The sequence below is a fragment of the Papio anubis genome, chromosome X (genome assembly GCF_008728515.1).
Source record: "Papio anubis isolate 15944 chromosome X, Panubis1.0, whole genome shotgun sequence".
Classification (NCBI taxonomy): domain Eukaryota; kingdom Metazoa; phylum Chordata; class Mammalia; order Primates; family Cercopithecidae; genus Papio; species Papio anubis.
The window spans coordinates 121,376,945-121,665,302 of NC_044996.1; the positions used below are offsets into that span (position 1 = coordinate 121,376,945).

Below are 288,358 nucleotides of genomic sequence, written 5' to 3' on the forward strand. Positions count from 1 at the left end.
TTTATTGGAAGTAGAAAAGTCATAGGAAATAAAATGCTTAGTAATTTAAAAAATGGTTAATTATTGGCACCACCCGAATAAGTATTAACTTTACTTCCCACAAAATCCAATGAGGTAGATATTGTTATTCCCATTTTACAGGTGAGAAAACAGTCCTAGAAAGTTTGAATAACATGCCCAAGATTCTACAGCTAGTAAGTAGCAGAGGTGGGATTCATAGTCAAGTATGAGTATACTCTTTTTCGTTTTTGTTTTTTTTTTTTAAAAAACAGCTTTATTTAGATTAAATTTACGTACTATAAAATTCACCAATTTCAGGCCAGGTGGAGTGACTCACGCCTGTAATCCCAACACTCTGGGATGCCGAGGTGAGCAGATCACTTAAGGTCAGGAGTTGGAGACCAGCCTGGACCAACATGGTGAAACCCCATCTCTACTAAAAATACAAAAATTATCCAGGCAAAGTGTCACGCGAGTGTAATCCCAGCTACTTGGGAGGCTGAGGCAGGAGAATCGCTTGAACCTGGGAGATGGAGGTTGTAGTGAGCTGAGATCGCCCCACTGCACTCTAGCCTGGGCAACAGAGTGAGACTGAGTCTCAGAAAATAAATAAAATAAAATTCACCAATTTTAAATACACAATTCCATGATTTTTAGTGAGTTTACAGAGTTGTGCAACCATCACAAAAATCCAGATTTGGAACATTACCATCACCCCAAAGAAATCCTTTGCATCTATGTTCATTCAATTCCTGTTCCCACCTCCAGTCCTAGGCAATTACTAATGGACTTTCTTCCTCTAAAGATTTGCCTTTTCTAGACATTTCGTTTAAATGGAATCATATAATATGTGGTCTTTTGTGTCTGACTTCTTTCATTTAGCATAATGATTTTGAGGTTCATCCATGTTGTAGCATGTATGAACATGATGTTGAATAAAATTTCATATCACATTTTATTGATGCATTCACCAGTTGAATAGATATTTGGATTGTTTTCAGTTTTTGGCTACTGTGAATAATTCTGCGAATGAACATTTGTGTGCAAGTTTTTATGACAACATATTGTCATTTTTCTTGGTAAATATCTAGTTGTACAATTGCTGAGTCCTGTGTTAAATCTAGGTTTAATAGTTTGAGAAACAGGCTGGGAGCAATGGTTCACCCGTGTAATCCCAACAGGCAGGTGGATCACCGGAGATCAGGAGTTCAAGACCAGCCTGGCCAACATGGTGAAACCCTGTCTCTACTAAAAATGCAAAAATTAGCCAGGTGTGGCGTTGGCCGTCTGTAGTCCCAGCTACTCTGGCGGCTGAGGCAGAAGAATTGCTTGAACCCTGGAAGCGGAGGTTGCAGTGAGCCAAGATCGCGCCATTATACTCCTGCCTAGGAGACAGAGTGAGACTCCATCTCAAAAAAAAAAAAAAAAAGTTTGAGAAACATTTCAATTGTTTTCCAAAATGGCTGTATCGTTTTACATTCCCACCAGCAGTATATGAAGAAGACTCAGTTTCTCCACATCCTCATTCACACTTGTTTTTTGTTTTGTTTTGTTTTTGAGACACAGCCTTGCTCTGTTGCCCAGGCTGCAGTGCAGTGGTGCAATCTCGGCATACTGCAACCTCGGCCTCCCAGGTTCAAGTGATTCTCCTGCCTCCCGAGTAGCTGAGATTACAGGTGTGCACCACCATGCCCTACTGTTTTGTTTTTTTTTTTTTTTTTAATATATATTTTTAGTACAGACGTTGTTTCACTATGTTGGCCGGGTTGGTCTTGAACTCCTGACTTCAGGTGATCCGCCTGCTTTGGCCTCCCAAAGTGTTGGGATTACAAGCATGAGTCACTGCGCCTGGCCCCTCACCAACATTTGTAATTGTCTCTTCGTTTACTATAGTCATTCTAGTGGCTTTTATTTTTTATTTTTTTTAATTTTTTTTTGAGACGGAGTCTTCACTCTGTCGCCCAGGCTGGAGTGCAGTGGCACGATCTCGGCTCACTGCAAGCTCCGCCTCCTGGGTTCACGCCATTCTCCTGCCTCAGCCTCCCAAGTAGCTTGGATTACAGGCACCCACCACCACACCTGGCAAATTTTTTGTATTTTTTAGTAGAGACGGGGTTTCACTGTGTTAGCCAGGATGGTCTCGATCTCCTGACCTCATGATCCACCCACCTCGGCCTCCCAAAGTGTTGGGATTACAGGCGTGAGCCACCACTGTGCCCGGCTTTTTTTCTTTTTTAAAGGAAAGATTTAAAGGGGTCTTGCGGTGTTGCCTCCGCTGATCTCAAAATCCTGGCCTCAAGCAATCCTCCTGCCTTGGCCTCCCACAGTGCTGAGATTACAGGCATGAGCCACCCTACCAGTTCAGTGTGGTTTCAATTTGCATTTCTTTAATGACTAATGCGTGTTCAGCATCTTTTCATGTACTCATTAAGCCATTCATATCTCTTCTTTGGTAAAATGGCTATTCAAACATTTCGCCTACTTTTATTTTTATTTGTTTATTTTTTTTAGAGAAAGGACCTTGCTCTGTCATCCAGGCTGGAATGCAGCAATCATAGTTCACGGCAGTCTTGAACTGTTGGGCTCAAATGATCCTCCTACTTCAGCCTCACAAGTAGCTGGGAGTTCTGTCATCCAGGCTGGAGTGCAGTGGTGCAATCATAGCTCACTGCAGCTTGAACTCCTGGGCTCAAATGATCCTCCCGCTTCAGCCTCACAAGTAGCTGGGAGTACAGAGGCATGCCACTATGCCCAGGCAATTTTTTGATTTTTTTGTAGAGATGGGATCTTGCCATATTGCCCAGGCTAGTGCCCTTTTCTTTTTCGTTTTCTGGAGACAGTCTGGCTCTGTCACCCAGGCTGGAGTGCAGTGGCATAATCACGGCTCACTGCAGCCTCAACCACCTAGGCTCAAGTGATCCTCCTACCTCAGCCTCTCAAGTAATTGGGATCACAGGTGTGTGCCGCAATGCCTGGCTAATTTTTAAGTTTTTTTGTAGAGACAAGGTCTCAGTATGTTGCCCAGGCTGGTCTCAAACTCCTGGGCTCAAGTGATCCACCTGCCTCAGCCTCCCAAAGTGCTGGGATTACAGGTGTGAGCTACTGCACCCAGCTGGGTGCCCTTTTTTTTTTGAAAAATTAAAAAAATTTTTTGAAATAGAATCAGGGTCTCACTATATTGCCCGGGCTGGTCCTGAACTCCAGAGCTCAAGCAATCCTCCCACTTCAGCCTCCCAAAGTGTTGAAATTATAGGCATGAGTCACCGCACCAAGCCCATTTTTAAATTGGGTTATTTACCTCCTTAATATTGGGTTGCAAGAGATTTGTTGTTGTTTTTTTTAATATTCTGGATACAAGTCCTTTATCAGATATTTGATTTGTAAATGTTTTCTCTGTCTGTAGTTTGTCTTTTCATTTTCTTACTGGTGTCTTTGAAGAGTAAAAGTTTTTAACTTTCATGAAGTCAATTTATATATTTATATTCTTTTTTATGGATCATGCTTTTGGTATCATATATAAGAACACTTTGGGCCAGGCGCGGTGGTTCACACCTGTAATCCCAGCACTTCAGGAGGCCGAGGAGGGCGGATCACGAAGTCAGGAGTTCGAGACCAGCCTGGCCATCATAGTGAAACCCAGTCTCTATTAAAAATACAGAAAATTAGCCAGGCATGGTGGCAGGCACCTGTAATCTGAGCTACTTGGGAGGCTGAGGCAGGAGAATCTCTTGAACCCGGGGGAGGAGGTTGCAGTGAGCTGAGATTTCGCCACTGCACTCTAGCCTGGACGACAATGTGAGACTCCATCTCAAAAAAAAAAAAGGAACACTTTGCCTAACCCAAGGTCACAAAGATTTATATTTATGTTTTCTTCTTAAAGGTTTGTAGTTTTAGCTCTTATATTTAGGTATGTGATCCATTTTGACTTAATTTTTGTGTATGGTTTGAGGTGAGGTTTTTTTTTTTCTTTTCTTTTCTTTTGAGACGGAGTCTGGCTCTGTTGCCCAGGCTGCAGTGCAGTGGCGCGACCTCAGCTCACTGTAACCTCCACCTCCCGGTTTCAAGTGATTCTCCTGCCTCAGCCTCCCGAGTAGCTGGGATTACAGACGTGCATCATCACGCCCAGCTAATTTTTGTATTTTTTTTTAGTAGAGACGAGGTTTCCCTATGTTGGTTAGGCTGATCTGGAACTCCCGACCTCAGGTGATCCGCCCACTTTGGCCTCCCAAAGTGCCTGGATTACAGGTGTGAGCCACTGCACCCGGCCAAGGTGAGGGTTTAAGTCCATCTCTCTTTTTGCCTGTGGATATCCAGTTGTCCCAGCACTATTTGTTGAAAAGACTACACTTTCTCTATTGAATTGCTTTGGCACCTTTGTCAAAAATAAATGGATCATTAAAAAAAGAGTTTATTTCTGGACTGTCAATTCTGTTCCATTGATCTATAAGTCTATCCTTATACCAGTATCACACTGTTTTGATTTTTGTAATTTTATATCACATTTTGAAATTGGGAAGTATAAGTCCTTTAACTATGTTCTTTTTCAAAATTATTTGGTTATTTTTGGGGCCTTTGCATTTCCATATCTATTTTAGGATCAGCTTGTGAATTTCTATAAAAAAGCCTGCTGGAGGCAGTTAGGACAAAACTATAGAGCCCAGGAGCAGTCCCTGAATGACCAGGCCAGTGTTGCCCCTGGTGTCACTGAGTGGTCCCCTGCTGGTTTGCTGGGAGTGAAGGGAATCTAGGCTGGCAGAGCTGGAGCCAGTTGGGGAGCAGGGTTCTGGGAGCTCTGCAAAATCAGCAGCAAGTGCTGGGAAAGGCGCATGCTGGAGACACTTAGAGTTCCCAAGACTTGCTTGAGGCTAGCCCAGTGAAGAAAAACCCAGAGACTCATGTTTCCAGAGGTCAGTCTGTCAGGCAGGAAGGACCCGGGGTTTGAACCCAGCTTCAGTCTGCAGGCTCTGAGGCTGCTCAGGCCGGGAAAGTTCAAGGAAGGGACCTGGTGGTGCTCCACTTCCAGTTCTTTAAAGAATGTTGCTTTTGGCCGGGCGCGGTGGCTCACGCCTGTAATCCCAGCACTTTGGGAGGCCGAGGCGGGTGGATCACAAGGTCAGGAGATCGAGACCACGGTGAAACCCCGTCTCTACTAAAAATACAAAAAATGAGCCGGGCGCAGTGGCGGGCGCCTGTAGTCCCAGCTACTCGGGAGGCTGAGGCAGGAGAATGGCGTGAACCCAGGAGGCGGAGCTTGCAGTGAGCCGAGATCGCGCCGCTGCTCTCCAGCTTGGGCGAGAGAGCAAGACTCCGTCTCAAAAAAAAAAAGAAAAAAGAAAAAAAAAAGAATGTTGCTTTTTATTCTCTTAACCTCTTCAAGTGGGTGCAGACTTCTTATAAGGAGCTGGAAGACATTCCTCCCACACTACCCTTCCTGGCCCAACAGAGCATCCAGAAGGCAGTAGGACCTGGTTTTTCAGGTACTGGGAACAAGGGGCTCACTGCTTGGACTCTGCTTAGAGTAGGGATGGTAAATATCCTGCTTGCATGGCTTTACCTTCCCTCTAATCCCAAAGCAGGTATGTTCTGGTTGTCACAGAGTTTCATTGAGCCCAGCTGCAGCCACGTGGCCATCTGGAGCTGGTGCTGTAGGTGACCATCTGGTACATTGAGGGGACCGGTTTTCCTCCTTCACTCTATAAGCTGTCATCTTGGGAGACAGGGAAGAGAAGGTGGTGGGCCAGTCCTGTGTCCTCCTCCACTTCCCATGCCCCTACATTACCCATCTGTGTCTCCTCTGCAAAAGGAGAGGAAGAGGCATTAAGGGATGAAGGGTGATTATGTATTACTTATCCATTTCTGAATAAACATTTGTTATTCCAAAAAAAAAAAAAGAAGAAGAAGAAAAAAGCCTGCTGGATTTTCTTTTATTGTGGTAAAAATTTACCATCGTAACCATTTTTAATTGTACAGTAGTGTTAGTTTTTGGGTTTTTTTGTTTTTTTTTTTTGATGGAGTCTAGCTCTGTCGTCCAGGCTGGAGTGCAGTGGCATGATCTCGGCTCACTGCAACTTCCGCTTCCCAGGTTCAAGCGATTCTCCTGCCTCAGCCTCCCAAGAAGCTGGAATTACAGGCATCTGGCACCATGCCCAACTAATTTTTGTATTTTTAGTAGAGACGGTTTCACTGTGTTGGCCAGGCTGGTGTCAAACTCCTGACCCTGTGATCCGCCTGCCTCGGCCTCCCAAAGTGCTGGGATATAAGCGTGAGCCATGGCACCCGGCCAGTAGTGTTAGTTACATGTGCATTGTTGTGCAATTGATCTCTAGAACCTTTTCATCTTGCAAAATTGAAACCCTGTAGCCATTTAATTTTTAAGACAGGGTAACGCTATATTCCCCCCAGGCTGGCCTTGAACTGGGGTTTAAGGGATCCTCCCGCCTTAGCCTTTTGAGTAGCTGGGACTACAGGCATGTGCCATCACACCCAATTAAGTTTTACCCTGCTCTCCTGCTGGAATTTTTTTTTTTTTTTTTTTTGAGACGGAGCCTCGCTCTGTCGCTCAGGCTGGAGTGCAGTGGCGCCATCTCGGCTCACTGCAAGCTCCGCCTCCCGGGTTCACGCCATTCTCCTGCCTCAGTCTCCCGAGTAGCTGGGACTACAGGCACCCGCCACCACACCCAGCTAATGTTTTGTATGTTTAGTAGAGTCTGGGTTTCACCGTGTTAGCCCGATGGTCTCGATCTCCTGACCTCGTGATTCGCCCGCCTCGGCCTCCCAAAGTGTTGGGATTACAGGCGTGAGCCACCATACCCGGCCATCCTGCTGGATTTTTAATGGGAATTGTTTTGAATCTGTAGATCAATTGGGAAGAACCATCACTTGACAATATTGACACCTCTGGCCAGGCGCGGTGGCTCACATCTGTAATCCGAGCACTTTGGGAGGCCCGAGGCGGGCGGATCACAAGGTCAGGAGATCGAGAGCATCCTGGCTAACACGGTGAAACTCTGTCTCTACTAAAAATACAAAAAAAAAAAAAAAAAAAAAAATCGGGGCGTAGTGGTGGGCGCCTGTAGTCCCAGCTACTCGGGAGGCTGAGGCAGGAGAATGGCGTGAACCCGGGAGGCGGAGCTTGCAGTGAGCCGAGATCGCACCACTGCACTCCAGCCTGGGCGACAGAGCAAGACTCTGTTTCAAACACAACAACAACAACAAAAAACCTCCAAACACAGACGGCTATCCTGCCTCACCTATGCTTAACATTCTCACCTCCCTCACCAAGACAGTGCTGCCTCTTCTCCCAAGTCCCTAAGACAGCATGAAATTCACCCCTCCTTTTGTCCAGGCCTGTGCCCAGACGTCTATGTGTGAAATCATACCCCTACTTTCTCTTCCACTACCCACACACAAAGCTGAGGAGGCCAGAATTGACTTACCTAAAGTCCCTCTCTGCCCTGTATCTAGAAAGAAATTCTGTCTTAGAGATAGTTTTGCAGTCACTAGGTTTTTATTTGTTTTTTTGTTTTGTTTTGTTTTTTGAGACAGAGTCTCACTCTGTCACCCAGGCTGGAGTACAGTGGTGCAATAACGGCTCACTGCAGCCTTGCCCTCCCGGGCTCAAGCAATCCTCCCACTTCAGCCTCCTGAGTAGCTGGAACCACAACTTCACAGCATCACGCTGGGCTAATTTTTTGTATTTCTTGTAGAGATGGAGTCTCCCTATGTTGCCAGGCTGGTCTCAAACTCCTGGGCTCAAGCCATTCGCCCCCCTCAGCCTCCCAAAGTACTAGGATTACAAGCGTGAGCCCCTGCACCCAGCCTCACTGTTTTTTAGTTTTTTAAATTTTAATTTAATTTTTTTTTTGAGACGGAATCTCCCTCTGTCGTCCAGGCTGGAGTGCAATGGTGTGATCTCAATTCACTGCAACCTCTGCTTCCTGGGTTCAAGCAATTCTCCTGCCTCAGCCTCCCGGGTAGCTGGGATTACAGGTGCCTGCCACCACGCCCAGCCAATTTTTTTGTAATTTTAGTAGAAACGGGATTTCACCATGTTTGCCAGGCTAGTCTTGAACTCCTGAACTCAAGTGATCCGTCCGCCTCTGCCTCCCAAAGTGCTGGGATTACAAGCATGAGCCACTGCGTTTTTGTTTTGTTTTGTTTTGTTTTTTAGATGGAGTCTCACTCTGTCGCCCAGGCTGGAGTGCAACGGCATGATCTCGGCTCACTGCAACCTCTGCCTCCCGGTTCAAACGATTCTCCTGCCCCAGCCTCTTGAGTAGCAGGGATTATAGGCGCTCGCCACAACGCCTGGCTAATTTTTGTATTTTTAGTAAAGACGAGGTTTCACCATGTTGGCCAGGCTGGTCTCGAACTGCTGACCTTGTGATCCGCCTGCTTCAGCCTTCCAAAATGCTGGGATTACAGGCGTGAGCCACCGTGCCCGGCCATCACTGCATTTTTAAAAGAACTTAGTTTTAGAATCAATAAATAACCTAAGAGCCTACATTCAATCTTGTCTGTATCCTTAACCGCAGTCCCCAAACCCTGAAGTTGTGCTGCCGGCAACAGTAATTACTGGAGTGAGTCCGTCCGTCCGTCCGTCCGTCCTTCCTTCCTTCCTCCCTCCCTCCCTCCCTCCCTTCCTCCCTTCCCTCCCTCCCTCCTTCCTTCTTTCTTTCTTTCTTTCTTTTTCTTTCTTTCCTTCCTTCCTTTTCTTTCTTTTCTTTCCCTCCCTCCCTCCCTCCCTTCCTTTCTTTCTTATTTTTCCACTTCTTTCATCATACAACACCATGTAGCAGCTCTTTATTCCTGCTACTCACCTCAACTCTGGCACTCACACTTAGAATGTGTGCGTGTTTGGGTACACATCTACTGAAGTGCAGTACTTAAGAACATTTAGCTTGGGCTGGGCATGGTGGCTCATGCCTGTAATCCCAACACTTTGGGAAGCTGAGGCAGGCAAATCACCTGAGGTCAGGAGTTCAAGACCAGCTTGGCCAATGTGGTGAAACCCCGTCTCTACTAAAAATACAAAAAATAAGCCGGGCATGGTGGCGGGTGCCTGTAATCCCAGCTACTTGGGAGGCCGAGGCAAGAGAATCACTTGAACCCAGGAGGCGGAGGTTGCAGTGAGCCAAGACTGCACCATTGCACTCCAGCCTGAGCAACAAGAGCGACACTCCATCTCATAAAAACAAACAAACAAACAAACAAAAAGAATATATGGCTCGTATCTTGAGGCTTCTAAACCATAGTGCTATTTTTCATTGGTTCATAACTTAAAAGTGATTAATTTTGCTGGGCACAGTGGCTCAAGCCTGTATTTTGAGCTACTCAGGAGACTGAGGCAGGAGGATCCCTTGAGCTCAGCAGTTCGAGGCTGCAGTGAGCTATGATCACTATGATCACACCATTGCACTCCAACCTGGGCTACAGAGGGATACCCCATCTCTTTAAAAAAAAAAAAAAAACTTTTTTAATGATTAATTTTGGGAAAGGGGGTATATTACTCCTTTTAACATTTTTATTTACTAAGAGGCATTGTCTACGTTGCATTTCAAAGTAAATAGATTTAGTTAAAATGGTGACATTCATTTCATCTTTCATTGATAGTGATAGTGGATGTTTAGCAATTACAGTATTTTTCTATCTGGCTTAGCATAGCACAGTCTTTGTCTTACTCTTACCTCACTGGCTACTCCTTCTCTGTCTCCTTGACAGTCCCCTATCTTGTCCCAGATGACTCCCTCACATTGCTGTGCCCCAAAGCCCAGTCCTCGCTGTACACTCAGCCCCTTGATAATCTCATAACTGAAGCTGAAGCATAATGTTATTTTTCATTGGTTCATAAGGAGCACAAAGATGATTACTTTCTTTTTAAGGTTTTCATTTACAAGGGGGCATTGTCTACACCATGTTTCAAGGTAAATATATTCCGTTAAAATGGCAATATTCATTGCATCTTTTATTGATAGTGGATGTTTAGCAACTTCCAGTAACTTTCTCTGTAGCTTGTAGCATTCCAAACTCTTGTCTGATCTCCTAGAACCAGTTCTCTCTGTTCTCCAGGATGGCTCCCTAGCCCAGGCACGCCTCTGGGCCCAGTCCTTGCAGCTTTTCCTTCCTCCCCACTCCCTTCAAAACTGATCCTCCTGAGGTCTTTGCGATGTCAGGAAATGACAATTTCATCCTTCCAGTTGCTCAGGACGGAAAACCTTGATGTTATCCGTGACTCCTCTCTTTCCCTTATCCCTACCTCCAGGAAATCCTGTTGACTCTTCCTCCAGAATATTTGCAAAGTCTAAGCACTTCTTACCATCTCCACTGTTGCCTCCATCCCATTCCATTCCATTATCGTAATAGTCTCCTAACCCATTTCCCTGCTTCTGCCCTAGTCCACCTAAATTCTGTTATTTACATAGCAGCCTGAGTGTCAAATTATATTGGTCCTCTTCACAAAACCTTCCAGTGGTTCTCAATTTCTCACAGGCCAAAGACCTTACAATTGCCTACCAGGCTTTATACACTCTGGTCCCTAATTTCATTCAAGTCGAGGCTCAAATGATACCTCCTACTTTGATCATCCCAGTTAAAATTGGAACACCCTTCCCAAGCTCTGTTATTTTCCATAGCATTTATCACATTCTGATTGGGGGAATAGATGCCACAGAATTAGTCCAGGCTGACCACCACACAAACAACAAATCTAAAAATAGCAAACCCCACCACCACCTGGATTGGGAGTGGGTTAATGAAGAGTCCAGAGTTGCTACAACATATTATCTAAAAGAAACAGGATGTACAAAGAAACAGCAAAGTGTGACCCATACTCAGGAAAATAAGGAGTCAACAGAAAACTGCCTCTGAGGGGTCAGTGTTATTGCGATCAGTGCAATTATTGTTTTTTTTTGTCCTGCATTTTCACATAAGATTATATTAGAAACAACTTCATAAGTCATTAAAACTTCTATGAAAATAATATATATATATATATATATATTTTTTTTTTTTTGAGGCAAAGTCTCCCTCTTTCGCCCAGTCTTCTGGGTTCAAGCACTTCTCCTGCTTCAGCCTCCTAAGTAGCTGGGATTACAGGCATGCGCCACCACGCCTGGCTAATTTCTTTGTATTTTTAGTAGAGATGGGGTTTCCCATGTTGGCCAGGCTGGTCTTGAACTCAAGTAATCCACCCACCTCAGCCTCTCAAAGTGCTGGGATTACAGACGTGAGCCACCGCACCCAGCCACATTTACCACATTCTAACAGGCCACATAATTTGCTTATTTATTTTGTTTATTGGCTGACACGTGTAATCCATACAAGGGCTGATTTTCATGTTTTAGTCACTGATGGATCCCCAGTGGGTAGAACAAGACTTGGCATGTACTAGGCACTCACAAATACTTATGGAATGAATAACTAAATAGTATAGTAGATTGCAAACCAACAGTTTATGGAATTAAGTAGGAATAAACATACAACGATGTGAAGATCATTTACTATGTTAATTAATATAATAACACGGTACAGTGGAAAGATCATGGGGTGACTGGGTGCGGTGGCTCACACCTGTAATCCCAGCAGTTTAGGAGGCTGAGGTGGATGGATTACTTGAGGTCAGGAGTTTGAGACCAGCCTGGCCAACATGGGAAAACCCATCTCCACTAAAGTGACAAAATTTAGCCGGGTGTGGTGGTGTGTGCCTGTAGTCCCAGCTACTTGGGAGGCTGAGGCAGGAGAATCACTTGAACCTGGGAGGCAGAGGTTGCAGTGAGCCGATCATGCCACTGCACTCCAGCCTGGGTGATAGAGGGAGACTCCGTCTCAAAATAAATAAATAAATAAATAAATAAATAAATAAATAAATAAATAATAAAAAAAAGTAAAAAGAAAAGCGATTACCAAGACAACTACCGCAGACTGGGAATTTCTGAAAAGCCTCAACTTTATTTATTTATTTATTTTGAGACAGCTTCTAGCTCCTTTGCCCAGGCTGGAGTGCAGTGGTGCTATCTCCACTCACCGCAACCTCTGCCTCCTGGGCTCAAACCATACTCCTACCTCAGCCTCCTGAGTAGCTGGGACCGCAGGTCCGCGCCACCACGCCAGCTAATTTTTGTATTTTTAATACAGATGGGGTTTCACTATGTTCGTCAGGCTGGTCTCCAATTCCTGACCTCTAATGACCCCCTGCTGCACCCTCCCTCCCCCCACCCCCCGCCCGCCTCGGCCTCCCAAAGTGCTGGAATTACAGGCGTGAGCCACCACGCCCGACCTGAATTTCTTAAAACACAAAAACAGGAGGGAGGAGGAGGGTATGCAGTATCCTAAATCCTCAGAACCCCTGGGGAGGAACCTTATTCCAACTCCACCAGCACTCCCAGGCCCAAGCCTCTAGCATACTTCCGACCTCGCTGGCTGCTAGATAGCTATTGAGGAATGTGTATTCTCAAATACTTAGGCTACAGGGGAAAGAAAAGACTGCTTCCATCTGCCTCAGTGGGACTCTACCAGTGTGAAAGGATACTCTCAAGGTATTTAACGACTCCCATTACAGTCCAGAAATTGGTGGGGAAAGTTAAAATATCTTTTCTTTTCTTTTTGAGACGGAGTTTTTGCTCTGTTGCCCGAGCTGGAGTGCAGTGGCTCACGCTTGTAATCCCCGCACTTTAGGAGGCCAAGGCGGGCGGATCGTGAGGTCAGGGGTTTGAGACCAGCCTGGCCAACACAGTGAAACCCCGTCTCTACCAAAAATACAAAAATTAGCTGGGCGTGGTGGGGGACGCCTGTAATCCCAGCTACTCGGGAGGCTGAGGCAGGAGAATTGCTTGAACCCGGGAGGTGGAGGTTGCAGTGAGCCAAGATGTGCCACTGCACCCCAGCCTGGGCAACAGAGTTAGACTCCATCTCAGAAACAAACAAACAAAAACAAAAACAAACAAACAAACAAAAAACAAGAAAAGTTAGCCGAGCATGGTGGGACGCGCCTGTGGTCCTAGCTATTCGGGAGGCTGAGGCGGATGGATCCCTTGGGCCCGGGAGGTCAAGGCTGCAGTGAGCTGTGATCATGCTTCTGCCCTCCAGCCTGGCCGAGAGTGAGACCGTCTCAAAAAATAATAATAACAACATGAAAATAAGAAATAAGAGTGAAAGAGGCATCATTGATTGAAGATAACTTTGGGGGGGGGTGTTATATAGTAAACGTATAGATTGACTGAAAGACACAGCAGTTTTAGAAACTACAATAACTATCCAAAAAAGCACATTTGAAATTCCCCATATGAGACCTTGCAATGTCAAAATAAGGAGGGGTGGGGGGCACGGTGATCACACAATGGCTATGACATCACTCACTACATTTATACCTGGTACACAGAGCGCAGAAACGTTTCAGCTCTTGCTTGAATGAAGAACAGAAGCCTCTCTTTAGACAGGTCAGTGCCAGATAGTAATGTATAGCTTAAAATGTCTGTTAGTTAATGTACAAAAATCCAAATTCAGCGTTTAGATGTTCGGGAGTACTGTATGAAAATTTAAATATTCAGAAGTGGAATGTATGCATTTTTAAAGTTTATGGTTTAATTTTTAAAATTTTGTTGTAATGTGATAAATTCTGGGGTAATTTGTCATATAGTCACAGATGCAAATACAGCAAGCAGGGATTTTAAAATAATGAACAGAAATATCTTAAAGGAGCTATTGGAAAAGATGGAAAGAAAGTGTGAACAACTTGGGAATTTCTGTGTCTTAGTTTTTTTTTAAGCTTGTAAGTTTAAATCGGAATAAGGAAGCTTTTTTCCAAAAGATTGAGGTGATTCTGTTATCTCTCCCACGAAGTAGTCTACTTCAGCAAAACAGTACACCGTGTGCTATTTTGGCCTCGGGAAAGATAGAATGTTCGAGTTTGCTAGAAAGAGATAATGATCGCTTTTAGCGACACCTCTCACGGAAAGTTCATCGGGATATTGGTCTAGAGAGAAAATGGCGGCGGGGGGTGGGGGTGGGGGAAGCCGAAATACCTCACTTTAGGATCTGCTATGGGCAATGGATGCCCTAATTTAAGATTAATTGTAGAATCACGGGCTTCCAACTGTGTATTTCCGTCATCTACACTTTTCCCACAAAGAGATGCCATAATACATTTACAAACCAGTCCTATAGTCTAGTTTTATATTCTTAAGTCAAGAAAAGGTAATATTTAAAAAGTACTAGCTAGAATTCTACAGCTGATGTGTTAAAAATGAACAACAAAAATCACTGCCCTCTGAATGTTCGTTCTTATTTTGACGCAAGTGGAGACAGAACAGCTTTTTTAAATCCGGCATTATCTCCGGGTGGTGCAGACATGCAATTTTTTATGAATTTTCCCACCCCTGGGAAATCGATTTCTGAAACGTGTAATTGTTGTGCAGCAAGCCAAGTGGACAGTGACGCAATAATCCACTGCAAGTTGCCTTACAAAAATGATGTCATTTGGCGCAGATCTAGTCACTTTTATAACAGGTAGCTATGGAAAAGCTCCCTCCACGTTGTCCCCGATTCCCCCACCCCTACCGTGGCCAAGATGCAAAAAGACGCCTTCCTGGCTTCCTAGCCCTCAACTTGTCGAGGGTGGGCGCACCTCAGTGGCTCGGGGCCCATCGCTCGTGCAGGCGGAGAGGGACCAAGGGGACGAGGGCAGCTGAGTGTCCTCAGCCCCGACGGCGGCGCCGCGGGGGAAGCTGCGTCGGGCCCAGTCTGGGGCCGCGACGCCCGGTCGCCTGTTTTCCTCGGTGGGAAACCGCTGGCGTGGCGGGCCGGCAGCCGGGACCCGGGGCGCCGCGGGCGCGGGACAGCCTTCCCCGCCAGCCCCCCACCCCCGTTCCCACACCCGCTCCCGCTCCCGTGGCGCCGGAAGTGACGCGCTTTAGGTTGAAAGATGGCGGCATTGGCGCTCGACCAGGGGGAAGGTAAACACCCGCCAGGCCACAGGCTGGCCCCCTCGGGGCGCCAGCAGGGGCCGAGGGGGGCCTCCCGGGCCAGCTCCCCGCCCCCAACGGCTTCCCACCCTCCGCCCTCTCTCCCAGCGTGGCGGGCTTCCGCGTCAAGACGACGGTGCACGGGGCCCCGTGCCGGCCAGCCCCGCCTCCCTGGGCGGGCCCCGGGCGGCTCCCGCGGCCCGCAGGGGGCGCGCGGCCCGGAGCGGCCCCCGGCTCGTGGCCCCGCACGCCCCGCCCCTTCCCCGCCCCTTTCCCGCCTTCCTCCACCCCCGGCGTGGGTGATCCCGAGGCTCGGCGCGCTTCGGGGCAGAAGCTCGGAGACGCCGTCCTCGACGCTACCTTCTCTGGTGCTTCTGTCTCTGCCTGCTGCCCCCCAGCCCTTTCCCCCGCCCGCGGCCCCAGTCGGCCCTCCCGCCGAGCCCCGCCGGGTGCTGCGAGGCCCCCGGCGTTGGCAAGGTCGGTCCGGGCCCCGACGCCGCGCCGCCTCGTGCGGAGCCCGACTGTCTGGTTTCGCGACTCAGCGCTGTCTTCTTTCCCAGGACTTATCCAGAGGGTGCTGCAGGCGAGCACGCTAGTGCCCCGCCGGAGCGACCCGGCTCGTGCCGGCAGCGGCCGCTCGTAGACGTCCGAGAAGCCTGCCGAGTGCCGTCCCGGCGCCCGACCGCCCACCCATCGGCCCGCCGGCCCGGTTCTTCCTGATGCAGACTGCCGTCCACTAGAGGCTGGACAGGACCCCCCGAGGTACGTAGCCGCCCCTGGCCGCCGGCCTGCGGAGCCCGGGCTTCGCCCGCGACCCCGAGCTAGGCACGAATTCGCCGGCCCTCTCTACGCGGACCCGAGTCAAACATTGGGTAGACGCCGGGACCTCATTTGTCTTTGAGTTTACTTAAATTGTTTGAAATGTAATTTTTTTTTTTTTTCCCAGAGAGAGCGAGAAAGAAAAAGGAAGAAGCATAATTCAGCCATTTTTTGCAGCACACAGCTGCAGGTACCATGATTATTTTTTCCCTAACCCGTTCCTTCCCTTTAACAATTCAATTTATGCCTGAAATAGAACTATGCGAAATGCGAGGCATAAAACTAGGAATCGGAAGGTCTGGGTTCGACTTGGGTGACTCTGAGAAAAAATCGCGTACCGAGCCTCGATTTCTTATCTATGAAATATAGTCGGTAGTACCAACATCGCAGGGTTGAGAGGACTATATGAGGTCATATATGTGAAAATAATCCTTAACTGTAGAGTATTGTAAGAATTCAAGGCCGTTTTTTAAAGTAACCTTTGCTAGAGTGGTTAATGTAGTGGCTAACTGTTGCTGCCTCTTTATTTCTATATTACAAATAAAAGCAAATAAGTACGGAATAATAGTAAAGCAGTGCTGTGAATCCATAGATCTATAATAGTCACGTTGCTTGGCCTTCCTCCTACGAAGTGCTAACTGCTTATTTAAATAACGGTATTCTTTAATTCAAATGTAACGTTACTGTAGGCGCTTTGCTTTTCATCGTTCTAGGCCGCTTTAGGCCCCTTTTCTTACTCTGAATATTTAGTTAACACCTTACATTTGTTTAGTCTTTTCTGTTTTCCGAATTTGTTTGCCTTTGTTGATCTGATTAAGTGGTAATTTAGAAAATGCCTTGCAGACATACATACCCTAATTTTAATGCCTGTTTTTCATATCTAGGGAGCAGGATGCTCTAATACTTCTACTAATTTGAAAATTGGTTAAGAGCTTATCAATGCATTCATGTTTCAGTAATCCTTAATAGATCTAGAAATGTATAGAACATTTCAACTTTTTAGCACTTAATGTAATTATATAATTTGATTCTCATTTTTAATCATCACATGTAGTAGGTGCTTACAGTCACAGTTTATCAGTGGTAGAGGATGTTAACTTGCACTCTTCATTGCTGATTAATTTGGGGAAAGAATAGGATAGTAAATATTTGTGGTTTGAAAATTGAATTTATTTTGCCAGAATTTATATGTGTAACAGATCAGTATGGATCATTTTTACTTGGCACATCAAAAACATAGTATGGTTTGGCTTAAATGGTCCACAAAAAGTGAAAAAGAAGCATTTTTGGGTACATTGTTATTTTTAGCTAACAAATGGTTTTGAGTAGTTAGGTGTTTTATTAAATTTATGATCGTCTAGTCCAATATCAGTTGTCTTTTCAGAGTATGCTTTTGTGTTTTGTAAAAAGGCAGAATAATAGAAGTTGGACAGGATTAACATAGTAAAAGGAAGAGCCTACTTCAAAGTGGTTGGTTTTATAGATTGGATTTATCACTTAACTTGAAGATAAAATTTTGACAAATCATTGCTTTATTGGGAATTTGAAGGTTTGACCTTCTCTCTACCTCGAGTCGGGTTATCTCAGAAACCTAACCTTGACCAGGGCAGGCTTGCCTTCATGGATGTTCAGAAGGGCCCCACACTTGGTTTAATAATCTGCATGTAAAACTGGGATTGTACAGTATAAGGGTGAATGGTAAAAGTCATGCTAATTTAAATTTTTAATTTTCCTTTACTCAGAACGACATTAAACATAAAATGTAAAAAACACCCATGAGAGCCGGGAGCGGTGGCTCACGCCTGTAATCCCAGCACTTTGGGAGGCCGGGAGTTTGAGACCAGCCTGACCGACGTGGAGAAACCCCGTCTCTACTAAAAATACAAAATTAGCCGGGCGTGGTGGCTCACGCCTGTAATCCCAGCTACTCTAGTTCCAGCTACTCTGGAGGCTGAGGCAGTAGTAGAATCTCCTGAACCCGGGAGGCGGAAGTTCTGGTGATCCAAGATGGCGGCATTGCACTCCAGCCTGGGCGACAAGAGCAAAACTCCGTCTCAAAAAAAACGCCGTGAAATAGTCGAGAGATACAGAAAAAAGGAAAAAGCTTTATATTTTACTGTTTTTGACGACTTTTTTTTTTTTCTTTTTTTTAAGACAGAGTCTTGCTCCGTCGCCCAGGCTGGAGTGGAGTGGCGCGATCCTCGCTCACTGGAATCTCCACCTCCTGGCCTCAAAGGATTCTTGGGCCTCAGCCTGCTGAGTAGCTGGGATTACAGGCGCATGCCACCACGCCCGGCTAATTTTTGTATTTTTGGTAGAGACGCGGTTTCACCATGTTGGCCAGGCTGGTCTCAAACTCCTGGACTCAAGTGATCCGCCCGCCTTGGCTTCCCAAAGTGCTGGAATTACAGGCGGGAGTCGCCGCACCCAGCTTTTTTTTTTTTTCTCTTTTGAGACAGCCTTGCTCTGTCTCCCAGGCTGGAGTGCAGTGGCGCGATCTCGGCTCACTGCAACCTCCGCCTCCTGGGTTCAAGCTATTCTCCTGCCTCCGCCTCTCTGGTAGTTGGAATTACAGATGCGCGTCACCATGCTCAGCTAATTTTTGTATTTTTAGTAGAGACGGGGTTTCACCACATTAGCCAGGCTGGCCTCGAACCACTGACCTCAAGTGATCCGCCCGTCTCGGCCTCCCAAAGTGCTGGGATTGCAGACGTGAGCCACCGCGCCCGGCCATCGCCCAGCCTTTTAACGCCATTTTTCCCTGATTTTGAACAAGAGTCCCCGCAAATGATGTAGGTGGCCTGTTGTCAAGCCTGGCCTTTCCCAGTGCAAATGTTTTGAGAGTGAATAATGTTAACTGTGAGGAGAATGAATCTTTAGCTTAGAGGAGGTGAATTACTTTATTAGCATCTATTTTCTCTGAATTGGAGTGCTATATCTCATGTGGTTTTTATGGAAGAGAAATGAAAGATGGAGCAATGGGTGAGGCATTGTAGAACAGTGTTTAATCAGGAAGGCTCTGAAGTCAGGCGGACCCCAACTTCACAACTTTCTAATAATTATATAGCCTTGGGCAAGTTACCTAACCTCTGAGCTTTGATGTTCTCATCTTTAAGTCAGGGATGGATACCAAACATGGAAGGTTGTGAGGATTAAATTTATCCGTCTTTCCAACAAGTATTTATTAAGCACTTATTATGTGCCAAGCACTGTTTTAGGTGCTGGAGATATAACAGTCAATGAAGCGAAACCGCCAAATTGAAGCAGAAAGGAAACTAAGTAAAATGGATAGCCTGTATTGCCATTTAGTATACTGCAGAGAAAAATAAAGTGGAGGAGCATGGGGATTGTCTGGTTGATGGGGCAGACGGAGTTTTGCAACATTAAAAGAGGGTGTTTGAGGAAGGCCTCACTGAAATGACACAAAAGACCCTAAGGGAACCATATATATCTGGGGATAGTGTGATCCTGGCGGAGGGAACAGGGTGTAGAGAGGCCTTAAGTTGGGAGTGTAGCTGGTTTTCAAGGAACAGCAGCACCAAGGGAGATAGTAATATAAGATTATTATTATTATTGCCATTTTAAGAATCATTGGAAAGGCTCTCATAGTTCATCTCTGCCAAGGGTATATGTTGTATTGCTGCTGGTCCAAAAGTGGAAGGCCTTTTCAGAATTTGAAATTTTAACTTTGGAAACAAGAAATTAGGAAAGGCAAAATATGTTGTCAGGTTTTCTGTTTTTAATGTAAGACCCTTAAAACCCATCAGGCTCAATCACTGAAGCATACAAGAATGGATAGAAAAAAATATTCTTTGCTCTGATAAGATCTTTGAATTTAGTTAATGATATATATCATAGACTTTAATGATTTGCAGGAAATCTATATCATAACAGCAAGACCTTCCAAAATATTTAGTTTGGTTGTATAATTCTTATGAGGAACTGAAAGGCTAACATTACAGTATTTGTGATTTCATATTAGAATAGAACTTAGATGATTTGGGGTTTTATTCCCCAGTAGAGGCTTTTCCTAGAATTCTCACTGGATCCAATCTCTAAAGGCTAAGGGAAGCTGTTTTCCATGACATCACTCTTGGACTACTACTAGTCACAGTGTGGAATAAGCAGAGAAGCATTAAATTAAAGTCTTCTGATGAAAAATAGCATTCATGCACGAGTGTTTTTTTCTTATAAGGGTTCTTGTATTATAGGATGACTAAATGCTAAACATACCTGAAAAGTGAAGTAATTTGGTGCCAGTCTGGAGGCTGGAGGACCCAGGGCCCTCCTAATAGCTTAGTTAAATGGTCATTTGCAGTTTGGTCCTGAGTTATAAAAATATTTTGATGACAAGCAAGAATTTCCAGTATTAAACACATTAAAGTTAACTTACACAACTGCTCCTCCCATATTAAAGTGAGTTTTCAATTTGAGTGGTGTATTGAGAGTAAAGTGACCGCTAATAGAGCTAAAAATTTAGTCTGTCTTTAAATTTGTCTTTTGTTTTAGATTGGTATGTTGAGTTGAGAAGTTGGCTGCTTTGAGATTGTCGAATTTACATTTTTTTGCTTTATAGGTTACAGAAGTGAGAAATGTTATGACTCAGAAATTAATTCTGTTTTTATCCGTAGTAAGCCTTTGCATTCTCTTTTCAGTATGCAACTGTGGCATTTTCTGCATAGGCATCAATTTTGGTAGGAGACCAGTTTGGGGATGAAGATAGTATGAAATTATTTAAATTTTTCATTGAAGATAAGTATATCAACCTCTGAGAATCTAGCTTTTGCATTGAATACGTTAAGCTTTTGTATGAATTTTCAAGCAGCTGTGGAAGGAATGTGAAAGCAATAAATTATTGCTTATGGCATAAACATAGAGGTTAATTTTGAAATGTCTTTTAATTAATTGCCTAGAATTTTGCCTTCACATCAGAATGGCAGCCTTATAACTGAAAAGGAAGCATTTAATTTATTTGCCTTTAATTTCCTGTCCAGTTGTACCCCCACCAAACTTCTTTTTTTACTGGTCACTAGAGAGTTTGAAGTGTTCAAAATTTCTGTGACATAAATAGCAGTAATAGTCTTCCAGGGCACAGGTAGGAGTAGGAAGAGGTTGAGGTTTGTGCGTGCATGTGTGTGGTCACTTATCTCTTATACTTTCAGTTCTCAAACCTGTGGTCTCAGGACTTCTTTTTACTCTTAAAAAATTAGTGGGGGCCAGGCTTGGTTTCTCATACCTGTAATCCCACCACTTTGAGAGGCCGAGGCAGGTGGATCACTTGAGGCCAGGAGTTCAAGACCAGCCTGGGCAACTTGGTGAAACCCGGTCTCTACTAAAAATACAAAAATGAGCCAGGCGTGGTGGTGGGCACCTGTGTCCCAGCTACTCAGGAGGCTGAGGCAGGAGAATCGCTTGAACCCCTGAGGCAGAGGTTGCAGAGATCATGCCACTGTACTCCAGCCTGGGTGCAGAGTGAGACTGTCTCAAAAAATAAACAAATACAAACCAAGATTAGGAAGTTAACAACATTTCTCTAGGTCACACAGTAAGTACTAGTAAGCACTCTGATTTCAGAGGTGTTGCTCTTTCCGACCACACTATTTTGTATTTTTTGGAAATAGAATCTTAATCTTTTTAGGTCTGTTACATGGTAACCTAAATAACTTTTTTTTTTTTTTTATGAAGAATAACTTTTCTAAAACAGTTAAGAACTTGGTGAAAAGATTAGCATTGTTTTAAATTTTTGCAAATCTCTTTAATGTCTGGCTTAATAAAAGCCAATGAGCTTCTCATCAGCTTCTGCATTCAGTCTGTTGCAATATCACATACCATGTGTAAACCTCTGGAAAACAGAATGAAAGTGAAAAAGACAAATAACTATTCTTTATTTGTGTATTTATTTTGAGAAGGAGTCTTGCTCTGTCGCCCAGGCTGGAGTGCGGTGGCACAATCTTCATTCACTGCAACCTCTGCCTCCCGGGTTCAAGCAATTCTCATGTCTCACCCTCCTGAGTAGCTGGGATTAGAGGCACATGCCACCACCCCTGGCTAAGTTTTGTATTTTTTAGTAGAGACAGGGTTTCACCATATTGACCAGGCTGGTTTCGAACTCCTGAGCTCAAGTGATCAGCTCACCTCTACCTCCCAAGGTGCTAAGATCGTGGATGTGAGCCACCGTGCCTGGCTGACCAATAACTTTAAAAAAATTATTTTGATAATAATTTTGACATTGGGAAGCCCCTTTAGTGGGGACTGGAATCTTTTAGGACAACTGGATTCACTTGTCCCCAGATCATGCTTTGAGAATCCCTATACTGTTCATTCTTAGGCACAAAAATGTGAGGCTTTCTTTTATTTAGTCAGTACCAAGTTTATGAAACAAGATACATTCTTCAGTATTTCTTTCCTGGTAGTATAAGTGTGCTTTGTCATTTGGTCTAATTTAGGTTGGTTCCCCTCTTGGGGAAAAAAAAACCCTACCATTTGAAATTCTGAAGGCCATGTATAAAATGTTGATAAACCTATATGTGAAAAGTAAGGATACAGAATTTTTGTACATTGAACATTTTGTCAGTAAATGTTTTTTTCTCAAAGCCTCTTAAATTTTTCCTCCAGCACTCACTGATTTAAAGAGTTCTTATTTAAGGTTTTTGTGTTTTACAATGATTCGTTTTCTTTTGGGAGAATGGGGCTACGCACTTCTTGTTGAGCATGCTGCTGCTGCCGCCGCTGTCTCTGCCATTGCAAAGTAGTTCTTATAATAGTTTTCTTCCTTAAATTGATGTAATTCTGTACTTACATTTCTTTTTAGAGACAGGGCCTTGTTCTGTCGCCCCGGCTGGAATGCAGTGGCTTCATCGTGGTTCACTGCAGCCTCGACATCTTCAGCTCTAGAGATTTTCCTGCCTCAGCCTCCCAAGTAGCTGGGGCCACAGGAGCATGCCACCAAGCTCTGCTATTTTTTAAAAAATTTTTTTGTAGAGAAGAGGTCCAGCCACGTTGCCCAGGCTGGTCTTGAACTCCTGTATCAAGTGATCCTCATGCCTTGTCTCCCAAAATGTTGGGATTACAGGCATGAGGCTGCTGCACCCAGTTAAAGAGTTACGTACACAGTTTTTTTGTTTTTTTTTTTTTTTTTTTTTTGAGACATGGTCTCACTCTGTTGCCCAGGCTGAAGTTCACTGGTGGATTATAGCTCAATGCAACTTTGGCCTCCCGGGCTCAGTTTATCCTCTGACCTCAGCCTCCTGAGTAGCTGGGACTACAGTCACACACCACCACATCTGACTAATTTTTGTGTTTTTAGTAGAGATGGTGTTTCGCCACATTGCCCAGGCTGGCCTCGAACTCCTGGGCTCAAGTAATATGCCCATCTTGGCTTCCCAAAGTGGTGGGATTACAGACGTGAGCCACCACACCTGACCCAGATCTGTTATCAATCTGCATTATGATAAACCTTAGGGAGGCATGGGATTGGTAGAGAGGAGATTGAGGGTTCTCACTTAACGTTAATTCATTTATTCACCACCCTAACTTGATAATAAGATGACGATGATGATTATTAGTAATGTATGGATGGAAACCAAGATTAGGAAGTTAACAACATTTCTCTAGGTCACACAGTAAGTACTAGTAAGCACTCTGATTTCAGAGGTTTTGCTCTTTCCGACCACACTATTTTGTATTTTTTGCAAATAGAATCTAATCTTTTTTTTTTTTTTGAGACAGGCTCTTACTCTGTTGCCCAGGCTGGAGTGCAATGGCACCATCTCAGCTCACTGCAACCTCTGCCTCCTGGGCTCAGGCAATTTTCCTGCCTCAGCCTCCCAAGTAGCTGAGACTACAGGCACACACTGCCACGCCCAGATAATTTTTGTAGAGACAGGGTTTTGATATGTTGCCTACGCTAGAATCTAGTCTTAACTTTATTTCTAACTACTAGTTCTATGACCTTGAATAAAAAGTCAGTTCACCCGTGGACATTACAGTCTTTATCTGTGGAGTTAGAGTTGACCTGGGTCCTGAGTCCTGAGAAACTATACTCAAAAGGTGGGCTGGGGAGTTTCTTCAGAGTTAACTAGATCAGGCCTACTATTTTGGCTCTAGTAGCACAACATGAAGGGGCATGATAATAAGCCTTAATGTTACAGTGTACTTAAGGTCCATGCACCGTTCTGAGTGCTTTACATCCTTTAATTCATTTAATCCTCACAGCAACCTGTAAGGTAGGTTCTATTAATATTAGTACCCCAATTTTTTTTTTTTTTTTTTTGAGACAGGGTCTCACTCTGTTGCCCAGGCTGGAGTGCAGTGGTGCGATCTCTGCTCACCGCAACCTCCACCTCGTGGGTTCAAGCAGTTCTCCCACCTCAACCTCCCGAGTAGCTGGGATTACAGGCGTGAGCCACCGCACCTGTCCAAGTACCCCAATTTTTTTTTTTTGAGACAGTCTCACTCTGTCACCCAGGCTGGAGTGCAGTGGCGCCATCTCGGCTCACTGCAAGTTCCGTCTCCCGGGTTCACGCCATTCTCCTGCCTCAGCCTCCCGAGTAGCTGGGACTACAGGCACCCGCCACCATGTCAGGCTAATTTTTTTGTATTTTTAGTAGAGACGGGGGTTTCATCATGTTAGCCAGGATGGTCTCGATCTCCTGACCTTGTGATCCACCTGCCTTGGCCTCCCAAAGTGCTGGGATTACAAGTGTGAGCCACTGCGCCTGGCCTGAAGTACCCCAATTTTAAAGTTTTCAATTTTATACTTTTTAAATTAATTGATCAATTTGAGATGGAGTTTTACTCTTGTTGCCCAGGTTAGAATGCAATGAACTGATCTCGGCTCACTGCAACCTCCGCCTCCCAGGTTCAAGCGATTCTCCTGCCTCAGCCTCCCAAGTAGCTGGGATTACAGGTGCCAGCCACCACACCTGGCTAATTTTTGTATTTGTAGTAGAGACAGGGTTTCACCACATTGGCCAGGCTGGTCTAGAACTCCTGACCTCAGGTGATCTGCCCACCTCGGCCTCCCAAAGTGCTGGGATTACGGGCGTGAGCCACCGCATCTGGTCCAGATTTTACATTTTAGAGCACAGAGAGGCTGAGTAGCTTGCCCCAATGTCACAGAGCTAATAAGAGGTAAAACCGTGCTTCAAACCTAGGCATCTGACTCCAGACCTATACCCTTACTTACTACTTCCGTCTAGAGACTATCATGTTAGTCACTTAATCACTGAGTATTTCACTGTTTTCTACTTAATACACGGTTACCATAAAAGTAAAATACTGCTGCTGCTCTAAAGTTGTTAGTCTTATCAATAAATGCACTGAGCTTTTTAGGTAGAAAATAAGTTACTGCATATGTCTCGGCTATCGCAGATTAGTTTTAGAAGTCTGTTTAGATCAGGTAAACTTCACAAATGCATTGCTGATACTTTAAAAGTAACTATAGTTTATTTAACTGGCATGCGTATTTAGTGCATTGCATATTTACAAAATCATATGAAAAGAATGAGAATTTTAGGACTAAAAATATTTTAGAGATTATGTCTAGTGCTCTTGTTTTTACAGATGCAGAGAGAAGGCCAAGAAAGTTTGAGTAACATAGTATTTCTGTTCTAAAACTATTAGTTAGGACCCTTGGTTATAAGTAGGAAAAATCAACCTAAGGTAGTAAAGAGGAAGAATTTATTCTAAGAATGTAAGGCTCTCTCAGAACCCAAGGGCAGACATAGAACTGGGTCTAGCGACTGGGAGAATGAGGTGTTCAGGAACGCTCCCTGTCCTCCTTTTGGCTTTATTCTTTCTCAGTTGACTGCCTTTCTCTGATCTTCAGCCCACATGGCAGACAGAAGTGGGTGCCCACAGCTGCTCTTTGACATGTTCCAGTTCCCGTCATACACAGTCAATACACGTCTCTCTCTTTTTCTCTGTTTCTCTCTTCTCTCCCCTCGCCTTTGCTAAGTTTCTGTTCATCTTGATTCATATTTCCCACTCCTGTATGACCATGAGTGACCGTGGCCAGGATCACAGAGTGGGAGGCTGCCTGCTAGGAATCCCTCTCGGCAGGCTGGGTGCCCAGAGGAGAGTGCTGTGTACTCAGGCAGGAGCTGTCTTTACATATGTTTTTGGGGTCTTTTGACTCACAGTTTACCAATCCTCTTCGTCCTCCTCCTGTTTTTTCCCCCGCTGCTTCTCTGCCTTATAATATTTCCACCATAGTAAGTATCTGGAACCTTGATTGTTGGTTTTTTGTTTTTTGTTTTTTTGAGAAAGCATAGTTTCTCCTTTTATAAATTTAGATGGAGTATTTTTCAGAAATGTGAATATTAACTGTTTTAGACCTTTTCAGGTAGTGATTAACTGTTGAACAGAGAGGGTGACTTTGACATGAAGTATGGTATTTTTAGGCATTGTCAAAATAACAGATTAATGAAACACAAAGTAGTTTACTCTCAAGTATATGAACACTAATATTCCAGCCTTCTATTATTAAATCTTCATTAAATGTGACCAATAAATCTTTATTTTTTCTTTTAGATTTGGGTCTTGTTCTACTGCCCAGGCTGGAAAGCAGTGGCATGATCATGGCTCACTGTAGCCTGAAATTCCTGCCTCAGCCTCCCGAGTAGCTGAGACTGTAGGTGCATGCCACCATGCCCATTTGATTTTTTTTTTATTTTTATTTTTATTTTTATTTTATTTTATTTATTTTTTATTTTTTATTTTTTTGAGACGGAGTCTCGCTCTGTCGCCCAGGCTGGAGTGCAGTGGCGCCATCTCGGCTCACTGCAAGCTCTGCCTCCCGGGTTCACGCCATTCTCTTGCCTGAGCCTCCCGAGTAGCTGGGACTACAGCCACCCACCACCACACCCAGCTAATTTTTTGTATTTTTAGTGGAGACGGGGTTTCACCGTGTTAACCAGGATGGTCTCGATCTCCTGACCTTGTGATCTGCCTGCCTCGGCCTCCCAAAGTGCTGGGATTACAGGTGTGAGCCACTGTGCCCGGCAGATTTTTTTTTTTTTTTTTTTTTTTTTTAAATTTTGTTAGAGATAGGATCTTTGTTTCTCAGGCTGTTCTTTCAAGTGATCCTCCCGCCTCAGCCTCCTGAGTTGCTTGGATTACAGGCACAAGCCACCACTCCCTGCAGACCAATACAGCATGACAAGGCAGAGTGATCGTTGGTGACCATAATGATCCTGAAAAAAAAATGTAATGTCAAATTTTTCATCCGGTTTAATTTGTTGTTTTTAATTCTATTTTTTTTTTTTTTCTATTACTACTTTTTTTAGAGATGGGAACTCACTATGTTGCTTAGGCTTGTCTAAAACTCCGCTCAAGCAATCCTCCCGCCTTGGCGTCCCAAAGTGTGGGATTACAGGTGTGAGCCCCACACCCAGCCTTATTCTAATTATTTGGAAAACTGGTAATTAGTGTGATGTTGATAGCCCTCTTAGACTGGTTATTCAAACACCACACTGTATGAGATTCCTTTTGTTCCCAGTATGCATTTGTGTATGTAGGAAAATTCTAAGCTCATAAATTTTACGTTTAAAAATAATTCAAGCCTGGGCGTGGTGGCTTATGCCTGTAATCCCAGCATTTTGGGAGGCCCAGGCAGGCAGATCTCTTGAGGTCAGGAGTTCGAGACCAGCTGGCCAACGAGATGAAACCCTTTCTCTACTCAAAATAAAATAAAAAAAAAATTAGCTGAGCCTAGTGGCACGTATCTCTAACCCCAGCTACTTGGGAGGCTGAGGTAGGAGAATCGCTTGAACCCAGAAGCTGGAGGTTGCAGTGAGTGGAGATCGCACCACTGCACTCCAGCCTGGGCAACACAGTGAGACTCCATCTCAAAAAAAAAAAAAAAAAAAGTTTTAAGCTGGATGCAGTGGCGTGCCTACTCAGGAGACTGATGTAGGAGGATCGCTTGAGCCCAGCAGTTCAAGACTGTTGTGTACTGTGATCATGCCTGTGAATAGCTACTGCACTCCAGCCTGGGGAACATAGCAAGACTCTGTCTCTAAAAACGAAATCAGTAGTTCAGATAAACAAGACCAAACTTGTAGCTTACTTTGATCTTAAATGTATTAGTAAAGGTGTTTTGCCAAGCATTGATTATAGTTTCCAGAATTTATTTTTTCCCACATTATAGATAGCCCTCTTGTGTTCTACTTTTCCAAATGAAATGATACAGCTTTCAATTAATGGAGTACTAATAAAAATTTGTTATTAATTTCATCTTTTACATACTTTGCGGTCTTAGATAAGTGAACCTTTAATGTGGTAGAATCAGTAGGACTTAAAGGTAGGTTAGGGGAGAGAAGGGAGGAAAGAGGGAACCTCAAATACCTCTTGAGAAGATGGGGAATACTGAAAAATCTGATGTGGGGGCAGAATAGAATTATGATTGTTTAGACATGTTGCTTTTGAGATGTCAAAATGGGATCATCCCAAAATGGAGCACCCAGAAGTGTCTGCTAGGCAGTTGATTCCACATATATATGGACTGGAGTAAGGATGGAGATCTGGACAGAGATTATCAAGGTATTGGTGAAAGAGCATATAAGTAGAAACCATGGATTTAGGTGAGCTCATTTAGGGAGACATAGTATTTAGATGAGAAAAGAGGCAAGAACAGAATCCTGGGGAATGTTTAAAGGGTAGCTCAAGAAAAGTGAGCTCATCATGAAGGAGATTGAGAAATGAGCAGCCCAGGACTAGGAAGAGAATCAGGAACACAGTATCATGGAGCTGAGAGTGTGATGAGCTGAGCATAATTTATGCTACAGAAAGATCCAGGGAAATGGGGACTAGAATGTAACCTCTGAATTGGACCAATTAGGGTCTTTTAAAGAGATTTTTATGAACTTTTTAAAAAGCAATAATACACTTTTATTGGAAATAGATTAGAAAACACAGATTAGCAAATAGGAAGGGATAAAAGTAAAACTACCTGTTTTATTTATCTATTTTTATTTACCTATTTTTATTTATCTGCCATTTTTTTATTTTTTATTTTTTTGAGACAGGGTCTTGCTCTGTCATCCAGGCTGGAGTGCAGTGGTACAATCTCAGCTCACTGCAAGCTCCACTTCCCAGGTTCAAGCGATTCCCCTGCCTCAGCCTCCCCCCACCCAAGTAACTGTGATTGCAGTCACCTGCCACCACACCCAGCTAATTTTTGTATTTTTAGTAGAGACAGGGTTTCGCCATGTTGGCCAGGCTGGTCTCAAACTCCTGACCTCAAGCAATCCGCCCACCTTGGTCTCCCAAAATGCTAGAATTACAGGCGTGAGCCACCGCACTTGGCCTGCTCTACCGTTTTAATGTTTTTGGCATTTTATCCTTTTATACTCTTTTTCTTTTTTCTTTTTTTGAGACAGGGTCTCACTATGTCATCCAGGCTGAAATGCAGTGGCATAATCATGGCTCACTGCAGCCTCAACTTCCTGGACTCAGGTGATTCTCTCACCTCAGCCTCCCGAGTAGCCGGGACTACAGATGTGAGCCACCGTGCCCAGATTTTTTTCTTTTTTTTTTGAGACGAAGTCTTGCTCTGTTGCCCAGGCTAGAGTGCAGTAGCACAATCTTGACTCACTGCAACCTCCACCTCCCAGGTTCAAACAGTTCTCGTGCCTCAGCCTCCCAAGTAGTTGTGGTTACAGGCATGTGCCACCACGCCTGGCTAATTTTTGTATTTTTAGTAGAGATGGGGTTTCACCATGTTGGCCAGGCTGGCCTGGAACTCCTGACTTTGTGATCTGCCTGCCTCCATCTCCCAAAGTGCTGGGATTACAGGCATGAGCCACAGTGCCTGGCCCCCCGCCCCCCCGCTTTTTTTTTTTATTTTAAAGAGACTGTCTCACTATGTTGCCGAGGCTGGTCCTGAACTTCTGGCCTCAAGCAATCCTCCTACCTCAGCCTCCCAAAGTGCTGAGATTATAGGCATGAGCCACCATGCCTGCCTTTTCTTATTTATTAGAAAGGGTTTTTTGTTTTGTTTTGTTTTGAGATGACTTTGGGCTGGGATAACTATTGAATAAATGAGTTAATCTGTCAGGAAGTTGAATAAAGGGTATCATGGACAACATATTGATAAAACAAAGTAGTAAATCTAGTGATAGTTTATTCATGAGAGTGGAGAAGTGGCATCGTTTTAGTGCGTACATAGATGCCACCTTTTCCTTCTCGGCAACTGAGGGCTCAGCCAAACCCAGAGTACAGAGGGATTCCCAAATGGCACTTACCTCCATACCTAACACAGTACCTGGCACACAGAAGGGCTCTTCCTTTTAGTAAATGAAATGGGAGGGCACTGACAGAGTGGTAACACTGGCAGTGACAGCCTCCCTGAAAAAGGAGGTAGAACAAGTGACAGCAGTTGACTGCAGTGCCAGCTGCTTCTCTGGACGGCTCGGGATCCATCCAAACACCTAACCAGGGGAAGGACAGAACTTGGGAGATTAGGTCCTGCAGTGTCACTGGTGGAAATTCAGAGCCGTAGATGTTGGCTGCCACATCCTTAGTGCTCTTTTAGGCTGGTGTGGTTTATAGATCGTGTTCTAGCAAATACCTCCAACATATGATCCCAAGTCATGAGGTATTCTAGAAGGTGCTTAAAAAATGGCTGCAGTATCCCAGAGATTTGTCCATATCTGTTGTTCTTAGTTTGGGAACATCTTTCATAGTGCATCAGTGTTATATCAGCAGGGAATGCCTCACAACTATTCGGTGGATGAAACTGCCCAGAGGCACTGAAGATTGGCCCAAGATCAAAGGGTCAGTCAGCATAGTTTTTGTTTAGCAGGGCAGGGATGGAGGACAGGCAAAGAGTTAAGGGATGAAGGCCCTAGTTAGAAAGTGGTTGCTCTGGGCCGGGCGCGGTGGCTCAAGCCTGTAATCCCAGCACTTTGGGAGGCCGAGACGGGTGGATCACCAGGTCAGGAGTTTGAGACCAGCCTGGCTAACACGGTGAAACCCCGTCTCTACTAAAAAATACAAAAAACTAGCCGGGCGAGGTGGTGGGCGCCTGTAGTCCCAGCTACTTGGGAGGCTGAGGCAGGAGAATGGCGTGAACCCGGGAGGCGGAGCTTGCAGTGAGCTGAGATCCGGCCACTGCACTCCAGCCTGGGCGACAGAGCGAGACTCCGTCTCAAAAAAAAAAAAAAAAAAAGAAAGTGGTTGCTCTGATATGGGAAGGTCTAAACTGGAGAAGGACAGAGGGTAAAGTTAGATGATAGACCAAGTGAAAGGAGAGTAGGAGGGTTAAGTGAGAAGTTGACAGTTAAGATTTCAGATGTAGACCAGTTCTGGATCAGGGACAGGTCCAAGTGGGGTGGGAGTAGGGTTTGCAGTGGAATAAGTGGGGAGGTTGTACAGTTGAGATGGTCAGGTAGTTTTGACTTACAGTTTTTGGATGGGTGATCTTATGTGAACATTGAAGAGGTGTGAAAGATGACTTAGCCAGGTGTTGAAGTCTTTTTTTTTTTGTGATGGAGTCTTGCTCTGTCTCCCAGGCTGGAGTGCAGTGGCGTGATCTTGGCTCACTGCACCCTCCGCCTCCCGGGTTCCAGCGATTCTCCTGCCTCAGCTTCCCAAGTAGCTGGGATTACAGGTGCCAGCCACCACGCGTGGCTAATTTTTGTATTTTTAGTGGAGACGAGGTTTTGCCATGTTGACCAGGCTGGTCTTGAACTCCTGACCTCAGGCGATCCGCCCTCCTAGGCCTCCCAAAGTGCTGGGGTTACGGGCATGAGCCACTGCACCTGCCCCCGCCTTTTTTTTTTTTTTTTTTTTTGAAATGGAGTCTAGCTCTGTTGCCCAGGCTGGAGTGCAGTGGTGCAGTCTTGGCTCACTGTGACCTCTACCTCCTGAGTTCAGGAGATTTCTCCTGTCTCAGCCTCCAGAGTAGCTAGGACTACAGGCACCCACTACCATGTGCAGCTAATTTTTGTATTTGTTTTTTATTTTATTTATTTTGAGACGGAGTTTCACTCTTGTCGCCCAGGTTGGAGTGCAGTGGCGCAATCTTGGCTCACTGCAACCTCTGCCTCCTGGGTTCAAGCGATTCTCCTGCCTTAGTCTCCTGAGTAGCTGGGATTACAGGGGCCGGTCACCACGCCTGGTTAATTTTTATATTTTTAGTAGAGATGGGGTTTCACCATGTTGGCCAGGCTGGTCTCAAACTCCTGACCTCAGGTGATCCACCCACCTCGGCCTCCCAAAGTGTTGGGATTACAGACATGAGCCACCATGCCTGGCCTTTAATTTTTGTATTTTTAGTAGAGACAAGGTTTTACCATGTTGCCCAGGCTGGTCTTGAACTCTTGACCTCAAGTGATCCTCCTGCCTCAGCCTCCCAAAGTGCTGGGATTACAGATGTGAGCCACCGTGCCTGGCTCAGGTGTTGAAGTCTTCATCAAATGTTTGAGAGTGATTGATCAGAAGATGTGTATGGAAGTGATAAGGGGTGACAGAAGATGAATTTTTATCTGAACAAAAGGCCAGATTTTAGAAAAAGAACAATAGAAAGCTAAGAGAGAGAAAGCTTGGAAAGTAGGTCTGTAAGCTCTAACAGCTTTTTTTTTTTTTTCCTAACATGCGTGGGAGTAGGGATAGAGGTTGGAGGCAGGAGGCCTGGAAGCTGTGACTTTTAGGAAAACTATGTCTCATTTAAATAAAGTTGAGGAGGGAACTTTCTGTGACCAACCTGAGCATGTAGGGGAGTTTGTTTACATTGAAGTAAGGTTCCACGGGGCACAGTGGAAAGTTTTGGGAGGGAATTCAGGGATGGAGGATGGGTCATTGGGGAAGAAGCTGGGAGGTGTGTAAGGATGAGAATTAAGAAGATAGATGGCCTGGGAGGGGGTATGTAAAAAGGAGAAAATTAATTTGCTTCATAAATAGCCCAGTAGACTGAATTAGTGACTGGGCGCAGTGGCTCATGCCTGTAACCCCACCACTTTGGGAGGCCGAGCCAGATGGATCACCTGAGACCAGGAGTTTCAGACGAGCCTAGCCAACATGGCGAAACCCGTCTTTGCTAAAAATAGAAAAATTAGCTGGATGTGTGGCAGGTGCCTGTAGACCCAGCTACTTGGGAGGCTGAGGCATGAGAATCGCTTGAACCCAGGAGGCAGAGGTTGTAGTGAGCCGAGATTATGTCACTGCACTCCAGCCTGGACGACAGAGCTAGAGTCCGTCCCCAAAAAAACAAAAAAGTAGACTGAATTAGTTTATTCTGCTGTATTTAAGAGATCTAATTATAGTTCTCTGCTGTTTCACCTTCATTTCTCTGATACGGAAAGATTTGGTTTAATTTCCTTTAAAATTATATATTTGTATTTTTAAATATATATGCATCACATCATTATTGTTTTTCAAAGTAAGGGTAATGAGGTAAATGAAAAGAAAGCCTCTCCTGAAAACCCACTACCCAGGGACATTATTTTGGTACATATTTCTCCAGACTTTTTCTCAGCTAACAAATAATATGTGTGTTTAGTTTTTGAAGATGTACTCAGTATACTGCGGTCACTTGCTTTTTTTTCCATACAACATCTGGTAAATATTCTTTGTAAAAATAGTTAAACTGTTGGCATCATTTTAAATTGTTAAAGTAATTTATTGTAGGACCATATCATGTTTTAATAATTTGTTATTGGACTTTTGAATAGTTTCTAATTTTTTAATAATAAGCCTAGATAGAAAAACCTTATATGTACAACTTGGCTATTTATTTGAATATTTCCTTTAGGTAAATTTCTAGGAGTTTTCAGGTATACTTTTTAGTTTCATTTTTGTCTCTTTTCTCATAATTTAGTGTTTGGCTGTGAAATCCTTTTTATGTTGCTAATTTTGGAACATATTTAAAGTATATTTGATTAACAGTATGAAATCAATGGAATAGGCATATATTATTTGTAAGATAACAATTTACCATTGTTTGACATATATATGTGTGTGCGCGCATATATATTTTTATGTGTATATATATATTTATTTATTTTTATTTTTTATTTTTTTTTTTGGAGATGGAGTCTCGCTCTGTCTCCCAGGCTGGAGTGCAGTGGCGTGATCTCGGCTCACTGCAACCTCCACCTCCCGAGCTCAAGCGATTCTCCTGTCTTAGTCTCCTGAGTAGCTGGGACTACAGGTGCATGCCACCACACCTGGCTGCTTTTTGTATTTTTAGTAGAGTCGGGGTTTCACCATATTGGTCAGGCTGGTCTTGAACTCCTGACCTCAGGTGATCCACCCACCTCAGCCTCCCAAAGTGCTAGGATTACAGGTGTGAGCCACCGCGCTTGCCCGACATATGTACATATTTTTAAGAGATAGGGTGTTGCTCTGTTGCCCAGGCTGGAGTGCAGTGATGCTATGATAGCTCACTGTAGCCTCAAACTCGTGGGCTCAAGGGATTCTCCCACCTCAGCCTCTGAAGTAGCTGGGGCTGCTGGCAGTGTGCCACCATGCCCAGCTACTTTTTTTTTTTTTTTTTTTTGAGACGGAGTCTCGCTGTGTCGCCCAGGCTGGAGTGCAGTGGCGCGATCTCGGCTCACTGCAAGCTCCGCCCCCCGGGTTCACGCCATTCTCCCGCCTCAGCCTCCGAGTAGCTGGGACTACAGGCGCCCGCCACCACACCCGGCTAGTTTTTTGTATTTTTAGTAGAGACGGGGTTTCACCATGTTAGCCAGGATGGTCTCAATCTCCTGACCTCGTGATCCACCCGCCTCGGCCTCCCAAAGTGCTGGGATTACAGGCTTGAGCCACCGCGCCCGGCCGCCCAGCTACTTTTTATTACTATTATTATTATTTCGTAGAGACAGAGATTTGCCATCTTGCCCAGGCTGGTCTCCAACTGCTGGGCTCAAGCGATCTTCCTGCCTTGGCCTCCCCAAGTGCTGGGGTTACAGGCATGAACTATTGATGTATCTTTAATAGATTCTTTTCCTTAGGTAGGAAAGCCAAAAACATTAGTCTGCAAACCTTCAGTTTGTCTTCTCCCAAAGGACTTGTACATTTTGGACTTAGGTAGTGGAATTGAGATAATAGCAAAAATCGTTAAAACTCCAAGTTAATATTCTCTTCTGAATGCATGGAAGTGTTTAACATTGTTGTCTTTGATTACTTTTTTTCCAGGTGATTCATGGCAGGGGACGTGGAAGGATTCTGTTCCTCCATCCATGACACCAGTGTCTCTGCTGGGTTCAGAGCACTGTATGAGGAGGGATTGCTTCTTGATGTCACTCTGGTTATTGAAGATCATCAGTTCCAGGCCCATAAAGCACTCTTGGCCACCCAGAGTGACTACTTCAGAATTATGTTTACTGCAGACATGAGGGAACGAGATCAGGACAAAATTCATTTAAAAGGTCTAACAGCTACTGGTTTCAGCCACGTCCTGCAATTTATGTACTACGGTACTATAGAGCTGAGTATGAATACCGTTCATGAGATTCTTCAGGCAGCCATGTATGTTCAACTTATAGAAGTGGTGAAGTTCTGCTGCTCTTTTCTCTTAGCGAAGATCTGCCTAGAAAATTGTGCAGAAATTATGAGACTCTTAGATGATTTCGGCGTAAACATCGAGGGAGTCAGGGAGAAGTTGGACGCCTTTCTGCTAGACAACTTTGTGCCACTCATGTCTAGGCCTGACTTTCTGTCCTATCTGAGCTTTGAGAAGCTCATGTCTTATTTGGATAATGATCATCTGAGCAGGTTCCCAGAGATAGAGCTGTATGAGGCTGTGCAGTCTTGGCTGCGGCATGATAGAAGACGCTGGAGACATACCGATACCATCATTCAGAATATCCGGTTTTGCTTGATGACCCCAACCAGCGTTTTTGAGAAGGTTAGTGTGTTTGAAAGCAATAGACGGTACTCATCATTTAGTTAAGGCAGTGTATGTCTTTATAGATAAGATTCACAGACTTAGTTAGGAGCCAAGAATGAATAACTTATAAGAGTACTTTATGTGTAAGAAGCCTGATTTGTTGTGCATTTAGGTTTTCTAAAATACATTTTGTGGGTGAAAGATAAACCACGTAGGTAGTAGAATAGTTTTATTTTAAAAGTACTTTTAAAGTTGAAGCATAATTATTTTATGCAAAATATTACATGTTTGCTGTAGCTTTTCATTTCACAAATTAAATCAGAACCGAGTCAGACTAGATCTCTTTTTAAAAATAAATTTAAGTAATACATGCAGAAATTGGCATTGAGAAGAGTTCTGCATGGTATACATTAATAGAGTTTCTTATTCTTCTAAAATATAGCAAGGACATACAAAATAGCTCTTGAAAACCAGTAGGCCCTAATGGTGATTTTCTTCCCTACTCTTACTTTCTGGTTTTCCCTGTTCTACTGTGAATAGTAACTAAATTTGACAATGAAAACATGTTATGTGTCTAAAAACATCATTTTGGCATTTCTAAACAAGTAGACTATAAATCCTCTGTCTACATTGATCAACCATCCCTGGGCACATTTTACCATCTCTTAAAAATAGTCTTTCTCTGAAACAGCCTTGCCCTTTTTTTGCATGTAAGCATGTTCATTTTTATATCAGAGTTTCACTTGTGATCCTTTCTTGCCCAAAGGTCATAGAGCAGTTTTAGTAATTGCTTAATAACTTAATTGGTTTCTAATCACATGGTTACCTCTGGGGCTCTGTTTACTTCTTGCATCTTCTCTTTTTTCTAGAAAGCACACTGAAAACTTGGTCGGTCACCTTTCATGTTAAATAGTTCCTCAGCTTTAGTTATTAGACCTGGTTATAAAAATATCTGCAAAGGAGGGTTGTTTATGCCATTTGAAAAATAAACCCATTTGCGCCTTTGAATAACAGCAGCCTGACATTTTTTTTCCTCCAAAATGCTGTGAAACTGAGAATTCAGTTTTGTGGATTTTTATCTTTTATTCTCAGAATGTGTTGATATAGCAAAAATAATTGAAACTAAAGTATGTGTGTATATATATATATAATGTTTTTTAAAATTTGAGATGGAGTCTTGCTCTGTCTGTCGCCCAGGCTAGAGTGCGGTGGTGCGATCTCGGCTCACTGCAAACTCCGCCTCCCGGGTTCAAGCGATTCTCTTGCCTCAGCCTCCCGAGTAGCTGGGATTACACAGGTGCCCGCCACTGCGCCTGGCTAATTTTTGTGTTTTTTAGTAAAGACAGGGTTTAACCATCTTGGCCAGGCTGGTCTCGAACTCCTGACCTCATGATCCACCTGCCTCGGCCTCCCAAAGTGCTGGGATTACAGGCATGAGCCACCCCCCGCCCGGCCAAGAATATATTTCTTAATTATTTTTGGTTTAGTGATAATCAGCCCCACATCAATTATGTAAATCATTTGTCTCTGATGTTTTGATTTTTTTTTTCCTTTTGTTTTTATTGCTCTCTTTCCCTGGGGAATCCTGTTTTGTTTTGGGTTTTTTTTGGTTTTTGGTTTTTGGTTTTGAGATGGAATCTCACTCTCGCCCAGGCTGGAGTGCAGTGGTGTAATCTCGGCTCACTGCAGCCTCCACCTCCTGGGTTCCAGCGATTCTTCTGCCTCAGCCTCCCGAGTAGCTGGGATTACAGGTACCCACCACCACGCCTGGCTAATTTTTGTGTGTTTTTAGTAGAGACGGGGTTTCACCATCTTGGCCAGGCTCGTCTCAAACTCCTGGCCTCAAGTCATCCACCCGCCTCGGCCTCCCAAATTGCTGGGATTACAGGCATGAGACACTGTACCTGGCCCCTGTTTTGTCTTTATACATTAAATGCAAATTCTTTCCCACTACTAGAACAAAACCCCTCCAGCCTCAGTCTAGATGGAAGGTACTATGAAATAAAAGGTGAGATTTTCCCTCTTGTCAGACAATATGATAGATAATTGATAGCAGTAGATTTTCTTTTTTTGAGATGGAGTCTCGCTCTGTCACCCAGGCTGGAGTGCAGTGGCGCTATCTCGGCTCACCGCAACCTCTGTCTCCCAGGCTCAGTCGAATCTCATGCCTCAGCCTCCTGAGTAGCTGGGATTACAGGCGTGAGTTACAGCGTGAGTTACCGTGCCCGGCCATAGTAAATTATTTTAAGTGCTGAGCTTCAAAGCCTTCTTACAGTCCAGTGATCAGTTCAAGGCAAACAAAAGTGACAGTAGCTGAAAATTAACACTAGACTATCAGGTAATTTTGCAAATTGTAAAAAATGTCAGTTATAACTACTGGTGGATTCCTTTGGCATGTGCAGCATAGGAGGTGGTTATTACCCATTGGCCAGACATTGGGAGTTATCAGAATAAACATGTTGTTAAGGCTTCCTTCTGGAATTATTTTCTTAGGAAAATTTAGTAAGGACCTAGCCACAGAGAGATAATTGTTTTTTGTTTTTGTTTTTGTTTTTATTTTTGGAGACAGGGTCTCGCTCTGTCACCCAGGCTGGAGTGCAGTGGCACGATCATGGCTCACTACAGCCTCCCTCTCCTGGGTTCAGGTGATCCCCCCACGTCAGTCTCTGAGTAGGTGGGACTGCAGGTATGCATAACCATGCCTGGCTAATTAAAACAAAATTTTTTTTTTTTTTTTAAAGAAATAGGGTCTCACTATGTTGCCCAGGCTGTTCTCAAACTCCTGGCCTGAAGTGATTCTCCCAACCTGGCCTCCCAAAGTGTTGGGAGATATGAGCCACCATGCCTGGCCTATGTCTCTCTTAATCTATGAGGATGTTCAAACATACAAAAAGTCGAGTAAATAATATAATGACCACTTGTACAGCTATCACTTAGATTCAAGAACTGTTAACATTTGCTGTATTTGCTTCATATCGATTTTTTTCTGGGTCGAACATTTGAAAATAAGTTATAAATATCATGACACCTCCTCCTAAATACTTAACATGCTTCTCCTAAGCGTAAGAACTTTTTCCTACTTAAGTACAATACTAAAATACTATTCTACCTAGGAAAATTAGCAAGACCCTAATATGGTTATCTAATCTTTCTTCATCTAGAACAGTTCTTCGCTCTTTTTTTTTTTGAGACCAGACCACCAGTTGCCTCAGTGTGTCCTACATTCTGGATGTCTCTGATAACTTCCTTGTGTTGGTGTTAACTTAGTTCTTCTATTCCCTTTATTTCCTACTAACACATCTTTTTAGCACCATGTTTTTCAGGAACAGTTACAGGAAAATGTTGACTGCCAGAGAAAAACTTGGAAAACTACTCTAATCAAAGTAGCTAAGTAGTTTCTATGAACTTTGTATTATGAAGCGAAGTAGCCCAATTCTAGGACTAAAATCAAGAATTTTGTTCATACTATTCGGTATTAGGTTTCTTTTCGATTCCTAAAATCTCCTCCCTCTTTTTGATTTAGAACACTTCCATTTAATGTATTGGGATTAAAACTAGCTAAAGTGTCAGTGACTCTTGAACTGCATTGTTCAATATAGTCGTCACTTGTGGCTCTTGAACACTTGCAATGTGGCTACTCTGAATTGAGATTTCAAAGACTAAGATGATAAAATGAATGTAAATTACCTCAATAATTTTTACATTGATTACATGTTGAGATTATATTTTGGATATATTGAGTTCAACAACTATATTATTAAAATCAACTTCACCTTTAAAATGTGGCTACTAGAAAATGTAAAAATTGCATCTTTGACTCACATTTGTGGCTCAGATTCTATTTTTATCTCACAGCCCTGCTCTAGAAGTTAAGATGTGTTGTTCAATAGAAACTGTCTGAATGTGCATACGGTAAATAGCCTTTCTCACATACTTAACCCTTCTCCCAGATTTCTAGCCTTTAGAAACGTTATGTACAGTTAGTGTTAAATGAACTTTAACCTACCTGATGATTCTGTGGATTGGCTGGTGAAGATAACTGTTACTGAGTATAGCATCTTTTTGTCAGGATCCACCACGCACGGCTAATTTTGTATTTTTGTAGAGATGGGGTTTCTCCACGTTGGTCAGGCTAGTCTCAAACTCCTGACCTCAGGTGATCCGCCTACCTCAGCCTCGGAAAGTGCTGGGATTACAGGCATGAGCCACCGTATCTGGCTGGAGATTCTTAATTCTTCCTTTGTAGTAACAGATTTGAGCAGTGACTTAATAGTGTAGGGAAGGGGGCATTCTGCCTTTACCCAAGGAAAAGCCCCCATTCGTTCTAGGGACTCAAGTCATGTGCTCTAGCTGTGCTGAAATCTTTGGGTTTATCCTTCTGCGGTATCTATGTAGTGCTCTACTGGATTTTCTCCTTAGGTTAAGATAAGATTGTCTTAACTTTTTTTTTCTTTTTTTTAGTATACTTTTTTTCTTTTTTAATATTTAACATTTTTTTGTAGAGATAGAGTCTCACCTATGTTGTTCAGGCTGATCTTGAGCTGGCCTCAAGTGATCCTGCTGCCTCGGCCTCCCAAAGTGCTGGAATTATAGACGTGAGCCACCGTGCCTGGCCAGATTGTCTTAATTTTTGTACTAAGTATTCTGTGGAACCATCCCTGAAGAGGCCAAGGCTTCCAAATTTCCTGAGTTCCTTAGAGGCAGCAATACTCTTTATCTGAACACTATGTGCGCGCACGCACACACACATACATTTATGCTACGTCATGCACTGAGTGCTCTACTGTACATACAGGTAGCATCTACATGTTATCCCCATTTTGTAGATAAGGAAACAGGCACAGAAAGGTTAAGGATCTTATTCCAGACCAAGTGGCACTGTCTAGGCTGAAAGCCAGGGCAGCTTGCTTCCCAATCTGGGACTTCCTGTTACAGCTAATAGAATAGGGAGAAGACCCTAAAGTGCCAGAAGCATGCTGTTAACCTGTGGCCCAGCCTGGGTCATTCAGAAGTTGTTACAAAGCTATGAAAATTCTAAGCTGTTTACATTAACAAAACATAGCCTAAGGGGCAGGTGTATGTTACAGAGTTGTAAAAATTCTAAGTGTTTACATGAGCAAAACATAGCTGAAGGGCCAGGAAGGGTGGCTTATGCCTATAATTCCAGCACTTTGGGAATCCTAGGCAGGAGGATCCTTTGAGCCCAGGAGTTGGGGACCAGCCTAGGCAACATAGGCAAACCTGTCTCTACAAGAAATTTAAAAATTAGTTGGTTGTGGTGGTGCATGCCTGGAGTCCCAGCTACTGGGGAGTTTGAGGTGGGAGGATTGCTTGAGCCGGAGAGGTCGAGGTTGCAGTGAGCCATGGTTGTGCCACTGCATTCCAGCCTGGGTGATAAAGTGAGAACCTGTTCCTCCCTACCCCCCCCCCAAAAAAAAAGAAAACATAGCCTAGGAAATTTAATGGCACTGAAAAAATATATATAAAGTGTGGGAAAACTTCGATATGAAAGCACAAATCTTGGGTTTTCACTGAAATAATCAAATTGAAATTTTAAGGATCTTGTCCTTTTGACATAGTTATTTAAGGGTTTTTAATGACTCATTTGATCTATAGTGGATTCCTAGTTTTAAAACTAGACTACAGTTTCAGTTTTTACTTACGGAAATGTCTATGGCATGTATTTTTTACTAGCTCTGATGGTCTTTGCACATGTTAACAGATAAGGCCTGACATTTGTCATTCTGAATTTCAGTGATACGAAGATTTAAATAGTTGAAACTGCTTTCTTTGGTCTTTGGTTTTTAAAAAACAATTATTGTTTTATTGAAAACATTGTATGAAGTAAATGTATATTTGGCAAAATGCATATTATACCTGACTTTTATTTATTTATTTTTGTTTTTATTTATTTATTTTTTCTTTTGAGACCAAGTCTAGCTCTGTCACCCAGACTGGAGTGCAGTAGCGCGATCTCAGTTCACTGCAAGCTCCGCCTCTCGGGTTCACGCCATTCTCCTGCCTCAGCCTCCCGAGTAACTGGGACTACAGGTGCCCGCCACCACACCCTGCTAATTTTTTTGGAGATATATATTTTTTCCTTTTGTTTTGTTTTTTTTTTGAAACGGAGTCTCGCTCTGTCTCCCAGGCTGGAGTGCAGTGGGGCGATCTTGGCTCACTGCAACCTTCGCCTCCCAGGTTCAAGCGATTCTCCTGCCTCAGCCTCCCGAGTAGCTGGAATTGCAGGCATGTGCCATCACATCCTGCTAATTTTTGTGTTCTTAGTAGAGACGGGGTTTTGCCATGTTGGCCAGGCTGGTCTCAAACTCCTGACCTCAAGTGATCTGCCCACCTTGGCCCCCCAAAGTGCTGGGATTACAGGCGTGAGCCACTGCTCCCAGCCTATACGACTTTTTGTGCATAAAGTATTTTTTAAAGAAAATTGTTAAATTATTCATTAAAATACCCATATGTTGATTCTCTAGTACAGTGACATTTTAATATTTTTGAACCCAGGGTATCTTCAGTATCATAAATATGCATAAGGTAAGATTCATCATCCCAATGATCCCCTTAGACATTGTATTAATATGTAAAATACAGTGTCTTCATAATCATAAAATCTTTCAATCTCTCAAAGGGAAAGAAATCTATTTTAAATCCTATAAAGAGAAAAAACACATTAGTTCAGCTTTGTATTTAGGATTTTATAGTTCATTTTTCATTGGCTATTAAGGAAATAGATTGTATAGAAGTATTCTGCTTTAAATAAAGCCATCATGCTTATTCAAAATATTTTATTTTATAAACTGGCTCATGATAGACCCCCGAATGTACTTTTTTCCCCTGTCTGTTAAATGTAATTCAGTATATCCCCCCAAAATTGGATTTCTGTAACTTACAGAGAATTTATTATGAGAATATTCACAACTTTGAGATAATTTTGATAAGTGATAAAGATGACTTCACTATTTCGGAAAACCTAAGCATCTGTAAAAATTAATGCCTCAGGAAAGCTTTTTATTTATTTATTTATTTATATTTTTTTTTGAGATGGAGTCTTACTCTGTTGCCCAGGCTGGAGTGCAGTGGTGTGATCTCAGCTCACTGCAACCTCCGCCTCCCGGGTTCAAGCAAGTCTCTTGCCTAAGCATCCCTAGTAGCTGGGATTACAGGTGTGCACCACCACACCCAACTAATTTTTGTATTTTTAGTAGAGACGGGGTTTTACCCATGTTGGCCAGGCTGGTCTCGAACTCCTGACCTCGGATGATCCATCCACCTCGGCCTCCTAAAGTGCTGGGATTAACAGGTGTGACCCACCGTGCCTGGCCGGAAAAGCTTTTTAACATTAAAAAAAAATATATATACTCTCCTTCTCCGAGGTAGCAGTGGCTCAAGCCTATAGCAATCCCAGCACTGGGAGCTGAGGCGGAAGTGGGATCCACACAGGTGGAGGTCAGAGACCATCCTGGCTAACCGCAGTGAAACCCGTCTCTACTAAAATACAAAAAAAAAAAAAAAACTAGCCGGTGAGTGCGCCTGAGTACTTAGCTACTCGGAGGCCTAGCAGTGGGAGAATGTAAAACCGGGGAGGCGGAGCTTGCAGTGAGCTGAGATCCGGCCACTGCCTCCAGCCACAGAAGTAGAGAGCCAGACTCAGTCAAAAAAAAAAATATATATATATATATATATATATATATATATCTGAATAATTTAAGGAGCAGGGGAGTGGATTTTTGTTGTTGTTTTCTGGGGTGGAGTTCTTGCTCTGTCACCTGGGCTCAAGCGATCCTCCCACCTCAGCCTCCCAAGTAGAAAGCGGACCCTACAGAGTACACCTACGGCTCATACACCTAGCTAATTTTATAGACATAGAGTTTTTTGCCATATTTGCCCAAGCTGAATCTGTGGCTTTAAATGCTACATTTTAAAATGAGGATTAGGTGTCTTGGACTCACCTTGAAACTGAGCAACAGAATTAAAAAATGACAAATTAGGCATCCAAAGTACACATTACTTAGAATGCAGTAGCTCTCACAACTGGTCTTCACAAAACACTAATAATCTTCCACATATTTTCTCTATGAGCATAGTTGATCTATATACTATTAACAATAGCCTATGACACATAAGGACATATATTGTTCTTAATATAATCTCATGCTTAGGTGGTATGCTGTTCTGGTTAATTGAGGCACAACCCATTTGGTAAATGAAACTGCCTGGGCAAAGCCACATCTATGTAAAGTGTAGGTGCTGTATGCCCCTCCAGAATTCCTTCACTTAGGCATTGGAACATGTTTTGACTAATCCAGCACTTGACCAGTGCAAAATTTCTGTCCAGGAACCAAACTGTCACCTGCAGTGTTACCATAATTTAGCCAAAAACTCTTTGGAGAAAAACAGTTCATTTATATCTAATGACTTCAGCTAGAGCCAGATAAATCTAGAGAAGTAGAAATTTCCCTCTAACCCTCAGTTTTTAAGAAGTACATGAGAAATATAAGCTCTCAGTTTTAGAAGTACGTGAGAAATATAAGCAGTGCTGTGTTTGACAGTAACAAACTTTTTTAAATTATTTATTTATTTTGAGATGGAGTCTCACAGGCTGCAGTGCAGTGGTGCAATCTCGGCTCACCGCAACCTCCAACTCGCTGGTTCAAGCGATTCTCCTGCCTCAGCCTCCTGAGTAGTAGCTGGGGTTACAGGCGGGCACCACCATGCTCTGCTAATTTTTGTATTTTTAGTGGAGACAGGGTTTCACCATGTTGGCCAGGCTGGTCTCGATCTCCTGACCTCGTGATCCGCCCTCCTCAGCCTCCCAAAGTGCTGGGATTACAGGTGTGAGCCACCGCACCCAGCTGGGCCAACTTTTTTAAAGATAGTAACCTGTATTTCAAATGTGAAATTTGATTCGAATTTCTAATAAGCTTGAGTTGTTTTTGAAAAAGTTTCAAATCTCCTTCAGATATCAGATAATACACAGCTAGAACTTGAAATTGCTTAAATTAACAACTCACCTCTTGGAGTGAAAGCATAGAGATGAGCAGGTTTTCTGTTAGAAACTAGGTCAGTGGGTTAAGTGTACTTTCTCAGTTAACTTAATGTCTTTTTCTGCATCAGACTCCTTTTTGCCAACTCTTCCTCCCCAACCCCATGGACTTGGAAGACTGTAATTAATGCATGTTCAGTTCTTTAGAAATCACGCAAGGTGTTTTTCTTCTCTGAAGTTTTCTGCCTTTTGTGTGTAGATGTAGAGTGCTCTTATTTTCTGCCTTTGACTTGCATTCACTCCAGATTCACAGATTCCTGAAGAGTGCCTGTAATCTAGGTGTTGACTATATTAGTGTCCTAGGAAAGATAGGATCTTGGGGAGTGTATTAGACAAACAGGAACCTATAGAAAATCGGAGTGTAAAAATTCAGTCTTACTTGCTGATTCTCTTTTTAAATAAAAGATAGATGAAAACAAGCATAGGACAGTTGGAAATTAAAAAGGAAGGTGTGGAACAGGGACAGCTTTGTTGACATTTAAAAGAAGAAAACCGTGGCCAGGCGCGGTGGCTCAAGCCTGTAATCCCAGCACTTTGGGAGGCCGAGGTGGGCGGATCACCTGAGGTCAGGTGTTTGATACCAGCCTGGCTAGCATGGTGAAACCCCATCTCTACTAAAAATACAGAAAAATTAGCTGAGTGTGGTGGCAGACGCCTGTAATCCCAGCTACACGGGAGACTGAGGCAGGAGAAGTCGCTTGAACCCAGGAGGCGGAGGTTGCAGTGAGCCGAGACCTCGCCATTGCACTCCAGCCTGGACAAGAGTGAAACTCTGTCTCAAAAGAAAAAATTTTTTTTAAATGAGAAAACTCTTTTTAAGAAATTGGAAGGAAAAAGCAGATGATAAGCAGAAATTGAAGAGGATCAGAGAGTCTGGAAATGACTGGAGAAAAGGTTTGGAGCAGGAAAGGAAGAAGGGGGAAGTACTATGAGTTAAGTTTTATTTTCAAATTTATTATTCAGAAAATACTATTTGTGTAATAGGTAAGCATTGTTCATTGAAAAGTTAGTTTTAGGGATGGAGCCTTTGCTTGACTCTATGTTCTATCATGAAATGGGAAAAAGGATTCGCTATAGGTTGTGATTCTGGGGCAGTTATACTATCTAAATATTAGTATAACCAGAAATAAAAAGATGGTTCTAAGTCTTTTTAAAATCCTGGAGTGGGTGGCTCGCCTGTAATCCCAGCACTTTGGGAGGCCAGTAGTAGGATCATGAGTCAGGAGATGAGACCATCCTGGCTAACACGAGTGAAACCAACCCCATCTCTACTAAAAATACAAAAGGTGGCTGAAGTGTGGCTGAGGTGCCTGTAGTCCCAGCTACTCGGAAGGCCGGAGGCTGGAGAATGGCGTGAGACCCGGGGCCCGGGCTGCATTGACGAGAATTGCACCACTGCACTGCCTCCAGCCTGGGCGTATGAAACAGAACTCTATCCTCAGAGGCCACTTGATTGGCATGGCATGCCTGTAGTCAGCTGGGAGGCCAGGTGGTTAAAGGTCAAGAGTTCAGAGACCATTGCAGTGGCGTTGGGGCGGGAGCCAGGTCTTCTGCTAAAGTGCCAGGGGTTGAACAGTTGGGGATTTGGCGCCTTAGTCACGACAGGGACGGGGATGGGGCTCAGCAGACCTGGGAAGCCCGGAGGAGTTGCAGTGAGCTGAGGGTGTGCCACTGCACTCCAGTCTGGGTGACAGTGGGGACTCCCGATCTCAAAGACAAAAGAATAACAAAAATTATGTTCTACACATTTTGGGGGTTTTGTTAGGGTTTTGTTTTATTTTGTAGGGATGGAGTTTTGCCATATTAACAGCTAGTCTCAACTCCTGGCATCAAACTCCCATGCTCCATCTCAGCCTCCCAAAGTGCTGGGATTACAGGCATGAGCCATAGCATAGCTGAGGCTTGTTAGTTCTTTTTTCTAAAATTTAAAAAGGTTTTGGTTTGTTTTCTTAGAGCCAGAGTCTCACTCTGTTGCCCAGGCTGGAGTAGGAGATGGCACAATCTCAGGCTCCACTGCAGCCTCCATCCTCCCGGGTTCATGCCAGTTCTCCTGCCTCAGCCTCCCAGAAGTAGCTGGGACTACACAGGTGCCACCACCACGCCTGGGTAATTTTGCCTTATTTTGGATTGGCCAGGCTGGTCTTGGACTCCTGAGCTCAGGTGTTTGCCCACCTCCCAAAGTGCTGAGTCTATAGGCGTGAGCCACCCTGCCTGACCAGAGATTGTATTTTTTTAGAGATGAGGTCTTGGTTTGTCACCCAGGCTGCAGTGCAGTGGCACCATCATCGCTCACTGCTGCCTTGAATCCCTGGGCTCAAGTGGTCCTCCCACCTCGGCCTCCTGAGTAGCTGGGACTACAGGGGCACACCACTATGCCCAGCTTTTAAAGTTTCTAATAGTGTTATATTACTATTGCACTGAAATTGGAAGGAAATTAGATTTTGTAAGCACATTTATTTTTTAAATATTTTTTACTCTCTAGAAGGGTTGAAGGGATAGAGAACATTACCAAATTGTGCTGAAACTCTTAGAATCTTGCCCTGTGGGGGCGTCTCTCCCTCACCCCTATTTACCCTGGTCACTTTACTTCTGAAGTTCAGTTCACTTTTGACTTTGCCTGCTTGGAGAGAAGAGGGTGAGTAAATTCTTACTACAATTTGTCTTTATTTACCATTTGGTATTTGACTATAAATACAGTATTACTGAAAGGATTTGTGCTTAGCATGAACTGATTTTTCATAGCTTTATCCTTGGTCATTAACTCAGTTTTTCAGGACAAAGGGATTAATTAAAGGCATATTGCACCTAGCTTTTTTTGTGATGATTTTGTTTTACGTAAATCAATATAAGCTTTAGTTCTGAGCAAGATTTTACAAATAAAGACATCTTATACCAGGGTAGATAGTTTTGCAATATAGCAAACATCTAAACATGCAATGTAGGAACATCTAAAGACTGTTCCATGTTTTACTGAGAATCAAATTATATCAAATGTAGCTGACACAGGGGTTTTTGTTTGTTTGTTTGTTTTGTTTTGTTTTGTTTTGTTTTTTGAGATGGAGTCTCCCTCTGTTGCCCAGGCTGGAGTGCAGCGGTGCAATCTCGGCTCACTGTAACCTCTGCCTCCCGGGATTAAACAATTCTCCTACCTCAGCCTCCTGAGTAGCTGGGATTACAGGTGCCCCCACCACTCCCAGCTAATTTTTGTATTTTTAGCAGAGACAGGGTTTCGCCATGTTGGCCAGGCAGTCTCGAACTCCTGACCTCATGATACGCCCGCCTGGCCTCCCAAAGTGTTTGGATTACAAGCGTGAGCCACCGCACCCAACCTGATATGGTTTATTTCAGCATTAAAGCACCACGATAGTAACTACTTGGGAAGATTGCATCATGGTGGAGAGGAGATAAAACTGACAACCAAGACTCAGTCTTGATTACCTCTTTTACAGTGCCAGGCACCATCTTAAGTTCAGGAATTGCTCCCCAACTCCCATCTCTTCTGATAAACTAATAAAAGGTATTTTGTTTCTTTGACTTAATATATTGGATATTTTAAAAATTATTTTGTGGCCGGGCGTGGTGGCTCATGCCTGTAATCCCAGCATTTTGGGAGGCCGAGGCAGGCGGATCACCTGAGGTTAGGAGTTTGAGACCAGCCTGGCTAGAGTGGTGGAACCCCGTTTCTACTAAAAATACAAAAAATTAGCCGGGCATGGTGGCATGTGCCTGTAATCCCAGCTACTCAGGAGACTGAGGCAGGAGAATCCATTGAACCCAGGAGGTGGAGGTTGCAGTGAGCCAAGGTTGCACCATTGCACTCCAGCCTGGGCAACAAGTGAAATCTGCCTCAAAAAAAAAATTTTCTTTTTTTTTTTTTCCAAAAAGTGTATCTTAAATTGGCTGGCTAGGCCGGGCACGGTGGCTCACGCCTGTAATCCCAGCACTTCGGGAGGCTGAGGCAGGCAGATCATGATGTCAGGAGTTCAAGACCAGCCTGACCACATGGTATTCAAATTCTTAAGTTTTAAAGGTAATTTGTGTATACCTTCCTTAATTTTGAGAGAATTAAAATGTAACTTGCAATATAATTAAAATAGGGATTTCCACAGAGTTTACTATTTGATGAAAAAATCTGGAATTAAAAAAATATAGACTCTGGCTACAGTCTAGAATTATTTTAGGATTTTAGCCAGCCTTTTTTATTTTCTTTTTTTTTTTTGAGACAGAATCTCGCTCTGTTGTCCTGGCTGGAATGCAGTGGCGTGATCTTGGCTCACCACAACTTCCACCTTCCGGATTCAAGCGATTCTCCTGCCTCAGCCTCCCGAGTAGCTAGGGTTACAGGCGCACGCCAACATGCCTGGCTAATTTTTGTATTTTTAGTAGAGACGGGGTTTCACTATGATGTAACATTTTGACACTGAATGGAGAAACATGACATTTTTCCCCAGCAGTAATGGCTAGTTATTTCTTCAACTTTATGTGTGTGTGTGTGTGTGTGTGTGTGTGTGTGTGTGTGTGTGTGTATACCTATTTACAGGAACTGTATTCAATATTTCTCACACTTCATTGTCAACTATATGCATACGTGCATACACAATTAACATTAAAATAAAAGATGTTTAGATGAAATAGCCAATTTACATTTTCAGGCTGGGCATGGTGGCTCATGCGTGTAATCCCAGCACTTTGGGAGGCCGAGGTGGGAAGAACACTTGAGCTCAGGATCTTAAGACCAGCCTGGGTAGTATAGTGAGACCTAATCTCTATTTTATTAAATCATCAGTAAATTAAAAAAATTTTTTTCAGACCACTGAAATTATATGTATAATTATATAATATATTCAGAATAAGACAAAATGTTTTTCATTATACAATTTTTTAAAGTATCAAAGCAACAAAAGTGGTAACATTATTCTTTCCAAGCTTAAAAACATGTGACAGTTATTTAATCCTATGAAAGGCAAAGGAAAGTAATTCAGATCATGAAAGAAATGTCATTCTTTCCATACCTCTTTGAGAGTACCTGATATACAGATAGTTAAACTGTTATGTGAGAAATGAAGGATGGGAGAAGTGCCTTCTAAAGATGAGCCATGTACGAGCCACGTACTGTTCTACAGTTTTCTTTTTTTTTTTTTTTTTTTGAGACGGAGTCTCGCTCTGTCGCCCAGGCTGGAGTGCAGTGGCGCGATCTCGGCTCACTGCAAGCTCCACCTCCCGGGTTCACGCCATTCTCCCGCCTCAGCCTCCGACTAGCTGGGACTACAGGCGCCCGCCACCACGCCTGGCTAGTTTTTTGTATTTTTAGTAGAGACGGGGTTTCACCATGTTAGCCAGGATGGTCTCGATCTCCTGACCTCGTGATCCACCCGCCTCGGCCTCCCAAAGTGCTGGGATTACAGGCTTGAGTCACCGCGCCTGGCCAGTTTTCTCATTTAACATTTTGAATATCTGTGTTAGTGCATATGGATTAACCTCACTCTTTTTCACAGCTGCATATGGTATATTACCAGAGTATATCCAACCAATGTCTTATTGATAGGTGATTGGAGTTATTCCCAGGTTTTGTGCTGTTACAAACAATAATGCAATGAGTATCCATTCTCTTGACAGTTCTTACTACAGAACCTTTTCTTATGTTGGTGTAAAATCTTCCTCTTAATGGTCCTGAAGATAGTTGCCATCTTTCTGAGTCTTCTCTTGTGTTGAAACATTCCTCACCCATTTGACCATTCTCCCTTTGGATCCCTTCACTGTCTTCCAGATGTGGTCCCCTTTGTCAGTGTTTAATAGTATAGTGATATAACTTAGCACTGTCTTGGTTGTGGTTTTACCTGAATGGAGAGGGTGGGCTTGCCTATTTTCTTTTCTTTTTTTTTTTTTTTTTTTTTTTTGAGACAAGGTCTCACTCTGTTGCCCAGGCTGGAGTGCAGTGGCACTATCATGGCTCACTGCAACCTCACCCTGGGCTCAAGCTATTCAGTTCTCCTACTTCATCCTCCCGAGTAGTTGGGACCACAGGTGCATGCAGCCACCATGCCTAGCTATTTTTTGTATTATTATTATTATTTTTTTTTTTTTGTAGAGATGGGATTTCGCCATGTTGCCCAGGCTGGTGTCAAACTCCTGAGCTCAAGTGATTTGCCTGCCTCAGCCTCCCAAAGTGCTGAGATTACAGGTGTGAGCCACTGTGCCCAACCAGGATTGTCTATCCTTTTACTTTAGTTTACAGTTTTGTTAGTTCCTACAGATGCCATATCACTTTAGTTCATTTTGAGGATAGTCAGTTGAAGTTTTACATACGGAGTTCGTGGGTCCCTGGAGCACCTGATAAAAACTGTGGACTTCCAGTCACCTCACCCTACCCCCCAAATGGATTAACACACAATTATTGCTGCAATTTCAGGTGGTTCATGGATCCATGGTGTTTCTCTTTTCTTTATGATTAGACCTTGTTGATTACTGAAGTCATAGGTTCTCTCATTCTCTTCCAGTGCTGTTACATCATCAAAAATTAAACAGGAAACTGGGTCAGCCTTGGCATTACCCAGTGAGGTCATGCTGCCTCCAAGTGTAGGGTGCTTTTTTGTTTTGGAGGGCTATTTTTCAACAATACAGGATCTACCTCAGGCTAACCAGTTTGTAGTTCAGGAATCTGTCTGGCTTCTAGTCCTCTCCCATTCATCACAATTCCACACAGATTGCAAAAAGCAATTAAGCAGCCTTATCTACGAAGCCTCAGGATCCCAGGACATGATTTGTGAGATCCAGTGACTTGAACTTGCTGAGAATAACTAGCTAGTTTTTCTTTTTGTTCTCAACCATCTTGGATTTAAGTTTCTTCTTAGTAATTGTATTTAATCCTCAGATTAGAAAGAATAAGACATTATTAGCTGAGAATGGAAATAAAATAGGAGTAGGGTTGTTTCTCTTTGTTATTTGTTAATACATTAACCACCCCATGGGATGGGGGTGGGCTTCACTCTTCCTTTAACGTATAAAATGCCATTTATTCCATGTCTCTTACTTCGTCAAGTCACAGTTCATCCTGAGGCTTTAGCTTTATTCACTATATTCTTATAGCTCTATTTCACTCATTATAATACTTGTTTTATGTGCCCAATTTTTACCATCTGTTGTAAGTGGTTTTTTAACATCTGAATTCCAGAAAGCTCTCTGTGCAGCACATCAGATTTTTTAGATACATTCCCCTTTTCTTCCTCTTATCAGTGTATTTTGCAATTATGCAGTCAGCGTTATGCTTTTGAGAGCTTCCAAGCCTTCTTGAGCTTCCTAGCACAGTTTCTGATCTTGGAATTGATCCTAATTTTCCTTTGAAAAACTTGAAATCTGCCTATCCAATATGTGCAGCATTCTCCTTCCTTTGTTTCTTGATCTCCAAACAACATGGCTTCTTTCTGTAAAGCTTCCTCCCATTTGTACATTACCAGTCATGTTTCACCAGTGAGGATAGGTCCAAAGTAACTGTTTCTTTCATTTCTCCTCAATCTTCTGAAAGACTAAATTTTTACATAGACAAACGCATGTCATGAGAAGCACTGATTTAAGCTGAGTGACACTTTCACAAATGTCCCCTGGTCATTAGTAATAGCTAATAATAGCTGATACTTTTTGCACACTGCCACATGACAGGCACCATACTAAATCCTTTTCACGTACTCTCACTTATAGGGTTATGAATGTGTTATCCCAATAGTACAGTTGAGGATATAGGCTTAAAGATATTGAGCTCTGTGCCCAAGATTGCCACAGCTCATGAGTGCCAAAGTCAGAAATTTCCTAAATTGGATCCTTAATCACCAGACATGGTGCTTAATTACCATGCTGGACAGGATTCTATTACTTGAAAACCTGTGTAGCTCTCAGACCACTGGCTGTGCACAGTAGGCACTTAAATATTTAATTTGAGGTTTATGATTCTTGCTGATTTTCAGAGTATTTCGTTTTCAGCTTCTACAACTCAGTAAGAAAAAGATGAGAAAAATGGGCAAGGCACACTATTAGTCAATTTATAGAAGAAATGAATGGAAAATGCTCAGTTTTGTTTTTTGTTTGTTTTCGGGTTTTTGTTGTTTTTTTGAGATGGAGTCTTGCTATGTCACCCAGGCTGGAATGCAGTGGCATGATCTCAGTTCACTGCAACCTCCACCTCCCAGGTTCAAGCGATTGTACTGCCTCAGCCTCCCGGGTAGCTGGGATTACAGGCAGGCGCCACCACGCCCGGCTAATTTTTGTATTTTTAGTAGAGACAGGGTTTCACCATGTTGGCCAGGCTGTTCTCGAACTTCTGACCTTGTGATCCACCTGCCTCGGCCTCTCAAAGTGCTGGGATTACAGGCATGAGCCACCACACCCAGCCTGTTTTTTTGTTTTTGTTTTTTGGAGATAGAGTTTCGCTGTTGTTGCCCAGGCTGCAGTACAATGGCGCGATCTTGGCTTACTGCAACCTCCACCTCCTGGGTTCAAGCGATTCTCCTGCCTCAGCCTCTTGAGTAGCTGGAGTTACAGGTACCCGCCACCATGCCCAGCTAATTTTTGTATTTTTAGTAGAGACAGAGTTTCACCATGTTAGGCTGGTCTTGAACTCCTGACCTCAGGTGTTCTATCCACCTTGGCCTCCCAAAGTGCTGGGATTACAGGTGTGAGCCACCGTGCCTGGACTGTTTTTTGTTTTTTGTTTTGTTTTGTTTTTTGAGACAGAGTCCCGCTATGTCACCCAGGCTGGAGTATGGTGGCATGATCTCAGATCACTGCAGCCTCTGCCTCCTGGGCTCAGGTGCTCTTCCCACCTCACCCTCCCAAATAACTGGAACTACAGGCCTGCTCTACCACACCCAGCTAATTTTTGTATTTTTTGTAGAGACAGAGTTTTACAGTGTTGCCCGGGCTGGTCTCAACTCAAACTCCTGGGCTTTTAAAATCGTTTTGATAGAGAACCATTTTTGAATGGCAAGAACTCTTTCTGTTTATAAATATGATATATAAAAAAACAAAGAATGCAAAAATGTTGGTGTGAGCTGTGCCCAGCCCACTTTAACTTTTTATGTGTGAAGTAAAAGTAGTAAAATGGAAGATCTTAGGTTGTTCTCACCTTTTTTCCTTTATTATATTATTTGTTTTAGTGAAGTTACTTGTTTACTAGTATTCATCATTTGCTATGATTTTTCCAGAGTTACTGTTTTTGCTAGGAAGAATTGGGCTGGATGCCCAATCATTGTGATTCATATGACTTGATTTTTTTTTTTTTATTAAGAGCAATTCTACTGTCTTTTATTTGAGAAGGGTCATTAGGCTCATTCATTGAACATGTTGTTTTAATAAATGAGTATATATATAATGTAAAGATTTTTCTAAAGAATAATGGAAGCTGTGTTGTAACGTTCTGGAAATTACATGAACTTTGAAGTAAAATTGTCCTCATTCAAGGTTCAGATCACAACTCTACCAGTTGTAGTTACATAAACAATTTGGGCAAGTCACTTCACATTCTAAGCCTCAGTTTTCTTATCAGGAAAATGGGGATGGTTATTGCACTCTCACAGGAGGAATAATTGAATGTGAGATGTACATGTAAAGCACCCAGTGCAGTAACAATGTTAGTTTTTTGTTTTTTGGTTTTTTTCCTTCAGTTGGGACAGTCTCGCTCTGTCGCCCAGGCTGGAGTGAAGTGGTGCAATCTCAACTCACTACAACCTGCACCTCCCAGGTTCAAGCGATTCTCCTGCCTCAGCCTCCCGAGTTGCTGGGATTACAGGCGCACGCCACCACAGCCAGCTAAATTTTGTATTTTTAGTAGAGACGGGATTTCACCGTGTTGGCCAGGCTGGTCTTGAACTCCTGAGCTCAAGTAATCTGCCCGCCTTGGCCTCCCAAAGTGCTGGGATTACAGGCGTGAGCCACCGTGCCCGGCCAATGTTAGTTTTCTCTCTTACGTGATTGGACAAGGGGTTCTCAGCCTTTTTTTGTGCTGTTTACCCCTTTGCTGATCTTGTGAAGCCCATGAAAGGACCCCTTCTCAAAATAATGATTTTAATGATAAAATGCCTGATATTACAAAGGAAACCAGTTATATTGAATACAGTTATCAAAATACTTAAAACAAATTTGTGGTGCTTTTTGTTTGACCACTGTTTTGGACTAAGGTGAATAAATTAATGAATGGGCTAAAGAAAGGAAGGAGGAAAGGAAAGAGAGGAGAAGGAAGGGGAGGAAGCTCTTAAATATATACACCTGGTTTTGACTCCCTCCCAAGCTGTCGTCCCAGATTTCCAACAGGCTCTTAGACATTTCCACCTCAACATCCTACCAGGGAAGTTGAATACCTCTCTCAAACCAGCTCATCTTCCCTGCTTTCCCTATTGATATCACCACTCTCTCCATCACCTCAAGTCTAAATGCTCAAATCACATTTGAGTCCTCATTCTTTCACCCTATTTCAAATCAGTCATGGTTGTCTGTAGATTTTACCTCTACGCTAATTCCTGTTACCCAAATTTAAGACCCTCTTATCCTTGTCTTATGATGACACAGGATTTTTCTGCTTAGTCCCCTACTTCTTACATCTTCCACAAATTATCTCTTGAATGTCTTGGGCCAGTTTAATATAATCTTTATCTCTAATTCTGCCGCACTCACAGATGTGCTGTTTGGCTTCATACCTAATTGCCACCTGACTCATTTACCTATTGGTAAATTTGTATTTGTTTCCACTTTCCCAAATACATTCTAGGTTCTTTAAGGAAATGGATCACATCTTATACTTAATTTTGTTTCTCCCTGTAGCACTTAGCACAATACTTAAAAGTGCTTTATTTTAATTTTATTTTATTAGTTTTTGTAGAGATGAGTTCTTGCTTTGTTGCCCAGGCTGGTCTCAAGTGATCCTCCCACCTTGGCCTCCCAAAGTGCTCGAATGACAGGCATGAGCCACCGCACCTGGCCAAAAGTGCTTTATAAAATCTTGGTATTCATCATAATTAGGTAGCTCCAGCTCCAGAATCAAAAAGGAAAATGTTTGCCAGGCACAGTGGCTCACACCTGTCATCCCAGCAGCTCAGGAGACTGAGGCAGGAGGATCACTTGAGCCAGGAGTTCAAGACCAGCCTGGGCAACAGAGAGAGACCCCATCTCTAAAAATATCTAGTAATAATAATTTTAAAATAAAATTTTAAAAATTAAAACAAAAAAGTGGCAGGCCTTGGTGGCTCAAGCCTGTAATCCCAGCACTTTGCAGGAGGCCGAGGCAGAGGATCAGGAGTCAGGAGATCAAGACCATCCCTGCGCTGCCTGGTAAAACCAAATCTCCATCTAAAAGCACAAGCGGGCGGGGTGAAGAGCCTGTAGTCCCGGCTATAGGAGGCTGAGGGCAGGAGTGAGCAGGCCCAGGGGTCAGGCTTGCGGTAGTGAGATCCGGCCACTGCACTCCAGCCTGGGTGGCCAGGCCGAGACTCGTCTCAAAAAAAAAAAAAAAAAAATTGACAAAGTTTGACCTAATATCTGCAGATTCTTTTTGATAGTCTTGCTCTGTCACCCGGGCTGAAATCAATCGTCTCAGCTCTATCCCGCCCGGGTTCAACTCTGCCTCAGCCCTGAGTAGCTGGGATTACTGAATGCCATCATGCCAGCTAGTCTGGCCCGAAGGAGTTTCATAAATTCAGCCAGGATAGTCTCCCGTCTTTGTTCTAAAGTGATCCTTCCTTCCTCCCAAAAACTCAGGACAGCAAACAAACCTGGCCTGAATTCTTTTAGAAGTTGATATCAGACCAAGTCTTTATGTCAAAACCCCAAAATTTTACATGTATTTAAATTTTCACTAACTTAACTCCCCAAATGATTCAGTCACAGCTTTATGGTGTTACTTGTGGTTAAGAAAACTGTGAATGTGGTTTCCTCTACTGTGAAGCCCTGTACTTTTCCTCATATTCCTTCCTTGTAGCCCAGGGCTTGACATAATAGGTGCCTAATTGTTTGTTTACTCTTAAAAGCTTGGGAATGTGCATAGATCATAACAAATTAAGAAAATATAGGAGGCCGTATGTGGTGGCTCACGCCTGTAATCCCAGCACTTTGGGAGGCTGAGGCGGGTGGATCATGAGGGCAGGAGTTCAAGACCAGCCTGGTCAAGATGATGAAACCTGGTCTCTACTAAAAATAAAAAAATTAGCCGAGCGTGGTGGCAGGCACCTCGGGAGGCTGAGGCAGAGAAGTGCTTGAACCCGGGAGGCGGAGGTTGCAGTGAGCCGAGTTCGTGCCAGTGCACTCCAGCCTGGGTGACAGAGCTAAACTCCATCTCCAAAAAAAGCTTTGTAGAAAACAAAAGAAAGTAGGTGATCTTAGCAGGAAAAGCAGTTTTAGTAAAGTGAGCCTAAGATGATCGTGTTAGTCGGCTTTGATAATTTGTTTTTGTCGCTGATGCTTTTTCCTTTGGTTAAATTCTTTTTCTTGTGTTCTTAGGTTAAGACATCAGAATTTTATAGATACTCCCGACAGCTCCGTTACGAAGTTGACCAAGCATTGAATTACTTTCAGAATGTTCACCAGCAGCCTTTGTTGGATATGAAGTCAAGCCGCATTCGTTCTGCAAAACCACAAACTACAGTATTTCGAGGAATGATTGGACATAGCATGGTTAACAGTAAAATACTTCTCTTAAAGAAACCAAGAGTCTGGTGGGAACTAGAAGGCCCACAAGTACCTCTGCGACCTGACTGCCTTGCTATTGTCAATAATTTTGTGTTCCTGTTAGGTGGGGAAGAGCTGGGCCCGGATGGTGAATTCCATGCTTCTTCCAAAGTATTCAGGTATGACCCGAGACAAAACTCCTGGCTGCAGATGGCAGATATGTCTGTACCACGCTCTGAATTTGCTGTAGGTGTTATTGGGAAGTTTATTTACGCCGTAGCAGGCAGAACCAGAGATGAGACTTTCTATTCAACTGAGAGATATGACATCACCAATGATAAATGGGAATTTGTGGATCCATATCCAGTTAACAAATATGGACATGAGGGGACAGTGCTCAATAACAAGTTGTTTATCACCGGTGGAATCACCTCATCTTCCACCTCCAAGCAAGTGTGCGTGTTTGACCCCAGCAAAGAAGGGACCATAGAACAACGGACCAGGAGAACTCAAGTGGTTACCAACTGTTGGGAGAATAAGAGCAAGATGAATTACGCGAGATGCTTTCACAAGATGATTTCTTACAATGGCAAGCTTTATGTCTTCGGTGGCGTCTGTGTGATCTTGAGGGCCTCTTTCGAATCTCAGGGATGCCCTTCTACAGAAGTATACAACCCAGAGACTGATCAGTGGACCATCTTGGCATCCATGCCGATTGGTAGAAGTGGTCATGGTGTGACTGTGCTGGACAAACAAATAATGGTTCTTGGAGGCCTTTGTTATAATGGTCATTACAGCGATTCCATTCTCACTTTTGATCCGGATGAAAACAAGTGGAAGGAAGATGAATACCCTCGGATGCCCTGCAAGCTGGATGGTTTACAAGTATGCAACCTGCATTTTCCGGACTATGTACTGGATGAGGTCAGGCGTTGCAACTAATGACATCCTTCGCCCTAAAAGAGGCAAACAAAGTATTTGTTTGTGCAGAGTAGTTAATTAAAACATATAAAGAAAAACCTCACCAGTTTTACTATCAAAGCCATTGGTCTAACATCGTAAGAATTTTTCATTCTGTGCTAGCATCCTTTTTTTCTTTTCTTTTCAGTGGCCTCAAACTCATGCAATAAGTTAATTCTAAGTGCTAGCTCTTGAAACTACTTCCAGAAGCAGTTTAATAGAATGCTCCACTTATCTGGGAAATTGATTTTCTGCTTTAAACATTTCTTTCAGATGTTAGCGTAGGAGTCATGTGTCTTCTAAGAGAAGACCTGATAAGTGTCACTGGATGTGATTTCAGTCCCTGTCTCTATCTGAAACCTTTTTGAAGATTTATTTCAGTGTATTTCAATCTGTTATACTTTTTGGTTTTATTATTTAAAAGTTTAAAACTCTTGACCTTTTTGCATGGCTTTTTGCTGAAAATGCAAAAATATAAATTTTCTACAAAATTAACTTTTTATATTCAAAACACTATTTCTAAGCTGCCTTCTCTTATCCGCATTGTGTTAGTGAAAGCATATTCATACTCGCATACAACCTATAAATACACAAGGCACATCCCTTTTATGCGTGGTTAGGATTCTATATTTTTAAGCTAGTGCACTTGCACACACAGTTCGCCATACTTGTTGAGTTTTAGATGTAACGTCTTTTCACATATTAACATTTTTAGAAAGTTAAAATAACTGGAGTCCTCATTTGCTATCATAGTAGCCTATCTTCAGTCCATACTGATTCAGTAATATTTGAATTCCTTATATTTCTGAAACATGTATGGTTATGAAAACTAACATTTTATAGTTTATTTTCAAAAGTAAATGTTAGTGTTCTTTGTCGATGTATGTCTTTTCTTTTTGAAAATGTTTTTCTTTGCAGTCTGTTTAACGTTGCCCTGTTTTTAGTGAGAATCGGAGTGGTATATGACAAGTTCTGGCCCTGCAGCATGCAAGCACTTTTAAAGAGCATTTAGGTAATACCAGACTCCTAAATCAAGGCCCTTAAAAGTAAGTGCAACTCCCATTTTTTACATTCAGTAAGGCTGCTGCATTTGTTATTGAATGGAAGGTAGAAACTGTTAGAAAATTTGAGCTCAGTTTTGACTTAGAGGTAAGAAATAGAATTATAATGTTACTGGTTTTATCTACTTGTTTATTTTGTACAAAATACCCAGCGACACTAGGGATGTAAGCCCTCAGTTTTGTTTTATTTACTGAAAGCTGTTAGCATGAAGGATAGTAACCACAAAGTTCAGAATGGATCAAGAATAGCTGTTTAAAAGCATTTATAATAAGTGTTTTAGGATTAGCTGCACCTTTCAACTCTTTAAATGCAGAGGAAAAAACAGTTGACAAAGTTAAGCAAGAATAGCCTGGGAGTGGATCATTAAAATTGATGCCATTTTCACATGAGTAGTCTATATCTGATACAGACTAGATGTATACTGGCAAAGCTTGCCAGATCTTAGAATATTGGTGCAATATTGCAATGCCTTCTATATGGCTGCTGATGTATAAATTTTCTAGTTTCACTTTGTTCATTTGGTGTTTGTTTGTTTGTTTGTTTGTTTGTTTGCTGCTGCCACCATTGAACATAAAATGGAAGTGTGAAGTCGTGGAAATGTGAAGACTTTGGTTTTTGGGGGTTTTTTGGGCAGTTACTAGGCATACTATGAGATTAAACCTGATCTTCAAACTCCAAAATTGGAGGCATTTGGGTTTAAGAAAGTCAGGTACACAAGTAGCTTTTGAAAAAACCATTGGCATTGATTTCAGAAATCAATAATAATCTAATTTTGTATATGAAACTTAAATTTCCATGAACTAGTCCTATCATTTACTTAGAGTTTCCAAACATGAAATTTGGTATCTTGTTTCCCATGGTAATATGGGTAAAAAGTCTTTTTCTACATTTAAAAAAAACTATTATTTTATTTTTGAAAGCTAGGAATAAGTTAACCATTTAATTTTTTTTTTCTACTACATTAGTTTAGTGGCTTTGTATGTGTGCTGTTTTGCTTTAAAGAAAATAACGTCTTCATTATTTTCCTCATTGATGTCTTTTGCTAGAAAAGACCAAGAAAGAGCCATCAGGCCAGGTATCCCCATCAAAGGCTTTACACTATAGTGGTGGTTCTCTTTAATTGCTTAGATATGACTTTATGGCCCTAGTTAGGGTGACATTTGGGCGAACATTTGAGTATTCTTGGTCTTCAATTTTAAAGACAGAGGCCAAGATCAAAGTTCATGTTTTGTAAAATTCGTAAAATCTTAACTTGAACTAACTCTGGGTTCAGCTTCACGTAAGTCACGTCGGACCTGATGTTAGCTGTAATCAGTTTTGAGCTTTAAGAATAGTTGCTGTTGCTTGGGTTCTGAATGTATGAGAAAACTCCCTGTTTATATGTAGTTCTAATTTAGGTTATTTTAAATCCGTGATTAACTTACATTCCCTTTTAAAATTATGGTTTAATTGCTGCAAGAGATTTATTTTTGTTAAACTATGGAAAAGTTTTTCATAGCATTTTTTTCAAGTTTATTTTTTGTGTGCTTCATCTGGAATTTTTGTTTATATACTTTGCGCTCAAAAAAGTAGTTTTTCGAAAAATTCAGTAAGAGATTTGAATCTATACAGTTTAACTGTTACGACCTTTATGCGTGTTGTTTTCACTTTATATCTTAAATGCCAGAGTTCACAAAAATAGCTGATCTTCATTAATTACATCTTAATTAGAACTATTTGTTCTCTTTCGTGTCTTTGACCTTCTAAGTTTTGATTTTAAAGAAATTCCTTGCACTACAACCTTTTCTTAAAATGCAAGATTCTCACATTGAAGGTTTTGTGTTGGAAGAAATGCTACTGGTTTTTAAAAAGCAAAGCTTAACTAATAGAATTACTAGCTTTTCTTGAGACAGCTTTCTGTGTCCTCATTACTCTGCTCTGTGTGAGTGTTACTAGAATTTGTGAAATACTGACTGAGCCCTTCACTTATCTTTTCTAAAGCAGCACCTTTGGACACCTCATTCTGGGAAGCCTGCTCGAGTCATAGTAAAGGACACACGCTTTATGTGGGGAGAAGTGGTAAAAATGGAGTTTTGTCTTAATTACATGAAACTAAGCTTTAAAATATTTTATAACAGATTATTTGAGCTGCATAATCTAAACATGTCAAACGTTCAGTGGGACTATTTTTATATATGTATATGTGGGTGTAGGTCATAACATTTCAGTTTATAATATAAATTGTTATTTCAGTTTATAAGCTATCTCTCAAAGGAGACTAGCTCTTTTGAGAATTCATAATTTAAAGTTTTAGACTGAAGTAAAATACAACATAGATAATAGTGTAAATCAGATATAATTGAGGGCTATATGGCAGTAAAACTGCTAGTGCCAGTTTTCTTGTTTGCCTGTTATACATTTTTGATTTTTGTTTTGTATTCTGAACATTTTGAGAGATCATATGTTTGTTCAATTACATTTAGAGTTGGTTTGGGAATAAATATCTTCTAAAAAGAGATTTATCTTAAAAATGGAAGTCCTAAAAATTAGTTTATCCAGAGTTTATAAAGTCAAATATTCACTAGGCATAGACTGGAATAGATAAATTCATGGAAATCATATCCTTTCAGTACACCATATAACTTCAATATTACACAAGTAACATTGAGGAGAATGCCATCAGCTTTGTTCTCCCTTAAATTCTTAGGTTTTCTTTTTACATTTTGGGAACAACTACATTTAAAATGTTATTAATCAGTATATAGTAAGGATTAGGTGTTTGCTTTCTGAAGGAATGGTCCAGTGAGGTGATTGGGAGAGGTTATTTTCTACCTAACTTGTATATGCCCTGTACCTCTTGGGCATACTTTGTCTATAGAAAAATATTTTGACCTTTAGGTACATTTTGGGCCAGTAGTCAAATAATCCTAGGGCCGATATAAAAATCTTAGAATAATTTAAGGTTTGCCTTTTATACCTGTTTTGAAAGCCTTTACATTTTTGTCAGGTAATTTTTCCCAAGCCGTGGATATAATCTATTCAAACATGTTTATGCTATCCATTCTGTTTTTAAATTGAAAAAAATGTTAAAAGTGTTTATGAAGAAAAGTTTAAATAAAATATTTTTAATCTTTAAAATATACCTCTTTATCTCTGATTATTTGCTCTTTTTTTTTTTTTATATATAATCCATCACTTTCAAAGTCACTAATGACTTGATTAGCAGAATACATTTTGTTTTCCTTCAACATGCCAAGGAAGTGCCATGAAAATGTGATTTCTGCCAATGCTTTCAGCCGCAGATTCAAATGAGAGCATTAGAGTGAAATTATTTATACTCTTATATGCAATGGAAATTTTATAATGAAGCCAAGTAATTAAAGTTCTAACAGAGTTTTGCAGTCTTGCAAAAGGAAAATATAGAACTGAGAAAAAGCGTTTACAAGCCTCAAGCCTTAGTTTGGTGATTTTTAGATTTCCTTTAGCATTTTTGATTCATTGGTCTTCCAGGCATTTCTGAAATTCAGAACTTGGTGGAGGCCTTGGGTATACATCGGCACATGTGTGCCATCTTTCAAACGGACACCTAAGAAACCGCAACAGGATTCCCAAGCACCTAGATCCTGGCCTCAGGCAACCTTTCCAGCCTCTTTCTCTCCACCACTTCCTACACTCCATTCTGTTGTGATCTTTACGTGTGTTCCTTTCCAGCCTAAAATTACTTGCCTTTCTTTCCCCTGCCCTGCTTGTTAAAATCCACTTATTTTTGCAAAGTCCAACTCAAATGTTTCCCTCTCCTCCTGAAAGCTGCGTTAGCTCTTCTGTTGAATTAATTGCCTCTTCTACACTCAACACACTTACAGTTTCTATTTAACTTCATTTTGCATAATAATTGGGCATGATTCTTTCTCCACGACTAGATCATAGTCTCCTTGGGTGAAAGGATTTTTCATTCTTTGTACCCTCATATCTAGCATTTGTACACAGTAGGCACTGAGCTAAATGTTTATTGCAGCATATGACAAATGGTATAGGTATTCAGATGAGAGATTACAGTGCCCTGGGGTTTTTGTCTCTGCCTGCTTTTCAGTCTACACACTCTGTACTATCTCATCCATACCTATACCTGTGGCTTCATCTACAACTGTTACTCTTTTGTTTTTTTGAGACAGAGCCTTGCTCTGTCACCCAGGCTGGAGTGCAGTGGTGCAATCTCGGCTCATGGCAACCTCCACCTCCTGGGTTCAAGTGATTGTCCTGCTTCGGTGTCCCAAGTAACTGGGATTACAGGCATGCGCCACCATGCCCAGCTAATTTTGTATTTTTAGTAGAGACGGGGTTTCACTATGTTGGACAGGCCGGTCTCGAACTCCTGACCTCACATGATCCACCCGTTTGGCCTCCCAACGTGTTGGGATTACAGGTGTGAGCCACTGCACCCGGCCTACAACTTTTATTCTGATACCCATCATATCTGTATTTCTCAACGCAGAGTTCCAGCCATCTCCTGAACATCTCTCACGTGTTGTATTGGAATTTCAAACTGAACAGGTGCAAATCTGAATACATTATCTCCTCCCCCAAAACATGCCCTTTATCTTCTCTGTATTATCTGGCTTTACCATTGCCTATGATTGTTCATGTATAACCTTGGAATGCCTCTCCCACTTAACCCCAACATCTTAGTTCATCCAGTTCTAGCACTTTAAATTCCCAACTGCCCTCTCCTCTCCATTCATACTGTCCTAGTTCAGACCCTTGTCCATCTTGCTGGCCTTCTGGAGCTTTCTGATCATCTACCTCCATCATCCACTTTTTTTTTTTTTTTTTCTGAGACAGAGTCTCACTCTGTCCCCCAGGCTGGAGTGCAGTGGTGCAATCTCAGCTCACTGAAACCTCCACCTCCCAGGTTCAAGCGATTGTCCTGCCTCAGCCTCCCAAGTAGCTGGGATGACACTCCCGGCTAGTTTTTGTGTTTTTAGTAGAGACGGGGTTTCACCATGTTGGCCAGGCTGGTCTCAAACTCCTGACCTCAAGCGATCCACCCGCCTCGGGAACCTTTTACAGATCTCCCTTCACCCTGAGACTAAGATCCAAATTCCCTAGCGTGCGTGCCACACAAGGCCCTTTGTGCGTTGCTCTCTTTGTACCTGTTCAGTTTGTTTTACATGCTGTCCTCTAGCTATGCAAACTAATTGTAGTTCCTGAATAGACCGTGTTTTCTTAAGCCTCTCTGTCTTTGCACACATGCTTCCCCTCTTCCATTCCTGCCTAACCCTTTCTTGGCCTTCAAGAACCAGCCTGGGTATCATGCCCTCTGTCAGGTTTTGGTTTTTTTTTTTAACCCCTTGGGCCAGGTTAACATTGTCCCCTTGGTCTTACCATAACACTTGGGGATACCTAGACCCCATCTCCCCTAACACGTGATTAGAACTGTCTTCTCGGCCGGGCGCGGTGGCTCAAGCCTGTAATCCCAGCACTTTGGGAGGCCGAGACGGGCGGATCACGAGGTCAGGAGATCGAGACCATCCTGGCTAACACCGTGAAACCCCGTCTCTACTAAAAAAAAAAAAAATACAAAAAACTAGCCGGGCGAGGTGGCAGGCGCCTGTAGTCCCAGCTACTCGGGAGGCTGAGGCAGGAGAATGGCGTAAACCTGGGAGGCGGAGCTTGCAGTGAGCTGAGATCCGGCCACTGTCTTCTCCATCCCACCCTTAACCGTACTCCTTGAGAGCGAATACTGTGTTATTTTCCAAGAGTCTGACTTAATGTCTGGTACATGGTAAGTCCTCCTTAAAAACAGAACCCAGAAACTTGGAATGTTGCCAATGAAAAGTTCCGGGTGAGGGGGTACCTGTATTAGAGAGCTTGATTGTCTGCCAAAGTTGACCTCCCCGAGGAATTTCCCTCCATTTCCACTACCACCGCTTCTGTGTCTAGAAGGGTAATACATACAGCTCTCACAGCTGTCAACAAATACTTCTTCCCTGAATATCTCACTGTTTGTGATCTAGGCTGAAAATATCAAGACAGACCAAAGGGTGTTTTTGCAGAACATTAATCCCATGAAATGCTCTGTTGGGGGAAGAAGTGTTCAGTGGTCACAGTAATCTTGGGAAACACTATGCTTCTCTTCTTGGAGAATCTTAACCAACATTAGCATATTAAAGGCTCCCAGAAGTCCTGCTGTTAACTCATTTTGATTTTGTTTAGCTCAGTATAAACCAAACATTTGACTATTTGTAAACCAGTCCAAGAGCTCAGCTCTTTTTCATGGAATATGTGTGATCCCTGAATGCTCTTGAAAAAGCCTTGCTAAGGAATAACTGAAAGAAAACAACCCAGGTACTTGGGAGGCGGAGGCAGGATAGTTTGAGGCTGCAGTAAGCTATGATCACGCCACTGCACTCCAGCTCAGGTAACAGTGAGATCCCGTCTCTAAAAAGAGAGGATTTCACCATGTTGGCCAGGCTGGTCTTGAACTCCTGACCTCAAGTGATTCCCCCACCTCAGCCTCCCAGAGTGCTGAGATGACAGGCATGAGCCACTGCACCCGGCCAGTATAATTAATTTTTACAAATCGTATGGTTTGAGGAGCAGTGCTTCCAAGAAGGCCAAGTAAGGAGCTCAGCGAATCCTCTCCCTAAAAAGCAATGACAAAACTGAACAAACTTGTCAAAAAAAAAATTTTAAGACTGGACTGGAAGTTGACCAAAGGCATACAGCAAATTGAGGAGTGTTTATTCAAGAAAAGCTACTGAAGCCCCCTATAAGAACAGCGGGAGTCTGTGATGTTTTAACCTGGGGCTGCTCCCATCCCAACTCCCTTCTCCCCAGGCTCTGTCACAGAAGTTCTAGGGCTGCGGGAGGGGGCTGACTTTATTTGGAGTAGAGTGTGGAGAATCCCGTATCTCAGTGTGGCCAACATTGCAGCTAGCCTGAGGTCTCAAATAGTGATTTGGGTTAGCAATAGAGAGGCAGACAGCAGCGAGCAGTTTAACAGGGAGGTCTTGGGAATGTGACAGCAAAATAAGCTTGATAAGATCCTGCTTATCCCTAGTGGTCCAGAAGGCTATGCTCATCATGTGCAGGGCTGTGTGCACCCAAGAAGAGACCTAAAAGGGCCCTAGCAAGCTACTTGTCCCTGCCTGCGTGTGAAACCTTGCAAACAAAATCAAAACTGGAATAAATAGACTTGGAAACTGCTCTGACTTGAATGCATTCCCCAGGTCACACGCATTCATCAGCAGAAGGTGAGAGCTTTACTGGCTCAAGGTGTTTAAACACAACTTCTGACCAATCATTGGCTGACCTATGCCAACTAAGAAGTGATCCCTCGGAATCGAGTCTTAAAAACAAGAATTTCAAAAGCAGCAGAGACATCAGTGGCTGTACACTGAGGAGTGGGGAGAGTGAGTAGGGAATAGAAGCCACAGAATTAGTCCAGGCAGATCACTAAACAAACAACAAATCTAAAAATAGCAAACCCCACCACACCTGGATTGGGAGTGGGTTAATGAAGGGTCCAGAGTTGCTACAACATACTATCTAAAAGAAACAGCAAAGTGTGACCCATACTCAGGAAAATAAGGAGTCAACAGAAAACTGCCTCTGAGGGGTCAGTGTTATTGCGATCAGTGCAATTATAGTTTTTTATCCTGTATTTTCACATTATATTAGAAATAATTTCATAAGCCATTAAAATTTCAATGAAAATAACATATATATATTTTGAGACAGAGTCTTGCTCTGTTGCCCAGGCTGGAACGCAGTGGTGCAATCTCACCTCACTGCAACCTCCGCCTCCCAGGTTCAAGCGATTCCCCTGCCTCAGCCTCCGGAGTAGCTGGGACTACAGGCGTGTGCCACAACACCTGGCTCATTTTTGTATTTTTAGTAGAGACAAGGTTTCTCCATATTGGCCAGGCTGGTCTGAAACTCCTGACCTCAGGTGATCCACCCACCTCAGCCTCCCAGAGTGCTGGGATTACAGGCATGAACCACCATGTTCAGCCTGAAAATAGTATTTTTAGTGATTACTTAGTGTTCCCTAATATGGTTATACTGTCATTTATCTAACCATGCCCCCATTATGATAAATACTTTTTTAAAATTATTTTTATTTTTTTGAGATGGGCTCTCTCTCTCTGTTGCCCAGGCTGGAGCACAGTAGCACAATCTCGGCTCAGCGCAACCTCCACCTCCCAGACTCAAGCGATCCTCCTGTCTCAGCCTCCCGAGTAGCTGGGATTGCAGGCCTGTGCCACCACGCCCAGCTAATTTTTGTATTTTTGGTAGAGACAGGGTTGGTCTTGAACTTCTGAGTTCGAGTGATCCGCCTTCCTCCGCCTCCCAAAGTGCTGGGATTACAGGCGTGAACCACCACACCCGGCCAGAGTTGGTAGAATTCAGATTTAAGTGTTTGCACTTAGAAATACGGAGTCACAGTGTAGTGTCCTCGGGCTCCAAACAAGGGGAAGGTCGAAACATCCTGTTCTTGAGTTGCTAGCAGCCAAAAATGAAGAGGATTTGTGCCAGGGGAAATTGCATGGGTAAATGCAGAGTGGAAAAGCATATGGAATGCTTTGGGAATGATGAATTCCTCACTGACAGAGCTATGGGAGCAGATGTCAAGCAAAAACAAAATCATATTCATGAATATTCTGTGGATCTGCAGATTACTTTGTTAAAAGAGGATAAGAAAAAATAGGATCTTACAGCCCCCCATTGAAATGCCTCACAACTTTTCACTAAAATATCCCATGACCTTATAGGAAAAGAAAAAAAACCGATTAAAATAGAGATTGACAGAAACATCATATAAAATTGTGAGCTGCCTTGAAAATAATTTTAAGGCCAGCGGAGTTAGACTGAGAGAAGCAGATCCATAGTTCACCTTATGGAATATCCAGGCTTCCCTTCATGAGAGCAACTGGAGAAAGACTTTTTTTTTGGCCAGGCGCCGTGGCTCACGTCTGTAATCCCAGCACTTTGGGAGGCAGAGGTGGGCGGATCACGAGGTCAGGAGTTCGAGACTAGCCTGGCCAACATGGTGAAACCCTATCTCTACTAAAAATACAAAAAATTAGCTGGGCGTGGTGGCGTGCTTGTAGTCCCAGCTGCTCGGGAGGTTGAGGTGGGAAAAATCCCTTGAGCCCGGGAGATCGAGGCTGTGGTAAGCTGAGATGGTACCTTGGCACTCCTGCCTGGGTGACAGAGCAAGACTCTGTCTCAAAAAATCTTGGGGCAGCCAAGAGACTGAAAGAGAACCAGGGCATCTAGCTGAGGTAATTTTAAAGAGAACCAGGGCATCTGGTTGAGGTAAGGAATACAGAGAATGTGATGGAAGATGAGATGGGAGAGGAACTAAGGCCAGAACATCCAGGATCACATAAGGGGCCATGAGGAGTGTGTATTTTATTCTAAGGAGAGTGGGAAGTCATTGAAGGGTTCTAACTAATAGGTGACTGATGTAATTTATACTTTAATTTTATTTATTATTTATTTCATTTATTTTTTTGAGACGGAGTCTTGCTCTGTTGCCCAGACTGGGGTGCAATGGTGCTCCACTGCAACCTCTGCCTCCCGGGTTCAAGTGATTCTCTGTCTCAACCTCCCAAGTAGCTGGGATTACAGGCACACACCACCACACCCAGCTAATTTTTTGTATTTTTAGTAGAGACGGAGTTTTGCCATGTTGACCAGGCTGGTCTCGAACTCCTGATCTCAGGTGATCCACCCGCCTTGGCCTCCCAAAGTGCTGGGATTACAGGCGTGAGCCACCACACCTGGGTTTTTTTTGTTGTTTTTTGTTTGTTTGTTTTGTTTTTGTTTGTTTTTAGACTCTGTTACCCAGGCTGGAGTGCAGTGGTACGATCCTGCCTCACTACAGCCTCAACCTCCTTGGGCTCAGGTGATCTTCCCACCTCACCATCCTGAGTAGCTGGTACTACAGGTTTATACTACCATGACTGGCTAATTTTTTAATTTTTCTGTAGAGGTAGATTTTACCATGTTGCCCAGGCTGGTCTCGAACTCCTGGGCTCAAGTGATCCGCCCACCTCTGCCTCCCTAAGTGCTGAGATTACAGGTGGGCGCCACTAAGCCCAGCTGCAATTTACATTTTAAAAGGTCATCTGGTCCCTGAAGGGAGGTAAGGATAGAATTGGGAAGCTCATTGAGGGGGTCAGGGCAATGTGAAGCGTGATGATGCCTTGGACAATGATGGTGGCTGACACTGCAAAAAGAAGTGAATGGAGTTAGGACATGTTCTGGAGGTTAAGACTGGCAGAACGTGGGTGGATATCAGAGGTGCTGGAGAGGAGAGACCCAAAACAACTCCTGTATTTCCAGGTTGAGCACAGGGCGTGTGATGATGCTGTCAATTAAAATAGGAAAGATGGGGAGAAGAGCAATTTGGGAAGCAAATAGCAAGAGTATGGGTTTAGGTGTGATATGGTTTGGCTGTGTCCCCACCCAAATCTCATCTTGAATTCCCACATGTTGTGGGAAGGACCTGGTGGGAGATAATTGAATCATGGGGACAGGTATTTCCCATGGGAAATACCTTTCCCATGCTGTTCTTGTGATAGTAAGTCTCATGAGATCTGATGGTTATTATAAGAGGGAGTTTTTCTGCACAAGCTCGCTCTCTTTGCCTGCTGCCATCCATGTAAGACGTGACTTGGTCTTCCTTGCCTTCTGCCACGATTGTTAGGCTTCCCCAGCCACGTGGAACTGTAAGTCCAATTAAACCTATTTCTTTCGTAAATTGCCCAGTTTCCGGTGTGTCTTTATCAGCAGTGTGAAAACGGACTAATACAAGCTACATTAGGCCTCCAGTGCTTGTGAGGTGTACAAGAGTGAGGAGGTCGAAAAACTCCTAGATCTATAAATCTGGATGAAGCTCAGAAGAGAGGTCAGAACAGGAGAGACACATTGGACAGTCACCCACTATTACAGATAGTACTTCTTTATTTTGGTTTTATGTACTTTTTCCTTACGGAAATAGTCAAACACAAAAGTAAAATGATATAATGATTCTCCATACACCCATCATGGTACAAGTAATATTTTCCCATGAGAATTGTAAAGTCTCCTAAAGAGAAGGAGCCAACTCCCACTTATTACTCCAGCCTGAATTTCCTCATCTGCAAAAGGAATATTCCAATCTGGTGAGGATAAAGTGAGATTAGCCATGTCAATCATGTACAGTAACCAATGTCAGCCAGTAATATTTTGTTATTGTTGGGGGGTGCAATATTGATCCAATATGGGAGAAAGAAAATATATCAAGGTTTGTGGGCACAAACAAAATGAGTTAACTTTTTAAACTTGGAGGAAAGTATTCGAATCAGTGACTCTTACAGACAGAAGACTAAAACAGAAGCTGCTAACACAACTATGTCATGTCTCAGTATTCTCACAAGGGAGAGGCAAGCCAAAGTACCCAGTAACAGAGACCAAGTAGAATTAAGGTTTCAATGAACTCTGAATTGTGCATACGTGACTACTAGGTGCCCTGGCAACGAAGCCCTCACTTCATAGTAATAACATTAGAGTAAGGGAAAACATCACATAAAAACGAAGTAAGCGTCAAAGTGCCCTGGCAACAGACCTCTCACTTTTTGGTGATAACATTATATTGTTCTTAAGAATTTCTGAGTTTTGACTGGGCGCAGTGGCTCACGCCTGTAATCCCAGCACTTTGGGAGGCCGAGGCAGGTGGATCACGAGGTCAGGAGATCGAGACCATCCTGGCTAACACGGTGAAACCCCGTCTCTACTAAAAATACAAAAAAATTTAGCCGGATGTGGTGGCGCGCGCCTGTAGTCCCAGCTACTCCGAAGGCTGAGGCAGGAGAATGGCGTGAACCCAGGAGGCAGAGCTTGCGCTGAGCCAAGATCGCGCCACTGCACTCCAGCCTAGGCGACAGAGCGAGACTCCGTTTTAAATTAAATAAATAAATAAAAATAAAAACATTATATTGAGGGAAAATATCACATGAAAATGAAATAGGTATTAATAGTAAAGACGGTATTATGTGATCTGGTCTGGTGAGGAGCTGGGGGTTTTCACTGTAAAGAATGACTTCGAGAGGCTGGGTGCAGTGACTGACGCCTGTAATCTCAGCACTTTGGGAGGCCAAGGCAGGCAGATCACCTGAGGTCAGGAGTTCAAGGCCAGCCTGGCCAACATAGTAAAACCCCGTCTCTACTAAAAATACAAAAACTAGCCGGGCCATGGTGGCATGCACCTGTAATCCCAGCTACTCGGGAGGCTGAGGCAGGAGAATTGCTTGAACCTGGGAGGCGGAGGTTACAGTGAGCCGAGATCGCGCCACTGCACTCCAGTCTGGGTAACAGAGTGAGACTCCGTCTCAAAAAAAAAAAAAAAAAAGAAAAAGAAAAAGGTTAAACTGAGCCTGCACCCTGGAGCAGAGCTTCTGAAACTTTGATGTGCACACAAATCACCCACGGATGTGGTGGAAATGCTCGTTCTGGTTCAGGGGTCCAGGCCGGGGCCTGAGAGTCTGCGTTTCCAACAGGATCTCAGGTGCGGCCTTTGGAGCTGCTGGGCTGCACAGCAGGGGTCTCTGGCATCCTGCAGAGCTGTTGCGTTTCCCGCTGGCTTTGCAGAGAGTCTGTGTCACCAAGTCCTATACTGCACACACCTGCCAGCACCACTGCTAGAAAAACAATGGGGGACCGGGACGAGGCAGAAACCCATTCCCTCGGGTGACCCGTGGGAAGGGGCTGAGGCAGGTGGTGGCTTAAGATTCCTCCCCTGTCCCCTGGATGGCCCTTGGATGGAAGGTTGGGGTGGAACAAGGAGTCAACTGCTCTCATAATTAATACTTTCACCAAGGCCAAGCCCTGAGGAATTCCCACATTCGGAGGTGGAGGAGAGAGAAGATTATGAGAGAGATGACAGATATGGAGAACAGAGAATGCGGCACCAACACACAGATAGTTACCATTCCTGGCCAAGAGATGCAATCATGAAAGAGCTTTGGAAACAATTTTCCTAAACTTAAGAAAGATCAGTATCTGCAGACTGAAGGAATTTACCACATTTCAGGAGAATCAGCTATCTACACGTACATACATTTGGCAACAATTTTTTTTTACTTTTTAATTTTTGAGCAGAGTCTTTCTCTGTGGCCCAGGCTGGAGTGCATTGGCGCCATCTCGGCTCCCTGCAACCTCCGCCTCCCAGGTTCAAGCAATTCTCCTGCCTCAGCCTCCCAAGTAGCTGGGACTACAGGCACATGCCACCACGGCTGGCTAATTTTTGTAGTTTTAGTAAGAGACGGGGTTTCACCATATTGGCCAGTCTGGGTTCATACTCCTGGCCTCAAGTGATCCTCCTACCTTGGCCTCCCAAAGTGCTGGGATTACAGGCATGAGCCACTGCTCCTGGCCCGACAATTTAACTACAAGGAAAAAAACTCCTGCAATCATGATGACAGGAGGAAACAGATCGTCTTTTCTTGAGGACTTGCCTTGTGTCTGACACATACTTGGTGCTTTACACGAATTCTCTTATTTAAACCACACAGCATCCCAATAAAGGGGTGGCGCTGGCCCGGAAGTTGGCTGGATGCAGGAACTCAATCGATGTTGTCGGGGTCCCTCTGCTCTCCAGCTGCTCAGCTCCGGTTGGTTCTGTGTGGTAGCCTGAGCCTCTCCTACTGCAGACAGGCTTCCAGGTGAGGCCCGGGCAGCTCCAGGTTCACATAATCCTAGCTCAGGAACCGCAGAAGGGAGAAAGAGTCTCCCTCCTGGTTTGCCCATAGCAGGACTCCTGTTGTCTTCAGGGTACACGCTCAACACTTAGATCCAGCACAGTGGCCAACAGAGTTCAGTGAGATATTGGTCAGGGGGTGAAGCTACTATGATTGCAAATCCCACCTGAATCAAAAGGTGGGAGTGAAAAAAACCCAAACAACTAAAAGGGAGGAAGGATGGTTTGGCTAACAAATGCAAAGGGTCCACGAAAGGGAGGGTCTATGAGTGGCCCCACATTACAGGAGAGATCAACTTGTCCAAGGTCACACATCCAGTAAATGGGAAAGCCAGGACTCAAACCAAGGCAGTCCAACCCCAGACTCTTAACCACCCTGCTCTAAGGAAACAAAGCCTATTTGGTTTCAGAATTCTCTGCAACATTAGCTTTCAGAAGAAAATAGAGCAACAGCTGGACTTTATGGAGAAAAAGATTGTAACTGAAGATTCATACACTCTGCCAAATTGTCTTTCACAATGTCAGGATCGCTAAAAAGCATTAAACACACACCATGTGACAGGCACTGTTCTAAGTGCTTTATATGTATATTGAGCCATTCACTCCATGAACAACTCTATAATACAGGAATTATCCTCATTTTATAGATGAGAAAACCAAAACCCAGGGAAGGAGATAACTTACCTAAGAGTCAGGATTGAGCCTAGGCAGTCTAATCTTCTGAGCTATGCTGTGAATTGCTATGATGCTAGGATTAAAAAGCATATAATCGGCCAGGGGCAGTAGCTCACGCTTATAATCCCAGCACTTCGGGAGGTCAAGGCGGGCAGATCACGAGGTCAGGAGATTGAGACCATCCTGGCCAACATGGTGAAACCCTGTCTCTACCAAAAATACAAAAACAAAATTAGCCGGGCGTGGTGACGGGCACCTGTAGTCCCAGCTACTCAGGAGGCTGAGGCAGGAGAATGGCGTGAACCCGGGAGGCGGAACTTGCAGTGAGCTGAGATTGTGCCACTGCACTCCAGCCTGGCGACAGAACGAGACTGTCTCAAAAAATAAAAAATTAAAAAATTAAAAAATTTTAAAAAATAAAAAAATAAAAAAAATATATATATAAAATCAATGCCCACTTCTTGAAAAAAATCTAGTAAAAACATACACCACAATAAGAAGAAATCAAGAAAACTAAGCCGGGTATGGTGGTGTGCTCCTGTAATCCCAGCTACTCAGAGGGCTGTGGGCTGGAGAATCACTTGAGTCCAGCAGTTTGAGACCAGCCTGGGCAACATGGCAAGACCGTGTCTCTACAAAAAATACAAAAATTAGCTGGGTGTAGTGGTGTGCGCCTATAGTCCTAGCTACTCTGGAGGCTGAGATGGCAGTCTGGGCAATAGAAGGAGACCTTGACTCAAAGAAAAAGAAAAAAGAGAAACTTGTGCAAACTTCAAAGGCAATTTTAAAAGTCTAAAAATAATCTGTGTCTAAATCTAAGATTTTATTAACAAAGAATGAGGAAAGTAAAAAGTGAGCTCAACACAGCCAAATGAGGAGGAACTAAAAAGTTACCATTTCATTTTTAAAATTCTGACAATTTAAGAAATATAGGCCACAGAATGCTTTTTAAAAATTATTGTTGTTCTCATGGAACTGGAGATTATTATGTTAAGTGAAATAAGCCAGGCGCAGAAAGACAAATATTGTGTGTTCTCACTCACATGTGGGAACGAAGAAAGTGAATGTCATGGAGGTTGAGAGTAGAACGATAGACACTAGAGGATGGGAAGGGTAGTTGTCGGGGGATGAAGAGAGGTTGGTTATTGGGCACAACATACAATTAGATAAGAGGAATAAATTCTACTGATTGAGAGCAGATTAGGCTGACTATAGTTAAACAGTATATTGTATATTTCAAAATAGCTACAAGAGAGGACTTGAAATGTTCCCAACACACAGAATGATAAATGCTTCACATGATGGATACCCCAAATACCCTGAGTTGATTATAACATATTCTATATGCCTGTAACAAAAGATCACATCTACCCCAAAAATATGTGCAAATATGTCACAATAAAATTATTGTTTTTCTGCTTGAATATTTTATTCAGCAGTTTTCCAAATAGAGTTTGTGACATAAACTTATCTAAAGGAAACAATATGTTGTTTTACAAAAGGTAAACAATAAGTGTTTCTTTTCTGGTAATATTATGAACTCACAGACTCACACTTGCTTGATGTGATTCAATCGACTGCAATTATCTCTTTATTTATTTATTTATTTATTTATTTATTTATTTATTTATTTTTGAGCCAGAGTCTTACTCCGTTGCCCAGGCTGGAGTGCAGTGGTGCAATCTTGGCTAACTGCAACCTCCACCTCCTGGGTTCAAGTGATCCTCCCCCGGCCTCAGCCTCTGTAGTAGCTGGGGCTACAGGCACGGTGCCACCAAGCCCGGCTAAGTTTTGTATTTTTAGTAGAGACAGGGTTTTACCATGTTGGCCAGGCTGGTCTCAAACTCCTGACCTCAGGTGATCCGTCCGCCTTGGCCTCTCAAAGTGCTGGGATTACAGGCGTGAGCCACTGTGCCCAGGTCCCACTGCAATTATCTCTATTGATGCTCAAATTATTCCAACTGTGGTTAGTGGGAACTTGTTTAAGTTGGCTCTTGAGTCATTTTGCCATCGCCTAGTAGTCTTTGATAGCTTTCTTGCTCTCAAAACATCTCATATGTGTTCTTCCCCAGATTCACAGAACACTTAAAGTCATACTTGCTAGTCCTAAAAGGAATATATGTTCTCCGTAGTAATGAAGAAGATAAAAGCAACAAAAATACTCATAAGAGAAAAAAATTATAAAACAAAAGAAATGGCAAAGAAGCATTAAAAATACTATTAAAAAGATGAAACATAATAAACTAAATGTAGTAGTAATAATGATAAATATAAATGGAGCCTACTCCTGTATTTAAAAATAAACATTCCTAGATTGCATTTTAAAAAATCAATTATATGTTATTTAAAAGAATTGAACAGTGGCAAAAAAAAATCAATGTTAGAGAATGGGAAAAACACTATGTACAAAACAGATCCAAATTAAGGGAAACCGAAGACTAAAACACTTAAATTAGTACAATCTGAGATTTTAAAAACCCTGAATAAAATGGCATTGAAATGTATAAAGCGAAAACATGAAGGACAGAGACTCACTTAGTAGTACGATTAAAAAGGCTTACTTAATAGCTTCCTGGACAGAAGCATGTACAGCAGACAATATAACCTTTTTTATCTAGTGCCCTCGCGACAATTATAAAAATAGACTATATAGCTGCACTAACAGTGGCACTTAAAAACAGGGTTCAATTGCTAAAGAAGACTCACAGGACCCAAAATGAAGCTTACAAGTCTACGCTTTATTACAGGGAAAGGACCCACTATAGCAAGAGCATGAAAGTCAAGGTATACACCAAGCAGACGACTCCAAAAGGGGCCTGGAGAGGCCAGGTGAAGCCTCCCATTATCCTCTCCGTAGGGCCAGGCCAGATGTCTCCTGGATCCGGAACCACTAATGTATGCATAGAACACTTCAGAACCAGGGAGACTAAAATGATGTCTTTGCGGAGGTGGTTTGTATTTTGCAGGTCTGATGTATAACCAACAGAATCCTGGGGAGGAGAAGGAGGCTACGGGGGAGAGGTATCACATCAAGACCAGGTGCTACTCTTCCATCTCATTGTTATCAATAAACAATGCTGACAAGCTCGATCAAAGTGCCCTGAAAACTCTTCAGGCTCATGGCTACATAGAGACAATATTAATATGTTTTGGCCAGACACAGAGACTCACGCATGTAATCCCAGCACTTTGGGAGGCCGAGGAGGGCAGATCACAAGATCAGGAGTTCAAGACCAGCCTGGCCAATATGGTGAAACCTCGTTTCTACTAAAAATACAAAAATTAGCTGGGTATGGTGCTGGGAGCCTGTAGTCCCAACTACTTGGGAGGCTGAGGCAGGAGAATTGCTTGAACTTGGGAGGCAGAGGTTGCAGTGAGCGGATATCAGGTCACTGCACTCCAGCCTGGGTGACAGAGTGAGATTCCGTCTGAAAAAAGAAAAAAAAAATTCAATATGTTTAATGCTTTGACCAGGAGTCAGTGTCAATCAGGAGCTTTATCCAAATAGCTCAGGCTAATTACAGACCTGCTGTGATTAACCCTTACAGCACAAGAGCAAGACACTAACACTCTCAATAATTTCCAAAAAGCTGAAACTGTATAAACTCCATTTTTGGACTACAATTCAAAAACTGAATGACTATGATGAATAAAAAGTAATCAAAATTGCAAATTAAAACAAGGTACTTTTTTTAGAATCTAAGTCTGATTAAAATGAATGTTAATATCCAGTGTCAGCAAGGATCTAAGGGAAAATAGGCCCCTTTATTTACTGCTCTTGGAAACAAATTTGTAGACTTCTCAAGTACATCTCGGTAATCAGTATGAAAATCCTTAAAAAGGTACATTCTCTGCACAGAAATTACATATGTGGCATTTTATCCTGAGGAAATAATTGCAGATATAGGCTGACAAGGATGTTTATTGCAGCAAAGAGGATAACAGCAAATGTTGGAAACAAAACAATGTCCAGTTATATGGTTTGGCTGTGTCCCATCCAAATCTCATCTTGAACTGTAGCTCCCATAATTCCCATGTGTTGTGGGAAGGACCATGTGGGAGATAATTGAATTATGAGGGTGGTTTCCCCCATACTGTTCTCCTGGTAGTAAATAAGTCTCACGAGATCTGATGGTTCTTTTGCTTGGCTCTCATTCTCTCTTGTCTGCCACCATGTAAGACGTGCCTTTTGCCTTCCACCAGGATTGTGAGGCCTCCCCAGCCACATGGAATTTGTGAGTTCATTAAACCTCTTTTTCTTTATAAATTACATAGTTCAAAATGTCTATTTTTTTTTTTATTTATTTTTTTCCTGCCTTCTTTCCACCATCAGTAAGGAGACGAGTTCACCAGTTCCAGGTTCGAGGCAGTATGCCGGGATCCGCTCACTGCAAGCCCACTCGGGTTCACGCCATTCTCCCGGGCCCCAGCCTCCCAAGTAGCTGGGACTACAGGCTGGCCATCACCTCCTCGCTAGTTTTTGTATTTTTAGTAGAGACGGGTTTCACCATGTTAGCCAGGATAGCCCTGATTCCTGACTCCTAGGATCCACCCACCTCGGCCTCCCAAAGTGCTGGGATTACAGGCTTGAGCCACCGCGCCCGGCCTGGGAATGTCTTTAGCAGCAGCATGAGAACAGACTAATACAGTAAATTGGTACCAGTAGAGTGGGGCGCTGCTGTAAAGATACCTGTAAATGTGGAAGACACTTTGGAACCAGTTCCAAACAGGCAGAGGTTGGAGCAGTTTGAAGGGCTCAGAAGAAGACAGGAAAATGTGGGAAAGTTTGGACGTTTCTAGAGACTTGTTGAATGGCTTTGACCAAAATGCTGACAATGAAATTCAGGCTGAGGTGGTCTCAGATGGAGATGAGAAACTTGTTGGGAACTGGAGTAAAGGTAACTCTTGCTATGTTTCGGCAAAGAGACTGGCATCATTTTGCCCCTGCCCTAGAGATCTGTGGAACTTTGGACTTGAGGGAGATGATTTAGTGTATCTGGCAGAGGAAATGTCTAAGCAGCAAAGCATTGAAGAGGTGACGTGGGTGTTGTCAAAAGCATTCAGTTTTAAAGGGAAATGAAGCATAGAAGTTTGAAAATTTTGCAGCTTGAAGATGCGATAGAAAAGAAAAACTCATTTTGTGAGGAGAAATTGAAGCTGGCTGCAGAAATGTGCATAATTAACAAGGAGCCAAAAAGTCCCGAAAACAATGGGGAAAATGTCTCCAGGGCATGTCAGAGATCTTTATGGCAGCTTCTCCCATCATAGGCCCAGAGGCTTAGGAGGAAAAACATGGTTTCGTAGGCCGAGCCCAGGGTCCCCTGCTGTGTGCAGCCTAGAGACTTCGTGTCCTGCGTCCTAGCTGCTCCAGCCGTGGCTAAAATGGGCCAATGTGCAGCTTGGGCCATGACTTCAGGGTGCAAGCCCCAAGCCTTAGCAGCTTCCACGTGGTGTTGAGCCTGCAGGTACAGAAGTCAAGAACTGAGGTTTGGGAACCTCTGCCTAGACTTCAGAGGATGTATGGAAATGCCTGGATGTTCAGGCAGAAGTTTGCTGCAGGGGCAGGAGCCTCATGGAGAACCTCTGCTAGGGCAGTGTGGAAGGAAAATGAGGGGTTGGAGCCCCACACAGAGTCCCTACCGGGGCACTGCCCAGTGGAGCTGTGAGAAGAGGGCCACCATCCTCCAGACCCTAGAATGGCAGATCCACTGTCAGATTGCATCATGCACCTGGAAAAGCCACAGACACTCAACACCAGCCCGTGAAGGCAGCCAGGAGGGGGACTGTACCCTGCAAAGTCACAGGGGCTGGAGCTGCCCACGACCATGGGAACCCACCCCCTGCACCCAGTGTGACTTGAGCGTGAGAGCATGAATCAAAGGAGATCATTCGAGCTTTAAGATTTGACTGCAGGTCGGGCGCCAAGTGGCTCATGCCTCAGCAATCCCAACACTTTGGGAGGCCAAGGCATGGACTACAAGGCTTTGTGAGATGGAGACCATCTTTGGCCAACATGGTGAAACCCAGTCTCTACTAAAGACAAAAACCAGTCACGGTGGCACGTGCTGTAATCCCAGCTCTCTCTACTCCAGGCTGAGGCGGGGAATTGCTTTGAACCCGAAGTGAAGGCCGGGCTGCATTTACACGCCACTGCACTCCAGCCTGGTGACAGAGCAAGACTCTGTCTCAAAAAAAAAAAAAAAAAAAAAAGATTTGACTGCCAAAGTAGATTTTGGGTTCCTGTATGGGAGCTCTCTGTCGCCTTGTTTCTGGCCAACTTCTCCCCATTTGGAATGGCTGTGATACTCCAATGCCTGTACCCCATTGTATCCAGGAAGCAATTAACTTGCTTTTGATTTTACAGGCTCAGGGTGGAGGGACTTGCCTTTGTCTCAGATGAAACTTTGGGACTGTGCCCTCGAAGTTGGCCTGCCAGCCAGACTGTAGTGTGGTCTTTGAGTCCCTGGGGGACTCGTTGGAAAAGGCATGATGGGGTTTTGAAATGTGAAGACATGAGATTTGGGAGGCCAAAGGTGAATGGGATATGGTTTTGGCTATTTCCCACTCAAATCTCATCTTCAATTGTAGCTCCCATAATTCCCACGCAATGTGGGGAGGACCCTACAGATGGAGATAATTGAATCATGGGGCGGTTTCCCTCATACTGTTCTCGTGGTAGTGAGTAAGTCTCACAAGATCTGATAATTTGTTTGTTTGTTTTTGAGATGGAGTCTCACTGTGTCGCCAGCCTGGAGTGCAGTGGTGCAATCTCGGCTCGCTGCAACCTCCGCCTCCCGGGTTCAAGCAATTCTCCTGCCTCAGCCTCCTGTAGATCTGATGATTTTATAAGGGGTTTCCCCTTTCGCTTCTTATTCTCTCCCGTCTGGTAAGACGTGCCTTTTGCCTTCCACCATGATTGTGAGGCCTCCCCAGCCATGTAGAACTGTGAGTCCACTAAACCTCTTTTTCTTTATAAATTACCCAGTCTTGGATATGTCTCTATCAGCAGCATGAGAACACACTAATACATCCAGCAATATGGGGACTGTTTTAGTAACTTACATCTGTATTCAATTATTCAAAAAAATTTGGTAGAGGTCTATCTTATGGCAGACTCTGTTCGTTGCAGGTCTAAGATCCTTTCCTCTCTTCTATGCTAACAGCACCCAGATATTGCTCAGGGCAGCAATGTTCACTGCTCAAGGCACAAAATTAGGACAATCCTGATCCCACTTTCCCAGCTTCTCTTACAGCTAGGAGTGACCATGTGGTCCAGTTCTAGTATTGAGATGTATAGAGAGGTCTACTGGGGGCTTTTGAGAAGGATTTTTGCTTTCCTAATGACAGGGACAGATGTCGATGCCAACAATCATCTACTGCACACTTTATGTTAAATGAGAAAAATTAAGTATTTGTTAGGAAAGGGGGTCATTCGTATTCTCTGTTATTTGGAGCCAAAAGTGTCCCTAAGCATGGTGGGTTCTGTGATGTGCTGCCCAGGTCTCCTTTCAAGGCTGCCAGATACTTGGAGTGCTGTGGGCTGTTTCCTCTGGGAGCTACCTCTAGGAACTGCACTCAGCTGTAGCCCGCTGCCTTGCTCAATGTAACCCCGAATCCCTTCCCGGGAGCATCCCAGCAGGAGTATAAAGGCCCAGCCTTCTTTCTTCAATTCCAGACAGCTCTGCATCGCCCTCCCAGCTTCCCCTCTGCCTAATCCTACTTGATTCCCTTCCGCGGTAGGTGTCGACCTCAAAAGCACAACCTAATAAATTTTGTGCTCACAAATCTCTGTCTCAGAGTCTGTTTCCTGGGCAACCCCACCCACAACAGCAGTGACATATTTATTAATGTAAAAAGATGTTCAAAATATATTGCTAAAGGACACAATGATAGGTTATAAAGTAGTATGCATGGTGTTTTCTTAGTATACAGACTATATATCTGCATAGAAAAAGTTTCTGAAAAAGAATGCACTTTATATTTTAATAGCAGGACTTCTGTTCCCAACAACTTGTTGAAATGTTCAGAGAAACTCCTTCTGGTTCAGAACATTAAATACCAAAAAAAAAAAAAAAAAAAGGGTTTGGTTTGGTTTGGTTTTGTTTTTGAGACAGAGTCCCACTCTGTTGCCTAGGCTGGAGCACAGTGGCACAATCTTGGCTCACTGCAACCTCCAGTTCTGGGGTTCAAGTGATTCTCCGGCCTTACCCTCCCAAGTAGCTGGGATTACAGGCATGCACCATCATACCTGGCTAACTTTTATATTTTCAGTAGAGACGGGGTTTCACCATGTTGGCCAGGCTGGTCTCAAACTCCTGACCTCAAGTGATCCATCTGCCTCGGCCAACCAAAGTGCTGGGATTACAGACATGAGCCACTGTGCCCAGCCAGAAGAAGTTTTAATATTTTAATATGTAGGGTAGTGGCAAGAAAGTATGGACATTCCTGTGGGGCCAGAAATGAGAGGAGAGCACAAATCCATGAGAGGTGCAGACCATATTTACTCTGGAGCTATCTGCTGATTCCTATGGTTCTGGCCCCAGGTTTTAATGAGTCATTCCTGTGGGGGACAGGAGATAAAGCCTAGAGTCCAAGCACTGTACGAGGTCAGACTGGAGATCCTTGCAGGAAGGCAGGAGAGCCAAAGAGCAACATCCTCAAGAAGTTCAACTGGGGCCGGGCATGGTGGCTCACGCTTATAATCCCAGCACTTTGGGAGGGCAAGGCGGGCGGATCACTTGAGATCTGGAGCGTGAGACCAGCCAGGCTAACGTGATGAAACCTCGTCTCTACTAAAAATACAAAAATTAGGCCGGGCGTGGTGGCGTACACCTGTGGTCCCAGGTACTTGGGAGGCTGAGGCAAGAGAATGGCTTGAAGCTGGGAGGTGGAACTTGCCGTGAGTGGAGCTCATGCCACTACACTCCAGTCTGGGTGACAAATTGCGACTGTCTCAAAACAAAACAAAACAAAACAAAAACAGAGAAGTTCAACTGGAAAGAGCCCATGCTGCTGATGGAAGTGATGGAAGTAAACTCCCCGAGACTAGCCAAGCACAAACAAACTCACACCAGCATTGGACAGACCTAAACCTGAATTTCTGTGGCCCCAAATAAACACTATGCCAAAAACAGAGTTCAAAGTGGTCCTTGGTAGAGAAAACCACCAGAAAAACAAACAAACAAAAAAATTTTTTGGAGGAATGCACTTTACAGACTTAAAAGAATTGCTATAAAGTTACAAATTCAGGATTAAAAAAAAAATCACTAAACCCATGGGGAAATACCCCATCATTAGTGAGAATAAGCCGAAATATCAATTTCAGAAAAAGGCACACACAAAAACCTATAGTGAGACTTTCAGATATAGAGTATAAAATAACATTTATAGTGTGTAAAGAATTAAAGGGGCTGGGTGCAGTAACTCACATCTATAATCTCAGAACTTTGGGAGGCCAAAGCGGGCAGATCACAGGAGGCCAGGAGTTCGAGACCAGCTTGGCCAACATGGTAAAACCCTGTCTCTACTAAAAAGTACAAAAAACTTAGCCAGGCGTGGTGGCACACGCCTGTAATCCCAGCTACTCAGGAGGCTGAGGCAGGAGAATCGCTTGAGCCTGGGAGGCAGAGGTTGCAGTGAGCCAAGAGTACATCACTGCACTGCAGACTGGGTGACAGAGCAAGACTCTGTCCCCCACCCAAAAAAATTATTTAAATTAGAAATTCAAAAGATGTTATAAACAGCAGATAGAACTGAAGAGATAGCCGGGCGCGGTGGCTCAAGCCTGTAATCCCAGCACTTTGGGAGGCCGAGACGGGCGGATCACGAGGTCAGGAGATCGAGACCATCCTGGTTAACACGGTGAAACCCCGTCTCTACTAAAAAATACAAAAAACTAGCCGGGTGAGGTGGCGGGCGCCTGTAGTCCCAGCTACTCGGGAGGCTGAGGCAGGAGAATGGCGTGAACCCGGGAGGCGGAGCTTGCGAGCTGAGATCCGGCCACCGCACCCAGCCTGGGTGATAGATTGCACTGGCCTCAAAAAAAAAAAAAAAAAAAAAAAAAAAAAAAAAAAAAAAAAAAAAAAAGAACTGAAGAGAAAAGAGAATTAGAAGACAGACATAAATAAATTATCAATATAGGACAAAAAAGACAGAATTACAGAAAGTATTAATTAGGGGTTAAGAGAAATGGAGCATGGAGCATAGTGTGAGAAGGTCCAATATATGTACCAACTAGAGTTCCAGAAGGAAGGAAGAAAGATAATAGAGGGAAAGGTAATATTAAAGAGATAATGTTTCAGAAATTATGGGCCGGGCACAGTGGCTCACACTTGTAATCCCAGCACTTTGGGAGGCCAAGGCAGGAAGATGACTTGAGTCTAGGAGATCAAGACCAGCTGGGCAACATGGCAAAACCCTGTCTCTACAAAACTACAAAAATTAGCAGGGCATGGTGGCACCTGCCTGTAGTCCCAGCTACTCCAGAGGCTGATGGGAGGATCACCTGAGCCCAAGGAGGTTGAGGCTGCAGTGAGCTATGAATGTGCTACTGCACTCCAACCTGGGTGACAGACTGAGACCCAGTCTCAAAAAAAAAAAAAAAAAAAGAAAAGAAATTGTGAAAGACACCCATTTTCAGATGCAGAAACCCAAGAAATTCCAAGCAGGATAATTAAAAATAAATTTACGCTTAGACACGTAGTAATAAAATGTCAGAATATCAAGGACAAGCAAGAAGACATTCCAATAATGGTAGCTGGAAGACAATGAAATAGGTCCTTTGAAGTGGCAAGAGAAGTAACTGTCAACCTGGAATTTTACACCCAGCAAATAAACTTTTATGAATGAGGGTATAATAAAGATATTTTCAACCATAAACAGACATCATTAAAATAACTTTTGGCCGGGCACAGTGGCTCACGCCTGTAATCCCAGCACTTTGGGAGGCCGAGGTGGGCAGATCATGAGGTCAGGAGATCGAGACCATCCTGGCTAACACAGTGAAACCCCGTCCCTACTAAAAATACAAAAAATTAGCTGGGCATGGTGGCGGGCACCTGTGGCCCCAGCTACTTGGGAGGCTGAGGCAGGAAAATGGTGCGAACCCGGGAGGCGGAGCTTGCAGTGAGCAGAGATCGCGCCACTGCACTCCAGCCTGGGCGACAGAGCGAGACTCCATCTCAAAATAAATAAATAAATAAATAAAAATAACTTTTAAAGAATATATCCAGGCCGGGCATGGTGGCTCACACCTGTAATCCCAGCACTTTGGGAGGCCATGGTAGGTGGATCACCTGAGGTCAGGAGTTCGAGACCAGACTGGCCAACATGGCAAAACCCCGTCTCTACTAAAACTACAAAAAATTAGCCAGGCATGGTGGCACTCACTTGTAATCCCAGCTACCTGGGAGGCTGAGACAGGAGAATCGCCTGAACCTGGGAGGCAGAAGTTGCAGTGAGCCGAGATCGCACCATTGCACTCTAACCTGGGAAACAAGAGCAAAACTCTGTCTCAAAGAAAGAAAAAAAAAAAAAAAAAGGCCGGGTGTGGTGGCTCAAGCCCAGCACTTTGGGAGGCCGAGATGGGCGGATCACCTGAGGTTGGGAGTTCGAGACCAGCCTGACCTACATGGAGAAACCCCATCTCTACTAAAAATATATAATTAGCTGGGCGTGGTGGCGCATGCCTGTAATCCCAGCTACTCAGGAGGCTGAGGCAGGAGAATCACTTGAACCTGGGAGGCGGAGGTTGCGGTGCACTGAGATCACGCCATTGCACTCCAGCCTGGGCAACAAGAGCAAAACTCTGACTCAAAAAAAATAAAAACAAAAAAAGAATATATCCCAGAAGGATAAACACGATTCTAGGTGGAACCTCTGGGATGAAAGCACAGTGATCATTGCCGGGCATAGTGGCTCATGCCCGTAATCCCAAGACTTTGGGAGGCCGAGGCTGGCAGATCACCTGAGGTAAGGAGTTCAAGACCAGCCTGGCCAACATGGCAAAACCCCGTCTTTACTAAAAATACAAAAATTAGCCGGTTGTGGTGGCGGGTGCTTGTAATCCCAGCTACTCGGGAGGCTGAGGCAGGAGAATCACTTGAACCTGGGAGGCAGAGGTTGCAGTGAGCTGAGATCACGCCACTGAACTCCAGCCTGGGCGTCAGTGTGAGACTCTATCTCAAAAAAAAAAAAAAGTGATCAATATTCAACATTGTATCAGAAGTCCTGGTCAACAAAATAGACAAGAAAATGAAACAAAGGGTATACAAATCAGAAAAGAAGAAATAAAACCATTTCTATTAACAACCAGTCTATGTAGAAAAACCCAAAGAGTCTACAAAAAAAGCTACTCAAAGCAGTAAGTGGGCTAGTCAAGGTCACAGGATATAAGGCCAATATGCAAATCAATTGTATACAAAACTAGCAATAAACAATTAGAAATTGAAATTTTAAAACAGTGCCATTTACAGTAGCACCGGAAATATGAAATCTTTAGGTATAATTCCTATAAAATATGTGCAAGGTGTGTGCACTGAAAACTACAAAACATCAATGAAAAACTCAAAGAAGACCTAAATAAATGATACATTGTGCTCCTAAAGTGGAAGACTCACTGTTAAGATGTCTGTGGTAGGCAGCCTTTAAAATGGTCCCCAGTGATCCCTGCCTTCTGATACTCATGCCCTTGTGTAATCCTCTCCCCATAAGGGTGGGCTGGACCTAGTCATGCACTTGTAACAAACAGAATAGGCAAAAATGATGAAATGTCACTTCCTCGATTAGGTTGCAAAGAGTCTATGGCTTTTGCCTTGAGCACTCTTTCACTCTCTTGTTCTGAGGAAAGCTAGCTGCCATGTAGTGAGGTGCTTTACAGAGAGGCCCACAAGTCAAGCAACTGAGGGAGGCCTCCAGCCAACAGTCAGCAAAGAACTGAATCTTGCCAACAACCACACGAGTGAGTTTGGAAGCAGAACCTCCCCCAGTTGAGCCTTCAACTCAGCTTTGGCTGCCAACTTGATTGCTTGCAACCTTGTGAGAAACCTTGAGACAGAGGCACTGAGCTAAGCTGCACCCAGATTCCTGACGCACAGGATCTGTGAGATAATAAATATTTGATGTTGTAGGCTGCTAAAATTTGGGCTAATTGGTAATGCAGTAATAGATAATACAATGTCGATTCACCCCAAATTGATTAATAGATTCAATGCAACCCTAACCAAAATCCCAGAAAGATTTTTTGTAGAAATTGTCAAGCTGGCTTTAAAATTTACATGATAAAGCAAAGGAACTAGAATAGTCAAAACAATTTTGAGAAAGAAGAGCAAAGTTAGAGAACTCACAGTACCTGATTTCAAGAAGTACTACAAAACTAGAGTAATTAAGATAGTGTAGTATTGGCAAAAGGACAGACCCATAGATCTGGAACAGAGTCCAGACACAGACCCACACATATATGGCCAATTGATCTTTTGGCAAGAATGCAAAGGCATTTCTTTTTTTCTTTTGAGACTGAGTTTCTCTCTTGCTGCCCAGGCTGGAGTGCAATGGTGCAATCTTGGCTCACCGCAACCTCCGCCTCCCGGGTTCAAGTGAGTCTCCTGCCTCAGCTTCCCGAGTAGCTGGGACTATAGGCACATGCCACTACGCCTGGCTAATTTTTTTGTATTTTTAGTAGAGACGGGGTTTCACTGTGTTAGCCAGGATGGTCTCGATCTCCTGACCTCGTGATCCGCCCGCCTCGGCCTCCCAAAGTGCTGGGATTACAGGCGTGAGCCACCGTGCCTGGCGAACTGCTGCTTTTTGAAAGAACATTATTAAGAAAAGGAAGGAAAAAAAATAAACCATCTTGTGAGAAAAATATTTGCAAAACATATCTTGGATAAAGGAATTGTAAGCAGAATACATATAGAACTTTCAAAAGTCAATAATAACACAAACAACTCAGCCAAAAAAATATGCAAAATATTTAAAGACACTTCACCAAATAAAATATACAAATGGGAAATAAGCATATGAAAAGATGCTTAATATCCTTAGTCATTAAGGAAATGCATATTAAACCACAGTGAAATACTACTTCATATCTACTAGAACGGCTAAAATATAAAAGATTGACAATATCCAGAGAAATGAAAGTCTGCAACCACACAGACTGCTCGTAAATGCTCAAAATAGTTTTATTTGCAATAGTTAAAAACTGGAAATAACCCAACTGTTCATTGTCAGGTGAATGGATAAACAAATTGTGGTATATTGAAACAATGGAACGCAACCTAGATGAGCTTTCGATACATGCAAAGATATAGGTGGGTCTCAAAATAATTATATTGAGTGAAAGAAGCCAGCCCCCCCCGCCCCCCGCCAAGAAAAGCATATGCTAGTTGATTCCACTTATATAGAACTCTCGAAAATGCAAACTATACTGGCAGAAAGATGAGTGGTCACTTGGAAATGGGGGCTGGGAAAGACAGAAGGGAGGGACTAAAGAGGCATGAGAAAATGTATGGGGATCATTATCTTGATTGTGGTGATAGTTTCATATGTCAAAACTTATCAAATTGTCCTTGTGCAATATGCGTAATATACTGTATGTCAATTCTACCTTAATAAAGCAGTTAACTTTAAAAAATTATTTTATAATTTTCACATTGTATTGAGAATTTTTTCCTTGGCCCATTTTTACAAAGGAAGATGATATCCATAGTCATGCTTGACTAGGCACTCACCAATTATCAGAAACAGAAAAACAGGGATTAAAGGAGTAAATGATTTTTTTTCCTCTTTGAAAATTATGATTCTTTTTACTTGCAGAATTCAGCTTCTTCAATTAATACACTTCAACATTTGGCTGAAATGTGGAGCGTTTTAGTAAAGGCAGGAGGGAAATAAATGAAAGATAAGAAAACATTACATTTAAAATAACTACCATACTGTTTTGTTCATTATCATTGTTGATCTCTTATCTCAGTCTGACCAAAATACTATTAAATATTATTAATTTCGCTACTGTGGAACTTCAAGTCTGGAGCCAAATGATAGAAAAAACGGAGTTCTGTCAGAAAAGAAATGTGACTCTTATTCAGCTCCTGATCCAGCTTTTTTTTTTTTTTTTTGAGACCAAGTCTCACTCTGTCACCCAGGCTGGAGTGCAGTGGTGTGATCTTGGCTCACTACAACCTCCGCCCCTGGGTTCAAGCAATTCTCCTGCCTCAGCCTCCTGAGTAGCTGGGACTACAGGCGTGTGCCACCATGCCCGGCTAATTTTTTGTAGTTTTAGTAGAGACAGGGTTTCACCGTGTTAGCCAGGATGGTCTTGATCTCCTGACCTCGTGATCCACCCGCCTCGGCCTCCCAAAGTGTTGGGATTACAGGCGTGAGTCACCATACCCGGACTTTTTTTTTTTTTTTCTTTTCTTTTCTTTTTTTTTTTTGAGACCAAGGCTCACTCTGTTGCCCTAGGCTGGAATGCAGTGGCACCATCTCGGCTCACTGCAACCTCTGCCTCCCGGGTTCAAGCGATTCTCCTGTTTCAGCCTCCAGAGTAGCTGGGACTACAGGCTCCTGCCACCACAGCCGGTTAGTTTTTGTATTTTTAGTAGAGATGGGGTTTCATCATGTTGGCCAGGTTGGTCTCGAACTCCTGAGCTCAAGTGATCTGCCCGCCTCGGCCTCCCAAAGTGCTGGGATTACAGGCGTGAGCCACTGCGCCCTGCCCTGATCCAGCTATTTTTCATGTGTAAAGGCAGACATTTTCAGACATTTCAGGAGTCATGTCCCTCTCTAAAAAGATAATTGGAAGCAATAATATAATGCCATAGAAATATTAATCAGAATCAAGTAAGCTCTAGATATGAGAAACATTGGTAAGCAATGAATCCAACAAAAGCAATAAATATACATACCTTTTAATAATATGATTGTGATAAAAAGCAATTTTGGTAAAAAGGTAAGATAAAAAAATTAAAACTCGCCAGGTGCAGTGACTCACGCCTGTAATTCTAGCACTTTGGGAGGCCAAGGTGGGTGGATCACGAGGTCAGGAGATTGAGACCATCCTGGCTAACACGGTGAAACCCCGTCTCTACTAAAAAATACAAAAAATTAGCCAGGCGTGGTGGCGGGTGCCTGTAGACCCGGCTACTTGGGAGGCTGAGGCAGGAGAATGGCGTGAACCCGGGGGGCGGAGCTTGCAGTGAGCCGAGATTGCACCACTGCACTCCAGCCTGGGCGACAGAGCAAGACTCTGTTTCAAAAAAAAAAAAAAATTCAAACCCAGATATTTCAACAACATATTTGATATATGGGTAGGGTTAAAGTGTGTTAAATTTCTTGATGGGCATGGGGTGGGGTGGATGTAATCTTTACTTTTCATGATTAATTCAAATAGTAAATAGTTTCAAATATGGAATTAAAATTAGAAATTAAGGAAAATAACAGTAGAATAAAAATAATATACAAGTCTTGCCGGGCTGTGGTGGCTCAATGCCTGTAATCCCAGCATCTCTTGGGAGGCCGAGATCATGGATCACGAGGTCAGGAGATCGAGACCCCATCCTGGCTAACACGGTGAAACCCCCGCTCTACTAAAAAATACAAAACTAGCCGGGCATGGCGGGCTCTCTGTAGGTCCCAGCTACCGGGAGGCTGAGGCAGGAGAATGGCGGGAACCCGGGAGGCGGAGCTTACAGTGAGCTGAGATCCGGCCACTGCACTCCAGCCTGGGCCACAGAGCCAGACTCTGTCTCAAAAAAAAAAAAAAAAAAAAAAATATATATATATATATATACACACACACACACAAGTCTCACAAATCCTAGAGGAAAAAATAGAGATCAATGAAAACTGAATAACCCTAGCAAAAGTCAGAAAGGAAAAAAGTGAAACACCAAGAACACAGGGGCCAGGTGCAGTGGCTCAATCCTGTAATCCCAGCACTTTGGGAGGCCAAGGCAGGAGGATAGCTTGAGCTCAGGAGTTCAAGATCAGCCTGGGCAATATAGCAAGACCTTGGCTTTACAAAAAATCAAAAAAATTAGCTGGGCATGGTGGTATTACTTTGGAGGCTGAGGTGGGAGTATCACTGGAGCCCAGGAGGTCTGGGCTTCAGTGAGCTGTGATTGTGCCACTGCACTCCAGCCTGGGCAACAGAACAAGACCCTGTCTCAAAAAGCAACCTCCGCCCATCGCCTGCAAAACAAAGAACACACAGGAAGCAGCAAGCATAAAATAATATAAATAAGACCAAAAGTAAGTTGTCACAATAAGCATGATAGGGTAAATTTCAAAAGACTTTCATATTGAGGAAACAAAGAAAAACACAGCTATATGCTGTTTATCAAAGACACAAATGACAAGCAAATGTTAAAAATAAAATTTGGGGCCGGGCATGGTGGCTCACACCTGTAATCCCAGCACTTTGAGAGGCCGAGACAAGTGGATTACCTGAGGTCAGGAGTTTGAGACCAGCCTGGCCAACATGGTGAAACCCCGTCTCTACTAAAAATACAAAAATTAGCCTGGTGTGGTGGCGGGCGCCTGTAATCCCAGCTACTTGGGAGGCTGAGGCAGGAGAATTGCTTGAACATTGGAGGCAGAGGTTGCAGTGAGCCGAGATCGCACCACTGCATTCCAGCCTGGGCGACAGAGTGAGACTTGGTCTAAAAAAAAAAAAAAAAAAATAGCCAAAGCTATACCAAACAAATTCTGATGAAAAAGAAAGAGTTGTGGAAATTTTAATAATAGGCAAAGCAGAATTCACAGCAGCAAACATTTGATGAGACAAAAATGGATATTTTATAATTATATAATATATAGTTGATGAACGTTTCTGTACTCCCAGTAGTGGCAAAATACAGACAGAAGAGCAGGTAGAAACACAAAGAACAGTAGAAAAGGCAGAAAAGGTTGTGCCCTGTGAGAGTATTTCCACCCCAATAGGCAGAACAAACTCTTCTCCTTTAAGCTTCAAGAATACTGTTTTATAATGATGTGTAATTCACATTTTAACTCACACTAACGTGCTTACTGTCCTAGGACATTATATTTTAAAGAACACCATTTCTAATTGTGAGTTAAATATATTTTTCTCTAATTAAAGAGCTTTTCCCACGTTAGTGAGCTGGGGAAAGGCTCACTGGGCAAGAATACAGTTTGTCCTGTCAGTACACCTGCTTCAGTCTTATTAGTGTGCCAAGTGAGGCGACATCAAAAAGGATAGCAAAGTACGTGGGCCAGGCCTCTTTTCCTCCCCATCCCACTCCCATTCCTTTGCAGGAATGATAATGAGGCACTGTGATGCGGTGAAAAAAACCAGTAGACTAGAAGTAACTATTCTAGCCCCAGGCAGGCCTTAATAGTTTTTATCGCCTTTGGGCACCTCTTATCAGTCTATATACTTTTATCACCTGCAAAGTGACAGCAGCCAAGAATCTAAAACCAATACCTATTGTGCCTTTTCCCTCTCCTGTTATGATCACATAAACTCAGAATTTTTAAAAAATTTACTTTGAGGCCAGGTGCGGTGGCTCACGCCTGTAATCCTAGTACTTTGGGAGGCCAAGGCAGGTGGATTGCCTGAGCTCAGGAGTTCGAGACCAGCCTGGGCAACATGGTGAAACCTCGTCTCTACTAAAATACAAAAAATTAGCCGGGTGTGGTGACGTGTGCCTGTAGTCGCAGCTACTCGGGAGGCTGAGGCAGGAGGATTGCTTGAACCTGGGAGGTGGAGGTTTCAGTGAGCCTAGATCATGCCATTGCACTCCAGCCTGGGAGAGACTCCGTCTCAAAAAAAAAAAAAAATTTACTTTGAAATAACTATAGACTTATAGGAAGTTGCAAAAATAGTACAAAGTGCCCCATGTGCCCTTCCCCGAGTTTTTCCCAGTGGTGAGATCTTATGAAGACATAGTATATCAAAACCAGGAAACTGATATTGGTAAATTACTGTTAACTATACTATAGACATTCAGTCTTCACCATTTCACCATTCTTAACCTTCTCATAATACAAGTTGGGAAATATTCCCTTCTCTTCAGTTTTCTGGAATAGTTTCTGTAGAATTGGTGCTAAAACTCATAGAATTTTAAAACTGAAAGACACCCTCGAAATCACCCAGTACTGACTGGAACATTGATTTGACTATAAAGACACCAGAGACCCCATTTTTTCTCTCCAGGTAGCCAAAATCAATGGTAGATTTCTATACCTTGGAGGATTAAAAAAGGAATAAAATGACTATTCTTAACACAGTGTACAAAGAAGACAGTCTGTTCAGAAATAGCTGAAAAGCCATTTCCTAACAAATTTGACATTTTCTGTCTTCACTGCACTATAAAAACAAGAAATGACAAATGAATTCAAATGTTGAGGAAAGAATGAACCAGAAACAGGGTCTTCTGGTTTTCCCCAGAAGCCTATCCTGAGGCAAGCATTCCAGTGCAAGTATAATAATTATTTAGAAGGTGCAAAACCAAAACAAACCAAAAAGAAACCACCACAGTAGAATGGGGAAGTTACTGGGGAAGTAAGAAAGGCAAGGCAGCCAATAAATGATGTATTACTAAGTCAGTTACCACTGTGGGTTCCTGGAACTTACTGGTCCTGGGGACATTCTGAGAACCAGTACAAAACACACACATACACCTCGGTTATTCCACCCAGGGCAGAAAGAGCTGAGATATTTATACACCAACTTCTCTCAGGCATTGAGTGAGAGCAACCAGAGGGGCATTCATTCCCTGGCACTTCTGGCCTGCTTGCATAAGCACCAGTGGCAGTGGGTTCCAGCAACGGAGAATGCCCTAAACAAAGAAGTCCTTGAGCTGGTAAGTTTGAAGTCAAGCTGTGTGCTCAGAAGTGGTAAAGGTGAGAGGATAAAGGTAGCCCACCTACACCTGCGTGTGTCACAGCAGGGTAGGAGACTTACCTTGTTAACACATGAGAGAAATTATCTTCCGAAGAAGGATTTGTATGATTTTAGGAGGAAAATGTGAATGTTGTGATTTATTTCAAGATTACTTAAATTATAGAATATTTCTGGGGGTTTATTTGTCAAAAATAACACTCCTTTGAGGTTGTGCCTTCAGAAATAATCTGTGAAGACAAAAAGAGACTGGCAAGGTACAGTCTTTGCATAGAGTATTTCTATTCACTTTAAATTAATGCAAACTTAAATATCATCATCTTATTCTCTTTACTTTAGCATGTTAAAAGAATTACATTAATTTATTTGTGCTAAATGAGAAGGTACCCTGAATGAGAAAAAAAGGTAATGGGTTGCATGCTGAGAATAACCTATGGATTAATATTTAAAGTTTCTTAAGAGATGATGTAATAATAAAGTCCCTGGGACAGAGAGTATAATGGCATTAGTCATAGATTTCTGGAAATGCTAATCCAACGTCTTTTAACACTGGAGGTTTTTTTATTCATAGAAATCTGTAATAATTATTGATCCAAAATATGCTTAGGTTGTATCTGATTCTTTCTTAATAGTCTATGATGGAATTGTATAATTTTTGGTATTTATTTTTTTCACTCTGGTCCATAGCCACCAAATCTTGATATTTTTCACTTTCAGAAGTTTCTCATAGCTCTGCAAATGTTGGAGAATTTTGAAGAATATAATTTGACAGGTTAATTTGAATGCTAAAGATTGTCATAATTTAATATTACCAGGGAGAAATGAATATTCACTTTTCCAAAAATACAGAAGGAAATGACTTACTCTTGGAGAACTTTAAAAAATAATATGCATGAATATTTTAAACTTAATGTGATTTCTATGAATCATAGCCAATATAATACTGTAAATTTATAGATTAGGGTTGAAAATTTTTGGACTTTGGACAATCTTCACTCTTTCACATCTTCCTGGCCCAGAAATCTGAGCAACTCACCTTACTTACAAAGATTTAATAGGAGAGGTGAAGTAAGTTTTCATGTTTCTAAAACTTCATTAATTGTATAAACAGTATACACATTCACCAGTACATTATGAAAATAAGCTACAAAACAATTGTAACTTAAGCCACACTTAAAATAATTTAGCCAAATACTGTTAATGAAAAGGAAGGCTTGCTGTTTGCTTTCAAGCAAATCAACATTTCTTCAAGTTGTCAATATTATTCTACAAATAATTAGCATTGGTTAGGGAGACTGTGTTATTGGTTCACTATAGGAAAAAGTGATAGAGAGCATCAGGTTATAGAATCTTATTATTCTGTGTCCTTTTCATTTTATTTATTTATTTATTTATTTATTTATTTATTTATTTTGTGAGAGAGTCTCACTCTTGTCACCCAGGCTGGAGTGCAGTGGCACAATCCTGGCTCACTGCAACCTCTGCTTCCTGGGTTCAACCAATTTTCCTGCCTCAGCCTCCCAAGTAGCTGGGATTAGAGGCACCCGCCACCATGCCTAGCTAATTTTTTTTTTTTTTTTTTGGTATTTTTAGTAGAGACGGGGTTTTACCATCTTGGCCAGGCTGGTCTCGAACCTGTGACCTCAGGTGATCTGTCCGCCTTGGCCCCCCAAAGTGTTGGCATTACAGGCGTGAGACACTGCACTCAGCCTTCTGTGTCCTTTTTAAACTTAAGGTTCTGATAATTTCTAATTATAGGTTCTAATAATAGAAATATGTAGTAAATTTATTCCTCTTCTTTTTAAAAATCCTTGATTGCTGAATTCCTGCAAATTGTTCCTACAAAATTTGTAATCATTGTCAGTGGTGCTTGGTCAATGTACCATTGTTAAAACCAGCCTTGAAAAATAGACAACTGTTTCTATACAAGTGGTCATGCAGTTAATAATTTCTTCAGAAAGGCACTGCTACACTATTTCTATGCTATTCTGAGGAGTTCCTTTGTCAGTTAATATGTATTTCACCCATAAGGCCTCACGTTCTTGGAGCTATCTCCTGAGCTGATGACCAGCCTAAGGGCACAGAGTAAACCACAACAATTTGTCCCCCAAGAAGATCCTGCCAAGTTGCCTAAAATGATAAACATCCTTAATAATTACTTCATATTTTTATCCTATTCAGGCATGTAGTAGATATTCAACATATATTTGCTGAATTCGTATTTTTATTGTTGTCACTGTTTTTAATAATAAAGAATTAGTCTCTTAAGGCCGGGAATGGTAGGTCACCCAATACCTTGGGAAGCTGAGGTGGCCCGATCGCTTGAGCTCAGGAGTTCAAGACCAGCCTGGGCAACATGGTGAAACCCTGCCTCTACAAAAAACACAAACATTAGCTGGGCGTGGTGGCACAGCCTGTAGTCCCAGCTACTTGGGGGGCTGAGGTGGGAGGATTGCTTGAGCCTGGGAGGTGGAGGTTGCAGTGAGCCGAGATCATGCCATTGCACTCCAGCCTGAGCCACAGAGTGAAAACTTGCCTCAAAAAAAAAAAAAGAAGAAGAAGGAAAAGAATGATTCTCTAGATTCAATTTACAGGAAATACAGAGGACAGACTTACGCGTTAGCTACACCAAGGAATTCAATCAGCAAAGTCTAGATCATGGGAAATGTTACAGAATGAATGATCCAGTTTCATTAACAAATTGTAAAGGGGGAGAACAAAAGAGGCAGATAGGGAACCTACAGATTAAAAAGAAATAAAAGCCATATAAAAAAAAGAGGCAAAATTAAACTACAGTGTGTATGGGTGTGTGCTTAGGTGAGGAAACTATAAAAGAATGAGGTGATTACCATAAAAGCCAGGAGAATGGTTACTCTTAAGAGACAGGGTGCAGGGCCGGGTAGAAGGTTTCTAGGGTGGTCAGGTATGATTCTTTCTTCTGACATGGATGGTAGTTACAAAGGTGTCTTGCCTTACAATAATGCATTCAACTGTAAAATCATTTTATATGATTTTCTACAGATGTGTTATACTTTTAAAAGTTTAAGAAATACACAACAAGAAATATACATATATGCAGAGAATCATTAGAATGATTCTCCTTAAATAATAATTAAAATAATTAGAAGTGATGCTTTTTGAGTAGTTTTACCTGTAATTTTAATATAGCTTACCTAAGTAAACTATACAATTGCAAGTTTATACAATTCAATTTTTTTTTTCTTTTTGAGACAGTGTCTGGCTCTGTTGCTCAAGCTGGAGTGCAGTGGTACGATCTCAGCTTACTGCAGCCTCTGCCTCCCAGACTCAAGCGATCCTCCCACTTCAGTCTCCCAAGTAGCTGGGACTACAGGAGTATGCCACCATGCTCAGCTAATTAAAAAACTTTTTTTGTAGAGATGGGGTTTTGCCATGTTGCCCAGGCTGGTCTCAAACTCCTGTGCTCAAGTGATCCACCTGTCTCAGCCTCCCAAAGCACTGGGATTACAGGCATGAGCCACTGTGCCTGACTACAATTTAATTTTTAATAATGGCTATACTTAACAACCAGCTCACAAAATTCCTGAAAATTTAACAATGAGTGTTAAAAATTTAACAACAGCAAGCTAAGTGTGAGCCACTTTAGCACACTCTTGTATTCATCCTAACAATTCCCCGACTTTCTTGTGCTTTTTAAATTTAGTTTTTAAAAGCAAATGCATACTTGCAGTTTTAAAAATCAAATAGTTCTCCATTTTCTGATCCTCAGAGGCAGCAGTTTCAAGTATTTTATCTGATTCTTTTGGTATTGACCTCCACCTCTCAAAATTACATACCTCTTGATTTTTCAGTTTTGGACATGGCTATAGACTGAATGATTGTGTTCCCACCTCCACTCCAATTCATATGTTGAAATTCTAACCTCCAGTGTGATGGTAGAGATGGGGCCTTTGGGAAGTGATATAGGTCACTAGGGTAGAGCTCTCATGAATGGGATTAGTGCCCTCATAAGAGACCCCAGAGAGCTTACTTGCCCGTTTCTGTCATGGGAAAAGACAGCCACCTACAAGCCAGGAAGCAAGTCCTCACCAGACTCTGAATCTGCCAGTGCCTTGATTTTGGACTTCTCAGCCTCCAGAACTGTGAGAAATTTCTGTTGTTTATAAACCGCCCTGTTTATGGTACTCTGTTATAGTAGCCTGAACAGACTAAGACAGACATCATTTATTGACTTTCCATTATGGGACGTAAGGATTAAATTCTCTCTCATTCCCTACCCAGCTACACACATACACATTTCCTATCCCTCCAGGTTTCACATATGGTTATATTCTAATTTTAGTTAGATCAGTAAAGGAAAATGTTATTTACTGCTCAGATGTGTAATATACTATGATTATTCTTCCTTTCCAACTTTTTGGTTTTTTCCTGAAGCTAATAACTGTTCTGGGTTTCTTTTTTTCTCATTTTTTCCCTTTTGTTTGGTTTCCTAAATCCATATCCTCAGACTTTCTCTCACTTGCATAAATCCTTCATATTCAAACATATTAAGTTTATGAGTTCATCTACCTAAAAAGTCTCTTCTGGAACCATGTGGTCTGCTCCAATCTGGATTTGTTTCTCTAAGTCTGCTCAATGTCTGCTATTTGGAGACTTTCTCATCAGGGATTCCCTTTACCTCTCTTACGCTGCATCCCCTGTTTCTTGTTTCTTGGATCCCATATTCACCTTCTTTCCTTGTTTATACTTTTGTATTTTTTTTTTTTTTTTTTTTGAGACGGAGTCTCGCTCTGTCGCCCAGGCTGGGGTGCAGTGGCCGGATCTCTGCTCACTGCAAGCTCCGCCTCCCGGGTTCACGCCATTCTCCTGCCTCAGCCTCCCGAGTAGCTGGGATTACAGGCGCCTGCCACCTCGCCCGGCTAGTTTTTTGTAATTTTTAGTAGAGACGGGGTTTCACCGTGTTAGCCAGGATGGTCTCGATCTCCTGACCTCGTGATCCACCCATCTCGGCCTCCCAAAGTGCTGGGATTACAGGCTTGAGCCACCGCGCCCGGCCTATACTTTTGTATTGGTGAAACAACATCCTCTAAAGTTTCTTGAGAAATGCATATGGGAGGTAAAAATTCCTGTACTCTTGCATGTCTGAAAATGTCCTTAATTCTGCCCTCAAACTCATTTAGAGTTTGCCTGATTTTAGAATTCTAGGTAGGAAATGATTTTCCTCAGAATTATAAAGACATTGATTGCTTCAGTGTTGCTGTTGAGAAGTCTGATCTTGATTCTATATGTAAAATCAGTTTCTCCTCTCTGGAAATTTATGGGACCATTTCTTTGTCCCCAGTATTTTAAAATTTTACAATGAAACCTTGTGGTTCTGATTTACTCCTGGAAGAGTTTGTTAACTTTATTTTATATATTTTTTTGAGATAGGGTCTTGCTCCTTTGCCCAGGCTGGAGTGAAGTGGGGCAATCTCAGCTCACTACAATCTCCGCCTCCTGAGCTCAAGCAATCCTCTCACCTCAGCTTCCTGAGTTGCTGGGACCACAGGTGTGTGCCACCACATCTGGCTAATTTTCATAATTAAAAATTAAATACAAAATTAAATTAAGGCCGGGCACGGTGGCTCAAGCCTGTAATCCCAGCACTTTGGGAGGCCGAGACGGGCGGATCACGAGGTCGGGAGATCGAGACCATCCTGGCTAACACGGTGAAACCCCGTCTCTACTAAAAAATACAAAAAACTAGCCAGGCGAGGTGGCGGGCGCCTGTAGTCCCAGCTACTCGGGAGGCTGAGGCAGGAGAATGGCGTGAACCCGGGAGGCGGAGCTTGCAGTGAGCTGAGATTCGGCCACTACACTCCAGCCTGGGCGACAGAGCGAGACTCCGTCTCAAAAAAAAAAAAAAAAAAATTAAATTAAACATGGTTTTGCCATATTGCCCAGGCTGGTCTCGAACCCAGGCTCAAGTGATCCACCTGCTTCGGCCTCCCAAAGTGCTGGGATGACGAGTGTGAGCCACTGTGCCTGGCCTTGACTTCCTTAACTTTAAATTCAAATCTTTGAGGCTTTAAAATCCAAAACGATTAGAATTTTCATACACACACATACATATAACCATGCTGTTCTTTTTTCTTTTCTTTTCTTTTCTTTTTTGAGGCAGAGTTTCACTGGTTGCCCAGGCTGGAATGTAATGGCGTGATTTCGGCTCACCGCAACCACTGCCTCCCAGGTTCAAGCGATTCTCTTGCCTCAGCCCCCGAGTAGCTGGGATTACAGGCATGCACCACCACGCCCAGCTAATTTTGTATTTTTAGTAGAGACAGGGTTTCTCCATGTTCGTCAGGCTGGTCTCGAACTCCCAACCTCAGGTGATCCACCCACCTTGGCCTCCCAAAGTGCTGGGATTACAAGTGTGAGCCACTGTGCCTAGCCAACCATGCTGTTCTTATTTCATGAAGGCAGTATCTTTTCTTGTCTCTTATTAGTGGTCTGTTTTTTTTTTTTTTTTTTTTGAGGTTTCTATATTTGGATCATTTATTTCCTTCAAGTTTTCTCCTCTGTTTGCTTCTCTGTCTTTCATGCCACAAGCTTTCCTCAGATGTCCAGTGATGGCTGGTTATCTGTGCTTATTTCCTTCTCCTTCTCCTTCTCCTTCTCCTTCTTCCTCTTCCTCTTCCTCTTCTTTTTTTGAGGCAGAGTCTGGCTCTGTCGCCCAGGCTGGAGTGCAGTGGCGGGATCTCAGCTCACTGCAAGCTCCGCCTGCCGGGTTTACGCCATTCTCCTGCCTCAGCCTCCTGTGTAGCTGGGACTACAGGCGCCCGCCACCTCGCCTGGCTAGTTTTTTGTATTTTTTAGTAGAGACGGGGTTTCACCTTGTTAGCCAGGATGGTCTTGATCTCCTGACCTAGTGATCCGCCCGTCTCAGCCTCCCAAAGTGCTGGGATTACAGGCTTGAGCCACCACGCCCGGCCTGTTTCTTATTATTTTATTTGTTTTTTGAGACGGAGTCTCACTCTGTCTCCCAGGCTGAAGTGCAGTGACGTGATCTCAGCTCACTGCAACCTCTATCTTCTGGGTTCAAGTGATTCTCGTGCCTCAGCCTCCCGAGTAGCTGGGACTACAGGCGCATGCCACCACACCCAGCTAATTTTTTGAATTTTTAGTAGAGACAGGGTTTTGCCATGTTGGCCAGGCTGGTCTTGAACTCCTGACCTCAGGTGATCCACCCACCTCAGCCTCCCAAAGCGCTGGGATTACTGGTGTGAGCCACCGCGCCCAGCCATCTGTGCTTATTTATAAGTGGGGAGCCAAAAAAACAAGATTGGAGGCTCTGTGTAGTTGGCTACACGGAAGCTATAAGCTTCCCTGCCTAGTTGGGCCATGAGTTGTAAGACTCCCTTCATACCAGTATTTTGAAGTCTTTTCCCTTGTTGGCCAGACTCTCCAGAGAAGTCTCTTCTAAATTTCATGGAGGGTGTAACCCTAACGGCCAGCATTTTGAGTGCCTGGTGGGAGAAGAAGGCAGGAGTCTCAACATTCAATATGTCAACTTTTGCTTAACTGCTGTCCTCAGGACAGTACCTTGGCCCCTAGCTGTCCCTTATGTTTTCCAGTTCAGAGAACTTTTGCTTTGCTCTCTCTAGACAAAAAAGTGTCCGGTTTTGTGCCCAAGTGAAGGAGAAGCAGTTGCCTGACTGCAAGGTGGTTATATTAGTCTCCTAGGTATTTGCAGTAACAAAATACTCCAAAGTGGATGACTTAACACAACAGAAATTCATTGTCTCACAGTTCTGGAGGCTAGAAGTCTATGATCAAGGTGTCTGCAGGGCCATGTTCCCCCTGAAACCTGCAGAGGAGACTCTTTCCCTGCCTCTGTGTAGTTTGTGGTGGTTTGCTGGCAATCTTTGACATCCCTTGGCTTGAAAGTGCATAACTCCAGTCTCTTTATCATTACGTGGTGTTCTCCCCATGGGTCTTTGTTTTTACATGGCTGTCTTCTTATAAGGACAACAGTCATATTGGATTAGGGGCCCAACGTACTCTGTATGACCTCATCTTAATGAATTACATCTGCAACAACCCTATCTCCAAATAAGGTCACATTCTAAAGTACTGGGGGTTAGGACTTCAACATATTTTTTCAGAGGAGGGTTGGAGGGATGAGAGGTGGCGGGGTAGTCACAATTCAACCCCTAACAGTGGGGAAGGGATTTGGTGCTGTAACTGCTTGTTAAACAAATTTTCAACCAACTCCTTCTACTTCACCCCTCACTTCCAAAGGTTACCTGCTGTTGCCAATTCCTGAGTCTTCTAGGGGGTTCCCTCAGTGTAAACTGATTTGCTTCTTAGTTGTTTTTCAACACCAGTTTAAAACTCAGTTTTCTCAGATCTGCTATTCAACCAGCACTCATTTAAAAGCTTTCTGGCTGACAAGATGTTGCTACTGTTTTCTCTGATTTCTCTTCTTCATCAAGGTTTAGGCTCTAAAAAAATCTCCTTACTGTTATTGAAGTGGGGTTTGAAGGGGGAAAGAGACTTCGATGCTCAAGCCAGCATTTTTAGCCAGAAGTTCTCCTACATGCATCTTCCTTCTCTCCCTCTCAAATGGCACCTTTTTTCTTAATTCTCTCACATTTCAAACCACAACAAAACATTTAAGGAAAAAATGTTCTCTAATCTCTATATATGTAAATAATGGAGGGGTTGAGGGAGAGATGACGATAGGGAGAGAGAGAACCAAATCTGGCAGATTCAAAGCCCATACTCTATCATAGCACTCTGCCTCCATGAAGTATAAACAAACATCAATATCACACCACTCAAAGAGCAAACGGCTGAAAAGCAATATGACAATGCATATAAACAGCTATAAAAATGTTTAAAATCTCTGATGTAAGTAGTACCACTCTCAAGATTTTAGCCTAAGCCTATAATTAAACATAATGAAGTGACAACATGGACTCTGGCTTAGGAGAAATCAGTAGACCAAATATCCTGAAAAAAACCAACCCATTGTAAAAACCATAGAAATTCTAGATAAAATGCAAAAACATCTTTTAAAAGGCATAATTGAGCTTGTAAGAAGGAAAAGTCCTCAGGAGTGAAAAATAAAGAGAAAGCTACACACTAGCAAGGTAAATGACTGAAACCCTGGGCACTTGTGTCAACACCAGGGACCTAAAGTTTCGGGGTTTTTTTTTTTTTTTTTTTTAGATACAGTTTCTCTCCTATTGCCCAGGCTGGAGTGCAATAGCACAATCTCGGCTTACTGCAAATTCTGCCTCCTGGGTTCAAGCGATTCTCCTGCCTCAGCCTTCTGAGTAGCTGGGATTACAGGCCCCCACCACCACACCTGGCTAATTTTTGTATTTTAGTAGTGACAGGGTTTTGCCGTGTTGGTCAGGCTGGTCTTGAACTCCTTACCTCAGGTGATCCACCCGCCTCGGTCTCCCAAAGTGCTGGGATTACAGGCATGAGCCACCACTGTGCCCGGCCGAGTTTTGATTTTAATGATCTCAGGTGTGTAGAAGACAAGCTCTTGTGCTCAGGGAAAGTAGGGGGTTGACAATGAGACCTCTACATAAAGTCAGACCCTCAAAGGACAGTAAGGTAAAGAGAAATGTAAATAGAGAAAGAACATGGAAGAGATAGTCTTCTTCAGTGTAACTGAGAAACACAAAATATGAAGAGAACATCTTCAAAGTTGTCAGAGAAAAAAAAGAGATCATTTAAAAGGAATAACAATTAGACTGGAGGCAGCAGCCAGAAGACAGTGGAACAAGACTTCGCATTGCAGAGAGAAAACCACAGCCAATGTAGAATTTGACACCTACCTAAATTACATATTTAAGAATAGGGGCAAAATGAGGTCATTTTCAGAAAACCAAAAACTAAAAGAGTAATTATTACCAAAAGATGCTCCTTAAAGGAGCTTTTAAGAATACACATTAGGATAAAGAAAAATGATCTCAGAAGGAAAGTCTGAGATTAACAATAATAATATCTAAGCTGGAAGTTAAAAACAAGATAGTGCTAAAATATTAGATATAACAATAACCTGTAAGACAAAAGGATGGTGATTAGCATTCTTAGTTTGGGAGGAGAGTGGAGCTATTGATTAACTTTAGATTGTAAGTACACGTGCCAAAATTTACACATAATCACTAAGAATAAAAACAGAGTCGGCCAGGCGCGGTGGCTCATGCCTGTAATCCCACCACTTTGGGAGGCTGAGGCAGGAGGATCGCTTGAGGCCAGGAGTTTGAGACCAGCCTAGCCAACATGGTGAAACCCTGCCTCTACTAAAAATATTTTTGAAAATTAGCTGTGCATGGTGGCGCAAGCATGTGATCCCAGCTACTCGGGAGGCTAGGAAGGAGAATCGCTCGACCCCGGGAGGCGGAGGTTGCAGTGAGCTGAGATCGAGTCACTGCACTCCAGTCTGAGTGACAAAGCAAGACACCGTCTCAAAAACAACAACAACAAACCCAGAGTGTATAACTTCCAAAATAGTAGGGGGAAAAATGTAGAATTGAAATCTGAAAGAAAACAGGAACGGCAGGGGAAAGAAAAAGAAAATGCAGGAGAGATAGCACAAAATAAAATGGTAAAAATAATTCCAAATATGTTAGCAATTAATTAAAATTGCAATAAAGTATAAATGAATTAAACTCACCAGTTAAAGATGTCCTGGGATTGAATTAAAACAAAAACAATCTAGATATTTGCAGTATCCTAGAGAAAACCTAAAACACAAGGACAGTGTATTTGACATTATATCAGAATGATTGATGTTATCTGTTGTAGCAAATAACTCCTGAGATTATTGGGACTTAACACAACGAAGTTTATTTCTTGCTCACATTACAGTTCATCAAGTCAGGCTGCTGCTCTGGCTGTCTCTTCTTCAATCAGTCATAGGATTGAAGGAGAATAGGAATCTGGAATCCTTCAATCCTGCTTCTACCACCATGGAGTTCTTTGCCTCCAGCCACAGGAACGAGAGGAAGGGGAGAGGGGAATAGAAGACCACATTTATTTTAGGGGCCAAGGCTAGAAGTGATATACATCACTTCTGCTCACATTCCTCTAGCCAGAAGTCAGTTCACAGGGTCCCAACATAGCTGCAAAAAATGTTGGGAAATGTGTTCTCAGGAAGAGAAAATGAAGTCAGTGAGCATCTAGCCAGTTTCTGACACATGAAAAGGTTTAAAATTCAAAAAGATGGAAAGGGATATGCCAGGCAGATACTAACCAGAAGAACGCTAGAGTAGCTCTGTTCACATGAGACAAAATAGTCTTCCAGCCGGGCGTGGTGGTTCACGCCTGTAATCCCAGCACTCTGGGAGGCTGATGCATGTGGATCACCTGGGGTCAAGAGTTCAAGACCAGCCTGGCCAAAATGGTGAAACCCTGCCTCTACTAAAAATATTTTTTAAAATTAGCTGGGCATGGTGGTGCATGCCTGTGATCCCAGCTACTCGGGAGGCTAGCAAGGAGAATCACTCGAACCCAGGAGGTAGAGGTTGTGGTGAGCTATGATTGAACCACTGTACTCCAGCCTGGGCAACAGAGCAAGACTCCATCTCAAAACAAAAAAAAAACACCAAAAACCAAACAAACAAAAAAGTCTTCCAAGCAAAATGCATTATTAGGAATAAAGGGACCAGGAGTGGTGGCTCATGCCTATAATTCCAGTACTTTGGGAAGCTGAGGGAAGCTGAGGCGGGAGGATCACTTGAGCCACTGTGTCCGGCCGAATGCACATTTTTTCTTAAGAGTACAAGAAACATTTATGAAAATGGACAATGTGGCCGGGCGCGGTGGCTCAAGCCTGTAATCCCAGCACTTTGGGAGGCCGAGACGGGTGGATCACGAGGTCAGGAGATCGAGACCATCCTGGCTAACATGGTGAAACCCCGTCTCTACTAAAAATACAAAAAACTAGCCGGGCGCGGTGGCGGGCGCCTGTAGTCCCAGCTACTCGGAGGCTGAGGCAGGAGAATGGCGTGAACCTGGGAGGCGGAGCTTGCAGTGAGCCGAGATCGCGCCACTGCACTCCAGCCTGGGTGACACAGCGCGAGACTCTGTCTCAAAAAAAAAAAGAAAAAAAAAAAAAAGAAAATGGACAATGTACTTAGCTGTAAAGCAAGTCTCAACAAGCTTCCCAGAATCAGTATCATACAAATCATACTCTCCGATTATAGTGCAATTATGCTAAAAATAAATAACAAAAAAAAACAAAAGAAGACTGTGTATGAAAATGTTCATTCTAATGTTAATTACCTGTAGTAGTAAAAAAAATAGAAACAACTGAAATATCCAATGATATGAGTATGGCTAGATAAATTATGCTTTATCAATTCAATGGGCTATTGTATACCCATTAAATTATTTTTAAGTGGATTACGTTTAAGATATAAGTGAAAAGTGACCGGGCATGGTGGCTCACGCCTGCAATCCCAGCACTTTGGGAAGCCAAGGCGGGCGATCACCTGAGGTCAGGAGTTCAAGACCAGCCTGACCAACATGGAGAAACCCTGTCTCTACTAAAAATACAAAATTAGCCAGGCGGGTGGTGCATGCCTGTAATCCCAGCTGCTTAGGAGGCTGAGGCAGGAGAATTGCTTGAACCTGGTAGGCAGAGGTTGCAGTGAGCCAAGATCATGCCATTGCACTCCAGCCTGGGCAACAAGAGCATAGCTCCATCTCAAAAAAAAAAAAAAAAAAGGTATAAGTGAAAAGTTTAAATCTATATGTTAGCTATTATTACAACTATGTGAAAAATATGTGTGCATCTAGACAGATTAGAAAGGTATAAGCAAATTAAAACAGTTGTTATATTATGGTGATGGGATTATGTGTAATTCTACTTTCAAAAGGATTTTCTGTGATGTGGTTATATTGTTTAATGTGAGTTAAAAGAATTGATAGAAGGCATGATCTCTGGGAGCAGAAGCTAGTTGTGGCTTAATATCCACTACCATTTCTTTTATGACAACAGAATTTTAGTTGGGTACATACATTCCCCAAACAAAAATACATTTCCCAGCCTCTCCTGGAGCTAGATGTTGTGATGAGACAAAGTTATAGCTAATGAAATATGAGAAATGGGAATCCTGAAACATAAAGAGTATGTCCTTCCTTTGTCTTTTCCCTCCATCTTGCTACCTAAAATCTTCGTTTGTTATTACACACACTATAGATGGAGTCTGATATGCATTTGATCAGATGAGAGACTACATCCCAAATTAATGAATGAAAACATGTGTGACTCATGAGGACAAATAGCTGTTTTTCTATTCAACCAGTGTCCAGTACAAGCTCTGAAAACAAGGGGATTATCACTTCATTTGTGAACATCAAATGACAATGCATTAATATCAAAGAGAGAACATTTATGTTAAATATATTCCAGTGAGAATCATACACATTTACTCCAATATTCTTTGTCATGTAAGAGAATATTTTAGCAGAGAATGAGATCCTTTTTATAGGCTGCCGTGCCTGAATTAGATCAGCAATCAACCTACACGTTTTAGATGTTAAGTAAAATTAAAAATTGAATCTTTGAAGTTCAATAAATTATTGCACTTTAATTATCATAGCCTCTGTGTAAAGTTTGATATAATCCAACAGCCTGGATCACAAAAGAAATCAATAATTTATACTATATTAGGAATGACAATTTATCAATTAAAAATGAAATTGATAAATATTACTCCAAACAGACTTGATACTTGAAAAACATCCAAAGTAGATTAAAGCAGATGCAGCATTCTGTCTCAGGTGCTTCAATGCTCAATAATGATTAGTTATGCCATGTCACGCCTCCCGTAGCAATAAATCCATTATTACTTTTATTATAATTCAGAATAGGTCATTCACAAGCTGTTCTGTAAAAATGAATTTCAACTTAAAAAAATATACTAGAAGCTGACTCAAAAGGAGCCTTTCATTCTATGAATTCTAATATTTATGCTAAGCATGGCCTGTTCAGATATTTGTTTAAATGAAGGAAAATCAAAATCGAATAAAAGTCCCACGGACTGATCTCTTTAACAAAACTGTATACTGCTAGTTCAAGGGCGTCTAATAGAAATAATTTGTTTAGATTAAAATTCTGTCAGTAAAAGAATTTGTTCCTGGCCGGGCGCGGTGGCTCAAGCTTGTAATCCCAGCACTTTGGGAGGCCGAGACGGGTGGATCACGAGGTCAGGAGATGGAGACCACCCTGGCTAACCCGGTGAAACCCCGTCTGCACTAAAAAATACAAAAAAAACTAGCCGGGCGAGGCGGCGGACGCCTGTAGTCCCAGCTACTCGGGAGGCTGAGGCAGGAGAATGGCGTGAACCCGGGAGGCAGAGCTTGCAGTGAGCCGAGATTGCGCCACTGCACTCCAGCCTGGGCGACAGAGAGAGACTCTGTCTCAAAAAAAAAAAAAAACAAAAAAAAAAAACCAAAAAAAACCAAAAAGAATTTGTTCCTATGGCAATTCAAAAAGGCTTAAAATATGTCACACATTTAGTTAAGAGAGCATACTCAGGACTTATTCTATGTTATTTTCCTTTATTACTCATACTCATCATTTACAGACAGACAAGCAGATTGTTAAACAACTTTGGTTTTCTGTCAATTAACTGTGCATTATCATGATGGAGAATCACCAACTGCCAAGTTTTGATACCAGGAAAATGAGTCCTCTTTTTTCTTTTTCCAGCTGATGCTCTGACATAAATTCCTTAGTTTTCACAATGTCAAAAGATGGAGTGGAGATGACAGTTATCCTTTGTACCTGATGGGTCCGTTTTTGGTTCCTAGGCAGAATTATCAATAAAAGTAGGAAGTGTTATATATTTGGTTTTTACTACTTTATATTTTAACATTTGACTATATTTATCCTCATCTCAAAATATTTACAGCGATTTTTAAAATTACAAAGTAATACATGAATACATGTCTGTTGTAAATTCCTATGAGGTAAAGGTATACTGAGGCAGATTTTATATAGCATAGTTCTTAATAAATTTAGATAGAAATGACTTCCATTTTGAGAAAACCACCATCAGAGATGTGCTGAATCAACAGTGTGAACATACAGAGAAAATAATTTTTTTTGCCAACTCATGCTGATATGGAGTCAAAACAGCTGGTTTTTATCAGAATTGCTACCAATATTAAGAATTTTTAAAAAATATTACCAAGATGAAATTCGCTTTATACTACCCATGATAAATGTGTCAAATGTGTTTCAGCCTTGAACTTTAGATTAGGAAAATTTCATTTACGTAAGTACAGCTACTTTACAGACAGTTTGAATATTGTCCAAAACAATGAATTCAGTACAAGTTAAACTTACAGTCACCTCAGAAGTATTTTTTTCTTTTGCCAAATACACCTTTCTCATTTTTTCAACTTTCATTTGAGCTTGCTTGGACCGGCGACCTAGAAATTTAACTTGATTTTGCTGTTTGTAGGGCCGATACAGAGGTTGGACAGTTAAGGATGGACCCCTAGAAAATGTTTGTATTAAAAACAGAAAAATCACACAGAATAAAATTTAAATGCAAAGCAAGTTCCAAATTTTATTAAAGCTTTCTCTAGCAAATATATCATAAACCTCAGCAACATTGGAGCAGCATTTCATGTAAGCTTTTAGGTTAAAGTTATCATTTCTGCTTGAGTTTACATAGCATAGTTCTTTATCTGGCACTTATGAAGGTGTACAGATGATGATATTGACAGCAATGATTATAAAAATTATAAAACCTGTTATCAATTTAAAATTAGCTTTCCTAGAAAATACTGTGTAGTAGCCATTTGAATCTTATTTTTTTACACCATATACTAACACAAAAAAGTATTACATTTCGGCCAGGCGTGGTGGCTCATGCCTGTAATCCCAGCACTTTGGGAGGCTGAGGCAAGCAGATCACCTGACGTCAGGAGTTCGAGACCAGCCTGGCCAACATGGTGAAACCCTGTCTCTACTAAAAAAAAAAAAATACAAAAATTAGCTGGGTGTGGTGGCGGGTGCCTTTAATCCCAGCTACTTGGGAGGCCGAGGCGGGTGGATCACGAGGTCAGGAGAGCGAGACCATCCTGGCTAACACGGTGAAACCCCGTCTCTACCGAAAATACAAAAAATTAGCCAGGTGTGGAGGCGGGCGCCTGTAGTCCCAGCTACTTGGGAGGCTGAGGCAGGAGAATGGCGTGAACCCGGGAGGCAGAGCTTGCGGTGAGCAGAGATCACGCCACTGCACTCCAGCCTGGGCGACAGAGCGAGACTCCGTCTCAAAAAAAAAAAAAAAAAAAAAAAAAAAGTATTACATTTCATAATGGTTGGACAGACAAGCTGTTTTTGTCAGTGCTGGGATCAGATGCTATGCCCCCTGTCCTTACTATTATAAGGCACATAGACTCAACTTTCAACTGCCAGCATCTGCATCACTCAGTCTGAAAACTTTCTTTGAAAAGAAAAGCCCGCCGGCGCGGTGGCTCACGCCTGTAATCCCAGGACTTTGGGAGGCCGAGGCGGGCGGATCATCTGAGTTCAGGAGTTAGAGACCAACCTGATCAGCATGGAGAAACCCTGTCTCTATTAAAAATACAAAATTAGCCAGGCGTGGTGGCGCATGCCTGTAATCCCAGCTACTCAGGAAGGCTGAGGCAGGAGAATCGCTTGAACCCAGGAGGCGCAGGTTGCAGTGAGCCAAGATCGCGCCACTGCACTCCAGCCTGGGCAACAAGAGCGAAACTCGGTCTAAAAAAAAAAGAAAGAAAAGAAAAAAGCCCATGTGCAGGGAAGGTCAAAAGTGCCTGAGAATTAATATGTCCCTTCCTAAGCAACCCTTAACCAATGACTGATGGGTGTTGATGTATCAATACTGTAATTCCCTTGTCCCTTGTGGGATAATTCTAAGTTGTATGTTCTACATTGAATCTCACATTCCCAGGGGGGATTAAGCTCCAGTTACCCACAGGGGTAACTTGCTTGCTAACACACACTGTTTTGGCTGCCTTCCACTTTTCTACCCTCTCCCTTCAGTTGTTCCTGAGATCACCTCCCAAATCTCTGTCTCAGGGTTTGCTTCTGGGAGATGCTAAACTACAACTGCATTCAAAGATGGCTTTATGAAAGTATTTTTTCTATTCAATTGATTAATAATTCGGCTACTTATTTGGCTCTGAAATGACTTATTCTTGGATACTCAGTAGGATAAATCCAAATAGCAGGGAGATTGGAGTTATATATGGTGGCAGAGAAAATTACATCATTTATTTGACCTTGGTGGTAATAGGGTTAAATTCTATACTCAGTGCTCATATGGATGAGTTAGAGAAAATCTATTTCATGACAGACTGTGCCCTAAACCAGGCCATCTGTCTGGCAAATGTATAGCCTTGATCATAAAATATATGGGTTAAATTATGTTATTGGGTCAGAATCACTCATCTCTACTCCTGAAAAAAAAACCCAGCGTGTTTTCTTGACAGTGGGTCATCAGTGTCTTCTTCAGGCACAAAGGGAGTATTTTTCATTTTAATTATAAGAGTGTGAAAATAGATTACCAGTAGGTCCTCTTACATATTATTATCTCTTTCTTCTTTTAAGAAAGCAGCTAATTTGTAAATAAGATGGGCTAAGTGAGGCTTAGTAATGGAAAGAGAAAAGGAATATAATGGGAGCGGTTATATTCTGTCCATGTTGTTTCAGATCATAATACATCTATTTTGCTACAACATCCATTTCTACAATGTGAACTGGCTCACATGCTATTGGTAAAAAGGGGAATGACGTCACTCTAATTTATATGCAATTTATCTTAGGCAAGGGGAGCCAGAGTAGCAAGAATAGAATTATAACCTTCAGCAAAAAAAGGAAAAAGCCCTTAGTTCTGTGCTGCATGGGCAAAGGTAGCCCTTTTGGCTGTATTCATGAAAACAAAAATGAGCACCCGCATCAAGTGCTGCCTTCCCAGAGAGGCACACCCCACCCCCAACTCACCCTCACTGCCCTTCACCCTACTCCTCCCCTACCCCCACTCCGGCCTTGGATGGCTCCTGGTTCTTGGCAGATCGCACTGCCTCTCATGTCCACTTAAAAGGCAACCATGCAGCCGGGCACTGTGGCTCACACTTGTAATCCCAGCACTGTGGGAGGCTGAGGTGGGCGGATCACAAGATCAGGAGTTCGAGACCAGCCTGGCCAATATGGTGAAAATCAGTCTCTACTAAAAATACAAAAATTAGCCGGGCATGCTGGCGGGCCCCTGTAATACCAGCTACTCGGGAGGCTGAGGCAGGAGAATCGCTTGAACCCGGGAGTCGGAGGTTGCAGTGAGCCGAGATTGCACCATTGCACTCTAGCCTGGGGAACAGAGTGAGACTCCATCTCAAAAAAAAAAAAAAAAAAAAAAAAGGCAACCACGCTGGCCCAGGGTCCCACTTCCATGTGCACTGTCTCCATGCCCACTAACTGCTCTAATGAAAGAGTTGCCAGCATCTCCACTCGATGGTTGTTCATTTTTTATATTTTCTGTGGCAGCCTCCAGCTACACTGAGTTGCCTGTCTGGTGGTACAAGTCATCTCCCCAAGTACAAATTTTCCTTTTTGTTGGTGCTGTGTTTACAAAGTTGCATATGTTTTGAGCAATCTGCCCCAACTCTATTTTTCCCATATATCCTATTATCTTTAGTGAGCTATCTGGCAGAATGTGAACATTTTCAGATATACCCCTAGCATTGTAACCCCAGTGAAGAATCTGTTTTACCTGTTTTCAGAAACAATCCGTAGCTGGTGCTTATGGATCTCTCGCGTTACTGGTCTCTGTAATAGAAACTTCATTTCATTTCGTAGACGGTTTGAGATTACTCCAGACTCTGAATAATGAACTATGTCATACATTAGCATTGTCCTGGGAATACTTTCAAGATTTAATTTGCGCCAGCTGTTATTTCTGCCGCCAGAAAATGCAGGGGCCTCATCGAAAAAACTGCGATACTGTGAGGAAAAAACAATTAAGAACGATTAGTTGGCCAGGTGTGGTGGCTCACACCTGTAATCCCACAACTTTGGGAGGCTGAGGTGGGTGGATCACCTGAAGTCAGGAGTTCCAGACCAGCCTGGCCAACATGGTGAAAACCCATCTCTACTAAAAATACGAAAGTTAGCCAGGCATGGTGGCATGCGCCTCTAGTTCCAGCTACTTGGGAGGCTGAGGCAGCAGAATTGCTTGAACCCGGGAGGCGGAGGTTGTGGTGAGCCAAGATCGTGCCACTGCACTCCAGCCTGGGTGACAGAGTGACTCCATCTCAATTAAAAAAAAAAAGAAAGAAAAAGAAAAAGAGATACAAGAATGAATAGTTGGCCAGGTGCTGTGGCTCACACCTGTAAGCCCAGGACTTTGGCAGGCTGAGGCCGTTGGGTCACTTGAGGTCGGGAGTTCGAGACCAGCCTGGCCAACATGGTGAAACCCGATAGCATCAAGAGATATACCTAATGTAAATGACGAGTCAATGAGTGCAGCACACCAACATGGCACATGTATACATACGTAACAAACCTGCATGTTGTGCACATGTACCCTAGAACTTAAAGTATAATAATAAAAAAAATCCAAAAATTAGCCAGGCCTGGTGGCGCATATCTGTAGTCCCAGCTACTTGGGAGGCTGAGGCAGGAGGATCACCTGAGCCCAGGAGGCAGAGGTTGCAGTGAGCCGAGACTGCACCACTGCACTCCAGCTGGGGTGACAGAGTAAGACCCTGTCTCAAAAAAAAAAAAAAAAAATTGATTGGTTGTGGGCGCTCTAAATGTTTTTAGACACATTTCTCATGGTTCTATTCAAATGTCGCTTCATCCAAAAGGTGTTCTTTGATCCCATCTCTGCACTTTATTGGGATCTCTCTTCTATGACTCTTATTACTGACTACTCAATGTTTTAGTCATCTGTGTATGACTTAGCTCCCTTATTGGAAGGCAGGAGCTATGCTACACATTATCATGCACATAGTATCATACTCACTAAATATTTATTTAATGCATCAAAATTTTTATGGCAAATATAACTCAGATAAGTTAAACTCAGATGAGCCTAAAAATTAATGATAATAGCTATGTGTTCTGCATACCTGGTAGAGCTTGTTCATGACATGCTTGGGTTGAGAGGACTTTTTTTTTTTTGAGACAGGGTCTCATTCTGTCATCCAGGCTGGAGTGCAGTGACATGATCATGGCTAGCAGCCTCAACCTCCCGGGTTCCAGTGATCCTCCTGAGTAGCTGGGACTACAGGTACATGCCACCATGTCTGGCTTTTTTTTTTTTTACTGAGACGGAGTTTCGCTCCTGTTGCCCAGGCTAGAGAGCAGTGACTCGATCTCGGCTCACAGCAACCTCTGCCTCCCAGGTTCAAGTGATTCTCCTGCCTCAGCTTCCCGAGTAGCTGGGATTACAGGTGCATGCCACCACACCCAGCTATTTTTTTGTATTTTTAGTAGAGACGGGGTTTCGCCACGTTGGCCAGGCTGGTCTCGAACTCCTGACCTCAGGTGATCCACTCACCTCAGCCTCCCAAAGTGCTGAGATTACAGGTGTGAGCCACCATGCCTGGCCAATTTTTTAATTTTTGTAGAGATAGGGTCTCACTATGTTGCCCAGGTTGTTGAGAGGACTTTTGCACAAACCTTTTTAGAAATATGAGTACATCTCTAGTATGAAGTGGAGAATTTCACTATTTTCATTTAGAGTATTTGTAGAAATCCCACTTTTCTTTTTTTCCAATTTAAAATGATATCAAATTAGGAATTAAAAATACCAAATATATATCATCAATTTAACATTATAATTGTGCATTTAAGAGCCAGGGATAGGGCAGGAGAAGTTACAGTGCTAGGAAACAGAATAACAACAAGGCCTTTAGGGTATATTACACAGTCACATTCATGCTTTCAAGCACACACACACAGATGCACATTTGCATACACTCTCAACACACACCCTCACACTCACATATACACATACACACTCGCACACATACACACACACAGGCAATCCTATTTTTGCACCATTTCATCTTTTTTTTCCCTCTTCTGGAGAATGGGGTCTCGCTACGTTGCCCAGGCAGGTCTCAAACTCCTGGGCTCAAGCGATCCTCCGGCCTCTGCCTCCCCAAGTGCTAGGATTACAGACATGAGCCACCGCACCCGGCCTTTTCAAACTTTATTTTTTTGAGATGGAGTCTTGCTTTATCACCCAGGCTGGAGTGCAGTGACGTAATCTCGGCTCACCGCAACCTCCGCCTCCTGGGTTCAAGCGATTCCCCTGCCTCAGCCTCCCCAGTAGCTGGGATTATAGGCGTGTGCCACCAGGCCCGGCTAATTTTTGTATTTTTAGTAGAGACAGGGTTTCACCATGTTGGCCAGGCTGGTCTCGAACTCCTGACCTCAGGTGATCCACCCACCTCAGCCTCTCAAAGTGCTGGGATTACAGGCATGAGCCACCATGCCCGGCCTCCTGTTGCTAGCTCTTCAGCTCAAAGATCACAATATAAATGACAGATGTTCATCATGATTAGTGACAAATCATGTCATAGCTTCCAAAGTCAATCAGTGACTGGTCACTGTGAATCTGTTATTCATTTCACACACAAACAGCAAAGTATACAGTTGTGTTGCCTTTTTGTCTCCCAGTGATAAACCCATGTGACATTTTACAAAAATGGAAAATCAAAAGAGGGAATTGGCCATCAAAGAAACAAAAAGTGGTACCACTTGAAGTGAAATTGGAATCAACCGTACATGGAGTTCTAGAAGAAATAGGTGACTGTGGGGATGCTGACACTGCCATCATTCAAGACGTTGCAGATCTACAGCTAAAGGAACTTGGTGAGGATGAACTTATCAACATAAATGAGGAAAGTGGCTGTGATAAAAGGATTAAGCTTTCCCAGTGGAAATGATGCTGGCCAAAAAAAAACTTCATACTGAAGGAACTCTGAGATATTTTGCAACATTTAAAGTGCAAAGAATAAAATGTTGGCAGCTGATCCAAATTTTAAAAGGAATATGACAATACACCAAGACATAGAAAAGATGCTTATAAGTGGTACTAGAAGAACAAGAAGGCAAGCACTATTTAAAGTACTCTTGGTAAGTTTTTTTTTTTTCACAGCTTTATTGAGGTTCACATACCATACAATCCACCATTTAAAGTGTACAATTCAATGGTTTCCAGTATATTCACAGTTGGTAAGATATTTTATGAAGAAACAAAACACTTTGTCTGTGTTTCTAATGTTTTAAATTATAGTGTACTAAAAGTATACTAAATGTGTTGGGTTTTTTCCTTCCATTTTCCTACGTATTTATAAGAGACAGCAAAAGAGTTTTTAATGTTTTGATAAAGAAGATTTTTTTTTTTTAGAGATGGGGTCTCACTATGTTGCCCAGGCTACCCTCAAACTCCCAGACCTAAGTGATCCTCTTGCCTCAGCCTCCCGAGTAGCTGGGACTACAGACAAACATTTTGAAAAGTCACAGGACAATCACAATTTTCCCCCCAGATATTAAGTTTGTTTTGCATGGTTGCAATTTGCTGGTCATTTTTATGGTCCTGCAATGACATGCAAAGTAAGACTGTGTATTTTTTTTTTCCTCAGTGAAGTTGCAAAATGGGTAAATATCATAGCTCTGTCAATCATCTGCGCAGTCACTTAGCAGATCTGTCTGTGACCTCAGGCAAGTTTTTTTGAGGCTTGTTAAACTTCATTTTTCTCTTTTGTAAAAAAAGGTCACATAATTTACAAACTTGAAGATGAAAGAAGATAATATGCATGTAAAGAGATAAAGACAGTGCCACACCCGTATAAGGACTCAACAAACGTCAACAATGATCTTATCTCTCTCTTCCAATATGTCTATCTGGGGACTCCTCTCTCTGACACTAATCCTTGACATGTTCACAATCTGAAAGTATGTGGTCTTTGTCCTTAGCAAAGATAGTTGCCATCCCTGGCTCTATTTATTTCCTGGTTCACTTCCCTAAACTCATAGGCTAAGACTCTAAAAGAAAAACATAATTGGGAGTCTCTAAGGCATTGCATTAATTTCATGCTTCACACTGAAGCAAATGAGTGAATAGTTGAGACTGTATACAGACATACCTCAGAGATATTGCGGGTCCAGTTGCAGACCACAGTAATAAAGTGAATATTGCAAATAGAGTCATGCTAATTTTTTGGTTTCCCAGTGCGTATAAAAGTTATGTCTACATTATACTGTAGTTTGTTAAGTGTGTAACAGCATTATTTCAAAAAACTGTACATACTTTAATTCAAAAATACTTTGTTGTGGCTGGGCACAATGGCTGATGCCTGTAATGCCAGAACTTACAGAGTAAGAGCTGACAGGATCACTTGTGTCCAGAAGTTTGAGACCAGCCTGGCAAACATAGCAAGGCCCCATCTCCACAACAAGAAAAAAAAATACTTTATTGCTAAAAAATGCTAATGATCATCTGAGCCTTCAGTGAGTCCTATTCTTTTTGCTGGTGGAGAGCCTTGCCTTGATGTGGATGGCTGCTGACTGATCAGGGTACTGGTTACGGAAGGTTGGGGTGGATGTGGCTTTTTTTTTTTTTTTTTTTTTGAGACAGGGTCTCACTCTGTCGCCCAGGCTGGAGTGCAGTGGTGCAATCATGGCTAAAGCAATCCTCCCACATCAGCTTCCTGAGTAGCTGGGACCATAGGGGCATACTACCATACCTGGCTAATTTTGGGGGGGTAATTTTTGTAGAGACAGGGTCTCCCTATATTGCCCAGGCCGGTCTCAAACTGTCTTCAAGAGATCCTCCCATCTCAGCCTTCCAAAGTACTGGGATTACAGCCATGAGCCACCGTGCCCAGCTCATGAATGTTCTCAATAGCATCTAGAATGGTGAATCTTTTCTGGATTTTTAAGATTTACTTTACCTAGATCCATCAGAGGAATCATTGTCTATGGCAGCTATAGCCTTATGAAATGTATTTCTTTTTTTTTTTTTTTTTTTTTTTTTGAGGCGGTCACCAAGCTCTGTCATGGGCGCTGGAGTGCAGTGGCCGGATCTCAGCTCACGCAGCTCAGCCTCCCGGAGTTCCCGCCATTCTCGGCCTCAGCTCGAGGTAGCTGGGACTACGAGAGCCGCCACTGCAGCCCGGTAGTTTTTGTATTTATTGGTAGAGGCGGGGTTTCACCGTGTTAGCCAGGATGGTCTCGATCTCTGACTGATCCGCCCGTCTCGGCCTCCCAAAGTGCTGGGATTACGGGCTTGGTACAGCCCGGCAATGTATTTCTTAAATGGTAAGACTTGAAAATTGAGTACTCCTTGATCCATGGGCTGTAGAATGGATGTTGTGATAGCAGGCATGAAGATATTCATCTTCTTGTACAGCTCCATCAGAGCTCCTGGGTGACCAGGTGCCTTGTCAATGAGCTGTAATACTTTGAAAGGAATCTTTTTTTTTTTTTTTTTTTTTTGATCTGAGCAGTAGGTTTCAACAGGGGGCTTAAAATATTCAGTAAACCATGCTGTAAATATATGTGCTGTCGTCCAGGCTTTGTTATTCCATTTATAGAGCACAGGCTATATAATTACTCTATACAGAGTAGATTTAGCATAATTTCTTTTCTTTACTTTTTTCTTTTTCTTTTCTTTTTTTTTTTTTGAGACAGAGTCTTGTTCTGTTGCCCAGCCTGGAGTGCAGTGGTGCAATCTTAGCTCACTGCAACCTCCACCTCCCGGGCTCAAGCAATTCTCCTGTCTCAGCCTCCTGAGTAGCTGGGACTACAGGCATGTGCCGCCATGCCCGGCTAATTTTTGTATTTTTAATAGAGACGGGTTTCACCATATTGGCCAGGCTGGTCTCGAGCTCCTGACCTCAAGTCATCTGCCCGCCTTGGCCTCCCAAAGTGCTGGGATTATAGGCCTGAGCCACTGTGCCCGGCCAGATTTAGCATAATTCTTAAGGGCCCTAAAATTTTCAGAATGGTAAATGAGAACTGACTTTAATAAGTTAAAGTTACCATCTGCATCAGCCCCTAACAAGAGACTCAGCCTGTCCTTTGAAGCCAGGCTTCTCCTGTCCTTTGAAGCCATTGGCTTCTCCTCTCTAGCTGTGAAAGCCCAAGAGGGCACCTTCCAACAGTATAAGGCTGTTTTGTCTACATTGAAAATCTGTTGTTTAGTGCAGCCACCTTCAACAATTATCTTAGCGAGATCTCCTGGATAACTTGCTGCAGCTTCTCCATCCGCACTTGCTGCTTCACCATGCACTTTTATGTTATAAAGATGGCTTCTTTCCCTAAACTTCATGAACCAACCTCTGCTAGCTTCCAAAGTTTCTTCTGCAGCTTCCTCACCTCTCTGATCCTTCACAGAACTGAAGAGAGCAAAGGCCTTGCTCTGGATTAGGCTTTGGTTTAAGAGAATGTTGTGGCTGGTTTAATCTTCTATCCAGACCACTAACACTTTCTCCATATCAGCAATACGGCTGTATTGCTTTCTTATCATTTATGTATTTGCTGGAGTAGCACTTTCAATTTCCTTCATAAATTTTTCCTTTGCATTCACAACACGTTTAACTCTTTGGTGCAAAGGTGTAGCTTTTGGCCTATCTCAGCTTTTGACATGCCTTCCTCACTAAGTTTCGTCATTTCTAGCTTTTGATTTAAAGTGAGAGGCGCGTGACTCTTTCACTTGAACACTTAGAGGCCATTGTAGGATTATTAATTGGCCTAATTTCAATATTGTTGTGTCTCAGAAAATAGAGAGACAAGAGGGGAGAGAGAGAGAGATAATGGAATGGCTGGTTGGTACAGCAGTCAGAACACACACATTTATTGGTTAAGTTTGCCATCTTATATGGGTTGTTTGTGGTACCCCAAAACAATTACAATAGTGACATCAAAGATCACTGATCACAGATCACCATAACAGATATAATAATAATGAAAACATTTGAAATATTGCAAGAGTGACCAAAACGTGACACAGAGACACAAAGCAAGCACATGCTATTGGAAAAAAGGCACCGATAGATTTGCTTGATGCAGGTTTGCCACAAACCTTCCATTTGTGAAAACACAATATCGGCTAGGTGCAGTGGCTCACGCCTGTAATCCCAGCACTTTGGGAGGCTGTGACGGGTGGATCACCGGAGGTCAGGAGTTCAAGACCAGCCTGGCCAATATGGTGAAATCCCGTTTCTACTAAAAATACAAAAAAATTAGCTGGGCATGGTGGTGCACGCCTGTAATCCCAGCTACTTGGGAGGCTGAGGCAGGAGAATCGCTTGAACCTGGGAGGCAGAGGTTGCAGTGAGCTGAGATTGCACCACTGCACTCCAGCCTGGACGAAAAGAGCGAAACTCCGTCTCAAAAAAAAAAAAAAAAAAAGGTATGCAACTCAACTCAATGGTTTTTGGTATATTCACAATGTTGTGCAACTATTACCACGTCCTATGAATATTTCAGAATATTTCCATCACCCCAAAAGAACCCCCAAATTCCTTAGCTATCACCCTCCCTACATACAAAAAGCCATATATCACATGATTTCCTTTATATGAAATATTCGGATTAGGCAAATCCATAGAGACAGAAGGCAGAGTGGTGGTTTACGGGGCTGGAATGATGCAGGAATGGAGAGTGACTGCTTACTGGATGCAGGGTTTCCTTTTGGGATAATGAAAAGGTTCTGGAACTAGATGGTGGTGATGCTTGCACAACCCTGTGAATGTACTTAATGCCCCTGAATTGTACATTTTAAAATGGTCAATTTTATGATGACAACACAAGGACACATAGAGGGGAAAAACACACACTGGGGCTTACCAGAGGGTGGAGGGTGGGAGGAGGGAGAGGATCAGGAAAAATAACTAATGGGTACTAGGCCTAATACTTGGGTGACAAAATAATCTGAACAACAAACTCCCTTGACACAAGTTTACCTATATACAATAACAAACTTGTACATGTACCCCTGAACTTAAAATAAAAGTTGAATTTAAAAAAATTTAAAAAGAGGCCGGGCGCGGTGGCTCAAGCCTGTAATCCCAGCACTTTGGGAGGCCGAGACGGGTGGATCACAAGGTCAGGAGATTGAGACCATCCTGGCTAACACGGTGAAACCCCGTCTCTACTAAAAATACAAAAAACTAGCCGGGCGAGGTGGCGGACGCCTGTAGTCCCAGCTACTCGGGAGGCTGAGGCAGGAGAATGGCGTAAACCCGGGAGGCGGAGCTTGCAGTGAGCTGAGATCCGGCCACTGCACTCCAGCCTGGGCGACAGAGCGAGACTCCGTCTCAGAAAAAAAAAAAAAAAAAAAAAAAAAAAAAATTAAAAAGAAAGTTCTAGTGCTTGGGTATCCAAAAATAAGTTTCATTCTATAGAATATATTTGAAAAATAAAATAAAACATAATAAAATAGTAAATTTTATATTGTGTTATATTTTACCATAATAAAAAAGTATGATTCTTTCTTCTTGGAGGACAGAGTTAGGAAGACTTGCTTGGTTTGTTTTTCAACATCTAAATCTAAATTCCTTACTTGTATATAATCTTGCATGGTGACAACATCCATTATATCAGTTACTTTGGACTTTGGGAAAATACGCTCATCTTCCACAATTATACGGTGAAATTTCCTTTCCCCCATTAGTTTGCAAGCATCAACCACTGCCTGTAAAGAGAATAGAAAACAGGCTTTAAAAATAGTAGAACAGGCCGGGCGCGGTGGCTCAAGCCTGTAATCCCAGCACTTTGGAAGGCCGAGACGGGCGGATCATGAGGTCAGGAGATCGAGACCATCCTGGCTAATACGGTGAAACCCCGTCTCTACTAAAAAATACAAAAAACTAGCCGGGCGAAGTGGCGGGTGCCTGTAGTCCCAGCTACTTGGGAGGCTGAGGCAGGAGAATGGCGTGAACCCGAGAGGAGGAGCTTGCAGTGAGCTGAGATCCGGCCACTGCACTCCAGCCTGGGTGACAGAGCAAGACTCCGTCTCAAAAAAATAAAAAAAAATAAAAATAAATAAAAAAAATAAAAAATAAAAATAGTAGAACAGCATTAATTATCAGCACACCCTTTACATATTTCTTCTGACAAATACATCAAATATTGTTCCTTTCTTCTAGCAGCTTGCTATTCAATAGAAAAGTTGCATTTGCAAAGAGATCATATAGGGATTATTAAACCACTTAAAATTATTTCCATAGCCTTATCTACGTAGCTTTTTTTTTTTTGAAATGGAGTGTTGCTTTGTCACCTAGGCTGGAGAACAGTGGCGCCATCTCGGCTCACTGCAACCTCCGCCTCCTGGGGTTCAAGAGATTCTCCCGCCTCCACCTCCGGAGTAGCTGGGACTACAGGCGCCTGCCACCACACCTGGCTAATTTTTTGTATTTTTAGTAGAGACGGGGTTTCACCGTGTTAGCCAGGATGGTATCCATCTCCTGACCTCGTGATCTGCTCGCCTCGGCCTCCCAAAGTGCTGGGATTACAGGTATGAGCCACCACACCAGGCCATCTACATAGTTTTCAAATGCAGCTAGAGGAATTGCTGAGTCCAGAATCCTCAGAGAACATAGTTTTAAAACAGCTGGTTTTTCCCATTAAAAGACTTTTAATCCTTTTATTTTAAAAAGGAAAACAAACCTATAACATCATTTGTGCTGTCAATGCAGAGAAAACTTATCTGGTGATTCAATGAGTTATCGTAGGAACTGCAATGAAAGGTGTCAACTGGTACCACCTCTCTTTTATGTATTTATACACTGCCAGTAAGTGCAAACATGTATGTTTCAGATTGTTTAAGCCTCCCTCCCTTCAGACTTCATTCTCAGCAGCTAAAAAGTAGCAAATAAAGGGGTTTTCTTTTCTTTTCCAAATGTCAACATTTTATGCTCAAGGAAAGCACCTGAGAGGTCAGAGACAGAAGAATCACAGAATACATGGAAGCTCAAATCCTGTTGGGCCCTATTTACACCATACCCTTCCACATATAAGTATCCTGTGCTAAGAGCTATACATAGACTGTGAGTAGAGACTTAAGTACTTTGCACCCCCCCGCATAAGTATATGCTGACTCTTCTAACATATATTTATATTACAGATCTGTACTTCTGGCCACAAAGGGTATGTTTACATGGAGGAAGGATAGCACAAAAGAAAATTCAGGGTGGGCATGGTGGCTCACACCTATAATTCCAGCACTTTGGGAGGCCGAGGCAGGTGGATCACCTGAGGTCAGGGGGTCGAGACCAACCTGGCCAACATGGTGAAACCCCGTCTCTACTAAAAATACAAAACTTAGCCGGGCGTGGTGGCAGGCACTTATAATCTCAGCTACTCGGGAGGCTGAGGCAGGAGAATCGCTTGAATCCGGGAGGTGGAGGTTGCAGTGAGCAGAGATCGCACCACTGTACTCCAGCCTAGGGGACACAGCAAGACTCCGTCTCAAAAAAAAAAAAAAAAAAAAAAAAGAAAAAGAAAAAGAAAAGAAAAGAAAATTCAAATATCTTTTGATTCCAGATAAGTTTCTTTTTTCCTTTGTATGTCAGAATGTGGTATTTGTGAAAGTATGGGAACTTTGTGTTATAATGTTGATACAAGGCCTAAAAGAGTGGTTGAGGCCAGGCACGGTGGCTCACACCTGTAATCCTAGCACTTTGGAAGGCCGAGGCAGGTGGATCACCTGAGGTCAGGAGTTCGAGATCAGCCTGGCAAACATGGCAAAACCCTGTTTCAACTAAAAATACAAAAATTAGCCTAGCGTGGTGGCGTGTGCCTGTAAACCCAGCTACTCGGGAGGCTGAGGCAGGAGGATTCCTTAAACCTGAGAGGCGGAGGTTGCAGTGAGCTGAGATCATGCCACTGCACTCCAGCCTGGGTGACAGGGCGAGATGCTGTCTCAAAAAAAAAAAAAAAAAAAAAGGAAAAAAGAAAAGAAAAAGAAAAAAGAAAGAGTGGTTGAGACAGGATCAAAACTGAGAATCATTGTTCTTTTTACTTCACACACAACAGCAAGCTATAATGCATTTTCTATTCCAATTCTCACTTTTGTTATTCAGACTATTCCTTTATTTATTTTTTTAAATTCCAGAGCTTAGAATATCACAGACACATGCAGAAAACGAAAAAGGAAGAAAACATTCAAATGGCTGAATGGTTGAAGTTTTATTCCTAATGTATAGAACTGAAGAGACAGTTTAGTGAAAATGTGACATGGAGCTTTCCTTTAGGTAGATCATTTTTGCTTTATATTTCATTAATTTCTTTATACATTACACAACTAAAGAAAACATAGGCCAGGTGTAGTAGCTCACGCTTGTAATCCCAGCACTCTGGGAGGCCGAAGGGGGTGGATCACCTGAGGTCAGGAGTTTGATTCCAGCCTGGCCAACATGGTGAAACCCTGTCTCAACTAAAAAATACCAAAACTAGTAGGGCGAGCTGGTGAGCACCTGTAATCCCAGCTACTTGGGAGGCTGAGGCAGGAGAATCGCTTGAACCCGGGAGGCGGAGGTTGCACTGAGCCAAGATCGTGCCACTGCACTCCAGCCTGGGTGACAGAGTGAGACTCCATCTCAAAAATTAATTAATTAATTAATTATAGTATTGGCAAATCTCTCCATTATGTTTTCTTGCAATTAATTTCCAACATTTTATGGTTCTAATTAACCAGCCCCACAGTGACACTAAAGGTAAAAACAAGTAATTGTACACTGAACAGGTATGAAGACCATATAATTTCTGCTTTAGGAATTTCTGTAGGCATAACTATAATTTACTTTAGCTCGTTACTAAAAAAGGGTTTTTTAAATTCTTCTTATTATTTTTTTAGACAGAGTCTTGCTCTGTCACCCAGGCTGGAGTGCAGTGGTGCCATCTCGGTTCACCGCAACCTCCGCCTCCCGGGCTCAAGCGATTCTCCTGCCCCTCCTCAGTAGCTGGGATTACGGGCACACGCCACCACGCCCAGCTAATTTTTGTATTTTCAGTAGAGACGGGGTTTCACCATGTTGGCCAGGCTGGTCTCGAACTCTTCCTTCTATTCCACCCGCCTCAGCCTCCCAAAGTGTTAGGATTATGCTCAGCTAATTTTTGTATTTTCAGTAGAGATGGGGTTTCATCATGTTGGCCAGGCTGGTCTCGAACTCCTGATCTTCTGTTCCGCCCACCTCAGCCTCCCAAAATGTTGGGATTACGCCCAGCTAATTTTTGTATCTTCAGTAGAGACGGGGTTTCACCATGTTGGCCAGGCTGGTGTCGAACTCCTGACCTTCTGTTCCACCCACCTTGGCCTCCCAAAGTGTTGGGAACAGGTGTGAGCCACAGTACAAAAGGTATTTATTTAGGGTTTTTTTTTTTTTTTTTTGAGACAGAGTCTCCCTCTATCGCCCGGGCTGGAGTGCAGTAGTGCCATCTTGACTCACTGCAACCTCTGCCTCCTGGGTTCAAACAATACTCCTGCTTCAGCCTCCTGGGTAGCTGGGACTACAGGCACGTGCCACCATGCCTTGCTAATTTTTTTTTTTTTTTGTATTTTTAGTGGAGACAGTTTTGCCATTTTGGCCACGCTGGTCCTGAAATGACCTCAAGTGATCCGCCCACCTTAGCCTCCCAAAAAGGTATTTATTGACAGGTCCTCCCTACACTGCCCTACTCAGTCACCACCACCAATCTCTCCAAGATCCAGTTTCCTTATGTGTGCAGTGTCTCAGCTGTGTGCCTCATCTGTGTCTGGCCCATTCTGGTCCCTCAGCCAAAGAAAAACACGCCTGGCAGCATAGGGCAAGCTCTCTGGCCACCTATGAGAGGGGTTTGAAAAATGTTTGCCATCCAATGGCCAAGATATTCTTTCTCAGACATCTGCAGTGTATGGCCAAATTCAAGAAAGTCCTTCTCCATGGGAAGCAATGGGAAAGAAGAGCCCAGAGCCAGGAGAAAAGCAAGGGCAAAAACTAGGCAAAGATTCCAGGATACCAGCCAATCAGGGTATGATTCAAGATGCAGGTTCTGTTCTTGGTGGGTGACTCAAAGGGTCAAAGGGGGCCATCTCTAAATCTGGCACTTATCCTGATACTCAGCATCTCTGTGGCCAGAAGCCCCCACAGCTCTGTGGCTATTTGCTGGCCTAGATCCACACTTGGGCTTGTAAAGCTACTCTAGTATCTCAAGACACTTTCCCGTTCCTACTGGGAACTGTCATTCATGGAGGAGGTAATAACTGGTATCCCTGCATTGGAACAGTTTCTTGGTTTGGAACAGTTCAATTATATACAGGCTCAGAATAAACAAAACCACCATAACTGCATGGTTGTTTTAACCTCAAAATGTATATAGTACAGTGGAAACACAGAGAAGTGTTCAAGTCTTAGTTATGCTCCTGGCAAGTCTTTCTAACTTCTAGCTTCCTAACAGGGAAAATGGGAACAATGTGTCCCTAACTAGAGTTATTGCAGGGCCATCGAAGAGAATGTGTATGCTGCTGTTTAGCATAGTTCCTAAATCTCAGGAGTGGTTAAGAAATTGGACTTTGGAGGCAGGCTAACTAGGTCTTGATCTCAGTTCCTTCACTTTCTAGGTATGAGACTTCAGGCAAGTTACTTAGTGTTTTTTTGTTTGTTTGTTTTGTTTTGTTTTGTTTTGTTTTGAGACAGAATCTCAGTCTGTCACTCAGGCTGGAGTGCAGTGGTGCAATCTCGGCTCATTGCAACCTCCACCTCCTGGGTTCAAGTGATCCTCCTGCCTTAGCCTCTCAAGTAGCTGGGATTACAGGCATGTGCCACCACACTTGGCTAATTTTTGTATTTTTAGTAGAGACGGGGTTTCACCATGTTGGCCAGGCTGGTCTTGAACTCCTGACCTCAAGTGATCCACCTGCCTTGGCCTCCCAAAGTGTTAGGATTACAGGCGTGAGCCACAGCACCCAGCCCTCAGTCTTTTTAAAAATGAGGATAATAACAGAAAATACACTGTAGTGTTTATGATAATTAAATATAGTAATGTGCATAAAATGTTTAAGATCATATTTAACAGAAAGTGCTCAATAGGCACAACACTTTGGGAGGCTGAAGTGGACAGATCGCTTGAGGCCAGGAGTTTGAGATCAGCCTGGCCAGCATAGCAAAACCTTGTCTCTACTAAAAAATATACAAAAATTAGCCAGACGTGGTGGCACATGTTTGTAATCCCAGCTACTCAGCTGGCTGAGACATAAGAATTGCTTGAGCCTGGGAGCAGGAGGTTGTAGTGAGCCGAGATTGCGAGATTGCCCCACTGCACTCCAGCCTTGGCAACAGATTAAGACCTTGTCTTAAAAAACAAACAAACACCAAACACAAAAAGACAAAGAACAATAGAGTTGAGTAAGCTTAGAGTAAGAAAAATTCCATATTTATAAGTTTTGTATCAACCACAAATCTTGTTTTGAAGCCGAACTAAAGGGAAAAAGGAACCTTAAACTGTTCTCTTCAAGTTGGGTATGTTCTGATCATTTGAAACCCATTATGATGGTTAGTGAAAAATTCAAGGTCAATAGTATGACCACATTTTTATAATAAGAACAAAATTTTAAAATCTCTGTGTGTATATTTTCATGGGAAACATGAAGGATACACAGCAAACCATTAACAATGACTACCCCAGGAGAGTGAAAGTTGTAGCACAGAAGATAAAGGCACAGAGGCATATTTTTCTATCTGTGGGCTAATTTAAACAAACATTTAAGTTATTTTACAGCATTATGATGAGTTTTAATGCATAAGCAATGATTTCCGATCACTGCCTCTAAATTTCTCATTTGCTCAAACCCATGTACAGCATGGGGGCTGGCAGGAGGAGACCCAGGAGGATCTCAGTTCTTGAAAAAGCCTCATTACATAATCTTAGGAAAGAAACAATTGATGATGTGTTATAGGGGTAACTACAAGCTTATTCCATACGTAAATGTGGCATAAATTTATCCTTCAAATAGGATAAACATATACTTCCACATTTGAAGTCAATCTATATAAATATTAATGTTCTTGAAATACCATATTCCATAATGAAAACATGTAGCTCATTTTCTAGGTTTTTTCTTTCTTTCTTTCTTTCTTTTTTTTTGACAGAGTTTTGCTTTTGTGGCCCAGGCTGGAGTGCAATGGTGTAATCTTGGCTCACTGCAACCTCTGCCTCCCGGGTTCAAGCGATTCCCTTGCCTCAGCCTCCCAAGTAGTAGGGATTACAGGCGCCCACCACCACATCTGGCTAATTTTATATTTTAAGTAGAGACAGGGTTTCACCATGTTGGTCAGGCTGGTCTCGAACTCCTGACCTCAGGTGATCCTCCCGCCTCGGCCTCTCAAAGTGCTGGGATTATAGGTGTGAGGTACCGTGCCTGGCCTCATTTGATATATTTCTGAAATAAAGTTAAATTTTATCTGATACTACCTGAGAACACAGAGAAAAGTAGTCTCTTTTCCTTTTCTAAAACTCTTCAGAGTCAATGCCGCACATGCAGGATCTGATCAGAAACTGCCAGGCTGTGTGGTCTTCCCTCCTGCATACGTGCTAGAACTCATGATTTAAGATGGGCCATAGTTTTTGTGTACAACATTTCCAGAAGCAGAATCTTGCCGGGATTACAGAAAAATAACCTTTGATGTGTGGTTTATAAATGGCTAAATATGAGAATGTCCATCTTTTTTAAACTTAATTATAGTCACATATAAGGGTCCAAGGAGTAAAACCTGTACTGTAGAGCTTTGCTATTAAAAGTGTGGTTTATATCACAAGCCTGTCCGGATTCGCCACCTGCTGACTGTAGAGCCCTTGGGCCTTGAGTGAACATAAATGGTAGCCAGGCAGTGGTCACTGTGGGCCTTTGGGAGAGACCCAGTGCTGTGCCTGCTTCAGGTCCGACCCAATGCAGTCCCAGTGGTGGTGGTGGCCACAAGGGTGCTTGTTTTACCCCTCCCCCAGCTCCAGGCTGCTCAGTACAGAAAGAGAGATATTCCATTTATAGGAGAAAAAGTAAGGAAAGAGAACAAGAGTCTCTGCCTGGTAATCCAGGGAATTCTTTCAGATCTTAGCCAAGAACAACAAGGCAGTACCTCTACAAGTCTGTAAGAGCCACAGCATTACTGGGCTTGGGGTGCCCCCTAATGCAGATATGGCTGCAGTGACCAAAGATTTAGATCACGACACCTGAGTCCCTTTGAATACTTGGAAAGCCTTTTCACAAAGGACAGGTTACAAACAAGCCCAGACTGTAAAGACTACAATAAATACTACAATACCTAACTCTTTGATGCCCAGACATTGGCAAACATCCATAAGCATCAAGACCATTCAGGAAAACATGACCTCAAAGAAACTAAATAAGGCACCAGTGATCAATCCTAGAGAGACAGAGGTATGTAACCTTTCAGATAGAGAATTCAAAATAGCTGTTTTTGTGTTCATGTTCTGACGTAAAAAAACAAAAAACAAACAAACAAAATAGTTGTTTTGAGAAAGCTCAACAAAATTCAAGATAACACAGAGAAGGAATTCAGAAACCTATCAGATAAATTTAACAAAGAGACTGAAATAAATAAAAATCAAGCAGAAATTCTGGAGCTGAAAAATGCAATGGACACACTGAAGAATGCATCAGAGTCTCCTAACAGAGGAACTGATCACGCAGAAGAATTAGTGAGCTTGAAGACAGGCTATTTGAAAATACACAATCAGAGCAGACAAAAGAAAAAAAAATTTAAAAAGGATGATGCATGCCTACAAGATCTAGAAAATAGCCTCAAAAGGGTGAATCTAAGAATTATTGGCCCTAAAAAGGAGGTAGAGATAGATCAGGGTAGAAAGTTTATTCAAAGGGATAATAGCAGAGAACTTCCCAAATTCAGAGACCGATATCAATATTCAAGTAAAGAAGGTTACAGAACACCAAGCAGATTTAACCCAAAGACTACCGCAAGGTATTTAATAATCAAACTCCCAAAGGTCAAGGATAAAGAAAGAATCCTGAAATCAGCAAGAGAAAAGAAACAAACAACATGCAAAGGAGTTCCAATACGTCTGACAGCAGACTTCTCATTGGAAACCTTACAGGCTGAGAGAGTGATGTAACATATTTAAAGTGCTGAAGGAAAAAAAAAAACTTTTATCCTAGAATGGTATATGCAGTGAAAATATCCTTCAAACATGAAGGAGAAAGACTTTCTCAGACAAAAGCTTAGGAATTTTGTCAATAACATACTTGTCCTACAAGAAATGCTAAAGGGAATTCTTCAATCTGAAAGAAAAGGTCATTAATAAACAATAAGAAATCATCTGAAACTACAAAATTCACTGGTAATAGTAAGTACACAGAAAAACAGAGTATTATAACATTGCAATTGTAGTGTGTAAGCTACTCATATATTGAATAGAAAGACTAAAAGATGAACTGATCAAAAATAATAACTACAATAACTTTTCAAGACATAATACAATAAGATATTAACAGAAACAACAAAAGGTTAAAAAGTGGGGAGATGAAGTTAAAGTGCAGAGTTTTTACTTGGTTTCTCTTTGCTTGTGATTTTTTTTGTTTTTTTGTTTGTTTGTTTGTTTTTTTGAGATGGAGTTTGTTTGTTGATGCAATCTGTGTTAATCTGTCATCAGTTTAAAATAATGGGTTAGAAGATATTGTTTGCAAGCCTCATGGTAACCTCAAATCCAAAAACATACAACAGATACACAAAAAATAAAAAGCAAGAAATTAAAACATACCACCAGAGAAAATCACCTTCACTAAAAGGCAGGCAGGAAGGAAGGAAAGAAGGAAGAGAAGAAAACAACAAAACAACCAGAACAAATAAGAAAATGGCAAAACTAAGTCTGTACTTATCAGTAATAACATTCATGTAAATGGACTAAACTCTCCAATCAAAAGATATAGAGTGGCTGAATGAATTTTTTAAAAAGTGTGGTTTATGGACCAGCAGCAGCGGCAGCATTTTAACAAGATTCCCAGGTGATTCCTGTACTGTAGACACAATTTGTGGTGAATATTCATGAAACTTAAAAGTATGGGGAGAGTGCCAGGCGTGGTGGCTCATGCCTGTAATCCCAGCACTTTGGGAGGCTGAGGCGGGCAAATCACCTGAGGTCAGGAGTTCGAGACCAGCCTGGCCAACATGGTGAAACCCCATCTTTACTAAAAATACAAAAATTATCCAGGTGTGGTGGCGCATGCCCGTAATCCCAGCTACCCGGGAGACTGAGGCGGGAGAATCGCTTGAACCTGGGAGGCAGAGGTTGTGGTGAGCTGAGATCACACCATTGCACTCTAGCCTGGGCAACAAGAGCGAAACTCTGTCTCAAAATAAAGAAATAAATAAATAAGTATGATGATAATTCATGTGAAAAAAGGATAAATATTTTGAAAGTTCATTTTCTTTTTTTTTTCTTTTTTTTTTTTTTTTTTTTTTTTAGAGTGTCTCTTTCTTTTTTTCCCAGGCTGGGGTGCAGTGGTGCGATCTCAGCTCACCACAACCTCTGCCTCCTGGGTTCAAGCAGTTCTCCTGCCTCAGCCTCCCGAGTATCTGGGATTACAGGCATGCACCACCACGCTCGCCTAATTTTTGTATTTTTAGTAAAGACAGGGTTTCACCACGTTGGCCAGGCTGGTCTCGAACTCCTGACCTCAGGTGATTTGCCCACCTTGGCCTCCCAAAGTGCTGGGATTACAGGTGTGAGCCACTGCGCCCGGCTGAAAGTTCATTTTCAAAAGCATAGTCCAGCAAATTTTGTTTCTAAATGTGCTACCAGAATCAAAGAAACAATAACATTCCATTAAAACAAATAAAATGGCATTAAATGTTCTGCATAATTTAAGAGCCCTCACCAATTTTAGTCTTTTTTTTATTTTGAGATGGAATCTCACTATGTCACCCAGGCTGGAGTGCAGTGGTACGATCTTGGCTCACTGTAGCCTCTGCCTCCTGGGTTCAAGCGATTCTCCTGCCTCAGCCTCCCGAGTAGCTGGGATCACAGGAATGTGCCACCATACCTGGCTAATTTTTATATCTTTAGTAGAGACGGGATTTCACCACGTTGGCCAGGCTGGTCTCAAACTCTTGACCTCAGGTGATCTGCCCGCCTCGGCCTCCCAAAGTGCTAGCATTACAGGCATCAGTCACTGTGCCTGGCCTAGTCTATTATTAACAAATCAAAATTTTAATACAAAAAATGGATGGATATTTTCTAGAGTCTTAATTAAGTAATTCACACCAAATTTATTTTTAGGTAATAAGTGGAGACACTTTGAAACATGGTGCTTAAAACACACACACACACACACACACACACACACACTACCTACCTGGTGGGCTGTTTCATGGTGAAATAACTAATTCTGTATAATTTGAATGCAATTCAGATACTACATAAATGTTAAGAAGCTAAATTAACATAAAATGTACATCATGAAACGTCACCTCACTTGACGGCATTAATACATTTTTTCCACTAAAATACTTGTAACCGTGGCCATCAGTATGAAGAAAAATTTTAAACACGATGAAAGGTGGAAACGTTTCACCTCTAAATCTGAAATAAAGATAAAAAATTAGTTATTTGGCATCAGGTTTTGGGCTCAGTTGCTTTTCCCCCTTATACTTAAGATAGTTCGTATAGTTTCTTGCGTACAGGGTAAAAGCTATGTCAGAGCATATAAAGAACTGGTAATTAGGCCGGGCGCGGTGGCTCAAGCCTGTAGTCCCAGCACTTTGGGAGGCCGAGACGGGCGGATCATGAGGTCAGGAGATCGAGACCATCCTGGCTAACACGGTGAAACCCCGTCTCTATTAAGAAATACAAAAAACTAGCCGGGCGAAGTGGCGGGCGCCTGTAGTCCCAGCTACTCGGGAGGCTGAGGCCGGAGAATGGCATGAACCCGGGAGGCGGAGCTTGCAGTGAGCTGAGATCCGGCCACTGCACTCCAGCCTGGGCGACAGAGCGAGACTCCGTCTCCATGACTCTGTGGCTAAAAAAAAAAGAACTGGTAATTAAATGGATCACGTAGGAGGTAAGACCCACACTTTGGTGTGCTCACAACTATTCTCACACCTGTGTAAGACTGAATACCGAATGGGAGATGAGAGCTACTCTCATCGCAACTTTTAGCCACAGAGTCATGCCTCAGTTTCTTCACATAACAAATGTAAATAAAGATAACACATTTACTTTGTAATTAAGTTCTGAGAAGTTATGAGGATTAAAAAAATCCATATCTAAGATTTCCTCATATTAACTAAGTACTTCTTGAAATAAATCAGCATAGATACATTACCTGAATCTAATTTTACACTGCATGGTAGGATCCTTAATAAGCTTAGCCTCTAAGGGGGACACTTTCTTCAGTATTTCATGTGTCACACAGAATTCCTGAAATAGAGGACAGAACCGTAAAGGGAAAGCAGTATCCCACCCAGACATAATTTATGGACTATAACAGAGGCAACGTGGTAAAGTGAACAGTACGCTAGCCTTGGAGTTCTGAAGGGGTGGGTTTTTGTTTTGGCACCTCCACTTACCATCTGTGTAGCCTTAAGCCAGTTACTTAATCATTTTTGCCTCCAAGTTTGGGTATCTGTCCCTCTTTGAGATCAAAGGTACTATTATTTCCCTATGACAGCACTTTTCACAATATATTATAATTACTTATTAACTTGTTTGTGCCTCCTACTAGACTGTAAACTTCATGAAGGTAGGCATGGTGGCTTTTCTCTTTACCACTATATTCCTAGCATCTAATACAGTGCCTGGAACACAGCAGATGCTTAACAAGTATTTGTTGAATGAATCACTGTAAGATGAGGATGACAATAGTAATAAGTTACTAGCTTTTAAGTACCTTTTATGCACCATATGCTATGTTAGGTGCCTTATATACATCAGCTCATTTAATCCTTACACCAGCAACACTATGAGAATTGTTTGTTTTCAGACGGAGTCTCACTCTGTCGCCCAGGCTGGAGTGCAGTGGCGCGATCTCAGCTCACTGCAACCTCTGCCCACCGCAACCTCCGCCCACCGCAACCTCTGCCTCCCAGGTTCAAGCAATTCTCCTGCCTCAGCCTCCCGAGTAGCTGGGACTACGGGCACCTGCCACCACGCCTGGCTAATTTTGTATTTTTTTAGTAGAGACAGGGTTTCACCATATTGGCCAGGCTGGCCTCAAACTCCTGACTTTGTGATCCACCTGCCTTGGCCTCCCAAAGTGCTGGAATTACAGGTGTGAGCCACCAAGCAGGCTGGAGTGCAATGGCACGATCTCAGCTCACTGCAACCTCCACCTCCTGGGTTCAAGCGATTCTCCTGCCTCAGCCTCCTGAGTAGCTGGGATTACAGGCATGTGTCACCATGCCGGGTTAATTTTGTATTTTTAATGGAGATGGGGTTTCTTCATGTTGGTCAGGCTGGTCTCGAGCTCCTGACCTCAGGTGATCCACCCACCTCAGCCTCCCAAAGTGCTGGGATTACAGGTGTGAGCCACTGCACCTGGCCCATTATGAGACTGTTATCATGCCTGTTTTACAGAGGAGAAGGTTGAGGCTCAGGGAATTTTTGTAATTTATAAAAAGGCATACAGGTAGTAAATTGGGAAGCCAGGATTCATTTAGTTCTGTTTGACTCTAAAGCCCCAACTCTTTCCCCCAAACAATCCCAAACAACCCCTTTATGCTTAAGATAATCACATAAAAATGTACACTAAAGGGCTTTTAGGCTGGGTGCTGTGGCTCACACCTATAATCCTGGCACTTTGGGAGGCCAAAGCAGGAGGATCACCTGAGGTCAGGAGTTCGAGACCAACCTGGCCAACATGGTGAAACTCCGTCTCTACTAAAAATACAAAAATTAGCCGGGCGTGATGGCGGGTGCCTGTAGTCCAAGCTACTTTGGAGGCTGAAGCAGGAGAATTGCTTGAACTTGGGAGGTAGAGGTTGCAGTAAGCCGAGATCATGCCATTGCATTCCAGCCTGGGTGACAGAGTGAGACTCTATCTCAAAATAAATAAATAAATAGCTTTTAAAAGGATAAAACATTATTAATTTAAGGTATTAACTTAAAGCATTACTATAACAGATAAAAAAGAATTTCCTTCTGTTACAGAAGAGTCTAAAAATACTATGAAACCAGCATTATAAAATTAAATACAAGTTCCATATTCGAAGACAATGGATAATAGACCTGAAATGTCAGGAGTTTACCTGGGTGGGTTTTCTCTGAAGTATTCAGATGGAGTCTTGTTCTGTCACCCAAGCTAGAGTGCAGTGGCGCAATCTTGGCTCACTACAACCTCCACCTCCTTGGTTCAAGGAATTCCCCTGCCTCAGCCTCCCGAGTAGCTGAGATTACAGGCACACCCCACCACGCTCAGCTAATTTTTTTGTATTTTTAATAGAGATGGGTTTCCACCATGTTGGCCAGACTGGTCTCAAACTCCTGACCTCAGGCAATCCACCCGCCTCGGCCTCCTAAAGATCCCAGCTCATGCTGGGATTACAGGCGTGAGCCACTGTGCCCGGCCGTATTCTGCTTTTACTGACATCAGAAATAGGTTTGTGGGTCAGATGAACGGTGTATACATTGCTCAGACTTTATTATTTTTTTCAGAGCTGCTAAAATTCCCTTAAGAGTATCACTAATTGGGCAGGTGTGGTGGTTCATGCCTGTAATCCCAGCACTTTGGGAGGCCAAGGCGGGTGGATCATCTGAGGTCAGGAGTTCGAGACCAGCCTGGCTAACATGGTGAAACCCTGTCTCTACTAAAAATACAAAAAAAGAAAAAATTAGCTGGGCATGGTGGCACGCACCTGTAGTCCCAGCTATTAGGGAAGCTGAGGCAGGATAATCGTTTGAACCTGGGCGGTGGAGGTTGCAGTGAGCCAAGATCATGCCACTGCACTCCAGCCTGGGTAACAGAGTGAGACTTCATCTCAAGAAAAAAAAAAAAGAGTATCACTAGTAATAGACTACTGGATTTATAGGTTGTTTTATTAGAATATTTGGTACTATACCAAGGAAGGCTCTGCTAAGGTTGCCAGAGTTGCTTTCTGGAGGAGGGGGGATATGCATTTTTTTTTTTGGTTTTGTTTTTCATTCAAGTAGGATCATATTCTTCATACTGTCTGGTGCTTGCTTCTTTAACTGATGAGCTATCTTCCTTTTTCTTTCTATTGCATAATCATGTTAAAGCTGCAAAGTTTAACACTATAAAAGCAGCAACATTTATTTAACCAGCATCCTATCACTAGATATTATACAGTTTACTTCCTTTGCTGTTACAAACAATGGTGCAATCCAATTGTATATGTATTGTAGAATAGATTCTAAGAGGTAAAATTGCTGGATGAAAGGTAAGGGAACTTTTAATTCAGAGCTTTTTGAGGGGGGACAGAGTCTCACTCTGCCGCCCAGGCTGGAGTGTAGTGGCATGATCTCAGCTCACCATAACCTGTGCCTCCTGGGTTCAAGCAATTCTCCTGCCTCAGCCTCCCAAGTAGCTGTGACTACAGGTGCATGCCACCACGCCTGGCTATCTTTTTGTATTTTAGAAGAGAAAGCATTTCTCAGTGTTGGCCAGACTGGTCTTGAACTCCTGGCCCTCCCTGCCTTGGCCTCCCAAAGTGCTGGGATTACAGGTGTGAGACACTGCACCTTACAGATTTGGGGTTTTTTATTGTTGGAAGAGAACTGTTTCACATTTTCAAATAAGGAATCAAATTTAAAAACAAAACAAAACAAGCAGTATATTAATTTCAGAAAAAATAATAGTCATCCACATTTCAAAAAATCCAGAAATATTCATTTAGGGATAACAGAAAAAACAATTCCAGAACTCCATGCAATATTATTAGATCCAAATAGGAGATTAAAAAAGGGCCGGGTGTGGTGGCTCAAGCCTGTAATCCCAGCATTTTGGGAGGCTGAGGCGGGAAGATCACAAGGTCAGGAGAGCGAGATCATCGTGGCTAACATGGTGATATCCCGTCTCTACTAAAAATACAAAAAATTAGCCGGGTGTGGTGGCAGGTGCCAGTAATCCCAGCTACTCAGGAGGCTGAGGCAGGAGAATCACTTGAACCCGGGAGGCAGAGGTTGCAGTGAGCCAAGATTGTGCCACTGCACTCCAGCCTGGGTGAAAGAGCGAGACTCCGTCTCAAAAAAAAAAAAAAAGAGATAAAGAAGGTTATCTATTCGATCTTTAATTAATAGATCTTTTGGCTTGATAATTAAATCCATCAGAGAAAAAAAAAAGCAAACTACTTACCGCTGCACAAATTGCGTGTTTCAGGAGTCGAAATATCATTTTGTTTGTATGAGATAACCAAGCCCTCTGTATTATTTGAGCTGAAATGTCTTTAAGCATTCTGAGAGAAAAAAAGAGGTTAATATTTATAAAGTAGTTTTCATTTTCCTAAAACCTTAGAGAACTATCAATTTATGCTTCCTCCTCCTGTACCTCCCCATCCTCCACTCTAAGACTGACCTAATGAGGAACATTTGGATGTGGTAATTGGAAGTGGTCATTTGCAGAACCTACTCAGAATGAGGATATGAAATACTTAAGGAGATTTCCCCTGAGATTTAAAAAAAAAAGTCCTGGCTAAAACTTTATCATCAAAAGGCATATAAAATATAAATGTATCATTAAGAGGCATATATATTATAAATAAAAAGTGTGAGGAGACAAGCTCACTTCCCAAAAACATTCACGACCTGAAATGAAACGTACAACTAGTTCAAGTGCTATGAAAATGGAATGGGGAAGAGTCAAAGTTACAGGAGGCCCAGTTCTCTTCTGGGGATGGACGACTATGCCCTAGAAAAAGAAACTTCCTTCTCTGATCTTTGCTTGAACCAGGCTCATCCAGGTCAAGTCAGAATTATTCTACTTTTGGTCATATCCCAGCACTGGCAGGTTGTAGGGGTCTCCTCCTTCATACCTTCTCACTCTGTCATTACCCCTTACAGTGCTATGTACAAAGATAGGTACTCCTGCATAATGCTACCCATTGGCTGGCAAAATGCAAGCTACAAGATATAAAGAAGAAAAGGCTAGGCCAGGTGCAGTGGCTCACGTCTGTAATCTCAGCACTTTGGGAGGCTGAGGCTGGAGGGATCACCTGAGGCCAGGAGATCGAGACCAGCCTGGCCAACATGGTGAAACCCCGTCTCTACTAAAAATATAAAAATTGACATGCATGGTGGTGCACGCCTGTAATCTCAGCTACTCGGGAGGCTGAGGCAGGAGAATTGCTTGAATCCGGCAGATGGAGGTTGCAGCGAGCCGAGATCGCACCACTGCACTCCAGCCTGGGCGACACAGCGAGACTCCATCTCAAAAAAAAGGAAAAAGCCTGAAGTATGGAGACAAACCTTTGAATCCTATCTGATGCCATTTATTAGCTGTTAACTTTCTTCAAGCCACTTACCTTCTCCCGGTTGCTACTACTTCATTTATAAAATATAAAAATTGTTTCACAAGGTTGTATCAGGATCGAGTAGATGTGTGTTAATATGCTTTGTAAATTAGAAAATGCAATTATAATTATTCAATTTGAAAGTAATTTTAAAACACAAAATCTCTGATTTACAAAACAAGAAGCATTTGAAATTATCTGGATAAGTACTGTTTGGAAACTGTACAGTTGTGGAAAATAACACAAGGCAAAATACGGGTACTTACGATAGTAATGATCTTGAATTTGGTGCATTTGCGAAACGTACTCTGCGAACTTTTCCTAAGGATTTTGTACCTGATTTCAGAATACCTTTACCTGGTACATTTGAGGAACGGTTCATTTTCCCTCCAATGAAGTAATCTGAAAGTACATAAATTAAGCCTTTGAGGTCATAATTTATACTATTACACTGTTTGGACAAGACTCAAGTGCCTTATGATTGTTGTACTAATTCTGAATCCTTTAAAAAAGAAGGCATTGTGGATCTCTTAAAGTTGCTTACAGTTTACATTGTGTACTAAAAATATTATATGGTATATGGAAAAGACAAATAAATCTATCCACAGCCTTATAACTGGTCTGTCTCCAGTCTTTTTCTCCTCTTATTCATCTTCCACACTACACCTGGAGTTAACTTTTTAACTCAATAATTCAATCTCATCACTCCCCAGCTGTCTACCAACAAGCTCATTGAGGGCAGGAGGCATCTTGTTGACTATGGAGTCCTCAGTGCCTAGCACAGCGGAGAGTTTTTACATGTTTGTCTAAAAACGTTTTGTCCCAGTTTTATCATCAAATAGGAGTGAGACTTTGAGCAAGTCACTTAACCTCTCAGTGGTTCAGTTCCCTCCTTGGTAAAGTGAGAGGGTATACACTAAATTTCTGATTCCACCTCCAACTTTCTATTCTTTAAAGCATCCAATCTGGATGCAGTAATACTCCAATTTGGATGCAGCTCCCAAATTCTTAGTCACTGCTTGGTCTTTGTTACTAAACCAAGGGCTCATTATCATTTCTTTTGGTGCCATGGACCCCCTAGGGACAGATCTCTTTAAAACGCATAACATGGCCGGGCGCGGTGGCTCACTCCTGTAATCCCAGCACTTTGGGAGGCCGAGACGGGCGGATCACGAGGTCAGGAGATCGAGACCACCCTGGCTAACACGGTGAAACCCCCGTCTCTACTAAAAATACAAAAACTAGCTGGGCGGGGTGGCGGGCGCCTGTAGTCTCAGCTACATGGGAGGCTGAGGCAGGAGAATGCCGTGAACCCGGGAGGCGGAGCTTGCAGTGAGTGGAGATCGTGCCACTGTACTCCAGCCTGGGCGACAGAGTGAGACTCTTGAGACTCCGTCTCAAAAAAACAAAAAACAAAAAAAAACGCATAACATACATAGGATTACAAAGTGTTCCAATTATACTGAAATCATTAAAATATTTTTTAAAACAAAATTATAGTAAATGTGTCTTAATGCATTAAATGAGCTCTAATGACTACTGTATTTTTGAAGCAGTAATGAACGTAAATATTTCAAGATCTCTGACATGACTGCAATGTAACATGAAAATATCTGTGCTTTCCATTGATGACAAAGTCATCAATGCTAATACTACTGTGGCTTGTTGTCTACACTATAATTGAAAGAAACAAAGTTCAGTTAGAGGTTAGTGAAAATGAAGTTGTCATTTTTTCCCCCATACAAGTTCGCACACCCCATGAATTAAGACCTTCTGCCCTAATTTATCAATATGTTTCACACTTTTACGTATGTGTGATGTTACACTGCTGATGCAGAGAGCCTTCTGAGTCTATTCAATATTTCTCCTTGGGGATGCCTTGGAATGTACAATCCTCTTAAGAAAGAGAAAAGCAGCCCTTAACATCTGGGAGTTGGCTGGCAGTCACAGCTGGGCCTTGGTGTTACCACTGCTTCCTAACAACACCCGATCCAGAGCAAAGCTCCTGCTTCCTTGAACGTACCCCAAAATCACCGAACCAAAGCCCAAATCCTATAATAAATCTGACTCTTTTACTGAAATATGCCACTGTGTTCCTACATGTGCGTTCTCCTTGGAGCAATGAGAAACCCATTTTCTTCAACTACAGGTGTGCCCCTAGTGGTGTTTGGCTGGAGGGCAGTGGCACGTCACTGCACAAATTCCAAATTTTTCCAGATGCCCGCCCGGATAGGGCTTACACTTTTTATAGGATTAGGGCAGAAATACAGAATGAAATAGGAAATACATCCTCATTATGAGACAGTGAAACAATTGTTTTGGCTAGAACACAGGTTTCAAAGGCAGACTAATGGGTTTGGATCCTAGCTTCCCACTTTCTGTGTGGTCTCGTACAAATTACTTCTATGTGCCTCAGTTTCTTCATGTATGTATTGGGAATAATAATCATGCCCACCTACTTCCGTCGTTGGAAAGATTAGATAAATGTGAATAAAGAACTTAGATCATGACTGCGCATATCAAAGTGCTGTATCAGTGCTTGTTACTCTTGTTAATAAGATAATTATTGCCATTATCATTTACTTCTACAAGTATTAAGGGACAAACATTTGATTCCCAGAGAGGAGGCTTACCGCTTGTTTCTTAAAGGGAAAAAATAAGGTCAGAGCCTTTTCCGATTAAAGGACACAACATATTAGTTTAAATTTAAAACCTGAGAAACCTCCAGTCCACGGTTAAAACCTTTCGTAAGATAAATCCAGGCCACCAACCGGCGGCTTCCGGCTGCGAGGCTTTCGAAGTCGCCCGAGACCCTCCAAGCGCCCCCTCCCGGCAGCCTCTGCTCACAGAAATCCCAGTCCACGCCGCTGGGCGCCCGGTCGCCGCGGCAAAGACAGTTTCCCAGCGCCGCGCGACGCCAGGCACCTCCCTCCTCGCGCCTCCGCGTACCACCCACACAGAGCCGGCGCTTTCTTGCCGCCTAGCAACCACCGGCGCAGGGGCGGAGCCTCTTGGAGGGCGGGGTTTGCGTTCATCCACCGCCCGGGCGCGACGCGCTGCAGCTCAGCGACGCGGCTTCTAGAACGGGGTGATTGAACTAAGCCTTCGCCGCACCGAGTTTGCAGTACGGCCGTTACCCGCACCGCGGCCCGCTTGCGGTTGGAGAAATCAAGGCCCTACCGGGCCTCCGTAGTCACCTCTCTGTAGTGGGCGTGGCCGAGGCCGGGGTGACCCTGCCGGAGCCACCGCTGCTAGCGACATGTTCAAGGTGAGAGCGTGGAGCCGGGTCACAGCTGTCACCGCCCCCTCCCGGCTGCCCGAGCCCTCCCCGCGCTGTCTTGGGGCCTCTCCGCAGGCCAGGCCCGAGGCTTTTCCCGCCACTGGGCCGGCTGCGTCCCGGCTCCGCGGTTCATTCACTGGTCTACTGTGGATGAGCGGCTGCCGGGCGGAGGCGAGAGACCCCCGGGTGGGTGGGGGCGGCCCTTTGGGTTGTGCTTTCGTGAATTAAACACTTTGAAAATGTAAAGTGCCTTCCCCCAAAGTACCCATCCCTTCGGCTGGTGCCCTCTTGGGATCGTGGGTAGGGGGAGGCCAGCTCAGGGCACTGCGGGGTTCGCGGCTTTAGTTGCCTGGCAGGGTCAGGTTTCAGAACCTGATGTGTGGATGGGGGAGGGTCATTTTAGGAGAAGCTGTGCAGGGTATGGGGGAGGCTGGGGTGGGATGGCTGGGTGACGACGAAAGCTGGAGCTTTGCTCCACTCCCCAGGGAACATTATTTAATACGGACCAGTGGACCCCCTTCCCTGCGTTTTGTGAACTCGTGTCCTTTGGGAAAAAAATAGACTTTTACAATGAAGACTTAATTTCGAAAATCTGCACTGTAGTATAAAGCCATTATTCTACTTTTTAAAAAGTAAATTATATGTATTTTGTCATAAAAAATCACAGGCTACCAGAAATTAATCTACAAAATTGAGTCTTCAAGAAGCATAGTACCCATAAAATAGTGCTAATGAAATCTCAGAATTGTAGTATTCATTTAAAAGTTTTGTTGAGCTCTGCAATGTGCTTTGGGTACGTTAATAAAGGCTGTAAAATCAGAACATGCATTCTGCCTTCTAGTCCTGGCATTGCCACTTTCTAGCTGTGTGACCTTGGGCAAGTCACTTACCTTCTCTGTGCCTATCTTCTTTTTTGGTGAAATTGGTGTAATAACATCTACCTCATAGGGTTGTTATAAGGAGTAAGTAAGTTGGTATGTGTAAAGCACTTGGAAAAGGCCTAGTATTTGCTTTTACTCTGTTTTCAGGCAGCTCACAGTTTAGTCAGGAAGACAGATCCTATAATCAACATTCATTTGATAAATTTGTGTATTAAACACCTGTTATGTGCTAGGAGCTCAGCTCCATTTCAGGGTTACAACAAGGAAAGATATGCTGTGGCCAGTTTAACTATATGTGTACCAACACTGTAGTAAGGTAGTGAAAAGGAGAGCAGGATCCACTTGGCTTAACCAGCGGTTCCTAACCTGGGGCCCTCAGCTCCTCAAAGGACCTGCACATAAATTTCAGGGGGTCCCTGAACTCTGATGGGGAAAAAATATAACTATTTTTAGCAATCTCCAATTGGAATTGAGCACTTCCTTTAGTTATGGGTAATGTTTCAATTATCTATTGTTGGGTAACAAATCACTGCAAACCAGTGCCTTAAAACAAGAATTGTTTCTCAAAATCTATGGATTGGCTGGGTAGTTCTGCTGGTGGCTTGACTGAAAGTTGGCCTCACTCGCATGTCTGGGGGCTTGGTGCCCCTCCGTGTGCCTAGCTTGGACTTCCTCACTTGGTTACTGACTTCCAAGAGGGCAAGTCCCAAGGCACAAACACAGCATCATGTTTGCTGATGTCAAAACAAGTCACACAGCCAAGTCCAGAGTTGATACAGTGGGGAACTACACAAGGTCATAGACATGAGTTGGTGCACTTCACTGGGGCCATTCATTTTACAAGCTCCTACCTTAACAAACCACAGTAGTATTAGCAGTACCTGTTACCAGTGGAAGTCACAGTATCAGCACAAGTCACAGACATTTTCATATCACATTACAGTTGTTGCAGATCTCAAAATATCATTTATGCTCATTACTACTTCAGAACTATGGTAGTTAATAAGACTCACTGCTAGATCTTTTTGTTTAGTGGGCTAGTAAAGAAGCACATACTGTTTATATCAGATATTTGTGTTTAAAAAATAAGATTATTTCAATATAGTTGGCACTTTTTTGTATGCAATTAGAGGCATCATTTTGAGAAGGGGTCTATAGGTCTCACCGACGGCCAAAGAGGTCCATGGCACAACAAAAGGTAAAGAACCCCTGGGGACTTCAGAGAAGGCTTCACAGACGGGACACTTAAATTTAGTTTTGAGACAGGTGGGAGTTCTTCAGGTAAATGAGCGGGGGAACATCAGTGGTATTCCATTGGGGGAAGTGCTGGAAACTCAGTTTTGATGTGTCAAGGGAAAGATACAGTGAGCTGAGATGATTATTATTGTTACCATTATTTTTTTTTTTTTTGAGATGGAGTCTCGCTGTGTCTCCCAGGCTGGAGTGCAGTGGCTGATCTCGGCTCACTGCAAGCTCCGCCTCCCGGGTTCACGCCATTCTCCCGCCTCAGCCTCCCAAGTAGCTGGGACTACAGGCGCCCGCCACCACGCCCGGCTAGTTTTTTGTATTTTTAGTAGAGACGGGGTTTCACCATGTTAGCCAGGATAGTCTCGATCTCCTGACCTCGTGATCCACCCGCCTCGGCCTCCGAAAGTGCTGGGATTACAGGCTTGAGCCACCGCGCCCGGCGTTACCATTATTTTTTTCAGACAGAGTCTGGCCCTGTTGCCCGGGCTGGAGTGCAGTGGTGCGATCTCGGCTCACTGCAACCTCCGCCTCCCGGGTTCAAGTGATTCTCCTGTCTCAGCCTCCCCAGTAGCTAGGATTACAGGCGCCTGCCACCACACCCAGCTAATTTTTTTGCATTTTTAGTAAAGATGGGGTTTCACCATGTTGGCCAGGCTGGTCTCGATCGCCAAACTCCTGATCTCGTGATTCACCCGCCTCAGCCTCCCGAAGTGTTGGGATTACAGGTGTGATCCACCGCGCCTGACTGAACTGAGATTATTTCAGGTGAACGTGCACTTTGGGTAGAAAAGTAGAAAGATCACAACAAACCTTGGAGGACACCAAAATATAAGGAGTAGGCAGAGGAAAGGGGGAGGCCAGACTTGAGAAGTAGCAGTAGGAGCAGAAAAGAGTGATGTTTAGAAAATCGAGAGAGAAAAGTTTCAAGGAGAAATGGCTATATTAGGATACTTTCAGCTGGGAAAACCCAATTGCTTAAATAGTAAGGAAAATTCTCTCACAAAGTCCAGAGGAAGAATGGATTCCAGGCTCTGATTCGGTTGGTCAACAGTGTCATCAAGGACCCATCTCTTCTTGGCTTTCCACAGTCAGGTTGGTTTCCTTTAGGGTTGCAAAATGACTATCAGTAGCATACACACTTTCTCATTCTCTAGAGCAAGAGGAGGAGAGAGAAAAAACTCCCACAATTGGTCCTTCAGTCTGATTGGACCAACTTAGGTCAGTTGTCTGACCCTATAACAGTTGTCAGAGGAATGACATGATCTTATTGGCTTAGACTAAACAGGATCAACCCAGGGTGGTATCACTTAATCACAGGGGAGAGGAATGCATTCATGAACACAATGGAGTTCTTTTAGGAAGGAAGAGGGAGAATAGAGATTGGATATGCAACCAACAATGTCCATGACGGAGATATAAGCTAGATGAGATATGAGTTAGTTAGATATCATGAGGTGTGTTCGTTTGGGCACTTTGGAAAGCTTTCATGATCCTTAAACTTTAGGTTTATTGATTGAAGTGGAGGGTAGATTAACCTGGGTTGGTGACTGAGGGCTGAGTAAATGGACACTATGGTGGTTGATAAGCTTGACTGTCAAGGAAAGGAGAGAGAATTTGGTAACTAGAAGGATATGTTCAGTCAAGATTCTAAAGAGAATACCTCAGCTTTGCAAGGAAGAGAGATTCCCACCCGACAGATGGAAGGAAAAGAAAGGTGCGAGGGATTGTAGACCAGTGGTTCTCTGTAGAATGGTACGACTATACAGAATGGTACATTTTGGAAACTTGTGGGATTGTTCTTTTTTTTTTTTTGAGACGGAGTCTCGCTCTGTTGCCTAGGCTGGAGTGCAGTGGTGCGATCTTGGCTCACTGCAACCTCCACATCCCGGGTTCACGCCATTCTCCTGCCTCAGCTTCCCGAGTAGCTGGGACTATAGGCGTCTGCCACCACGCCCGGCTAATTTTTTGTATTTTTAGTAGAGATGGGGTTTCACCGTGTTAGCCAGGATGGTCTCGATCTCCTGACCTTATGATCCGCCCGCCTCAGCCTCCCAAAGTGCTGGGATTACAGGCGTAAGCCACTGTGCCCAGCCCTCTTTTTTTTTTTTTTTAAACTTTACAAAAATTATAGCTGAAAATGGGGTTGTTTTTTATGTCTTTAGTTGTGTTGAACATTTACATACTGAAATATAATTCACATAAATCTTTCCTTTTTATTCACCTTTATGCTACCATCATACTATACTGATTTACATTTTGGACTTATGCATGTAACTTAGTGATGAATTTTATTTCAGGATACCAAAAGAGTGTCACAAAATATTTGTCATAAAATGGTGATGTTAGGTCTAGTAGTTGAGAACCAGTGCTTGTCAAACTTTAACGGGCATGTGACTCTTGTTAAAATGGATTCCAATTCAGTAGGTCTGGGATGTGGCCTCAGATTCTCCATTTTTTTTTTTCCGAGATAGAATCTCGCTCTATCACCCAGGCGGGAGTGCAGTGGTGCAGTTTCTGCTCACTGCAACCTCTGCCTCCCGGTTCAAGCAATTCTCCTGCCTCAACCTCCTGAGTAGCTGGGATTGACAGGCACACGCCATCATGTCTGGCTAATTTTTTGTATTTTTAGTAGAGACGAGGTTTCACCATGCTGGCCAGGCTGATCTCAAACTCCTGACCTTGTGATCTGCCTGCCTCGGCCTCCCGCCATGCTGGGATTACAGACGTGAGCCACCGCACCAGGCCAGATTCTCCATTTTTTGACTAGCTCCGGGTTCTGTAGTTTTCATTGGTCCCCTTTGAATAGCAAGAATGGAGGCAAATCAGTAGATGAATGGTTCTTGTGTTTTCAAGATGGATGGTTTTATGAACGTGGTGGGATTTGGGACTGGCACTGACCAAGGAAAAAAAAGATAGGCCAGACCCTTTGAGGGCTCTACTGAGAGCGCTCCTCCTGCATGTTTGTGCAGACTGGGGGTGGAGTAAATGGTAGGATTGATCGGGATTTGGGAGTTAACAGCTTGGGTCAACTCTAACTGGAGGGCAAAGGAGTTAATAGTATAGGTGTTGGTAGTAAAAGTACAATGGTGGTACAAGTACAATGTGTCTGACTAGTTATGTGCATATTAAGTACACACTGTACTTAAAATATATACTGCAATGTTTTGATATAGTTATTCATCTTCAGGTCACTAGGGGGCATTGGTGGATTAAAAAACACTTTTGAAAAGCTGCCCAGTATTCGCGTTCCATTGTAGGAAGCAGCTTATCCTTGTGCTGCTGCAGGAAGTTTGAATATTGGATACATATATCCAGATTCACGTTATTAGATTTCCTTCATTATACAGATTTTATCCTAGTCCAACTATGGGCTGGGCATCATGCTGGACTCTGGTGGGTACAAGTGAAAAGACCCAGTTCTTATCTAGGAGAGAGGTCCCAAATCTGGCCACACATCAGAATTATTCAAGGAGACAGTTTCGAAGCCCCTGCCCATGGTTCTGACTGACTTTTTAGGTGGAGTCCAGGAACCACTAGTTTTGAAAAAGCCCCCCAAGGTGATTATGAAACTTTCATTTCAGAAGCTTACAATGCAGTTACCAGCACAGACATTAAAGGTCCATTACGATGCAGTGGGTTTCAACCTTGACCTTGGCATGTTAGAGCCACCTGGGGAGCTTTTAAAAGTCCCAGTGCCCAGTCTAGAACCTATACCAATGACATCAGAAATCTCTAGGGGTAGGATTAGGCATCTAGTTTTTGGAGCAAGCAGCCAGCCTTGAGAACTACTGGCTTAGAGAAAGGGAAGAGCAACAGCAGGGGGCATCAGAAGGCTTTATAGAGAACATGCCTATGCTGACCTTTGGAGCTAGGCAGACAAGGTTGAAAGGGCCTTCCAAACAGAGAAGAAAAGCGCATGCAAGGACACAGAAGTGTGAGAGAGTTCAGAACAATGTTAAGACCTTGGGCTTCATTGTGTTCCTTGTGAGAGATACTAAAGTTTTCTGTAGCTGCTTCCTCATTTGTAAAACAAGGATGAGACGCTTACCAACCTCAAATTATTGCGTGGATTAAATTCATTCCTACCCAAAGCTTAGAACAATGCTTGACTCAAAGTAAGGGCTCAGGAAATGTGAGCTGTTACTTTTAGTTGGCATCTTGTAAGAGGCTGCTAAGATAGTGTTACGGTAGTGCACAGTCTTGGGGCTCTCCAAAAGTATTTTTTATTTCAAAACTGGTAGTCAGTTGGATGTGGCAGATGAGGGAGAAGGATAAATTGAGGATTCTGCCCAGGCTTTTGACTTTTGACTGTGGGAACTATTCATTGAGGTGGGAAAATGGAAGAAGGTTGAGTTTGGTTTGAAGGGGAGGTGACGGTTTGGTTTTGAGCGGGTTGGGCTTGTTGAAATATCTGGGCATTGGGAGGGGGAAATCAGTTGACGTAGAACCCAAGGGTATGGACTTTTCCTGCCTCAGACGTGGACTGGAAATTGGGAAATCGTCAGCTGCTAACTGAAGCCTCCAGGGCAAGAAGGTGGCCTAGTGAAAACTGGTCTGTGTCACTTCCTTCCTCAAGGACAAGTAATGTGACCTGTACTCAGAGCTCACCACACTGAGGAGCCTGAGTGAACATGTCCATGGCTATAAGGCGTTATTACCTCACACATTCTTTGTGGCTTAGTGTAATACTTACATTGCCTGTCTTCCTGAAATTAATTTTCTTACCATGTTACTAGTATGTTACTAGTACAAACTGAGGGAGAATTACAATGCTAAATGGAAAAGGAAAATCATCTGTAAATTGGAAGAGTAATGTAACTTTTATACTTGAACATTATTTTAAAAGCCACATATTTGGAAAGATAATAAAGATTTTTTTTCCCTAACAGTTTAAGCATCTTCAAGGGAATTCTTGAGGAATTATAGTAACTACATTTTTACTCACACAAATACATTTTTTATGTACAGAATTAATTGGTTGTTTCTTTTTCCTTTCTTACCTTTCAAAGAAGTTAGACAGTAGATCATAGAGACAAAGAAAAAACTGCTCTGTAGCTCTGGATGCGATCTTTTCAGCCTCAGGTTCTAGTTGTGTTTCTGGCTGAGCGCCCTTGTTGAGATTTCTTTTTTTTTTTTTTTTTTTGCACCAGAGTCTTGCCCTGTCACCCAGGCTGGAGTGCAGTGGTGCAGTCTTGGCTCACCGCACCCTCCGACTCCTGGGTTCAAGCCGTTCTCCTGCCTCAGCCTCCCAGGTAGCTGGGACTACAGGCATGCACCACCACGCCTGGCTAGTTTTTGTATTTTTATTAGAGATGGGGTTTCACCATGTTGGCCAGACTGGTCTCGAACTCCTGACCTTAAGTGATCTGCCCTCCTTGGCCTCCCAGAATGCTGGGATTACAGGCATGAGCCACCACGCCCGGCCCGTTGAGATTTCTTAATCTCTCAGCGTCCTCTGATCATGATCCTGTGGGGATAGTGATATGTCCCTCTGTATCTCACAGGGTTGTTGGGAGATTCAAATGAGATGATACGTGAAAAGAACTGTGAACTACAAAGTACTGTATCAGTGTAAGGTGTTTTCTGTTCCTCTTGTATCAGATTTGTCCACTGAAGTGATCTATGCTTACAGGTTAGCACTCTGGACTTAACAACTCTAAAAAGTGAATTAACTTGGGTTATTTCACTTCTCATTTGGAAATGAATTCTGCTCAGGACACTGTAGCATTCTTCTATCTACTTCTAAAATGCAGATAGCCTCACAGTTGTAACTAACAGTGGAAGAGGAGAAAGAAGAGGTAAAACGATACATTAAAAGAATGGGGAGATTAGAGACACAGTGGAGGAAAAAAGTAGATAATGTACCAGACATTTATGATAAATGAATTGATTACCCCATGAGGCGTGTTGATGTTTATAGACTTTTATGACATAAAGGTTTAATTTATAATCTACATGTATATGTGTTCTACACCCATGTCCTTTCTAGGCTAGACTGGGACTTCTTAGAGGCTAGGAAATGAACTTTCATGTTTGTTTGTATTGTACATTTAAAATTAGATATATAAATGCAAGTTATTAGGTATATAATAAATCTCAATAGCAAAGATATCTGTTTCGAAAAGTTTAGACTTATTTTTAATACGACAAGAAAGTACTAAAAGATCTTTAAAATAAAGGAATTTTTAGAGTGTATCAGTTGATTTTCCCCACTAATGCTTAAGTGGAATTTTACAGTTAGTTCATATAGCATGAAACTTTATATATTTTCAGGGGCAAAAAAATCCTAGTCTGAAGATATATTTTAGAATTTGGAAGTTATTTATTTTTCACTTTTGCTGAGTTTTTCCTAATTTTTGTATGGCCTCGTGCCAGTTTTGTTAGAAAATTTAATCAGTGCCAATTTCTTAATGTGGTAGGTTTTTAAACTTATTTTCGGTGTTCACTAAAACTTGGAGAAGCAGGAATGTAGGGCAAGGGTTGTAGAGTTTTCAGTATGCTGAAAGCCTATAACTTTGATTGTTGAGCTATATTTTCCTGATACAGCTTTATGCATTATGGATAATATAGTTGAATTTTGAGTGAATATTGTTTTAAAGGCACTTTAAGTACAGTTACCCTTTGTCTTCCTATTTCTGGCTGTTTGAAGCAATGCAGAGTGTTTTATTCAAAGCCCACACTGGCTCCCGCTTAAGGACTTCTTTGTTTGGTTCCATGAGGATGAGGAGCCCCCTCTGTGGTAGCTAGAGATAGATCCACAAGTGCATGTTCATTGCCTTAGTGTGGAGGAATTCCCAGTAGTTTTTTTTTCAGATATGTCTATTCCTTCTTCTGAACAGTCTTTTAAAATAGGATATATGAAACTAACTAATAAAGGTTCCTTTTTCTCTTCCCCCATTCCACAAACTTCAGTCCTTGTGAACTAGCCTGTTTTTCTTTGTGCTTGCTGAAATGAGTCTCCTCTCCTATTAGAGGTGCTGATTCATGTGACATGGGTTAGACTGGTGAGTGAGTAAGTAAGCAAAAAGTGATTATGAGGGCTCCAAGAAGTTTCCTAAATTGTCTGTTAATGGTTTACCTCACTTGGCAGATAGAACTGAGCCTGTTTGTGGAGTCACACCATCTGGGAGTCCTGTTGAAGTTGCTGGGTATAGTCCAAACATTTACTTTCCTTGTTTTTGTTCCTTATTTTTGCAGATTTTCATTATGAGGTCAGATGGTCATCAGCCAAATTGAGTCTTGTATGTGATTTTTTTTTTTTTTTTCAAAGAAGGCTTACAGTTTTCCTTAAAGAAGAAGCACGCACATGAGTAACTGAGATGAAGTCGAAGGCAGTTTTCATTAGTGAGTTCAGAGTTCTCTGTGCACATGGTGGGCTGTTAAGATATGAAACCTGGGTCGAGGCCCGACGTGGTGGCTCACACCTGTAAACCCAGCACTTTGGGAGGCTGAGGCAGGAGAATTCCTTGAGCCCAGGAGTTCGAGGCCAGCCTGGGCAACTTGGTGAAACCCCGTCTCTACAAACAATGCAAAAATTAGCCGGGTGTGGTGGCACCTGCCTGTAGTCCCAGCTACTCAAGAGGCTGAGATGGGAGGATCACTTGAGCCCAGGAGGTTGAGGCTGTAGTGAGCTGTGATCGTGCCACTGCATTCCAGCCTGAGTGACAGAACGAGACCCTATCCCCCCCTCCAAAAAAAAGAGATATGAAACCTGTGTCTAGATAGAGTTTTGTTTTGAGAGTCGTATGTCTAGATAGAAACCTGTGTCTAGATAGATTTTTTTTGTTTTTTTGAGACAGAGCCATGTGTCTAGATAGATTTTTTTTTTTTTTGAGACAGAGTCATGCTCTGTCGCCCAGGCTGGAGTGCAGTGGTGCAATCTTAGCTCACTGCAACGTCCACCTCCCAGGCTCAAGCAATCCTACCTCAACCTCCTGGGTAGCTGGGACTATAGGCACGTGCCACCATGCCCAGATAATTTTTTGTATTTTTTGTAGAGAAGGGGTTTCACCTTCAGCCTGTTGCCCAGGCTGGTCTTGAACTCCTGGGCTCAAAGGATCTGCCTGCCTCGGCCTCCCAAAGTGCTGGGATTACAGGTGTGAGCCAGCATACCCAGCCCAGATAGATTTTACTTTGACAGAATAGCTCTCCTATTAAATGATGTACATTTTGTTAGTTGCTTGAAAACATAGATGCATTAGAAAAGCTAAACTTGAAGTAAATGTTCCCTTATGATTTTTTCCTCCCTATGTTCCCTTAATTCAGAAAAGATTGAGTGGATCCCAGGATGCCATTCTAATAGAGAAAAAAGCATATATATGTAGGAGTCTTAGGTAGCAGTAAATTTCTGTCTGGATGAGGAAGTTCAAAATAAATTCTGAACCTGATAAATTACATATTATCTGTGTTCCAAGTCTTTGAAACCAGTATAGCCCAACTGGATGACTCAAAACCTGCCTAAATGAACAATTATCTCACTCTTTGGCCCTGAGGTTTTCTTCCCGTTTATCACACAAGTTTATTATTTTTCTACATGAATTTTATAAAATCTAATTGCTATTTTTAAAGACTAGAAAATGAAACAATTGCAGATGAGACATTTTGTTTGCTTTGCCGACCTAATTTTGTGGTGAATTCTACCCTCCAAAGATAAGATAAAACTCGGTTTTCTGTGAGAAAAAGATAATATTAGTCTCGAAAACAGTCTCATTTTTTTCTTTGCTTATCTCTTTAGATTGTAGTCTGTTTATAGTTGGTGAGAAAGAACTAGGAAATACCAATTACTGTAGTACAGAACTAAAGAATTAAAAATTTCTCATAAAATAGTTCTACATTTGCCACAGCAGGAAGAGTTTATATTGTTTAAAGTCTGAACTTTACTGGGCATGGTGGTTCACACCTGTAATCCCAGCGCTTTGGGAGGCCAAGGCAGGAGGATTGCTTGAGGCCAGGAGTTCGAGACCAGCCTGGGAAACGTAGTGAGACCCCCCCATCTCTACCAAAAAAAAAGAAAAGAAAAAAATAGCCGAGTGTGCTCCATTGCACCCATGGTCCTGGGTATTTGAGAGGTTGAAGCAGAAGGATTAGGTGAGCCCAGGAGTTCAAGGCCATGGTGAGCTGTGATTGTACCACTGCACTCCGGCCTGAGTGACAAAGGGGGATAAATTACTGACTTTATAACCTCCTTTGCTGTGAAACAGATCAAAATGATTATGGCTTTTATTGTTATTGTTAAGTATGAGTGCTCCCAAATTTTACATTCAAATGAATGCATCAAAACAGTTGTTTTGAGAGGATAGATTTAATTATACTGTCAATATATTTATTCCAAAAATTCTATTACTGATCAAAGCATTTTTACTCTTCCTCGTTTGGAATTATCTTCAAACTTTGTGGCAAGCTCTTTAGAATATTCTCAGGAGCAAGCCATTTTTGTTCTTTGCATGTTACAAAACAAATCAATGTTTTTTTGTAAAAACTTTAGGAAATACAGATAATATTAAGAATTACCTTTAATATCACCACCTATAGACAGCCACTGTTAACATCTTTTTGTTGTTGTTGTTGAGACGGAGTCTCACTCTGTTGTCCAGGCTGGAGTGCAGTGGCATGATCTTGGCTCACTGCAACCTTCGCCTCCTGGGTTCAAGTGATTCTCTTGCCTCAGCCTCCTGAGTAGCTGGGATTACAGGCGCGTGCCACCATGTCCAGCTAATTTTTGTGTTTTTAGTAGAGACAGGGTTTCACCGTGTTGGTCATGCTGGTCTCGAACTCCTGACCTCGCGGTCTGCCCACCTCAGCCTCCCAAAGTGCTGCGATTACAGGCGTGAGCCACCGCACCCGACCCTAACATCTTTTTAGACTCCATTCTGGACATATTCAAATATACCCTTGGTATGACATTTTCAAAAAACTCAGTGGAATCATGCTACAAGTCCCCTTACCCCCTCCTTTTTTTTTTTAAACAAATGCCATTTTTTTTTCTTTTTTTCTTTTTTTTTGTAGAATGAGATAATCTTATTATTGATCAAGTTTACATAAAGCTTGATTCTTTACCACCACCACTACAGAAAGAAAAGCTTATGTTGGACACTATGTTTAATTGGGAGATGTAGAAAACATTCAAGTAGAGATTGTTTTAATGATGACTAATACTGTAATTGTTTTTTTCTATTTTACTTTAAGTCCTGGGATACATGTGCAGAATGTGCAGGTTTGTTACATAGGTATACATGTGCCATGTTGGTTTGCTGCACCTATCAACCTGTCATCTAGGTTTTAAGCCCTGCATGCGTTAGGTAATTGTCCCAATGGTCTCCCTCCTCTTGCCCTCCACCCCCTGATAGGCCTCGGTGTGTGATGTTCCCTTCCATGTGTTATCATTGTTCAACTCCCACTTATGAGTGAGAACATGTGGTGTTTGGTTTTCTGTTCCTGTGTCAGTTTGCTGAGAATGATGGCTTCCAGCTTCATCCATGTCCCTGCAAAGAACTCACTCTCTTTTATGGCTGCATAGTATTCCATGGTGTATATGTGCCACATTTTCTTTATCCAGTCTATCATTGATAGGCATTTGGGTTGCTTCCAAGTTTTTGCTATTGTAAATAGTGCTGCAATAAACATACGTGTACAGATGCCATTTTCTAATCTTTGTGTGTGTGTGTGTGTGGAGATAGTGATTCTTTTTTTTTTTTTTTTTTTTTTTGAGGCAGAGTCTCACTTCGTTGCCCAGGCAGGAATGCAGTGATACGATCTCGGCTCACTGCAGCCTTTTGCCTCCTGGGTTCAAGCGATTCTCCTGCCTCAGCCTCCTGAGTAGCTGGGGCTACAGGAGCCCACCACCATGCCCGGCTAATTTTTGTATTTTTAGTAGAGACAGGGTTTCACTATGTTGGCCAGGCTTGTCTCAAACTCCTGACCTCAGGTGATCTGGCTGCGTCGGCCTCCCAAAGTGCTGGGATTACAGGCCTGAGCCACTGCATCCGGCCCATTTTCTATTCTTTACCACTCTTATTTAAAATATATTGAGAGTGGTTTTCTTTACTTTTTTTTTTTTTTTTTTTTTTAAGATGGAGTTTCACTCTTGTTGCCCAAGCTGGAGTGCAGTGGCGTGATCTCAGCTCACTGCAACCTCTGCCTCCAGGGTTCAAGCAATTCTCCTGCCTTAGCTTCCTGAGTAGCTGGGATTACAGGCACACGCCACTATGCCTGGCTAATTTTTTCTATTTTGAGTAGAAACGGGGTTTCACCATGTTAGCCCGGCTGCTCTCAAACTGCTGACCTCAGGTAATCTACCCACCTTGGCTTCCCAAAGTGCTGGGATTACAGGTGTGAGCCACTGCGCCTGGCTGAGACTGATTGTCTTTTAGGCTTAAAATGTGATCTGAAGGCATTTAGAAATGGAAGCCATATGATTACATATTAAAAGTAAATTTTGGTTGAGTGTGGTGGCTCATGTCTGTAATCCCAGCACTTTGGGAAGCCAAGGTGGGTGAATCACCTGAGGTCAGGAGTTCAAGACCAGCCCGACCAACATGGCAAAACCCCATCTCTACTAAAAATACAAAAATTAGCCAGGCATGGTGACGTGTGCCTGTCATCCCAGCTACTTGGAGGCTGAGGTAGGAGAATCACTTAAACCCAGGAGGCGGAGGTGGCAGTGAGACGAGATCACACCACTGCACTCCAGCCTGGGTGACAGGGCGAGACTCTGTCTCAAAAAATAATAATAATAATAATTAAAAAAAATAAATTTCACTTATGAAATTTATATAAATAGTTGCAATAAATTCCGACTCCACATATGATTTATGAAGGTAACTGCTTTGAAAAGAAAACGTCTATTTTTTTTTAAATGTTATAAGTAATACTGAAATACCTTTTCCTTGTAAAAAGTCAAAATAGTGCAGTTGATCAGGTTGCTATTGTCCACCTCCTGCCAGCCCCCTTCCCAGAGAAAGCCTCTGTTCTGTTTGGTGTGTGACCCTCCAGATTAGAAAGGATTGCTGGCCGGGCCTGGTGGCTCATGCCTATAATCCTAGCACTTTGGAAAGCTGAGGCGGGCAGATCACCAGAGGTCAGGAGTTCGAGACCAGGCTGGCCAACATGGAGAAACCCTGTCTCTACTGAAAATACAAAAAAAAATTAGCTGGGCATGGTGGCGGGCACCTATTATTCCTGCTACTCAGGAGGCTGGAGAATCACTTGAACCCAGGAGGCGGAGGTTGCAGTGAGCCGAGATTGCGGCACTGCACTCCAGCCTGGGTGGCAAGAGTGAAACTCCGTCTCAAAAAATAAAAAATATAAAAATAAAATAAGAGATTGCTGTATAAAATGTAGGTACTGTCCTGAATGCTCCTTATGGAGGAGAGTATTCTGTATTCTTTTGACGTTTCAAGAATTATGGACTCATTTTATTTCTGATTTTTATTTATTTTTATTTATTTATTTTGAGATGGAGTCTCGCTCTGTCACCCAGGCTGGAGTGCAGTGGCATGATCTCAGCTCACTGCAAGCTCCGCCTCCCAGGTTCACGCCATTCTCCTGCCTCAGCCTCCCGAGTAGATGGGACTACAGGCACCTGCCACCATGCCCTGCTAATTTTTTGTATTTTTAGTAGAGACGGGGTTTCACCGTGTTAGGATGGTCTTGATCTCCTGACCTTGTAATCCGCCCGCCTCGGCAAATCCCAGCACTTTGGGAGGCCAAGGCAGGCAGATCACCTGAGGTCAGGAGTTTGAGACCACCAGCCTAGGCAACATGGGGAAACCCCGTCTCTACTAAAAACACAAATTAACTGGGCGTGGTGGCGGGTGCCTGTAATCCCAGCTACTTGGGAGGCTGAAGCATGAGGATACCTTGAACCCGGGAGGTGGAGATTGTAGTGAGCCGAGATCATGCCACTGGACTCCGGTCTGGGTGACAGAGCGGAGACTCTGTCTGAAAGAAAAAAAAAAAAAAAGAATTAGATTTCAATGAATTGCCCTGGAGTGAGAAGAGGAGAGAGTTAAAGACTACTCCATGACTCATCAACCTTGAAGAGCTATGCAGAGGAAGAGAAGGCCCAAAAGGGGAGGAGAGTACCTAGAAAGCTTCTAGAATAGGGGTAGAGTAGAATCCTGTAAGCCAAAGAAAGGGTTTGAAGATGTAGAGTAGTCACCAGTTTCAGGGTGCAACCAGGATACCAGATGTCCATTGGGGTTTAGCAACTGGGAGGCCATTAGTGGCCTTGGGAAGAAAGGTTTTAGGTGCATTGAGTAGTAAAGGGAGGAGGAGATAAAAATTGAGAAAGCAAACAGAGTCTGTCTTTTTGACTTTGTGCTTAAATGTGTATGCTCTTCAGCTTGTGGTGGGGTTGCATCTGCTAAACCTATCATAAGTTGAAAATATCATTAAGTCAGAAATGCATTTAACACACCTAACCTACCAAACATCATAATTTAGCCTACCCTCCCTTAAATGTACTCAGAACACTTCCAGTAGCCCACAGTTGGGCAGAATCATCTAACACAAAGCCTATTTTATAATAAACTATTGAATGTTTCATGTACATTATTGAATACTGTACTGAAAGTGAAAAGCAGAATGGTTACATGGGTACTCAAAGTGCGATTTCTACGGAATGCGTATCGCTTCTGCACCATCGTAAGGTTGAACCATTTGTAAGTCGGAGACCATTTGTATAACATACATATAGGAAAGTAAACGGGTCATAAGTGAATGTTTACAAACTAAACATACTAGCACTCTAGAAGCTCTTCTCATGGCCCTTCTAGTCACTCCCCGGCTTGCTAAGGGTATCCACTATTCTGCCTTCTAACCATAGTCTACTTTAAAAATAAATTTGTCAATGGAGGTTGGTAGAAGGGTAAGGTAGTAGTTAGAGAGGGAATTAGGGGTGGAAGGTATTTGTTGTGTTTTGTTTAGATGGGAGAGATTTTCTTGAATGTAAATAAATGTCATAATTTCTCTAGTGGGTGACCAGTCAACACTGTTTCTTTTTATGTTTAGGACAGTTTTCATTTTATACTTTCAAATGTTTTTAAAAGTATGTTTGAGTGCTTACACAAACTTAAGTTGAATAACTGTTCTTTAAGCATATGTTTGTGGAATAGTGGTTTTCAAAACTTTGCTTATCTTGGGAATAGATTCTTGGGCTCCTCTTAGATTCGCTGAGTCAGACACTCTGGGGGAAGGTGTTAGAGTCTATGCTTTTAAAAAACTACCCAGGTGGGCCGGGCGCGGTGGCTCACGCCTGTAATCCCAGCACTTTGGGAGGCCGAGGTGGGTGGATCACGAGGTCAGGAGATCAAAACCATCCTGGCTAACACGGTGAAAACCGGTCTCTACTAAAAATAGAAAACATTAGCCGGGCGTGGTGACGGGCGCCCGTAGTCCCAGCTACTGGGGAGGCTGAGGCAGGAGAATGGCGGGAACCCAAGAGGTGGAGCTTGCAGTGAGCCGAGATCGTGCCACTGCACTCCAGCCTGGGCGAGAGAGTGCGACTCCGTCTCAAAGAAAAAAAAAAATCCCCAGGTAATTCTGAAACCTCTTGTGTACACAGGCCTGCAAAGGCCTTCTATCATGAAGCTGGCATATATTATAAATGGAAGTTTAATAAGATAATAGTTCTGTAATTGTGGGAGAAAAGAGTCACCCTTTTTTTAAATGGGAGAGACTATACACTAGATTCTCTATAGACTTGAAAAATAAAACTAGTTGTTAGGGATTTGAGCCCCACCATTCATGAGAGTCTGAATAATTCTGAGGATGTCTTATTTAGCTTAAGGTTTTTATTTGTCTTTAAGGCAGTTTTACTGGAAAAATACAGGCCACCACACCCAGCCTGTATTTTTTTTTTACAGATCACAATGTGATCCCAGAGCTATGGAATCCTGGGCAGTGTACTTTTATTTGCAAAGCAAGAAACAGTTTAGCCTTCTAGGTACCCATTATGATTTGTTTGTTAACAACCTCACCAGATTCATGTCTTGGTAATCTGTGTCTAAGAATCTACCTTTAAAGCTGAGGGAGCTGACTGATAAACTCAATCTTTTTCTTTCTTTTTTTTTTTTTGAGGCAGAGTCTTGCTCTGTCACTCGGGCTGGAATGCAGTGATGCGATTATAGCTCACTGCATCCTTGACCTCCGGGCTCAAGTAATGCTCCCACCTCAGCCTCCCAAGTAGCTGAGACCATACGCATGCCCCACCACACCCAGCTAATTTTTTTTTTTTTTTGTAGAGATGGAGTCTTGTTATGTTGCCCAGGCTGGTCTCAAACTCCTGGCCTCAAGTGATCCTCCCACCTCAGCCTCCTAATAAAGTCAATCTTAAGCCTGAATCTTTTTTTTTTTTCCTTTCCTGAGATGAAGTCTCACTCTGTTGCCCAAGCTGGAGTGCAGTAGTGTGATTTTGGCTCACTGCAACCTACACCTCCTGGGTTCAAGTGATTCTCTTGCCTCAGCCTCCCGAATAGCTAGGACTACAGGCACATGCCACCATGCCTGGCTAATTTTTGTATTTTTAGTAGAGATGGGGTTTCACTATGTTGGCCAGGCTGGTCTTGAACTCCTGACCTTGTGAACCACCCGCCTCAGCCTCCCAAAGTGCTGGGATTACAGGTGTGAGCCACCGTGCTGGGCCCTGAATCTTTTTTTGAATGTTAATTTATTTTTTAAATTGTGGCCTGACTCTTTGTTTACATTCATAAGCTTCCTGGAAGCTCTGTAAGAGCAGGGACCATGTCTGCTTATATGTTGTATCTGTTTAGCACCATGCCTGACATGTTGTGGGTGTGCAGTAAATATTTGTTTTAGAAGTAAAACCCTGGTTGACCTCTTCTAATTGTTACATATGACCTCGCTTGCCTGACCAGATTTGTTTTGCCGACATCAGTCCTTGGCAAGCTTCAGTGGAGAGAGAGTAAGAACCAAATAAATGTCTTTAAGATAATGACAGCCTACCCCTTTACATTTCTTGTTAGCGCCTCATCTAACCCAGCACCTATCCTGGTAGCTCTGTTTCCATTGACAAGCACCTTGCGGGCTGTGTGAAACAAAAGTTTTGAGACGCAGAGAGTCCAAGGTCCAAGATAGAGTGTACCGTGATACTTTGCTGGGGAGTAGGATCAGACCAGAAAGAAAGGAGAGTTAGCCACAAGAGTGAGAAAACTCAATGACACTCCCTCTGAGGTTTGCAGAGCTAAAGGCCACCAGTTTACCTTTAAGCCAAATTTTCATTTTCTCTGTAACTATGGGTCTTACAGCTTCAAAACCTCAGAGAAGCCAACACGTTAGAGCCCTTACTTTGAGACTCCCAACTAGCTGAATTCCAAGAAAGGCATTTAGTAACTGAAGGGTACACTCCTGAGGGGCTGGATCTAAAGAAATGCCACCTTTGATCTAGCCTATAACTTAGCACTAATTGGAGATTCAGCTCTTAACAGAGCTTGCTTGACTTTGAGCAAGCCTAACTCATATAATACAAAGTAGACCATATCTAATCAGTTCTTGGCAGGTGCATATGTACTCATTTTCTGAGCCAAGTCTTCTGCCCTGACCGGGGAGTGTACCTGGCAACAGGCTTCTCAAGGACTGTCACTTGGGACAGGGAGTGCTCAGGGCATGGGTACTTGCAGTTTAGAGATTCCAGCCCTGCATCAGAAAAAGTCTGGGGGAGGCCAGGCACGGTGGCTCACGCCTGTAATCCCAGCACTTTGGGAGGCCGAGGCAGACGGATCACGAGGTCAAGAGATTGAGACCATCCTGGCCAACATGGTGAAACCCCGTCTCTGCTAAAAATACAAAGATTAGCCGCGTGTGGTGGTGCGCGCCTGTGGTCCCAGCTACTTGGGAGGCTGAGGCAGGAGAATGGCTTGAACCCGGGAGGCGGAGGTTGCAGTGAGCCAAGATCACGCCACTGCACTCCAGCCTGGCAACAGAGGGAGACTCCGCCTCAAAAAAAAAAAAAAAAAAGGGAAAAAGAAAAAGTCTGGGGGAGATTTCACTTCTTGGGAGGTATATTCAGTCCCATTATACCATAATGGGCCAGGACTCCTCATGGAGAGAGAATACCTTTGTGTTCATGTCTTAGAAAGCAACCCATCCAGAGTGTGAACAGGAGGAAAGTTGATAAAGCTAGAGATTTTTTTTATTATGTCCCAGACCCTGAAAGTTGATTGTGTTTCTTCAAAGAACTGAATTGTTCTTCCTTGGGGAGACAAAATATTGAAGAAGGTTCTTCATCTCCTCTTTGTGCCCTTACACTGTCCTGGGGTGATCTCTACGCATCTTAGCCTTTCCCTTCTTAAATCCTGATTTTGAATAGGTTGGCCTGAATACTCAATATGAGCCCTAACAAATTATGATAACCACCTGGCAGGCACACAGTGTTGAAGATGGCCATTTGTGATGACATCTGGTCTGGCCAGCTTCCTTTTTACTGTTAGAGGGAAAGGTGGTGAGCATGCTGAGGCATGGTGGGGTCATCTCGCACCAGGAGGAGCCCCCTTTGATGCCAGAAAGGAAGATGAATCAGCCAAGATGTTGAGTGCGTCACCTTCAACCTTGTCTGCCTGGGGACCTTTTACCAAGGCCCCTCCCATGGGTTTCCATCACACAGATCTATACCAGTTCCTTACCATGGTCAGGTGTGTGGCTGGCTCCTTCTTAGGAATGAGCTTGGCATGGATTAGGTATGCTAGAGCTGATGGATTTTTTTTAAAGTCTGATTTACATAGAGTGAAATACATAGATTTTTAAGTTGTACAATCTTAGTTGTACAATTTGAGCTTTGACAAATGTATACACCTTGAATAACCCACACCCCAATCAAGATACAGATTATTTCACCCCAGAAAGTTCACTTGTGCCCCTTCTCAGTAAGTCCACTTCCAACTCCCACCTCCCCTGCCTAGTAGTGATTGTTCTGGTTTCTTTCACTATGTTTGAAGCCATGGGTTTTAAAACATACAGATTTTCTTCAAGTCTGGATGGTGAGAGATGTCAGAAAGTAATACTTACTCAAGTAAATCAGAGGTTCTCAGTGGGAGAGTTGCTCCCCAGGAGACATTTGGCAGTGTCTGGAGATGTTTTTGACTGTTGTGACTGGGAGGAGGTGCTACTGGCATCTAGTGGGTAGAGACTAGGGATGCTGCCAAACTTCCTGCAGTGCACAGGACAGCCCCACGACGAAGAAGGACCCAGCCCAAATGTCAGTAGTGCTGAGTTTGAGAAATCCTCGAGTAAATCATGTGTTCTCTGCAACCTAGGAATTATGGCCCTGGGGAGTGTTCATTTGTAGGTCTCCCAGGTCTCCTGGGGTGAGGTTTGCTTTTTCTTTGTTTTGTTTGCTTGTCTGTTGAGAGCCTGCTGGAAGCTGAGAAGGCCACTGCAGGAGCCAGCTTTCTTTGGTGCTACCATCCTTGTGGCCACAGTTCTTGCTGCGGGACGGGTACCAGGGTGGGCTTAGGGAGGAAAACTAATAGGAGAAGAGGAAGAAGAAAACAGTTTAGGCAGTAAAGGGAGGCAGGCCTAGAATAATATTAAAACTAGAAAAACGAGTAAGATAAGAGGGAAAGGTAAAGTAGAAATTAATAATTAAGAATCCAATAAAATGTTAAAGTGAATGAGCTGAGATTTAAAAATCAAAGATAGGCTGAGCATGTTGGCTCACACCTGTAATCCCAGCACTTTGGGAGGCCAAGGCGGGAGGATTGCTTGAGCTCAGGAGTTCGAGACCAGCTTGAGTAACATGATGAGACCCTGTCTGTACTATATATATAGTAATATATAGAGAGAGTGTAATATATGTATAGTTACATGTATAGTTATATACATATATATATAGAGAGAGAAATATATATAATATATATGTATATATTTGCCCATGCTGGAGTGCAGTGGTGCAATCTCAGCTCACTGCAACCCCCGCCTCCCAGTTTCAAGCAATTCTCCTGCCTCAGCCTCCCGAGTAGCTGGGATTACAGGCGTCTGCCACCATGCCTGGCTAATTTTTGTATTTTTAGTAGAGACTGGGTTTCATCATGTTGTCCAGGCTGGTCTCGAACTCCGACCTCAGGTAATCCGTGCACCTTGGCCTCCTAAAGTGCTGGGATTACAGGCGTGAACCACCACATCCAGCCTTACTGTGCTTTGTGAGAAATAAATGCACCCCTGAAGTGCTGAGGAAGTCCAGACCCAAAAAACATGTTCTCATGGACTTAAAATTTCAGGTCAACTTTTTCTTAATTTCCAAAATACAACAGTTTCTAAGTTTGTCTACTTTAGCTTTTCAAGTAAAATAAAAGATACATAGATAGATGACTAGACCTCTAGCTGTCTCTCTGTCTCTGGAACATGTCCAAAACCAACTCATCATTTTTCCCTCAGACTTGCCCCTCTTTTTCTACTTCCTCTCTCAGGAATGCTGTGTCACCACCCAACTAGAAAAACTCATCAGAAACTCCAAGGTCACTTAAAATCTACTCTTTTCCTGATTTTCAAGAATACAATACGTTGTTATTAACTGTAGTCACCACGTTGTACAACAGATCTCTTGAACTACTCGTCCTGTCTAACTGAAACTTTGTACTTTTGACCCGTATATCCCCAACTCCCCCCAGCCCCTGCCCCTGGTAGCTACTACTTCTATTAGTAGTGCTGTCTACTTCTATTAGTTCAACATTTTTAGATTCCACAAAAATTGTGAGGTAATGCATATGTTAATTAGCTCAATTTAGCCATTCCACAGTGTATACACATTTCTAAACAGCATGTTGTACACAATAAATATATACAATTCTTGTCAGTTTAAAAATTAATTTAAAAATAAATGAAAAATGAAAAAGAAACCAAGGTCATTGTCACTCCTCCTTTCCCCTTGGTCACTAAGTCCTGCTAATTCTGCCTATTAAACTATCTCAATTCTACTTTCCCCTCTTTCTCATCTCCTGTGCAGTCTTTCCTTGGGCCCTCATTTCTTTCCTGCATTGTTTTAGCAGCACCATAACTGGTCATCTGGCCCTTTAATGACTTAAACCACCACACTGAGAAATGTGTCTTTCTAAATGGCAAACTTGATTCTATATTGTATCCTTATTTGAGATCTTTTGGTATTTATTACCGAGGACTTTCATGTGAGCCACACGAGTCGCATTGTGATCTGGCTACAACCAGCTTCTCTGAGTCTCTGTCACTCTGTCCCCTCCCACAAAACTCCAACTCCCTATGTTTCTCCCATGCTGTTTCCTAGCTTCATGGCTTCACACATGCTGATTCCTCTGTCTGTAATGTCCTATGCTTGTTTTGTCTTTCTGTAGAACTGCCTAAGAGCAGGGAGAATTCATGCTTTTGAAACGAGGAAATTTCCCTTGTCCCTCTTACAGGGTATGTGATGGGGGTGTGGCTCACTTCTTAGGTGCCCCACTGCCAAAAACCCCTAGAGGAAGCAGGCAGACGGGCAGGTTGTGGGGAGTGTGGGCTCCAACCCCATGGTAGCATCTAAGGGTGGATGTTTACAGCTTCTGAAGCCCCAGTGGGCATGTGTTACCATGTGCTCTTTTAGTTTTGCTGTCAGTAGGCAGCTTGTGTTCATCAGCTCAATTAGACCCTCTGCCTTATCGCAAGAACAGAGGGCTTTCTGTATCCTGGGGTTCTTGCCTGAGTATACCAGAAAAATAGGATCACACGTGGGCTTGGAGAATGAGTGCAAGGTTTTATTGAATGGTGGGAGTAGCACTCAGCAGATGGAAACAGAGCCAGAAGGGATATGGAGTGGGAAGGTGGTTTTCCCCTGGAGTCAGACCGCTTAGCAGCCGGGCTGTCCTCCGACTGCCCTCAGCCAAACTCTGCGTTGTCCTGCCATTCTGCTGTTGGTGGCCTGCCGGCGTCTGTCAGTGTGTTCTTCTGCTGGTGTGTTCTTCCTCGCCTCTGCTTCTCTTGACGTCCAGCTGCTTGTGTGCTCTTCTGCCGGTGTGTTCCTCTCGACGTCCAGCCACTTGTGTGCCTGTGCGCTAGGGTCTCGGGGTTTTTATAGGCACGAGATTGGGGGTGTGGTGGGCCAGGGTAGTCTTGGGAAATGCAGCATTTGGGCACAAAAACAGAAATGCCTGTCCTCACCTAGGTCTGTGGGCACAGGCCCGGGGTGGAGCCCTAGCCAGGGACCATGCCCTTCTCTACCCAGCATTTCCCTGCCTGCCCCTCCCCTATCACTTTTATTTTATTTATTTATTTTTTTGAGACAGAGTCTCGCTCTGTCGCCCAGGCTGGAGTGCAGTGGCAGTATCTTGGCTCACTGCAATCCCCACCTCCCGGGTTCAAGCGATTCTTGTGCCTCAGCCTCCCTTATTTTATTTTTTAATTCGTCCCAGGCCAAGTGCAGTGGCTCATGCCTATAATCTCAGCACTTTGGGAGGCCAAGGTGGGTGGATCGTTTGAATCCAGGAGTTTGAGACCAGCCTGGGCAACATGGCAAAACCCTGTCTCTACAAAAAAATACAAACATTAGCTGGGCATGGTGGTGCACTCCTATAGTCCCAGCTACTTGGGAGACTGAGATCGGAGGAGTGCTTGAACCTGGGATGGGGAGGTTGCAGTGAGCAGACATCCTGCCGCTGCACTCTAGCCTAGGCAACAGTGTAAGACCCTGTGTAAAAAAAAAAAAAAAAAAAAGTTTGTCCATTTTTTTACATCTATCGAGTTCTTCCTACCAGAATGGAAGCCCTTTCAGGGTGAGGATATGTCTTACTCCATATTCCTATTTCTGTGGCTGTACCTAACACACAAGGCATGCTCAATAATTGTTTATTTCCTGCTCAAATGAGACAAAGGAAATGGATGGAGGAGAGATGAAAAATAAATGAGTGATTGATTTCTGTCTAACTATTTAGGCATGATTTAGTATCTTGGAAATCATATTACTGAGATTTGCAGTGCCTATAATGTGAAAGACAAGGCTGTTCTGTAATGCAAAGCGTAATACTAGCTAAAATATAACAAAGATGTCTGTTGAAATGTATGCCTGCAAATTCCCATATTTCAGAAGCAAATAAAGAGCTGAAAGCCATTAAGAAAAAAAAGAGTGGTTATTACTTTAACTGGTTTAAAAATAATTGATACATCTTGAAGTATTAAGTATGCAGCTTGAGGTCTTAATTTCAAGGCAGTTTTGCTATAGATTTCTTTTGCTTCTGCAATACGTGTTAGCCAGCTACATTTGTTCGTGTGGTTTGTGCCCATCACAGTTATTAGGCAGAACCAGCAGCACCAGGATACAACCTAAGGAGAGCAATATCCCTCCTAGAAAACTGCCACGACCTTCACAGGAGGGGTCCGAATTTTTTTTTTTTTTTTTTTTTTTTTTTTTTTTGAGATGGAGTCTGGCACTGTCACCCAGGCTGGAGTGCAGTGGCACAATCTCGGTTCACTGCAACCTCCACCTCCCAGGTTCAAGTGATTCTCCTGCCTTAGCCTTCTGAGTAGCTGGGATTATGGGCACCTGCCACCATGCCCCGCTAAATTTCTTTTCTTTTTTTTTTTTTTTTTTTTTTTTGTATTTTTAGTAGAGACGGGATTTCACTATGTTGGTCAGGCTGGTCTCGAACGCTTGACCTGGTGATCCACCTGCCTCTGCCTTCCAAAGTGCTGGGATTACAGGCGTGAGCAGATTTTTTTATATTTACAGTTTAAATTAATAAACCCATAACTCTCCCCTCCTCTCAGCCCATCATTTTTTTTTTTTTTTTTTTGGAGCAGTTATTTTGTGTGTGTGAAACAGAGTCTCACTCTGTTGCCCAGGCTGTAGTGTAGTGGCATAATCATGGCTTACTGCAGCCTCAAACTCAAGAGTTCTCCCACCTCAGTCTCCTGAGTAGCTGGGACTACAGGCACATACCACCATGCCTGGCTGATTTTTAAAAAATATATTTTGTAGGCCAGATGCAGTGGCTCACGCCTATAATCCCAGCACTTTGGGAGGCCGAGGCGGGCGGATTACCCGAGGTCGGGAGTTTAAGACCAGCCTGGCCAACATGGCGAAACCCCATCTCTACTAAAAATACAAAAATTAGCCGGGTGTGGTGGCAGACGCCTGTAATCCCAGCTACTTGGGAGGCTAAGGTAGGAGAATCGCTTGAACCTGGGAGGTGGAGGTTGCAGTGAGCTGAGATCACGCCACTACAGCCCAGCCTGGGCAACAGAGCAAGACTCCATCTCGAAAACATAAAAATAAATTAAAATAAAGCACAGTAAGCTTTTCAGGGTGTGGAGTGGCTGAGGTTATAAATATGCTCACATTCTTCACATTCGGTTTGTAAGATAGAAGGTTTAAGATTGCTTCTGCATTTCAGGTAATTCAGAGGTCCGTGGGGCCAGCCAGCCTGAGCTTGCTCACCTTCAAAGTCTATGCAGCACCAAAAAAGGACTCACCTCCCAAAAATTCCGTGAAGGTTGATGAGGTAACATGTTGTTCATGTTGTGATATATTTTGAGTGTCTGATTTAGTTACTGTAGGATAATTTTTTTCAAATTGTATATCAGGAAGATGTGACTGTTTAAAAGACATTTATTTATTTATTTATTTATTTATTTATTTATTTAGAGACAGAGTTTCGCTCTTGTTGCCCAGGCTGGAGTGTAATGGTGTGATCTCAGCTCACTGCAACCTCCTTCTCTTGGGTTCAAGCCATTTTCCTGCCTCAGCCTCCCAAGTAGCTGGGATTATAGGCATGTGCCACCACGCCTGGCTAATTTTGTATTTTTAGTAGAGACGAGGTTTCACCATGTTGGCCAGGCTAGTCTCAAACTTCTGACCTCAGGTGATCCACCCGCCTCAGCCTCCCAAAGTTCTGGGATTAGAAGCGTGAGCCACCGTGCCCAGCCGGAAGACATTTAAACGGAGAAAATATATTTCCTTATAGTTTGTTTAATTTGTGGGAAATTATTAAACTATGGCTTTTTCAACAGGTAAACTTTAATGATACTTAGCTAAGGGCACAATTAAGGAATACTTTATAAATGTTTACTGGGGAATCCACTGTGTCCAGATAGGTTATAAGCACAACTCACTTTTCTAAGTGGTCTCTCTGATTCTTGGCTTATCTTGATTCTTATCAAGCCAAAAAGATACTCACATTTTTTCTTCTCTAAGAAATTAGAGATCTGGATCCTTTCTGTTTCTTGGCTGGAGGAGACGCTCATAAGTATATACTTAATAAATACTAAACTTAAAAAAACAAGAAATCTTCTCTCTACTGTTTACATTCCTTTTTGGTCTGTACTTCCCATAACTATTTTGGATATTCAGTTTCTGTTGCCTTTGAATAAAGTGAGGTAAGGATCTACCTTCAGTCCTGGGTAGGGTTACTTGATTGGTGTTTACATAAAGCTAATTAGCTTATCTTTTGCCCTTTACTCTCTTCTCAGGCCTTGGCACAGTGGCATTTTTTGAGGGTGAAGAAGGCAGCCAGCCGTGGCTGTGAGAAGTTCTCTGGGTGGGGAACAAACCTGCTCTCCTGCTTTGATTAACATCAGACCAATCATTTGAACTGAATGACATGCCCTTTGGTTACTCTCAAGCTTTTTTAACCCCTTTACCCACCCTTTAGAGTAATAAAATCCTTTTTCCAAACTCAATCTAAGGTGGAATACCAAATACCAGTATATAAAATGGATAAAGAGGAGCTGCTTTGTTTGCAGTCAGTGGGTGGGGAGAAGGTAGGACACCTCATAGCCCTGCCCTTTTGGCCTTGGCCTTGTTGATTAAGGAAATAAGGTGCAGAGATGGTTCGAGGTAAAGTTCAGGTTGCTCGTAACCCTTAAGAGTCACTGGAATTCATGAAGTGTTATTATTACTATTTTTGAGATGGAGTCTCGCTCTCGCCCAGGCTGGAGTGCAGTGGCAAGATCTTGGCTTACCGCTCCCTCCACTTCCCAGGTTCAAGTGATTATCCTGCCTCAGCCTCTCGAGTAGCTGGGATTACAGGCGCCAACCGCAACATCTGGCTAAGTTTTGTATTTTTAGTAGAGATGGGGTTTCGGCATGTTGGCCAGGCTGGTCTCGAACTCCTGACCTTAAGTGATCCGCCTGCCTTGGCTTCTCAAAGTGCTGGGATTACAAGCGTGAACCACCACACCCGACCACAGAGTCACTGTAATTCATGAATTATTAGGAATATTATATTAAATACTTACAAATTTGGTAAATTTATCCTGTAGACAATACGTCTATTAAATATTTGTTTTGTTTTAATGTGTGCAGCTTTCACTCTATTCAGTTCCCGAGGGTCAATCGAAGTATGTGGAGGAGGCAAGGAGCCAGCTTGAAGAAAGCATCTCACAGCTCCGACACTATTGCGAGCCATACACAACCTGGTGTCAGGTACAACTGTTCTGAAAATGGAGTGAACGCATTTCTGTTTAGAGTCAATAGAGAAAAGTCTGTATTGGCTGCATGTTTTTGGAAAAAGGCATGATAAAGGGCCCTGAGATGGCTGACAGAGGCTGGGAAGGGTAGTGGGGGTCTAGGGGAAAGGTGGGGATGGCTACTGGGTGCAAAAAAAAAAATAGCAAGAATGAATAAAACCTACTATTTGATAGCACAACAGGGTGACTACAGTCAATAATTTAATTGTACATTTTAAAATAACTTAAAGAGTGTAATTGGATTGTTTGTAACACTAAGGATAAATGCTTGAGGGGATGAATTCCCCATTCTCCATATTGTGCTTATTTCACATTGCATGCCTGTGTCAGCACGTCTCATGTACCTCATAAATGTGTGTACCTACTGCATACCCACAAAAAAATTTTAAATAACAGGCTCCAAGTTAAAAGTGCCTGACTTACAGATGTTCTTCAGTGCCATCTGAGGAGGGAGTGTAGAGATGCTCTAGCTTCCTGGTGACAGCTGTTGCCACAGCTGCAGAGAGAATTTCCCTCTCCCTGGGCAGTGCGTAACACCTTGACTAGAGAGCAGAGGGGCTAGGAACTACCTTGTTGCTTGCAGTTATGAAAACATTGTTGTCTACCAGGGGAAGCTTGTGGCCTGGAACTCTAAACAAAGGAAAAAGATGCAGTGTAAACATTTACATAAAAATTGGGAAGTTTTTCTCCCCCAGTATACAAATCAGTGCCACTTAAACCAGGAGTGGATATGGCATTTTGAATGCCATAATAGGAGGGTAGATACTAAAATAGGGTAGAATTCCATACTAGATTACTGAACTGTTTGTCCTAGTGACCAAAGAACTACATATACAGATGGGTGTCTGTCCCTGCCTGGGTTTTAGGTCAGGCATTTGTCATTACGTAAATGAAAAGTATTTATGTGATTTTTAACATAAGTAACCAACGTTTACAATCTATAGAATGCTTTTGTAGGCTTTGATACATATATTTGCTATACTTGATCCTGATTTTGAAAATTGAGGACAAATTTAATAAAAACTAATAGATGTAGATGTGTGGGAAATTGTCTAGATTTACCTTGCTTGAGATTTATAAATTTAGTCTTTTTGGTTTTTTGGTTTTTGTTTTTTTATTTTGTTTGTTTTTTGAGATGGATTCTCGCTCTGTTGCCCAGGCTGGAGTGCAGTAGTGTGCTCTCGGCTCACTGCAACCTCCACCTCCCGGGTTCAAGCAATTCTCCCACCTCAGCCTCCCGAATAGCTGGGATTATAGGCACGAGCCACCATGCCTGGCTAATTTTTGTATTTTTAGTAGAGATGGGGTTTCGCCATGTTGGCCAGGCTGATCTCGAACTCCTGACCTCAAGTGATCTGCCCACCTTGGCCTCCTCAAGTGCTGGGATTACAGGTGTGAGCCACCATGCCTGGCCTAAATTCAATTTTCATCCAGAGCTTGTTTAAAAATTTTTAATTTCCTTTGCCTATGCTGCTGTTGAACTTTTGTTCACCAATTTAGAAAGAAAATAGTAAGCATGGACTCTATCAACAATATAAATTAGGCCATTATACTTAAGTATCATAACCATATTATTGAGTTAAGTAATACCTAAAGACTTTATACATAATGTGTTGTAAAATGACTAGACTTTATTCTCTTGTTCTAAAAGATTTTTAAACTTCTGGTAGTTAAGATATAGTCAGCAAATTTGTGTGGATATTTTTGTATCATGTAGGCATGACTACTGTTATTTGTAGTCTGTCTTTTTTTTTTTTTTTTGGCAATAAAAGTACTTTGTACCTTTTAGCCTAAGGTTGCTTTTTGTTTTTTACCTTTTCTTCCATGCGTGATACTCAGTGCAGCAAAATAGCTCTCTGGATGATAGATTAGTTATCTACATGTTTATTTCCACTACTACTAAATATAAAAACTTTCTTGTAATTATAATAGCTTTTGTAATTATAATGGTTTTATTTTCCTGGGTAGAACAAAGTCTTCGTGAATAGAAATATTTCTAATTCCTGGTTCCTTTTTCAGACCAGGAATTTCTGGCCCTTTTCTTGAAGAACCAATTTAAGTTTGTTTTTGTTTTTTGTTTTTTTTTTGGGGACGGAGTCTCGCTCTGTCGCCAGACTGGAGTGCAGTGGCGCAGTCTCAGCTCACTGCAACCTCCACCTCCCGGGTTCAAGTGATTCTGCTGCCTCAGCCTGCCAAGTAGCTGGGACTACAGGCATCTGCCACTACACCCAGCTAATTTTTGTATTTTTAGTAGAGACGGGATTTCACCATGTTGGCCAGGATGGTCTTGATCTCTTGACCTTGTGATCCACCCACCTCGGCCTCCCAAAGTGCTGAGATTACAGGCATGACCCACTGTGCCCAGCCTTAATTTTTTTTAATAGTAAAAATATTAAGCTATCAAAAGAAGTGGGCAATCATTCTAGATATTGATCTGAAGGTTTCGTTTCTTTTCTTTTCCTTTCCTTTCCTTTCCTTTCTTTTCTTTTCCTTTCCTTTCCTTTCTTTTCTTTTTTCTTTTTTTTTTTTTTTAGTAGAGACAAGGTTTCACCGTGTTGCCCAGGCTGATCTCGAACTCCTGGGCTCAAGAGATCTGCCCACCTCAGCCTCCCAAGTAGCTCGGACTACAGACACATACCACCATGCCCAGCTAATATTTTTATTTTTTTGTAGAGATGGGGTCTCTGCTGTTGTCCAGGCTGGTCTCAAATTCCTGACCTCACGAGATACTCCTGCCTTAGCCTCCCAAAGTACTGGGATTACAGGTGTGAAATAATGGATTCTAATGAAGTGATACTCAGTTCTTTAGATCTTCTGCCTAATTCGGCATTTATTGTTTCAGGTCATTTAAAAGAATGAGGATAGCTTGTCCTGACTTGAACTGAAGTACACAAAACAAATCCTTTTCCAGGCGGGGTGCAGTGGTTCACGCCTATAATCCCAGCACTTTGGGAGGCTGAGGCAGGCGGATCACCTGAGGTCAGGAGTTGGAGACCAGCCTGACCAACATAGTGCAACCCTGTCTCTACCAAAAATACGAAAATTAGCTGGGTGTGGTGGTGGGCGCCTGTAATCGCAGCTACTCAGGAGGCTGAGGCAGGACAATCACTTGAACCCAGGAGGCGGAGGTTGCAGTGAGCAGAGATTGCGCCACTGCACTCCAGCCTGGGCGACAAGAGCGAAACTCTATCTCAAAAAAAAAAAAATTAATAAAAATAAAAATAAAAAAATCCTTTTCCAAATGGCAACTAGTTTTGATACCTTCTGATACCCATGTATTTCTTCTTGTCTTCACTGTAGACTTCTTGAAGGTGGGTACCTTCTAGCGGTCCCCTTGTTTTCTTTAGGATCATGTGATGTTCATGTACAAAGCCTTTTTTTTTTTTTTTTTGGAGACAGAGTCTCGCTCTGTCACCCAGGCTGGAGTGCAGTGGCACCATCTCGGCTCACTGCAACCTCCGCTTCCTGGATTCAAGTGACTCTCCTGTTTCAGCCTCCTGAGTAGCTAGGACTAGAGGCACGTGCCACCACACCCGGCTAATTTTTGTATTTTTAGTAGAGACAGGGTTTCACCATGTTTGTCAGGCTGGTCTCCAACTCCTGACCTCAGGTGATCTGCCCAACTTGGCTTCCCAAAGTGCTGGGATTACAGGAGGGAGCCATCATTCCTGGCCACAAAGCCTTTTTATTGTTTTTAAGAGAATGTTGACACCTCATTTGCTTTGGGCTGTAGGCTTCTTTGTCTCATTAAAGCTGGTCATTCTTGCTTCAAATGGGCAGTTTCCAGATGTAGGCTCTAATTAATGGCAGATCAGGAAGTAGTTAATATGAAAGACAGATTTAATCTCATGGAGAAAAGCTTGCCAGTTAAGTATCAAGGAGATTGGTTTTTAGTCTGTTTTTTCCATTTTAATGGAAGAGTGAAACGGCTGGATTGTTGAAACCACTCTGCTTGGAATCTGCTTCCTGTGGCAGTAATAAGCCATTCTGCTGAGTTATTTGCAGTGAAGGGAAGATTATAATAGGAAAAACAAACAAAAAGACCCAGATAGACAGTGTATCCCTTTGTTCAAAAAGTGTTAATAACATGATAATTTATTCAGTAAAGACAAGTATATTTATTCTGTTAACTTTCTAATCAGCAGATCCTGTGAATAGTTTCATTCAGTTTCTTTTTACCTTTTTAGGAAACGTACTCCCAAACTAAGCCCAAGATGCAAAATTTGGTTCAATGGGGGTTAGGTAAGTTGATTTTAAATTAGGCATAATCAGCTACTTCATTAACATTGAACTCTTTAATCGGAGTTCCATGAATGAGCTCCAAGAAATCTGTGGATTCCTTAAAAGTATATGCAGAATTTCAGAGCTATGTGGATTTTTCTGGGAAGAGGAACTGTTGTTTTCATCAGATTTCAGGCAACTAGTGTCCCCAAATAGTCAGGTAAGTCTCTTCCAGATCGTTAGGATTCTTGGGCAAGTACAGATACACTGCTTAAAAAAAAAAAAAAGAATCTCATTTCCAGGTGCAGTGTAATACACCATACTAATTCATCAATAGATTTTCTGAATCGGAATAGTTCATTTGCATTGCAATTACATGCTCTAGAAGTTTTGAAGCAGGAAGGAGCTGAGCTGGTACTCCTGTGAAAGGTCTTATTGCATAATTGATAGTGTTCTTACATTTTTTTTTTCATTTGGTTTTATTTTCCTTGATTGTTTTTCAGTTGTGGGCCACTTATCACATATACTCACAAACTGGATTCACAGTCCATGTTCTGACTACTGTTCATCAGAGACTGGTGAATTAGTAAAGCTGCCAATCGTATTTCATTCCCCTTATTCAGTATCTCGGAAACAAAATCTTGTTTTTACAAGGGTTTGTTTCCATGATAGAACAAAATAAACATGAATACAGTTTATTTCTTTGCTAAGATCATCATAGTGTATTGATGTCCTGATATTTCTGAGACTGTCAGATAAATTTATCATTAGAAGACAGACATAGTAATAGCTGCCTACTGGTTCTTTTTTTTTTTTTGAGACAAAATCTCACTGTCACTCAGGCTAGAGTGCAGTGACACAATCTCAGCTCACTAATACCTTTGTCTCTCAGGTTCAAGCGATTCTCCCACCTCAGCTTCCCGAGTAGCTGGGATTACAAGCGTGCGCCCCATGTCCAGCTAATTTTTGTATTTTTAGTAGAGACAGGGTTTCACCTTGTTAGCCGGGCTGGTCTCAAATTCCTGACCTCAAGTGATCTGCCCACCTTGGCCCAAAGTATTGGGATTATAGGTGTGAGCCACTGTACCCGGCCCCCTACTGGTTCTTTAAATTATTAAGGCATGTTAATAAGTAACATCTTAATTTTATTAATTTCATAAACACTTATTTAAGACTTATATGTCAGGTACTATTCTAAGTGCTTTAAAAATTCCAGTTTATTGGGGGAGGAGTAAGGATGGTTAATGAGTACAAAAATATAGTTAGAATGAATAATACTTAGTATTTGATAGCACAGTAGGGTGACTGCAGTCAACAAGACTTTATTGTACATTTTATTTTTTATTATTTTATTATTTTTTATTTCTATGAGACAGATTCTCACTCTGTTGCCCAGGCTGGAGTGCAGTGGCACTGTCTTGGCTCACTGCAACCTCCGCCTCCCAGGTTCAAGCAATTCTGTCTCAGCCTCCCGAATAGCTAGCACTACAGGCGCACACCACCACGCCCAGCCTATTTTTTGTATTTTTAGTAGAGACGGGTTTCACCATATTGGTCAGGCTGGTATCAAACTCCTGACCTCAGGCGATCCACCCACCTCGGCCTCCCAAAGTGCTGGGATTACAGGTGTGAGCCGCCGTGCCTGGCTTATTGTACATTTTATTTAACTAAAAAAGCTATACTCTTTTAGTTATTGTAAATAAACTAAAAGAGTAGAATTGGGATGCTTGTAACACAAAGAAAAATGATAAATACTTGAGGTAAAGGATACCTCATTTACCCTGATGTGATTATTATGCATTGTATGGCTGAACCAAAATACCTCCTTTACTCCGTAAGTATATATACCTACTATGTACCCACAAAAATTTGAAATATATATATATATATATTAATTTAATCCTCATAACAACCTGACAGATACCTTATTATCTTCATTTTTATCTGAGGAAACTAGAGAACTCCTGATATAGTCTTTTATCTGTACGTGTGTGGCTGAGAGGTCTCTTGTTTAAATTTTTCTGAGACAGGATCTTACTCTGTCATCTAGGCTGGAATGCAGTGACGTGATCATAGCTCACTGCAGCCTCGACTTCCTGGGCTCAAGCAATCCTCCCAGCTCATCCTCCTGAATAACTAGGATTACAGGCATGTGCCATCACACCCAGCTAATTTTTTCCATTTTTTTGTAGAGACAGGGTCTCACTTTGTTGCCCAGACTCTGTGCAGTCTTAAAACATCTCTTCTTTCCCCTTTCTTTGTGATTTACCCACTTTGGCCCAGCTCACCACAGCCATCTGGGTGTCCCTCTGTCAACTGCTCTGTGTACACATCTAGAATTGAGCAACACTGGGCTAGTAGGCAAAAATAAAGGGAAGTAAAAAATTGCCTCAAATGACCCAGACTAGAGGATGGAAAGTAAAAACCAGGCTAAAGGCAAAATAAGTAACAGGCCAGACAGTAATTAATGCAAACATAATACAAGTCCTATAGTCGTATTTAAAATGATCACATTTCCCAAAGAACCCAGGAAAAGGAAAACTGGCATGTATCTGGTATTACTTAGGGGACAGAATTACTGAATTTTCCAGTTTATTACTTCAGTTCTGCATATATTTCCTAAGTCACCATTCTGCCAGACCTTGAAAATTGAGATTGGTTAAGACAGTGGTCACAACCACTGAGATGCATGTAACACATTATTCAGTACTAGTGCAAATACAGAGATAATCACAGACCGTTATTGAAGGTTCAGAGGAAGGAAATTAGTTTAATAGAAATTGAGGAGGTGGGAGCAGTCAGGGAAGGATTTCTGAAGTGAATCTTGAAGGAACAGTGTTAGCCACACCAAAAGGTGGGGATGGGACTGCTGGAAGCAGGCATTGCGCACTGGTCGCAGCATGATCAGGCTTAGAGGTGTGAGTTGGTATTGGATGTTTGAGGAACCCTAAGCAGATAGGGAGTGCTGAAGATGAGATTGAGAAGGAGACAAGGGCTTTGTTTAAGTCATGACCTAGCTAAAAATCATTTGTTAATTCATCCAATATTTATCAACTCCTGGCAGTGTGATTTTTTTTTTTTTTTTTGAGACGGAGTCTTGCTCTGTTGCTCAGGGTGGAGTGCAATGGCATGATCTCGGCTCACTGCAACCTCTGCCTCCCAGGTTCAAGTGATTCTCCTGCCCCAGCCTCCTGGGTAGCTGGGATTACAGGCACACGCCACTATGCCTGGCTAATTTTTGTATTTTCTGTAGAGACGGGGTTTCACCATGTTAGTCAGGCTGGTCTTGAACTCCTGACTTTGTGATCTGCCCTCACCAGCCTCCCAAAGTGCTGGGATTACAGGCGTGAGCCACCACGCCTGGCCTGTTTTTGTTTGGAGACAGGGTCTCAGTCACCTAGGCTGTAGTGTAGTGGCATGATCATAGCTCACTGCAGCCTTGACCTCCTGGACTGAAGCAATCCTCCCACCTCAGCCTCCCAAGTAGCTGGGACCACAGACATGCATCACCACCCCTGGCTAATTTTTTTAAAACTTTTTGGAGAGACAGGGTTTTGCCATGTTGCCCAGGCTGTTCTTGAACTCCTGGACTCAAGCAGTCCTCCTACCTTGGCCTCCCAAAGTGCTGGGATTACGGGTGTGAACCACCACACCCGGTCATCATTCTTAATAAATATCTATTGAATGAACATCCGTTATTACCACTGAAGGAAGATAACACAGGAGTATAAGCAATCCATCATTATGGAGCTTACATTCTCCTTGGGGAGACACCAGATACACACCTGAATAATTAAACACAGAGTACTATAGGATTAGGTACCAAGTGATGGTACAGAGAATAAATATGATGGGACTTTAGAGGAGGGAGAGAGGTATGGACTGATGAGCTTAGGAAAGGCTTTTGTGTAGAGGTAGGACTCAAGCTGGCTTTTATGAGGTGGGATTGGCTCAGTGGAAAGGAGAGGAGGCATTATGTGAATGAAGTCAGAAGGCATGTTCAGGCATGATGAATAGGTTCACATGTTGTACTTATTTTTATTGATTCTATCACCATCAGCGGTGGTCAACAGTGGCTATTTCCTGAGTGAACTTACAAGTTTCCTTTATTATCCAAATTTATTCTGTTCTTCAGTTTGAATAATGAGTTCAGATGGCAAAGGATACTTATTTTTCTGAGTCTAAGGTATTTGATTTCTTTTTTTTTTTCTTTTGAGGAGTCTCACTCTGTCACCCAGGCTGGAGTGCAGTGGCATGATCTTGGCTCACTGCAGCCTCCACCTCTCGGGTTCAAGTAATTCTCCTGCCTCAGCCTCCTGAGTAGCTGGGATTACAGGCATGTGCCACCACGCCCAGCTAATTTTTTTGTATTTTTAGTAGAGATGGGGTTTTACCATGTTGGTCAGGCTGGTCTCGAACTCCTGACCTTGTGATCCTCCCCCCTCGGCCTCCCAAAGTGCTGGGATTACAGGAGTGAGCCACAGTGCCTGGCCTTTTTTTTTTTTTTTTTTTTTTTAGAGGCTGTGTCTTGCTCTGTGGCTCAGGCTGTCAGGCTGGAGTACAGTGGTGCGGACCTAGCTCACTGCAGCCTTGAACTCCTGGACTCAAGTGATTCTTCTGCCTTACCCTTGAAAAGTGTTGAGCTTATAGGGATGAGCCACCACTCACAGCTTGTTTTTGGTTCCTGAGTTTCAGAGAGCAAGTAGCAAAGCTTCAGATAGCAATAGATCTATCCAAAGATTTATCCAAATCTATTCTGTTTTTGTGTTTACATAACAAGGATTTGAATAGCATAGGATCCCTGTGTTTGTATTCCTCCCTGTGCAAATTGCTGATTCAGATCTGTTGCTTTCAGGAATATGAAAGTAATTTAACATTACTTCATTGTCAGTAAGTTGTTGGACCAAAGGTAGTTGAAAATTGGACACTTGCAGGCAGGCGCAGTGGCTCACACCTGTAATCCCAGCACTTTGGGAAGCTGAGGCGGGTGGATCACCTGAGGTCAGGAGTTCGAAACCAGCCTAGCCAACATGGTGAAAGCACATCTCTACTAAAAATACAAAAGTTAGCCGGGTGAGGTGGTGGGCGCCTGGAATCCCAGCTACTCGAGGCTGAGGCAGGAGAATCGCTTGAACTCGGGAGGCAGAGGTTGCTGTGAGCTGAGATCATACCATTGCACTCCAGCCTGGGCAACAAGAGCAAAACTGCATCTCAAAAAAAAAGAAAAGAAAAGAAAAGAAAAGAAAATTGGACACTTGTTATGTGAATAGTAAATCTTGTTTATATGTTACATAAAAAGAATATGTTGAAAAGAAGTACAGTAGCAGAATGCAGAGAATATGTGATTTGAAAAGCCCTTGATATTATATATACATATTATATACTGTATAAGACTTTTTGTTTTGTTTTTTAATGAGAAATTTATGGAACTGCTTCCTGGTCTAATTCTATTGTAGACAGCTATGATTATCTCCAAAATGCACCTCCTGGATTTTTTCCAAGACTTGGTGTTATTGGTTTTGCTGGCCTTATTGGACTCCTTTTGGCTAGAGGTAGGTGCAATTTTGTGGGTTTAACAGTCAGCTCATAAAGCAGAGATAGAATATATGTTTCATTCTTTCCCTTCATTTACCAGGTTTCAGAATAATGAGTTGGTTCCTAAATATGGCTTTCTTAATGTATAATTGATACGGTTATCATATTTGATTTTAAACATAAATAGAAATTGTATAATCTTGGTAAAAAAAAGAAGTTATCCTTTATAGGCACATTTACTTGATCAAATCTCTATTGTTCTTCGGTCCAGAAAGAGCAAAATTTTAAAGTCTTTCACACCTGAGAAACTGTTCCTAAACATTTCACTATTAAGATCAGGCTATATTAATCACAGTAATTACGGCAGTGATTTAATAGAGATTTTATTACCTTCTTTATTTGTCATGACTTCAGTCAGTGATGACAAAAACTTTAAAAATGCTTAAAATTAAATGCTAACAAATGCCAACTTAAAACTATTACTATACTGCTAAATTATAAAATATCTATAGGAAATAAAGGCTGATAAAATACTTTGCTATGATGAGATGAGTTTGTTATGAACTACTTGAAGTTTCACTGGTTGGAAACTTAATGTTTATGATATAAAATTCTGACGTTACCATCGTTCCTAATGAAGAAAGTTTATGAACCCTGTAATCAGACCGCAGTAAAAGAACCATAGAGACTAGTTTGGTCCCTGTATTAGTTTGTTTTGCATTGCTCTAAAGGAATATCTGAGGCTGGGTAATTATAAAGAGGTGCTGGGCATGGCGACTCACGCCTGTAATTCCAGCACTTTGGGAGGCCGAGGCAGGTGGATCACAAGGTCAGGAGATCGAGACCATCCTGGCTAACACGGTGAAACCCCGTCTCTACTAAAAATACAAAAAAATTAGCCGGGCGTGGTGGTGGGCGCCTGTAGTCCCAGCTACTTGGGATGCTGAGGCAGGAGAATGGCGTGAACCTGGGGGGCGGGGCTTTCAGTGAGCTGAGATCGAGCCACTGCACTCCAGCCTGGGTGACAGTGCGAGACTCCATCTCAAAAAAAAAAAAAAAAGAAAAGCGGTTTATTTGGCTCACAGTTCTGTAAGCTGTACAAGAAGCATGGCAGCAGCATCTATTCTGTTGAGGGCTTCAGAAAGCTTCCAATCGTGGTGGAAGGCAAAGGGGGAGCAGGTGTGTCACATGGTGAGGGAGGGAGCTAGAGAGATGCCAGGCTCTTTTAAACAACCAGCCCTCGTGTGAACTAACAGAGTGAGAAATTACTCTTTACCACTGGGAGGGCACCAAGCCATTCATGTGGGATCCACCCCCATGACCCAAACACCTCCCAGCATGGGGATTCACATTTCAACATGAGATTTGGAGGATAGAATCATTAAAACTGTATCAGTCCTATTCCTCCAATTTAAAAAATCTTCCCTCTACATGCAATAGTTGTTACTTTAGTTTAGTTTAGTTTGAGATAGAATCTTGCTCTGTCGCCCGGGCTGGAGTGCAGTGGCACAATCTCAGCTCACTGCACGCTCCACCTCCTGGATTCAAATGATTCTCCTGCCTCAACCTCCCAAGTAGCTGGGATTATAGATGTGCACCACCACGCCCAACTAATTTTTGTATTTTTAGTAGAGATAGGGTTTCATCGTGTTGGCCAGGCTGGTCTCCAACTCCTGACCTCAAGTGATTGGCTTGCCTCAATGTCCCAAAGTGCTGGGATTACAGGTGTGAGCTACCACGCCCAGCCTTATTTTATTTTTTTAAGTTGATTTCTTTTTTGAGACAGGGTCTCACTCTGTCACCCAGGCTGGAGTGCAGTGGTGTGATCATAGCTCACTGCAGCCTGGACCTCCTGGTCTCAAGTGATCCTCTCACCTCAGCCTTTCAAGTAGCTGGGATTACAGGCGCCTGCCACCATGCCCAGGTAATTTTTGTATTTTTAGTAGAGACGGGGTTTCACTATGTTGCCCAGGCTGGTCTTGAACTCCTGAACTCAAGCCATCCACCTCCCTTGGTGCCCCCCAAAGTGCTGGGATTATAGGCATGAGCTGCTGTGCCCTGCTAATGGCTGTTATTTTTTAATCTGGAGGGTAGACACTGCCCTGGTGGCGCTACCAGCTCACCTGTGAAAGCAACTCATGTCACAGTCTTCATGCCCTCCTCCCGTCTCATGCAGAATATGTCAGAATTAAATTTCCAGCTTATTTTTTGTAATAAACGTATGAACTAACATTTTCCCCTAAACTTCTTTCACCTCATTTCTTGCAAAGCTGTTCAAAAGAGCATTCGGTCTTATTTAGATAGTGTTTGAGATTGATGAACATCCCAAGGCCAGGGTGTTGGGATTTCAGCTATTGTTAGGGAGATAGGAATGTAGAAGTGAGTGAGAGGAGCTTTCCCCTCCCTCTCCGTGGTTAGAGCGTGGCCCTAGGGAAGTCTTCCAGGTCCAAAGAAAACTTTTTCTGTGCTGTGGGTACGTTCCTACAGTGCCGAGAGTTTGTCCCCGGCACACCCACTAGGGTGACCATCCTAAGGAGGATTGGAGACCGTGCTCTCCTGGCCAGAGCAGCAGCATGAGGATATCTGCTACAGTGGGTCCTAGTTCTCTGATTTTGTTTGTTTCTATCTCTCTTCTTCCTTTTCCTGGGGAGAGCTTGGTAGTATTAAAATAATTTGACACCTTAGTTCTTTTTCACAAATATTTCATGCAGCCACGCACACACACATGTGCACTAGCAGGTCTTTTCCCCTGAGCTCTGGGTATAGAAAGGCCTGAGGTGAGTAGCATCAGAGGGGTTCACCAAGCAGGATGAGTGGGGTGGTAGGGATGTCTGTGGGTAGCCAGAGTGGTTTGCAGGCCCCTCCAGGTGGATGGTCCCTTTTGAGGGCAGCAGCAGGATGGGTGGGTGCAGAAGGTCCCTCCTGATGGGGTTCCTTTTTTTTTTTTTTTGAGACAGAGTCTTGCTCTGTCATCCAGGCTGGAGTGCAGTGGTATGATCTCAGGCTCACCACAACCCCGCCTCCTGGGTTCAGGTGATTCTTCTGCCTCAGCCTCCCAAGTAGCCGGGACTACAGGCGTGCACCACCATGCCTGGCTAATTTTTGTATTTTTAGTAGACACGAGGTTTCACCATGTTGACCAGGCTGGTCTTTGAACTCCTGACCTCAAGTGATCCTCCCACCTCAGCCTCCCAAAGTGCTGGGATCATAGTTGCGAGCCACCATGCCCGGCCTGGTGGGGTTTCTTGAGCATATCTGCTAAGGTAGTCTGCTTCAGTTGATGAGGATTGCCATGACTGTGATGGTGACAAGAGGCTCTCAGAGAGGTGAATGGATGTTCATTCAGAGGAGGTGGGCCCAGCTGGACCACTCTAAGATGACACATGGTTGTTGACACTATTGTTGCTTTCTGGTGGCTCTCCCCAGCATTGGCACCAGTGGTTCCCCCTGCCCCTGGCAGTGCTGATAGTGACAACCCATACCACTGGCCTCTTGGGAGATGTGGGCATGGAAGTAGGGGCCAGGGAATATGATTACACCTCCTTCCTGAAGTTCTGGGGTCCCCAGCTCATTGTGTGAACCAGCAGGAGCTGGAGGCCCGAGAGCTGCCACTTCTCGGCTCTCCCTGGAGGAGTGAGAAATGACTGGGTGGCAGGTTGGCTGCTCTTTCCCTGGTCCTCACTTGGGTGAGCTGCTTCAAGTGGATGGGAGCCGGGGAGGAGCACTATGCAGGGTTATGACAGGCTTTTCTCTTCCAGGAGAATTACACCCTTTCAATTCACGCAACAGGATCAGGAGAGAAACAGTAAATCATTAATAGTCTAGGTTGATAATATTTGTATTCTCTTCAGCAACCCCAGTTCCATCTTTGGGGATTTGTCTGTTTAAAGTTTTAAAGCCAATAAGCAGCACTTACATGATTAGAACTGTTTAAGGATTAACATACACATTCTGGCGGGGCACAGGGCTCAGCACTCCTGTAATCCTGCTACTCTGGAGGGTCAAGGTCGGGATGGCAAGGAACCACCAGGCCGGCTTGTTCAACTCTGGCCAATATGTGAAACCCCACTCTGGCCAGTACAGCACAGCTGGCATCAGTTTGTAACCCTCCCAACACTGGGAGGCTGCTGGTGGAGAATCCTCACTGTCCTATGTGAGTTGCAGTAAGCCAGATCGCACTACTGCACTGCTCTGTTGCCAACAGAGCGACCCATTTCAAAAAAAAAAAAAAAAAATCAGGCCAGGTATATGGCACACCTGTAATCCCAGCACTTTGGGAGGCTGGTGCCTGGACCAGGTCGTGGAGTTCAGACCAGATCACTGCCATGGCAAAAATCCTCGTTCCCTACCAAAAATATAATGAAGGGCACAGAGCATGCCCAGCATCCCAGACTTTTGGGAGAGGCTGAGGCAGGAGGAATCACTTGAACCCAGGAGATTGCAGAGCTTGGAGACTCACCAATATTGCACTCCAGGCCTGGGCAGCAATAGAAAACCCTAACAAAAAAAAACAACACACACATTCTGCTAACATCTATATGGGTCCCATGACAAAAACACTGTGCCTCTCAGTGGAGTCAAGGCCATGTGTATTCTCTAGTTTCATCCTCTACTGGTTTTTTAAACCTCATTCTCAGGTTTCTCCAAGTTCTGTGTCCTGCTATCTCTTCTGTCCATTCCCCTTGCTCCACAGCTCTATATCCTCCTACAATCTGGCCTGAGACTTCAACACAGTTCTTGTTTTGGGACTGGTCTTCTTCACACTTTCTTGGGTTTAAGCCCCCTTTTCCTGGGTTCCATGTCATCTTCTCCTTGGTTTATTCTGCCATGCTATCGAACTACATGCTTAAGTCACTTTCAAAAAAGCATGTGCAGGTATGCTTCCCAAGCATACCAAGTTGGAGGTAAACTTCCCAAGACCTTCCATGTCTGAAAATCACTTTCTGCCCTCATACCATGTGATAGTTTGGTTGGACACTGAATTTGTTTGCCATTGAAACTTTCAAAGCCATGTATTCTAGCATCTGGCATTGTAGATGTGAGTCAATAGCCAGTCTGGATATTTGCTGCTTCTGAACAGGTGATATATTTTTTTTTCTTCCTGGAAGCTTTGAAGATCTTCTGTGAATCTTTAGTGTTCTGGATTTCTGTGGTGTTGTGACTAGATAGAGGTCTTTTCTTTTTTTTTGAGACAGAGTCTCACTCTGTCGCCCAGGCTGGAGTGCACTGTCACAATCTCCACTCACTGCAACCTCCTCCACCTCTGGGTTCAAGTGATTCTCGTGCTTCAGCCTCCCGATTAGCTGGGATTACAGGCATGCACCACCATGCCTGGCTAATTTTTGTGTTTTTAGTAGACACGGGGTTTCACCATGTTGGCCAGGCTGGTCTTGAACTCCTGACCTCCAGTGATCCACCCGCGTCAGCCTCCCAAAGTGCTGGGATTACAGGCATGAGCCACCGCGCCCGGCCTTGGATATAGGTGTTTTCATTCTTGCTTAAACAATATGGTGGCTTGCAGCATCCAGCTGAAGGAAAGTATCTTATTTTCCTCCCTCCCTCCCTCCTTCTTTCTATCCTTCCCTTCCCTTTCCTTTTCCCTTCCCCTTCCCGAGAGATGGTCTCACTCTGTCACCCAGGTTGTAGTGCAGTGGCATGATCAAGGATCACTGCAGTCTTGACCTCCCCAGGCTCAAGCAATCCTCCCATGTCAGCCTCCTGAGTAGCTGTGACTATAGGTGTGCACCACCACGCCTGACTAATTTTTGTATTTTTTGTGGAGACCAGGTGTCACCATGTTGCCCAGGCTGGTCTCAAACTCCTGAGCTCAAGTAGTCTTCCTTCCTCAGCCTCCCAAAGTGCTAGGATTACAGGCATGAGCCACTACACCCAGCCTATCTTGTGTATCTTTGAAAATTTACTCTCATTCTTTTTCCTTCCTCAACTCATTAATTAGCAATTGGGTTATTTAAAAGGACCCTATGCGTCTCTTATATTTTCTTGATTACTTTATTTTGTTCCTTTTGAATTTTTTTTTGCTTTGGTCATTTCCAAGAGCTCCTTCCTGTTCTTTGAATGTTCTTTTTTTCATAGAATTCTTTTTTATTTTAATGTAGTGGCTTTTAAAATTTATTTGATGATACTTAGTAATAGGTTTATTTTTGTTTTGAAATTCTGTTTCCTGTGGGGTCTTTTTTTTTTTTTTTCTTTGGGCTTGTCTTGGTCTTTCTCCTTTATGCTTCAGGCTTTCCACAAATGACTGGTGATTCTGGGTTATCCAGTCATGTTTCAAAGTGAGGCAGCTGAAATGCTAATAAGAACTCTCACCTGTAATCCCAGCACTTTGGGAGGCTGAGGCGGGAGTATCATCTGAGGTCAGGAGTTCAAGACCAGCCTGGCCAACATGGCAAAACCCCATCTCTACTAAAAATACAAAAAATAGCCAGGTGTGGTGGAGGGTGTTTGTAATCCCAGCTACTCAGGAGGCTGAGGCTGGAGAATCGCTTGAACCCAGGAGGTGGAGGTTGCAGTGAGCTGAGATGGCGCCACTGCACTCCAGCCTGGGCAACAGAGTGAGACTTCATCTCAAAAAAAAAAAAAAAAAAAAAGAACTCCCTGTCCATACATGGGACCCACTGACAGGCAGGTTCTACCTCAGGGGAGCTGGACAGGAAGTGACCATATACGAGGGTGCCAGTGTGAGGAGGGCTTTACTCTCAGGCACTGACATACTCACCCCTTCCAGCTCTCTTGGTTCTCAGCAGGAAATCCATGGTGTTTCTGTAGTGATACCCTGCCCCTACTGTTTTAACTCTTTTTTTTTTTTTGAGACAGGATCTTGCTTTGCCACCCACTGTGTGAAGCCATTCTTGCATTGCTATAACCTAACACTGGGTAATTTATAAAGAAAAGAGGTTTATTTGGCTCACAGTTCTGCAGGCTGTACAGGAAGCCTGGCACCAGCATCTCCTCGGCTTCTGGTGAGGCCTTGCGCTGCTTACAATCATGGTGGAAGGCAAAGGGGGAGCTGGTGTCTCACATGGCAAGAGTGCAACCAAGAGAAAGAGGTGGGGGAGGTGTCACACATTTTTAAACAACCAGATCTCAAGAGAACTCACTGTTGCACATGGACAGCACCAAGGGAATGGCATTAAACCATCTGTGAGAAATCCACCTTCATGATCCAGTCAGGTCCCACCAGGCCCCACCTCCAACATTGGGGATTACAGTTTAATATGAGATTCAGAGGGAACAACATCCAAATTATTACCCAGTCTAGAGTGCAGTGGCATAGACACTGCTCACAGCAGCCTTGAACTCCTGGTCTCAAGCAATCCTCCTGCCTCAATCTCCTGAGAAACTAGGAACACAGGCCCATGCCACCACACCTGATAATTTTTTAATTTTTGTAGAGATGTGGTCTCCTTAAGTTGCCCAGGCTCGTCTCAAACTCTTAGGCTCAGTCAGTCCTCCCACCTCAGCCTCCCAAAGTGCTGGGATTGCAGGTGTGAGCCACTGCATCTGGCTCACTTTTTTTTTTTTTTTAAAGAAATATAGGGGGCTAGGCATACTGGCTCACGCCTGTAATCCCAGCACTTTGGGAGGCTGAGGCAGGTGGATTGCTTGAGCTCAGGAGTTCAAGACCAGCCTGGGCAATGTGAGGAAACCCCGTATCTACAAAAACTACAAAAAAAAAAAAAAAATTAGCCAGGCATGATGGCTTGCACCTCTAGTCCCACCTACTTGAGGGACTGAGGCAGGAAGATAGTTTGAACCTGGGAGGTCGAGGCTGCAGTGAGCCATGATTGTGTCACTGCATTCCAGCCTGGGAGACCAAGTGAGACCCTCTCTCAACAGAAAAGAAATGGAGACGGAGTCTCGCTATGTTACTCCAGCTGGTCTCAATTCCTGGCCTCAAGCAATCCTTATGCCTTGACCTCCCAAAGTGCTAGGATTACAGATGTGAGCCACCGTGTCCAGTAACCCTGCCCCTTTTTAACATTTTGACCTGGTGTGACTTCCTGGCCAGGGGTAGTTTTGTACTGGGATGGCATAGGGGAAGCAAGGGCCGTGCTGGTCCCTGCATCGGACTTGCGTTTGTCCTGTCCCCCTGTCTTGCCCCCTGGTTGCCATCTCCACTCCCCACAGTACCTGCCGTCTCTGGATCTGGAATCTCCCTGGGGCTGCCTGGGACAGATCCGCTCCCTCTGAGGCCGCACTCAAGATTTCAAGATTTCAAGGCAGTGTGTCCTCTTATTTCCATTCACTCTCCATTTTCTGAAAATTGATTGACACTTCCTGTCTGCCAGTGGCCCCTCCACACATTTTCTCTTCATAGTGGATTTATTAATGTTTTTTCCTTTTTTTTTTTTTTTTTTTTTTGAGATGGAGTCTCGCTCTGCCACCCAGGCTGGAGTGCAGTGGCCCACGGTCTCTGCTCACTGCAAGCTCCGCCTCCTGGGTTCACGCCATTCTCCTGCCTCAGCCTCCCAAGTAGCTGGGACTACAGGTGCCCACCACCACGCCCAGCTAATTTTTTTTGTATTTTTTTTAGTAGAGACAGGGTTTCACCATGTTAGCCAGGATGGTCTCGATCTCCTGACCTTGTGATCCACCCACCTCGGCCTCCCAAAGTGCTGGGATTACAGGCATGAGCCACCACGCCTGGCTTATTAATGTTTTTTCTTACTGTTTTTTTAACAGGGTTGCAGAAAGGGGAGAAGAGGAACGCTTGTGTTTAATATTTAAATAGGAAGCCAGACTGCTATAAAAGAACATAAACCCTAGAAACCAAAATACTCATTTGTTTGTTTTTAAAACGATCTTTTTTTCTGCTCTCTTAGGGAAAAAAAGGTGTTCTCTTGAAAATACTTGGTGCCGAGTGAAAGAAGCCAGTCACAAAGGACCATATATTTACTGCATGATTCCATTTATATGAAATATCCAGAGGGCTGGGCGCAGTGGCTTACACCTGTAATCTCAGCACTTTGGGAGGCTGTGGCGGGTGGATCACCTGAGGTCAGGAGTTCGAGACCAGCCTGGCCAACATGGCGAAACCCCATCTCTACTAAAAATACAAAATTAGCAGGGCGTGGTGGTGTGTGCCTGTAGCCCCAGCTACTCGAGAGGCTGAGGTAGGAGAATTGCCTGAACCCGAGAGGCAGAGGTTGCAGTGAGCCAAGATTGCACCATTGCACTACAGCCTGGGTGACGAGCAAAACTCTCAAAAAAAAAAAAAAAGAAAGAAATATCCAGAGTAGGCAAACATAAAGAGATAGAAAGTATATCAGTGGTTGCCTAGGGCTGGACAGTACAGGGGAGTTGAGGAGTGACTGCTAATGGGTTTCTTTTGGTGATTTATGAAAAAGCTGTAAAATTAATTGTAATGATGGTTACAAACCTCTGTCAATATACTAAAAGCCATTGAACTGTACTTTAAATGGGTGAATGTGAATTTTATCTCAATAAAGCTGTGCAAAAGCGTTTTGGTGCACACGACTTTATTTGGCACATTCTTTCAGTTTAGGACCAAAGAAATCTTATTCATTGGTGGGGTTATTTTGGTTTTGTTGTTTGGGTTTCTTAAGAGACACGGTCTTGCTCTGTCACCCAGGCTGGAGTGCAGAGTGTGATCATAGCTCATTGTAACTTCGAACTCCTGGGCTTAAGGAATCCTCCCACCTCAGCCTCCCAAGTAGTTAGGACTATAGGCGCACACTACCACGCCTGGCTAATTTTTTTATTTTAACTTTTGTAGATACAGGATCTGACTATGTTGCCCAGGCTGGTGTCAAACTCCTGGCCTCAAGTTATCCTCCCGCCTTGGCCTCCCAAAGCTTTTGGATTACAGGCGTGAGCCACTGTGCCTGGCCTCGTTCCGTGTTAAATGGATAAGATAAATTGTGATGGTGAGGATAATGAATCATCTGATGGCGTGTACAACCTTTTATTTATTAGGTTCAAAAATAAAGAAGCTAGTGTATCCGCCTGGTTTCATGGGATTAGCTGCCTCCCTCTATTATCCACAACAAGCCATCGTGTTTGCCCAGGTAAGAGAAACTCTGTAATCCCTGATGTCCCTCATTCTTGTTTGTGTGTGTATGAATCTGACGCTTAATTTTATTTTATTTTGCAGTTCTTATAACACCAGACTAAAATTTGTTTGTACATATAGGTGAATACAGCAAATTTAAATTATTTTCTCCACTATATGTCTCAGTTCTGGTCCTTCTTCCAGTAATGCCAGTGTTCACAGAATTTGAACACGAATTTGCATGATTGTTTGAATATTCATCAGCAAAAATTTAAGATAAATTTTTTGTATACTTACATGAAAGTCTACAGACTCAAATTCCAAAGCTGATAATTATGGGTCACTCAGTTTATGCGTGTCCAGTCACAACCTGCTCTTGTTGGTATTGTAGACACAGACTGCTCTGACCTCCTCTACTCCCTGGTACTGGTGCCCTTGCTTTCCTTGCTGGGGACTTTGGGGACTGTAATCTCCTCTGCTGGGAGTGCCCTTTCCGGGGCTTTCAATTGACTGCTCCTTTCTTACCCTTGAAGCCTCAGTCTTATGGTACCCTGGCAGGCAGGTCGATCACAGTGGCAGGCAACATGGATAAAGTTGTACCACTGATTCTCAAAGTGCATTACCAGACCAGAAGCAGCAGCGTCACCTGAGAACTTGTTAGAAATGCAAACTCTCAGGCCCCACCCCAGACTGGCTGAATCAGAAGCTCTGGGAATAAGGGCCAGCAGTCTGTGTTTTAGCAAGCCCTCCGGTGGTTTGTTATTAATGCCTATGTTGTTTGAGAACCACTGATGGAGACCAGTAGGTAGTCTGAAAAGGGTGATACCTGGAGTTAGTGGAACGCTAGAGATGGTGTCCCTCAGAAACTGGTAAGAGCAAGGCAGGCTCTAGGTTTTGAGGTCCTGGGCAGATTGTGGACACAGGGACTTTAGTTGCTCGAACTACCACATCACACGGAAACTCAGTTCCAGGAGCAGACAGCAGTGCAGTCACCCGAATTGGACTCTGAGCCAGACTGACCTGAGACTGCGCTCCCTTGGTTGTTCATGACAGAATTGAGTCCAGATTCCTAAAGTGGGCTACAGTTGTATGTGGGAGTCCAGTGGCCCCAGCTCAGGGAGCTTGATGGCTTTGGTGACAAATACCAATACTTGCCAGCATTTGCTCAACATTGTTTGTAACAGTCCTGGAGGCAGATAGTTAATGCTTCTGTCCCTGCTCCAGCCCCAGGTCAGGAACAGTGAGTAACATCTTCTAGCCCTAGATATAAAAATAATGAAACATTATTTCAGCCTGTTATGGTTTAAGCAGTAAATGGCTGGAGTGGAGAGGGTGAACTTGGTTGCTGGTTGAGAAGCCTATGTGGCTGTCTCCAGAGTAGGAGTCTTTTTTTTTTTTTAATTTCTTTCTATTTTAACTTTTAGCTTTAGGGGTACATGCGCAGGTTTGTTATTGTAAGTTGTGTGTCATGAGGGTTGGGTGTACAGATTATTTTGTTACCTGGTAATTAGACTAGTACCTGATGGGTAGTTTTTTGATCCTCGCCCTCTTCTCACCCTCCACCCTCAAGTAGGCCTTGGTCTCTGTTCCCTTCGTTGTGTCCATTTGTTGTCAAGGTTTAGTTCCCACTTACAAGTAAGAACATGTATTTCGTTTTCTGTTCCTATGTTAGTTCACTTAAGATAATGGCCCCCAGCTCCATCCCTGTCCCTGCAAAGGACATGAGCTCATTCTTTTTGGCTGCATAGTATTTTGTGGTGTATAAGTACCACATTTTCTTTATCAAGATTACAGGTGTGGCCCACACCTGTAATCCCAGCACTTTGGGAGGCTGAGGCAGGTGGATCACCTGAGGCCAGGAGTTCGAGACCATGCTGACCAATGTGGTGAAACCCTGTCTCTACTAAGTACAAAAAATTAGCTGGGTGTGGTGGCGGGTACCTGTAATCCCAGCTACTTGGGAGGCTGAGGCAGGAGAATTGCTTGAACCCAGGAGGCAGAGGTTGCAGTGAGCCAAGATTGCGCCATTCCACTCCAGCCTGGGCAATGAGCGAAAACTCCATCTCAAAAAAAAAAAAAATCTACCATTGATGGGCATTTAGGTTGATTCCATGTTTTGCTATTATGCATACTACTATGATGAACATATGCATGCATATATCTTTATAGTAAAATGATTTATATTCCATCATTCCATTATTATTCCCAATAGTAGGGATTGCTGGGTCAAATGGTAAGATCTTTTCTATTTTGTTTCAAGGTCAGTGGGGAGAGATTATATGACTGGGGTTTACGAGGATATATAGTCATAGAAGATTTATGGAAGGAGAACTTTCAAAAGGTGAGAAACATCTTTTTCATCTTCTTCCTTTTGGTTTAAATATGTGGTTTCTCTAGGGTTTTGTAAAATATTTGATAACCCTGTTGATTTATTGCTTTTTCTGTTTGCTTCTAGTTATGTCTCCAGCTCAGATTTTTCAGGTGACCTTCCTTGGTAGAGCAGTAGAACTTCTGAGCATTTGGTTATTATCAGCAGGGCCAAATAAGTGCTGACCATAAAATGCAATGCATTCCACCATAGTCTTAGACCATATTTTCCATTATAGTGTATTCATAGTTTCCTCCAAGTATAGCATATTATTTAAAAGTTTTATTGAAACTGAATTCAAAGGGAATGTACTGTGCTCCCAGGAAAAAGACATAATTGAGAGCCTCTTCCTCTTGGTTTTTCACTTATCATAAGTTCTGTTCTTTCCCTAGCACTGCCGTTTCTGTTTATCCCCCAGGCTTCTCAACTCAGCTGAGGGTGTGAGCCATGGTATGTTGAGGACTAGCTACCAGCTAAAGGCCACGTTCTCTGTGCTGTCTAGTACATGAGCAACAGAGGGAAGAAGTTGTGTAATTGCAAGAACTTGTCACCTTTCATCTCTTTTAGTGGCCACATAGCTGATTAAATCTTGCCTATGTTCGCTTGGAACATTCCCTTCCTCCCACTGATAAGGAAGAATGAGTAGAGAATAAGGTATCGTGTCTCTACTAAGCACTCAGAAGCACAGCCAGCTAAGGAAGAATTGGACTTCTTATATTAATATACCTTCTACATCACAAATTGAAGAAAATTCATTTTTCAATGAAAATACTTTTTTTTTTTTTGAGAAGAAGTCTCGTTCTGTCGCCCAGGCTGGAGTGCAGTGGCGCGATCTCGGCTCACTGCAAGCTCCGCCTCCCAGCTCCCAGGTTCACGCCATTCTCCTGGCTCAGCCTCCGGAGTAGCTGGGACTACAGGTGCCCGCCACCACGCCCGGCTAATTTTTTGTATTTTTTTAGTAGAGACGGGGTTTCACCGTGTTAGCCAGGATGGTCTCGATCTGACCTCCTGATCCGCCCGTCTCGGCCTCCCAGAGTGCTGGGATTACAGGCTTGAGCCACCGCGCCCGGCTGAAAATACTTTTTTAAAAAATATAAATGAGCTTCAAATCACTGAGAAGTTTAAAAATACATATAAATAACTATCTCAGAATTAAAATCCAGAATTTTGAACTGGGATTTGGAAGTAACAGAATAAATTATAAGCCCCCTTTATTATTTACATAAGTAATCTTCCAGTGAAATCTTAAGACTCATTTTTTGACCAGGTGCAATGACTCACGCCCAGCACGTTGGGAGGCCAGGGTGGGAGGATCACTTGAGCCCAGGAGTTTGAGACCAGCCTAGGCAACATAGTGAGACCCTATCTCTCCAAAAAATAAAAAAATTAGCCAGGCATGGTAGCATACTTTGGGAGGCTGAGGTGGGAGGATTGCTTGAGCCCAGAAGGTAAGGGGCTAAATAGAGTGAGCCATGATTGCGCCACTGCACTCCAGCTTGAGCAACACAGTGAGGCCCTGTCTCTAAATAAATAAATAAATAAATGAAAAAGAAAAAAACCCCACTACTTTTTATACTGATGGTTTCTAAAGGAATTAGTCCCTCTCGAGCCTATTTAAACTAGCTCTTGAATAGGGAATACTATACCAATATCAAGTGTCTTTTGGCAATCCCTTTTAAAGAGTAAACATTCATAGGTGTTTTTTTGTTTGTTTTTTGTTTTATTTCTCTGATATTTTCTATGGAAGCTTCCTTTCTTAAAAAATTCCTTAACAAATGCAGCCGGGCACGGTGACGCACGCCTGTAATCCCAGCACTTTGGGAGGCCAAGGCGGGTGGAGCACCTGAGGTCAGGAGTTCGAGACCAGCCTGGCCAACATGGCGAAACCCTGTCTCTACTAAAAAAAATACAAAAATTAGCTGGGCATGGTGATGCACGTCTGTAATCCCAGCTACTTGGGAGGCTGAGGCAGGAGAATTGCTTGAACCTGGGAGGTGGAGGTTACAGTGAGCCAAGATTGTACCACTGCACTCCAGCCTGGGCAACAGAGCAAGACTTCATCTCAAAAAAACAAAAACAAACAAAAAAACAAATGCCCACTAAATTTTATATGGGAAAGGAAGTAAAATATCAAGAAATCTCTACACAGCCCTAGACAGAAATGTGGAAAGTGAGCCTAAAAGCCTCAACTGCGAGCCTTCATTGTGGTGTGACTACAGACTGAGGCACACCAAAGCTGGAGGGAGTCCCGTAGGCTCCCTGGAGTGCTCACTGTGGTGTCTGTGCATACACACACGCACACCAAAGCTAAAGTGGGGGCTGCGGGAGCCTCTGGCTTGGAAACAGCATTCTCTGACTGCGCTAAGAATTCAGCCCAGTGCAGAAGCAACTGGACTGTGGTTAGAATACCAGTTAAGCAGGCCAACATTTTCTGATAATTTGAAAACATTAGATATTAAAACTACTCAAATTTGTATGCAGATCTTTTTGGAGTGAGGTGATAAAGATTTTTAATTGGTTTGTGTTTCTCTCTCTCTTTATACCCTTGCCTTCTTCAGAGTCATTGAGAACTTAAGACTTTCTCCTGTTTGTTACTCTCCAAGCATAATTTTACTGACAGCTGTCTGTTCTCAGTAGAAGGTAATAAAATCAGGGCCAGGCACAGTGGTTTATACCTATAATCCCAGCACTTTGGGAGGCTGAGGCAGGCAAATCGCTTTAAGCCTAGGTGTTCAAGACCAGCCTGGGCAATATGGCAAAACCCCGTCTCTACAAAAACTACCAAAAAAAAAAAAAAAAATTAGCCAGGTGTGATGGCATGCACCTGTAGTCCCATCTACTTGGGAGGCTGAGGCAGGAGAATCTCATGAGCCCAGGAGGTGGAGTTTGTGGTAAGCTGTGTTCACCCCACTGCACTCCAGCCTGGGGAATGGGAGTGAGTTCCGTATAAAACAAAAGAAAAAACAGCGGGCGAGGGTTCACGCCTGTAATCCCATTACTTTGGGAGTTGAGGTGGCAGACGTGTCAGAGGTCGAGACCATCCTGGAGCACGGAACCTTGTTTCATTGTGTACTCATCTGGTGAGTGGCGGAACTGTGGAGCTGATGAGGCTTGCAGTGAGCTAACAGGCTACCAGAAAGTCATGCATAGTATAAGACTCTGTCTCAAAAAAATAAAATTAAATAAAAGTGTACAACTGATGCTGACTGCATTAAATTTTATTACAAGTTTTTTTTTTTCTGAGACGGAGTCTTGTTTCATCGCCTGAGGCCAGAGTGCAGTGTGCCATCTCGGGCTCACTGCAAGCTCTGCCTCCCCGGTTCATGCCATTCTGCCTCAGCCTCCTCCTTCGAGTAGCTGGGACTACAGGCTACCAGCCACCACTCGGGCTAATTTTTTGTATTTTTAGTAGAGACTGGTTTCGCCATGTTAGCCAGGGTGGTCTCGATCTCCTGACCTCGCAATCTGCCCGCCTCGGCCTCCCAAAGTGCTGGGATTAGAGGCGTGAGCCACCATGCCTGGCCTATTACAAGTTTTAAAGGAAAAAATAGCAGAGGGCCCTATTAATTCAAAGTTCAATATTCTTAGAGTTCAGGAATTACTTGATATAATGAAGTGTCATTGTTTTTTGTTGATCTTGTTTCACCCCCACTTTAGATTTCATGGGCTTCAGGGGGGTTTTTGTTTTTTATTTTTTGGTTTATTTATTTCTTTTTGAGATGGAATCTCACCCTGTTGCCCAGGCTGGAGTGCAGTGGCGCAATCTCGGCTTACTGCAGTGTCCACCTCCCGGGTTCAAGCCATTCTCCTGTCTCAGCCTCCTGAGTAGCTGGGACTACAGGCCCACACCACAACACCCAGCTGATTTTTGTATTTTTAGTAGAGATGGGGTTTCACCATGTTGGTCAGGCTGGTCTCAGGTGCTCCACCTGCCTCAGCCTCCCAAAGTGCTGGGATTACAGGCATGAGCCATCGGGCCCGGACTTGTTTTTGTTTTTTTAATGAGAGCTAAGATTTAAGCTACCCTGGAAAATGAATCTTTCTGGGACCCTGGAGCTGAGTATATTCTCTTCATAGACTATCAAATAATTCATAATCTAGTAAAGGAGATGAGGAAAGCATATGACCAAACTACAAGGTAAAATGTGATAAATGCCAGAAGAAAGGCACAGAAAAAAAGGTATGATTTTTGGATGAAGATATCTTGTCTTCATTGAGGGGAATTAAGGGACACTTCATGAAGGAGACTTTTTTGTTTCTTAGCTTGTTTCAAGGGAGTTGGTTTTCAAGTCTGGCTTTAATTACCAGTCTCAATTAGGTATCATCTAATTCATATATATATATATATTTTGTTTGTTTGTTTGTTTTTGTTTTTGTTTTTGTTTTGAGACAGAGTCTTGCTCTGTGGCCCAGGCTGGGGTGCAGTGGCACGATCTCAACTCACTGCAACCTCTGCCTCCCGGGTTCAAGCCATTCTCCTGCCTCAGCCTCCCGAGTAGCTGGGATTACAGGTGCATGGCCTCATGCCTGGCTAATTTTTAGTCGAGACGGGGTTTAGTATTTTTAGTAGAGATGGGGTTTCACCATGTTGTCCAGGATGGTCTTGATCTCCTGACCTCGTGATCTGCCTGCCTCGGCTTCCCAAAGTGCTGGGATTACAGGCGTGAGCCACTGCTCCCAGCCAATTGTTTGTATTCTAATCATGTAACAGATGTACTGGCTTTTGGTTGTACATAGTCAGAGAAATTGTGGACATTGTGTTTAAAACAGGGTGCTGGCCAGGTGTGGTGGCTCATGCCTGTAATCCCAGCACTTTGGGACGTGGAGACGGGTGGATCACTTGAGCCCAGAAGTTTGAGACCAGCCTGGACAACATGGCGAAACCCTGTCTCTACTGAAAGCACAAAAATTAGCCAGTCGTGGTGGCATGCACCTGTAATCCCACCTACTTGGGAGGCGGAGGCACAAGAACCACTTGAACCCCGGAGGCAGAGGTTACAGTGAGCTGAGATTGTGCCACTGCACTCCAGCCTGGGCAAAGGAGCGAGACTCGGTCTCTAAATACATATCTACATACATACATAAAACAGGGCACTGAAAATTTTTAAATTAGGAATGATGGCACAATTCATAACGGTATTTTTCCCATGGGGCTATATTACTCTGAAATACCCCAAACAAGTCTGTGGCATTTTGCTGCTCTGCCATATCCCTTTTCCCTCTTACGAAATAATTCTAAATGTTTATGCTGAGTCTTCTACCAATAAAGTGGTGTTTCAGTTTGTCATCATTGGTTACTTAAGAGGAATTTATCTGCTTCAGTTAAAATGAACTTTTTGTCAGAACTGTGAAGCAAATATAGGTGTGTCCAGAAATATTGTCATCTTGGTAGAGTCTGGGGCTTTCTTTTAAGTTACAAGAATATATAACGTATGTATACAGTTTAAAGTCCAACACTATAATGACCATGTACGTACCAATCAATCATCTACCTTTAAAAATAGGAAATTACCGCCAGGCACGGTGGCTCACACCTGTAATCCCAGCACTTTGAGAGGCCGAGGCAGGTGGATCACGAGGTCAGGAGTTCAAGACCAGCCTGGACAACATGGCGAAAACCCATCTCTACTAAAAATACAAAAAAATTATCCAGGCGTGGTGGCGGGTGCCTGTAATCCCAGCTACTCAGGAGGCTGAGGCAGAGAATTGCTTGAACCCGGGAGGCGGAGGTTGCAGTGAGCCGAGATCGCGCCACTGCACTCCAGCCTGGCCAACAGAACAAGCCTCCATCTCAAAAAAAAAAAAAAAAGGAAATTACCAGTGCCTTTCAGGTCTTCCATGGGGTCCCCTCACCCCCAAGTCTCCCCAGAGGGAACCACTATCTGGAATTTTATTTCATCTCCTTGTTTTTCTTTAAACTTTTCTTCCAGTTTAACCATATATGTATATATTCTGAAATACTGTAGTTGAGCCTGCCTGGTTTTGCCTTTATAAAAATATACCAAATTTAAGTCTAAATAAACATATTTTATATATATAAGTTTATCTAGGTGGGTCTTACTACATATTGTTTTGCAACTTGTTTTGTTCCCTTAACATTTTGTTTATGGGTTATGTATGGCAGCAGTGCATTCATTTTCACTGCTGTAGACTGTTTTCTTTGTGTTTTTGTTTTGTTTTGTTTTGTTTTTGTTTTTGTTTTTGTTTTTAACAGACGGAGTCTCACTCTGTTGCTCAGGCTGGAGTGCGGTGGTGCAGTCATGACTCACTGCAACTTCCGCCTGCTGGGTTCAAACAATTCTCCCACCTCAGCCTCCTGAGTAGCTGGGACTACAGGCATGCGCCACCATCCCTGGCTAATTTTTGTGTTTTTAGTAGAGACATGGTTTTACCATGTTGGTCAGGCTGATCTCAAACTCCTAACCTCAGGTGATCCGCCTTCCTCGGCCTCCCAAAGTGCTGGGATTACAGGCATGAGCCACCGTGCCTGGTCATATTTTCTTTATGGGAAAATACCCATGTTGGTGGCTCCTTGGGTGGGTTTCAGTATATTACTATTACAACACAGCATGGCTTCATAATTTGTGAACAGTTTTTCTAGACCAGGGTTCCTGATTCATAGGGTCTGCATATCTTCAGTTTTACTAGATGATGCCAAGTAATTGTTTCCATTTTTGCCAGTCTGGTGACTTTAAAAGAGTTTTTCAGTGTGGAGTATATGTGTATGTGGCTTTACTTTATTTCCCAATTTTCATTTTGAGAAAATTTTAAAACTACAAATCAGGTGCAGGACTAGTACAATGAATATACCCTTCACTTAGATTCACTAACATTTGCTACATTTGCATAATCTATTTTTTACCTATGCATGGTGTTAATACACACGAGTATATTTTATTTTCCTGAACCATTTGAGAATTAATTGTATATATCATTGCATTTTCCATTTGTATCTAATTCAGCATGTATTTCCAAAGAACGTGGACATTCATTTATATAATCACAATACTGTTATTGTACTCAGGAAAGTTGACACTTCATTATTTACACAAATGTTATCTAATATATGGCCCATGTTCAAATTTCCCTAGTTGCCCCAATAATGTACTTGCCTTAAACAACTTTTGATTTTTTTTTTTTTTTTTTTGAGATGGAGTGTCACTCTGTCACCCAGGCTGGAGTGCAGTGGCGTGATGTCGGCTCACTGCAGCCTCTGCCTCCTGGGTTCAAGTAATTCTGCCTCAGCCTGGCGAGTAGCTGGGACCGCAGGCGCACACCACCGTACCCGGCTAATTTTTGTATTTTTAGTAGAGACAGGGTTTCACCATATTGGTCAGGCTGGTCTCAAACTCCTGACCTCAGGCAATCCACCCGCCTTGGCTTCTCAAAGTGATGGGATTACAGGCGTGAGCCACCATGCCCGGCCTTTTTTTTTTTCTTTCTTTCTTTATAAGTCTCTCTTAATCTACAGGCTCCCCTTCCATATTTTGGAGTTGACTTCCTTACAGTTTATCTGTTAAAACAATCTGGCACATTTCACCTATAGAGTTTCTAACAGTTTGGGTTTTGCACACGTTTATGCTGTAGTTTAACGTGTTCTCTGTACTCGCTGCACATTGGCAGCTGGATCCACAGGCTACGTGATCCAGATCCTGTTTGATTCTTTTGGCAAGGCTCTAGATCCACTTAGGCACATATGTCTGGTTTTTGCTTTGTTTTTGTTTTAGCAGCTGTGGATGCTCAATGCCTAGACCCATTGAATCTTTGGGGGATAGAAATGGTGATACTGGCCGGGCGTAGTGGCTCACACCTGTAATCCCAACACTTTGGGAGGCCGAGGAGGGTAGATCACTTGAAATCAGGAGTTCGCCGGGCGCGGTGGCTCAAGCCTGTAATCCCAGCACTTTGGGAGGCCGAGACGGGCGGATCACGAGGTCAGGAGATCGAGACCATCCTGGCTAACACAGTGAAACCCTGCCCTACTAAAAATACAAAAATTAGCCAGGCGAGGTGGCGTGGCGCCTGTAGTCCCAGCTACTCGAGGCTGAGGCAGGAGAATGGTGGTAGACCCGAGGGCGGAGCTTGCAGTGAGCTTGAGATCCGCCACTGCACCCCCAGCCTGGGCGACAGAGCGAGACTCCGTCTCCAAAAAAAAAAAAGAGAAATCAGGAGTTCAAGACCAGTCTAGCCAACATGGTGAAACCCCAGCTCTACTAAAAATACAAAAAAAAATTAGCACAGACATGGATCATGAGGTCAGGAGATTGAGACCATTCTGACTAACACAGTGAAACCCTGTCTCTCTACTAAAATGCAAAAATTAGCCAGGACGTGGCAGGTGGTAGGCCGTAGTCCCAGCTACCGGGAGGCTGAGGCAGGAGAATGGTGTGAACCCAGGAGTACGGGAGCTTGCAGTGAGCTGGAGATCGCACTACTCGCACTCCAGCCAGGGACAGAGCAAGACCCATCTCAAAAAAAAAAAAAAAAATTAGCCACATGGTGGCACGCGCCTGTAGTCCCAGCTACTCAGGAGACTGAGTCAGGAGAATTGCTTGAAGCTGCAGGCAGAGGTGGCAGTGAGCCAAGATCACGCCACTGCACTCCAGCCCGGGTGACAGAGTGAGATTCTTGTCTCAAAATAGTACAGATTGAACACGCTATCCAGCATCTCTTTGAGGGTTCGAAGGGTGATCACAGGTTAGAGATATCAAGACCATCCCAACATATCCAGGAAATTCCTCGCCTCTACTTGGGGTCAAAAACATTAGCTGGGAGTGGTGGCATGCACTCAGTTTCAGTTACTGGATGGGCTGAGGCAGGAGACCACGCCATTCTGCCTCAGCCTCCCCGAGAAGCTGGGACTACAGGCTACCACCACCACGCCCGCTAATGTTTTTGTATTTTAGTAGAGTCGAGGTTTCACCGTGTTAGCCAGGATGATCTTGATCTGACCTCGTGATCTGCCCACCTCGGCCTCCCAAAGTGCTGGGATTACAGGCATGAGCCACCACGCCTGGCTGAGACCATTTCTTAAAATAATAAATTAAAAATCATTATGGGTTTATAGATTTTAAACATATTTGATAGTTTTGAATGCTTGTAATTCTTGGTCTTATTCAAGTTCAAACTGTCCCATTTTGTTAGTGGAAGTTGGTTCTGAGTCCTCTTGACATGACCCAAGTAGTCTGGATAGTTACCTCACTATCTAGCATGTGAAGATGTTCCCAGAATTTCGCATCGTGGTTTTCATTTACGTTGCCCTGATTACTAATGAGGTTGAACATTTTTTCACAGGTTTATTGACTTCTTCTTGAAATTCCTATTCATGTCTTTTGGCCACTTTTTATATGGGTCATTTGTCCCTTATTGATTTATAAGGGTTCTTTATTTTTTTTCCTAGATATTAATAGTTTCGGCCAGATGTTTGCAGATGTCTTTTCTCAATATGACTTGTCTTTTCAGTTTTGGTGTCTCGATGATCAGAAGTTCTTCATGTTGATTTATTGACCTTTTCCATTATGGTTTTCACTCTTTGACTCTGGGAGCTTAATAAAAGCATGAAATACTTATTGATTGTCCATTGCTAATCTGAAACCCTTTCAGAATAGTCCTAACCCAAGGTCTCAGTATCAGAGATGAAGGCCAGTTGTGGGTGTCAGTCCTCAGGGTCACAGATGGCTCTTTTAGAGTTGTCTTTTTTTTTTTTTTTTTTTTGAGACGGAGTCTTGCTCTATAGCCCAGGGTGAAGTGCAGTGATACAGTGGTGCGATCTCATTCACTGCACCCTCCACCTCCTGGGTTCAAGCAATTCTCCTACCTCAGCCTCCCGAGTAGCTGGGATTGCAGGCATGCACCACCACGCCCAGCTAATTTTTGTATTTTTAGTAGAGACGGGGTTTCACCATCTTGGCCAGGCTGGTCCTGGGCTCCTGACCTCAAGTGATCCACCCACCTCAGCCTCCCAAAGTGTTGGGACTACAGGCGTGAGCCACTGCACCAGACTAGAGTTGTCTTTTTTTTTTTTTTTTTTTGAGATGGAGTCTCGCTCTGTCGCCCAGCCTAGAGTGCAATGGCACCATCTTGGTTCACTGCAACCTCCGCCTTCTGGGTTCAAGCGATTCTTCCGCCTCAGCCTCCCAAGTTGCTGGGATTACAGGCATTCACTACTACACCTGGCTAATTTTTTTGTGTGCTTCTAGTGGAGACGGGGTTTTGCCATGTTGGCCAGGCTGGTCTCAAACCCCTGGCCTCAGGTGATCCCCCTGCCTCGGCCTCGAAGGGGATTACAGGTGTGAGCCACTGCACCTGGCCTAGAGTTGTCTTATAATTAGCTAAACACAGCAGTATGTCTCAATAAATATCATATTTTAGTTTTTCACTATCTTTTTTTTTTAATGCAACAAATTACTATCACAGAATTGTAGAATGACTGTTAAAGGCCAACACTAATTATTTAAAGGGCAGGAAATTAATAAAGAAGCATAAACCTGTTACCAACATGAAAACTGAGCAGAACTTCTAAAGCTGAGCTGTTAATAGTTTTATTCAGGCCCTTGCTGGCTCAGCAGGAAAATGAAAGGGAAGCAGCAACCACCACCCTGAGTAAACATGCACTGCTTTTTCTTCCTCCATTAGAAATTCCTCGGCTCTCTAAACACAGCAAAGTTTGGCTGAAAGTAAGTCATGTGGTTTTAAAATGTTCATCTTTGAAGTAAGCTAGTCACAGAAGGACAAATGCTGCATGATTCTACTTGTATGAGGTATCTAAAATAGTCAAACTCATAGAGGCAGAGAATAGAATGGCAATTGCCAGGGATTGGGGGAGGGAGAAATAGGGAGTTGGTAATCAACAAAGTTTTAGTCAAGCAAGGAGAATAAGTTCTAGAGACCCCTTGCACAACATCGTGCCTATAGATAACAGTGCTGTATTGTACGCTTAAAAAGCTGCCAAGAGGGCAGATGTCATGTTAATTATTCTTACCACTGTATTTTTTTTTAAATGACAGCTTGATGGGTTTTCCACAAAGTTATGAATTTGTGTTCTTTGTAATTTTTTGCTGTCTGAAATTCTAAGAACTACAGGTATTAGGAAATGATTTTGAAATGATTTTTTCTTTCTTTTTAAAAAACACCATTATTTAGCAAAACGAAAAGTTAGAAATCCTGAATAATAATTGTCATCTCTTCCTTAGAAAGGAATGCACTATTGGTATCAGTGGGCAGGATACAGCGTTGTCCAGTGGACTGAGGAGCAGGAGCACCAGACTCCTACCCCACCATTGCCTCTAACTAGCCCTGAAACCTTGGGAAGCTACCCCAGCACTGTGGGAAGTGGCATAGTCCCTCCTGGAGCTGTTTTGAGGATTAAGTAAGGTTATCTGTGTGAGGAACATATGCAATGGATGGACTCTAGCCACATGATAGTCATTAACCACCACTCATGTGATACTGCACATTTTCGCTTCTGCCTGAGAAGATAATGTCCACTAATAGAAAATGGAACCATACCCTGTAGTCAGGAGTTCTTATGTCATTGTTTTAGTTTTCCATTGCTGCCAAAATAAATGACTGCAAATTTACAGGCTGAAAGTAATGCAAATGATTATCTTAGTTCTGTAGGTCAGAAGTCCAATTCTAAATCAAGGTGTCAGCAGGGTTGCGTTCCTTTCTCAAGGCCCTAGGGGAGAATTTCTTTCCTGATCATTTAGATTGTTGACAGAACTCAGTTCCTCGAGGTTGTAGGACCAAGGTCTGTTTTGCTGGCTGAGGGCTGTTTCCAGCTTCCTTCCTCTATTGTCAAAGCCTGCAGCAAGTCCTTTGCAGGTCCCCCCTCTGACCCCTTCTTCTGCCTCCCTCTTAGACTACAGGCACTCATATGCTTGAATCAGGCCCACCCAGATAATCCAAGATCATCTCACTATTTTAAGGGCAACTGATAAGTAAACTTAATTCCAATGCAACCTTAATTTCCTTTTGCCATGTAAGGTAACAGTCACAGGTTCCAGAAATAGAAGACATCTTTGAGGGGCCATTATTCTGCCTACTCATCCAGTAAACTAGAATTTTGTTGGGATCTTTAACAGGTCATTTATCCTTACCTTTTATTTTCTTCATCCAAAAAATAAAGTGGCCTACCATATAGGATAGATAATGTTTATTGAGCACTTACTTGCTGTGAGCTTGGTCCTTGGCGCTAAGCTCTTTGCTCAGGAAGAGTCTTTGAGGTGGGTTCTATTATTATCTCCATTTATAAGTGAGGAAACTGCATTTTGGAGAAGTTAAGTAATTGTTGAAAATAATTCAACTGGTGAGGGAGTCAGACATTTCAGCAGGCTGCTGTACCTCAAAGGTTTGGCTGGCAATCAGCCTTCACATGGCAGGCATACTAATTAGAAATCAGTGTCTTGATTTTCTTAAAAAGTTTCAGTTTTGCTAGCAGAAATTGTCATTTGTGGCCAGGCACGGTGCCTCACGCTTGTAATCCCAGTGCTTTGTAGGCCGAGGCAGGTGAATCACCTGTGGTCGGGAGCTTGAGACCAGCCTGGCCAACATGGTGAAACCCTGTCTCCACTAAAACTATAATAATTAGCTGGGCGTGGTAGTGGGCGCCTGTAATCCCAGCTACTCGGGAGGCTGAGGTAGGAGAATCGTTTGAACCCAGGAGGTGGAGGTTACATGAGCTGAGATTGCACTACTGCACTCCATCCTGGGTGACAGAGGGAAACTCTGTCTCAAAAGAAAAGAAGTTGTCATTTGTGTTCATGGACGTGGTAAGAAAATAAAAACTGAAATCAGATATGTATTAAAATGGTTAAGTTATAAAATATTCTAGATAAAACTGTTTCTCTGTCTGAAAATGCAAAAAAAAAATTGATTTCTGGGTTGTGCTAAATCACGAACTGTTTTTTGAAGTCAGAATGTTGTTTTGTCTGAGATCTTGGAGTTCTCTGCCAAGAGAGATCTGATTTGTAATAGGGTGGTGGATGGGCTCAATGTTTTTTTAATGAGATATTGGACTGTGATGTTTTGTTATACTGTAAGTGATATGTAACCAAACAAGGAAATTTTCCTAGCAACAAAGTTGTTTTCCTGAATCAGAAGAATGCTTTTGTTTGCTCATTTTCTTATTGTCCAAAAGATAAAAAAGCTTGTGAATTTAGCATCTTATTTTTTTTGAGATTGAGGTACTGGCGAGTATAGATAATAGAATATATAAGATTATCATTGGAAGTATTTGGCAAGCAGTATGTTAATTCAGACCTAAACTATATTTAGGTAGAGAACTACCTTGTTTTTTTGTTTGTTTAAGATGGAGTTTCGCTCTTGTTGCCCAGGCTGGAGTGCAGTGGCGTGATCTCGGCTCACTGCAAGCTCCGTCTCCTGGGTTCAAGTGATTCTCCTGCCTCAGCCTCCCAAGTAGCTGGGATTACAGGCATGCGCCACCATGCCCTGCTAATTTTGTATTTTTAGTAGAGTTGGAGTTTCTCCCTGTTGTTCAGGCTAGTCTCGAACTTCCAACCTGAGGTGATCCGCCCACCTCGGCCTCCCAAAGTGCTGGGATTACAGGTGTGAGTCACTGCGCCCTGCCGAGAACCACCTTGTTTCTATGCCAGACCCAATTGTTGGACATGATTATCTCGCTGGCCCTCATAAGCCTTTTTTTCTCTCTTCTTGTTCTTCATTAATCTGGTGAGGGACCCAGACATTTCAGCAGGCTGCTGTACCTCAAAGGTTTGGCTGGCAATCAGCCTTCACATGGCAGGCATACTAATTAGAAATCAATGTTTTGATTTTTTTAAAGTTTTAATTTTGCTAACAGAAAGTGTTATTCGTGTTCATGAACGTGTTAAGAAAATAGAAACCCAAACTTTTTTACAGTCATCATATCTCTAAGTTCTACCCCATTCCATTTGTTTGTTTGTTTTGAGACAGGGTCCCACTCTGTTGCCCAAGCTGTAGTGCAGTGGTGCAGTTACAACTTGCTGCAGCCTCAACCTCCCTGGCTTAAATGATCCTCCCACCTCAGCCTCCTGAGTAGCTGGGACCACAAGCATGTGTCATCCCACCTGGCTAATTTTTGTATTTTTTTGTAGAGACAGGATTTCAGCACATTGCCCAGGCTGATCTTGAAGTCCTGGGCTCAAGTAATCCACTTGCCTCGGCCTCCTGAAGTGCTGGGATTACAGATGTGAGCCACTGCCCCGGCTTTCGATTTGTTTATGCAACAAATATTTGAATAGTATGTGCTAGGAGGCCCTAGGGATAGTGTGCCCTCATGAAGCTTACAGATTAATGAAAGACTCAAACATGAAAGAAATAATTACACAATCAGGAAGTACATGAGTGCTGTGAAAGGGAATAGAAGATTCTGCAAAATTGAAGGACAGGGTACAAAGAAAGCCTCGATGTAAAGGATGAATAACATTTAGCTAGGCAAAAAGTGGGATTGACTGGTCTTGGTCAAGGGGTATATTTTGCAAAGGTCTTGTCCCAATAGGGAGTGTGGCAATTTCGAGCAACAGCAAAAAGGCCTCTGGGGTGTCGGTGGGTGTGTGTTCACGTATGTGTATGTGTGTTCGCTTGTGTGCATGCATGTGAGGAGGCGGGGTGGGGAGTGGCTCTGGAGGAGAAGGGCACAGATTCTCAGTCCTGTAGCACTCCTGTTCAGAATGTCAAGTAGAGCTGAGAATTGTCTGTTGATCATTGGTCCACCAAGCAGTTCGTATGGACTCCATCATCAAGCAGATGTGGTGACCATATACTTTATCATCAAAACCAGGATATTCATTTTTTTAAAACTTTTTTTTTTTTTTTTAATGTTGCCCAAGCTGGTCTTGAACTCCTAGGCTCAATGGATCCTGCCACCCCGGCTTCCCAAAGTGCTGGGATTACAGGCTTGAGCCAACACACGCGGCAAACCAGGATACTCTTGAGAGTGAAAGGGGACACTATTAATTATGCTGGGACAATGGATATAAAACAGTACTTATAGACCAGTTCTCAGCCACTCCAGGGAGCCCCAAAGTTGCGTAGAAACCGTGCTCTGAAATGACAGGGTTAGTCACGTGCTCCTGCTTTCTCACCTTTTCCCCTTCCTTCAACCATGAATAACTATGAAAGAGGGGCACCGGGAGAAACTGCTCCAAGTCTATACAACAGAATCATAGCACTGTAGCCCACCCAGCTGCAGCCTCCTGTTTTTCACACTGCCATCTGATCTCTATTAATGTGTTTTGAGAATTAAAGCCTAAAAAACATATAGAAAAGAAAGTAAGGCCTTAAAAGTTTAGCACGTGAACTTTTCCCACTAGAAGCTTTTCTTACACTGCTTCTTATGGATTACATGACCTAATTATATGTTCCCGGATGGCCACTAGGCAGAATGGGTGTGGTCTAACTTCTTTCACAGTAAACATGTTTTGTGGATTGGCCCCTATAGTGGATAATGGTGAATAACGCATGGAGTAAATACCTACAGGAAGCCTTCCCGTAGGTGTAAAACCTTTATTTCAGGAAATAAAATAGGAAGATATATTGATTTTTTTAATAGAATCAACTGTTTGGCTGAATCTGCATAATGAGGATTAATGGCGCTTTATTTCCTGCTCTCTCTGCCCAAGTCATTCTACAGCAGGGCCCTCAGAGAGCCCTAGTAACTTCTTCAATTTACTGAGAGATGGATCACTTTGCAGTATAATAATATTTAATGGTCGGCAACTGCGAGAACGTGGGATCTCATTGTCCTCCTCAGCCTTTCTTCAACAACCCCCCAAGTCCTCAATAAAATAGTTTGACCCTGTCCCGCATAATAATTTTTAATGTTCATGTTCAGCCAAATACTCAGGACACTAAGGAGTTGCACTATTTCTTTTCAAACTGCATTCAAGCTCTTTCTTTTGTTTTAAAAGCCAGGAAATGTGAAGAATTCACCTGGAACTAAGTAGAAAACTCCTTGCTCTGCCATCTTAATCAGGTAAAGAACAAGAAATCTCTGTGATTGTTTTCAGCATTGTAGTGCCAGCTGAAATGAGTTGTGTTTAATTAATTTAATTTAATTGTAACAGTTTCAACTTGATGTGAAAACATAAGGGTCATATTTTCTTCCATCTTTAATTTCTGGGCTTAAATGCTGTGACTTATATATTTGTGTTTGTTCCACTGATATTACCTGGGTTTTTTAGACAAGCTAGAATCAGACAGTTGGGATTTGTCTACAAATGTATTTCAAACAATTGGAAAGTGTCATTATTCCTTAGGTTTATTTTTTTCAAACAACACTTTATTATAGTAAGTACACTTGTATTTATCTAATACTCAGTGTACACTGGAATGCATGACAGTTACACAGAGGCTCAAAACAGTAGTTATATTGTTTGTGTATATTTGAAAAATTGTATAATAGCACTTGTGATTTCCTGGTAATTAGAAGACTATAATTGAAATTGGAAACAACCTAGATATTCAACTATAGGAAAATGGCTTAATTATGGTATATCCATAAAGTGGAATATTATTATTCTGTTTCTACAGTATTTAATTGCATGGGAACATGTGCACAATTATTGTTAAATGAAAAAAAGGTAGTGTGATATGTTTATAGAGGGGAAGAAGCCAGGAGATACAACAGAAAGTGTATATCGTTCAGTGGTATGATGATTTTTATATTTTTTCTTCTTTATAACTTTCTGTATTTTAAAAATTTTCTGCAATGAATATGTGTTTTATAATCAGAAAATTTTTTGAAAATTGGTGTTACATTTATTGTAAATCATGGCCCCTACTTAAAATTTAGGAAAACCCTGAGTTTGAAGGCTTTTTTCTTCAAGCTTTCTTTATATTTTTGGAGACCCAAAGAGTCACATAAACCGAGAATTTGAAAGTGAACCCCCAGCCTCAAGCAGACTCCCCTGAAGCCCTGTATGTTCCTCCTTTTACACCAGCACTGATGGGAAACTCACCCCATGGGGCAGCCATCCTGGGACAATTCTGATTTTTTGGAAGCTGTTTCTTCTGCTAAGCAAAAATATGTCTCCTTAGTGGTCACAGAAAACAAATCCAGTTCCTCTTTCACTGCATAGCCGTTCATACAGTAACCCAAAATCAGTAGGTTCTCAGATACAAACTATTACCCGGGGAGTTGGTAAAAGGCAAAGGCCACCCCAGAATCAGTATCTCTGGTGAATGCATGGGAATGCATATCTGCCAGTTATGCATGGGATGTGCCATTAGAAGGATGACTAGAGGGTGAGCAGCCACAGAGTGACACATGTCCTCTAGGGACTTGACTTTTAATACGGTTATATTTCTCTCATTTTTTTAAATCCTTGTCAGCCAGAATGGTTATATTTCTGTACAGGGACAATGAAAAAGACATAGAATAAAGGGAAATTAGGTAAGTATCCATTTCAGTTTTCAAAGATACTCTTCACCAGAGTTCAGCTTGCTGTAATACACAACCTTGATTTCATTCTTTATTGTTTTTAGATCTTCATTGGAGGAGGTGTAGCTTTTAATTATAAAAGTGATTCGTGTTGGTTGTAAAAAATGTTTTTAGCTAACTATTTTAAAAGCTTGTCTTATCCTTTCTTTTCTTTCTTTTTTTTTTTTTTTGAGATGGAGTTTCACTCTTGTTGCCCAGGCTGGAGTGCAGTGGTGCAATCTCGCCCACTGCAGCCTCGGAGGCCTCCCAGGTTCTAGTGATTCTCCTGCCTCAGCCTCCCAAGTAGCTGGGATTACAGGCATGCGCCACCATGCCCAACTAATTTTGCATTTGTGGTAGAGACAGGGTTTTACCATATTGGTCAGGCTGGTCTCGAACTCCTGACCTCAGGTGATCCATCTGCCTCGGCCTCCCAAAGTGCTGGGATTACCGGTATGAGCCACCATGTCTGGCCACTTTATTCTTGTTTCCAGAGGTAATTTTTGTTAATAGTTTGGTGTATCATTCCAGACTTTTAAATATAGATAGATAGATAGATAGATAGATAGATAGATAGATAGATAGATAGGCAGGCCGGGTGCAGTGGCTCATACCTGTACTCCTAGCGCTTTGGGAGGCCGAGGTAGGTGATTACATGAGTCTGGCAGTTCAAGAACAGCCTGGGCAATATAGCGAAACCCTGTCTATACAGAAAAATTTAAAAATTAGCTGAGTGTGATGACAAACACCTGTAGTCCCAGTTACTTGGAGGCTGAGGTGGGAGGATCACCTGAGCCTGGGAGAAACAGGTTGCAGTGAGCCATGATCACTCCACTGCACTCCAGCCTGGGCAACAGAGTGACACCCTGTCTCAAAAACAAATATATATGTATTTATTTATATTTAAAATGTATAAATTAAATAAATTTATATATTTATAATATTTTCATGCATACATGCATGTTTTTGTTTTTTTGACAAAATGGGATCATATTCCTCATATTGTTCTGCAAGTTCACAGGAAACTTTCTTTTTACTGTTATTTATCTGGTGGGATGGGATCTTGCTGTGTTACCCAGGCTGGACTTCAACTCCTGGGTTTAAGTGATCCTCCCACTTCACCCTTCTGAGTAGCTGCACAGAAAACTTTCTGAAGGCATATAATTGTAATTTTATTATCATACATAAAGAAATTAGGCCGGGGCCAGGCGCGGTGGCTCACCACTGTGGTCCCAGCACTTTGGGAAGCTGAGGTGGGTGGATCATGAGGTCAGGAGTTTGAGACCACCTAGCCAATATGGTGAAACCCTGTCTCTACTAAAAATACAAAAATTAGCCAGGCATGGTGGTGTGCACCTGTAGTCCCAGCTACTCGGGAGGCTGAGGCAGGGGAATCGCTTGAACCCGGAAGGCAGAGGTTGCAGTGAGCCGAGATCACGCCACTGCACTGCAGCCTGGGTGACAGAGTGAGACTCCGTCTCAAAAAAAAAAAAGAAAAAAGAGAAATTAAGGCCAAGCATGGTGGCTTATACCTGTAGTTCAAATTACTCAGGAGGCTGCGGCAGGAGAATTGCTTGAACCTGGGAGGTAGAGCCAGTGAGCCAAGATCGTGCCACTGCACACTCCCAGCCTGGGCAACACAGAGAGACTCCGTCTAAAAAAAAAAAAGAAAGAAAGAAAGAAAGAAATTAGCACTAATTCCTTAACATCATTTAATATCCAGTCAATGTACACATTTTCCTGGTTGTTTCATGAATAACTTTTTACGGTTGGTTCGTTTGAACCAGGATCCAAATAAGATCTGCCTGTTGTGTTGGGTAGGTCTCTTAGAACTGTAAAAGTTTCTGCTCCCTCTCTGTTCCTTGCTATTTGTTTGTTGAAAAACCTGGCTTATTTGTCCTTTAGCATTTCCTGTGTTCTACAAGGATTGAGCTGGGAGGGGAAAAAAAGAATTTCTCATGTTCTGGCTGTGGCCGAATGTATCCATTTAGTATCATTCTGTTTATCTCTTGGTTCCTTTCTTCTCTATATTTCCCATAAACTTATAGTTGGATTTGAAGGCTTAATGAGACTTAGGTTCAATTTTTTTTTTTGCTAAGAATGCCATAGACAGTACTATGTTAAGCTATGTTGAATGAATGAATGAACTTGTTTTATATAACATATTGTGTAAATATTTCCCTGTCAGTACTTATAGATCTACCCATTCCTTCTCTAGTTGCTTAATGGTTTCCTAGTATGGACTACCATGATCTACTTAATCCTTATCAACATAGGTTGTTTCCAGTTTTTAGTTTTTAACAATGCAATAAATCTGTCAAATTCCTACCGAAGACAAAAACAGATTAATAAACTGAGATAGAAAAAATAAGCTAGTAGTTTACATGTTTAAGAATTTTTAGTTGTATATTAAAAAATCAAGTGAATAGTCACTGGCCTCTAAAATATTTAGAAATCTCTAATTGCACCAGGCACGGTGACTCACACCTGTAATTCCAGCACTTTGGGAGGCTGAGGCGGGCGGATCACCTCAGGTCAGGAGTTCGAGACCAGCCTGCCCCACCACATCTCTACTAAAAATACAAAAAATTAGCCAGACATGGTGGCACATGTCTATAATCCCAGCTACTCAGGAGACTGAGGCAGGAGAATTGCTTGAACCCGGGAGGTGGAGGTTGCGGTGAACCGAGATCGCACCACTGCACTCCAGCCTGGGCAACAAGAGCGAAACTCTGAATCTAAAAAAAAAAAAAAAAAAAAAAGAAATCTCTAATTGCTGAGTATATTCATTACAAATTATGGAAAAAAGCCAGATGTGGTGGCTCACGGCTGTAATCCCAGCACTTTGGGAAGCTGAGGCAGGCAGATCACTTGAGGTCAAGAGTTTGAGACCAGCCTGGCCAACATGGTAAACCCCTGTCTCTACCAAAAATATAAAAAATTAGCTGGGCGTGGTGGCGGGCACCTGTAATCCTAGCTACTCAGGAGGCTGAGGCAGGAGAATCGTTTGAACGCGGGAGGCAGAGGTTACAGTGAGCCAAGATCGCACCACTGCACTCCAGCTTGGGTGACAGAACAAGACTCCATCTCAAAAAAAAAAAAAAAAAAAATTATGAAAAAAGCAATCTGGAGAAGACTCGGTTTGTCTTTGACTTGTCTTTGAATATATGTGTATTTTATTCCAGAAAAGTATGATGAGGGTGATGTGAGGAAAATTACACATCAAACTGAGGGTGATGTAATCATGCTTTCCAGCAGATAGATGGAAATGTAGTTGTTTAATCTTCAGATGTGATGTGTACTGTGCCATTTAGACATTTATTTTTTATTTATTCACCCATCCATTTGGTTAATTACGCTCAGATACACAGCCAATTGAGGATCTGAATGTAGTATATGTACTATTGATGGAACACAAAATCTTTTTTTTTTTTTTTCTTGAGACAGAGTTTCGCTCTGTCGCCTAGGCTGGAGTGCAATGGCTCAATCTCAGTTCACTGTATCCTCTGCCTCCCAGGTTCAAGCAATTCTCCTGCCTCAGCCTTCCGAGTAGCTGGGATTACAGGCGCCCACCACCATGCCCGGCTAATTTTTTGTATTTTTAGTAGAGATGGGGTTTCACCATGTTAGCCAGGCTGGTCTCGAACTCTGGACCACAGATGATCCACCTGCCTCGGCCTCCTAAAGTGCTGGGAATTACACACGTGAGCCACCACAGTCGGCCTTCTTTCTGATTCTTAGTTTAACTATCTGTAAAATGGGAATAATTACAGTTTTCTCTGGCTCATGTTTCTTATGGTTATATAATGGTGATGTAAATATTGTCTATGGTTTCTCTATTTATTTATTTATTTATTTATTTATTTTGAGACAGAGTTTCATCCTTGTCGCCCAGGCTGTAGTGCAATGGCATGATCTCAGCTCATTACAGCCTCCATCTCCTGGGTTCAAGCAATTCTCCTGCCTCAGCCTCCTGAGTAGCTGGGATTACAGGACCTGCCACCATGCCGAGCTAATTTTTTTGTATTTTTAGTAGAGATGGGGTTTCACCACGTTGGCCAGGCTGATCTCGAACTTCTGACCTCAGGTGATCGACCCGCCTCAGCTTCCCAAAGTGCTGGGATTACAGGCATGGGCCACCGCGCCCAGCCTGGTTTCTCTATTTAAATCTGAAGAATTTTCATGATGCAAAATTTTTTCTGGCACAGTTTACTTATGTTTTTCTTTTCCTTCTTTTAGTTATAGGTAAACATTGGAAACTCCGTAGAATAAATCAGTATTTCTACAGAAAAATGGCAGAGAAGTCAGTATTGAATGTATTAAATTGGCTTTCTTCTTCAGGAAAAACTAGACCAGACCTCTGTTATCTTCTGTGATATCATCCTACAAGCAAACTAATCTGGAATCCCTTCACCTAGAGATAATGTACAAGCCTTAGAACTCCTCGTTCTCATGTTGCTATTTATGTACCTAATTAAAACCCAAGTTAAAAAAAACATCCGGTATCATTGAGTGACGGTCTAAGTGTATCTGGTGCCTGTGTATATGGTGTGTGTATGCATGGTTTGTGTGTGTGGTGCATGTTTGTGTGTGTGTGTGGTATGGATAGTGTATGTGAGTTAGAGCCAACAGGTAACTCTTCTTAGGGAAGTATCAGCTTGCAGCCTGCAGAGTCTGGGCCCCACAACACATAGTATAGAAGAGTAGCTCTGGAGTCCGAAAGATGCTTCAATAACCAGGACAAGGACCAAAACTTGTAATACAGTTTCCCTGACAATGATTAGAAGACATATAAAAGGAAACAGTAACAGTGACCCCTTATTGTGGCTGTCACCTCCTAGTTTGTACAGAACTTGCAATTCTTGAATGCCAGTGGGAGATTCAGAATGAAGAGGTCTCTGTCCTCTGCCAGTGGATGAATGGAGATGTGGTGTGTGTTTGGATTCTCTGTATGTGTATGGCTTGTATTTTCCTCCTCTGCGGCGCCTGAATGCACAGCTCATTGAACTCTGTAGTCCCACTGCAGGAGCCTCTTTTGACTTGTCAGCCAGCCAGTAAGGATGGCAGGGGAACAGAATGTCAAAGAGAATTTAGAATTTCCAGATTTCAATTAGATTTGGGAACTCTTAAATCTTCCTTGTATACTTGTATCATCAATTGAATTCCTAATCGTTGACCTTCCAGAACTGATAGCAGTCAGTAAGATAGCAATACACAGATGGACATGCACATATTCGTGTTATATATATTTAAGAGAGCCAAAATGGCAGGAACAGTGGCAGCATTGTTACCGGATTAATGAGCTGAAGCAAATTTGTCCCTAGAATGATCTCCATAGTCACCCAGAAGTCTTTTATTTCCTTTTAGGCCAAAGTACTTTTGTGTTATTGTACCAATCACCCAAATATATGAAAGCCATGCCTATATCTCATTATAAACATGCTATTGTTCCAGGCTTTCTCCATTTGGCTTGGCCTCCCATGTCACCTCTGGAAAGTAGCGATTCCTTGAGTTTCTTCCTTGCAATTGCCTGACCTAGAGAAGATTAAGAAGAAATGGCCTACACGTCAGCATGCTTAGGTCATTAATCAATAATTTGAGTGCCTCCTATCTAAGATATTACCTCCCATTTTTAGTTTTTTACTCAGTATTGAAACATTGCTTTAAAACATTTTAGGCCAGGTACAGTGGTATCTGTAATCACCTGCCTGTAATCACCCGAGGCGGGTGAATCACTTAAGGCCGGGAGTTTGAGACCAGCCTGGATAACATGGTGAAACCCTGTCTCTACTAAAAATACAAAAATTAGCCAGGCGTGGTGGTGCACGCCTGTAGTCCCAGCTACTCGAGTGTCTGTGGCAGAAAAATTGCCTGAACCCAGGAGGCAGAGTTTGCAGTGAGCCAAGATCAATCCACGCACTCCAGCCTAGGCAACAGAGTGAGACTGTCTCAAAAAAAGAAAGAAAGAAGGCCAGGTGCAATGGCTCACGCCTGTAACTTTGGGAGACCGAGGCAGGCGGGTTGCTTGAAGTCAGGAGTTCAAGACTAGCCTGGCCAACATAGTGAAACCCTGTCTCTACTAAAAATACAAAAACTTGCTGGGCATGATAGCGGGTGCCTGTAATCCCAGCTACTCAGGAGGCTGAGGCACAAGAATAGCTTGAACCCAGGAGGAGGAGGTTGCATTGAGCCAAGATCACACCACTGCACTCTAGCCTGGACCACAGAGCAAGACCCTGTCTCAAAAAAAAAAAAAAAAAAAAAATTCAAAATGCAGGCAAAATGCCTGTGCTCACAAATATAAATGAAAAAATGTGACTTGCTCGAGGTTAAATAGCAAATCAATGACAGGTAAAATTAGGTCATGCAGTGAATATTACTGATTTATATTAGTCTAAACATATAATTCAGAATCCTTTAATTCAGAAAAAGTAATAGATAGGGGTTATATTTTCCTCATCTTATCTCTTTCTTTTTTTCCACCTGGGCTGGAGTGCAGTGGCATGCACGGTCACAGCTGCTCCAACCTCAACCTCCCAGGCTCAAGCAGTTCTGCATTAGTCTGCCGAGTAGCTGGGACTATAGGTGTGCACCCCCTCACCCAGCTAATTTTTTTATTTTTTTATTTTTTTATTTTTTTTCGAAATGGAGTTCGCTCTGTTGCCCAGGCTGGAGTGCAGTGGCACGATCTCAGCTCACTGCACCCTCCGCCTCCCGGGTTCAAGCAGTTCTCCTCCCTCAGCCTCCTGAGTAGCTGGGATTACAGGTGCCTGCTACCACACCCGGCTAATTTCTGTATTTTTTAGTAGAGACGGGGTTTCACCACCTTGGCCAGGCTGGTCCCGAACTCCCACCTCGGCCTCCCAAAGTGCTGGGATTACAGGCGTGAGCCACTGCACCTGGCCTCCACCTTGTCTTAATGAATGCACTTTGCACTCATCATTTTGGAAAATCTTTTGTTTTGTTTTTTCTTTGAGGCAAGGTCTCACTTTCTTGCCCAGGCTGGAGTGGAGTGGCACGATCACAGCTCACTGCAGCCTTGACCTCCCTGGGTTCAGATGCTTCTCCCACCTTAACCTGCTGCGTAGCTGGGACCACAGGCACATGCCACCATGCCCCGCTAGTTTTTGTATTTTTTGTAGAGATAAAGATTGCCATGTTGCTCAGGCTGGTCTGGAATTCCTGAGCTCAGGTGATCCACCCACCTCAGCCTCCCAAAGTTCTGGGATTACAGGCGTGAGCCACCGTGCCCAGCCCAAGTTTCCACTTTTTAATTCAATGTACCAACCCAGTCTAATGCAGAAACCACTGTCAGGGGACTGGTAGTACATGTGTAGGACTAAACTCTCCTTATGGCTTGATTTTCATTTAAAGTAAGTATTGGAAATCATGTTTTCATTCACCAGTGGTTGAAAGAAACTTGCTTCAGGTTTTGGTTTCCACCCTGTAAACCTTCTGCTGTCTGATGTTTTGTTTCCCTTCTGATATGTTCAACTTTCAAGTCAGTACAGGTTGAGTATCCCTTATCCAAAATGCTTAGGACCAGAAATATTTTGGATTTTGGAATTTTTTTAGATTTTGGAATATTTGCGTATACATAATGAGATATCTTGGGGATGGGACCCAAGTCTAAAACCATGAAATTCATTTGTTTCATTTGCACCTTATACACTTAGGGTGAAGGTAGTTTTATAAAATATTTTTAATACTTTTGTGCATTAAAGTTTTGAGTGAGTGTGTGTGTGTGTGTGTACATATATATATATAGTTTTTGTTTTGTTTTTTAGACAGTCTCACTCTGTTGCCCAGGCTGGAGTAAAGTGGCATGCTCTTGGCTCACTGCAACCTCCACCTCCTAGGTTCAAGCAATTCTCGTGTCTCAGCTTCCCTAGTAGCTGGGATTAAAGGCATGTGCCACCACACCCGGCTAATTTTTTGTATTTTTAGTAGAGACAAAGTTTCAGTATATTCACTAGGCTGGTCTCAAACTCCTGGCCTCAAGTGATGGCCCGCCTCAGCCACCCAAAGTGCTGGAATTACAGGCGTGAGATACCGCGCCTGGTCAGTTTTCACTTTTTTTTTTTTTTTTTTTTGAGACAGAGTCTCGCTCTGTCACCCAGACTGGAGTGCAGTGGCACAATCTCGGCTCACTGCAAGCTCCGCCTCCCGGGTTCACGCCATTCTCCTGCCTCAGCCTCCCGAGTAGCTGGGACTACAGGCGCCCACCACCACGCGCCCACCACCACGCCCGGCTAGTTTTTTGTATTTTTAGTAGAGACGGGTTTCACTGTGTTAGCCAGGATGGTCTTGATCTCCTGACCTCGTGATCCACCCGTCTCGGCCTCCCAAAGTGCTGGGATTACAGGCGTGAGCCACTGTGCCCAGCCAGTTTTCACTATATTTTAACTGTTACCTGTCACGCAAGGTAAGATACGGAATTTTCCACTTGTGGCATCATGTCTGTGTTCAAAAAACTGGATTTCAGAGTGTTTTGGATTTCAGATTTTTGTAGCAGGATGCTCAACCTGTAATTAACCAACACATAACACTAACGGTATACAGTTAGGTCAAACTCCAGATGTGACCAAAGTTCAGGCTTAATTATGTTTATGAAATGATAGCCAAGGAAATGCCTGGGTGGAAGAAAAGTTTGTTTTTATAAGCAAGTGTTTCACATTTCATTCACTTAGCAGTGCAGAATAAGTCATCTGTATTTCACATGTAGGGGTCTTTATCTTAACTGACTGTAGAGTTTTGTTGCTGGACTTTAGCTGTGACTCTGGAAGACAGAAGAATAGCCAAGGAAGTAACTCTTTTTCCTGCCCACCTGCAACCTGTGAAATAGTCTTAAGACTCAGGCCAGGCGCAATGGCTCAAACCTGTAATCCCAGCGCTTAGGGAGGCCGAGGCAGGCGGATCACAAGGTTAGGAGTTCCAAATCAGCCTGGCCAATATGGTGAATCCCCGTCTCTACTAAAAATACAAAAATTAGGCGTGGTGGTTCGTGCCTGTACTCCCAGCTACTCGGGAGGCTGAGGTAGAAGAATCGCTTGAACCCGGGAGGTGGAGGTTGCAGTGAGCCGAGATCGTGCCACTGCACTCCAGCGTGGGCAACAGAGCAAGACTCCATCTCAAAAAAATATATATATATAGTCTTAAGACTCAGTATCCCTATAGTCAGTCTGTAAATTCTCTCCTCTCAGGTATGCCTGGTGAGACTTGCTGTTCAATGCTGATTTGTTGATAGGTGTAGAGAACACATAGAAGAACAAGGGAAAGGCAAAGAAGGAGAAAAAACAGAATTCAAAGACTGCTCTCCACACTCAAAAGTCATAGTGAGCCCTTCAAATGCTTAGATGACATAATACTGGGATTTTGTTAGGAGGAACCCCCAATTTGTGTATGGTCACAGGGTGATTTTAAATGTTTTGTTTACTACAGAAAAAGCATCAGCTTTTTAATATCAGCTATTTAATTTATCTCCCATATCCCTTCTAAATTATGAGAGAATGGCCTCCAGGTAATGGTATGTGTGAATACATACCTAACTCACTCCTGAAACCCCAGGAAGACAGGAAGAAAGGGATTTTTATGTAGCATTCGCATGTAAGAAAAGGATGGCGGAGGAGTTCTGGGCAATGTAGAGGGAGACTCTATCACTAAAAGAAAGAAAAAAGGATGGAGAGAGGGAGACAATGGGACTTGTTTTTCACAACAGACTCAGCAGAATTGTTTGAAACTCTGTACCCATGTAACATTGACACAAATAAAAATAATGAAAATATTTAGAAGCGGATTCTACAAAAGGCAAGGAAGTTAGTATTAAAACGCTGTATTTGGCCAGGTGCGGTGGTTCAAGCCTGTAATCCCAGCACTTTGGGAGGCCTAGGCAGGCGGATCTCGCAGTCAGGAGTTCAACATGGCGAAAACTCATTTCTACTAAAAAATAGAAAAATTAGCTGGGCTAATTTGTGGTGGGTGCCTGTAATCCCAGCTACTCAGGAGGCTGAGGCAGGAGAACTGCTTGAACCTGGGAAGCGGAGGTTGCAGCGAGCTGAGATCGTGCCACTGCACTTCAGCCTGGGCCACAGAGTGAGACTGTCTCAAAAAAAAAAAAAAAAAAAATATATATATATATAGTATTTATTTTGTAAACTTTGATTCTGTGTGTCCACTGGGACCCTTCCTGTAGTGAAAGCATATGATAGATTTCTCCCCATTTAAAAAAAAAATTAGAAGGTTATAGGTGTCTTTGTGTCTGTGGCACTTTGTCAAAGCTCTGATTCAGCCAGTTGCAGTGGCTCATGCCTGTAATCCTAGCACTTTGGGAGGCCAAGATGGGAAGATTGCTTGAGCCCAGCAGTTTGAGACCAGCCTGGGCAACACAGTGAGACCCCCATCTCTATAAAAAATTAAAAATTAGCCGGGCTTAGTGACATGCGCCTATAGTACCAGCTACTCAGGAGGGTCACTTGAGCCCAGAAGATCGAGTCTGCAGTGAGTCATGATTGTGCCACTGCACTCCAGCCTGGGCGACAGTGAGACCCTGTCTCCAAGGGGAAGAAAAAAATGCCAGGCGTGGTGGCTCGTGCCTGTAATTCTAGCACTTTGGGAGGCTGAGATGAGTGGATCGCTTGAGCCAGGAGTTCAAGACAACTCCTGGGCAACATGGTGAAACTCTGTCTCTACAACAAATACAAAAATTAGCCAGTTGTGCTGATGTGTTCCTGTATTCCCAGCTACTCAGAAGGCGGAAGTGGGAGGATCACTTGAGCCCCAGAGGTCAAGGCTGTAGTGAGCTGTGATTGCACCACTGCACTCCAGCCTGGGTGACAATGAGACCCTGTCTCAAAAAAAGAAAAAAAAAAGCTCTGATTCATTTTCTGAATCTTTTGTCAGGAATACAACCCTCAGTTCCAACATTGCTCAAGAGGGAAGCTGTAGCCTGTTGGTGGACCTGTTTCCCTGGATTGGAAGTTGTGTCATTTTATGAAGAAAAGCAGAGAGCACTTAGTATATTGTTCCCCTTGCAGGTGCTCTTCAGAACTGGAAGCATCGTGCTCCTGGGAGCCTTCCCTACTTCATACACCCCACTTGTCTCCTGTTTGTACCTCCTCTCCTTTCCATACTTCCTCTCTATCTTACCAAGCAAACATGGTATTGTTTTCCATTCCTCATGTTGTGTTACTGGCTCTTTGTGGTCCTGCTGACCTAAAGATGTTTGACTTACTTCTAACAGTCTTCTTTGTGTGATTGCTGTTTTCCCCTTGGGACAGGTTCTGTTCTTGTTACTCATTTATGTGCAGAATGGGAGATGTAGGAAAAGCTTGTACCCTTTCAAACCCTTTTAAACTTACTTGTACTTCTGTTGAATTCACCATCACTGGTCCCTTTCTGAAGAACTGACTTTCCAGACATGAAAACCTTTTCTCTCTGAACTCCTAGATCACATTCTAGGTTTCTTATGGCTTCATGCATGTTCTACCCCTTTTTGTTCATACCTGATTTCCCCTAGTAGGCTATAATCTTTCTGAAGCCGAGACAAGTGTCCTTCTTAGTGTTCCCACAGTGCTGACCTAATGCAGTGATATATACATTGTGAATGTGTGAATTCTTGAAAGTTCAAAATTGCATTAATTCTGTTTCTTTTTTTTTTTTTTTGAGACGGAGTCTCGCTCTGCCGCCCAGGCTGGAGTGCAGTGGCGGGATCTCAGCTCACTGCAAGCTCCGCCTCCCGGGTTCACGCCATTCTCCGGCCTCAGCCTCCCGAGTAGCTGGGACTACAGGCGCCCGCCACCTCGCCCGGCTAGTTTTTTGTATTTCTTAATAGAGACGGGGTTTCACTGTGTTAGCCAGGGTGGATCTCGATCTCCTGACCTCGTGATCCGCCCGTCTCGGCCTCCCAAAGTGCTGGGATTACAGGCTTGAGCCACCGCGCCCGGCCCATTAATTCTGTTTCAATCAAAACCTCTATAGGATATGCATAGGTATTTGATTTGTTTGTCCTCACCCTCAGAGTACATGTCCCTGTTTCTAACTTCCAAATATAAAAAAGAGGAACTCTCTAAAGGCCTTCAGTCTCTATGACTTCTCCCCCTTAGATTTATTAAGCGCCCACTGAATGCCTGGTCTAGATACTCTGTTATGATGGGCAGGTAGAGAAATACCTTTTACAATTCTGATTCAAAGACAAAGCAAGTACATGAGACAATCAGAGTAGTTACAGGCAGCATTATCATAATGTACAATCTGTGGTAGATACTGATTTTGTATTTTGGTCTTGTGCAAAGAAGCACCCAAGGATGTTTGTCCAAAACATGAATGTTGCCAGGAGAGGTGGCTCATATCTGTAATCTTAATACTTTGGGAGGCCAAGACAGGAGGATCGCTTGAGCCTAGGAGTTTGAGACCAGCCTGGGCAACATAGTGAGACCCCTAACTCTACAAAACAAATTTCAAAATTAGCCAATTGGCCAGGCGCAGGGGCTCATGCCTGTAATCCCAGCACTTTGGGAGGCCAACGCTGGCAAATCACTTGAGGTCAGGAGTTCGAGACCAGCCTGGCCAACATGGTGAAACCCTGTCTCTACTAAAAATACAAAAAATTAGCTGGGCGTGGTGGTGGGTGCCTGTAATCCTAGCTATTCAGGTGGCTGAGGCAAGAAATCACTTGAACCTGGGAGGCAGAGGTTGCAGTGAGCCAAGATCACGCCACTGCACTCCAGCCTGGACGGCTGGAGTGAGACTTTGTCTTAAAAAAAAAAAAAAAAAAAAAAAAATGGCCGTGGCCAAGTGATGGCTCACGCTTGTAATCCCAGCACTTTTGGGAGGCTGAGGTGGCAGGATCAAGGCCAGGAGTTTGAGACCAGCCTGACCAACATGGTGAAACCCCATCTGTACTAAAATACAGTGGCCCGGCTGGGCATGGTGGCACTCCACCTGTGATCCCAGCTACTCAGGAGGCTAAGGCAGAAGAATCGCTTGAACCTGGGAGGTGGAGGTTGCAGTGAGCTGAAATCGTGCCACTGCACTCCAGTCTGGGCAACAGAGTGAGACTCCATCTCAAAAAAAAAAAAAATTAATCCAGGTGTGGTGGTGCACGCCTGTTGTCTCAGCTACTAGAGAGTCTGAGATGGAAGGATCACTTCAGCCTGGGAAGTTGAGGCTTCAGTGAGCCAAGATTGTGCCACTGCATTCCAACCTGGGTGACAGAGCACGACCCTGTCTCAAAAAAAAAAAAAAAAAGTAAACAATGTGCCTAGGGAGTAATTTTAAATGTTTGTGTACATTAACTCTTTTAGGTAAGGAAGAAAAGTAATCAGAGGAGACAAGCCCGGTAAAACAGGGCTTTGGATGGATGATTTTACTGAGTTAGAGTTTAGCCCATGCTCTCCTTGTGTGATCACTGTTTTTCGCTTGGAACACCTTCTGTCCCTAGCAAGTTTAGCAAGTGTTAGCCCAGGGTTGGGCTTTTGAGCAACGCTTGATGTATCCCTCTAGCTCATTAATGCTATTGTATATGGAAAAAGTTAATGTCTTATTACTTTCACATATAAATAGGAATTTTATTTATTTATTTATTTATTTTGAGATGTGGAGTCTGTCAAAATACTAGGCTGCAGGGAGCGCTTCACTGCAACCTTCCTCGGCCCCAGGTTCAGCAGTTCTCCTGCCTCAGCCTGAGGCAGTTGATTACAGGCAACCATCACCAGCTAATTTTTGTATTTTTAGTAGAGACAGGGTTTCACTGTTGGCCAGGCCAGTCTTGAACTCCCGACCTCAGTTGATCTGCCTGCCTCAGCCTCCCAAAGTGCTGGGATTACAGGTGTGAGCCACCACGCCCGGCCATGAATAAGAATTTGAACATCTGGCTAAGAGTAGTGCCAGTTGAGATCCTGTGTGTCCTGCTTTAACTAATAGATATGTTTAATATAGAATCTATCATTTTCATCGGCCAGGTGCAGTGGCTCACACCTGTAATCCCAGCACTTTGGGAGGCTGAGACAGGTGGATCACCTGAGGTCAGGAGTTTGAGACCAGCCTGACCAACATGGTGAAACCCCATCTCTACTAAAAATACAAAATTAGCTGGGTGTGGTGGCACATGCTTATAATCCCAGCTACTTGGGAGTCTGCAGCAGGAGAATCACTTGAACCCGGAAGGGGAGGTTGCAGTGAGCCGAGATCACGCCATTGCACTCCAGCCTGGGCAACAAGAGCGAAACTCCATCTCAAAAAAAAAAAAAAATCATTTTCATAAGTTATGTCACTGTCCTTTAATTAGCTCCTTAGCAGCTTAAACATTCCATTAGACAATATTTACTACAGTAATATACTTACTTATTTTTTAAATTCATAGATAGGAATAAACTTCAGCTGACTGAAATAATTACAAATTCAGAATATTAATAAACATCAAGTTTGAGTGTTTCTTTAAGTAAACATAAAACTCAAGCTTGCATGAATGATATGACCTCTACATAGAAGAGAGTTACCATAGCAAGCCCAAGTCTGCTGGCTTCAAAAAGGCCTGCTCACAGGGTTGGCCTTTTGGAAACTGGGCTTCCCAAAAGTTCCCTACGCTCGTTAAGTCTAGGGCACCAAGCCCCGCTGTATCAGGTCACAGAGATTGCGCAAACGATGTAAGTTATGGCAAATGCCATAACTTCCTTCTGTGAATCTGGTGAATTTTGGCCATTGCTAGGCAGAAGATGCCTACATGACCAGCCTCCAGTAAAACCCTTTGGTGCCAGCCGGGCGAGGTGGCTCATGCCTGTAGTCCCAGCACTTTGGGAGGCCGAGGCGGGCGGATCACTTGAGGCCGGGAGTTTGAGACCAGCCTGACCAACATGGTGAAACCCCCATCTCTACTAAAAACACAAAAATTAGCCGGCGGTGGTGGCGCATGCCTGCAGTATCAGCTACTCAGGAGGCCAAGGAAGGAGAATCGCCTGAGTCCAGGAGTTTGAGGCTGCAGTGAGCCGTGATCATGCCACTGCACTTCAGCCTGGGTGACAGAGCGAGATTCTGTCTAAAAACAAAACAAAAAAAGGCTTTGGTGGTGAATCTCTAATAGGCTTCCCTGGGCAGAAGCACTGCACACGTGTGGCTTCAGTTTTGCTGCTGGAGAAGGAGCGTGCTCAACGTGTGCCCTCCCGGGTTGGGAGGGAGACAGCATGGGAAGCCTGTGTGTGGATTTCTCCAGACTCTGCTGTGTCTTTTTCCCTTGCTGGTCCTGTCATGAATCCTTTGTTAGGATAAAGCTAAGGCATGAGAACTTGTATGCTGAGTCCTTTGAGTCATTTTAAGCAAATCTTGAGGACCCACCCCCCAAAACAGCATGTTAAGATGGTGTTTGTTTTATGTCATGCCATCTTGCCACCAGCTTTAGAAGAAAAACATAAATAAAAGGACTATTATATTTACATTAAATATTTCCAGGTCACAAGACATTAAAAAAACTGTTTTTATTCATCTTCTTCAAGCAAAGAGAAAGTAGTTTTTGAAAGCCACAGAAAACTCTAAGCTCCCTTGTTTAGACCAAATTAGTGATTGGGTTTTTTTCCTGATTCTCACAGTAGAGTCTTTCTTCCTTTCCTCACGCTATGGAGGCAAGCGGTTTGGGCTGGTTCATAAGTAAATAGGTCATAAACTGCACTCCATTCAAAAGTGACGTCTTTATGAAAGCATTTATTTGTCCTACAGAAAGAGCACTGGCTCATTTCAAATATTGTTCTCAGCCTAGATCAGAATGCTAAAGAGCACACATTGCACATTTTGTTTTAAACACAATAGTTTAATTGTTTGTTTCTTAGTGGTGCCATAAATATTTCCCTGGGAAAGCACTACCAAATAGGTAAGACTTTTAGAAGTCTGTGTGGAATCATACACCTAAATGTCATAACTAAATCTGTTAGACTTTCAGAAGACAGCACAGGAATAAATCTTGGAAAAGGAGTAAATCGTGACCTTGGGTTAGGCAGTGGTTTTTTAGATACAACACCAAAAGCATGGGTGACAAAACAGATAAATTGAACTACCTCAAAATTTAGAAACTTTTGTGCTATAAATGATACCATCAAGAAAATAAAAAGACACTTGGGTATGGTGGCTCGTGCCTGTAATTCCAGCACTTTGGGAGGCCAAGGCAGGTGGATCACTTGAGCCCAGGAGTTTGAAATCACCCTGGGCAACTTAGCAAGACCCTGTCTCTACCAAAAAAATATCAAAATTAGCCAGGCGTGGTAGCACCTCCAGCTACTCAGGAGGCTGATGGAGGATTGCTTGAGCCCAGGAGGTTGAGGCTGCAGTGGGCCATGAGTCTGGGTGACAATGAAACCCTGTCTTTAAAAAAAAAAGCTGAATGCAGTGGCTCACACCTGTAATCCCAGCACTTTGGGAGGCCGAGGTGGGAGGATTTCTTGAGCCCAGGAGTTTGAGAACCACCTGGGCAACACAGCAAGACCTAATTTCTATTAAAGTAATAAAGAAAAAAACCCATGGAATATAGGAAAATATTTATACATATATCCGATAAGAGGCTCGCACATACAGAATATTTAAATAACTTTTACAACTCAACAGTAAGAAAACAACCCAATTAAAACTGAGCAGAGGGCCAGGTGCAGTGGCTCAAGCTGTAATCCCAGCACTTTGGGAGGCTGAGGCGGGTGGATCATCTGAGGTCACGAGTTCAAGACCAGCCTGGCCAACATGGTAAAACCCCGTCTCTACTAAAAATACAAAAATTGGCCAGGTGTGATGGTTCATGCCTATAATCCCAGCACTTTGGGAGGCCAAGGCAGGTGGATCATTTGAGGTCAGGAGTTCAAGACCAGCCTGACCAACATGGTGAAACCCTGTTCTACAAAAAATGTAAAAATTAGCCAAGTGTGGTTGAAGGCACCTGTAATTCAAGTTACTGGGGAGGCTGAGGCAGGAGAATCCCTGGGAGGTGAAGGTTTTAGTGAGCTGAGATCGTGCCACTGTACTCCAGCCTGGGCAACAGAGTGAGACTCTCTCTCAAAAAATAAAACTCAGCAGAGGATTTGAACAGACTTTTTTTTTTTTTGAGATAGAATCTTGCTCTGTCGCCAGGCTGGAGTGCAGTGGCACGATCTCAGCTCACTGCAACCTCTGCCTCTCAGGTTTAAGCAGTTCTGCCTCAGCCTCCTGAGTAGCTGGGACTACAAGCCCACGCTGCCATGCCTGGCTAATTTTTTGTATTTTAGTAGAGACGGGGTTTCACCATGTTGCCCAGGCTGGTTGCGAACTCCTGAGCTCAGGCAATCCACCCATCTTGGCCTCCCAAAGTGCTGGGATTACAGACGTGAGCCATCCCGCCCAGCCTGAACAGACATTTTTAAAAAGAAGATATACAGCCAAGCGTGGTGGCTCACGCCTGTAATCCCAGCACTTTGGGAGGCCAAGGCGGACGGATCACGAGGTCAGGAGATCGAGACCATCCTGGCTAACACGGTGAAACCTGTCTCTACTAAAAATACAAAAAATTAGCCAGGCATGGTGGCGGGCGCCTGTAGTCCCAGCTACTTGGGAGGCTGAGGCAGGAGAATGGCGTGAACCCGGGAGGCGGAGCTTGCAGTGAGCCAAGATCATGCCACTGGACTCCAGCCTGGGCGACAGAGCAAGACTCTATCTCAAAAAAAAAAAAAAAAAGATATACAAATGGCCAATAAACCCATGAAAAGCTGTTCAGCATCATTAGTCATCAGGGAAATGTGCATGAAAACCACAAGGTGCCATTTCATACCCACTAGGATAAAAAAGGTAAGAACAAGTGTTGACAAGGGTGTGGAGAAAACAGTCTGGCAATTCTGCAAAATGCTAAACCTGTGACCCAGCATTTCTTTTATACTGCAGTATATACCCAAGAGAAATGAAAACACATGTCCACACAAAAGCTTTTACACAGACGGCCATAGCAGTATTATTTATCATAGTCACAACAGAAACAAATGTCCATCAACTGATAAATGTATAAACAAAATGTATTTCCATACAATGGAATATTATTCAGCCATAAAAAAGAATGAAGTACTGGTCAAGTGTGGTGTCTCACGCCTGTACCCAACACTTTGGGAGTTGAGACGGGAGGATCGCTTGAGGCCAGGAGTTCAAAACCAGCCTGGGCAACATAGTGAGACCTCATCCATACAAAATTACGATTAACTGGATGTGGTAACACATGCCTGTAGTCCTAGCCAGTCAGGAAGTTGAAACAGTAGGATCACTTGAACCTAGGAGTTCAAGGTTACAGTGAGCTGTGATTGCCCTCCAGCTTGGGTGACAGAGCAACACCCTGTCTCAAAAAAAATACTGATGCATGCCACATCAATGACACTTGAAAACATTATGCTAAAATGAAAGAAGCCCATCACAAAAGAACCCATAGTATATGATTCTATTTATTTGGAATGTCCGGAATAGACAAGTACAAAGAGACAGAAAGTAGATTCATAGTTGCTTAAGACTCCAAGGATTGGGGGAAGGCAGAGCATATCAATCAGGGTTCAACTAGAGAAAACAGAACACATAGGAGATGTATTTTGAGAGGTTTATTGCAAGGAGTTGGCTTAGCCGACTGTGGGGACTGGCCAGGCAAGTCTGAAATCCATAGGGCCGGTAAACAGAAAGGGCAGCTGGAGTTTTCAGGCATAAGTGGGAGCTGCGGTCCACAGATGGAATTTCTTCTTCAGGTAAACCTCAGTTCAGCTCGTAAGGTTTCACCTGATTGAATCAGGCCCACTTAGAAGTCAACTGATTATGGATTTTTTTTTTTTTTTTTTTTTTTTTTGAGACAGAGCCTCACCTGTAGTTGGAACTACAGGTGCGTGCCACCACACCTGGCTAATTTTTGTATTTTATTATTATTATTTTTTTGAGATGGAGGCTCCCTCTGTCACCCAGGCTGGGGTGCAGTGGTGCGATGTTGGCTCACTGCAACCTCCGCCTCCCAGGTTCAAGTGATTCTTCTGTCTCAGCCTCCTGAGTAGCTGAGATTACAGGCATGTGCCAGGACGCCTGGCTAATTTTCGTATTTTAGTAGAGACAGGGTTTCACCATATTGACTAGGCTGGTGTCGAACTCCTGACCTCAAATGATCCACCTGCCTCAGCGTCCCAAAGTGCTGGGAATACAGGAGTGAGCCACAGCGCCCGGCCTCATTATGGACTTTTATCACATCTACAGGATAACCTTCACTGAAGCTCCTAGATTCGTATTTGATCACCTGGGGACTGCAGTCAAGTTGACACGTAAACTGGCATGGAAGGGTGGGAAGTGACTTCTAATGGTGTTTCTCTTTGGAGTGAGGTTGCGCAATTCTGTACTGAAAATTATTGAATTGTATACTTTAAATGGGTGAATTATGATATGTGAATTATATCTCAATAAAGATGGTTTTTGCTTTTGTTTTTGTTTTTGTTTGAGACGGAGTCTTGCTCTGTCGCCAGGCTGGAGTGCAGTGGCGTGATCTCAGCTCACTGCAACCTCCGCCTCCTGGGTTCAAGCGATTCTCCTGCCTCAGCCTCCCGAGTAGCTGGGACTACAGGTGTGCGCCACCATGCCTGGTGTATTTTTAGTAGAGACGGGTTTTCACCATGTTGGCCAGGATGGTCTCGATCTCTTGACCTCGTGATCCGCCTGCCTCGGCCTCCCAAAGTGTTGGGATTACAGGTGTGAGCCACCGTGCCCAGCCAAAGATGTTTTTTAAAACTGCGTATTTGCACTCCCCTGTTCATAGCAGTACTATTCACAGTTGCAATGAGGTGGAAGCAACCCAAATGTCCATCGGCAGATAAATGGATAAACACGTGATATGTGCATACAGCGGAATGTTATTTGGTCTTAAAAAGGAAGGAAATCTTGTCACATGCTACAATATGGATGAGCAGGGAGGACTTGTTGCTAAGTGAAATTAAGCCACTCACAAGACAAATTATGAGGGGGGACGTGGTGGCAAAACTCCATCTCAAAAAAAAAAAAAAAAGCTAAGATGGTAAATTTTGTTTTTTATGATAATAAAATAATGAAAAAAAGACTGTCCTGCGTTGCCCGAGCAGCACCCCTGTTATCTGAACTCTGCCCCAACACCCTTTTCTATGCCATATAGTGTTGCATATAGTCTCTAAATGAGAACATCCTCAAGGTATAATCAAAATATACTGAGAGAGTTCAGGTGGCACTGGTTCAATTGTTTATCTCTTCATGGCTTATTTAATTTCATTACCTATTTCTAGGAAACCAATGATGGAGATAATGAATTGACAGGATATAAATTTGAGTTACAGTTGTTTGGATTTATTTTTTCCAGTAACTAAGGCAGCTGCTAAAAGCAACTAAAAATCTGGTCTTGGTGGGGCGCAGTGGCTCACGCCTGTAATCCCAGCACTTTGGGAGGCCGAGGCAGGTGGATCACCTGAGATCAGCAGTTGGAGACCAGCCTGGCCAACATGGTGAAACCCCATCTCTACTAAAATTATAAAAAGATTAGCCGGGCATGCTGGTGCGTGCCTGTAGTTCCAGCTATTCGGGAGGCTGAGGCAGGAGAATTGCTTGAACCCGGGAGGCGGACGGTTGCAGTGAGCAGAGATCGTGCCACTGCACTGCAGCCTGGGCAACAGAACAAGATTGTGTCTCAAAAAAAAAAAATCTGGTCTCAAATGATAGAAAAGTGACTGCCTGGCCCTTCTCTGAGTTCCCTGGGCAGCAAGGAGTCCTCTTCAGGGAAGCAATACATAGCCCAGACTCACCCACGGTACCTACTTGACTGTGTGCTCTGATGTATTCGGAGACTGTCTGGCCTCAGTCTCAGACTGTGAGTGGGGAAGACGAGCAGCCCACAGTTGAGGTCTTGAACCAGGAAGTATTCACCCCCAGTTGGCCAGTCACACTTCCTGGTTTATTACCCCTCTCCACTCTGAGCATCAGTTGCTACTTTGCCACAGTTGACAGATTCACCTAGCAGGCATGGCGGTGGGAGTTGGTGAGGCCAGGCAGGCTGGGGCCTTCTTCCTTCCTTACACTTGCTAGTTTCTCCTGCCGGGAATGCCCTTGCCTTAGCCCAGTGGTTCTCAGCCAGGCCATTGTGTCCCCTAGGCATTTTGGGTTGTGTCACCTTAGGAGGGGCATGCTACTGGCATCTTGTGGGTAGAGGCCAGAGATGCTGCTGAGCGTCTTGCAGTGCACTGGACTGCTCCCACAGCTTTGCGAGCCTAGCTCTTTGTCATCCAGGTCTGACCTAAATTGACCTTTGTTTTGGTGTGTCCTGACCAACCAGCAGAAGGTAGTTTTGTTTTCCTTGTTGCACTATCACTCTATTATATTTTATTTGTTAGTCTTTTATCTACCCCATCTCCCCGCTACCTGCCCACACACAAAATATACTAATGAGCAGGGTCGGGCACAGTGGCTCACTCCTGTAATCCCAGCATTTTGGGAGGCCGAGGTGGGTGGGTCACATGAGGTCAGGAGTTCAAGACCAGCATGGCCAACATGGTGAAATCCCGTCTCTACTAAAAATACAAAAATTAGCTGGGTGTGGTGGTGCACATCTGTAATCCCAGCTACTCGGGAGGCTGAGGAAGGAGAATCACTTGAACCCGGGAGGCGGAGGTTGTAGTGAGCTGAGATCGTGCCATTGCACTCCAGCCTGGGTGACAGAGCGAGACAACGTTTCAAAAAAAAAAAAAAAAAAAAAAAAAAAGAAGAAGAAGAAGAAGAAGAAGAAGAAGAAAAAAACACGCTAATGAGCAATATAAATTCCAAACGTCTACAAAGATTAAGAGACCTGGTTCCTCCTCACTGCTGTATCCCCAGCTTTTTGCACAGGGCATGGGACCCAGTGAGAGGCAATCAGTATTTGTTTCATCAATGAATGAAAGGGATTTAACTTGCTGTAGCAACTCACCTCACCCCTAACCCCAGGGCAGCCCAGCTCCCTGTTCCTTTCAGTCAGGAGGCCTCTGGCTCCTTCCTGCCTTCTCAGCTCCTACCTGCTGTTGAAGCAGTGAAACTCCCTGGGGGAAGCAGACCTGCAGGGCTGAGGGAAGTCTCTGGAGCATTACAATCCTGAGGAGTCGGGGAGAGGAAGGGCTCATGGGAAATAAATAAGGTAAATGGGGAAGGGTGGGGGTGGCGAGAGTCCGTGTATGGGAAAGAAAGGAACTAACTTGTATTGAGCATCCTCCTAGATTCAGGACATAATAATTTCATTTAATCCTGTTAATCTGGGATGAAGACACTAAAGTCTGGCACAATTAAGTACCGTATCTAAGGCCACATGCCAGGAAGTGGCAGAGTTGAGACTTAAATCAAGGGCTGTGTGATTCCAAAGTCCTTGGGGTAAGGGGTGAGGCAAATTGCTACAGCAACTTGAATCCCTTGCTCCAAGGAGCCATGTCGTGAAATCCTTTGGAGAAGCCAGATAAGATGGGTCCTGTCCTCAAAAAGAGTTTCTAATCTGGGTTGTGAGACAGGCAGACACACAAGTTAGATATTAAAGTTGTAGTCGGTATGACCTCTTGACCAGCTTAAGGTACCAGTGTCACTTTGCTGTAATGAAATTAATTGGTCAAACACAGACATACCCAAATTAGTAGGCAGTCCAGTTTCACATTCTGTCTCTCTCCCTCTCCTTCTCTCTCTCTGGCTCCCTCTCTTCCGCCCGAGGGGTTTACTAGGTCTGAATGGCTCAGCCCTAAACCAAAGACACCATGTGGTCATTACCACCTGATCATCTACTGAATATTAGTAATTGCAAGGACTTGAGTGGTGGCCAGTCTTTTACACTCCTATAGCTGATTTGTACCCATGGACAAAGCCATTATCCCAGAGGGAGTCCCAATATACGCCCAGGTGGTTTCAGCCTGAGGCGTATACCACCAAACCTGCTGTGACTAAAAGTGACCACAGCAATATTTCTAGTTCCACATGTTCTTGTAGAACCTTGCCATTCCTCCCACCGAAAGGTAGAGTCTAATTTTCCTCCCTTTGAATATGGGCTGACTTGGCCGGGCGCAGTGGCTCACGCCTGTCATCCTAATACTCTGGGAAACTGAGACGAGTGGATCACCTGAGGTCAGGAGTTCGAGACCAGCCTGGCCAACATGGCAAAAACCCATTTCTACTAAAAATACAAAAGTTAGCCAGGTGTGGTGGCATGCGCCTGTAATCCCAGCTACTCAGGAGGCTGAAGCACGAGAACTGCTTGAACCCAGGAGGTGAAGGTTGTGTGAGCTGAGATCGCACCACTACACTCCAGCCTGGGTGACAGAGCGAAACTCTGTCTCAAGAAACAAACCAAAAAAAAAGAATATGGGCTGACCTTAGTGACCTCCCCCTCAATGACCTGGATGCAGCAGAAGTGATACTGCATGACTTCTGAGATTAGGTCATAACCTTCCACCCGGTTGTCTCTCGTTATTGTCACCCTCAGAACCCAACCACCATTCTGTGAGGAAATGCAGGCCCCTTGGAGAGGTCTTGTGTAGGTGCCCACCGACAGGCAGCGTCACCCAGCAGCTCTGTGACGGAGTGAGCCTTCTAGTGATGTCAGCCCCCAGCCTTCAGATCTTCCAGCTGAGACGTTATAAACAGTGAGAACCTGTCCCCGCTGCTGTGCCATGATGGAATTGCTGACTCACAGAATCTGAGCGTAATAGATGCTTTTTGTTGTTGTTGTTGTTGTTTTGAGATAGTCTCGCGCTATTGCCCAGGCTGGAGTGCAGTGGCATGATCTCGGCTCACTGCACCCTCTGCCTCCCAGGTTCGAGCGATTGTCCTGCCTCAGCCTCACAAGTAGCTGGGATTACAAGTGTGTGCCACCATGCCCGGCTAAGTTTTGTATTTTTAGTAGAGATGGGGTTTCACCATGTTGGCTAGTCTAGTCTCGAACCTCTGAGCTCAGGGGATCCGCCCGCCTCGGCCTCCCAAAGTGCTGGGATTACAGGCGTGAGCCACCACGCCTGGCCGGCAAGGGGAATCTTTAGGAAGCACCATGGCACTGCACTGGCTCCTAGAAGCAGGAAAGAGGAGTCAGGAGCTGGGAGGATGCCTTCACAGTCACACAGGAAGAGATCATGACAGCAGTCCAAGCTAGGATGCCTTTGGGAGGTAGAGGACTAGTACTCTTCATAGACTGGGTTTTATGCCTTGAGGAGGGGAAGGGGAGAGGGACTGTGGGGTCTGAGACCTCTCCCTTAGTTCTGTATATTTGGAGACCACAGCTGTATCAGTTTGGATTGGGTTCAGATGTGAGTAATAGAGACCTTAAAACTCAGGTCTTAAATACAGAATTTATTTCTCAAATAAAAGAAGTTTATACGTAAGCACTCCAGGGCTGGTATGACAGCTCCAGGGACATAAGGGACCCAGGCTTGTTTCAGCTTTTCACATTGCCATTCCTGGGGTATAGTCTTCATCTTTAAGGTCTAAAATGGTTGCTGGAGCTGCAGCCATCACATCATAGTTCCAAGAAGCAGACCTCAAGAAGAGGGGAAGGAGTATGTGCCACCTCCCTTCCAAGACTTCCCCAAAGTTCCACCCAATACTTCAGCTTACTCATTGACTGTAACTTAACCTGGCTGCAATGGAGTCTGAAAAATGTAGTCTGTCAGCTGGGAGGCAATATGCTAAGTGAAAAACTGGGATTCTTTTTTTTTTTTTTTTTTTTTTTTTTTTTTGAGACGGAGTCTCGCTCTGTCGCCCAGGCTGGAGTGCAGTGGCCGGATCTCAGCTCACTGCAAGCTCCACCTCCCGGGTTCCCGCCATTCTCCTGCCTCAGCCTCCCGAGTAGCTGGGACCACAGGCGCCCGCCACCTCGCCCGGCTAGTTTTTTGTATTTCTTAATAGAGATGGGGTTTCACCGTGTTAGCCAGGATGGTCTCGATCTCCTGACCTCGTGATCCGCCCGTCTCGGCCTCCCAAAGTGCTGGGATTACAGGCTTGAGCCACCGCGCCCGGCCACTGGGATTCTTTTAATTTGAGAGAGAATTAGAGAGTAGAGATATGGTAGCCAGCTAAAGTCTATACCACAACAGCCTAAAAACCAGTGTGGGCATGGTCACTAGGAAATCCAGCTCATTCACTCATTCCCTTTGCATTTAGGGAATGAGCTCGTTTTGATGTGTTCAGTATAAAGATACCAGATATACTTGTCCTATTCATTCAGCAAACATTTACTGAATATCAGTAATATCAGTAAATTGCAGGCATAGAACTGGAGATGAAACGTTAAGACATGGTTTTTAGCCGAGTGCAGTGGCTCATGCTTGTAAGCCCAGCACATTGGGAGGCCAAGGTGGGCAGATCACTACAGGTCAGGAGTTCAAGACCAGCCTGGCCAACATGGTGAAACCCCATCTTTACAAAAAACGCAAAAATTAGCTGAGAAGGTTGTAGTGAGCCGAGATTGCACCACTGCACTCCAGCCTGGGCAACAAAGCAAGATGCCATTAAAAAACAAAACAAAAGAAAAAAAAATAGTTCTTTTTGTTTTTTGTTTTTCCCACTATTGTTGCCCAGGCTGGAGTGCAATGGCGTGATCTTGGCTCACGGTAACCTCCACCTCCTGGGTTCAAGCGATTATCCTGCCTCAGCCTCCCGAGTAGCTGGGATTACAGGCATGTGCCACCACACCCAGCTAATTTTGTATTTTTAGTAGAGACGGAGTTTCTCCATATTGGCCAGGCTGGTCTCGAACTCCCAAACTCAGGTGATCCGCCCACCTCAGCCTCCCAAAGTGCTGGGATTACAGGCACGAGCCACCGTGCCCAGTCTGACGTGGTTTTTCATCTTCAAAATCCCACAGTCTGGTGGATATTTGCTGTTTTTGTCTTCCCAGGACTCATTTCCCCTTCATCTGATAAGCCCTCTTTCCACTGAGAAATATATTCCATGTGCTTTGGATGAGTTTGACCGTATTCCTCCTCCATCATCAACGGATGGAATGACAAGAGTCTGGTGACTATTTACTCTTGGATCTAATCATGACTAAAGTCAGATCCAACTACTTTCCAGTTGTTTGGACCAAACACATTCCCTTTGTTTTTGTTGTTGTTGTTTTGTTTTGTTTTGTTTTGCTTTGTCTTTGAGACAGAGCTTTGTTCTTGTTGCCCAGGCTGGAGTGCAGTGGTGTGATGTTGGCTCACTGCAATCTCCGCCTCCTAGGTTCAAGTGATTCTCCTGCCTCAGTCTCCTGAGTAGCTGGGATTGCACCACCATGCCCAGCTAATTTTTGTATTTTTAGTAGAGATAGGGTTTCACCATGTTGGTTAGGCTGGTCTCGAACTCCTGACCTCGTGATCTGCTCGCCTTGGCCTCCCAAAGTGCTGGGATTACAGGCTTGAACCACTGTGCCTGGCTTTATTTATTTATTTATTTATTTTTGCTTAGTTTGAGTTGCTTTCTCTCACTTGCAACCATAGGTTCTGTTTAATCAGGTATTTTCCATAAGATAGAAATTACTGACGACCGGGCGCGGTGGCTCACGCCTTTAATCCCAGCACTTTGGGAGGCTGAGGCGGGCAGATCACTTGAGGTCAGGAGTTCAAGACCAGCTTGACCAACATGGTGAAACCCCATCTCTACTAAAAATACAAAAACAAACAAACAAACAAAAAATAGCTGGGTGTAGTGGTGCACACCTGTAATCCCAGCTACTCGAGAGGCTGAGGCAGGAGAATGGCTTGAACCCAGGAGGCAGAGGTTGTGGTGAGCAGAGATTGTGCCACTGCACTCTAGCCTGGGCTATAGAGACTCTGTCTCCAAAAAAAAAAAAAAAAAAAAAAAGGAAAAGAAATTACTATACAAAGGAATACAGGTATAGGTGTCATCTCTGCCTTCCGTTGTCATAAATTCTCATTTTAGCCTGCAATTGGGTTAAACCTGCAAGACTATTTTTACAGGTTTTACCCATTTCCCAAATTTGGGCCTACCCACGCTATCAGTACTGCTCCTGAGGCTGCTTACTCCAACTCTACACACGCATGTCCTTGAAACAGCTGTGACCTCCCTTGAAGAGAGGAAATGTGGGTCATATCTTGTTGGGGGAAGAGAGGAGGTTATGACATTTTAGCCAACACTGAGAACCCATCAAATATGGAATGCAGTGTGAATATCTATTGTTTAAATCTGAAGGGAGCTGTTTCCCTGGAGGGGAAAGAGTTCGATTTAGTACTAAGAATAGAGCAAGAGAAACATCGGCTCAGTGCCTTCAGCTGAGAAATGAATTTCATTAGAGTCACAGTTATTGTCTATTGTTCCCATTGGTTGTTCTGGTTGGGCTGAGATCTGATTTTCACTTCAATTCTCACAGTCGGCATTATTACTTCCCTTTGTGTAACTTTTGGGAAGAAATTCAATATGAATCAGATTTTGTTTTTAGCCCCTGCCAAAGAGAGACTTTTTTTTTTTAAATACAATGAGAACACACTCAGACTTAGATCAAAATACTTATGTCACAATGGAAGATCTTTTAGGAGTACGATTGCGTCCTCTGCCTTTCATTGTTTCATAATCTGCGATTGCACATCTCTTCCCGTCCCTAGTTTAGAGCGGGGTGCACCTGCTGCTTAAACCCTTTGCTTTCTTTAGCTCAAGCTTCCTCTTTTCTAAATTTTTTCTCACCATATTTGCAAACCTGAGATATATTACTAGCTGCTTCCCAGTCAAGGGAACACACAAATCTCTCAGACTTCAAGGGAACATCCCATTTCTTGATCCCCAGCTTTTCTTGTTCTTATGGGCAGAGTTTGGATCTTTAGTTTTCCCAGAGATTCTGTGAGTGGTCAGATAGGCTTCCAAAATTTTCTTCCCTCGAGTTACCTAGATTCTGTTTCTGATGTTTGAAACCAGGATTTTTTTTTTATTGTGGTAAAAATCACATAAAATGTACCATCTTAACCATTTTTTTTTTGTTTGAGACGGAGTCTCGCTCTGTCGCCCAGGCTGGAGTGCAGTGGCCGGATCTCAGCTCACTGCAAGCTCCGCCTCCTGGGTTCACGCCATTCTCCCGCCTCAGCCTCCCGAGTAGCTGGGACCACAGGCGCCCGCCACCTCGCCCGGCTAATTTTTTGTATTTTTTAGTAGAGACGGGGTTTCACCGTGTTAGCCAGCATGGTCTCGATCTCCTGACCTCGTGATCCGACCATCTCGGCCTCCCAAAGTGCTGGGATTACAGGCTTGAGCCACCGCGCCCGGCCAACCATTTTAAGGTATATATTTCAGTAGGGTTAACTATATGCAAATTGTGAGACAGCTCTCCAGAACTTTTTCATCTCGCAAAACTGAAACTCTGTATCTATTAAATAACTCCCCATTTCTCCCTCCCTCCAACTCCTGGCAACCACTATTCTAAACCCTGTCTCTACAAATTTGTCTACTCTAGACACCTCATATAAGTGGAATAAGACAGCATTTGTCTTTTTGTGACTGGCTTATTTCACTTAGCATAATGTCCTTAAGGTTCATCCATGTTGTAGCATGTGACAGGATTTCCTTTTTTATTTTTTGACTTTTTGTAGACATGGGGTCTCGACATGTTGCTCAGGCTAGTCTTGAACTCCTGGGCTCAAGCAATCCTCCCACCTTGGCCTCCCAAAGTGTTGGAATTATAGGCGTGAGCCGCCATGCCTAGCCAGGATTTCCTTTTTAAGGCAGAATAACATTCCATTGTATGGACAATACCACATTTTGTTTATCCATTCATCCATCAGTGGACATTTGGGTTGGTTCTACCTCTTGGCTGTTATGAATAATGCTGCCATGAACATAGGTGTGCAAATATCTCTTTGAGATCCTGCTTTCAGTTTTTCTGTTTGTTTGTTTTTGTTTTTTTTGAGATGGAGTCTCGCTCTGTCCCCCAGGCTGGAGTGCAGTGGCCCAATCTCGGCCCACTGCAAGCTCCACCTCCCGGGTTCACGCCATTCTCCTGCCTCAGCCTCCCAAGTAGCTGGGACTACAGGCGCCCGCCACCACACCCAGCTAATTTTTTTGTATTTTTAGTAGAGACAGAGTTTCACTGTGTTAGCCAGGATGGTCTCAATCTCCTGACCTTGTGATCTGCCTGCCTCAGCCTCAAAAAGTGCTGGGATTACAGACACTGCGCCCAGCCGAGTTCTTTTGGCTATATACCCAGAAGTGGGATTGCTGGATCAGATGGTAATTCTATTTTATTATTTTGACACAGGGTCTCACTCTGTTACCCAGGCTGGAGTTCAGTGATGCAATCTCGGATCACTGTAGCATTGAACTCCTGGGCTCAAGTGATCTTCCCACCTTAGCCTCCTGAGTAGCTGGGACCACAGTTGTGCACCCCCACACCTGGCTAATTGTTTAATTTTTTTTTGAAGATGCAGTCCCACTATGTTGCCTAGGCTGGTCTTGAATCCCTGACCTCAAGCAATCCTCCCACTTTGGACTTCCAAGGTGTTGGAATTACAGGTGGGAGCCACCACACCCAGCAGGTAGTTCTATTTTTAAGTTTTTGAGGAACCACTATACCATTTTCATCTTTTGGTTTTTAATTCAGATATGTAAATTTTAATCTGTTTGCTGATTAAGAAGTGTAGGTCAGGCCGGGCACAGTGGGTCACGCCTGTAATCCCAGAATTTTGGGAGGCCGAGGCACGTGAATCACCTGAGGTCAGAAGTCTGAGACCAGCCTGACCAACATGGTGAAACCCCGTCTCTACTAAAAATACAAAAATTAGCCGGGCGTGGTGGCGCGTGCCTGTAGTCCCAGTTACTCAGGAGGCTGAGACAGGAGAATGGCGTGAATGCGGGAGGCCGAGGTTTCAGTGAGCAAAGATCATGCAACTGCACTCCAGCCTGGGAGACAGAGTGAAACTGTCTAAAAAAAAGAAAAAGGAAAAGAAGTGTACATCATACATCAAGGAAACACCAATATTTTGTCACACAATGAGAAAAAATGGGTGGAGCAGAATTTATATCAAATTGAAATTACAAAATGAAATTATAGCAAACTTCCAGTAGTGAGCCTTTCATTTTGATATCGGACTCTTCAAAATTTAGCTTCATTTTCACTTCTTTATACTGTTTTTGGTCCCTTCTCATCAAACTTTATTTCCTCTACTAGAATGAATTCTCAGAGATAAAGAGGAGTTAGAAATCTACTTTTTTCTCCTTTGGAGCTCTTTTAATTATTAGACAGGTGAAATAAAACTAGACAAAAAACAAAGCTACTACATGCTCACCATTAAATATTTTTATGACTAATATTATGTATACTTTTGTTCAGACAGATGGTGCTATTAAGAAGAAACTTCTAGCTGGGCGCAGTGGCTCACACCTGTAATCCCAGCACTTTGGGAGGCCGAAGCAGGCGGATCACGAGGTCAGGAGTTCAAGACCAGCCTGGCCAAGAGACCAGCCTGGCCAAGATGGTGAAACCCCGTCTCTACTAAAAATACAAAAATTAGCTAGGCGTGGTGATGGGAGCCTGTAATCCCAGCTACTCAGGAGGCTGAGGCAGGAGAATTGCTTGAACCGGGGAGGCAGAGGTTGTGATGTTATGCCCAGACCGTTTGTTCCCCAAAGAAAACCACCAGAGTCCAGTGTCAAAGCCAAGCGGCAAGGTCTTTACTACAAGTTCGAACCTGGTCCCTCCATTCCACAGTATACAAGAGGGCCCCGAACAATGCGAGCGTTTGCTTTTTATAGCCCGAGAGTTACAGGGGAACAAAGGAATTCTTTTGGTTCCCGCGCTTTCAGTAAAACCTTGAACGGCCGTCTCCTTATCGGAGACTTTCCAGGTGGTGTTTGTACTGGGCTCAGGGAGTTTGAGAGATATATGGCGGTATGTGGTGGGATGGGAGGATGGGATGTGTTTGTACTGGGCTCAGGGAGTTTTTAGCCCGGGGCTGAGGAATGTGCCCAGCTCCTTTCAGTAGTGAGCCGACATTGCACCATTGCACTCCAGCCTGGGTGACAGAGTGAGACTCTGACTCAAAAAAAAAAAAAAAAAGGACACTCTTGATCGAGCTCTGCTGTGCTATACCTTTACACCAAAGTACTTTGATTGTTTGTTAAAATACACACACACACGGCCGGGTGTGGTGGCTCATGCCTGTAATCCTAGCATTTTGGGAGGCCAAGGTGGGCAGATCACGAGGTCAGGAGATCAAGACCACCCTGGCCAACATGGTGAAACCCCGTCTGTACTAAAAATACAAAAATTAGCCGGGCATCGTGGCGGGCGCCTGTTGTCCCAGCTACTCAGGAGGCTGAGGCAGAATTGCTTGAACCTGGGAGGCAGAGGTTGCAGTGAGCGGAGATCATACCACTGCACTCCAGCCTGGTGACAGAGCGAGACTCCGTCTCAAAATACACACATACATACACACACACACACACACACACACACACAGTCCAATCTCTTTTTCTGTTTTGTTTTTTGAGACACAGACTCACTCTGTCACCCAGGCTGGAGTGCAGTGATGTTATCTTGGCTCACTGCAACCCCAGGCCTTATGCTCAAGGTGATTCTCCTGTCTCAGCCTCCCAGTACCTGGGATTACTGGCGTCACGCCGCAGGGCAACTGTGATTTTATGTTACAATGAGAAGGTTTCACCGATGGCCAGGCTGATCTCGAGCTCCCTGACCTCAAGCAGTGCCTCAGCCTCTCAAAGTGCTGGGATGACAGGATGACAGGCGTAAGCCACTGCGTCCGGCCAGAACTTTACACGTTTCAAAGAGCTCCAGGTATTTTTTTTGAGACAGAGTCTAGCTCTGTTACCCAGGCTGGAGTACAAGTGGTGCGATCTTGGCTCACTACAACCTCTGCCACCCAGGTGCAAGCAATCCTCCTGCCTCAGCCTCCCGAGTAGCTGGGGGCGTAAGCCTGCGCTAGCTAATTTAGTATTTTTTAGTAGAGATGGGGTTTGTATGTTGGCCAGGCTGAGTCTGGAACTCTGACCTCGTGATCACGCACCGGCTACCCAAAGTGCTGGGATTACAGCAGTGACCACAGCCCGGCCTCCGGTGAGCTCTCTTGGGTGTCCACTTGTAGGTTCCCACGCAATTTTGCTTCTAGTGGTTCTAGTGAGTACTGAAAGCTAATCACCGGAATGTTTACTCTTTTAATTCTTTTAACAGTCCGCCTGCCGGTCTCCTTCTACCTTTGATGTTAACTGGCTAACACTGTGGTTCATTTCCTGTTATTTGCAACTTTGGAATTAAACTCATACATGAAGTCAAAGCAAATGAAAGACGCAGGTCAGCTATCCTGTTAAGGGCTGCAGCTGTGGTTCTGGAAGCTTCCAGTCCAACAACTAGCTTGTTTTCCCTCCTCCCCGCCACCCAGTGGAGGCCTCTTTCGTAGGCAGGGTAATTAAGGTTGGCCTAAGGCTCTCTAAGCAAATGTGTGTTCTGCACCAGTGATTAGTTTTTCCTACGCTGAGTCACATATCTTGCTGCTAGGGAAGTGTATTTGACAAGACTCAAGTGGAGAATTTGTCAGTTTGTTTAGCATGTAAGGCCTTGTCCTTGAATGCCGTTTACCCCTTAGATTCTGGATATAATGATATGGTGGTACAAGTTTGCTTATTAGCTGGTGGGAGGGGGTGAAGAGGAGTCTTTATGGGCAGTTGTTTTCTTTTTTTTTTTTTTTTTTTTTTTTGAGACGGAGTCTAGCTCTGCCGCCCAGGCTGGAGTGCAGTGGCCGGATCTCAGCTCACTGCAAGCTCCGCCTCCCGGGTTTACGCCATTCTCCTGCCTCAGCCTCCCGAGGAGCTGGGACTACAGGCGCCCGCCATCACGCCCGGCTAGTTTTTTGTATTTTTTCAGTAGAGACGGGATTTTGCCATGTTAGCCAGGATGGTCTCGATCTCCTGACCTCGTGATCCGCCCGTCTCGGCCTCCCAAAGTGCTGGGATTACAGGCTTGAGCCACCGCGCCCGGCCTGTTTTCTTTTCTTTTTCTTTTTCTTGTGGGGGACAGTCTTGCTCTGCCGCCCAGGCTGGAATGCAATGGCGTGATCTCGGCTCACTGCAAGCTCCGTCTCCCGGGTTCAAGCGATTCTCCTGCCTTAGCCTTCCAAGTAGCTGGGATTACAGGTATCCGCCACCACGCTTAGCTAATGTTTGTATTTGCAGTAGAGACGGGGTTTTGCCATGTTGGCCAGGCTGGTCTCAAACTCCCGACCTCAGGTGATCCACCCACCTCGGCCTCCCAAAGTGCTGTGAATACAGGCATGAGCCACCGTGCCTGGCCATGGGCAGTCCTTTTCTTACACAGAATTAGGAGTCAGAGGTATTTGTTTTCATCTGTTTACAACCGGTTCAACATTCCAAGGTCATAAACTTACACATCTACCTCATAAATTGCCTGCACAGATTAAACAAGATGATGTAAGTTATGTGCAATAAACGTTCCTCGAGTAGCTGCCTATTTAATCACATATTAGAAAAACATTCTCGACCGGGCGCGGTGGCTCACTCCTGTAATCCCAGCACTCTGGGAGCCCGAGGCGGGTGGATCACGAGGTCACGAGATCGAGGCCATCCTGGCCAACATGGTGAAACCCCGTCTCTACTAAAAATGTGGTGGCAAGTGCCACGTAGTTGTAATCCCCGATACTCGGGAGGCTGAGGCAGGAGAATCACTTGACCCCTGGAGGCGGAAGTTGCAGTGAGCCGAGATCTTGTCACTGCACTCCAGACTGGTGACAGAGCAAGACTCCATCTCAAAAAACAAAAAGAAAAAAAAAAGAAAAGAGAAACTGTATTACGGTTCTTTTTTTTGTTGGGCTGGAAGTGCAGTGGCAGCCTGCAAGCCTCGCCTCCTGGGTTCCATGCCTCTCCTGCCTCAGCCTCAGAGTAGCTGGGACTACAGGCATGCCACCTGCATCCGGCTAGTTTTTTGTATTTTTGTGGGGCTGGGGTTTCCTGCCCGTGTTGTAGGATGGTCTCTTCTGACCTGCGTGATCGCCCGTCTGGCCTCAGGTACTGGGATTACAGGCTTGAGCCACGGCGCCCGGCCTACAGTTCTATCATAAGAAAAAGAATCAAAATTGGCCTTGCAGGCGTGGTGGCTCACGCCTATTAGGTGGGCGACGGATCACGAGGGTGGGGATGAGAGACATGTCTGGCTAACGATATCTCAGTGTGTCAGGAGGGGTGGGAAGGCAGACGGGGAGGCGGAGCTGCAGTGAGCTGAGATGGCCGCCCTCCCATCCTGGAGGAGCAACAAATGAGACTCTGTCTCAAAAAATAATCAAATTTTAGTCTGGGCACAGTGGTGGCTCACCTGTAATCCCAGCATTTTTGGGAGGCTGAGGCAGGTGGATCCTGAGGTTCAGGAGTTCAAGACCAGCCTGGCCAACATTGTGAGACCCTGTCTGTACTAAAAATACAAAAATTAGTTGAGCATGGTGGCAGGCACCTGTAATCCCAGCTACTCAGGAGGCTGAGACAGGAGAATCGCTTGAACCCGGGAGGTGGAGGTTTCAGTGAGCCGAGATTGCGCCATTGCACTCCAGCCTGGGTGACAAGAGCGAAACTCTGTATCAAAAAAAAAAAGAGAGAGAGAGAGAGAAACAAAGAAAGAAAGAGAAAAGAAAGAGGAAGGGGAAGGGAAAGGAAGGAAGGGAAAGGGAAAGGGAAAGGGGAAAGGAAAATGGAAAGGAAGAGAGAGATCATAAACTGCTGTGCTGTTATGTCAGTGCTTGACTCTGATTCCTACAGGTCTTGGATGTGTAGGAGAGTCAAAACTCTCTTCTCTTAGTGTCCTGGCTGGGCCTGAGAATTACATTGACGTAAAGCATATTAACAGGAGAAAAGTGTACAAATTTAATGTAAGTTTTATGTGACTCAGGAGCCCTGGGAAGGAAATGAAGACCCAAAGAAGTGACAAAACCAACAGGGTTTTGTATTAGGTTGAACAACGAGAGGCAATTGTGGAAAAGTAACTAAATTATGTAGAGAGTTTGTTAAAGGAAGGTAAGAATTAGTTTCACAAAGTGTGTTTGTACAGGATTCTCAGAGCTGTGACTCCCCGTGGAAGAATGTTACTTTTTTCCTGGTACAGGGAGGGCATGGTCACGTGGGAGTTTCTCTCTCCTGTTTGCAGGAAGCAAAGGGGAGATTAGAATGCCCTTCTTGTATCTGCTGTTTTCAAAGTGCCTTTAGCTTGAAGTAATCCTTACGTCATGGTGGCATATTTTGGCATAGAGTATTCTGCCACCCTTCAGCTGCATGTTGTAGCAGGAGCACCCTCAAGGCAAGGGAGATGACAGCCAACAGCCCCAGGCTAAAGCCTCCAGCTTACGAACTATTGTGAAATAGTGGTAGCCATGAAATCCTGGCTTGGCCCAGTTCACCTAGCCCTGAGCCAACTCCTTGGGAGGGTCTTGGAGAGGGGCAGGGCATCATGACTGATCATTGTACCAGGAAACCGTGCAAGCAGTAGAGGAGTTCTCCAAGCGAATGAAAGGAAATGGGGGCACTTTGGGAGGCCGAGGCGGGTAGATCACCTGACATCAGGAGTTCCTGACCAACATGATGAAACCCTGTCTCTACGAAAAATACAAAAAAATTAGCCGGGCATGGTGGCGGGTGCCTGTAATCCCAGCTACTCAGGAGGCTGAGGCAGGAGATTCACTTGAACCCAGGAGATGGAGGTTGCACTAAGCCAAGATATCGGCACTGCACTCCAGCCTGGGCAACAGGAGTGAGACTCCATTTCAAAAAAAAAAAAAGGTTTAATATATCGCTCATTTCTCAGCCCCTGCTGTTCAGCACATTTTCCCCACAGGTTCTGACAACTCCTTTGTTTTTTTTTTTCCTGCTCGCTTCCTTTGTCCTGCTTACAAATCATGTGATTCTATTTTTCAGTGCTGTCTCTTTCTCTTCATTTTCCTTATCCTTTGTACTCTTCACTGTGTCTTGTTTTGGACTTTTTCTAAAACAAAGCACTAATAATGCAAACCTTTCCTAAAAGTTGTTAGGGTACTGTATGCAATGTATACTGGGATAATTGGGCCTGTTACCCCAGGAACTACCCCAGACTGCCCCCTAAGAGTATAGGTGGGAGTGTATAGATTGTAACGATGATATGATTCTGTTTTATAAAATGAAAGAAGTTAGACACGAATCCAACAGCATCAGCCACAACAGCTTCAAAAAGAAGTCTTCCATATAAATAATTCATATTAAAAGATTTTTTTTTCATTTAGAACAAATAATCCCCTTCTAAACCTTTAAATCATCCAGAAAACACATTTGATGTTTCTGTCCCCAAGTATATATATGTGTTTTATTTTTTATTTTATTTTCTTTTTTGAGACGAACTCTCGCTCTGTCGCCCAGGCTGGAGTGTAGTGGCATGATCTCAGCTCACTGCAACTTCTGCCTCCTGGGCTCAAGCGATTCCCCTGCCTTAGCCTCCCAAGTAAGTGGGATTACAAGTATGTTCCACCACGCCTGGCTACTTTTTGTATTTTTAGTAGAGATGGGGTTTTATCATGTTGGCCAGGTTGGCCTCGAACTCCTGGCCTCAAGTGATCTGCCTGCCTTGGCCTCCCAAAGTACTGGGATTACACGTGTGAGCCACCACACCCAGCCTATATGTGTGTTTCATATTCTTTATTTTCAGTACTCAAATAGTAAAGTCAAAGGTTTATCTGAGTTCTGATGATAGCTTCCTTAACAGGAAATGAAACTGCCAACGTTCCACAAAGCAGACAAAGTACCTAATTTGTTGAAAAAAAATCATGCTGAATCACCAGAAGAAAACTGTCTTAAGCGTAATCAACTGAACATTTGTGTGTAAGTATTTTTAAAATTAACTTGCCTTCAAAATTAAATGGCTCTATAGACAGTCACGTAATGGTGTGATCCACAATTTAAAATGTATTTTTAGAATTTCTGACTTACATGCTGATTAGAAAACCTGCAAGTCACAATCGTTTGACATTTTGGAATAGGGCAGTTGGAGTTGAAAGTGGGAAGAAAAGTCACTGGAAATATTTCTTCTTTTTTTTTTTTTTTTTTTGAGATGGAGTCTTGCTCTGTCGCCCAGGCTGGAGCACAGTGGCGCAATCTTGGCTCAGTGGAAGCTCCGCCTCCCAGGTTCACACCATTCTCCTGCCTCAGCCTCCCAAGTAGCTGGGACTACAGGTGCCCACCACCACGCCCGGCTAATTTTTTTTTGTAGTTTAGTAGAGACGGGGTTTCACCATGTTAGCCAGGATGGTCTGGATCTCCTGACCTCATGATCTGCCTGCCTCAGCCTCCCAAAGTGCTGGGATTACAAGCGTGAGCCACCATACCTGGCCATGTTACTGGAAAATTTTAAGAACAAAGTAATGTTAGGCCATATATACTACTTTTTATTTCTTTATAGTCTGAATTTTTTGTGAACTACTTTTACTTTAACCCAATTAGAAAATTGCATGGCTTTACACACTGTCAAAGGTTTTTGGAGGGCTTGTTTTTATTTTTATTTATATTTATTTTTAACTAATTTTTTTCTTTTTTTTTGTAGAGACAGTGTCTCACTGTGTTGTGCAGGCTGTTCTTGAACTCCTGGCCTCAAGAAATCCTTCTGCTTTGGCCACCCAAAGTGCTGGAATTACAGGTGTAAGCCACTGAGCCTAGCCTTGTTTTTTATTTTTGCTTATTTTATTTTATTTGAGACGGTATCTCGCTATGTCGCCCAGGCTGGAGTGCAGTGGCACGATCTCGGCTCACTGCAACCTCCACCTCCTGGGTTCAAGCAATTCTTCTGCCTCAGTCTCCCAAGTAGCTGGGACTACACGTACGTGCCACCACGCCCAGCTAATTTTTGTATTTTTGGTGGAGACGAGGCTTCATCATATTGGCCAGGCTGATCTCGAACTCCTGACCTTGTGATCTGCCTGCCTCGGCCTCCCAAAGTGCTGGGATTACAGGCATGAGCCACCATGCCTGGCTTGTTTTGTTTTTTAAGTAACTACTTTGTTAGTTGACTATTTGGTTTACCTCACAGTCTTCCAAATTACTTTTTACTTTTATTGGTTTTTTAAATTTTAAATTGAGACAGGGTCTTGCCGTGTTGCCACAGCTGGTCTGGAACTGGGCTCAAGCAATCCTCCCACCTTGGCCACCCAAAGTGCTTGGGATTACAGGCATGAGCTGCTGCGCCTGGCCTACTTTTTATTTTTATTTTCATTTATTTATTTATTTAGTTTTTTAAAGACAGGGTCTTGCTCTGTCACCCAGGTTGGAGTGCAGTGGTACAACAATAGTAGCCTCAAACTCCTGGGTGCAAGGAATCTTACTGCCTCAGCCTCCCAAGTAGCTAGGACTACAGGCATGTGCCACCATGCCCAGCTATTTTCTTAATTTTTTGTAGAGACAGAGTCTTACTATGTTGCCCAGGCTGATCTCAAATTCTTGGCCTCTAGCAATCCTCTCACCTTGACCTCCCAAAGTGCTGGGATTACAGGGATGAGCCGCTGCACCCAGCCCCAAATTACTTTTTAAAATATATGCTTTATCACTTTGCTCACTTTACACACATGACTTTTTCTATTAGAGAAACGAGAAAGCAAAATACTAGAATTCCCAGACTCCCTTACAGCTAAGGGTCGTCAGGTGACACATTTCGGCCAATGAAATGTAGGTGGAAGTGCTTGGCGATGGCTTTCTTCAGAATTAAAAACCAAAAAAGGGCTTCTTCTCTGAAAAAACACCAAATGGCGGATGACGCCGGTGCAGCAGGGGGGCCCGGAGGCCCTGGTGGCCCTGGGATGGAGAACCGCGGTGGCTTCCGTGGAGGTTTCGGCAGTGGCATCCGGGGCCGGGGTCGCGGCGGTGGACTGGACCGGGGCCGAGGCCACGGAGCTAGGGGAGGCAAGGCCGAGGATAAGGAGTGGACTCTTGTCACCAAGCTGGGCCGCCTGGTCAAGGACATGAAGATCAAGTCCCTGGAGAAAATCTATCTCTTCTCCCTGCCCATTAAGGAATCTGAGCTCATTGACTTTTTCCTGGGGGCCTCTCTCAAGGAGGAGGTTTTGAAGATTATGCCGGTGCAGAAGCAGACCCGTGCTGGCCAGTGCACCAGGTTCAAGGCGTTTGTTGCCATGGGGGACTACAATGGCCACGTCGGTGTGGGTGTTAAGTGCTCCAAGGAGGTGGCCACCGCCATCCGTGGGGCCATGATCCTGGCCAAGCTCTCCACTGTCCTCCTGCGCAGAGGCTACTGGGGGAACAAGATCGGCAAGCCCCACACCGTCCCTTGCAAGGTACAGGCCGCTGCAGCTCTGTGCTGGTGTGCCTCATCCCTGCACCCAGGGGCACTGGCGGCGTCTCAGTGCCTGTGCCCAAGAAGCTGCTCATGATGGCTGGTATCGATGACTGCTACACCTCAGCCCGGGGCTGCACTGCCACCCTGGGCAACTTTGCCAAGGCCACCTTTGATGCCATCTCTAAGACCTACAGCTACCTGGCCCCCAGCTTCCGGAAGGAGACTATTTACCAAGTCTCCCTATCAGGAATTCACTGACCACCTCGTCAAGACCCACACTAGAGTCTCCGTGCAGCGGACCCAGGCTCCAGCCGTGGCTACATCATAGGGTTTTTACACAAGAAAAATAAAGTGAATTAAGCCTGAAGAAAAAACAAAAAAAAAAGGCCAAGCAGTATGAGGAAAGGCTGTGATTTCTTTTACCCGCTGCCTTCCCCCATTTCCTTGGGTAGAATGGACACATTGTAGGAAGTGACATTAAGTTGAGAGCTGAGGGGTTGGGCACAGTGGTTCACACCTGTAATCCCAGCACTTTGGGAGGCAGAGGCTGGAGGATGACCTGAGGTCTAGAGTTCGAGACCAGCTTGGCCAACATGGTGAAACCCCTGTCTCTACTAAAAAATAACAATAAATAAATAAATAAAATTTTAAAAAGGCCAGGCAGGGGGCTCATGCCTGTAATCCAGCACTTTGGGAGGCTGAGGCGGGCAAATCACAAGGTCAGGAGTTCGAGACCAGCCTGGCCAACATGGTGAAACCCCAGTCTCTACTAAAAATACAAAAAATTAGCTGGGTGTGGTGGCAGGTGCCTATAATCCCAGCTATTTGGGAGGTTGAGGCGGGAGAATCGCTTGAACCCGAGAGGTGGAGGTTGTAGTGAGCCGAGATCCCACCACTGCACTCCAGCCCGGGCAACAGTGCAAGACTCCGTCTCAAAAAAAAAAAAAAAAAATTAGCTGGGTGAGGCGCAAACCTGTGGTACCAGCTACTTGGGAGGCTGAGGCAGAAAAATCGCTTGAACCCAGGAGGCAGAGGCTGCAGTGAGCTGAGGTCGCACCACTGCACTCTAACCTTGGCGACAGAGCAAGACTCCGTCTCAAAAAAAAAAAAAAAAAAAAAGTTGAGCGTTGAGGAAGAATAGGTAGGAGTTAATTAGATGTAGGCAATCAGAGGTCTTCAAAGAATAGTGCCCTGCCAAGAAATTACATTTAATAAAGAATAATTGAAGGACTGGATATCTGACTTTATCTTCAAATCATCAAAAGCCTGCTCAGTGGATGAGATGGCTCCTGCTTCAGCAGGGCAGAATTAAGGCCACAAATGGGTGAATGCAAACAACAGAGGCAGCTTTCAACCATGCTAGTTGAAGATTTTGACAAATAGAACTTTCAAACAGTGCTTTGAGCTACCATGTAGGTAGTAATTTCACCATCATTGAATGTGTTCAAGCAGATGCTGAGTGATGCCCACCCGGGACCAATAGAAATGGTAGTCCTGTTGTCAATGCAGTGATTGTAGTATTTCAGTTTTATTCAAACATTTTTGCTCACATATGCCCTAAAAGAATTTTGAATAGCTATATATCCCCTCACCTATTTTATTTTGTCTTTTAAATTTTTCATTGTAAAATGTTCCTTCATCTGTTTCAAACAGATGTCTTATATTTGTAAAATCATAGTTTTAAAATTTGCAAAGGGCCAGGTGCAGTGGCTCACACCTGTAATCCCAACACTTGGAGAAGCCGAGGAGGGCGGATCACTTGAGGTCAGCAGTTCAAGACAGCCTGGCTAACAAGGTGAAACCCCCGTCTCTACTAAAACTACAAAAAAAAAAAAAAAAAAAAAGCCGGGCGTGGTGGTGCGGGCCTGTAATCCCAGCTACTCGGGAGGCTGAGGCAGGAGAATTGCTTGAACCTGGGAAGCGGAGGTTGGAGTGAGCCGAGATCACACTGCTGCACTCCAGCCTGGGTGACAGAATGAAACTCCGTCTCAAAAAAAAAAAAAAAAGGTGCAAAGAATGTGATTTCTGGTGTACTACACATTATACACATGGCTTACATCTCTTTTTTTCTTTTTTTGAGACAGAGTCTTGCTCTGTCACCCAGGCTAGTGTGCAGTGGCATGATCCTGACTCACTGCAACTTCTGCCTCCCAGGTTCAAGTGATTCTCCTGCCTCAGCTTCCCGAGTAGCTGGGATTACAGGTGCCCACCACCACGCCCTGGTAATTTAAATCTATTTTTATTGCTTCAGAATCTTAGCATAGCTCATTTAGCTTGTTCTGTTAATGGAAAGTGCCTGTTCTATAACCTAATGACAAAGCCAGTCCTTACTATCAAACCAATCAGCCAAATCAGACGAACTTGTAGACGATTGTGCAGACCAGGCGTGGTGGGTCATACCTGTAATCCTAGCACTTTGGGAGGCTAGGTGGGCAGATAGCTTGAGGCCAGGAGTTCAAGACCAGCCATGGGCAACATGACGAAACCCCGTCTCTACAAAAACAAAACAAAACAAACACAAAAATTAGAATAAAAGTAGCCAGGCATGGTGGCGTGCACCTGTAGTCCCAGCTACTTGGGAGACTAAGAGTGGGAGGATCCTGCCGAGCCAGGAAGGTTAGTAGTAGTGAGCCATGCAGTCTCGCCACTGCACTCCAGCCTGAGTAACAAGTGAGACCCTGTCTCAAAAGCAGTTTGTCACCTGGACTACACAGTTGCCATTTTCTTTCTTTTCTTTTCTCTTTCCTTCTTCTTTTTTTTTTTTTTTTAACCAAAGCTCTCTTTTTTCAGGTCTTGAGAAAGAAAATTGTCCCAAACTCAATCTGGAAGAGAACTTTTAGGGCTGAGGTAATTTACAGTCTCTTCCAGAACGTAATCAGCAATCCTGATATAATGCTTGAGTAGTCTTTTTCTGCAAAGTTATGGTTTCCACCCAGCTGCCTGGCTGCTGAGACTCTATAACCAATAGTTCATTGTATCACTTTTATCTCTACCAAGAAAGAAGTCTTCGAATTGACTTGCTCAGGAGCTTCTTTCTTTGTGGAACTTGAAATAAAACCCCAGTACATGCTCCTACCTAAGCAATCTGAGAAGCGGTCTCAACTCTCTGGGAACTCTTCCCTTGAGAGCTATACATTCCTGAATTATTCTTTGGTTTGATGCCCAGAGGTTTTTACACCTTGGGGGTAGCACCCTCTGCTAAGATTCAGGGTGGGTTAGGGGTACACCTTTCTTTAGTAAGGTGGGAGAAGGACATTTATTTATTTATTTTAGAGACAGGGGTTTCACTGTGTGCCCAGGCTGGTCTCAAACTTCTGGGCTCAAGCAATCCACCCACCTCCACCTCCCAAAGTGTTGAGTGCAGCCAAGGCCGGGAACGGTGGCTCACCCCTATTATCCCAGTACTTTGGGAGGCCAAGGCAGGTGGATCACCTGAGGTCAGGAGTTCAAGACCAGCCTGGCCAACATGGTGAAACCCCCATCTGTACCAAAAATACAAAAATTAGCCGGGCATGGTGGTGGGCGCCTGTACTCCCAGCTACTCAGGAGGCTGAGGTAGGAGAATCACTTGAACCTGAGAGGCGGAGGTTGTAGTGAATCGAGATTGCGCCACTGCACTCCAGGCTGGGCAACAGAGCGGGACTCTGTCTCAAAAATAAATAAATAAAAAGAGTGCCGCTGTGAACCACCCCATCTGGCCAGGAAGGGCATTTATGAAAGAGGAAAGAGGCAAGAGGAGCCAAGTGTGACCTCTTGTTATTATTATTTTAAACTTTTTTCTTTTTTAGAGACAAGCTCTCACTATATTGCCCAGGTTGGTCTCAAACTCCTGGGCTCAAGGGATCCTCCCGCCTTGGCCTCCCCAAGTGCTGGGATTACAGGTATAAGCCACCGCGCCCAGCCCAAGTGTGACCTCTTAACCTCAGGAGCATTTTCAGGCAGATCATTTCCTGAAAGAGAAGTTGAGGTTTGGAACCCAAGTTCCTTAAAACTCAATACCCTGGGATGCTCTTGTATACCTCAAGCAACAAATATTTCCCAGTTTGATGGCCCTAAACTAGATGTGTCCTATATGCTTGGGGCAAAGGCTTATGTAAATGACCTAGAGAGTAATTTATCAGACATGATGTCAAGTGATTATTCTGAAGGCCCTTGGGGCAGCATCCTACTACATCTTTTCTAATTTCCCCAAAGTCCACACTTCTCAGTTCCAGAGAGATCATATGGTGCCCATTAAAAATAGTCTTTAGAGACCAGGCACAGTGGCTCACGCCTGTAATCCCAGCACTTTGGGAGGCCGAGGTGGGTGGATCACTTCAGGTCGGGAGTTCGAGACCAGCCTGACCAACATGGAGAAACCCCCGTCTCTACTAAAAATAGAAATCAGCCAGGAGTGGTGGCACATGCCTGTAATCCCAGCTACTTGGGAGGCTGAGGCAGGAAAATCACTTGAACCTGGCAGGCGGAGGTTGCAGTGAGCCGAGACTGTGCCATTGCACTCCAGCCTGGGCAACAAGAGCGAAATGCCATCTCAAAAAAAAAAAAAAAAGTCTCTCGAAGGCAGGCCTTGATTGAGTAGACTTGAAAGAAACAAGCTGTTCTGAATCTGGCCCCTAGGGGTTGGAGCATAAGAAACCTAAGGGTTTATTTTAAAAGGTAAATCTAAAAAAGTTATCATCTGAATCAAGACTTGTATGTATTTCATTAGAAGAAAGGCATTATTCTTTAAAATAATACTTTTGGTTTTGGCTTTTATCACTTGCAAATGTCAACTTTAAATTCTCACTTCTTCTCTTGGTCCAGATGTTATGGAAATGTCATTCTTTCCTACAAGTCATTACCAGGAAACACTTAGGTCTTAAAAGGTACACTGGGCTTTTCCCCACTGAGTTGTAGTTAGAAAGAATAATAAACATCATGAAATTCAAAACTAGGACAATATACCCAAAAAAATACTAACACAATAACCTGGGCTGCAAAACTTGTTTAGCAAGTTTCAGCTGGAGGTTAATTAAAATCGGCTTGGAAACCTCTTAAAATACAGATTGTAATGTAAACCACACACACAGCACCACCTAGATTCTTCCCTCAGGAGCTTTCTCCTCTCCACTTCCCTGGATTTTGGTGGGAACATTTCCCCAGAATTCCATCTGGTCTAGCTGAGACCATGGTGCCCCTGACCATAACACAAGCCTTTTTCTCCCATCTCAGGGGAGAAGCAAGAGGACAGTGGATAGACAGGCCCCTCCTTCACAGTTCTAACAGCACCCCCACATTCAGCTCCTTAAGCCTTTGAGCCCTTTTGGAAAGTGTGGTGGTATTGGAGTGGGGGTCGGGGGGAATGGAGGATTGTAAGAATTTCCCCCAGTGTTACATGTTTTTGGCCAGGCACAGTGGCTCATGCCTGTAATCCCAGCACCTTGGGAGGCCAAGGCAGATGGATCACTTGAGGCCAGGAGTTCAAGACCAGCCTGGCCAACATGGTGAGACTTTGTCTTTACAAAAATTAGTCAGGTGTGGTAGCATGTGCCTGTAATCCCAGCTACTCCAGAGGCTGAGGTGGGAGGATCACTTGAGCCTGGGAGCTCAAGGCTGTAGTAACCTGTGATTGTACCACTGCACTCAAGCCTGGGCGACAGAACAAGACCCTGTCTCAAAAAAAGAAAAAAAATACAGAGGAGTTTAAGTGACATTGTTCTGGACAGGACAAGAGAGCGCGAAGAGGTCAAAGAAAGAACAGGAGAAGGCAGAAATGCCGCCTGACATTGGACTCGCCCATAAGAGGCTATTGAACTGGCCGAACATTCTCAGATCTTAGCTCTGTATTTCTTCAGAAGTTCCTCAGGTTACCGCTATTATTCCTTTTGTCTGGGCTTGTTCAGAATGATTGTCAGCTAACACTCTGTTGGTGGATAAGCATCTGTGAGATGTACAGGAAACAAGGCCGAGTATAATTATAACATAATTCTATAACAACATTGCCCAAGACTGCCTCAGTACTATATGCCAGAGTACATCATGACTATCTTGCTGACAGGCATTTGGATGGCGATTAGTGTTGGATCCCGTCTGGGAATCAGGCTTGAAGCCAAAGAAACTGGAAAATGATTTTTGTCTTTTAACTCCTTGGAGGCCTGTGTGGAAAATTCAGAAGAGCAAATTTTTGTTTCTAGCAACAGAACTCATACATAATTTGGCCGGGCATGGTGGCTCATGCCTGTAATCCCAGCACTTTGGGAGGCCAAGGCAGGTGGGTCACTTGAGGCCAGGAGTTCGAGACCAGCCTGGGCAACATGGTAAAACCCCTTCTCTACTAAAAACACAAAAATTAGCTGGGTGTTGGGGCAGGCGCCTGTAATCCCAGCTACTTGGGGAGGCTGAGGCAGGAGAATCGCTTGAAACCAGGAGGCAGAGGTTGCAGTGAGCTGAGATTGCACCACTGTACTCCAACCTGGGCGACAGAGTGAGACCCCGTCTCAAAAACAAAACAAATGGCCAGGCACAGTGGCTCACGCCTGTAATCCCAGCACTTTGGGAGGCCGAAGTGGGCGGATCATCTGAGGTCCAGAGTTCGAGACCAGCCTGACCAACATGGAGAAACCCCGTCTCTACTAAAAATACAAAATTAGCCGGATGTGGTGGCGCATGCCTGTAATCCCAGCTACTCTAGAGGCTGAGGCAGGAGAATGGCTTGAACTCGGGAGGCAGAGGTTGCCATGAGCTGAGATTGCGCCATTGCACTCCAGCCTGGGCAACAAGAGCGAAACTCTATCTCAAAAAAAAAAAAAAAAAAAAAAGCAAACTCATAAGTAATTCAAGGAAGAGTAAACAAAGCTGGATGATTGCTGAGCCGCTTGCCTTGCCTCAAAGCTGCTATAGGGGCCAAGGGAAATCTTTCCCTTCGCCTTCTGACGGTTCACTGGAAAATCAACTGACAAAAGGCTGATTAGTAAGAGAAATGGCATACAAGCTTATTAATGTTCGCGGAGGGAAATCACAGAGTGATTACTGCAACCCACCTCCCAGGGGGTACAGAAGTTTATATACCATCCTGAGGTTACAGAAAGAATGGGGCTTGACAGCTGGGTGTGGTGGCAGGCGCCTGTAATCCCAGCTACTCGGGAGACTGAGGCAGGAGAATCGCTTGAACCTGGGAGGTGGAGGCTGCAGCGAGCCGAGATCACGCCACTGCACTCCAGCCTGGTGACAGAGCTAGACTCGGTCTCAAAAATAAATAAATAAATAAATAAAAATAAAAGAATGGGGCTTGGATCCTGGCAAAACAGGTTGGAAGAGAAGGCCTCTTCTAACCTGTTTAGGGGGAGAAGAGGAGGCCTGGCTAGCAAAGGGGGTCTTGTTATATAGATCAAACCTCATAAGTGGCAGCTCTTTTTCAGGCCAGACTCTCAGTTAATCTTTCCTAGATCCGGACAAGGGAGGGCCTCCGAGAAAGCAGGACTGCATCAATGCGGATTTTCTCTACACATACAAAGCTCCACAAAAGGCAGCTTTGCAGCTATTCTTGTATTTCCAGCCCTTCTGAATAGCCATCTTGAAATACGTCAAAGAAGTATGTTTTGGGGTGAAACATTTTGGTTTCCTTCACTGGTCTTTTGTGGAAGTGTCGAATTTTCTTGCAGAGCTGGCAGAGACATGTTGAGACAGGGAACAGTGGATAGGAAGCCCGCATTCTCCCTGTTCCTCGATGCCGAATGTAAGCACAGGCAAGACCTTTTCCAGGTTTCAAAGAAACAGTCTTAGCCCTAACGCGCCAGCAGTGTTTAATGAGGAAACACTACCATGAATGGTTAGTGAGTCTATACCATGAGTTGCAGTTCGTGAGGTATACGTGGAACCCAGCTACCCAGTTCAGATCTCAATCCTATTGCCTCCTGGTTGTATAACATAAAATAAATTGATTGGCACCAGGCATGGTGGCTCACACCCATGATCCCAGCACTTTGGGAGGCCGAGGCGGGCAGATCACCTGAGGTCGGGAGTTTGAGACCAACCTGACCAACATGGAGAAACCCCGTCTCTACTAAAAATACAAAAAATTAGCCGGGTGTGGTGGCAGGAGCCTATAATCCCAGTTACTCGGGAGGCTGAGGCAGGAGAATTGCTTGAACCTGGGAGGCGGAGGTTGGGGTAAGCCGAGACCACGCCAATGCACTCCAGCCGGGGCAACAAGAGCGCAACTCCGTCTCAAATAAATAAATAAATAAATAAATTTGCTTTCCACACCCTACCTTCCTCATACACAAAACGATGGCTTTGCTTTAAGGATTATATGACATAATCCAGGTATAATATGTGGGATGTAGAAAGTGTCCTATAATTATTAGCTTTCTTTTTTTCAATTAAACTGTGATTCTCAAAATGGGTGTCTGTTATAAGTAAAGAATGACATTAGAATTTATTTCTATCTCAGTTTCCCCCTAGAAAGGAGACTGGTTGATTCCATTCATTTAATGAATGTTCATGAAGTGCTTACTATGTGCCATGCATGGAATGAGTCCCTGAGGATACAGAAATTATGAGGCAGAGCCCCTGTCCCCAGGATGTTTACAGTCAAGAGAAGTAAACATTTTTGTGCACAATCTTATGCCAAAAGCATAAATAAATAAGTCAGAGGTCAAATAGTGTAGTTCAGTGGTCCCCAGTCCCCAGGCCATAGACCAGCACCTGTGTGTGGCCTGTTAGGAGTCAGGCCACACAGCAGGAGGTGAGCAGTGGACCAGTGAGCATTAGTGCCTGAGCTCAGCCTCCTGTCAGATCAGTGGTGGCATTAGATTCTCACAGGAGAGTGAAGCCTATTGTGAACTGCACATTGGAGGGATCTAGGTTGCACACTCCTTATCAGAATCTAAGGCCTGGTGATCTGAGGTGGAACAGTTTCATCTCAAAACCATCCCCCCCGTCTGTGGAAAAATTGTCTTCCATGAAATTGGTCCCTGGTGCCAAAAAGTTTGGGGACTGCTGGTGTTGCTCAACAGTTTAGAAAAGTGGCAGGAGGCCAGATGTGGTGGCTCATGCCTGTAATCTCAGCACTTTGGGAGGCCGAGGCGGGTGGATCATGAGGTCACGAGTTCAAGACCAGCCTGGCCAACATGGTGAAGCCCCGTCTCTACTAAAAATAGAAAAATTAGCCGGGCATGGTGGCAGGAGCCTGTAATCCCAGTTACTCAAGAGGCTGAGGCAGGAGAATTGCTTGAACCCAGGGGGCGGAGGTTGCAGTGAGCCAAGATCGCACCACTGCACTCCAACCTGGGTGACAGGGTGAGACTCCATCTCAAAAAAAAAAAGAAAGAAAGAAAGAAAAGTGGCAGGAGTGTGGTAGAAAAAGCACACAGTTGTGAAGGTACAAACCTGGTTGACAGCCCAGACCTGCACCCCCTGTAATGAATCCAAGTTGCTTAACCTCTCTGAGCCTCCATTTCCTCTTCTTTAAAATGGGCCTGGGCCAGGTGTGGTGGCTCACACCTGTAATCCCAGCACTTTGGGAGGCCAAGGGCAGCGGATCACTTTAGCTCAGGAGTTTAAGACCAGCTTGGGCAACATGGCAAGACCCCATCTTGCCAAAAAAATACAAAAATTAGCCAAGAGTTTGGTGGCATGCACCTGTGGTTTCAGCTACTCAGGAGACTAAGGTGAGAAGATCAATTGAGCCTGGGAGGTTGAGGCTGCAGTGAGCTGCAGCCACATCACTGCATTGCAGTCTGGGTGACAGAACGAGACCCTGTCTCAATAAAATAAAATACAATAAAATAAGATGGGCCTGATCCAGTGGTGTGCTGCAACCTGCTCCTACTGGCTTGGGAGAACCTATTGTTAAATATTCAGGAATTTTGTCAGCCAGTTGCTAAAACCATTGGTACACCGTTGGTGGAAGTATTTACACCATGGAAATCAGCCAAGTCTATAAATCAAGGATACCCCACCTCCAGCTGACTTACTAGCATACCACTGGAATACCCTACAATATTGTTATGGTCGTTCATGAAATAAAATCACAATGTCTGGCACATAGCAGATGCTCAATGTAGGGTTACTACAAATATATCACATAGAATATATGAATAATGTATATCTGCCAGGCACAGTGGCTCATGCCTGTAATCCCAGCACTTTGGGAGGCCAAGGTGGGTGGATCACCTGAGGTCAGGAGTTTGAGACCAGCCTGGCCAACATGGTGAAACCCTGTCTTTACTAAAAATACAAAAGAAGTAGTCAGGCATGGTGGCACATGTCTACTCTCAGCTACTCAGGAGGCTGAGACAGGAGAATCGCCTGAACCCGGGAGGCGGAGGTTACAGTGAGCTGAGATCGCGCCATTGCACTCCATCCTGGGTGAGAGTGAGACTCCGTCTCAAAAAAAAAAAAAAAAAAAAGCCAGCACTTTGGGAGGCCAAGGCAGGCGGATCACGAGGTCAGGAGATCGAGACCATCCTGGCTAACACAGTGAAACCTCGTCTCTACTAAAAATACAAAAAATTAGCCAGGCATGATGATGATGGTGGGCACCTGTAGTCCCAGCTACTCGGGAGGCTGAGGCAGGAGAATGGCGTGAACCCGGGAGGCGGAGCTTGCAGTGAGCCAAGACTGCACCACTGTACTCCAGCCTGGGCGACAGAGCCAGATGGAGTCTCAAAATATTTTTTAAAAAATACATAAAAATTAAAAATAAATGGTTTGTTTTTACTCTCATAAATAAAGAAAAGCCAGAATCTAATTCAATTTCCTTTGACTCCAAGTCAAGAGTTCATCAGACCCAAACTCCCTCTGGACCACGTCTCTGCAAACAGAGAGATTTGTTGTTGTGGATTTAGCTGTTTTGAAACCATTTTTATTGTCGTTGTTGTTATTGATTTACTGGATAGAAGAAAGCAGTATAAACACTGAAGTGGAAGAAGATAGTGTTGGCCCACAGCTGGTGGAACACTTCCTCAGGGAAGCCTGGAGTGAATGCCGCCACTCTCAAGCCCCACTTTAAAAGGATCTCCCTGCTGTGCCCGTGTTATTATCAAAACAGAGAACTGTGAACACCACCTGCTCCCAATAAATGTTGTTTCCCCTGGGAACCGCTGAAGCTCAGAATTACCTAGCCATTGATGTCAGGTCTGGGGGAGGAAATGTACTAGATGAGCCTGGGACAACTTAAAAGGGAAGAAGTTAACAAAGGCTTCTGGGGTCGCGTCCAAAGGACTCAACTCTGGAGCCAACTTGAAGAAGCTTTCACTGGACAATTAGGGAAATCTGAGCTTCAATAAGAAAAATAATGGCAAGTAATTAAGATACAGGAAATGCTAAGAGTCCTTGAGTTAATAATGATACTTCAGGCCGGGCACAGTGGCTTATGCCTGGAATCCCAGCACTTTGGGAGGCTGAGGCGAGAGGATTGCTTGAGTTCAGGAGTCCAAGACCAGCGTAGGCAACTTGGTGAAACCCCGTCTGTATATTATTTAGAAAAATAATAATGCTACTTGGAAGGAAAAAAAGCCTCATTGGAAGATGCTGGGGGGCACTAAATTCATTCTTTTGAAAACTAGTAAATAAAAGGGAGTAATTAAGCATTTATTCTGCCTCTTCTGGGTGAACTGTGTACCTCAGGGTAACAAAATATAAGATGGGGGAAAGTTCTCTTATTTTAATAATAATAACAACAACTTTTTATAGAGACGGGGTCTCACTATGTTGCTCAGGGTGGTCTTGAACTCCTGGGCTCAAATGACCCTCCCACCTCGGCCTCCCAAAGTGCTATGATGACAGGTGTGAGCCACGGCGCCCGGGTGGAAGTTCTCTTTATAGAAGTATTCTAGGTCATAAATAAAGAAGGAATGATAGAATTTCACCATTTTGCAACTCCTAATGAATCAGCAGACCTAAGTATTGGTATTAACAGCTGCTAGCAGCACAGAGATGACCAGGCATTATTTGCTTCTTGAGGGGAAAAACATCACCTATGAAATATTCTTGCCCAAAACTCAAACCTGAATCTGATCAAGTCTTATCTCTGATGACTTTGGCACTATTTTTTTTAACCAAACAAAAGCAGGCAGTATTGTATACTGGTTACAGCAGGATTTTTCAAACTTGAGCAACACAGACTCCTTTTAAAAGAAAAATATATAGGTCCTGGCGCGGTGGCTCACGCCTGTAATCCCAGCACTTTGGGAGGCTGAGGTTGCCTGTTCAAGACTAGTCTAGCCAAAATGGTGAAACCCCATCTCTACTAAAAAATACAAAAAAAATTAGCCAGGTGTGGTGGCGTGCGTCTGTAATCCCAGCTACTCGGGAGTCTGAGGCAGGGGAATTGCTTGAACCGGGGAGGTGGAGGTTGCAGTGAGCTGAGATTGCACCACTACATTCCAGCCTGGGTGATAGAGCGAGACTCTGTTTCAAAAAAAAAGAAAAAAAAAATATTCTCACAGACCCTCAGTGGTGCTTGAAATTATTATTATTATATTACTATAATTATACACTAGATGTGAATATTTTCTGTTTACTGCTCCTCTATAACTGTAAAACCAGTGTCCATTTATAAATCAAATACAAACAAAATTACCAAACTAATAACATTCAAATGAACAATGCTGACTTAATGTGATGGAAGATGTTTTTCTGTAATGAGTTGCTGCTTGCAAAGGAACATCGTACTGACTGCTTGGGCGGATATTCTTTGATTTCAGCACTGTATGGAGTGAGATGACAATTCTGCCTTGTTTTCTAAAAGCTTTTGAAAAGGTTCTTCTTTAGGCACTGTGATATGACTTCACTTGGTTTCGCTTGGCAAGAGCCAAGGTGAACAGCATAAACACAAACTGAAATGGTTGTACTAACAATTGTGACTAAGATTCAGTTATAAACTGCAAACTGCTTTTCCAGATCAGTGGGTCTCAACCCTGGCATCACCCCGGCATCCCTTTTTTTTTTTGAGACAGAATCTTGCTCTGTTGCCCAGGCTAGAGTGCAGTGGTGTGATCTCGGGTCACTGTAAATTCCACTTCCCAGGTTCAAGCGATTCTCGTGTCTCAGCCTCCCAAGTCACTGGGTTTGCAGGTGCATACCACCATGCCTGGCTAATTCTTGTATTTTTAGTACAGGCAGGATTTCACCATGTTGGCCAGGCTGGTCTCGAACTCCCAACCTCAAGTGATCCATCCGTCTCGGCCTCCCAAAGTGCAGGGATGACAGGCGTGAGCCACTGCACCAGGCCCCTGGCATCACTTTGGTATGTGCATAAAAATAGAAGTAAATTAGAAATCTCTCTCAGGGTGGGGCATTAGTATTTTTACAGTGCTTTCTAGGCCATTCTAATGTGTAGCCCATACTGAGAACCACTGCTTTTGATTATCCAGAAAATGCTTATACTGATTATTCTTTGGAGTAGAATCACACAGAAACACCGTATTCAATCATTCTTATAGAGACTGTGAGGTCATGTGAGACTATGGCAGGAAGCCCCAGGGGTTTGAGAAATTGGTTTGGAGCTTGATTCCCAGGTCTAGTTGTGTGACTGTGGGCAACTTAACTTCTCTTAGGTTTAGCTTCTCATTGTAAAAAGAAACTCATAATTGTGCCAATCTCATACAGTGGTTGTGAGAATTAGATGAGATAATAATGTATACAAAGTGCTAAACTGAAAGCCTGGTTCCTGATTAGTGCTTAATACATGTTAGCTCTTAGCTCTTATCACTAGTTTTTTTCTTTTTCTTTTTTTTTTTTTTTGAGATGTAATCTTGCCCTGTCGCCCAGGCTGGAATGCAGTGGCGTGATCGCGGCTCACTGCAACCTCCGCCTCCCAGGTTCATGTGAGCCGAGTTCGCGCCACTGCACTCCAGCCTGAGCAAGAAAAGCGAAACTCTGTCTCAAAACAAACAAAACAAAGATGGCACCAGTCAAGGAAACAGAATTCTAGGAGCAGACATGGTCACCTGCAGACTCAGAGGAAGGCCTTGGCTGTGACAGTCAGGGAGGAAGTTGCTTCACTCCTAGCAGGAGAAGTGGCTGGTTTCCCAGGGCGTGGCAGTTCCATCAGCTGCTGGTGAGCAGCCACTTGCTTCAATGAACCGTGATAAGCAGCATCCATTATTCTAGGTCCTCCTGGGTCCCCAGTGGAAAGGAGACTCACAGGAAGGGGTAGAGTGGGTCAAAGGCATTAATAAATCATTAGATTTCTTCTGAATTGTTTCTTCAGCATTTCTGTAAAAAAAAAAGACTCTACTTTCTTTCCCTAGAAAGACTACTCTGTGGAATGTAAGCAGTTGATGATCTTGGACTCTGGTTTTCCATGTTTATCATTGTTTGTTGTTTCTTTTCAGATAATTTCCCTGTAACATGTTTTCTTACTTGCCTGGTGACTTCAAACTTTATAGATTTGCTTTATAGTTCAGTATTTAAAAAGGTGTCTTTGTAATTGAGTTCAGCTAGTAGTGGGCTAATGCTGTGGTGTTTCAGCTTCTTTTTTTTGAGACAGAGTCTCACACTGTTGCCTGGGCTGGAGTGCAATGGTGCAATCTCTGCTAACTGCAACCTCCGCCTCCCGGGTTCAAGTGATTCTCCTGCCTCAGCCTCCTGAGTAGCTGGGATTACATGGGCCTGCCACCACGCCTGGCTAATTTTTTGTATTTTTAGTAGAGATGAGGTTTCACTATGTTGGCCATGCTGGTCTCGAACTCCTGACCTCATGATCTGCCTGCCTCGGCCTCCCAAAGTGCTGGGATTACAGGCATATGCCACTGCTCTCGGTCGGTGTTTCAGCTCCTAAATTTTAAAGTTGGCTGGGTGCAGGCTTACGCCTGTAATCCCAGCTCTTTGGGAGGCCAAGGTGGGAGGATCACTTGAGGCCAGGAGTTGGAGACCAGCCTGGGCAATGTAGCGAGACCTCATCTCTACAAAAAAATTTTTTTTAAAAGAGGAAAAGCTGGGCGTGGCAGTGCGTTCCTGTGGTCTAGCTACTTGGGATGCTGAGGCAGGAGGATTGCTTGAGCCCAGAAGGTCAAGGCTGCAGTAAGTTGTGATCGTACCATTGCACTCCAGCCTGGGCAATGGAGTGAGAAACTGTCTCAAGAAAAAATAAAATAAGGCCGGGCGCGGTGGCTCAAGCCTGTAATCCCAGCACTTTGGGAGGCCGAGACGGGCGGATCATGAGGTCAGGAGATCAAGACCATCCTGGCTAACACGGTGAAACCCCATCTCTACTAAAAAATACAAAAAACTAGCTGGGCGAGGTGGTGGGCGCCTGTAGTCCCAGCTACTCGGGAGGCTGAGGCAGGAGAATGGCTTGAACCTAGGAGGCAGAGCTTGCAGTGAGCTGAGATCCGGCCACTGCACTCCAGCCTGGGCGACAGAGCAAGACTCCGTCTCAAAAAAAAAAAAAAAAGAAAAAAAAAGAAAAAATAAAATAAAATTAAAATTAAAATAAATAAATTTTACACTTAAGGGACTTCTCTAAAGTGGATACAAAAACTTCATAAAAGCCTTCGTTTTCACAACACTGGGCCTTTAAGGCTAAGTTCTAAGAAAGAAGAGAAAACAAAGACTTATATTGTAACTTGGTGGTTAATTTAATTCATTCATATATTTAACCACAGTCAGCATGTAGTTGTTTTCCTCTAAGAGGCTCACTTTCCAAAACACAATTTGCAAAATATCTTACTTCTCCACAAGGCTCTTTGTGTTTGGTTACCCTTTTATTTTTGCCAGAGTTTCTCTTATGTAGTTACTCGCCTGCCTAATAGGCCCCTGGTTGATAATTGACTCTGTAAGCCCGTTTTCATGGCACGCTCTCTGAGTCACCAATAAATCCCAAAGCCCTCCTGTATTAAATATAATACAGGGCTACATCTTTATAAATGGCTACCTTCTAATCTAGGAAGCTGTAACAGACACTGATACGAAGGATTGCAGGACAACCTTCCCTTCGCCTGAGGAGCTCAGTATGGATTTCCTGGAGAACTCCGAGAGATACAGAGCATTGTTTTCAGGTATCTGACTTCTTTTGGAAAACATTTATCTTGGACATTAGTCTACAGTGGTTCTTATCAACTACCATTTTCATTATTGTGGAAATTAGTCAGTTTAGGAATTTGGGCCAATGCAATGAATAGTGAAAGGAGTTCACATATCTAACGGGAAAAGGTCTTTTCTTTTTCATTTCAGTCCTTAAGAAAGCATTTGTTTACTTCTTTATCCCCTGGCAGTTTTAAGGGCTATTGTTTCTCTGCTCTAAAAAATCCATTGTATTAACACAGGACTACAAATTCACCCTCCAAATAAGATGTTAATTTATCTGATTTATACTTGTGTCCAACTGGAGCTTTTGTTTGCAAGTTTCTTGTAAAAATGTGTACTTTTTCAGTACACGTAAGACACTAATTTCAGTGATCCACTTTACCTTCAAAATTATCTTGGTCAGGTGCTACGGCTCATACCTGTAATCCCAACACTTTGGGAGACCGAGGTAGGAGGATTTGAGACCAGACTCGGCAACTTAGCGAGACCCTGTCTCTATTAAAAATCAAAAAAATTAACCGGGCATAGTGGCATACACCTGTAGTCCCAACTACTTTTGGGAGGCTGAGGTGGGGAAATAGCTTGAACCCAGGAAGATAAGGCTGCAGTGAGCTGTGATCACACCACTGCACTGCAGCCTGGGCGAAAGAGTGAGAGACCTTGGCTCTATTAAAAAAAAAAAAAAAAAAGGCTTGTGTTGCATGAGGTTTTGGGGGACAAGATGTTTTTTCTTGATTTTCAATGTTTCATCCCACCTCCACATTTTACTTGTGTAATGATGAGTTTATTCATTGAGTGAGACCTTGGCTCTATTTAAAAAAAAAAAAAAAGTCTTAACGTAGCATGAGGTTTTTTAGGGACAAGATATTTTTTCTTGATTTTCAATGTTTCATAATCTCATCTCCACATTTTACTTGTGTAATGATGGGTTTATTCATTGTGGGCCTCAGTTTCTAACTTGGTTTTCAGCTCTTGAAAATTCCGTCAGATGCAGTGTATAGTGTCATCAATGTAAAAAGCCATGTTTTGCCAGGTACTGTGGCTGACCCTTGTAATCCCAGCACTTTGGGAGGCTGAGGCGGGTGGATCACTTGAGGTTGGGAGTTCAAGACCAGAGTGGCCAACATGGCGAAGCCCTGTCTCTACTAAAAATACAAAAATTAGCTGGGTACGATGGCACACGCCTATAGTCGCAGCTATTCAGGAGGCTAAGGCATGAGAATTGCTTGAACCCAGGAGGCAGAGGTTGCAGTGAGCTGAGATCACTCTACTGCACTCCAGCCTGAGCAACAGTGAGACCGTCTCAAAAAAAAAAAAAAAAAAAAAAAGTCATGTTTTACATGTTGCTAGGTATAAAACCTTGATAGTCAACTGGCTTCTATCCAGACTCTGTTAATACTGGAGTAACACATGACCATAAAAACTTTACATTGGGTTAAAAACTATTTTGAGCAATTCTATTTATCCAATGGCGTTTGTGGGTCATTTTTGTCTTTAACAGTAAGAAAAATGTGTAAGAAATAAAGAATTAGTAAAAATGCTTACACCAAACAATTAAATCAAAGAGTAGTTTATTAAAAAAGAATCAAAACAGAAACTCTAAGTACCAGTGTGTACATTGTACACATTTAAATGACTCACGAGAATGAAGTTTTTTTTCAAATATATTAAGATCACACCACCTTGTTGTTTATCGAAAGATATTCAAGGAGAAATATCTGACTCTCCAAACTGCATCTGAGATTGCCACTTTAAAACAGACCTCATTTCAAACATGCAACAACGCCACTGGTAATAAAGCTTTGGAATGGGTGCTCATTCTATTATTTCACTACAAACAGCATAGAAAGCAAGATAAGTTGGGAATTTATTCTAAAATAGAATGGAGGTTGTCATCTACACCAGCACTCCTCACTCCTCTGTTGCCATTTTTAGCAAGTACTGCTTGTCGATCTTGAACAGTCTCCAACCCTCTTCACTGGACAGATCAGAAGCACCTCTTCTTTTGTAGAAGTTGATGGATGGTTCATTCCATTCTGCTACCAAGAAGTGCATGCTGCTGCAGCGACACTTCATCGCAACCTATTATGAGAGAGTAAAACACAAACTCAGTGACGTTTCAACCTGCTTTCAAGACCCAATTTTTATTCCATCATTAAAATAATCCAGTAAACTTACAAATTTGGAAACCAAAAACTAAGACATACCCGGCTTAGATTCTTCAGAATTTCTGATCCTATGCCAAAGCCTAAGAAGAAAAAGTACAATTTAAAAAGTCATTGTAAGGATTTATATAACCCTGAACTCTCTTCAGACCCTCTGCTCCGAACTCAATCGTACCTCTATAATCACTCATCACGAAGAAGTCCTCAAGATACAGTAACTTGCCAATCCACGGGTCATAGGTAAAATAGTACATGGCAAAACCAACAATGCTGTGTCCTGTAATAAGAGTATCACATGAGATGTGGAGAAGGAAAACATTTCATAAAAGTTGCAGCTGCAGAATCAGAGGCCTATCATAGGTTTAAAAAAACATACATGCATGTATTACAGAAACAAACAGCCACGACTGTCTCATGATTTTTATGTGAGTGCAGTCCAGGCCACTGCTGGATGATCTCACTGTTCTGAAAACATGTATTTGCAAAAAGCACACATCAGAACTCACTGAAGTCAGGCTACAACTGTGGACTGGCCACTCTGCAGTCTGCTGGAAGCTCACACTCAGGAAGCGAGAACACTTTCATTACTTGCCAGAGCAAAATTGCTATGGTTTTAAACTCAACACACACATTATTCACATCCTACTGGTATACTGGTATGTTGACTTGGGAACAAGTCAGGTTTACACGGCAGTTCAGAATAGTAAATATTTGGAAGTTTACAAACTCTTGCTTCCTTAAAGGTCAGAACATCAGGCCAAAGTACAACGTTTAATTTCAGAACTTGCCTTCCAATTTACGCATTTTCAATTTGCTCTCCCCATTTGTTGAGTCAGAAGAGGCAGCACTGCCCAGAAACAGGTATTACATAACATGCACATTACTTTAAAAAGTACTCATCCCGTGTTTTCTGCTCATTTCTTCTAGCCTGAGGAACAGACGTCAGAAAAAAAGCAATCACCCAAACAACTTCCCCTTTTAGCTGAGCTGTCTTCTGACCAATCAACAGGGATCAGCCAAAAAAAAAAAAAAAAAAAAAAAAAAAAAAAAAAAAAAGGGGCATCTGACACCCTCTTAACAGGTGTCTACTATTCCAAATGGAGGCAAAGGTTTCAAATTAAACTTTCTAGCCATTTTATATTCCTTAGCAAACAGACAGGAAGCGAGTATCATAGTGGGTTTCTGATCTACCGTGTTTGAAGTGTGTGATAATAGGACCTTACCTCATTTATCATGATCATCTACTTTATTGTGTAAAGGATCTTTTAGTTACCTCCCCGCCCATCCATGTACACGGAAGGGCCATGTACATGGCGAAGCTAGAGACTGTAACCTGAAGATTGGGACAAATTAAAGAAAAAAATGTGATTTAACACAATTACAAAAACTGTTACTTTAGGGTCAAACAAGAACCATTTTATGAAACTGAATTACAACAAATGACATTATACCTAACTCTTCGGGGTCGCCACAGCACTTGTACTTACTTAAGCAGCTTAAACTCTTCAGAGTCTCCACAGCACTCTGATACTTACTTAAACAGCTCTTTTAACCTGCCCTAGTATTCTCAAGTGCAGCGTATCTAATTTTTTTTTTTCCTCAGTAGTTTGAACACTTGCTGGCTATTTTTTCTGTCCAAGTTCTCAGTAACTTCGGCCTGTGTAGTCAGTGGTTCTACACAGCCGACACTACTTCTTACATAACACTCGGTCTCTCTGGCTTCTGTAAAGGGAGAGGGGTTACCTTCCGGAGTCCAGTGCTCTTTGGGCACTTCTGCAACCAGGCAGTGGTAAAAGGGGTGCTCTCCAAAACCATCTTCTAGCAGATCTGCAAGAAGGGGGAACAGGGACGGTAATGGCCTCGGCGAAGGTGACAGGCACCGAACGCTTGTCCCCCGCCCCGCCACTGTTGAATTACCTTTTTCAGTTAAGATTACTTGTTCTTCCATGTATTCATATTTAGCCAGCTCCTGGGGGGATGCACATAGGAGAGAGAAAAGCAGAAAACAAAATGAGGCTCCGGCCGGCCAGCTCAATGGAAGGGAATGGGGCAGGCGGGGCGGGGTAGCGGCTGGGCCTGGGATGGGCGCAGAAAGGGGAACCGGCTGGGCTCTCACACCGGTCCAGACCTCGAGACGCGAATCACCCCACCCCGGGAAACGGAACCATCTCCACCCTACGCCACGGGAGGAGCTCGGGCTCTCCGCTACCTTGATCAGCCGCAGTATGTCACTGCAGTCGGCGGCAGTGGCTGGGCGGATCACGAATTTAGCCATTTTCGTCTTTTGCTTTTCTTCCCTTTGCGGACCAGGCCCCTGTACTTGAATAGTAGGAGGAGGTGGTTCCTCATTCGTCTCCCGGGAGCGTCCTCTTCTCAGTCAGGCTGGCACCATGACCCAGGGAACCTCGGCGAGTGACTGATAAACCTTAGTCGACTTGCGACTAAGAGCTGCGCACTTGAACATTGGCCCGGCTCGGCTTTTAAGCGCAAAGAAGCCCCGCCTCGGGCCGTGAGGTGGGGACCTCTCATCCAATGAGGCCGCGGCCCCGGGGCGCATCGTTTCCTCTCCCAGGCACCACCCTGTCTTCCGGGCGCCCGTGTGAACCCGGGGGACAAAAGTTGGGGATGCGGGGCGCGCTGTGGGATTCGCTAGCGGCGCCCTCTAGTGGCACTTCGTGGAGCCTTGGCAGAAACCCTACTGGGAGCCGGTGTGTCCCCAGTAACCTTTGCAAATGAAAGAGGGGAATTCCTTCTGCGGCCCCCCGACAAGTGACCTTTCTCTTTTCTCCTTGGCCAGTCAGGGAAGCAAACTCAGGAACCCTGGACTTAGGAGATGGGAGGAAGATTAAAGCGGCAGTTCTCAAAGTGTGATCCGGGAGACCCTGCAGATCCCAAGATTCTTTGTAGAGTTTCGGTGGCAGAACTAGTTTTAGAATAATAGACGTCATTTGCCTTTTAAACTCACGATGGAATTTTCCAGAGGCGACCTGATGTCTAATGATGACACTGCTCTTATGACCAAAGGAATGTGAGCTCGTATATTCTTGCGGTTTTTAGAATTTCCTAAGGTAGGTTATTTAGATTTCCCAATTATCTTTTTTTCTTTATACTTGTAGTTTCTAGAGTTGACAGCATTTTTTTTCTCACTTTTCTAACCTTCTTATATCTTCTTAAATCTCTGATCTTCCTCGACACTTGATCTTGACACCTTTCCTTCTGCCCGAGGTACATTCTTTATAATTTGCTTTAGTAAAGATTTGCTTTTACTAAACTTTCTCAGTTTTGCTTATCTGAATGTGTCTTTAATTCATCTTATAATTCCTTTTTTCAGACTAGTCAAGTGCAGTAGTGAGAGTAAAATAAGGATTTTGGTCTGTTACTGACTGTGAACAATCAACTGAGATAACTCACTACCTTTGGACCAGCCCATCTTACAATTCTTGAAGGGTTTATTTCACTGTTTATAGATTTTGAGGTTCAGAAGTTTTCCTCTTTCAGCACATTGATGTTATCTGTCTTCTGACTTCGGTTGCTGTTGAAAGTTGTTGTAATCCCTACTTGCTCCATCCTCTATGCTTCATTTCCTTTAACATTTTTTTGAAATAATTATACATTTACAGAATATGTGATGATGTCATTACTCTGGTGAGGAAAAAAATATGTGCTTGTGTATTCCTATGTTTTTTACAATTTTCGAAGGTAAGGTCTTTGGATTCCTTGATAAGTATTTTTTTTTTTTTTTTTTTTTTTTGGTAGAGACAGGGTCCTCACCATCTTGCTCAGGTTGGTCTCGAACTCCTGGGCTCAAGTGCTCCTCCCACCTCGGCCTCCCAAAGTGCTGGGATTACAGGTGTGAGCCACCGCAACTGGCTGGATTCCTTGACAAGTTTTAAATGTTCTGAAACCAGAGTGTTTGGGAACATTTGGATTCGAGTATAGCTACTCCTGTATTGTACCTCCTGGCCCAAGTATTCAAGCCTTTGTGGAATGAAATGACTTTTCTTTTACAACTCACTTTCCCAGACAGACCCTGCTGAAGGCCTTACTTCAACAGCCCTGCCTGGGTTCAGAAATGAGTCAGAGGATGATTTTCACAGTGATGAAAAGCATAAGAGGGGCCTGCAGTGTCTGCAGTCTGTAGAAGGAGGGATCAGACTATCACCAAAAAACCACCCGTAACATTCAACAAGTGATTCTCTGCCTTTGCTAGCAATATCCTGTATGTAGAAAAGAAAACAGAAGTAGATTCTCTGTTACCCTTCCTGCCCTAGGGGGATTCCATGGTTAGTGAGTCACCCTGGGAGTTTATGAAACTCAAATGTCTTTCTCAAAGATCTTTAAAAATCGCTTTGATTCTCAACTGCCTAAGTTACAGCTACTAGTCTTTCCTGACAGTGTTGGCTAGACCTTATGGATGACCAGACGGCTTTTTCCTCCTCTGCTTCTGTCTAAAATGTCAGGACTTAGGAGAGCTTGTTATACATTTCAGTAATGTATACCGGTAACAGTACTGTTACCGGTAACAGTAAATTAGACCGCTATGACTAAGCACTAGTGATAGCTGCGTAACTAAAGCAAAACCAAAGCCATCTTCTGTTTGGGTTGCTTAATTTAATAGAATAGGATTGTTTTGGCCAGGCGTGGTGGGTCACGCCTGTAATCCCAGCACTTTGGGAGGCCAAGGTAGGCGGATCACGAGATCAGGAGGTCAGGAGTTCGAGACCAACCTGGCCAACATGGTAAAACCCTGTCTCTACTAAAAATAATTTTTAAAAATTGGGCATGGTGGTGTGTGCCTGTAATCCCAGCTACTCAGGAGGCTGAGGCAGGAGAATCGTTTGAACCCGGGAGGTGGAGGTTGCAGTGAGCCAAGATCACGCCATTGCACTCCAGCCTGGGCAACAGAGGCAGAACTCCGTCTCAAAAAAAGAAAATTAGTGATTGTTTCATTAAAATACATTATAATTTTTTCTGTTTATTTTGTTTTTCTGGTTTAAGTTTCTTCTCTCTCTCTCTCTCTCTCTCTCTCTCTTTCTTTTTTTTGATGAAGTCTCACTCTGTCACCCAGGCTGGAGTGCAGTGGCGTGATCTCCACTCACTGCAACCTCCGCCTCCGGGTCAAGCCATTCTCCTGTCTCAGCCTCCTGAGTAGCTGGGACTTCTAGCCTGCCACCACGCCTGGCCTAATTTTTTGCATTTTTTAGTAGAGACAGGGGTTGCCCCTTCATTGGTCGAGCTAGTCTCAAACCCTGACTTCCAGGTGATCCACCTACCTCGGCCTCCCAGTCTGGCGTCGAGAAACCACTGGATTTCTTGATCTTTTGCTTTGCTTTATCCTTATGACAAGAAGAACCTATTCTGAAAAACAGATGGTGGCCGGGAGGGGTGGCTCATGCCTGTAAACCCAGCACTTTGGGAGGCTGAGGTGGATGGATCGCTTGAGCCCAGGAGTTTGAGACCACCATGGCAACATAGGGAAACCCCGTCTGTACCAAAAATACAAAAATTAGCTGGGTGTGGTGGCGTGTGCCTGTATCCCGGCTGTTAGAGCTATTAGCCTCCCAGCTTGGGAGGCTGAGGTGGGAGGATCGCTTGAGCCCAGGAGGTAGACGCTGCAGTGAGCCATGATCATGCCACTGCACTCCAGCCTAGGTGACAGAGCGAGACCCTCTCTCAAAAAAACCAAAAGAAAACAGACAGCTAAAAAAGCCCACTGTGACTGTGTTTGTGGACATGAAGAAGCCTAGAACCCTAAGAAATTTGAATGTTTTTCGTGGCAGTGAATCACATTATACTTTTCCATTGTCATGAATGGATAGATGCAACCAGCATTACATTTATATATTTATTATTATTATTATTTTTTGAAACAGAGTCTCACTCTATTGCCCAGGCTGGAGTGCAATGGCACAATCTCGGCTCACCGTAACCTCCACCTCCTAGGTTCAAGTGATTCTTCTGCCTCAGCCTCCCACCTGCCACCATGCTCAGCTAATTTTGTATTTTTGGTAGAGACGGGGTTTCACCACGTTGGCCAGGCTGGTCCCAAACTCCTGACCTCAGGTGATCCACCTGCCTTGGCCTCCCGAAGTGCTGGGATTACAGGTGTGAGCCACCACGTCCAGCCATATATATATATATATATTTATTTATTTATTTATTGAGACGGAGTTTTGCTCTTGTTGCCCAGGCTGGAGTGCAATGGTGTGGTTTCAGCTCACTGCAGCCTCTGCCTCCCAGGTACAAGCAATTCTCCTACCTCAGCCTCCCAAAGTAGCTGGAATTATAGGTGCGTGCCACAATGCCTGGCTAATTTTTTGTATTTTTAATAAAGAAGGGGGTTTAGCTATGTTGGCCAGGCTGGTCTCAAACTTCTGGCCTCAAGTGATCCACCTGCCTCGGCCTCCCAAAATGCTGGGATTATAGTCATGAGCCACTGTGCCCAGCCTCCTTCATCCGTTTTTAAATTGTGTTATTTATTGTTTTGGGTTTTTGTTTTTTTGTTTTTTTGGGTTTTTTTTTGGAGACGGAGTCTAGCTCTGTCGCCCAGGCTGGAGTGCAGTGGTGCAATCTCAGCTCACTGCAACCTCTGCCTCCCAGGCTCAAGCAATTCTCCTGCCTCAGCCTCATGAGTAGCTAGGATTACAGGCGCCTGCCATCATGCCTGGCTAGTTTTTGTATATTAGTAGAGATGGGGTTTCACCATGTTGGCCAGGCTGGTCTTGAACTCCTGACCTCAGGTGATCTGCCCACCTTGGCCTCCCAAAGTGCTGGGATTACAGGAATGAGCCACGGCGCCTGGCCTAGCCAAAACTTAAGGTCTATTTCCTACCAAGCATCGTGCTTGGGGAGTGTCAAAATAAATATGGCATAGTACCTGCCCTCTGGGGACTCACAATTCATTGTACAAGCCCCGCGCCAAGGTACTGGTTCTGGTCGGAAAGGATCCAGCCTTCTGGAGAAAAAGGACAGGTACAATTAGAACTGAGGGGCAGATACACGATTCGTGACCCATTCTGTGTGAATTACCTCCTCCGGGCAGCCCTTCCTCTCTCCCCTCCTGAGACTGTGTCTAAAAGGAAGACTACTGCCTATCACTCACCTCAGAGATCAAGCCTTTAACTCCTTATAAACACTTAGGGTATCTGAAAAGTGCAGTCAACCATCCTTAGGCCTCCTAAAGTATCAGCTCTTGGGTGGGCGCTTTGGCTCATGCCTGTAATCCCAGCACTTTGGGAGGTCGAGTCGGGTGGATTGCTTGAGCCCTGGAGTTTGAGACCAGCCTGGCCAACATGGCAAAACCCCACCTCTACAAAAAATACAAAAGTTAGCTGGACATTGTGGTCCATACCTGTAGTCCCAGCTACTTGGGAGGCTGAGGTAGGAAGATCACACTACTCCGAGAACTTAGCTTCTGAAATGCCACTCCTACACATCTTGGGTTTATTCGTTTCTTTTTTTTCTTTTTTCTTTTTTTTTGAGTCAGGGTGTCACTCTGTCTCCAAGGCTGGAGTGCAGAGGTGCGATCATAGCTCACTGCAGCCTCAAACTCCTGGACTCAAACAATCCTCTCAACTCAGCCTCCTATGTAGCTGAGACTATAAGTATGTGCCACCTGGCTGGGCACGGTGGCTCACACCTGTAATCCCAGCACTTTAGGAGGACAAGGCGGGCATATCACGAGGTCAAGAGATTGAGACCAGCCTGGCCAACATGGTGAAACCCCATCTCTACTAAAAATACAAAAATTAGCCAGGTATGGTAGTGCACGCCTATTGTCCCGGGAGGCTGAGGCAGGAGAATAGCTTGAACCTGGGAGATGGAGGTTACAGTGAGCTGAGACTACACCACTGCACTCCAGCCTGGCGACACAGCGAGACTTTGTCTCAAAAAAAAAAAGTATCTGCCACCATACCCAGCTAATGTTTTACTTTTTGAAGAGATGGGGTCTCACTATGTTGCCCAAGCTGGTCTCAAATTCCTGGGCTCAAGTGTTCCTCCCACCTTGGCCTCCCAAAGTGCTGGGATTACAGGTGTGGGCCACCATGCCTGCTTCACGTCTTGGGTTTGTATACCTAGATTGTCCTCAGGTTTATGATTCTACACCTGATCTTATTAGAATTCAGTCGAATTTGTCTTTAATTCTCCATTTTCTCTTTGAATTCTGACCCTATCCCACAAGGAGTTTTTTTCCTCCCTAATCCCTCTCCTCTCAGCCTCTTTTCAGAATCATCTGCAAACCAGTTCCAAAAATGGCTTTTATTTAGCCAAGAGGCTCATATAGTCTGAGCAACAGAAAGTAAAGATATATAGTCTGAGCAACAGAAAGTAAAGGTTATGAATATAGAAATTTTTCTGATGCACTCTATCTTCAATTCTTTGAAAATAATCAGGCCAGGTGCAGTGGCTCATGCCTGTAATCCCAGCACTTTGGGAGGCTGAGTTGGGCAGATCACTTAAGGTCAGGGGTTTGAGACCAGCCTGGCCAACATGGTGAAAACTCGTCTCCACCAAAAATTAGCCAGGCGTGGTGGCGCATGCCTGTAATCTCACCTACTTGGGAGGCTAAGGCACAAGAATCTCTTGAAGCCAGGAGGCGGAGGTTGCAGTGAGCTGAGATCACCCCACTGCATTCCAGCCTGGGTGATGGAGCAAGTGAGACTCAGTCTCAAAAAAAAAAAAAAAAAAAAGAGAGAGAAAATAATCAGTAAAGAGGGGAGGGGACTAAAACAACAAAATAATCAGTAACGCCAATGTGCTAATTCAATTCCATTTAATTCATTTATTGAGCACCTACTATATGTCAGGTATCATGCTAGGTCCTGAGACCACAAAGATCAAACAGGGAGAGTTCCTGACTTCCGAGAACTTGCCACCTAGAGAGAAAAAACAGAAATGTAATCAAATACATTGTGATAACTGCTTCAGTGAATAACATACCACATGATCTACAGGAAGCAGCAAACAATTAATTCTGCCAGGATGGAGTGCTAGAGAAGTCTTGGTGACGAGGCAGCAGAGTGGCCTGGAATGCTACAGAGAGGAAGTGACATTTGTGTAAAGAGAAGTGAAACTAAATTAGAGAAAAAGAAACTAAGTTATCCAAATTGAATTTTTTAGTTTCATACTAAACCCTTTATAAGGGGCTAAGAAAATTTCCAAAGAATTAAAGGAAAACATGTTTATTTGTCTTTCTGTTTCACTTTATCATATATCTAAATCCTAATTAAAATGTCATTTTAATTACAGGTACTCATGTGGCTGGGTACCACTGTATCAATGGCCCAGTTGCCAATCTCCTGGTGGGAGATTTCCCTAAGTGACCTGGCAGTGTCACTATTACCACCACCCCACACGAATCTTGTGCTGGAGGTGACTAGAGCTGTGTGTCCCTAGCAGAAGCAGGTGGCATAAGCAAGAGTTCCCTTTTGGTTTCATTTTCAGAGGACCCCAATTGCGCACTCTGCAAGAAATAATGTGCCTCTCAGGATGGTTCCAAGCTGAGCCCCAATCACTGAGGGAGATTCACTGCTTGCTAACATGAACTTTATTCCTGGATAAACAAGTCCCAAACCATCTTCTCCCTATGCCACCAAGGTCAGGTCAAAACACACATTATCAGCCAGGCGCGGTGGCTCACACTTGTAATCCCAGCACTTTGGGAGGCCGAGGCAGGCAGATCACTTGAGGTCAGGAGCTCAAGATCAGCCTGGCCAACATGGCGAAACCCTGTCTCTACTAAAAATACAAAAATTAGCTGGGTGTGGTGGTGTGTATCTGTAGTCCCAGGTACTCAGAAGGCTGAGACATGAGAATCACTTGAACCCAGGGGGTGGAGGTTGCAGTGAGCTGAGATCATGCCACTGCACTCCAGCCTGGACAACAGAGTGAGATCCTATGCCAAAAACAAACAACACCAACAACAAAAAAGTGCTTTATCAAGTGCGACTCTGTGAGAGACACTCTGCTAGATGCTGGAGCCGTAAGAGTGAAAATAATAGCCTCTGCCCCGGAGGGGCTCAGGCCTGGCTCCTTGATACATTTCACAGATGAGGAAACTAAGGCACTGAACTTTCTGGTTTCTTTCTCTGGGCTGGTTATGCTGTACTCCCTTCATTGAGTATTTTCCTCCCTTCATGAATTTTCAAGAGTTTCACTCTTGTTGCCCAGGCTGGAGTGCAATGGCACGATCTCAGCTCACTGCAACCTCCAACTCCCAGGTTCAAGCAATTCTCCTGCCTCAGCCTGCCGAGTAGCTGGGATTACAGGGGGCCGCCAGGCTAACTTTTTGTATTTTTAGTACAGACAGGGTTTCACCATGTTGGCAGGTTGGTCTTCAACTCCTGACCTCGGGTGATCCACCTACCTCGGCCTCCCAAAATGCTGGGATTACAGGTGTGAGCCACCGTGCCCAGGTGCACAAAAGTTTTTAAGTTTGATGTAGTCCCACTTGTCTATTTTTTGCTTTTGTTTCCAGCCAAGAGAGAATCTTACATCATGTAACATAATCATGGGAGTAACATTCTATCACTTATACCATATTGGTTAAAATCAAGTCACAGGTCCTGTCACCACTCGAGGGGAAGGTATCACATAAAGGCATGAACACCAGGAGGCAGGATCATGAAGGCCACCATGGAGTCTCTCAGCCACACATTTATTTATTTATTTATTTATTTATTTATTTATTTATTTATTTATCCTGGCTCCCAGAACTGATGCCAAACATTTAAAGGGCAATAAAAGCCTACTTTTTATTCAACCTTTAACCAATACTTTTTTTCTTTTTGAGACAGGGCTCTCACTCTGTCGCCCAGGCTGGAGTGCAGTGATGCAGATCTTGGCTTACTGCAACCTCTGCCTCCTGGGTTCAAGCAGGTCTCCTGCCTCAGCCTCCTGAGTAACTGGGACTATAGGCACGTGCTACCACACCTGGATAATTTTTGTGTTTTTTGGTAGAGACAGGATTTCTTTTTTTGTTTGTTTTTGAGACGGAGTTTCGCTCTTGTCGCCCAGGCTGGAGTGCAGTGGCGTGATCTTGGCTCACTGCAACCTCCACCTCCCAGGTTCAAGCGATTCTGCTGCCTCAGCTGCCCGAGTAGCTGGGATTACAGGTGCCCGCCACCATGCCTGGCTAATTTTTTGTATTTTTAGTAGAGACAGGATTTCTCTGTGTTGGCCAGGATGTTCCTCAAACTCCTGGCCTCAAGTGATCCACCCACCTTGGCCCCCCAAAATGCTGGGATTACAGGCATGAACCACTACGCCTGGCCTAGTCAAAACTTATTAAGGTCTGTTTCCTGCCAAGCATTGTGCTTGGGGAGTGTCAAAATAAATATGGCATAGTACCTGCCCTCTGGGGACTCACAATTCAATATTACAAGCCCTTAAGGTACTGGTTCTGGTCGGAAAGGATCCAGCCTTCTGGAGAAAAAGGACAGGTACAATTAGAACTGAGGGGCAGATACACGATTCGTGACCCATTCTGTGTGAATTACCTCCTCCGGGCAGCCCTTCCTCTCTCCCCTCCTGAGACTGTGTCTAAAAGGAAGACTACTGCCTATCACTCACCTCAGAGATCGAGCCTTTAACTCCTTATAAACACTTAGGGTATCTGAAAAGTGCAGTCAACCATCCTTAGGCCTCCTAAAGTATCAGCTCTTGGGTGGGCTTTGGCTCATGCCTGTAATCCCAGCACTTTTGGGAGGCGAGGTGGGTGGATCACTTGAGGTGAGTTTGAGACCAGCCTGGCCAACATGGCAAAACCAGATCTACTATAAACACAAAATTTAGCCGGGTGTGGTGGTGCACTTCGTAATCCCAGCTACCAGGGAGGCCGAGTAGATAATCACTTCAACTTGGGAGGGAAGAGCTGCAGCGCAGCCGAGATTGTGCCATGGCTCTCCAGCCTGGTGACAGAGTGGTATTCACCCCAAAAACAAAAACAAAACAAAACACCAAAAATTTAGCTGAGCATGGTAGCAGTGGCACCTGTAATCCTAGCTACTTGGGAGGCTGAGGCAGGAGAATTGCTTGAACCCAGGAGGTGGAGGCGGTTGCAGTGAGCCCAGATCTTGCCACTGCATTCCAACCTAGGGTGACAGAGTGAGACTCCCTCTCAAAAACAAAAAAGTATCAGCTCTTTGAATCTAGGTATAGAGGTTACCAGTAAGAAGATCATAGTAAATAATTGCCTGTTAGTAATAATAGCATAAGGCACCTCTTTTCTCTGTGGCCTCTTGGGTACATGCGTAGATTTTAAAGTTTAAAATTCAGCTTACCAACCTTTTAAAAATTATCGGTCAACGGCAATTGAATCGTTAACAGTGAATCCAGGAAAATAGAGGATGCTTCAAAGAAGGAAATGCGAGAGTACACTGCACCTTAAGCAGCTCTGGCCTGAGGAACAAAGGAACAGACCCATGTTCTGGCCACAGTGAATGTTTGGCATAGTTCGGGTTCAAGGCAAACAACAGAGGTTATTACCTGAAAACTCATTCTGGGAGGTGGAGATGCTGGGGTGAGTCATTCCTTTGGGGAGGATGATGGAGGTAGGGGAAGGGTGCAAGAAGATCAAAAAGGGGCCCAGAACCATAGGACTGAGAGAAGTGTAGCACATTTTTAGGGTCTCATAAGATTAATTATATGGGGTGTACTACAGCAGAGGGAAAAACAAAATATGCAACCAGCATTTTCCATTTCTTGCAGCTCTACTAGAGTGGTATTCCTTGTTTGGCATTTTACAAATGTGGATTTCATTTAGTTTTTTTTTTTTTTTCTGAGTCTTACTCTGTCGCCCAGGCTAGGTGCAGTGGCTGATCTTGCCTCACTGCAACCTCCTACTTCCTGGGTTCAAGTGATTCTCTCTCTGCCTCAGCCTCCTGAGTGGCTAGGATTACAGGCGACACCACCACACCTGGCTAATTTTTGTACTTTTTAGTAGGGACAGGGTTTCACTCAAGTTGGACGGTATGGTCATGAACTGCTGACCCCAAGTGATCCTCCTACCGATCCCAGTGCTGGGATTACAGGTGACACCGCGCCTCAGTCCCGCCTCATTTAGTCTTGCACTACCATGTATTGTTACTTATTTTTAAATTATGTCCTACTTTTCTCATCTGAGCCTATTAAATTAGAAAAATATTTGTTGTACTATGAAAAGGAGAGATTAATTGTACATTTCCATTCTAGAGCTTCAGGAAAATTGGGAATAAAACCAGCCGCTTAAATAAAACTGGTCTGGATAAATATGATCTGGAAGCATAAAGGTTTCTTCAAAAGCCCTACATCCCTCTGCTGTTGGTGATTTCTGTCATCTTAGAAGCATAGAAGTAATTCTGGCCGGGCTGTGGCTCAAGCCTGTAATCCCAGCACTTTGGGAGGCCGAGATGGGCGGATCACGCAGGTCAGCAGATCGAGACCATCCTGGCTAACACGGTGAAACCCCGTCTCTACTAAAACACAAAAAAATGAGCCGGCGGGTGGCTGGCGCCTGTAGTCCCAGCTACTCGGGAGGCTGAGGCAGGAGAATGGCTGCGGAACCCGGGAGGTGCAGCTGCAGTGAGCCGAGATCCCGCCACTGCACTCCAGCCTGGGCGACAGAGCCGCAGACCCGCCTCAAAAAAAAAAAAAAAAAAAAAAAAAGAAAGTAATTCTGTAGTCCAAATCCCTCATCTAAAAGTTAAGAAAACTGAAGCCCAGAGGAGGTAAAGTACTTGTCCCAGGTCACCCAGCTAGAAAGTGACAGATAGTTGACTAGAAACCTCATTAAAAAAGGCCAGGCGCCGGTGGCTCATGCCTGTAAACCCAGCATGTTGGGAGGCCGGTATGATGGATCACCGAGTGATCGAGACCAGCCTGACCAACGTGGAAAAACCCTGTCTCTACTAAAATTACAAAAAATTAGCTGGACGCGGGTGGCACATGCCTGTAATCCCAGCTACTTGGGAATGAAGCAGAAGAATTGCTTGAACCGGGAGGTGGAGGTTATGGGTGAGCGAGATCGCTGCCATTGTACCCAGCCTGGGCAAGAGAAAGAAACCTCATTAAAAAGAACAGAGTCAGAAGTAGCAGCTGAGATTTTCCATCGACTTTTTTTGAGATGGATTTATCGGCCAGGTTAGAGTGGGTGGGGAAGATGATTCACTACTGCAACCTCTGTCACCCGGGTTCAAGCCATTCTCCTGCCTCAGCCTCCTTAGTAGCTGGGATTACAGGCACATGCCACCATCCCCAGCTAATTTTTTGTATGTTTAGTAGAGACGGGGTTTCGCCATGTTGGCCAGGCTGGTCCCAAACTCCTGACCTCAAGTGATCTGCCTTGTCTCTGCCTGCCAAAGTGTTGGGATTACAGGCGTGAGACACCACGCCTGGATAGTTTACTGACTTTGAAGTCAAGAAATCTTTTACTGTACCACTGTGCAATTATGACCCTCATAGATTTTCTGGCAGAAATGGTAAATAAAAAAACAGATGTGGCCGGGTGCAATGGCTCACACCTGTAATCCTAGCACTTTGAGAGGCCGAGGCGGGTGGATCACGAGGTCAAGAGCTCGAGACCATCATGGCCAACATGGTGAAACCCTGCCTCTACTAAAAACACAAAAAAATTTAGCTGGCGTCTTAGCGTGCGCCTGTAGTCCCAGCTACTCGGGAGGCTGAGGCAGGAGAATTGCTTGAACCCAGGAGGTGGAGGTTGCAGTGAGCTGAGATCGCACCATTGCACTCCAGCCTGCACGACAGAGCGAGACTCCGTCTCAAAAAAAAAAAAAAAAAAAGAAAAAAATCCTCTCTAAAAAAACAGATGTTATATGAAATATTCTCCAAAGGCTGGAACTTGGGCAAAAATCTGTAAATAATCAAAACACTTGAGTCCACGTCTCACAAATTAAGTTTCACTAGCGCACGTCTTGTTTTAATTACAACAGGGAGTGCTCTTGACAGTTTCAGTCTCCTCAACCTCTTCCTCTTCCTAGGCCTTTCTCCTCTGCTTTGCATCCCTGTCCCCAATCACAAGAATAGGACTGATAAGTAGAGCTCTGCAATATGGGTTAGGAACACTTACAGTTTAAGACAAGTAACAATTGATGGCAACAGCGGCCTGTCTGGAGCGGCTACTGCAAAGATGCCAGCTGTAGTGGGGGAGGCAAGGTAGGGGCTGCGTGCTCCGTGGGGCTGGCCGGAGCCCCACCCCCTTCTGAGTTGGCTGGGTGGGAGCCCCTTGCTTTCAGGCACAGCTGCAGCCGCACAGCTGCAGCCTCCCAGCCACAGCTGCAGACCTGGACATCCCTGTGCTCTCGGGGGCCAGGAAGCCCCCTGCCCCGCAAGGCTTGGAAGTGTCTGCTCCCGCTGCCTGGCCTCTCCTTGCTCCTGGAGCCCACTCTGGGGCGCAGCAAAGTTGTGGCTGAGCCCAAGCGCTGTCTAGACCCAGCTGGGTGTGCCTGCGCCTGGGGCGCCGCTGACATGCCAGCTCCCTGCCACCTTGGCCCCCTCCAGACTTTGGGCACTGACAAGCACAGGAGGGAGGCTGGCGGCGTGGGGCAGGGGACTCTGAGGGCAGCTCGGTGCGGGCCTGCTGGCACTCCTCTGCAGAAACAGCCTGGGTGCTGTGGACGACATGATTGATGGTAGCAGGAGGCAGACAGGCTCCTGGGTGGAAAGGGGTGGGTTGAAGCCCCACCTTCAAGTCAGGGAGGCCTGAAGCCCGGGCACTAGGCTGTCAGTCGCGGGTGAAGTCTGTGGCCCAGAGTGAGAACTTACGGTGATTTTTCTGGGTCAACCCATGGCCACCCATGGACCAATCAGCATGCACTTCCTCCCTTCTGCGCCTAGCCACTCACACAGACCCTGGGACTACCAGCTATGGGAAGGAGCTACCCAATTCAGGTCTCCTCGACTCATCAAGATGACCTGCCTGAGGAAGGGAGCTACCCACTCTGGGTCTCTTCTCCACTGAGAGCTGGACATTCACTGGGACAACCTGCCTGCGGAAAGGAGCTACCCACTTCAAGTTTCCCGAGAGCTGTTCTGTCACTCAATAAGGCTCCTCTCCGCTTTGCTCACCCTGTAGTTGTCCGCGTGCCTCATTCTTCCTGGATGTGGGACGAGAACTCAGGACCCACTTAATGGCAGGACTGAAAGAGCAGTAACACAAACAGGGCTGAAACACGCCCTCCTCCCCCCACACCCCCCTGCCCCGACTTGTGGGTGATGTGAAGGAGAGAAGTGCTGTGGCCCTTCAGGGAGCCCAGACCTAGGGGTTCCCTGAGCCAGGGATGTGACACCCTCTTTGGGGCTCTGCGGTTTCTGGTATCTTCAAACTTCCGGGCACCACTGCATTCCCCTTGTCCAGACACAGGTGCCCACAGCAGAAGCTGCTTGTGGTTCATCAGATCCAGTTGCAGACTTGCATGGAACTGGCACCTTTGCCGGCGCCTGGAGCTGCCCGCCCAGCTGCAGCAGCTGGTGTGTCTGGCTGTGCGCAGTGACTAGACCTTGCGTTCGCTCGCCTACACAACCCTCGCAGCTCTGTGCCTGGCTCACCCTTGACAGGCGTAGAATCCTGGCTGGTAGCATGAGCTGAGCGCAGCTTGCCAGGCCACGTCGGTGGAACGAGTCTAGCGAGCCTGATCAAAACTCAGGCAAAGGCACTACTGGTCACAGAGCTTTCTAGCTGGAAAAGCAACACCAGAAGGATCCCGTGACACAATCAACATGCTAGGAAATCCCTGCCACCCTGAGAGGCTACAGGAAGCTGCCTCCATCCAGGCCTCTTCACAGAAGGAGAATTGCAGAGACCATAGGATTTTTCTGCTCACAGGAACAGATGGTGTCCTGTCAGGAAGCTAAAATGCTTCAAGGAAAGTGCAATAGGGATTATAATACTGATGATCTGAGACTCTGGTAATGATTCTGAGATGATTCCCAATTCTATGATGAATCATCTCAGAATGACTCTGAGAGGATTCCTGATTCTATGATCATTGAGGTAGATCTCACGGTTAATCTACTTGGTAAAGCTGAGGCATCACAATACCATCGTTTCTTTCTAAGGTGAGAGCTGTTCCAATACTTTGAAAATAGTCTGCAGGCTGCTCTACCTGTGGAGTAGCCATTCTTTATTCCTTCACTTTCCTAATAAACTTGCTTTCACAGCTGGGTGTGGTGACTCATGCCTGTAATCCCAACACTTTAGGAGGTGGAGGTGGGCAGATCACTTGAGGTCAGGAGTTCAAGACCAGCCTGGTCAACATGGTGAAATGCCATCTCTACTAAAAATACAAAAATTCGCTGGGTGTGGTGGTGGATGCCTGTAATCCCAGCTACTCAGGGGGCTGAGGCAGGAGAATGGCTTGAACCCGGGAGGTGGAGGTTGCAGTGAACCAAGATTATGCCACTGTACCCCAGCCTGGGTGACAGAGTGAGACTCTGTCTCAAAAACAAAACAAAACAAAAACAAAAACAAAAAAACTAAACTTGCCTTCACTTTAAAAAAATGGTCCACATCTCTTCATTTATGTTCTTCCCTCATAGATAGAAGACACACTTATCCTCAGACAGGGATTATGGGTTCTCCCATCCATGCGAGTGACTTAGAGAATGCCAGCCCTTGGCATGACGCCAAAGAGTAGTTGACTCAGTAAGTCCTTTTAGGAGGGTGGAGCTAAGTGTACTTGTGTGGTGGAAAAAGCAGGGTGTTTGTTGTTGTTGTTGTTGTTGTTTTTTGGCCAGGCACATTTAGATGCAAATCTCAGTGCTGCCAGTTACCAGCTGTGTAATTTTAGACAAGGTACTTGAATTTGAGTGTGATTATGTGTAAAATGAAGTGAATAATAATAGCTTCCTCCTCCTAGGGTTGTAAATACTAAATGATGTTGTAAAACCCTTTGTAGAGTGCCTAGAATACAATAGGCATCCTCTAAATGTTTGTTCCTTTCTGGCTACCTGGCGATATAAGGATTCCAACTACTTTTGGGTTAGGAAGAACAGCTGCAAATGGCCTAATGAGGCCCTAAAGTTGTTTTATCCTGCCCTTACACAGGACCATTCTCTTATTCATTGACCTTTGGCATGAAGCATTGACCTTCCTCACGAATAATAAATGTGTAATGATTCTTGTTTGCCAACCAATGAGGTGTGGCTCAATAGTCATAGAATCAGGAATCATTAGAGTATGGATAATCAGTATTGTAAACCCCATTGCACTTTCCTGGGAGCATTTTATCTGCCTGGCCAGACACCATGTGAACATGTGAACATGGTTCAATCCAGAACACATCACCTGGGTAAATTATTTACAAGTCTGTCTCACTTTAGAAGTGGGCCTTATTCATGACCTAAATAGCATTCAGCTATAATCTACACTTGCAGATTTTTTTTTAAAGAAGCAAGCTTATAGAAAAGATGAAAGTAGGAGAAAATGTTCAAAAGGCCATGATACAGAATATGTCAATTCACACAATTTTTCTGTCACCCAGGCTGGAGTGCAGTGGCACGATCTTGGCTCACTGTAACCTCTGCCTCCCGGGTTCAAGCAATTCTCCTGCCTCAACCTCCTAAGTAGCTAGGATTACAGGTGTGCACCACCACGCCTGGCTAATTTTTGTATTTTCAGTAGAGACAGGGTTTCACTGTGTTGGACAGGCTGGTCTCAAACTCCTGACCTCAAGTGATCCACCTGCCTTGGCCTCCCAAAGTGCTGAGATTACAGGCGTGAGCCACCATACCTGGCCCTTTGTTCTTTTTATAGATATTTTACAGATACCAGATAGGGGGAAATCGTGCAGTTATAATGCTTAGAATCTGGACAGGACAGCAGACATAACCATTTCCCAGACTTTCTATTTTTTTTTTCTTTTTCTTTTAAAATGTCAGAAACCTATTTCTTGCTAAATTTTCCCAAACTTTCTTTCAATTCTTAGTCTCTGAAGCCATGGTTAAAAACAAAAATAGGGCCGGGTGCGGTGGCTCACGCCTGTAATCCCAGCACTCTGGGAGGCCGAGGCGGGTGGATCACGAGGTCAGGAGATCGAGACCATCCTGGCTAACACGTTGAAACCCTGTCTCTACTAAAAAATACAAAAAAAATTAGCCGGGCGTGGTGGCAGGCGCCTGTAGTCCCTGCTACTCAGGAGGCTGAGGCAGGAGAATGGCGTGAACCCCGGAGGCGGCGCTTGCAGTGAGCCAAGATGGCACCACTGTGCCCCAGCCTGGGTGACAGACCGAGACTCTGTCTCAAAAAGACAAAACAAAACAAAACAAACAAAACAAAAAATAGTTAAGTACCTGTGAATAGTAGTTAAGCACTCTTTATTTACTTTCTGTAATATATATTAGTGCAATACAATTCTCAGTTTTATAATTCTCATTCTATATTTGGAATGTGCCAAATATATTGAAGATGATAAATTAACACATCTAAGAATCCCAGTGAATGCCAAGCTGCATAAACACAAAGGAAACCACAATGCATTTCAGAATCAAATTTCTGAAAACCAGTGATTAGAGATTTTTTTTTTTTTTTTTTTTGAGATGCAGTCTCGCTCTGTCACCCAGGCTGGAGTGCAGTGGCGCGATCTTGGCTCACTGCTACCTCTGCTTCCCAGGCTCAAGCAATTCTCCTGCCTCAGCCTCCTGAGGAGCTGGGATTACAGGCATGCGCCACCATCCCCGGCTAATTTTTTTATTTTAGTAGAGTCAGGGTTTCACCATGCTGGCCAGGCTGGTCTTGAACTCCTGACCTCAAGTGATCCACCCACCCTAGCCTCCCAAAGTGTTGGGATTACGGGCATGAGCCACCATGCCTGGCCTGATTGAGAGAAAATTTTACAGATGAGACTGATGACTGGTTTCTCATCAAAAACAATGCAAATCGGAGATGGTGGAATGACATCTTTAATGAGCTGAAAGAAAAACACTGTCAGCCTAGACTTTTATATGCAGTGAAAATGTTCTCCAAAAACGAAGGCATAACCTAAAAATGGATTCATATTTCAGGAAAGCTAAAGGCAAAAGAATTCATCACTAAAAATGGATTCATATTTCAGGAAAGCTAAAGGCAAAAGAATTCATCACTAAAACTGTACTATGAGAAATGCTAAAGGAAGTTGTTCAGATTGACAGAAAATTATACCGGATGGACACTTGAATTTACACAAAGGAATGAAGAGCACCAGAAATGGCAAATGTGTGGATAAATAGAAAATATATTTTTCTTGCTTTTAACATCTTTAAAAGATATTTAACTATCTAGGGTGAAAGTAATGGGCATGTATTACGGGGTTTATAACTTTTGTAGAAGTGGCCAGGCACAGTGGCTCATACCTGTAATCCCAGCACTTTGGGAGGCTGAGGCGAGCTGATCACTTGAGGTCAGGAGTTCAAAATTAGCCTGGCCAACATGGTGAAACCTCGTCTAGACTAAAAAAAAAAAAAAAAAAAAAAAAAAAAAAAAAAATTAGTGGGGCAGCCAGGGCGTGGTGGCTCACGCCTGTAATCCCAGGACTTTGGGAGGCTGAGGCAGGTGAATCACCTGAGGTCAGGAGTTTGAGACCAGCCTGGCCAACATGGTGAAACCCCATCTCTACTAAAAATACAAAAATTAGCCAGACAGTGGTGGTGTGTGCCTGTAATCCCAGCTACTTAGGAGGCGGAGGCGGGAGAATTGCTTGAGCCTAGGAAGCAGAAGTTTTGGTGAACTGAGATTCTACCTTTGCATTCCAGTCTGGGCGAGAGAGTGAGACCCTGTCTCAAAAAAAAAAAAAAAAACAAAAATTGAGGCCAGGTGTGGTGGCTCAGTCCCGTAATCCCAGGAGGCCAAGATGTGAGGATCACTTGAGCATAGGCGTTCGAGACCAGCCTGGATCACATAGGAAAACCTCATCTCTACAAAAATCATTTAAAAAATTAGCTGGGCATGGTGGTGCGCACCTGTGGTCCCAGCTACTTGGGAGGCTAAAGTGGGAGGATTGCTCGAGCTTGGGAGGTTGAGGCTGCAGTGAGCCGTGACTGCACCTGAGCCTGCGTTGACCTACTGAGAGACCCTGTCTCAAAAAAAAAAAAGAAAGAAATTGATATTCTAATTTCATATATCAGTCTCTTCGCTAATGTGAGTCCTCCTAGACATATAGATTTACCTTTACTGAAGTGACAAATCAAGTTTCAGACTTGCATATCAGAGGGCCAGTATCTGAACCATGGTAAACTCAACAAGCATTTCAACCCTGTGAGCCCCTGTGGGAGACAAAGAGCCACACAGCTTTTTCCAGTTAATGACACCAACCGTGCAGGGTAGCCTGTCCCTTATTTAGAGTGTTTACACGTATTCATATATGAATCTATCCATTTGAAATCTATCCAAGGAAGGAGTACTGACCTTGAAACTGATTTGGTAATGCATTATGAATTAATTGGATTAAAAATCATTCCTTGGAGCATTCAAAGTTAAAAAAATTCCTGTTGATGGACATTTAGATTTGTTTTCTCTTTCTTTCTTTTCCCTTCCTTCCTTCCTTCCTTCCTCCCTTCGTCCCTCCCTCCCTCTTTCTTCTTTCTTCTTTTCCTTCCCTCCCTCCCTCCCTAATTTCTTTCTTTCTTTCTCTTTCTTTCTTTTCTCTCTCTCTTTCTTTCTTTCTTTTCTTTTCTTTCTTTCTCTTTCCTTCTTTCCTTTCTTCCTTCATTCCTTTTTCCCTCCCTCCCTTCCTTCCTTCCTTCCTTCCTTCCTTCCTTCCTTCCTTCCTTCCTTCCTTCCTTCCTTCCTTCCTTCCTTCCTTCCTTCCTTGATGGAGTCTCACTCTGTTGCCCAGGCTGGAATGCAGTGGTGTGATCTCAGCTTACTGTAACCTCCACCTCCCACGTTCAATTGATTCTCCTGCCTCAGCCTCCCAAGTAACTGGGATTACAGGCACCTGCCACCACGCCCGGCTAAATGTTTGTATTTTTAGTAGAGATGGGGTTTCACCATATTGCCCAGGCTGGTTTCGAACTCCTGAGTTCAGGCAATCCGCCCGCCTTGGCCTCCCAAAGGGCTGGGATTACAGGCATGAGCCACTGCGCCTGGCCTTGTTTTTCCTTTCTTTGGCCATTTCAAACAATGTTTGAAATGTTGTTTGAAACAACATTCTTGTGTATGTCCTTGTGTACAGGAGCAAGAATTTATAGGGTATTTACCTAAGACTGGAATGCTGGGTCACAGGGTATACACGTGTTCAACTTTGTGAAATAGTGCTAACTTGTTTTCCAAGGTGATCATACCAATTTACAGCCTGCACTAGCAGTGAATGAGAATTCTTGGTGCTCTCCGTTATCACCAATAGTTGATATTTTCAGACCTTTTGGTTTTGCTTATCTGATGGGTATGAAATGGTATCTTATCAAGGTTTAAATTTGATTAATGTGATAGTGATCTTTTCATATGTTTATTGGCCATATATTTTTCTTCTTC

The 288,358-nt window shown here is 43.6% G+C and overlaps 5 protein-coding genes and 1 pseudogene across 11 annotated transcripts in view; 4 read left to right on the forward strand and 2 right to left on the reverse strand.

The window, feature by feature from the left end:
* Positions 1–15,262: 15,262 nt before the first annotated feature.
* On the forward strand, positions 15,263–62,453 carry KLHL15 (kelch like family member 15). 2 transcript variants are annotated; one of them, XM_009197345.4, is made up of 4 exons: positions 15,263–15,719; positions 15,904–15,966; positions 34,917–35,628; positions 57,143–62,453. In XM_009197345.4, exons 3-4 carry the CDS (start codon positions 34,924–34,926, stop codon positions 58,250–58,252), a joined length of 1,815 nt encoding a protein of 604 aa, XP_009195609.1. In that variant the 5' UTR covers positions 15,263–15,719; positions 15,904–15,966; positions 34,917–34,923; the 3' UTR covers positions 58,253–62,453. The 2 variants fall into 2 exon arrangements, with proteins under 2 accessions (XP_009195609.1, XP_021788485.1); XM_021932793.2 differs by lacking the exon at positions 15,904–15,966 and having other exon boundaries at positions 15,264–15,719.
* Positions 62,454–108,124: 45,671 nt separating this feature from the next.
* On the reverse strand, positions 108,125–141,025 carry CXHXorf58 (chromosome X CXorf58 homolog). 2 transcript variants are annotated; one of them, XM_003917506.5, is made up of 9 exons: positions 140,703–141,025; positions 138,336–138,471; positions 136,917–137,016; positions 132,933–133,027; positions 132,079–132,190; positions 121,161–121,292; positions 112,350–112,579; positions 108,935–109,088; positions 108,125–108,392 (listed from the first exon to the last, which is right to left on the reverse strand). In XM_003917506.5, the coding sequence occupies exons 2-9, from the start codon at positions 138,449–138,451 to the stop codon at positions 108,333–108,335; spliced, it is 999 nt and encodes a 332-aa protein (XP_003917555.1). In that variant the 5' UTR covers positions 138,452–138,471; positions 140,703–141,025; the 3' UTR covers positions 108,125–108,332. The 2 variants fall into 2 exon arrangements, with proteins under 2 accessions (XP_003917555.1, XP_021788633.1); XM_021932941.2 differs by lacking the exon at positions 140,703–141,025 and having other exon boundaries at positions 138,336–139,269.
* A 70-nt stretch (positions 141,026–141,095) lies between these two features.
* APOO (apolipoprotein O) lies at positions 141,096–212,971 on the forward strand. 4 transcript variants are annotated; one of them, XM_009197342.2, is made up of 10 exons: positions 141,096–141,337; positions 166,824–166,931; positions 168,734–168,853; positions 173,085–173,139; positions 178,575–178,670; positions 188,611–188,702; positions 190,947–191,027; positions 206,963–207,027; positions 212,713–212,718; positions 212,815–212,971. In XM_009197342.2, the coding sequence occupies exons 1-8, from the start codon at positions 141,329–141,331 to the stop codon at positions 206,996–206,998; spliced, it is 597 nt and encodes a 198-aa protein (XP_009195606.1). In that variant the 5' UTR covers positions 141,096–141,328; the 3' UTR covers positions 206,999–207,027; positions 212,713–212,718; positions 212,815–212,971. The 4 variants fall into 4 exon arrangements, with proteins under 4 accessions (XP_009195606.1, XP_003917556.1, XP_003917557.1 ...); XM_003917507.3 differs by having other exon boundaries at positions 212,713–212,971; XM_003917508.3 differs by lacking the exon at positions 212,713–212,718.
* Positions 212,972–246,940: 33,969 nt separating this feature from the next.
* LOC101004797 lies at positions 246,941–248,327 on the forward strand (annotated as a pseudogene). Its single transcript, XR_002519593.2, has one exon. The product of XR_002519593.2 is annotated as a 40S ribosomal protein S2 pseudogene (transcript).
* Positions 248,328–265,306: 16,979 nt separating this feature from the next.
* Positions 265,307–268,470, reverse strand: SAT1 (spermidine/spermine N1-acetyltransferase 1). The gene is made up of 6 exons (XM_009197340.1): positions 268,127–268,470; positions 267,835–267,886; positions 267,661–267,744; positions 266,093–266,194; positions 265,960–266,000; positions 265,307–265,834 (listed from the first exon to the last, which is right to left on the reverse strand). The coding sequence occupies exons 1-6, from the start codon at positions 268,190–268,192 to the stop codon at positions 265,664–265,666; spliced, it is 516 nt and encodes a 171-aa protein (XP_009195604.1). The 5' UTR covers positions 268,193–268,470; the 3' UTR covers positions 265,307–265,663.
* Positions 268,471–268,636: 166 nt separating this feature from the next.
* Positions 268,637–288,358, forward strand: part of ACOT9 (acyl-CoA thioesterase 9) — a 74,265-nt gene continuing 54,543 nt past the window's right edge. The window contains exon 1 of the mRNA XM_017953828.3: positions 268,637–268,985. The gene's annotated coding sequence lies outside the window, so the exon portion shown is untranslated. The remainder of the gene's footprint in view (positions 268,986–288,358) is intronic.

Excerpts from the sequence above, each read along its gene's own strand:
- SAT1 (XM_009197340.1), bottom strand. The coding sequence starts at position 268,192 with ATGGCTAAATTCGTGATCCGCCCAGCCACTGCCGCCGACTGCAGTGAC. Across the intron at positions 267,745-267,834 it reads AGTAATCTTAACTGAAAAAG|ATCTGCTAGAAGATGGTTTT; the intron begins GTAATTCAACAG and ends CCCTTCTTGCAG. Across the intron at positions 266,001-266,092 it reads CGTGATGAGTGATTATAGAG|GCTTTGGCATAGGATCAGAA; the intron begins GTACGATTGAGT and ends TTTTCTTCTTAG.
- KLHL15 (XM_009197345.4), top strand. The coding sequence starts at position 34,924 with ATGGCAGGGGACGTGGAAGGATTCTGTTCCTCCATCCATGACACCAGT. Across the intron at positions 35,629-57,142 it reads CAACCAGCGTTTTTGAGAAG|GTTAAGACATCAGAATTTTA; the intron begins GTTAGTGTGTTT and ends TTGTGTTCTTAG.
- APOO (XM_003917507.3), top strand. Across the intron at positions 168,854-173,084 it reads CATACACAACCTGGTGTCAG|GAAACGTACTCCCAAACTAA; the intron begins GTACAACTGTTC and ends TTACCTTTTTAG. Across the intron at positions 191,028-206,962 it reads GGAAGGAGAACTTTCAAAAG|CCAGGAAATGTGAAGAATTC; the intron begins GTGAGAAACATC and ends TTGTTTTAAAAG.
- CXHXorf58 (XM_003917506.5), bottom strand. The coding sequence starts at position 138,451 with ATGAACCGTTCCTCAAATGTACCAGGTAAAGGTATTCTGAAATCAGGT. Across the intron at positions 112,580-121,160 it reads CCATGCAAGATTATATACAA|TATCGCAGTTTTTTCGATGA; the intron begins GTAAGGAATTTA and ends TTTTCCTCACAG. Across the intron at positions 108,393-108,934 it reads AAAATACTTCTGAGGTGACT|GAACCAAAAACGGACCCATC; the intron begins GTAAGTTTAACT and ends AATTCTGCCTAG.